At 38.1% G+C, this 229,313-nt stretch overlaps 5 protein-coding genes across 6 annotated transcripts; 3 read left to right on the top strand and 2 right to left on the bottom strand.

The window, feature by feature from the left end:
• The first annotated feature begins 33,009 nt into the window (after positions 1 to 33,009).
• On the top strand, positions 33,010 to 33,906 carry LOC139745463 (uncharacterized). Its single transcript, XM_071655856.1, has one exon. The coding sequence runs from the start codon at positions 33,010 to 33,012 to the stop codon at positions 33,904 to 33,906; it is 897 nt and encodes a 298-aa protein (XP_071511957.1).
• Positions 33,907 to 50,273: 16,367 nt separating this feature from the next.
• Positions 50,274 to 127,272, bottom strand: LOC139708357 (WD repeat-containing and planar cell polarity effector protein fritz homolog). The gene is given in 28 exon segments (XM_071620318.1): positions 50,274 to 50,603; positions 52,171 to 52,283; positions 55,894 to 55,938; positions 56,719 to 56,826; positions 56,828 to 56,900; positions 59,391 to 59,496; positions 84,155 to 84,218; positions 92,511 to 92,634; positions 95,164 to 95,278; positions 96,438 to 96,543; positions 98,401 to 98,499; positions 104,620 to 104,711; positions 105,977 to 106,048; positions 110,314 to 110,364; positions 111,915 to 111,985; positions 113,261 to 113,297; positions 114,583 to 114,673; positions 115,502 to 115,564; positions 118,115 to 118,218; positions 119,029 to 119,106; positions 119,316 to 119,327; positions 119,576 to 119,700; positions 121,230 to 121,407; positions 124,001 to 124,071; positions 124,935 to 124,976; positions 126,024 to 126,068; positions 126,627 to 126,696; positions 127,267 to 127,272. Coding segments are annotated over 28 exon segments (2,289 nt in total). The 3' UTR covers positions 50,274 to 50,475.
• A 3,327-nt stretch (positions 127,273 to 130,599) lies between these two features.
• Positions 130,600 to 154,027, top strand: LOC139745446 (G protein-coupled receptor 137Ba-like). 2 transcript variants are annotated; one of them, XM_071655844.1, is made up of 7 exons: positions 130,600 to 130,745; positions 141,588 to 142,097; positions 145,505 to 145,789; positions 148,952 to 149,092; positions 152,134 to 152,259; positions 153,060 to 153,181; positions 153,796 to 154,027. In XM_071655844.1, exons 2-7 carry the CDS (start codon positions 141,681 to 141,683, stop codon positions 153,980 to 153,982), a joined length of 1,278 nt encoding a protein of 425 aa, XP_071511945.1. In that variant the 5' UTR covers positions 130,600 to 130,745; positions 141,588 to 141,680; the 3' UTR covers positions 153,983 to 154,027. The 2 variants fall into 2 exon arrangements, with proteins under 2 accessions (XP_071511945.1, XP_071511939.1); XM_071655838.1 differs by having other exon boundaries at positions 153,793 to 154,027.
• A 13,905-nt stretch (positions 154,028 to 167,932) lies between these two features.
• Positions 167,933 to 197,336, bottom strand: LOC139745435 (rab3 GTPase-activating protein non-catalytic subunit-like). The gene is made up of 31 exons (XM_071655827.1): positions 197,263 to 197,336; positions 195,288 to 195,554; positions 194,718 to 194,767; positions 193,288 to 193,408; positions 192,579 to 192,663; positions 191,538 to 191,661; positions 189,994 to 190,195; positions 189,114 to 189,215; positions 188,148 to 188,296; positions 186,342 to 186,421; positions 185,320 to 185,418; positions 184,503 to 184,642; positions 183,915 to 184,128; positions 183,136 to 183,365; positions 182,605 to 182,669; positions 181,679 to 181,990; positions 180,791 to 181,118; positions 180,436 to 180,533; positions 179,674 to 179,961; positions 179,107 to 179,277; positions 178,166 to 178,286; positions 177,275 to 177,475; positions 176,362 to 176,468; positions 175,025 to 175,091; positions 173,412 to 173,518; positions 172,392 to 172,466; positions 171,355 to 171,543; positions 170,671 to 170,784; positions 170,104 to 170,448; positions 169,371 to 169,529; positions 167,933 to 168,745 (listed from the first exon to the last, which is right to left on the bottom strand). The coding sequence occupies exons 2-31, from the start codon at positions 195,388 to 195,390 to the stop codon at positions 168,602 to 168,604; spliced, it is 4,590 nt and encodes a 1,529-aa protein (XP_071511928.1). The 5' UTR covers positions 195,391 to 195,554; positions 197,263 to 197,336; the 3' UTR covers positions 167,933 to 168,601.
• Positions 197,337 to 215,664: 18,328 nt separating this feature from the next.
• LOC139745424 (DNA repair protein XRCC3-like) lies at positions 215,665 to 221,946 on the top strand. The gene is made up of 6 exons (XM_071655817.1): positions 215,665 to 215,713; positions 217,321 to 217,458; positions 218,194 to 218,409; positions 219,939 to 220,084; positions 220,969 to 221,181; positions 221,656 to 221,946. Exons 1-6 carry the CDS (start codon positions 215,665 to 215,667, stop codon positions 221,944 to 221,946), a joined length of 1,053 nt encoding a protein of 350 aa, XP_071511918.1.
• The last annotated feature ends 7,367 nt before the right edge of the window (positions 221,947 to 229,313 follow it).

The raw sequence follows: 229,313 nt of genomic DNA, 5'->3' as shown, positions 1-229,313 counted from the left end.
ATTTAAAGGCGTTCATTCCCTGCATCAATGCAAAAACATGCATGACAGATCAATTTGAATTTGCACAATTTAGCAGTTCAACATTCAATAATAATTAAATGTAATATTCATTTGGATAGCCTTCTCACATCCATCAGACACCTGTATACTTGTTATCCTCTTCACGCTGGTATACGTTCACATTTTGTATTAATTTTTATTATACATGTATTATATATATTCATATCTTTGTACAAACATTTATAGTAAGACTAACGACCAGTGAACATATACATAACATATTATGAAATCATCATCTTTAAAAGTATTGTTGAATCTTCATAATCTGGCACTCTGATACGAAGAGGATCACAAAATTATTCACAAAATTAGATGAATATATTACCTTGCAAGTACTGCATACAATAATGTTAGAGAGGAGTGCCTTAGGAAGCATGCTATTCGGTTTCATCTCTGGAATGCTTCCACACTTGCCCCACCCCCATCATAGACAATATTGCTACACACGCAGATGGTCTATAGTGCGCAGAACTGCCTAAGCAACGACATAAATTTAGATAATGACATGTGTTGCCCGATTAGAATATTAGATTGTAAGGATTGTGCTCATGTTCATTAGTCAAATAAACAAAAACAACTTCTGATTACAGACCAAAGTATGAGGTCAGGATAAAAATTCACACTAGATAAACATGGATGTGTTGCTGTGAACACAAATAATTGACTGCGTCACATGGGTTAAGGCTAGTGTCTGTTTTCCAGAGATGCGAGCAGACGGATGCATTGCATATACGTGCCGCATAAGGGTGACTGGCCGTTTCTCTGCTCTCGGGAGAATGCGTCGCCAGCTTCGCTGGTTGAATAGTCGTCGTCTTGGGGTGGATAGAGAGGCCGATCCTCCATGAGTTCAATGAGCCTCTCGACAGGGAGATGCTCTCGATACACCTGCAGGGCAGCTGTGAAGCAAACGGGAAGGATCGGACTGACGCACGTATATTCAAAGATGTAAATAACCTGCCATTCAGTACATAGTACACCACACCTTGCTTATGTCCTCGATCATATAATTCGTTTGTTGAGAAACGACTGTCAATATTCCACTTGTATTGATAGCCTACATGTATACATGTTTATGTAGGCTCAATGTATATACACTATATATTTATATATAAACATATACATAGATACATAGATACATAATATACATCGCACAATATATACATACAGGCAAACAGGAGCCTTAAAAACGTTGCCGTCAGAGCTTATTTTCGTTGAATGTTATTTTCATTTCCTTTCCCTTGTTTGCTTCATAGTGTAAAATGCGTCACCAGTACAGGTCTGAAGTGCATTTTAAGTTCAACATGTTATTTTGGCATAAACACTTATTTTCTGTTGCGTAGCCTGCGTAGTCACACAACTTTGAAAAAAAAACAAAACAAAAAAAAACTATACAACACATCAGTCACATCTTCTCCGAGATGGAATATGAACTCGTTATAACTTGTTATGATTTAACTCCTTGAAAATTCGTTTTACATAGTGATTCTCACCATCTACGGGTACTCCTGTTTCTCCTAGCTTCTCAAGGTTATCTTTATCTGTGTTGGAGAGCGGTCTTTTTCCATTTGGCGGTGGGAGCCTCGGTGGTGGCGGGAAAAATGTATTGGCTGGCGTAACTACAGTCTCATTGGTCTGGAGATCTTCATACGCAGTGACTGTCGTCGCAGTGGTTCCCTGCAGTGAATATTCAGTTTCATTTGTGCATGTCGTGTTGGCGGAGTTAGCAGGTGTTGTGTTCAGAGGAGCTGGAGATGTATTTAGGTGGCTACCAATAAAGCCACCGATATTTTCGTCCTCTTGAACTGTGATGAGAAAAAGAAAGAAAGTTAAACATCTAAAATCTATTCGTTCTCTTTGTTAGGGCAAGTTGTAACTGAACATTGTTGCGGCATTTCGAAAGAGTCAATACCTGACATTAACGGAGACAATACACATTTATAACAATTTCAGCTAACAAACACAGATGCAAGAAATGCTTATTACTGCTATTTTACATTAATGATAAATGAAACGTGTGTCAGTAATCAATGGTCAAGGTGGCGGAGATGGAGATAATACGCTCATGTGATCTCTCTTCATGGATTTTTATGTTGGTGGCTTAGAATGCTCTGGTGTGTTTGTATTATGCGCGGAATCTGTATTGTATCCTATCAATTCATTTTTTTACTCTTAAATTTTTAATATGCATTATGCATCAATGTCAATCTATTATTTTCAAGTCAAAGGTTTATTTCATTTTTGAACGAATCACAAATTAACAAGTTATATGCGCGTGAAATTATGAAACAGTGAAATGAATTGACATTTATCATTATTTTCGAACAAATATGCCTGCATTAACGATGGAAGGTAAGTTTTAAACATGTTTAGCGAAGCATGGCTGACTCGACTAAAAATCTGTGTAAAGTACGGGTCTCTCACAGACAGTTCACGTAAATAGATGAAAAATAAATTGACAACTCAGAAAGACAAATTTAGGAAACGGCATGGGACAAATAAGTGATATAAACCGAGACAGGGCATTACAAAGGCGTGAGAAGGAGACTGAGAACAGCAATTAAAGGCATAATACCATTTGCAGGTGAAACAAAATCTCAGCTTTAGTGCTTCAAAATAGTTCTAAACTGTGAATTAGGGACAGAAAAAACTGATTTAAAATTTTGAATCAGTACAATTAATGTTAAGTATTGTTAAATATACAAAATGTGAACAATAGTTATAACAACAATGTTTCCAGACTAAACCGTCTACAGTTATGGTTTATTTAGAAAATAATGACATCTCCTTGCATTTTAGGCTTTATTGCAAAATTTTTACAAGGCAGGATGTGTTGTGATATAACTGACCTACTTGCACATGTGCATCAAATGTGATATGTCGATTTTTTTTTTAATTACTGCTTCCATTGGTAAACAGCACCTTTAAAACAATTCCTATGGAAAATGGAGAAGATGATGAGAGGGGTAAAACAATATTTGTGATATTTCTTTTGAAAGTGGCACAATAGATATATGAGATGTATCGGCCCTATGAATATTTGAAATGAAAATCCTTTTAACCTACGAAATAATGACTTGGACTCAATTCTTATAAAAACATATCATACCACTGTATAATACAGAAGATTTGAGTTGACTCATAAAATAATTAAGTGTACGAATATTTCAAGTTTCACTGTCAATTTAGTTCCAGAATCTGTGACAAGTATGAATAAATGTATTCTGGGCAAACATCAATATTCTTTGGGGGAGAGATAAAATTCATTGAATTGTATACTAGGATAATTGCCAAAAAGATTGCGTTTTTAGAAGAAATTATATTGAAAGCTCATTAGAATGAGCTAAATATATACTTTAATTCCATATAAATTGGCCAGACTGCAATAGGTGCAAATCTCTGATTTGTTAGCTTTTGTTTTGAAGAATTATAAGGATTATACAAGAGAGTGCAGTTTTGCAAATTAGGTGCAATGAGTACCATGGTGAAAGTAGTCTACCGTATATATGTATTAAAGAAATACAATCAGACTTTCTGCAATGATAACTTTAAAAAAAGCGAATTAATCAAAATATAATTTCCGGGTATGAAGCTATGACTTATTACCTACATCTTGCAGTAAATTCCATCAGATTTGCTTCAGTGGTCACACAGAAATAGAGATCTTTGCAAATCATGTCAGAAGTCCCTTCCCTCCACGTTATGTAAGGAGGCGCGTTGTGCATTGTGTTCACGCCCAACAGAAATATATGAAGTTGTTCATTGTGTTCTGACACAAAACTATCTCTTTTAAAATGAGGACTGTTTTTTTTTTCTTTCAATTTTCGACTAACAAAATGACTCATGAATTACATTAAGAAGGAAGCAGATTTCTGAGTTTTGCAAACGTTGGTAAGGTGAGAAAATGAATGATTTGATAAAGAAAGACATCAGATAAAAAGAAAAACTCTTGGAAGATTTAATTCAGCTCTTCTTTCTTGCTCTTTTATTCTCTCTTTATTTATCAAGATGATTATGAACAACGATAACATATTTACACATTCATATATTTACATATTGACACAATGGTATACACAGAATTTGAATCCATTTGCTAGTTGCACTGTCAGTTGTGGGCCAAGTATTTTATTCATATGGATGAAAAGAGTATAATGCCAGATGAGAAGATGACAGAATTTGAGTCTGTCAATTACGCCAATGTTACGTGAAATAGTGTTACAAGTATAGGCGCACAGACGACGTGGAACTTACAAGATGATTTATGATGACTGTCGTGCCCAGAAAGTTTATATCAGGAACACTTTTTAAATTTTTTTTCACAAAAACGATATCAAATGGCAGGACTTCAAAAGTATTACAGGTATAATAGTTTGTTAGCTCCTTTCAATTCAGTGAGTTTATATAGCTAGAAATTAACATTTTGTACAAGCATGTTTGAATTATCAAGAGAAAAGAAAATATTAGATTCATCAGGGGATAAAAGAATAAAGGAGAGGACATTAAACACTATAGACAGAAGAGAGCCCTGAAAGATGCCCTGTGGAACGTGATACATTCAATTTCTGTAGGGAGTTCCTAAATTCAAAGAAACAGTTACTTTCTACTCTAAGGGAACTTCTTAAACGGCTCCAACGCCTTATTAGGTATGGAATGAGAAAACAGATAGAAAAAAAAAATGTCGTACTCAAAATTAGTATTATCGAATGCCTTGGAGAAATATAGCTAAAATTACAAGTGATTACCCATCGCGTGGGCCATCTTGTCAGAAAAAGAGTAGTTTGCGCTATTATTTCCTCTCTTTTTTTCTAGAATGAATAAATGAATGAATGAAACACAAACTGTGAGTTTATGCTATGAGCATTTAACACTATTCATTGCCCCTTTGAAAACTGATTTTCCATAAATCCTTAGATGCTAAAATCAGAGAAATTTGAGTGTTAGTCCTAGATCCAGATCGTCTAATTTATGAGTAAGGGTATGACCCTAGCAATTTTTGTTTGCTAGAGAATACACCACTTAATTTAGACTTATCAGAAATATGCTTCAAAGGATATGCACTGGTCCATATTAGACTTAAATGACTAATTTCATCCTGACCCTCGCTGTGTTGTCATAGCAATGACTGCATCCGTTATTTCATACTTGGTATTAGGAGCGAAGATGATGCACTTATTGATGGAGTTACCTGGGAATTTAAACAAGTAAATTAGTACGAAGGATGTTTCTTGCAAAATTTCTGCAATAGCTAAAAAGAAAGAATTCAAAAGATAACAGCTATATCATCAGGATTTTCAACAAACTGGTTTATTCGAATCTTTTTTCATCAATATTTGATTTCTTTTCTTAGATATATTCATAGCCTGCTTAAGGACCTTCCATGTACTTTTGATAATTATGATGCTCATGTTATTCTAATTGCATTGAATAATATTTCCTCGTTTCTAAGCGTAAAATCTTCGTTAAAGTATTTTTTGAACAAAATATAGTTTTCTTTAGATGCGCAATATTTATCATCTTGAATTTAAAAACCTATCTATTTATGTTAGCTGAACGTAAAAGGGATTAGGAAATCCAGAGTAGCCTAATCGAGGATGTTTGACAATTAAGGCGATTATTCTTCAGTCTAGGAATGCGAACGTATAAAGGCATGTGCTCATGACATTAAAGAGATACAAGAAATTATTACATGACAAAATCAACGTCGTCATCTGAGTAGCTACATGTCTTTGAGAAAGGGGGTAAGTCTCCGTTGCTAATGAAGTGATGATAAAATGAGTATATGATTGGCTTATGATCTGTAATGTCTGCCAGAATTATTAGTGATTACGGAAAAGGCAAATTATATGGCAAGCCAAATGTCCGATGAAGGCGATAGACTCGTTTTATTAGGCTATACTATTAGTTTTCGGTGATAAACTAAGTTTATCAAGTAAATGATCAAGACTATCACAATAAACTTAGTTTTCCGCTCGATAGCACAGTTTCTCTCTGGAAACTTTGTTTATCGATCGATAAAATAAGTTTCTCGGTTTATGCGCTCGAAAACGTATTTCATCATCATATAAGATAAGCTTAAGAGAAGCAAACTAAGTTTATTGTGCAAAACTAAGCAATCACGTCAAACTTATTTTTTCACTCGATAAACAGAGTTCTTCACTTAACATCATTTTTGCTCGATGAAAGTGGTTTCTCTCAGAGAGCCTAGTTTATGGATGGATGAATTAAGTTTTTTTCGGGGATAAACTAAGTTTATATCGGTCGATAAACCGAGTGTTTCGAATTATGGGACATTTTGCTTGCCACAAGAGTGTAACCAAATAGGTTACTAGTATCAATTGAAGCAGAAGAATGGCTTACAACACAAGTGGGTTTAGAGATTAGTGCTAAGATAGAAGATGATAACAGATTTTCAGATATTATCTAAAAGTCCCTCTACAAGTGCATGCTTTTAGAATCTTCAATCAATAGGTCTTTCTGAGAATCACTGTAATTATGAAAGAGTCTTTATTAACAAAGAGGGGATTGTTGATCAAAGTTGCAGGTTGTGAAAAAAGTTCGTTTAAACAAAAATGGAATTTCATGAGACCTTCGCAAACAATAAATTCAAAACAATTTCACACATCAAGATAGAACGTGACGTTTTCATATACTGGTATCCTGTTTAATATATCATTCTCAATTACGTCGTGTCCGTACGCGTGAATTGAAACAGAAAACTGAAATCGACTTTTTCCGAAGAAAAGTTAATGGAACCCTCAATCAGATTTTCAGCAGAATCTGTAGATATATTTCAGATGTTTGTGACCATATCGGGTAAGGAAAGACTAAAATAACTAAGGGAAGTTGGGATTATCGAAGGAATAAAATTAGACTTAAAATTAGTTTAGTCTATTGACAGGAAGCCATAATATTAAAAAAAAAATGAATATTTATGGGTGGCTTACCAAAAAAAAAAAAAAAAAAAAAAAAACCGACAGCACGGGAAATGTGTGATTTGCTAGAGATCTGTAGCAAAGTCGAAACAGAGCAGGCGAACGAAAAAAAAAATGATATGAGGACATAATAATGACATCGGGACATTGACACGGACAAGTAATACGGACAGCAGAACGAATAAAACAAGTATAAGATATGTGGGCTGATGATGTAAATAACGTTGGCGATCACGGACATTTCACAGAACACATTAAATTTGGATGAGATCCATGAACGTATGATAAACGTAATTTCATACCATAGGAAATATAACATCTAAACCAAATAGGCGAAGAGGAACGAACATACCAATAAAACGGTGGAGTAGATGAGATTAGATTATTATGCCCAAACCATAGACTTGAATGTAGAAGAAAGAAAGCTATATTTGGCAGACCCTAATAGTTGGAACATTTTTTTCATCGCTAAATACCACCCAGCACGTTCAGTACTGGATGAAAAGTTTCGTACACTATCAAGACTTTTTTTATATCAATTGTATAGGTATATCAAAAACAAATATAGACAGGAGTATAGAAATCCGTCTATGTTATGAATAGGATGTAATCAAATATATTTGCTATGATCTATGCTAAATATATATACATGTATATATACATAAATATTATATATAACACGCATATATATATGTGTATATATATATATATATATATATATATATATATAATTCTTCTTTAGGAATGGCAAATCATCATGAGAACATGGAAATTAATTTTATTTCATAGATGTGACTTGTTTCTTGCTGTTTTGAAGGCATATAAGAGATTGACATACAAGTACATTCCTAGATCTGACCTGCCCTTGTAAAAAGATGTACACTCTTAAAACATCCGAGTCAGAACTGACCCGGAACTAGGTCCGTTGGGGTCACACACCGTTCCGGGTCAAAAATGACTTGGAATTTGGTCATGGAGACCCCGAATGGGGTCATCCTGACCCTATTCATGACTCTGAATTGGTCATATCTGACCCTATTCCTAGTCACTTATGACCCGGAATGGTGTGTGACCCCAACGGACCCAGTTCCTGGTCAGTTCTGACTCGGATGTTTTAAGAGTGTAGTTTGGAAAAAATGAACCCAACTAAAATTGTCTATTTGTTGTTGTTGTTTTTTTTTTTTTTTGGGGGGGGGGTTGGGGGGTGTTTTTTCTAGCTTAGGGTTAAATGTATTCTACTGATTGCTATCGGTTGTGTAGCACATAACAGGGAGAATAAAACAAAGAAAAACAAACACTATGACAAAGACATTGCAAAAAATGCGAAAGGATAACTTTGTGAACCTTCTTCCTTTCAAATCAATAATTGATTGCACTTGTGAGTATAATCGAACAAATTTCTCTTCAAGAAATGCAGGTAATATGCTTACATATTTCTGGGCTGTACTTCGAAACGCATTTGACGAATCGTCGATTCGATTCCAGTTCACGAATGTCGATTCGTTCCATGGCGTTGAGAAGGTCAGTTGTAACTTGTATATGCCGCCGAAGGCTTTTCTCCAGACCATCGATACGTTTCTCCAGTGGGCCGAGTCTGATGGCGGATGTGCTCATTGACGGTAGCAAAGGATCGGGTAACCACTGGCTGCTACTTTCAGAAGTTGATATTAGGTCTGTAGTGTCTTCGTCTCCTGCTTCTCTTAACTGTGAAGGAAAAAAAACCCAAATCAAACGTCAGTGAGTAATTACTGCTCACCAAAGCAAACTCTCGTAGTCCCAATAATGCATATTCAATCAATTCTTTTTTAATTCATAGGTCAGTAATAGGTCGGGTTTTTCTTCGCTTCGTATGTCGTTCTTAAAGGGTTTCATAAGTATTTAAAAATCATTCGCCCCCCCCCCTTTTTTTCAGGGGGGGGGGGGGGGAGGGGGTTAGCATTGATTGACATTGGATGTTGAAGTTGAACTGTGGCCACATCGGTCTGTCAGCTATGTCCCTCAATGCATCGCTTTCGTGTGATTCACAGCTCTTTTGGAATGTCTATATACTGTTTCTGCACTTCCCTGTCTTTACATTTTTTTTTATTTCAGTGCAAATGTTTATTTATCATATTTCAAATTCAATTCAGAGCGAGTGTGACATTAACATTCATGTTTGATATTTCATTCACCTGAGGTTTTTTTTTTTTTTTTTTCAACCGGTCAAAATCCTTCTGTAAACGTCAATGCATCAAGATCAAACAAGCAATAGATATTGTCTTGTTAATTATGAATAATTTCTCAAAATCTCTTTCTCTTCCTCATGCCCAGTAAAATATGGGAGGGAACGATCGACACAAATCACTGATATACCTATTACTTTAAATACACAACTTTCACAGCTTTTATCATTACAATGTATTTTTATCACATTCTAACAGATTTTCGAAAAAGATCCATAGTACCCATCGACGGCAATTAACTGCTCAGTTTAGTTCAGTTCAGTTTGATTTTTATTTCTGCATCTTTTAATGAAAATCATACATAATGGTACAATTAAGTACAGTCAATTTGAACAAAAATGCCTTCGATAAATTCACTGTATAATGACCGCAATAATGTTTAAAGTGTTTAACAAAAACAATGGAATGAAAGCAACCAGTAATACACTTTGGTCCGATTGTCGAGAGAGAAACAATATGCAGGAGTCCACAATCTTAAAAATGTGTTTAATAATGATGGTAGCCTCAGAAAAAAAAAGATATATATATATATATATATATATATATATATATATATATACAAATAGGAACATAAACAGAGACGCGCAATTTGCCATTGAAACTTGAACTGTATCTACCAACCTACAGAATTCAATAATTCAGTAACATAATGGGATCAAGTGGGAAAGGAGATGGGCGCAAAAAGCAACGTAATAGGTTAAAGGGACTGTACAGTACTGGTTGAGGTGGGGATTCAGGTTTATAACATTCCTAAGTGAGATAATGAGAAACCTCTCATGATATATGAAAGAGCATGTAATTTAAAGAAGGATTCAACATTTATTTGATGAAAATTGGTTTTCAAATGGCTGAGATATCCCAAAAAGTGATAATAATAAAAGGCGACAGGCCACGCCTTTTATTAGGATCTCTTTGTTTCACCTTGTTTTTGGATATCTCAGCCACTTCAAAACCGATTTTCATCAAATAAACTTTTAATACCCCTTAGAATTGCATGCTCTTTGACATCTCATAGCGTGGTTTCTGAACATCTCGCAAAACGTTAAAAGCTAAATCCTCACATCAACCAGAACTGTACACACCCTTTAAGTACTGAATAGGAAAAGTGGGCAGTGTGGCAAATTAAGTGGAAAGGCATTTAAAATATGCATATATTAATACTGGAATCAATGAAAATGTACTGCACGAGTGTTCACCAACGTCTTGTGTACGCATTACTATTATGTGAGTGGTCGTGTGTACTCGTGCCTCTAAATGTGTGCGATTATGATTGTGCATGTGTAAATATTGAAGTATGTGTGTGTGTATTCTTTTTGGTTAGTTTTGTTCGTTTGTACACGTGAATGTGTGTATGTAAGTGGCTTTTAGTTTGAAAGTTTGAAAGGTGTTTTTTGGTTTGTAGTGAAATAAACATTTTTTTTATCGTTAGGAATCAGTGACTTAGAGAGTAATTTAAAAGGTTGACTAAAAATTGCGAAAACCTGTCACTATCACTATGAATTATATTTTGAAACAAGACATCTTTTAAAGAATGCCTCGAAGGAATTAACAGAGGGACATTGCTTTAAATAACAGGATAAGGCATTCCAAACGACCAGTCCCTGGTGCCGAATTGATCTTTGCCTTAAAATAAGTTTAGAATTATTTAAGTGATAATCATTTAAATGGTGAGTCGGATATGTGTGTATATTTGAATTAGAATCATACAAAGTTATTATGAAATAAGGTAGGAAGTTAATTGAACTTACATTTGAAAAAAAAATTCCTGGTTTTAAAATATTGATCTTTTGTTTTCTTATTGTACATAAATAACTATAAGGGTTCTGTATGAGACAAATTGAACCAAATTTATTTTGCCTGTGCTAAGTGAGCTCAGACAGATTTTATCTCTTCCTATGCCATCCACCATGTCACACCTCTTTCACAGTATGGCACACTCCACTCTCCTATACCCACCAAGGCACATCTCCATGTCCTACCAGTACCTGAGCCATTGTTAAAATTTCCTCCATTTCTCCTGATTGGTTTTCTCTGTAATGAATATTTATCTGTGCAACCATCCTAGTCACAAATCTACATAGTCATGAATAGTAATTCATCCTTTGTTGGGATCCTGTGCTGAGGCCTTGAATATTCAGATCCTGTGTTGACTTATTTGTATACAATGAATATTTATTGAATGGCAAGTGCCTGGATTAGATATACAATAAAATTGCTGGGAAGGACAGTTCGCCAGCAGATCTCGTACAAGCAAGACCGTGTGTCAGCTGCCTCCTAACTTCCACTAAGTTGTACTGCCTCTAAGAATATGAGAACGAACCCGGAGCCTTGCAATAAGTTTAGAATTATTTAAGTGATAATCATTTAAATGGTGAGTCGGATATGTGTGTATATTTGAATTAGAATCATACAAAGTTATGAAATAAGGTAGGAAGTTAATTGAACTTACATTTGAAAAAAAAAATCCTGGTTTTAAAATATTGATCTTTTGTTTTCTTAATGTACATAAATAACTATAAGGGTTCTGTATGAGACAAATGAATGGCGTTAGAGATAATACGCATCGCTCGTTTTTGAAGCAATAATAAAGAGACTATTTTGGCTATGTTGCCATTTGCCCAAACAATAATTGCAATATGAAATATACGGTAAAACTATTGAATCATATAATATTAGTAGAGATTTTTCAGTAAGAAAATCATTAAATTTGTAAAATTTTTCAGTGTTTTCTGATAAAGATAGCTGTATATTGTATCAATGTTCATTCCGGGTATAAATTACAATCAATGGTAAGTCCAAGAAATGTTGTAGTGTATTATTCCGCAAGGAAATGCCTATAAATACAACACAAATTGCCGAATGTCAATCTTAAGTGACAATTCATTAGATTTAAACATTTTTAAAACTGTAATTGACTGACAATTTACTCAAATTTTTCGAAATTGTAAGTTTTGATAGCAAATGTAAAGATACTCGTATCATCGACAAAGACAAGAAAATGTAAAAATGATGATGTATTTATTATATCAGTGTAGTGTAAACAAAAAACAATAATGGGCATAAATTGAGCCTTGTGGTACATCACGATTAATGGTTAATTTCTGCGAGTTGTGGACTTGAAAAACTTTATTGGCGGTTTTGCAGGTATGAGATAACGCTTGTCCCCTTGTACCATATAATCTTAATTCATATATTGATATGTCATGGTCAATTGTGTCAAATCAAACCCATAAATACCCATTGTGGCATGCTCTCTTTTGAATAAAGTCTTCATTTTTGCCATACAAACTTATAATTGCATAATCAGATGAGTGATTTTATCTGAAATCTAACCGATTAATGAAACAATCAATGAATTGTTATTTGTTAAAATCTAGAAATATCGCTATGGCGACTGTATGCCTCCGCCATAACAGATGGTTCTCTTAATAGGTCTATATAGTACGTCTAAACAATGTGTGATGAGATTTCATCTAATTTGAAAAATATTAAAATGACTTGAATGTTCACTTTCCTTGAACTAGGTATAAACAGGATGAATGGCTGTATAGTCTAGGAGAGCAGGTATTTGGGGATTTGAGGATTTTTACTTGACCTTTGACCTTTAATACGTTTATGCATTGAGTAATTTTCAAGGTATGGAGAAAAAGTGTAATTTCAGTATTAAATAATAAAATGTCAGCTTTTTTACCTGGCCTTTGGCACTTCAACTTGGACCCTATGACCCTAACATTCCCAAGAGAATCACTGTCAGGCAGACATGCATAAATGATAAGATTTACTAAGTTTTACGATGATACCTTGAGCCTCTTCCGAGATATGGAGGAAGAAGTGAAATTTAACACTTTCACATGACTTTTGACTTTTTTGGCAAAAAAAAAAAACTTTCTAGAGAATCTCTATTGGGTAATACAGGCATACACTAAGTTTCAGGAAAAAAAATCATGCAGGCATTGTATTAATGTGAGGGAAGTAGTGAAATTTGAGGAGTTGACCTTGACCTTTACCCCCCCCCCCCCGACCTTTGACCCCATGACCCTAAAATTCTCTAGATAATATCGCCAGTCAATTCATGCATATGTATCAAGTTCCATGAAGATACCTTGAACCTTTTCCGAAATATTTAGAAAAAAATTAAATTGTAAAATTTTCACTGACCTTTGACCTTATACCTCATGACTCGAAACTCTCTCTAGAGAATCTTAATTTGGTAGTACATGTATACACTAAGTTTCAAGAAAATGCCTTCAGACATTGCATAGATATAGGGGGAAAGTGAAATTTTGAGCATTTGACCTTGACCTTTGACCCAGAGCATGTGCACCCAAAAGTTGATAGGCACAACTTCACCCACTCATACAATATACATATCAAGTATCATCTGTATACCTCAAACGGTTTTATAGTTACACTGTCCACAAAATTGACTACGGACGGACAACCCGAAAACATAATGCCTCCGGCGACACTTCGTGGCGGAGGCATAAAAATAGTGACAAATTTACATATGGTTATATGTATATTTTTGAGAATTTTGGACATGCTGGGTAAAATCTATATTGGTCTGTAATTACATAGTAAAAAATATATAAACTTTTTTTTATAGCTCGCAAAATTTTTCTGTTGACAGTGATAAATGAAGAATATGAGGTAATGGAGTAGCTATATCATAAATAATATTCCTCAATAAATGTACACTGATATTATCATGTTCCGTGGATTAACTTGATTTAAGTTGTTTAATCAATTTGATTTTTTTTTTCATAATGAATGGTTGAATGAGAAATAATGAATATTCACAGGGTGTTAGCAATAATTCAGTAAAATGTGTGGTAGTGGAATCAATATTACCTGCCAAAGTTGAATCTACTGGAATAATCATTAAAAGCATTTAATATTGTATTAGAATGATTAATTTTGTTTCATATATGAGAAAAAAATCACTTACATGTTATTCTATTCTTTAAAAGGCGATAATTCACAGCTTTTCATATCTATTTGTTTATGTAGCATTGGAGTAATATGAAAACCTGATAATAATAGATGTAAGTTGGTCTCTGTATTTCCTGTACTTGGCAAACTTTTGATAACATTGACTTTTGATTGCTTGCTTGCATAATTCATATCGGGTGGATATAGACTGCATAATGCCTCTGGTAATCCAGGGTTGGTTATTCTTTTTAACATGTTTTGCTTTTACAAGAGGCACATTTATTTTTTTTTCATGATAAAACACTGAAATCTATGCATAAAAAATGTCGTACACTTGGTTAACATCAATTTCATTCAAAACTTAATGCCATTCTTAATTTGCAATATTAGAATTCAAAAATTCAATGTTTTCTTGAGTCTCTTCTTTGCATTTCATGTTCATTTTAATGTATCATTTAAATGCAATTTGATGAAATATAACGAAATTGGTATGTGTAAATTGTATACAGAATACAATTTGTAAAACGTTTTCAAAAGCATTAGAGTACTTGATGTGATTTAGATTTAGTTCGCTTATTGACGTGAGGATGGAAAGCATAAAATGATAATGAATTCAGAGACTTCAAAGTGTAATTATTATCATGTTGTAATCCCCTATTAAAATATACTTCTTTTTTCATCAAGAGCAACAGTATCTCAACAATCATGTTTTTGTATACTCTTTCATAAATTTACATAAATTCTCATCTGTTGTCACAACCATCAAAACCATGTAACAATCAATGATGTTTAAATACTCTTTCGTGGGTCATGGAGTTAATCAGCACCAAAATTCACATTTCACGGTACGCATTGATTTCTCTATTAGGTTCTTTTTTGTTACATCTTATCATCAATACTGACTAAATTTCAGTTTGTATTCCTCTCCATTTTCATTACCAACATCAGCAAAATGTAGATCTTATAATACATTTATACATCAGAGCAAGGAATCTTAATTTGATCCCAAAGCTACTGGAGCAATAACTGCTCCACAGTCGGTAAAGACATTAACGGGTACTTTAACAAGCTTGTATAAGTTAATTTGTAGACCATGACGCAACCTTGATTTAATCTTTTTAAAAGTCCTTGTTTATTAATCGTTACGCTCATAATTGCATTTCTTGGATTCCATTCGAACGTTTGCTCTACTCTGAATGCAGACATTTTTTTTTTCACCGCAAGATCTTCATTAATCTTTGTCATGCTATAGGATGTTGAGATTCAGACTCGAGGGATCCTAATTCACTAGTTATCTATTTTTCTTGTAAAATGTACTAAATTATTTTTTTTTTGCATTTTTTCACAAAGGTGGACAAAGCAGTCAAAATTTAGTCAACGAATGCTTCTTATTACGCAAAAAAGTATAAAAATGTACGATGAGGGAGGATGACCGCAAGTTATCCAAATCGAAGTGAGCATAAACGAAATGCACATTTTGAGTTTTATGCTAAAAACGATTCTACTTTCATGCATGAGACAATTATCTCCCTGTTAGGTATTGTAAGTCACGATTTAGCCATATGACATGATCAACGTTTTTTTCCTTGTGCTATAGAAGTTATATCAAAGAAATTCCACATCAGAATTCCACATCTCATATTCATACCTTCTATGAAGGTGCCAAGTGCACACTTTTGATAGTCGAGCCTATCATGATTTCTTTTTTATCCTACCAGCAGAAAATATCAAAATATTGTGCGTGCATTTTTTTTTTCGTGTACACAAAGTCTAGCTGACATTTATTCCATGATAATCCCTTTCCACTAAGTCATTCTAATCTGTCACCTTTGTAAGAAAAAAAAGTAATAGTGTAATATTGCACATGTAATAGTAGCGGTAGTAATTCATTTCCCGTAAAACAGTTATAGGCCTAAACAAAACACAGATGGTGGTCTTCCCTATCAATCAAGAAGAGAAATGTCCTCTCTTTATTAAACATCAAGAAGCAAATAAACCCCCGAGCACTATTTTCGCGCAAATAAGCTTTTGTAATACATGTACTCAACTCAGTCAATGGAAGTTTCCCGATTTTTTTTTTTTTTTTAATACAGTGGACTCCTGTTACGACGAAGTCCTCGGGACCGGCAGTTTTCTTTCGTTACATCGAAATGTCGTTATAACCGAGCAAATAAACAATAAAAATACATAGAGTGGATAACGTTGCGGCCCTAATTTTGATTTCGTTGTAACCGAAATTTCGTTATAACCGTGTTCGTTATAACGGGAGTGTACTGTAGACCTATACTACTTGTCACAATCGCATAACGGCATTAAAGAAATATGAAGAGAATTCCACTAATATTCATTTTTATTGAAATCTACTTAATTCACTTCTGCTTGTTCTTGATATATGTTAAGGGTTATATAATTTCCTCTGCCTTCTGACAGACGTCATTCATTATGATGGAAATGTGAAAATAATGTTGAATTCTCGTGCCTTTGTATCGTCAATCTCTGACGTCACGAATTGCCGCAGTCTTCTTGTATAAATCAAGGGATGGGGGCAGCGAAAGTGTACAAAATTCAAAAATTTTTAACGGGTCGTCTAACTTTCCTTAAACTTCGCTGTTGTATTCTGCTAATATTTCTACATCCACTCAATGCACACACACACACACACACACACACACACACACACACATATATATATATATATATATATATGTATATAGTATATACACAAAAAGTATACGGATTTCATTTTCGTGAACTCATTCCAACTCGGCAATCGAGGCTCACAATGACGCTTAGAATATCCTCTGCATTACTCAAGTGATAATTCATGACGAGTTGGCAAGAACTAGGTGACAAAAGGTGTGTCTTATACACTGTCAGAGACGATGCAAGAACAGAAATTACGGTCTTACCAATCTGCGTAGCGAGGCAACGTGTCTGTCTAAACCTGTCGGTTGGCTGCTACGAGCATCCACACCCATGGCTTCACACTGTGGATAATACGTACCTGCGACGACAGATAAAGTAATAGGAGAGTGTTAACGTTCTTTTGCATGTTTGCAGAAGGATGGGGGTAAAATGGGAGGAGGAGGAGGAGGAGGAAGAGGAGAAGGAGGAAGGGGGGGGGGGGGTGATCCAAAGAATGGTTTTTGATTGTGTGTAGAGCTTCCTGACCGAGATTCGTTTTCGAGACAAATATGGCTATATAATAGGCCTACCCTGGATAATACGTAAATACGATCACAAAAAGATAATAATGATAATAATAAAGAGAACGATCACTTCCTTTGTACTTTCTGAGGCATCTTATTCCATATCGCACTCCCTGGTTTAGAAAAGCGTCCAGGCGACTGAACCCACCCCCAATCTCTTGTTGGCGAAACTCCTGTGACGTAATGCTGCGACGACATGCTATCAGCAGATAGGCGGATCCAGGAATTCCGTAAAAAAAAGGGGGCGCCAATACAAAATTAAAGGGGGCGCGTGAGCCTCCCCCATTTTTTTCTTTGTATTTCTTTTGTTTTAACAAAGAAAAATAAAGGGGGCGCCGCGCCCGGTGCGCCCCCGCCTGGATCCGCCACTGATCAGGCAGTTATACTGAAGACAAGTGCATCGAAATATCATGTCGACAGCAATTAGCTACATGGCACTTTGCCACGCTGTTAAAAGAAATTGCTGAACGTCAGCAGTACATTACTGTAAGTTTGAACATTAAAATATATCGTTAGGCCGAGATTTACTGTAAAGTTGCATCGATTTGCAGTATATCTTACTGTAACAGTAAATGCTGTCATGTGCGAAGACAAATATTATACAGTAATTTACTATGACCTAGCACCGTTACTTTAATAGCATCCGCTGAGCATTTCGGGATACAAGGCTCTTTTAAATTTCACTTATATTGGAATTTTCTGCTAATATATCCCAAGATTATGTTAAAATACTTAGCATGAAGTTAAAATGCTACCCCTGCTATACCGTCAGTGATATGAACCAAGGTAGTAATGATAGGCACAATAGTGATAACAATGCCATCAAATGAAATTACTTATGTAAATTTTATACTTATCGTTGATAATCACAATTCCAGTAGACGCTACATTCGTTATCATTTTCTAATCATACTTATTGTTGATATTATGGTATTGTTATAGTTGATAATCAAAATGATATTTTTAAAAAAATATTTAAAAAAATCAAGCTACGGTAACAAAGCATCTGCATATAATAGAGTACCATACTGTTCAATAGTGTAATATAATATTCTATATCTCTGTCTCCCTAAACTCTACACTATGAGCACTATTAACTGCATTTCAATTAGCCTCATATAGTAAGCTTTAGTTGACACGGCACACAAAGAACTCGAGTACATTCTTCGTTCACAACACAATTACAGATTTGTTGTCTTTTGCGTCACCTGCCCAAAAGTCCAAATTCACAAAATATCGTTTACGTCTGAAGATGACATTTTGTTCTACTCCTACTCATACATGAATACTCATGAATACTGATGATTATATGTGATAAAAACCTAAAATGGCATAGATCTATATAAAAAACGCTTTATCCTGGCGAGGAAAGCGCATGTTTCAGCCATACTTGTACTGTTCAATAGTGTAATGTAATATTCTTATATATTCTTATATATTGATGAGAAAAGTATGTTCTACTCCTAGTAATACATAAATACTCGTGAATACTGATGATTTTATATATATATATATATATATATATATATATATATATGTATATATATATATGTGACGGAAGGAAAACGAGGCCAAGCCCGCTTCACATTATATATATATATATATATATATATATATATATATATATATATATATAATTATATATAATACATACATGCATATACATATTTGAATGCTTTAATGTTGATGACAACAGCAAATGAAGCATATCGATAGCAATGGACATCGAGTGGTAACAATAAAAGTTATGATGGAAATTAATGCATATCTGCAAGATTATGATATAACTATACGAAACTACTTGAAAAGACGTTACTTTTAGACCTTACCAGCTAAAGTCAGGAGAAACAATGTGTGCGCGAACCATGAACCACTCGCTGACTCCACTCTAACTCGAACATACATTGTGGAAGAGTTTGGTGCAGACGCCTTGCTTGGAAGCATCGGTAATCAAAGGGTATTTTTTTATCTTGCAAGTTTAAACCAACTTGACTCGTGGAAACGTTGGAAACTGACATCCAAATCTTCTCCCTTGTCTGGAATAGGAAAAAAACGCGGATCATATCCTCTCAGGCAGAATATGCACAGTGTGCGCTTTGCGGCCAGAAGTTAACTTTTATACTTCTATACCACTATGCGGGGGACGAACAGAGGTTTCATTAGTCTCAAGATGGATATTTACATGACGATTGTGTAGAATCTACACGTGGGCGTTTAATTTGATGCAAGTAACCCTGAGCCTAAGTGTCATATTTTTCGCGCAAAGAATACTGGAAATCTCTTGATGATTGCAAACCTGAGATTATCAAACGACGTTCGTCGAAGAAGAAAAAATACTGGACGTTCTCAAAACCTTGTACACGCTCCGCTGGAAAAAAAAAAATCTGGGGTATACCCGCCTTTGCTTTGTTTGAAAGCATTTGCCTCTATACAGGCCAGTGATCTTATTTAGATTATAAAGACGGTAAAATTTAACACTATAAAGTTTAACAACAAAACAATTTTCAGATGAATTATTGCATTTAAAGAAGTTACAATAGAATTGTTTAGGTATAATAATCAAGTCATTTTCGGCGGAAGACCCCTACTGTCAATGCCATTAACAACTGTTCTTGACTTCCAAAAGTTATATAATAAGACTTAGTTTTACTAAATCAGCAGAACTGCCATTGTTATGTTTAGAACTGCAACATAGTTTGTTTTGTCTTTTTGTTTTTGAAATTTCTATGGGCTATTTCCTATACCATGAAGGGCATAAGCAATTTTCTCCTTTTTACATACACACACATTTGCATGCACACACACAAAATGATTTTTGCTTTCAAATTGTTTCTGATGGTTGTGCTTGTGTGTGTGTTTGTGTGTATGACTTTGTATCAGTATGTTTCAAGATCCGCAGAGGTTTTGCAACCTTGCATCTCATCAATTGGAGAAGATCTGTGACACTTTGCCCCCACTTGGCTCACCCAAACCATTGAAACCTCTCTACTCTCAGCCTAGCCCCCCCCCCCCCCCCACCCCAAACCAAATTTGGATGAAAACGGACTGTGGGTTGTAAAGAAGACGAAAAAAGGAGCACGACGCACAACGTGAGAGAGATGATGAAAAAGCGAGTGCAGCCCACTTAGCTCTTGGCTCAAACGAAGCTAAAACGAAGTGTTGACCCTAAAGCGTGTTATTTTGACTGCTGGTTCTACCAAAAAGATTATGCGCTTCGACGTGATCACTTGAGTTACACGACGATGGAGGTATTAATCTAGTTTAAGGAGAAAAGACCGTTATTTTTTTTTCTAATTACGACGTAATTCTATGCCGGCCCTTTATCGACAGTGCTTTGGTATATTCAAATTCATTAAATTCTTCCGTCGAGATGTTTTTACGTGATATATTTATCATGATAATATTGTTTGGTAAATCATCGGAATCAAATCACATCAAATCACATCAAAATTCCATATTATTTAATTTAGTGACGCGTTTAAATGTAGAAACTTTCCTAGCGTTAAACGTCGTTCGCTTAAGTATGTACTGATCTCTTCATTTGTGTAACTGCTGCTACTGAAAGAAAAAACAGAAAAACACCGACTTTCCTCGTCTGCGGTGCATTTCAATAGTTCCAAAAGAATCAAAACGACGGGTAAATAGTGTACTCGTCAATTTCACTGCCGACTTCAAGACGTCATGTCTATGAGGAGCGACTATTCTCACCTCAATTATTCTGAACCTAACTCAAGTACTTTTGATTAAAAAAAATAAAATAAAAGAGAAGCTACAGAGCAATGGATTACTAAAAATCGACGCAAATGGGAAAAATATTACAGGACGAATGATGGGTCTCAGCGAGACGGACTGCATGCCATCTTCTTTGGACATCTAGAAATTAATGCATAAATAAATGAATGCAATGTCTGATCTTGTTATTCCGGAGGATCCCTTTCTAGTACCATTTCTCAACATGAATATGAAATCTGACATTTGAAATCGAGCAGGCCTCCTCTTTGCGAAAGAGAACGTCGTTCTTCATTGTGTCGAGGTACCAGAAGAATCCGAGACAAGCCAACATGCAAGAAAAAAAAACAACACATGAATGTTACGATGATTAAAGGATAGGAAACAGCATATTACCATGTTCTTGGTTTTGGGGAAAATCCACTTGGAATCTCATGGCTTTATGTTTTAATAAAATGACAAAATCTGTCCATTCCGTTCGTTTCCATGATTTGTTTTGTTATTTTTATTGCTATTTTGTTTGGTGTTTGGTGTTTGCTTTTTACGGGAGGGCGATGACAGAATACAACAAGCCTTAATTTGCTCAACATAGAGTATAGATTCATCTGCGCTTTAAAAAAAAAAGACTGTAGCCTCATTTTGAAAATACTATCGAGTGATCAAAAGCATGTTGAATAGCTGTAGAGAGTATAGAATTTTTGCTGTTGTCTGAGAGATTATAATCTATGTCAACTAATTCTCTAGCATCATTTGAGAAAAAGTGCATCGTACTGAAATTGGATATATTTATATATATATATATTGATAATCATGAGAAGGAAAAATATGTCTGGCGAGATAGTTTAACGCGTCTTTTGTTATTGTTTGTCATTTTTTTTTCATTCCTATTATTTTGACCATTATTTGCATTTTGGCCTCTTTTTAAAAGTGGGAATGCATACATCATCCGTTAATTTCCACAGAATTGTCTTATTTTTACAAAGGTATAATTGTCTAAATGGAAAAATAAATTGATGCGGTATATCCAATTGGGAAAATGGTAATAATGCGTAAATCTGGGATTTTCTTCACTTCGGTTTGTCCAGTGTTTATGTAGAACGGTTTATATATCTTTGTATCTACCAAGGGACAGACCAAGGGATCTAGAGATCCGTAATAGCTCGGGGCCATTTTTGTACTTAACTTTTCAATTTCCTCTTGTAATTTTTTTTTTTTTATAGAACTCTTAAATCAATTTTGGGTGTTCACGGAATCAGTTGCAAGTATAGATTAACCCAATTTTTAATCACTAGTGTAGCTTGCATTTTCATCAGTAGACAATCCTAATCCAGCTTGAATTGAAATTTGATAATAGAGTTTTAACATTACAACGGCTTGCATGTGTCACATGGCTAAAACAAGGCAAGTGCCGTAATGTGTCTCGCCCACAAACGTACAACACCTTTCTTTTTTATTTTGTTCACAAATGGACCTATGGATCAAAAAGTTAGGAGTCATAATTAAATGCACAGTACATTGGGCCCTCAAAGTTCAATGACCCTTGCCTGTGACCTTTGACCTTGTGGTGACCATCAAACTCCCCAAGGTACATCTACCATCCAAGTTTGGTCACAAAATAGACTTATACGGATCAAAAGTTATGGTCCATAATCGAAACGTGCCCTAAAAACTTAACATTGGGCCCTAAAAGTTCATTGACCCCTGCCTGTGACCTTTAACCTTGAGGTGACCTTCATACTTGGTAAAAGGTAAAACTTTGTATGACCACCTCTTCCCTCCAAGTTTGATTCAAATTGAAGCCCAGAGCACAGAGTTATTCAAGTTTTTTACAGCGTTACGAACAGACGACGGACGGACGGACGGACGGTCGCCGCAGGCGATCCCTTAGTCTCCCCCTCACCTCCGGTGGGCTCGACAAAAAAGGGAAGTGCCAATAGGTCTATGCATGTATTAAGTCTGTTTTAATAGGGAAAGGGTAAGCGATTGAAAACGTCAGCGTTAAAAAGCGACAGCAGTGAAAACAAAAACAAAAAAAACAAACGACAGATGAGTATTGAACCACCGCAGTTCAAGAAAAAATGAAAAATGCGAAACAAACACTCATACTAAACACACCAAATCATATGTCATGATGTTATATTGTGGATCAAAAATTTACCCTCTAGTGATTGGTTAAGAGTTTTCACGTGACTATAGGTATTTTCAGCAATGTCAGAATGTTTGAAACTCCATGAAGTACTACTGTATTTGCAAAATGACGTCACTTCTAAAACCCACATTTTACAAATAGTAAAGCATAGTATACCTTTAAAAAAAGGGGGAAAAAGAAATTCACTTCGGGGCTGCGCCCCTCAGTGAATAGTTCCTTTGAGGGCTTTTTACACTTGTAAATTTTTGCTTAGTCCCCGTACCAACGGTAAAGCTAGGGTGGGATTTCACGGAGCACGCGAACGATTTGCGAAGGACGCGAATGACAAAATCCAACATTCGGAAAAAGCCGAAAGCTATTGTTGCGCATTTTGTGCGAAGTTTCCACGACGTTTGTGCGAATGTCGTGTGTATCATTGCTACAGCATGTTACGTACACGAAGAACACGCGACGGAAATGCGAACAACGAAACATTTTCCAATAATCATGGGAGAAAATGTACCCAAGGAGAGGTGGAAGCTGTCTTGAGTTGAATTTTTTTTCTTTCCTCTATTTCTCCTTTCTTTTTCTCTCATTTCTCTATCGTGTGCTTGCCTACATTCTTTTTCCTAATACCTATCTCCACTAGTAACGAGCATTTGATTTTTTTTTTCAGTTCCTCCGACACATAGGATTACATGTAATCTCTATAGTTCAAATGAAATTTTTACATACTTAAGATTAATTTTAAGTGTATTCTGCGATTTTTCTTTTGTATATCAAACATTTCTTTCTCTACTAGTTCTTAATATAATATATATAGTTGTTAATAATTCTTTGATGTTTAGATAATATATGCTACGATTTTTATCTGTAGAAAAGGTATGTCATACATCCCCCAAACGTGCGCTAAAACGTTCGCGAGAATGTCTCAAAAGGTACGCGAACAGTTTGCGATTACGTCGTAAAATGATCGGAAAAACTTCGCAGATTTTCGCGTAACATACGCGAGACATTCTCCAAAGTTTCGGAGTCTGTTTGGGGTTTCACGAACATTTTTGCGAACATCGCGCGTGTCTTGCGAAGGTCTTGCGCATATGACGAGGCTTTAAAGACACTTTCGAGAAACAATTTCACGAGCAAATCACGACCAAGTGTGCGGAAAAGGTTCGCAAAAAATTTCAAACTTTTTTTAAATTCTCGCCGAAGTAAAAAACGACATTCGCGAACAACTGACGACGCTTCCGAACCCTCACGTTCGTTTGGCGAACTTTTTGCAGACTAAAATACGAATGCTGGATTTTGCCATTCGCGTCCTTCGCAAATCGTTCGCGTGCTCCGTGAAATCCCACCCTGGGGGGGGGGGGGGGGGCCCTTAGGCCCACCGTTGGTACGGGGACTATCCTTAGCCCACTTTCTGTTTACACTCGTTTTTTGCCAAAGTGGGCTAGCCCCACCGATAGTCCGGTACTATCTGGCCCTGCAAAATAGCAGGGCAAGCATGTGAGTGTAAACAGAACGAAAAAATAATCCGGGGCTAAGCGACGGAGACGAAGTCCGACCCCCCACTGACCAATCAGAAACGAGGTAATCAAGTGCTGCCGGTGCGTGCGTGTACGTGTACAGTGCACAGCGTAATCATGAATATTCATGTAGTTTGGAAAGTCCGGCGCTAAGAAATACGAGTGTAAAAAGGTCAGTTTTCTCCTTAGCCCCGGACAAGAGATAGTACGGGACTAATTGGCCAGTGTAAAAAGCTGAAAAAATTGGTACGGGACTAACGATAGTCCTGGGTCAGAGAAAGTCCGGGGTTAAGAAACTCAAGTGTAAAAAGCCATCTTTGGAGTCACCTCTGTCCATAGTTTTAACCAGAAACTCTCTCGCAGACAAAGTATTCAGTGTATTTTTTTATACTATTCTTGATGATGACCTGACCCTGCCTCTGTCACGCCCATGTTTACATTATTTGTCATTATTGCTTCATAATATGAAGAGATTTTCAAAATAAATCATGTGAAAAAGATATACGAAACCAAATATGTTGAACTTCAAACTGACACCAAACCAAACACTGTCCAGAGGAAACTTTATTACATTCTTGACAGACTGCATGATTCGTAGATCTACACATGGTGTTTCGCTGCCCGAACGTGATCACGCGTTATTATCGCGTTATTTTGCACTGTATTTTTGCACTGCGAACGCGATTCGAATCCTGCTCTGGAACAATTTCTCTTTGTTGTTGTTGTTGTTGTTGTTTTTTTGTTTTTGTTGTTGTTGTTGTTGTTGTATCCAATAACGATGTTCTACTCGATTTTGTTTCGTTTTTGTTTTTGTTTTTTGGTGTGGGTTGTTTTTTTTTTTCGCAGTCAACCACGACACATCTAAATAAAAAAGCATGGTAATTCCTCGACTTACTTCCACAAAATGTTCATAATGATAATATACACTGACAGTATCAGCATCGTAGTTTTTCCAAGAGCTATACCCAGGCAGACAACAATTGTCGTTCACTTGAATTTTACAGAAAGAAAATTTCATCGATTTGCGGAGAAACCACAAGTTTTTAAGCAAATTAGTACCACAATACAAAGCCCGACATAAGCAGTGGCCCAAAAATAGATGTCGGGCCACCATCTGAAAAAAAAGGAAACACGAAAAAAAACAAAACAAACAAACAAATCTACGATAATGTTTTGGTGGCCCGATCGGGCATCCCCCAAATTGTCAGTCAGTATAATGTGCAGGGTTAATGACAACACGGATGACAGTGCGTCTTCAAGATGAGGGGGAACAAACTTAAAATTAAGGAGTTTATTTCTTCTTCTTTTTTTTTTTTTGGGGGGGGGAGGGGGGAGGTGTGGGAAGGGAAAATCTCTTACACTCACACGAGCGAGAGAGCTGTTGCATCTTTCGAATTGAAATTCAACGACCTGGTGCATACTTTTGTTGAAATATTTGGGAAATTGCATATAAAAGGAAAACGCTAAAAACGGCCTCTACAAAGAAATTTTAATGGAGATACAACATGTATCATAGTGGCTAGTCTCATTGCTACGATTGTTCCGCTTGCGCGTCCGAATTGCACGATATTTCAAATACAAATCAAAATACAAAAAAAAATAAACCAAATTAAAGCTTGAAGTCGCATGCTATTCCTTTATAGAATTTGAATCACTCGCGACCCGGAAGTAAATAATAAACTTTCTTTGAATATAAGAAAAGTGACACATACATCTACAAGACATTCGGGTCCGGACATTTGGAATAATCTGCCGGACAATATAAAGTCCTGCTCAAGTATTTGTTCTTTGAAAGCTTCACTAAAACGATATTTGATACAATCATATTCTTCAAACCAATCAAGATAACAAATATTTATGGTAAATGATTGTCATTTTTTTTTTGTCAATAGTCTATTTTCTTCCTTCAACTGCATCTTGCACTCACACCTGCAACTGCACTGCACCCACCTGATCACTTTCCTCCAAGAGAGTTGTGTCGTTGGATAGTCATTTTATGAGGCCGCCATCTATTTCAAGCTTAATCGCTTACGATGGTGGTCTCCTGCATTCAATGATCTCTGTTGTTTACTGAAATAGTTCCAACGGACGCCTAACGTTAAAATTTTAATCTATAGCGATTTCAAAACAGTATCAAGTGCAGAAGTTTTTACACAAACATTGATGCGAGACGAAAAAAAAGACCCCCCCAAAAAGGCCAAAAAAAAATATTTGTCAGTTTTTCTCTCCAAATGAGAAGCTGAATGGACGGAATACACGGACACATTTAGATAATAATAACAGAGGTCAAACTTCCTGAATTAAACCGTCAGAGGTAGATATTATAACTGAGATAAAATGACACACGTATACTTACCAGACGTAAAAATACCGGAAGTACGAGTTAGAATGGTATATGGATAAAAAAACACACACACACGCACACACACACAAAAAAAAACCGTGAAGTGAAATTGGATGTGCAATTGTTACAATTTGTTGTAAATATCACCCCGACCCGAACAGTTGATATCTAATTCATGTCATTTTAATTTGTTTTCCTTTTTTTTTTCTCTTAGCACTGGCAACAATTGCCTGTGGCATTCTACAAACAGTGGTGAATATTACCAGTCAAAATCATCAAGCTTGACAAACTGATGATTTTTTGAAATCACCGATTTCTTTTTACCTAGATCAAGTAGTCTACTGTCTTCTAATGCTGTAAAGATCATACAAGGATGGCCACGTATATAGGAAACGGAAGAAATTGGCTTTTGACAATAAATTCATCTTGCCTCATAATCACTTTTCCACTGAATCGATTTAAAAACCCGGGTATTTCCCACCTAGAATCCAACGGAAAGTATCATTTTGTATCATGTGAATTTACCCAAGTCTATATTCGATGAGGAAGACAGCGCCGCAAAGCCTTTGATAAATATTGTGGATTTACTATAAATGATAGCTGTCAAGAGCAAGAGCTGCGCAGTAGGCCTAATAGAGTGATTTCATCGACATTATCATGAAGCTCGGAATTCTGCTGCCGTTATGACATGTAATGCCATGGATCGGCTATAATATGCGATTACGATCAAATCTAATGGATTTTGTATGTGTGTGTGCGTGTGTGTGTTTGCGTGTGTGTGTTCGGATCCACGATGTTCTAAAAACCTTTATCAAAAAAGACGCAATATCTGTTTTTACACTTCGCCAACGAACAAGCACTAAAGACGCCATGTATATTTAGTCTGGGTGCCAGAGGCTGAACCTTGTTTTACCGTCCACCCAATGTTTTTTGATGGTTTTAACCTATTTTGGGGGTGCTGAATCCGAATCTGGATGATGCAACTCTTGCATCCTTGAGGGTTTTGAGATATTCAAGATGGCCGCCAATATGGCCGCCCAAACCGGAAATTCCCATGTATTTCCTTCTAAATGGTGAGAAATTGAAAACAATTGATGGTTTTATCCTATTTTAAGGGTGCTGAATCCGAATCTGGATGATGCAACTCTTGCATCCTTGAGGATTTTGAGATATTCAAGATGGCCCCCAAAATGGCCGCCAAAACCGAAAATTCCCACGTATTTCCTTCTAAATGGTGTGAAATTGAAAATGAATGATGATTCTACCCTATTTCGAGGGTGCTGAATCCGAATATGGATGATGCAACTCTTGCATCCATGAAGTTTTTGAGATATTCAAGATGACCGCCAAAATGGCTGCCAATTAAAACCAGAAATTCCCATGTATTTCCTTCTAAATGGTGAGAAATTGAAAACAATTGATGGTTCAACCCTAATTCGAGGGTACTGAATCCGAATCTGGATGGTGCAACTCTTGCATCCTTGAGGGTTTTGAGATATTCAAGATGGCCGCCAAAATGGCCGCCAATTAGAACCGGAAATTCCCATTATTTCCTTCCAAATGGTGAGAAATTGGAAACAATTGATGGTTCTACCCTATTTCGAGGGTGCTGAATCCGAATCTGGATGATGCAACTCTTGCATCCATGAAGTTTTTGAAATATTCAAGATGGCCGCCAAAATGGCCGCCAATTAAAACCGGAAATTCCCATGTATTTCCTTCTTAATGGTGAGAAATTGGAAACAATTTACGGTTTTACCCTATTTCCTGGGTGCTGAATCCGAATCTGGATGATGCAACTCTTGCATCCATGAAGTTTTTGAGATATTCAAGATGGCCGCCAAAATGGCCGCCAATTAAAACCGGAAATTCCCATGTATTTCCTTCCAAATGGGGAGAAATTGGAAACAATTTATGGTTCTACCCTATTTCGAGGGTGCTGAATCCGAATCTGCATGATGCAACTCCTGCATTGTTGAAGATTTTGAGATATTCAAGATGGCCGCCAAAATGGCCACCAATTAGAACCGGAAATTCACATGTATTTCCTTCTAAATGGTGAGAAATTGAAAACAATTGATGGTTCAACCCTAATTCGAGGGTGCTGAATCCGAATCTGGATGATGCAACTCTTGCATTGTTGAAGATTTTGAGATATTCAAGATGGCCGTTAAAATGGTCGCCCAAAACGGAAGTTCCCATGCATGTATTTCCTTCTAAATGGTGACAATTTGAAAGCAATTGGTGGTTTTTATCTTATTTTGAGTGTGCTGAATCCGAAGCTGCAGGATACAACTTTTGCATCCTTAACGGTTTAGAGATGGTAAAGATGGTCGCCAAAAATGACCGCCAAAAGCGGAAATTCATAGGTAGACCCCCTATGTCCTTCTAAATGGTGTAAAATATAAAATAGTTGGTGGTTTTACCCTATTTTGAGTTTGCTGAATTTGAAGCTCCAGGATACAGCTCTTGCTTCCTTGAGGGTTTCGAGATAATAAAGGTGGCCGCCAGAATGGCCCCCAAATGGCCGTCAAAAACGAAATTTTCCATGTAAGCCCTATATTACCTTCTAAATGGTGTAAAAATATGTATATATATATATATATACATATATATGTAATGTAACATCATATTGCCGAAAAAAATAATGAAGCATAACTATAAAAATGTCCAACTCGTGTCTCCAATAATGTCATCAAGACCACCAATATAAACCAATTAACTAATTTGAGTGTTCATGGATGAAGAGATTTGAACTGCTCATGGATTAAGACAGGTAATGTTGGGTAATTTCAGTAAACTTCTCTACATCACTATCACAATATGATTTAGATTAACCGCTTGAGGTACGGTAGAGCTGGTTTCACTGTATTATACAGCAATTTCAAACTGTTCCATTGACGAAAACCTGAAATCTTTCAGTCAAAACTAAGATAGGGTAAAACCATCAATTGTTATCAATTTCTCACCATTTATAAGAAGGAAATACATAAGAATTTCCGTTTTGGCGGCCATTTTGGCAGCCATCTTGAATATCTCAAGGTGAATCATCCAGATTCGGATTCAGCATCCTCGAAACAGGGTAAAACCATCAATTGTTTTCTATTTCTCATCATTTAAAAGCTAATTCATAGAAATTTCCGGTTTTAATTGGCGGCCATTTTGGCTGCCATTTTGGCGGCCATCTTGAATATCTCAATACTCTCAAGGATGCAAATAGGGTAGAACCATCAACTGTTTTCAATTTCTCACCATTTAGAAGGAAATACATGGGAATTTCCGGTTTTGACGGCCATTTCGGCGGCCATCTTGAATATCTCACAACCCTCAAGGATGTAGGAGTTACATCATTCTGATTCGGATTCAGCACCACCGAGCTAGGGTAAAACCATTAATTGTTTTCAATTTCTCACCATTTAGAAGGAAATATATAGGAATTTCCGGTTTCGGCAGCCATTTTGGCGGCCATCTTGAATATCTCAAAATCTTCACGGATGCAACAGTTGCATCATCCAGATTCGGTTTCGGCACCCTCGAAATAGGGTAAAACCATCAATTGTTTTCAATTTGTCACCATCTAGAAGGAAATACATGGGAATTTCCGGTTTGGGCGGCCATTTTGGCGGCCATCTTGAATATCTCAAAACCCTCAAGGATGCAAGAGTTGCATCATCCAGATTCGGAATCAGCACCCCCGAAATAGGGTAGAACCATCAAAAAACATTGGGTGGACGGTAAAACAAGGTTAGGCCCAAAAAGTGGCTTTGGCACCCAGACTAATTTAAACGCGATTGCGTCAGATCTCTTTAAACAGCATTTGTTGTTGCTGCTGCTGCTGTTGTTGCTGTTCTTAACTCCCACGACACTAATTTAAAAGTAAAATTGTATGACTAACTGCATTATCTGAAGAAATCTTTGCTAGGATTTTTCTTAAGCCGTTATCTCTTCGCGTTCAGTCCCAGTTTCTGGTTATTTCCACAAACATTTGCGTAAGGTCAGCGAGTACACGTCTATGTAATTATGTAGGAACATGTGCATGTAGAAGTTGCAAAATTGCACCAGGTTAATGCACTGAGTGTTGTGAGGGACCAAAATAAACGCAGTTTGTTGCACATGCAAGGTAGCAAGGTAGTGCAGAATCAACGGCGTAGCCAGGATTTCATCTTAGGGGGGCGGTTAGTCTGCGAGGGAGCGAAGCGACCGAGCCCGAGCGAGCGAAGCGAGCGAGGGGGGGGGGGGGGGAGGGTGTGGGAGGGGGGTGTCCCCCCTCCCATGGTAAGAACTTTTTGCATTTTGATGTTGTAAATGGTGCAATTTGATGCATGTTTTTGCGCGTTTTATCGACGTGAAACAGTCCCACTTGTTTAAGGTAGCAGTATATTTTGATGTAGATTGTCATTGAACAATTTGCCTATATCTTTTGGTACAATATGTTTATTTAGATACACTTCTTGTATTACTTCTTTTCTCTGAATATCATGAACGCGACTGAACCCGAGCGAGCGGAGCGAGCGAGGGGGGAAGGGAGGGTGTGGGAGGAGGTGTCCCCCTCCCACGGTGAGAACTTTTTGCATTTTGATGTTGCAAATGGTGCAATTAGATGCATGTTTTTGCGCGTTTTATCGACGTGAAACAGTCCCACTTGTTTAAGGTAGCAGTATATTTTAGTGTAGATTATTACTGAACAATTTGCCTATAAAATGGTATAAGTTAAATACACTTCTTGTATTAATTCTTTTCACTGAATATCATGAACGCGACTGAACCCGAGCGAGCGGAGCGAGTGAAGGGGAAGGGGGTGTCCCCCTCCCACGGTGAGAACTTTTTGCATTTTGATGTTGCAAATGGTGCAATTTGATGCATGTTTTTGTGCGTTTTATCGACGTGAAACAGTCCCACTTGTTTAAGGTAGCAGTATATTTTGATGTAGATTGTCATTGAACAATTTGCCTATATCTTATGGTACAATATGTTTATTCAAATACATTTCTTGTATTACTTCTTTTCACTGAATATCATGAACGCGACTGAACCCGAGCGAGCGGAGCGAGCGAGGGAGGTGGGGAGGGTGCGGGAGGGGGTGTCCCCCTCCCACGGTGAGAACTTTTTGCATTTTGATGTTGCAAATGGTGCAATTAGATGCATGTTTTTGCGCGTTTTATGGACGTGAAACAGTCCCACTTGTTTAAGGTAGCAGTATATTTTAGTGTATCATTGAACAATTTGCCTATACAATGGTATAAGCTAAATACACTTCTTGTATTAATTCTTTTCACTGAATATCATGAACGCCACTGAACCCGAGCGAGCGGAGCGAGTGAAGGGGGAGGGGGAGGGTGTGGGAGGGGGGTGTCCCCCTCCCACGGTGAGAACTTTTTGCATTTTGATGTTGCAAATGGTGCAATTTGATGCATGTTTTTGTGCGTTTTATCGACGTGAAACAGTCCCCCTTGTTGAAGGTAGCAGTATATTTTAGTGTAGATTATTATTGAACAATTTGCCTATAAAATGGTATCATTTAAATAATCTTCTTGTATTAATTCTTACACTGAATATGATGTTGCAAATGGTGCAATAGATGCATGTTTTTGCGCGTTTTATCGACGTGAAACAGTCCCACTTGTTTAAGGTAGCAGTATATTTTAGTGTAGATTATTATTGACGCGCCATCTTTGAACTCCGTCCTCTCCTCAAGAAACAATACTATTTTCAATGCCTGGAGGTAACTATTGACAGTAACAGTCCCACTTGTTTAAGGTAGCAGTATATTTTAGTGTAGATTATTATTGACGCGCCATCTTTGAACTCCGTCCTCTCCTCAAGAAACAATACTATTTTCAATGCCTGGAGGTAACTATTGACGCTGCAAAAGGGGTAAAATTACATTTTCGCACCTGTAGAACAATTTGTTACTGCTTTTTGCTTCTTTCTCAATGAGGAAAACCTATGACTTAAGGCGCAAAACCATGCCTGGTCAATCTCAGCGTTCCACCAGTACCAGTGCACAGTGCCCACGCCCTAAGTCACCCGTCCCTCCATCCACGCAAAAAGCCGCAGCGCCAGTGCCACCGTCTCGCCAGCAATCTGGTGACAAAACGGACATGGAGCCAACGCTATCAGACGTGCAGAAAAAACTCGTCGACTTCTCGAGCAAGGTATGTGCCAAGCTTGATGACATCCATGCAGATATATCTTCTATGAAGAAGAAAATGATTGACCTAGAGGCTGCAGTGGAAGATAATTCTGCTCGTGTATTAGATCTGGAGGAGAAAGGCAGGCTCCCCCTATTGGAGGAGAAACTCCAGAAGGAGATTGAATCCCTGAAAGAGAAGCTGATGCTATCGGAGATTTACCAACGAAAGTCGAATCTCCTGTTCTACGGCTTGGAGAAGAAATCAGAAGAAAATGTGGAAAACGTGCTCCGAGAAGCTTTTGTGTGTCTCGGCTTGAGCGACGAAGAAGCCCAGTCAGTTGCCCTAGTCAACGCTCACCGACTTCCGAGGCGTAACGACGCAAATAAGGCTCCCCAACCGATCATCGCGAAGTTCGTGTACATGTCCCAACGGAATCGAGTGCTCTCCGCCTTCGAAAAACGACCACGACATCCCGTTCCCACCCAACCCGGAATCGTTCAGCCCAGGCCGCTCAGAATCAGTGTGCGCACCGACCTTCCTCCGGCTCTCAAGGCTGAGCGTGGCAACCTTGCTGCCATCGCCTATAAGCTCAGGAAGGAACAAAATCTCTCCACCAAGATCGTTGTCGTTGGTACCAGGGTCCTGTTATTCTCCAAAGCAAAGAGTGCTACAGAGTGGCAACCATACAAAGAATGAATGGTGAGCTTTGATGAGGACTAGGCCCTATAACCATACTGTCATGTTGAAATTTCATCCCATAACACAACGGAAACTACAAAAAAAAAAAGAAGAAGAATAAAATAGGCTTAGACTGTGTATAATTTATGTACTTACTTTTTTTTGTTTGGTTTTTGTGGGCCATAGTGATCCTGGTTGTAATCTGGCAGATTGTTCGGATGTCATTTTGACGATTGACCTTATGTCCTATACAGTATACAGGTCAAAAGACATGTTTAATTGAAGTGTTATGTACCAAATGTTCATTTGTTGGATTGTTATGACTTGATTCATTGTATAAGAAACAATTACGATTTAATGAGTTTAGGACATTCACTCTGGACTACTTGGATTTAATGGTGCAACTCACACGTTGTTTATGTGTCCGTCATTTCACAGTGAAAATTATAGAGCTATGAGGCCTATACCTGGTGCGTCACCTATCCAGCCTGTTGGCTTCTCCAGTACCTACACAAAACCCTATTTGATATGAGTTATCATAATGATATGAATGTAATTCAGGTAATTAACGTCTATTCTGTTTGTTTCAAGTCTCCGTCACAGCCAATAAGAGTTTTTACTCTTGAAAATAAACTTTTTTTTTCTAACCTATTTTTTTTACAGTAGTTTCCAGATATTCAACAAATAGTTTGTTGATAAACACGCCTACCTTATAACACAAATTTCCCAGCTTTTCATTTATTTGATAAACAGATGTATGAACAACGATGACCGTTTTTGAATTCCTTTTCTTTCTTTGGATGAATGGTACAGCTTTTATCAATTTTTCCAACCATGTGAACTAATCTGAAAACAGTAATGACTGTATGTTTACTGCTCAAAAAAGATATTTATGCTCTTTTTTCCCTACCCATATTGATCTTTTGAGCTTATTATACACATGGCGTCTCCCGGTATTTAACAACCAGCATGATAATGTTAATTATTGTATCGAGGGGGCGCTTTTTCTTTTTCTTTTTTTCTTTGAAAAATGGTACAGCTTTTATTAGTTTTTCCAACTATGTGAACTAATCAGAAGATAGTACGGACTGTAGTGTTTACTACTCGGAGATATACTCTTTTCCCCTACCCATATTGATCTTCTGAGCTTATTATATACTTATGGCGTCTCCCGGTTTTTAAGAACCGGCATAATAATGTTAATTACTGTATCGAGGGGGTGCTTTGGTGAGCAATATGCCCTTATTGCTGTGATTGACCTACACACGTACACACACGAAAAAAAAAATCACTTCAGTCGTTTTTCTTTCGAACCCGCATGCCATTGCAGTGTAATGATTGCTTTGTGACAGTTAAAAATCACACAGATCTCAGTTCAGAGAGTTTGAGATGATATGTAAAATTGTATGTAACCACAGGTCCTGGATTCGTTTTGTTTTTTTTTTTTTCGTCTTCTTCTTCTTCTTTCTTTCGACCCTATGCAGCAAACACCAGGTGAATGTCACGAACAAATGCATTGCTGGCTGTAAAACCACCATGCCTAAGAGTACAATTGCATTCTATGACTCTGTATCTTGTACATTCCTAGTTTGAAGCTCCGTGAAATTCTACACGAACGCAAGCACTTTTTCTTTTTCTTTTTTCTATTGTTTAATTTTAACGCATCGGTATTGATCGACTGGCCCATGATTACTGTTTACAACAAGTCGGCATGCAGGTATCCACCTGGGTTTCGCTATTTTTTTTTTTTTTAAACCACCCTATGCGGTAAACACCAGGTGAATGTCACGAGCAATTGCATTTCTGGCTACAGTACCACCATCCAAAGCAAAGTACTTGAACGCTGTTGACTGTACATTCATGCTCACGCGTTCTGGAACATCATACATTAACACAATCTTTTTTTTTTTCTATGGCATAATTTGACCACATTGTAATCGATCGCCTGAGTATGAAGTTCAGGATATAATGTTTTATTTGGAAGTAAAGTTTTTCCTGATTATATTTTGACATAAAATTTGAAGCTGTGAAATTTGGATTGATAACACGGATGCATGCTTTCTGTTACATATCATATTGTATGCGTGTAGACATACAATATGCATGCATGGAGATCTTCAGTAAGCACCTGTCTGTAATTCGTTTCCTGAGTCGATCCATTTCTTAGACAGTAATTAGTGCAGCTGCAATTATTATGAACAACTCTTTATTTACCACTGATGTACATACGGAAACAAATGCTAAAACCATACGAGTTGTTTCCAAATTTCATCTGCATCGCAATAACAGTTTCGAATATCAGAATTTTGTTTTCATTATTCGGTGTATTCCCCTGCCATACCGGCCAGCTTGAGGGGATATGCACTACATTTGTACCATGTGTTTTTCTCTTATATGCCCGACGATCAGCTTATGCATCGATCGAACATCACCATTCGTAAATTGGACATCTTTTTTTCCGTGCAAGTCTTTAAGGTTTTAAATGTCGTCTTGTTTTCATCTATGACCTGTACTACATCGCCCAATGTTATCCTCTTTTACACCTTGTGGTATAAAGGACAGTTACTTTTCTTTTGTTGTTGTGTTTTCCTTGCTAATTCATGTTTTGGTATTTTGGTATTATACCGTAATAATCTGATTGACTGATTCACTGGGTAGTCTTCTTTCCTGGCGCACTGTCACTGCGACAATTTCCCTCGGAACTGTCTTTTTAAAGCACATCGTATAAACATTAGGCCTATTTGTTTCATACCTGTGAGCTTGTTATATTGTTAGGGCTATAACCGATTTTTTTATTTTCATTTTTTATTACTCCAAATGCTTGTGATTGAACTATACTTCCTCCAAGATGGCATTCCGCAGTTACAGCTACAGTACCTTTATTTACCGGTGTCTGTGTGTAGAGATAGTTGCTTTTTTTAACTTTCTACCCACATTCCAATATTGCAGATAATATACATCACTCAGTTCATTTCTGTGATTCAGATAGTTTGAGGCGAAATGCAGGTAACCAACTGGGTTCTTTATCTTCTCCACCCTCTTTAATTAACTGCCTAATGAGAGTTATGAATAATTGAAAAGTATTGTTTCACATCCATCGTACAAGCTAAAGCCAATTCGTATGTCATCATATTGTACATGTATATTGCTACTCTTCATCGTAAGGCATGACATTGAATACGTAAATACAGCAGGATGAGGGTCTGTATAATGTGTCACCTACAGTATTCAAGCAATTCAAGTCAAATTTAGCATGTATTTTGATTTAGAAGTGTAGTTTTGCAAGACACCAATGTGTTAGTATAAGGAAAATGTGTTGCCATGGTAACCACTCACCTATGTATTTAAATAGACCATTTAAGGTATGAAGGTTAAATTCGGTGTATTTGGTATTAACGTCATTGCCCTCATGATATCACCTACTCTAAAGCAACACTCGGGACAGGGATATAAATCGTCTTCACTGATAATTTTAATTATCTGTGTGTTTTTTTTTTCTCTCTGCCCACGTTTCACTACTGCTCCGCAGTTGTTATATAACACCTAGTTAATTCCATGGTCTGTAAGTCACAGACTTGAGTATTGTATCACAGTGCTTACATTACATTCCAGTGTATTCCACTGCATTTGTACCCTCCAGACATTCATCAATTTTAGCGAGTGGCGGCAGTTCCTTGTATGTCGAGTGTGTATATAGTTTATATTCATAGCTTCTACTCCTACCATTATGTAACATGTATTCCTTGTTTCGCTTATTTTTTTCGTGTGTTTGTCTAGTATTGTGTTGTGAGTTCAAAATGTCGATGCGCCGCTCTCTTGCATTCCGTATATCACTTACATTTCTGCCCCTGCTTCTTCTGCACTTCTCTCTGGGTCTTTGCCTCGTACACTTGAATGTACCTTTGTTCTTACCACCAGCGGATGTTGTAATTCCATTTATTTATGATGGATAGTACGTCACAGATTGTGAATTTTCCTTTTCACTCTCTAAACAATGAAGATTTTTTTGATATGTTTAATCATGGCTCGGTATCTCATGCAATGAATGAATCCGACAGTAAATGTTTCCACGCAAATTATGATTTTAATTCTCATATTAGAAGTGTAGCTTTTGGTGGAGATGATAATGAACAATATCTTAGTTCTGAATATTTTACAATTAATCAATTCAAAGCTCTAACTGAATCATCTCAAGGTTTTTCCTTGATGCAACTCAATATAAGGAGTTTGAATCGTAATTTCGATAATTTTTGCTGTTTTATGAATGACATTCATAAATCATCTTTCTCTGTAATTGGACTGAGTGAAACATGGATCAGTCCGATTTCTATCCCTACGTTCTCTCTTCCCGGTTATGACTTCATAGAAAACAGTCGTCAGCACAAGAAAGGCGGAGGAGTTGCCCTATACGTAAAGAAAGACCTTGATTACATTATTCACAGTGGATTGAACTGCATGAGTGAAGCTGTAGAATCACTCTTTATTGAAGTTAACGTGCCTTGTTCTAGGAATATACTTGTAGTAGTCATTTATCGACCCCCTAATTCTGAGATGCAAGGTTTTTTTTAGTTATTTGCAATCATTACTGCAAAGTCCACTTTTCAACAATAAAGATTGTTATATCGTGGGAGATTTTAACATAGATTTATCTAAGTTTCAGACATTAAACTCAGCTCAGAATTTATTAGATATTATGATGTCCTCATCCTTTTTACCCCTTATAACAAAGCCAACTCGAGTAACTGATCACTCAGCAACTCTAATTGACAACATATTTTGCAATATTAACCCCTTACCCTTTTCTGCCATTGTTTTATCAGATTTGTCCGACCATTACCCCATATTTACCCATATTCCTTATAATCGCAAACGTAATCTGAATTCCTCTGCAATGTATTTTCGAAAGATTACCCCCGATAATGTAGCTAGGTTGCAAAATGGCCTTAATGAAGTAGATTGGTCTGAGGTATATGATGCTGAGGACCCAAATAATGCTTATGATTTATTCATGAGAAAATTGAATTCACTTTTAGACGACCATGTTCCTTTAGTTAAGAAAAATAATAGCAATTATAAAAGATCCCCGAGACTTCCGTGGATATCGAAGTCTTTGCTGCGGTCAATTAACCGAAAAAATAATTTGTATTATGCCGATAAAATTAAACACACTGAGGAATCTCGTCATAAATATATTTCATATAAGAATGTTCTCACTCAAATTTTGCGTTGTGCAAAGCGAAAATATTTCAGTGACCAGATATATTATTTTAAACATGATATCCAAAATACTTGGAAAGTTATTGATTCTGCCATTAATAGAAACAAACCAACATCCCGTATTACTACAATCAAACATAATGATCTTATTATTGTTGACCCCAGGTCTATAGCTGATGTTTTCAATCAATATTTTTCACAAATAGGAAATAGTTTTGCTAGAAAGATTCCCAAGTCCCAAAAGTTATTTGTCGATTTTTTACATACGCCCAATTCTAGCTCCTGTTTTTTTGCTCCCACTCACCGGAATGAACTAATTGATATAGTTCAGAATTTAAAGAGTAAAAAAAGTGTTGGTTATGATAATATTGATAATGTTCTTTTAAAACACATTATAAACTGCGTTGTGGATCCTTTGGTTCATGTGTTTAATTTGTCTTTAAGTAATGGTTGTCCCCGAGGAAATGAAAGTATCTAAGGTTATTCCAATTTTTAAGAAAGGGGATAGGGAAGACATCAGTAATTATAGACCAATATCTTTGTTATCCATTATCTCTAAATTATTAGAAAAAGTTGTACATTTTAGACTTTTGGATTTTCTCAATAAGCACAAGATTATTTCAAATAATCAATTTGGTTTCCGGCAACAACACAACACATCCCATGTAGTTCTCACTTTCCTAGACAAAGTCTCCAAAGCCATTGATAATTATCATCATACTATAGGTGTGTTCCTGGACTTCTCCAAGGCCTTCGGATACCATTGACCACAAAATACTCCTTTACAAATTAACTCATTATGGTATTCGTGGCATGGCCTTGGAGTGGTTCAGGAGTTACCTTACCAATCGCAAACAATTTGTTTATATTAATGGTCACAAATCTGCTATGCATGATATCACTTGTGGTGTACCGCAAGGAAGTTTACTTGGACCACTTTTATTTGTGGTTTACATCAATGATATCATAAATTCATCAAGTATTCTTTCCTTTTTATTATTTGCTGATAATACAAATGTGTTCCTTTCTAGCTCTAATCCAGTGTATTTGATCGATACTATGAACATCGAGATAAAAATGTTACTTTATTGGACTAGAGCTAACAAATTGTCAATTAATCTTCAAAAAACTAAACGTATACTTTTCAATAATTCTTTAGAAAAGTTATCTCAGAATATTTATTTAGACAATATAGCCATTGAAGAAGTTTCCTCAATTAAATTTTTAGGTTTGACTCTTGATAATAAGCTCACCTGGAATTTGCATATCGATTCAATTTGCCGCACAATTTCTAGAAATGTGGGTGTTATCAATAAAGTTAAATTCTATTTTCCGAAAAATGTTTTGTTAATGTTATATTCATCTTTGATCTTACCCTATCTAAACTATGGCATTCTCGCCTGGGGCAACACTTACTCCTCATATTTAGAAAGAATATTATTATTGCAGAAAAAAGCTCTTCGTATCATTTGTAGAGAATCGTGGAGATGTCATACTAATGACTTGTTTCATCAAAATAATATTTTAAAAATTAAGGATTTATATTGTTTGAATTTAGGTCAGTTTATGTACAAATTAATAAATCACTCCCTCCCTTTGGTGTCTGACTCTATGTTTATCCAAAATAAAACTGTACATTCATACCCCACTAGACAAACCAATGAATTCCATTTACCACTGTTTAGGACAATTTTTGCAAAGTCTATTCTCCTTCGCTGGACCTAAACTCTGGAATTCCCTTGACAGCAGTATAAAAGAATCTCTAAGTTTCAACACTTTTACTTTAAAATTAAAGAAAATGCTTATTAATTCTTATATTACTGGGGATTTGCATTCTGAAAGCTCCTAACTGATTTCTCTTGCTGCTAACGCCTTTATTTTGTTTACTTTATTTCATAACCATTATGTTATATCATTCATATGAAAACAACTTCCTGTGTCCTGCATCGACCCCCAATACTCTTCTCCTTTGCCCTTCCCTCTGTCTTCCTGTCCCTTTCTATCTCCTTTTTATCCTTTCCACGTGTATGTAAGAGAGCTGCTTTGTTACTGTGTTATTATGTGTGTGCGTTTGAGTGCGTACTCGTTTTGTGTTCTGGTTCCCATGGATTATGTTAAAATGTCTTGTGTATTACTATTATAAAGCGACTCCGAGGGGACTGCATTCTACAAGCTTGGCTTTTTAGCAGTCCCCTCCATTTCCGACCTTTTCTTTGTTATGATTCAGTCACATTTTGTCCTTGTACTTCTTCTACCAAAATATGTTTTTTGTTTCATGTAAACAAATGACGTGTATTTAAATTTCATTTGGACATGTAAAAGTTACTTTGTACTGACTTTGTGTATATGCAATGTCATATTATATGGTTTGGCCGGAAATGAAATAAAAAATGAAATGAATGAATTGAACAATTTGCCTATAAAATGGTATAAGCTAAATACACTTCTTGTATTAATTCTTTTCACTGAATATCATGAACGCGACTGAACCCGAGCGAGCGGAGCGAGTGAAGGGGGAGGGGGAGGGGGGTGTCCCCCCTCCCACGGTGAGAACTTTTTGCATTTTGATGTTGCAAATGGTGCAATTTGATGCATGTTTTTGCGCGTTTTATCGACGTGAAACAGTCCCACTTGTTTAAGGTAGCAGTATATTTTGATGTAGATTGTCATTGAACAATTTGCCTATATCTTATGGTACAATATGTTTATTTAGATACACTTCTTGTATTACTTCTTTTCTCTGAATATCATGAACGCGACTGAACCCGAGCGAGCGGAGCGAGTGAAGGGGGAGGGGGAGGGTGTGGGAGGGGGCTGTCCCCCCTCCCACGGTGAGAACTTTTTGCATTTTGATGTTGCAAATGGTGCAATTTGATGCATGTTTTTGTGCGTTTTATCGACGTGAAACAGTCCCCCTTGTTGAAGGTAGCAGTATATTTTAGTGTAGATTATCATTGAACAATTTGCCTATAAAATGGTATCATTTAAATAATCTTCTTGTATTAATTCTTACACTGTATAATATCATGAACACTGTCTGTTCAGCAGTCAAACAGAAAAAGCATGCACACGAGGGTGTAGATAGGGGCATATCCCCTCCCACACGAAGGTGATTTTGCGTTTTCAGACCTGAAATTCAGCGATCTGTTGCAAAATTTTTGGTGCAATACTTTTTCATCGAAGTGAGAAAATCACGGAATTTAGCTCTTATTCCGAATGTGCACCATCTGTGTGTATGTATAAAGTCTAGTGAGGTAGAGCTTAGGGGAAGGGGGATTCCTCCTCCCGCTCGCGGAGCTTTTGCGTTTTTAGAATTGAAATAAAGCGATCTGGGTATAGCCACAGTCTGCTTCTATGCATGGCGGAAGGGGGGGGGGAGGGGCTTGCGAGCAAGGAGAAGGCGTGGGCGAGTGTTATCCCCACCCTTCCCCACCCTTCCCCACCCTTGGAGCTTTTGCCTTTTAAAGGTTGAAATTGAGATATCTCGTCTACGCATATTTGATGGAATCAACATTTGGGAAATCACACACACACCAAAAAAAAAAAACCAAACAAACAAACAAAAAAACTGATGGGGGGACTGAGGGAGGAAAGGGTCGATTAAAAGGGGAAATTCCCCTTATACACGAGGGAACCTTGAGTTTTCGGAATATAAGTGATAAGTGTTGTGCACTCAGAATTATTCATAATTTTTTAGTAAATCTAAAAAGTGTACTAAGCTAGGGAAAGAGGCACAGAGGGGGAGGGTTTGGGAGGGGGTATCCCCCTCCCAAGCACGAGAGATTTTGCATATTTTGAATTGAAATTCAACGATCTGGTGCACACTTTGAGTGAAATATTCAAAAAAAATATCTTATTTGATGAAAGGTTGCAAAGGAGACCCGCTTCATGTGCATGCATTGTACACGCATTTTTTTTTCCGCCTCCCAAATCCCCGGTCCAAATGTTAGGGGGGGCCATCGCCCCCATCGCCCCCCCCCCCCCCCCCCCCCTGGCTACGCCAGTGTGCAGAATATGTATCTGGTAGATAAGTGAAAGTCATATCATAAATCCATAATTACTGCAAAAGGTAAAGCTGGGATGTGAAGGAAAGTGGGAAGTATACAGGGGCGGAAGAAAAACGGAGTCGGAGATGACAGAAAGCAATGAAAGCTATAGCATTCTGCAGTAGCAAATTAACATCTACTAACGTCATTGCATACAATGAAAATGGCATTGAAATATTGTATTAGAAGGCATAATGGGCCAGCAATTCCACTAGTTGTCAACCTCATTATAAATTACAAAAAAAGAGAAAAAATAGATTCCACTGCATTTAGACTATATCTAAATTGATTGCTTGATCTTTTCCTCAGACGTTCATAAATTGCCATAATTTCTGGTTTCAGCCTTTGATTTAACGTCCCCACCTCCCTTGTGCTGCTACCATCAAACTACACTGTAAAATGTGCGGAAATATAAATGTAAAATATAATGATTTTGCACAAGAAGCCACTGACATTTGCAACAATATATACAGAATCAATTGTTCTATCTATATATCAAGTTAAGCTGGCATCAACATACATCATATCCCATTCCATCCTTCACTGTACAGGCATAAACCAGCCAATTATACATCAAGAAACATGCCAACAAGCACTTATTGGTAGCATAAAGATATTCTTAATTTATTCATGACTCTGAATATACAAGTATATATACAATTCCACAAACTTATGTTACACACATAAATGACAAATTAATTCTTTACAGCATTGACACAATGATGTACATGTATTTCACATAAAAGGAAACATGACAAATGTATCCCTCTTTAGAATAGTACAGTGGTACAGTTAAATAGAGATTATGTTTTCTAAACTCTGTGCACACACACAGTGTCCCAATGATGATAGGAATGGCTGTATTAGAACAGTTTAACTTGGGTCTTTAATCACATCACCAAATCATCCCAATCTCTTTTATAACTTCAGAAGCATAGAAATATCCCTGGCTTTGAGTAGGCACATATTGCGAAGTACTGTATCAGGCCAGAACCAACTCTTGTGTTTTCATTTAACACTATTCAAGTTTGAAAAAATCTCTTCCACGTGGGTTTACATACAGGTTACAATTGCAGGTACAGTTTACCATACACTGGAGGACAGAATTTGCTGTTCTACAGCAGCACACACTGTTTAAGATGGGTTAAAACTTCTTTTGCTTGGTACATATACAAAAAGAACTAGACTTGGAATTTGTCAACAGCACTGACAAATTAGGTGATCCGATTTTTCGAAAATCAATGATTTGAGTCCTGATCCCAATAGGCATGACCATACAGGTTTCATCTGTGTTTAGGGACATTGGCCGTGTAATGTTTGGATTCTCAATTAGAAAAGGGAGTCAGGTCTGCCATCTTTGGTACCATATTCCGTATACACTATAACGAAGATACAGAATGAAGTATATTTGACCATTGACCCCACTTTGCACAGCCAAGATGGCATCTGAGCAAAAAGTGGTTATTTTGTGAAATGATCCTTGTAACATGGTCTTTGCGTGTTCAAAATACGGAAAATATTATACATGTATTCACCAAGATACAGGATGAAACATTTATGACCTTTGACCCTAATTTACCTACCCAAGATGGTGTTCGATCAAGTAGTTGTTATTTTATGAAATAATGTACGAGACATGAACTTAATATGTGCAAAATATGGGAGTGATAGGGCTTGTTTTTCCTGAGTTAGTGCAAATAAAGTGGCAAAAAGAAAGAAATACGAAAATACATCGAAGACAGTCTTTAATTTCAACCAAGTTTTTTGACGTGATACCAACATCGTATGAAAAAACAAGGGGCACAACGACGATGGCCCAAAGTCTCAGCCACAACATATTAAAATCTGGAAGAAATTCACCGAAGGGTAAGTGAGCTCGTGCTCGATAAAGACAATCATGTCAATTTTCACATCTAGAAAAATTCCCTCCCATAGAGATAACACGTCATAACGAAGATACAGAAAGAAGTACATAATGACCTTTGACCCCACTTTGCACAGACAAGATGGCATCTGAGCAAAAAGTGGTTATTTTGTGAAATGATTCTTGTAACATGGTCTTTGCGTGTGCAAAATATGGGAAAGATAGGACATGTATTCACCAAGAGACAGGATGAAACATTTATGACCTTTGACCCTAAATTATATACCCAAGATGGCGTCTGATCAAATAGTTGTTATCTTATGAAATAATGTACGTGACATGAACTAAACATGTGCAAAATATGGTGGTGATAGGGTATGTTTTTCTTGATTTTTTGCAAAGAAAGTTACAGAAAGAAAGACATATTTCAATACATCGAAGATAAGCTTTAATTTCAAGCAAGGTTTTTGACGTGATCCCGACATGGTATGAAAAAACGAAGGGAACATTCACGATAGCTCAAAATCTCAGCTACAACATATTAAAATCTGGGAGAAATTCACCGAAGCGTAGGTGAGCTAGTGCTCGATAAAGATAGTCATGTCAATTTTCATTTCCAGAAAAACTGCACTCTCATAGAGATAACACGTAAACTGGTCAAATTTGACAAGGTTACTTTCAATCTATTTTTACGAGGTGATGCCGTCATCCAATCAAAATTGTGTTAATATATAAATGAAAGACCATTTAATAAGCTACAACATACTGAAATTTGGGTGAAAATTGACAAAGGACTAGTGAGATACGCTCGAGTAAACTTGAAATTTGATGACGTCATTTTGAAAATTTACTTTTTTTACTTTATTAAGAAATTTGATATCTTTTCATCATTTTTTCAGTATCGCCAACCCATGAAATGACATGTACAACTCATCAGCTTTCAAAATATGTAAAGACTAGAAATGTCGCTATGGCGACTGGTATGCCTCCGCCATAATGCATGATTCTCCTAATGGGTCTATAGTACCAGGTACATGTGGACAATGTGTGATTACATTTTCACAAAATTGGCAAAATATCAAAATGACATGTTTGTCACAAATGTATTGAATGTTTACCTTCCTTGACCTACACGTGTATGTTTAATTGGATGAATTGGAGGAAAGCATGTATTTGGGGATTTAAGAACTTTAACTTGACTTTGACCCTTTCATAAGTTTATGCACCGAGTAATTTTCAAGGTATGGGGAAAAAGTGCAATTTCTGTATTGAACAGTAAATTGTTATCATTGTCATCTGGCCTTTGATTTATTAGAGAATCACTGTCAGGCAGAACATACATAAATATGTACTAAGTTTCAAGATAACTTGAGCCACTTCCGAGATATGGAGAAAGAAGTAAGTTCAGCACTTTCACTTTGACCTTCTTGGCAAAAAAAAAATCCCAGATAATTTCTATTGGGTTATACATGCATACATCAAGTTAAACAAAATAATCCTGCTGGCATTGCATAAATATAAGGAAAATAGTAAAATTTTGAAGTATTGCCTTGACCTTTGACCCCTGACCTTTGACCCAATGAACCCTGAATTCCCTAGATAACCACTGCCAGTCAGTACATGCATATATACTATGTTTCATGAAGATACCTTGAACAATTTCCAAGATACAGAGAAAAAAGTAAAATTTTAACACTTTACTTGACCTTTTGACCTTTGACCTTTTGACCTCATGACCCCAAACTTTCACCAGAGAATCTTAATTGGGTAATACATGTATACACTAAGTTTCAAGAAAATATCTTTAGGCATTGCATAGATATGGGGGAAATAGTGAAATTTTAATCATTTGACCTTGACCTTTTGACCTTTGACCTTGAGCATGTGCACCCAAAAGTTGATAGGCACAACTTCACCCCCTAATACACATACATGCCAAGTTTCATTAGGATACCTCAAAATGTTTTGGTAGTTACCCTGTCCACAAAATTCATTACGGACGGACGGAAGGACGGACGGACGGAAGGACGGACGGACGGAAGGACGGACGGACGGACGGACGGACGGACGGACAACCCGAAAACATAATGCCTCCGGCACCACTTCGTGGCGGAGGCATAAAAATAGGGGGTCACCGTCCATCCTGACGAGTAAAATCGGATTTAAAATTGGCGGTTTTTGGCATAGTTGCACTGTGTATCGCCATTGACGCGCGCGCGGAATTTCAACTTTGACGGGACCGTATGACGTCATATTGAATCGGATTGACTTGAAACTTGGTAGAAATATTCCTTGACATTTCAGACATCCGATCAAAGTGAAAAAACGGGAAATTTCTATTGCATATGAGCTGTGCGTGCGTATACGCATGCGCGCGTACGCGTCCGTCCGATTTTTTCAATTTTTCAAAAAATGCTCCAAATGGTCTGAAACGTGTGCAAAGATTTTGAGCTCGATTGGAGCATACAAATATTTCAACGAGCGCGTACGCGCACGTTTTAAGGGTATAGATGAATTTTGAAAACATGAGTAGAATCAGCTTGATTTGAACTATGTGTGACGTAAATTTCATTGAAAAATTCCGTTCCATTAATGAGATATGAATGAGAATGTGTTTTCATATAATGACGTCATAGTGACGTCACGGTCGACTGATCGCTATGATTTTATTAGATCTGTCGTCTTTGGGACATGATACATATATGGTATAATTTTGAAATTGATAGGAAGAGGACTTTCTGAGCTAACCGCTGCACAACTTTTGGGGAGAAATAAGAAGAAAAAGAAGAAGAAGAAGAAAGAATCCGTACAGATACAGAAGGTGATCCGAAGGATACTCGGATCACCTAAAAAAAGAGAGAGAACAGAATGCACAGAACACATTACCTCCATCAAGAAAGGAGGAGGTCAAGTGATCATCGGCATTGGTTTGTCTGTTTGCAAAATAACTCAAAAAGTTGTGTATGGATTAAAATGAAACTTCCATAAAAAGTTGATATTGACACAAGGAACATCTCATTCAACTTTGGTAGAGATCCGGAAATTTTTATGGATTTTTGAAGGATTTTTCATCTTTTGGCATATAAGGTCAACGAACTTGGGGTTCAAGCTGTGCGCACTGGAGGTTTACATACACACACTAAAGCTTGTGCTCTGCTTGGGCAAGGCGCTGTGCAATGAAATAAACAAAAGGCTACTATTTTTGGAAATTGCATGCGTGTCTAAGGATGGAAATGAGTTGCTGGCTTGGCGGAGGTCTGTGCTCTCTGAGTGCTTTTCTAGTTTATTTGTTCATTTGCTCACTTATTTAGTCTTTCCGTAAAAGTGGCAACTCAGCATTCATATCGCAGATCTAAAGCTCGCTATTGAGCTGTTAAGATGTCAAACAAAGTCTTGTGTTGGTATTACCATGACTGCTACAAGTGATCACTGAAATGGCAATCTCACTCATGTAATTCCTTTGCTTGGTCACATGATGACAGAATAAATTGTCCTCAGAAAAAACTGAAGGGGAAACCCCTTTGCAACAACGTTCACTGACCTGACGACGAGGAGCGAAATCAAGTACAACGATGGATGTTCCAGTCAAATTTCACATAGAATAAGAAACTTATGGAACTTTTGTGGTTTCGCTTGTTCATTGTTCAAGCGTACAAGTTGAGATGATGACATCATCACCTCATTTGCATATGCAGATGAGCCTGATGGTAAATGGAGTGGCATTCACTTTCACATAGCGCACTAAGACTTCCCCAAAGTCTCCTTCAAACTTTACTGCATAAGAATACACAATGGTACACTCCAAATTTGATATTCTTGGGGGGGGGGGGGTTAAACTCCTCTGTGCATTGAGATGTTTACCGCAATCACATGGTTGTTGTATTTTCATTCTCCAAATTATCTTATTTTTCATGACTTTGAAAATAAAAAAAGTGATGCTTTGACATTTCTCAACAAAATTATACTTATCAATAATTGATTGATTCACAAGGGCACAGCATTATGGAAGAGGTAATAATGAAGACATATTAACGACTTTATCTTTGAAATATCGGTGTAATGAATGTCATGTGAGACCATTCTGTAACAGCCAGTGCATGCAACTACATGTGTGGAAGGTTTGTGCTGATTTTTCTTCAAGCTGATGAAAGTAAAAAGTGTGTATCATGACCACTGTATGTGCGCAAGTGCAGTACTGCACTATTCTGATGCGCATAAATGTGTACAACCGTTTTATGCACAGAAATACCAAGCTGCCATACTTTTCAGTACAATCAAACATGTTTACAAATAACATTTCATTCACAAAAGTTCAGAGCTATATTCTTATCATGAGGACATGGTAACCTGTGAAATTTTTTTTGTTTCCTTTTAAAGCAGAACTCATGTGATGCAATTATTTGATGCACATACAGTTGTGTTTAGTACTTTGTAAGAATGAGTACCGTGTGGTCTTGATGCAATGCTTGAGTAATATTTTGTCATATGCTAAATTACTGTGCTGCATTCCTTTGATGTAGAAACTGCACATAGAAAGCTTACATCTTGATATCATGTTCTTAATTAACCCGTCAAAGACCAGTCCCAAGTATACTCGGGCAAGTGTCTATGGGAAATGTGTGTTGTAGCAAAATCAGCCTGTCCTCAATGGGTTAAGCTGAAGTATGTGACGTGCCATTCTGATACAAATACAAATGCATACTGTTAGTATTTCACTGGTAGAATTACTGTCCCATCTCAAGAAGTGCAGTTCCACATTCAAATTACGAATGTGTTTCTTTCTAATATCACTGTTTCCTATTTCCTTCAAAATTCCAATACGTTCCCCTTTAAGTTCCTCGTTTTGAGGTGACATCTCTACCATTCTGATTTTTTGTTGGTCCATAATATATGCATCAAACCTAAACGGAACATGGAATGAAATTGCACCTCAAGCATGTATCTATCTAGCTGATATGATAATTTCATCATTTCAGAACCCATCTATTGGTTTTGCCCTATGAAATACAAAGTTCTCTTGAGATTAATTTAACCTTCTCTATGCTATGGAATAAACTTTGAATAGTGTGCACAATGCTAAAATGCTACAATCTTAGAAAAGAAAATTTCCTTCAAAATGAGTGCACATCAGTGTGAGACTTGCACGGCAATGACATCATTCCTCATTTAAGTGAAATTGTGACTAATATCACTCTTGCGTATAAACAACAAAAAATTCTTTTAAAGATCTGTAATCGAGGGTTATCTTTGCCCCAGTATTTTAAAATTTTCACCATTTATTTGACCACAATAGCTACGTTCAGACCAACTTAGTATGTAGCCATAGAGAGCCATACATTTGATGTGACATGGGAGCTAATGTGTACTTTTACTTGGCACAGTTTTGTGGTACAGTTGAGTCGTGTCAAAAAGTATGGCATCATGAATAAAATAGGTCGAATGCACTGAGGCATTCTGCCTTCAAACCATCCCGAAATGGACAACTTTTAGAGTCGTTGTCTCCTCCTCTTCCTTGTCATCGTCCGCCTCCTCATTCTCCATGTCACGGCCCTGATGTTCCGACGGACCAGCAGTCGACGTCGCACCCTCTGAGGAAGGTAAAGAATGGTGTACAGATAGCACCAGAGTAAAACTTTGCCCCAATTAGAGAGTAGAGCATCAACAGGTGCCACTACAAGGCACTGGCATTTGCGTAAACATGCACCAAAGGTAGAGGTGGGCACGAGGAGAAACAAAGGTTAAACAAAGTCCAAGGCAAAGGTAACCTCTGAATAACACAGGATTTCAAACTAAAAAAAAAAGAAAGAATGAAATCTTGTAATTGCCACTCTGTATAAACAACTACTCTCAACTGATCTCAACATCATATTTTCATTTGCACAGAAGAACAACAAAACTATTAAGTTTCCAGAAGGTTTGAATCATATGAGTTGCAGTGACGTATTTCCCTAAAGTATTGGCTAATATGACATTTGGCACAAGCATCAGTACGAGTACATAATAGTCAATCACACACTTCACCCACTCTTATTTGAATGTTTAATAGTTAACTCCTTGAAGTGTTACAATGTGAGCTCCCCGAGTGTCACAGAAAGTCCTTGTCAGACCCATTAAGTCCTGACTACTCCACTTCCGAACATATTTGTCAGGTCATATGAGAGTCCCTGAAAGCTACCTTATTGGATTCTTTTGTTGTTGAGAGAAACCTTTAAGAGTTACAATATCAAAACTACGGTATCAGCAAGTGATACAGATTTCACCTGCCAAAGAAAAGGCATGAAAATCATGACGAGGGCTGATAATGCCTAAAACTATCGGTGACAGTTCTTAAGGTGTCTGACTGTTACACAAAATAAGTGAATCCCGTACAATGACAACTCTTCTTTACACCAAACTTTGGTGATCTACTTGATAATGAAGGGTGCTTAAATTGTGTGTGTAAGCAAACGTTACCTATAAAACAACAGTTTTCCTGTATTTGCATAGCTGTCAAATATGGTGGTCAAATGTGTCGGTTGCTGCTGTCTGAATTATGGGAGGATCGGCACCTGGCCCTCGCCTTCACCCCCCCCCCCCCCCCTCCAAAAATAAAGAGAGAAACAAACATGATATCAAAAGAAAAAAACACTGAAATTGAACAGCATTTTTGCATACTTGGACTTACAATCTAAAGTGTAGCAAAGTTAGGGATGTAACAAATTACAAATTCAATAATAATTGCAAAATCAGTAATTTCATGTATGTTTTATGGCACTATACATTTTCAAAATCTAACCCTGATTTATCCAATTTGACCATTTAAACAAAAAATGCTGGATATTTGAAAAGGATTAAGTGGAACAGATGAAGCAAATAAATATGCTTAGTATCAGCAACCAGAAACAACACTTTCAAAGCCCCGATCGAGTAAACCAGTCATAAAAACCTACACATCTTTCTTCCATTATCTGTTGTATAAAATACTGTAAAATACTGTGTAGAAAGAATGGCAAAGTATGGCAGGGGAGGGGAATGAGGGGAAGATACTTTCTCACATGAGATCTCCTTCTACTGAGTTTCACATACAGCCAGTAAATTGGCTACTTACCTCGTGGAACTGTGTCAATGCCCATTTCCTTTATTGAGGTGGCATTAGAGCATTTGTAATAGACTCACCTGTGGGATCCCAACCGAATGGATTGTCCATCAGCACCTTAGTGTAGATATCTCCTGGTATGGCAGCGATTCCCGTAGCACCACTTACCAAACCATTGTCTTCGTTGGCATCACTAGCACATGAAGGAAAAAAAAAGGGGGTGGCATGTAACAGGAATGTTATTTTTTTGGCAGTTTTGCTTGACAAGGGAAAAGATCTTGCTTACGTAATTCATGCTGTGTGCGGGTTGTTGTTGTTTTTTTTTTTGGGGGGGGGGGTTTGTTGTACAGCAAAAGAAAAGATAAAATGAAAAAGAAAATAAAGTGAATAAAGTGACGTCAATTTTAAGAGTTTTGCTTCTCGAGAAAATTGATTTTGCCCACTCATCTGATGGTGAATGGGCCTCTTGTAGCAAGAGAGAGAGAGAAAGAAAAAAAATAAGCAAAGGAAAAGTGTGGTTCATGGTTAGATGACAGCCTTGTATGCAGTTATCTCAAGTCCCTAGTTACATCCATGTGATATTCTGCATGGGGGGTATGTTTTCAACTGAAGATTTACAATTGCATTTCAACCCATCATAAAATATTCAGTTAAAAACTTGTTCATTGAAGACATCATAAGGGCAGAAAGAGCAAATTTAAATTGAGCACCTGATCCATATCCAGGGATACTTTTTTTTAAATGTGACTGCCCAGCTCAAAACCCACAAAAAGTCACAGATTAGGATTCTCTGTAATGAACCCAAATATGTCACTCTCATGACAGTCTCAAATCTTTAAAGTTTGTCTTCTGTGGGAGAGTAATCTTTTCTCTACCTACTGTCAAAATTTGATGGCTTCAAACAATCCTGATATTGAGACATAAGCAGTTTTTTTAAAATTTGTTTGTTGTTTTTTTTTTACCATATATATATATATATATATATGTTTCTTTTTTTTGACAGGCACTGCTTTCACTGGGAAATAGAATATGTGACCCGCGACATATGGTTTCAGGCAAAAGTCGCAAGAGCAAATTCCCTCCTAGGCGGGGTACAAAGATTTTGACCATTATCTTTGTCAATTTTTTTTTTTTTTGGTCAGAAATAGAATCTTCGATATGCTGTTTACATCTACGCTAAATTTCATGGCATAAGACGAAGTTTTTTCTTAGCAAAAATGGGATTTTTAAAAACCGTATGTTGGATCGCACTACTCAGTTTCAATCTTCTTTCGAACGCTGCGCCAATATGCCCAGTGTTGCTACGGCGCGGCGTCTCACATGTGATTGGCTAGTGCTTCACAACATTGACATAGTGCGGCTTTCGGAGACACATCTCGCAGCGTTTTGGGAATGTTCTGTCCACGCATGCATGCTCCATTTTTGTTGCTACAATAGATACGCTTGCTCTGTAGTATACACTGTTCGTTTGGCTTTGTGCCAAGCTTTTCTAACCTTGTGTTTGACAACAGAAGTGAAACAAAAAGTGAACAGCAGCGCTAACTTCTAACGTAAAAACAGATACATGGGGAGCATGGTTTGAACGCATAAGGGTCGCAAATTGCCACACATATCGTGCAACATTCGATTGGTAACTCACTTGTCAATTGCAGCAGAATTACATAATCATGTAAAAAGACAACTTACAATATTCTCAAAACTGTGTGCTTGTAGTAAATATGACAGCAGGTTGACTCAAAGGATAGCAGAGGAGAGGAAAGGAGCAATGACCAATATTTAATTACTAAACGTCAAAATTGCACCAAGCTAAGTAGTCATTTTTTTAAATATTATAAACACCACCGCACAATGCAACACATGCATGGCTTGAAAAAACAAAACAAAATAACAGGAAGCGTGACTCTGTCAGCTCTAGCATCAATTCTCACATTGCTGCTCAGACATTGTCTTTGAGCATGAGGCGAATCTTCAAAGCCCGTTTTATCACAATTTTTGCCAGGCTAACAAATAGAGAGTATTACATTTCGCTTTATATGCCCACTTACAGTGCCGGAGAAAAAAAGCGTTTTTATATAAATGCAAAGCTTAGGAAATGGGCAATGAGATTCAATGAAAATGTAAATTGTCAAAATTCCTGACTTTTGCCTGAAACCGTTGTCGCCGGTCACATGTTTTCATTGATAAGTTCTACAGAGCACGCCTGAGTGACCCCAGTCGTTAGATCCTCATTTCTCCCTTTTCTGTGAAATTGTACCTCCTGACTCTTTCTCATGGATGGTCCAATCTTAACAAGTTATATATCATTTCAAAGCTAAGAGCTTACTCATTTAAACTATGCAGAAAAGGGAAAATTCATTTCAGCTTACTTTTTGTGGGTTTGACCTGGCAGTCACATATAATGGAGGATCTAACAGGCGTGATAGCAGAAGTCTCCTCAAAAATTGGGCACAAAATTCAAAATATAGAATACTTTTGAGTTGACCTGCTTTTGAAGACAATGATATAGGTCACAGTTGCACAAGTAAATTGCATGACACGATCTCCTCATTGCCTCACATTCAGAAACTTAGTGACGGAGGCATAAAAAAAAACACTAAAAAATGATCATGATAGGGATGATACAGACCACTAACAATTCCTATTTGACCCTTGCAACCCACCCCCCCCCCCCCCAAAAAAAGAAGAGATAATGTTTTAAGATACACCATGCACAGCAAATGAAAAAATCTCTCAGGTATACAATGTTGCAAACAAAATATAAGACTATTGAACCGGTACTTGCACTGTTGTGAAAAGTAAAACCCCACTTCTTACGCAATCACTAAGTCTGCCAGCAGAACATGGCCCTAAATTTACACCCTGATGAGACTCACTGATCTTGACCTTCACCAGAGGATTGACCGTTCATCCTCTCTGTAAAAGGAAATATCTTCCTATTTCCGTGTATCCATTACACCAGACAATACAAATATTGGACTAAAAGTAGTCAAACTTTGTGGCCAGAAAACAACATTTTTGCAAACGGTAACTTTTGACTTTGATCTTTGACCTTATAGTCTTGTCATTGCAGGCAATGCATTGCAGATTTATATTTATCCTTCTTACAAAAACATTGGCAAGAGGACATTCCTGGCTACTTGAACATTATAAAAAAAATTAATCAAAGTACATTGACCTTTGACTTAACACCATCACCATATTCATTATGTAATTGTTCATCCATTACTACACGTATTCATCATATTAAGCACATCAATACTGGACATTCCTAGCTCTAATAATAAGGTGAAATGACTTTGTGTATGTGTGTGTGTGTGTGTGTGTGTGTGTGTGTGCAAATTTAGTGACCTCTGCTCTTGATGTGTGACTGAAACCACTATCTTGCACAAAAATGATAGTTTATTCATTCTACCTTTCCTGGCATATCATATTACCAACTGGACATTTCTAGACGACTAGATGAAATTACAGCAGCTGCTGTAGAATGTTACATTTAGCCAAAGTTCAGTAACCTTTGATCTCTGACCTTGTAAGACTATGGCAAAAATTTGATTAGTGCATCTTGACCTTGTGTATCATACCTGAGTGAGGTACCAAGAAAATCCATGGGATTTTTTTTGCTGGCCACACAGATAGACAACCAAAAAATATAATGCTTCCAGTGGCATGATAAATTACATTCTACTCTCTACTTCTGCTCTGGTGATGCTTACTGCGAGACCGTTTAGGAGGACGCACTTACCCGTGACGATACGCTTCATCGATACGTTCTTCAGCTCTGTGCCAGGCCTCGACATCCAAACCGCGATTTTCGAACCCTGGTAGCAGCACGTCCGTCCTCTGCACTCCTGTGCAGTGAAGTCATATTGCCAGTGTGTGTGTGTGTGTGTGTGTGTGTGTGTGTGTGAGCGTAAACAAGAGTGCAGATAAGCAAATGTTGCAATTAGCAAGATGAAGGTAACAGAAGGAGAGGCGTTTAGATTTGAGACATATTGCTGGCAGTAGCACTTGAATTTGCTGGTGTAGCAAACCAGCATCCAAATGTCTTTCTTTGGGGATTAGATGGCAAGATATGCATGTATGACTCAATGTAAAGGGCATTCTAAACTGCATATCCATCTCCCCCCCCCCCCCCCCTGCCAAAAAAAAAAAAAAAAAAAACGAAAATTAAATGACCTCTACTCTTAATCATAAAACCCTGTGTTTAGACCAAAATAGTAAACAAGTTGTCACCAATTCTTTTTTTTTTTTCTCTCACTTCGTATATTTGCTTCTGAAACACAGAAGCATTGCCACTGCATCTTTATTGACCTGTTTTAAGGCAAATTTCAGATTTAAAAGAAAATAAGTCATAAATCATCTAAGAAAACAACCCAACCAAATATTGCAAAGCTGGATTTCCCTTCATAATCTTGTAAAGTAGCCTAAAAGCAAGGATCTTGTGTAAAAAATGTGCCTCTAACTAGCGACTGAACAAGCAGGGGCATATTTGACGTCATGTCCAGTAGTATTCAGTATGACACGATTCAGAGAGAGGGTCCTTTTCTGTTACTTATTCATCTTTTTTAAAATATAAACAACTGGGGGAATTATTCCACAAGAGAGCCTGTAAAGTTTAACTGACATACTTATTTCTTGCCGGTAATCTGCCTCTGGGACTCTCTGAGCTCAAAAGAGGAGCAGGCTGGTAATCTGTTTGTAGCACCGAGGCAGCACCCCGGCCCCCCTCCCTCTCGTTTTTCCTCCAGACTGGAGTATGATCCATCCGTGACAACATCGTCACTGAGCGAATCTTCAGAGTCGTAATTATCTACACGGCATAACAAGGCAAAACACAATGAACAGAAGATAGTCAATAAATCAAGTCTGACACTTTTTTGTGAAGTCACATGACTACCAATCTTGACATCTACAATTTGCAAACATGTACATCATCAGATACATGTAGCCTATGGTCATTCTATAGGCTTTGAAACTGCATAAACAATATGCATGAGATTTATTACTTTGTTAAAAGGGATGGTACAGTTTCGTTTGAGATGGGGCAACAGGTTTCCAACGTTTTTTGATGATAATATTTGAGATGATGAGAAACCTATTACGAAATATGAAAGAGCATATAATTCTAACAGGAATTCACAGTTTATTTATAGCTTTTTATTAGAATTGCTTTGTTTTGCTTTGTTTTCAGATACCTAAGCAATTTCAAAACAGATATTAATCAAATGAACTTTATATTCCTCTTAGAATTGTATGCTCTTTAACATTTCATCAAGTGGTCTTTAAGTAACTTTCAAAGAATTAAAGGCTGAATCCTCACCTCAACCAATACTATACAGTCCCTTTGAGTTTGAGAGAGCAAAGAGGAACTGATTGGTGGTGGCTCCATCAGACTCACATAAGAAATTTTCGTGGAAGTGATTTTTGTGCCCAACCAGGAAAGAAAATTTTCGCTCATTTTTAATTTTGCAGAATCCAAAAATAAAATAGTATAACATATAAGAAAACAAAAGACGTGTGTGCTTTAATTTCGCTCAAGTTCCATGTTGCGCTAAATGCGCAAAAATTTCCACTCCATGAAAATTTCAAGTTTCATAGTACAGTTATGCAAATTAAAAGAGATGATCTCATCATATCATAATTCTCCCATAGGTTTGTACATGTGTTATTGGTCAATGATTTGCATGAAGCAAAAGGCTAGATTATTGGGCTAAGAAAGTAACCATAAGACTGAAGTCGCTTGATGTGAAGAATACAATGTATTTTTTTTTTTTTTCACATGACAAGTAGAAATTGAATGAAGATTTAAATACAGGCCAACGAGAAACTTGTGGAAATGACGATATCTTGGTTTCCTCAAATATGCATGTGGTTGCGCTGATATCATTATTCTGAGAAAATGGACTGCACTTTGAAGGAGACCTCCACCTGATTTTCACACATTTAAATAACTAAAAATTGGTTATACGGGATAGAGGTTCAAAATTTATAGTGATTGGAATGAGGGATAAGAATGTTCTAACAAATCACAATGAACAAGGCCAATGACATGGTAGTTTCACCATGAGAATGCATGAGTGGGGGCTCGAGGAAGCAGAAAAAAAAAAAGAAGAAAGGATGCATACATTCTACACAGGTGAATTCGTTGAGCAAGCAGTATTGTAATGGAATTACATTCCTACATTTGGGAAATACATGAGACTCCTATGTCATCATCCTTATTCAGAGTGTAATCTGTTTTGGGTTTTACAATGTCTCAAGGCTTCTCTGCTAGGGACCACAATAAATTCCACAAATCTATACATGGAGTGTATGTACTACACAATGTGAAATTATGACAACCATCTGGACTTCCCCTTTAAGAGAAATCATGGTATCAAATAACCCAGACAAAAATCTCATTTCCAACAATACAAGAAAGTGACAGAAAAGAAAAGATCTTAGTCCAACCACACAAATTCTATCCAATACTAATTCTTCCAGGCACTCTGGGGCATAATGCGATATTGGAAATAGTTGATTTGAATTGAATTGAAATGAACAGCAGTTACCAACCAACAAGAGACAATCAAACTCAATAAAATCACTTCACTTTGCAGTTTAACAGAGAATGAGAGTCAGCATTTATGTGAGTAATTATGTCAATATTTGATTCCTTACCAACTCATATTACCAATGGACATCTCTAGCTCATGTTCAGCTCAAAACGACATTTTCAGCAAAGTTCAATAACCTTTGAACTTGGGATTTAGTTTTTCACCCAAGTTATACCTGCAAAGCAGATGCAACTTCATTTCCCTTCTTAATATCAAATTATATTAGCATTAGACATTCTGAACTAAAAGCACAGCTGGAACAATTACAATATTGGCCATGGTGCAGTGACCTTTTGGTTTGACCCTATACTTTTATCATTTCATAAGAACATGAATCCAATTAGCATTACAGAGTGCATCCTTAAAACAAATTACTGAAGTTGAAGGTATCAACTAAAAATGGCATTTGTAGCCAAAGTCCATTGATCTTTGATCTCAAGGGTGTTATTGTCCCCCCCCCCCCCCCCCAAAAAAAAAAAAGTGTATCCATAGCTATTGTAACATGCATGTACAAGTTGTTCCCCCTCCCTTACCAAAAAAAAAATAATAATAAAAAGATACATGGAAGTTTTCCATCCTATTTCATCATACAAACAACATTCTGATAAGTGCAGGCATGAGAATTATCATAAACAAATTAAATGCTTACTGATTGCAAAACCTTGAGCGAGAATATTTTAAAACAGCACAGCAGTTTGACATACCTGTCCCAGATGTGGAGGGTAGTTCCAGTTCAATTTCTTCTGCTTTTTGCTTGGCAACTGTTGCTAGGGCCATTTCTCCCTTATCAATGGCCAGATGGTGAATGTCCTATCAAGAAAATAACAGGAGAACAAGAAATTATGCTCAGATGGAAGGGAAGGGGGCACAAAATATTAGTGACAAAAACTTGCTTGCTGTGTGCACACTAATGAGCAATTACCCAATAAATAACGGCCTTGTTCAATGCATAAAACACACTGTGTTTAGTGGCCACCCATCTATAATGACCATGGCCCCAATATTTATCTCCCTTCGTGCCTTGGGTAGCCACTTCAGACAGGTCTGACGGTATTAATATCTTCAAACAAGGCAAGTGCCAAATTGTGTCTCGCCCATTCGCGTAGAAGAAATTAATGTTAATCTAATTCCCGGAAATTCATTGACCTGCCTATGACCTTTGACCTAGTGGTGACCTTCAACTCCCCAAGGGACATTTACCATCCAAGTTTGGTCCTAAATGGACAAAGGGATAAAAAGTTAAGAGCCATAATTGAAATGCTCCATAAAAACTAAACATTGGGCCCTACAAGTTTGTTGACCCCTGTCTGTGACCTTTGAACTTGTGGTGACCCATAATAGAAACACACCATAAAGACTTAACATTGGGCTCTAAAAGTTTGTTGACCCATGCTTGTGACCACTGACCTTGTGGTGACCATCCACTCCCCGAGGGACATTTACCATCCAAGTTAAATCACAAATGGAGTTATGGATCAAAAGTTATGACCCATAATAGAAACGTGCCATAAAAACTTAACATTGGGCCCTAAAGTTCATTGACCCCTGCCTGTGAGCCTTGACCTTGAGGTGACCTTCATATATTATAAAATGTGAAACTTTGTATGACCCCTCTTCCCTCGAAGTTTGATTGCAATTGAAGCCCAGAGTAAAGAGTTATTGAAGTTTTCGTAGCGTTACGGACAGACGCGGACGGACGCCGCAGGCGATCCCTTAGTCTCCCCTCACCTCCGGTGGGCTTGACAAAAAACAACAACAAACAAAAAAAAAAACCCTATCCTGAAAACATCATAAGAATTTATATAATGTTTCAAGTAATGAAGTTTCAGATGAAGACAAACAAACAAATAAAGAGCAGGAAGGACAGCATTACTTTTGCCAGAGAGCAACCCCTGAAACAAACTGTCAAGAACTACTTTATCTTTCTGCTACACTGATATCTGCACACAGCACCATTCGTCTGCTCTCTATATGGGACAAGATGCATTAACCAGCCATGTCTCTGACTCATTTCTCTGATTTGGTGCTACACAGTATTTCTCTCTCTCTCTCTCTCTTTTCTTGGGGGAGGGGGTTGTTTGTTTATTTGTTGTTGTTGTTGTTTAAAGTTGTGGCTACTGCTTATCTTTTTTCAAGGTTTCACTTCAGAAAATTGCCAGGAATTACTTAATATCTTTCTGCTCAATTTATATCTGCACACAGCAACATATGCGTGGTCTATACTTGATCGGAACAAGATGCATTAACCAATCAAGTCCCAGACACAACATTTCTCTGTGGTTTGGTGCTGTAAGAGCATTCTTTTTTTACGTAGTGGTCACCACTTTTCATTGTCAAGGTTTCATTAGACAGTGTCCAAAATTTTCTTTCATTTGGGTACTTTGTTGTTTACAAAATTGTTTCAGCGGTACACAACTTTCAAAGGCCTATTATCTGCACATTTCCTAACATAATGCTTACATTGTCAGTACTTTGGGCCTTAGGGGCATCGCTTGAGGTCCTGCTTCTTTGGTCTGCATGAGGGATTTGTCACACATGTCAACATTTTGGAACAACTTTAATTCATCACACATCCCTGAGGATGATCTGACTGCCAAACATTCCAAAAAGCCCTGCTTGTTCATACAGTTCTGTTTTGCTTTGGGTTTTTTCGAAAGGGAGGTCAAAATTTTCATGTCATCACGTGAAACTCCGAAGAAAAAAAATAATCAACCACTTCCCTAACACGCTGGGTTTTTTGTTTTGTTTTGTTTTGTTTTTGTTTCTTTTAAGGGGGTGAAGTACTCTGTCAGACCATAACTGTCACTGTAAATTAGCACTCTTTATCTCTAGACAGTATGCGATTACTTTGTTTAACACGCGTTCACGGCAAGTTTGAGCATGACTATTGTCTTGCATTTGCTCTATCTTCAGAGTTATGAAAGTTGCAGAGGGTATGCTTGGAAGATTTGCATTTAAGGTTATAGTGATGTAATTCCAAACTTGACCCTAAGTATTTCATCGTTGAGCCACATAAGGTTAGATCAAATTTTGGGTGGCTACTAGTAGGCAATACAGTTTTTTCAAGAGGGGATGGGGGGTGGTCTTTGTATGAGGGTAGCAGAGATCAGCCTTGCAAAAGTGCTGTGAACTCAGTGCAGGTGCCATATCTGGGATTCACGGATCTGCAAAATATCTCACTAAAATGATCCAACCTGTTGAGGGTGCAAGCAAGCATGAACAATTCTTTCAACCTTGTCATTACCTTCATATTTTAAGATTCATTGGAGATCATACGTACACCACACTAGCGAGCTATTCTACAGTCGCTTGTGATGTAAGCCTCAATATTAAAATCCATGTGCAGATACACTTTTTAAAACTTTGGGACTTCACAGACAGTGTGTCAACTTGATTTCCCATTGGATCACGCCTGACTCCCATTACACCTGGATGGCCCCACAGGTGCACAAACAGGTTGCGTTTAGCATTTGCTTTTGTCAAAAACAACTTCTATTCTTTATCTAATAACACAAAGGTGTCTGATGAAGACCCTATGATACTCTGGGACCCCTGCAGGTCTGGTGCCCTGCATACTTCTAAGTAGTTTTTAAGAACTATTCAACACTATGTCCATGCTGGTCATCACTGCTGGTTTACTGCAAAACAACAACATTTTGAAGAGAAGCATTCATTTTTTTTCTTCTCGATTTCACCCCAGAGAGATATTTCAAGATTTGTGTGTAGATCAACAGGAGATTAATGGGGCCTTCACATCATCATCTCACCTCAACTGTAATGTAATGAAGATGCTACGAACATCACAAGTTTCTTGAAAACATGTATGACGTGTCACAAATTTCATCTTGTTTAAGGTCTAATTTCTATGAGACCTTTGCCATTCTGTTTATTTGATTTTACTCTATTTCAAGTTGACTATAAACTTAAACATCAGAATAATAATATGGTTTGCTTCATCCAGGCCAGCCTCTTCAGTGTTGCCACTACTCTATTAAAGGGCCCTGCCATTATTACTACCCCAGCATTGCCAGACTGTACCCATTTATACACCTGGGTCAAGAGGGACATAATAGTGGGTAAAAACATCTTGTCTGAGGACATAGGCATTTGACAGGATTCAACTCCGGACCTCTGATATCAAAGTCTTATCCACTATGCCACAGTGTCCCCCACTCAAGTGAAATCACACTTAATTCTTGTTTTTCACCTTTTACACAGCATAATTCATTATCAGAGACTCAAGCTGATCAACAAGCACTACGCACATCAGAAGAGGTTAGTCCAAGCAATTCTGCATCGCGAGCATATTTAGCTACTTCATAAATCCTTCTTTTGAGAAACGTTTTCAGCTATTACAAAGAGATTACATCAATCGCTTTCAAGAGCAAAATATGGCTTGACACACGTTATTCATGATATTGCATACTCTCATACAGATATTGCTGGAAAATAACCTCCAATGCTTTCAAGCTTGTCTGTCAACATATGCTGGAGACAGGTTTCTTAAAATGGATTATTCTATTTAGTCTCTAAATAATTATTCATGAATCTCCCAGACTGTCATTATTTCAGATTGTTATGAGACTTTTTTTTTCTTGTTTAAGAACTAATACAGATTTGACTGATTAGGGTCTTGTTTTATCGAAAGATATGATTGATTGCAAATTCCCTTACCACACAAGCTGCCATAGACTTATGATAGAAATCAACTACTGTGTATATAGTCAATTATAACTCTTCATAAAACTGGGCCCTGAGTGCTTTTTCAAGTTAGAATACGAACAACAATTATTTTGCAAGAAAATTGTCTTCAGTAGCATACAAGGTATGAAGGATAGATGACAAATATGTAATTTTGTGTATATGGTGTATATCTTATATGAGTTGAACCCCAATCAGGCTGGGCCTTTTTGGCTATGCTTCTATACGTGTGTGTGATCAGATTTCATCAGCACTTCATGTACACGAAAACAAGATATGATGCAGCATTTGCAATGCAGATTCCGGCGGCAAGGCGGCAGCTAGCAAAGCAATCTCATTTCTTTGGAAGTAGAACAGATAATGTTCTACACCCAGTCTGTTGGCCGTTTTCCCGTTTCCCACAGCAATCTACTTACCATTACTTTCCAAAGAATAGGTATCCCCTCTTTTCCTTATGCTTTCCCATTTTCCTGATGCTCTCCCAAAGTTTACCTGGAATGCCCCCCATCCCAAGAGACTTTATTCAAATTGCTCATTTCCTTGAGAGCTTTTTCTACCTCTTGAGCTCAGTGGGGGAGGTTCTTTCACCACCTGGTCATGGTCTGCATGATGACCAGTGAGTTCTTCCAATATCTACTATTTCTTTGTCCTTACAAAGTTTGGCACAGTATCAGGGTGTTCAGATGAAACTAGAAATGTCGCTATGGCAACTGGTATGCCTCCGCCATAATGCATGATTCTCCTAATAGGTCTAGATAGTACATGTGGACAACGTGTGATTACATTTTCACAAAATTGGCAAGATATTAAAATGACAAGTTTGTCACAAATGTGTTGAATGTTCACCTTCCTTGACCTAGGTTTAATTGGATGAATAGGAGAGCATGTATTTGGGATTTAAGGATTTTAACTTGACTTTGATCCATTCATACATTTATGCATTGAGTAATTTTCAAGGTATGGAGAAAAAGTGCAATTTCTGTATTGAATAGTAAATTGTTACAATTTTCATCTGGCCTTTGACCCTAAAATTCATAAGATAATCACTGTCAGGCAGAACATGCATAAATGTGTAGTCCATTTCAAGATAACTTGAGCCACTTCCAAGATATGGAGGAAAAAATTAGTTCAGCACTTTCACTTGAGCTTTGACCTTTTGACCTTTGAGGCAAAAACAAACGAAAAAAAAAACCCTTTCCAGAGAATCTCTATTCGGTTATACATGCATACACCAAGTGTAAAAAAAAAAATCCTGCTGGCATTGCATAAACATGAGGGAAATAGTAAAATTTTGAAGTGTTGCCCTTGACCTTTGACCTTTGACCCCATGAACCCTAAATTCTCTAGATAATCACTGCCAGTCAGTACTGTATATGTTCCATGAAGATACCTTTAACAATTTCAAAGGTACAGAGAAAAAAGGTAAAGATTTGATATCTCTACTTGACCTTTTGACCTTTGACCTCATGACCCAAACTTTCACCAGAGAATCTTAATTGGGTAATACATGCATACACTAAGTTTCAAGAAAATATCTTCAGGCATTGCATAGATATGGTGGAAATAGTGAAATTTATCGTATTTGACCTTGACCTTTTGACCTTTGACCTTGAGCATGTGCACCCAAAAGTTGATAGGCACAACTTCACCCCCTAATACACATACATGCCAAGTTTCATTAGGATACCTCAAAAGGTTTTGATAGTTACCCTATCCACAAAATTCATTACGGACGGACGGAAGGACGGACGGACAACCCAAAAACATAATGCCTCCGGCACCACTTCGTGGTGGAGGCATAAAAAAAAAAATTACATCAGAATGGTATAGCTATGCCAAAACGGTATAGCTATACGATGAATCTATACGTCTGAACAGTGATTAACGAAATGACATATGTGACCCTGCACCTCAAAACAAACAAAAAGTCGCCAGACATGAATTTTTAGTTAAGACCATATTCTGAAAGAGCAGACTTTAAGCTTTAAAATGATGTATAACTCAAATCAAATGGACTCTCCTAACCTATCTAAATATTGGAAAGAGCGCACGAACTCAGGAAAAGTGTGAACTGAGAAAAGAGGCTCTGAAGTACAGTGTCTATTCAAGCGCTTAAGCTTTACCAAACAGTGCTGGCTGTGCGATGAATGGGACAAAAAACAGGAAGTAAACCACCAGAGTAACAACAATGAAGAGATTATCAGATTAAACTGAAATTAAGCATGCCTCATTAACACATTCTGTCCATAATTAATGCCAACTTTCAAAGCAGTAGCAGTATCTTTTCAAAAGTTATTAGAGTTGAAAGTGAAGAAATCGGACATGGTTTTCTGAATGAAAAGGGGATTCTAAAGACACACCTAATCACACTATTCTACCAAAAATGTTCGATATAAACTGCTAAAAAACACACTTTCCTGCCCGTTTTATGATACCAAATTTTAGCATAATGTAAAAGAAGACCCGCTCTTTCAGAAAATATGAAAAAGTCAAGATCGGCTAGGTTGACCCATTTCATTTATTTTCAGTCCTCATGCAAAATGAGTGTGTGCGACTTTATGTTCGTTTTGAGGTGCACGGTCACATATAATGAAACGACGTACAGCGAAATGACGGTCAGAGCATCGATTCGAACTAGAACTCGATAATGAATCAGCATTCCATCGTGTCCATTGTACGTCTGAACGTATGACAACCATAGAACGGAATAACTTGGCGGGGTTTAATGGGAGCAAGCAAGAAAAGTGACCTTGTACCTGTCACTCATGACCATGCATAACAATAGCATGCGCAGCTTGAGAAACTGCACATCGATACGACATTTTGCCGGAATGGTCGAAATTAGCGTCTGAACGGTTGAAATTAGCGTCTGAACGGTCTGTCGGCTATACGATGATTCTTTTATACGTCGTTTCTTTATCGAGTTTTGGTATAAACTGGCTTGCGTCTGAACAGGGGGTATTATTTATCCAAAGAGGTTTAAGAGTTGGAGTTCGAACTGGCTGTAATTATTTAAAGCGTTGTCAGTTCTTTATTGATGAACAACAGGATTCCACACGTCCATTTGTGGCTTTGATGCCAACGTCTTGCTGAGCTATCTGAAGATTCATTTTGAATGTGAACATAATGTTGGCTATATTGTGCTTGTTTATTTATATATTGAATAAAATGAAATCTCACTTAGTGATAAAGCATACAAAACAAAAGTCAATCCCATCCAGAAATTTGTGCAAAAGTGTAAATCAGAGCTGCATCATGTGAAAGTGTTCAAAATTGTACCATCCTGGACAGCCGGTTAATCTAATTAACAAAACTATTGTATGTGTTTCTTGTTTTCAAAATGATAGTTTGCCTATCCACATGTGAAAGACAATATCCATCCACTTCATGCATGTAATACATACGGTAGGCATGAACAGGGCCGAGCATATGTGGATGTGCTCTGTGCCTCAGGTGTACAGGTTTTATCAATTCCTACGCTTTACTGTAACTTTAGGCACTGTTTACCATTGGGAGCAGTGATTTAAATAATGTTCGAGTTATTACATTTGATGCATATGTGTTGATCAGTTGTATCACGAATGGTCCTACCATACAAAAATTTTGCAATAAAGCCTAAAATGTATAAAGGAGATATCACTATTTTATTTCACTAAACCATAACTGTAGACAGTTTAGTCTAGAAACAATTTTAAATATAACTTATTATAACTACATTTTGTATATCTAACAATATTTAACATTGATTATATTGTTTAACTTTTCACACTGGGTCTTTGTTTTATCTGCAAACGGTAAATAATGCCTTTAAGAGAAAAACATGTGGCTCTGCTCCCATAATCTGCATTTCACAAGATCTTGATCTTCCATAGAAATCAAGGACAATACATCTCTGTGTAAGTACTAGTAGACCTTTTTTTTTAAGATTCTAAAAGATTCATGTTGGAAGCTAAGTATGTGTAATGCGCACTTATCTTGTATCTTACAAGTACGAATTGCATTTGTTTGTTTTCAATAAAGATGATTAGTGTGAAATATTTCAAATTCTTGAACATATATTTCATTATCAGAAATATTGGCATAGAATCAGAGTGACTTACAGTTTGCTCTTTGTGTCTGCTGTTTTCTGCATCCACCCAAATTCAGTCTTCAAGACGCAAAGCAGATATTGATTTTGTGCTGTCTAACCACACATTCTTTTTTTTTTTTTTTTGGGGGGGGGGGGTCGGAATAAGTAATGAGCATGTAATCTTCTTCACAGTAAAGTGGGATACAGGAAAAGTGATGTACATGTATTATTCAAAAGGGTTTCTCCCTTGGCACCTCTTCGTAATTTGATGACATAAATGGTATCCCGGGGTACCAAATGAAAATCAGCCATTTTGTTGAATTATTTTTTTTTTAAAGGTTGTACCCTGGGTTGCCAAAAGGTGGAAATTATTTTGGTGCTGCAGCTAGCGGCGCTAGCCACTACACTGCAGTGCCCTGAAGCACACGCTATTGCTAGCACAGCGTGCCATGCATGCATCGTTTAACATGCAGTGGCATGGGATCACGGAGTGACTAGTACACGCACACACAGTGCATGCATTTCTCTACGGCTGTCCTCGAGTGGACGTGAGGTGGCGCTACCTACACAACCCTGGGGTAACGCGTGATGCATCATTTAAGGGCTTGGGGTGGTATTCTGAAAATCTTCCTAAGTTTCTTCCTAAGTTTCTTCCTAAATCAGAAACTTAGGAAGTGCCTAGGAAAGACAGAATTGGTATTCTGAAATTTCTTCCTAGGCACTTCTTAATGCAAATTAGGCCATCCTTATCCCCGCCCACATCCTTTCTTAAGCCAATACAAAATGCCGTATCATATTTAAGGAACCAACAATGACAATCGCATATTACTATGATGTAGGGTAAAATACACGAGTGCGCGGCATGTCTCCTTTCTCACGCTCATTTCGCGCAATGACTGACAAGTGCGCCTATCACGATGCTTGCAGTTTGCTATTCTTAACAACGTACTTAGGACAGGGGTGGAGCTTTCCTAAATATTTTCCTAAAATTCTTTCCTAAGTGCATTCTAGAATACCAACTTCTTCCTAAGTCAGAAATTTGCATATTCTCGCCCCCTTCCTAAGTTTCTTCCTGAGTCTACTTAGGAAGATTTTCAGAATACCACTTAGGAAAAAATCCTGACTTAGGAAGAAATTTCTTCCTAGGAATGATTTCAGAATACCTCCCCTGGTCATCAATCACCGCATAACGTGCTTTCCTTCTTACAACATCAAATGAATGCTAAAAATGTATGAAGCTAATTCATCATTTTTGGACTTTTATTTTCAAAAGCCTGAAGGTGATATATGGTTGGCATAAAATTGTTCTTATCTATATTATGCTGTGACATAATGGATAGTTTTGTAGCAGTTCTGAGATTTAAAGGAAGCTTCTCACTGAGTGGCAAATGTTTGTGATGTGAATTTTGGGTTTCATGGGGGTTCGTAAACAGTTGCAATCAAATTCGTGAACAGTTGCAATCAAATTCGCAAACATTTGCAATAAAACTAAAAAACAGTTGCAATCAAATTCGTAAACATTTGCAATACAACTCAAAAACAGTTGCAATCAAATTTGCAAACAGTTTTGACTGTCACACAGTTTTTCTTGTTGCAAAGAAATTCTAAACTCATTCAAACTTTCTTTGCAACAAGTTGACGACAAGATGTACAGTTTGTGACCAAAAAAGAAAAAGAAAAAAAGATTTGATTGCAACTGTTTACAATCCCTGACGAAACGTAAGATTTGCCAAATTCGCGAGCATTCACAGCTCATTGAGATACTCTCTTAAATCACCTCCAAAGGTATTGGCAGTCTTTAATAGCAGTATTGACAATCAGAGACTGAGGCTTCGATCTAGTCTTGTATCCAAACTGTAGTTCAGTGGTATCTTAACCTCTTCTATAGTTCAGTGGTATCTTAACCACTTCTAAAGTAACTTTTCTCACCTAACCTGTATCAACTTTTAAACTGGATTCTCCTGAATCAATTCTCATAGCTGTTTCCTTAAAACCTTCAATTATATGTACAATTACAAGTAAACTACAGTTAATGCCCTCTATTTATAAAGCAACTGCTTGGCCATCCCTGTATAATCTGCTCAAGATTTCAATGCATATAAAATCAATCTGCAAGCTTACATCATACTGTGAAGCTGTGCAATAATCTAGGCGTGGCAGGAAGATTGCAAGAAGACTCAAGTGATGCAGGAGCTCTCTAAAAAGTTGACCTGCTTAAAGATGAGTAAAAGAGTGAACTTCTTCAGATGCAGAATAGAGAAAGTATACAGCGCAACTACTTAGTTTCCATTTTTGCTCACTGACAACACGTTATGCATTTCTTCGGACATGTTTGATGAGGTATGGTACCCTTTCAAATATAGTGTTTCAGGATCATTTTGCAGATTCTTGACTAATTTGCATTTTTTTCCCCTTTTTTCTTTCATATTGGAAATTAGTGTATTATTGATTTCTTTGATTTCACTGCATTTGTTCAATTATTTCAAAGAATATGATGATTATCATACTGTGGATTTATGTTCACTTTTGTTTAAGTACAGGTACATGTTCCATAATTCATGTACGATTTTCATGGAAAATGCAGATATAAAATAAAATTGAACAAACTGTACTAATGAAGCTTTTTAAAGAAAAATATATGCCCCTGTGGTCCTTACTTGGACTGCAAGGTTGTTATTTGTATATTCTTATGTATGTACATGTACATTCTATACCTTTTTTTAAAAAAAGGTTTGAGCTCTCTCTGTTGCAATGTGTGTACTATTAAAAGATCTCCTCGTGTAAATTCTTTTTTTATGTGATAAACAGTTGTATGTACATGTACTACTACTAAAAACATCCTTTAACCTTTAGCAAAGGGACAGTACAGTATTGGTGGAGATGAGAATTGGGCTTTTAACATTTTGCAAGATACCAAGAAAACACTTATGATGTAGTACAGAGCATACCATTTTAAGAGGAATTCAAAGTTTATTTGATGAAAATCGGGTTTGGAATGACTGGAACATCCAAAAACAAAGTAAAACAAAGTGATCGTAATAAAGTGTAGGTCCCACACTTTATTAAAATCACCAATTTTCATCAAATAAATGCTGAATTGCTCATAGAATTATATTCTCTTTCATACTTCATAAGAGGTTTCTCATTATCTCACCAGAAAATGTTAGAAACCTGAAATTAGGTCTCAACGAAAACTATACGAGCCCTTTAAAAGGCCGGGGGGAGGGGGGGGGGGGGGAGCAAAATAATTTTACACAGATTTTTTTTTTTTGCCACTGCAAGCTTCAATAATCTGAGGTTTCAAGCTTCTTAATGTGACTTTCATCACTGAATGTCATCGGGACGAGAGATGATTATCTGGCTTTGTGTTCTGAACCTATAATGCTGACATTCAGTTCGGCTCCAAAATTGTCCTATTTGCATTTATCCTGGCTGATATGATATTCTTCAAGAATTTCTTCTTCAGGCTATATGCGAATAAGTGCCAAACATGCATAAAGTACAAAAGAAATTCATAATTCCACAAAATACACAATCAATACAAACTGATCCTGTAAATTTGCTTGTGACTATTTCAAGACAATTGAGTTTATCAAATATACGATGCAAATCTTGCTGCTTCTCTATAGCAATCTCAAACTCCCCCGCTGTAAGATGGATCCAAAAGACTTCTTTGTATAGGATCCGGTTCTATTTAAATCTGGATCTAACTTTTTGCTCAGTTGCAGCTTGTCCTTTTCAATGTTTCTGTATTCAAATATCTATCATTATATATATTTTTTTTTTCATTTCATTTCATTTATTTCCATCATTCAACAAGGATAAAAAACACATACATATATAACATACAAATCAAAACAACATTACCACAAGGTATTGATACATGCACCATACAAATCAGCACAAAGTACACATTTGTACATAACTGTAATGATGAAAAATGGAATGCACATGAGAAAGCCTTTAAATGGCTTGTGAGACTGTACATACACGTTCCTAATAGTGTAACGAAATAGATTTGAACTGAAAAAACAAAAAAATAAACACATAGATATATACATATATATATATATATATATATATGGTGATAAGCACAATTAGGGTATGCAATCATGATTTTCTCACTTTAAAAAATTGTAACTTCTAAAAGAATGCACCAACTGACTTCAAAATTCACATGCAGCATGCTGAGATATCAATAATCACATGTGATAATACAATAGCTAATTTCTTCTCATTTACTGATGATTATTAAAGATTAATTACCCAAAAGTCCCCCAAACCCATGTAATGCATTAAAAAAAGCGTTTTACACCTTATGTAAAAATCAAGATTTGAGGACTGAATTTTAGGTCTATCCCTTTGTGTTTGGTATCAAATTAATGGATTTTTTTCCTGGTATTGCTTGCATGCAATAAAAATCAGTAGTCCTTTCTGCTGGAGAAAGTTATGAGGTCTGAAATCCCGTCATGGTAGGAGTGAAATGCTGGCTTATTTTTGTGACATTGTGACCTTTTAACTCATGCTGTACAGCTATACATGGAGAAACAGCTTATTTTTCTGCTTTTCCTTAAAGTACTGAAGATACACTACAATATGGTGTGCTGTTTGCCGATAAATGTTCAGCCAGTTTTGAGTTTTGAGCCATTTTCAAATGCTGAGGAAAATAAGTGCAGCCGTTTTTTAGTATTTTCAGTGAGGTATATCCTAATTTAACTACTTAAAAGAATCTTTTCCCCTTATCGAATATCCTTGGTTTTTTAGCCATGAATTGTACATATGTAGTAATCTATTGTGTGAAAATTTGAGCAAATTTGAGCAATAAGAACTTAATTTTTTAATATTTTTACAAATTGCTGAGGAAAAATAAGACTGCATGAAGGTCATATGATAAGTGTTCAGTGTTCTTATTTCAATGCTTTTTCAATTTTTAAAGATATCACAAGCAAAAACATAGTATTTTAGCTTAATATTGTCTGTTGAGAATGATAAGGGCGTTAAGTTGTCACTAAACCCTGAGTGTTCAAAACAACTTAACGCCCTTCTCATTCTGAACAGACGATATGTCATTGTTTGAGTGTCACAGCTTGGATATCAACTCAAGTCATCATAAATCTCATATTCATTCTTCTATAGCTTTCTGTGTTTACAAATATAAGAATGGATCCAAACAATATGCACACATTCAAGGTCAAACTGTACAGATAATTTTTTGATGAAAAATATCATATCTTCCAAAATACCAGTCCTAATTTCATAAAACTTTGTAATAATGACCAGTATATATGTCTGTTACCTATTCCTGAAAGTTTCACCTCTTCACTCTTTGGCAAAAGTGAAATATTATAAAATATATAAAAGTGGTTTTATATGAATTCAAAGTAATGCCTACGAAATTGATCATCCATTTTGAGTCGTGAAAATATGACATTAATTCATATTTTGTGACATGTCATGGTTATGTGCTAGTGGTGAATGAAAGGGGTATTTATCAGGAATATCTAAAAGCAATTTCAGATGAAAGAAACACTCTCCTTTTTTTTAATGAATTCTTCCAATATTCTAGTCATTTCAATGTAATTTGTCACCCCTAATTTAAATGCTAATTTATGAGCAGTTTAATGCACAATTTTGATTCTTTCTTTACATGAAATGAAAATTTGAACACTCATCTACAACAAACAGCAAAAAACACATTTTCACCAAGTTATCTCATTTTTCCCCTGTTACGCATTTGCATACCCTGATTGTGCTATTGACCATGTATATACATACATACATATATATATATATATATACATACATATATATATATATACATACATACATATATATACATACATATATATATATATATGTACATATATATATGTATATATATATATATATACATATATATATATATATATATATATATATATATTCCATCTGAAGCACAAACATATTGAATAGATAAGACTTCACCCAATCTTCCAAATTTCCAGTTTTCATTTTCTCCTGTGGACTTCCCAAGTGTACTGACTTAACATTGTTACCCTCTGCTTGATGCTGTGGTCAGATTGCTGGTGCATAAAAAATTGATTCAATTGGAGACTCTGCGCTCTATTCCTTAAAAGTTGAGACAAAACACACATATTGAAAAAAAAATAGATAAGTACTCTGGGAGCGCAGACCTCTGCCAAGCAGCTAATTTCCGCCACTGATCTTATTCTTCCATAGAGATTAGTGATTTCCATCCATACATATATGCATGCTGAAAAATCATCCAATTTCCCAACACAGAAGCCTTCTGTTATACATCATCAACTTCCAGCTGTGTGGCACACCTCACCCTAGCAGAAACGAGAGCATGCACTTCAGTGCAAACCTCACAAAATGCACAGCTTGATCTCCCAATCAAGTTCATTCACCCTACTTGCCAAAAGATTGAAAATCCCTCATAAAATCCATAAAATTCCTGGATCACTACCAAAATTTACCCATCTGTTCCTTGTGTCATTCTCCGCCTTTCCTTCCTCCAAATCTGTTAACAACTTTTGGGGTTATTTTTCCTTTTTTCTGTAAGAGGACTCGGAATATACGCTAAACACCTTTTTATACACCACTGATCTGAACAGTGTATCAGGTGTGTGAAGTCATCAGGATGGAGAAGACCACAAAGCTTGTCTAGAAATTTTTAAGGTTGCTTTCAAATCATGTTGTATGATATATCAACTATGTTCACTTCATTTTCAAGTTGTCATTTCTATATAGTTTTGGTAAAGCTTGCAAAGTAGTTTGCATATTGTTATACAGTGTTTATCGGGTGCAGTTTCGTTGCAGAAATCATTCAATGTCTTTATGTCACCAATTTTCAAAAAGTTTCATCTTTTTCTAAAAGAATGATTGTCTCTATAAAGTTCAGCAGAACTTTTATACTTCTTCATGTGTCAGAGCATTCACAAAAAATATCTTTTGTTAAAACGAATTGGAGTCAGACATCTGTGTGCCAATAGATTAAAGCAGAGCCAAATACATGCATGATTATTTCCAACTGTCTGATAACAAGTGTACAGTTTTCCTTTCAGTAACACTTGGTAGAACTATTGCAGCCATTACACGTGTATATTCAAGGAAGAAGTCAGAAATATCAGTGGTTTAGACAGAATAGTAGAAATAGTGATCCTGTGACACAGATGGTGGTAGAGTTGTCAATTTGAACAAGTCCATTATAAAGATGAAACTGAAACTCTGAAGAGTCATAACTCCTGAATTGATTGGCCAGATTTGCTCAAACATGAACTGCTTTGTCTCACTATTCCTGAACGGCATTCATCAGGATACAAATACGATTGTACCCGCCTAACTTTCATTCTCCTTTTTACTGCTTTATTCTGAGTATCTCAGCACTCTAGTCAAAGTAATGGCTTTATCGGATAGCGTACTATGTGATGCTGAAGAAAATCACACAAAACTCATTGATTTTAATAATAGCAATATTAGTAGAACACATCACTGAAAGTTTGAGGGATATCGGACAATCGATTCAAAAGTTACTAATTTTTCAAATTTTGGTGCTGTCATTGCTGTAAAGAGCCTACTTCTCTTCATGACGTATTTCTTTTTAATTACAATATAAGAAAATATATAGAAAATTCATCATAATTTCACTTTTCTAGCAAAATGACAGAGCACTTTTCTTACCACTTTCAGAAAGCAGCAGGAATGTTATTACTGTCATCATATCTCAGTGGCAAGATGATGGAATGTGTGCTTATCATGAAAAATGATATTTTGTGGCATTCTCATGTTTTCTTTATATTGTTGCAGAACATGACGTGACAGTTATGCAAACTGATGTGCTTTACTAATATTGGTGCTTTCACTAAATCTATATTTATATATGGGCTTTGACTTCGTTTTATCAAAAGAAAAAAAAATAAATATCAAAGAATGTGATTTTAAAATACCCCCCCCCCCCCCCCCGCCAAACAAAGCCCACTATTGAAAGTAATAATCAAGTTCATGTACACATATATTCCCACTGAAAAACAGGTATTCCATCGATATCAATCCATATTATGGTCAATTTCGCCACCGCAATATGTAAGGGAAAACTTACTCATCCAGTAAATTATAGTTTTAATGGCTGAAGAATATCATGGGAGTAACCTGTGTGATTATAAAAATAGTACTTTAGTCATTCTGACTGATCAGATTTGATGACACTGAAACATGTTTACAGAGTATCAAGACAAGTAATAGCATGATGCTTGTGACCAAGTGGTAATAGCTTTGCAATTTTAACATATAATTTCAGCCACATTTTCTGTAAATCTCAAAACCTAAGGGATTAATAGCTCAATCCATAATATTTCACTATGCTGCTACACTGCTACAATACTACAATGCTAATTAATGCATTGTTCAACACTGATTCAAGATGTGCTGTGGAAATCTACAACTTATATTGGTCACATGTGCCAAATTTCTAGTAAAAATGCCCATAAACAGAGGAAGTTAGCTGAATCCACAATACGACTGTCTAATTTTTAGTAAAAAGTTCTTTTGCTGTGGCCACACATTGTTTGCCATTGACAAAAATGTAACATACACATCTACATACTACAGCAATCACAGGTACCAAATCTAAAGCCAAACATCTAAAAAAAAAATCTTATAACATTTTTATGGTTTCATGGGGTAATTTTTTTTTTTTTTTTTTTGCCATGGCAATTAATGCACTGTCTACATTCACAAAATATGAGTCTTGAAGATCTACATATAACTGTACATGTATCATTGTAAACATGTCTACCATCTCAGGTCATTTGCTAAAAAACAAACAAACAACAAAAACAAAAAACAAGATTTGAAAGACAAAAAAGGGGATGGAATGACAGACTGACAACCAACTGACCGACCACAAAGTGATTCCTATAAATTCATCATTACACAATTTGTGTGGGTAGGGGTATAGAAAACAAATGACACTGGTAATGCATGGACAAAAATACAATTTTCTTTATTTTTTTTTTTTCATTTTCCTTGATGAGCTCTCCTGACAAGTGGGAATTTTGTCAAACCCTTGCAGCTTAGTGATTGAATATTTTGCAGATTAAAATTGGTCTGCAAGCAACGATTACGGTAGCTGGAAATGTAGTGTCTAGACAACTGTTTGCAAGTCGTCACCACGGCAAAACACAAACCGCAATTTACATGAAATATGCATTGTACACAGACGTAAATTGATTTCCAACTTCAGCCTGTTCACACCTTTGATGTCTCCCACACACACTGCTTTTAGCAGATGACAAGAACTTTCCACTCAAACTTGATTTTGATGGCCTCTTTGCATTTTTGCTAGTTTGTTGTTGCATTGACGTAATTGGTTCTATGGGAGACTGCTTGAAACATGGCCAAATCAAGAGAGCAGAACAATAAAGTATCTTGACTATTAAAATCTCTCTGCACATTAAAAAAAAAAAGAAATGTTGCTATGGCGACTGGTATGCCTCCGCCATTATGCATGGTTCTCCCAATAAGTCTATAGTACATCTTGACAATGTGTGACAACAGTTTCACATATCAAAATGACATGTTTGTCACAAATGTGTTGAGTGTTCACTTTCCTTGAACTACTGTAAAAAGTGAAAATTTTTGCACTGTTGAAATTTTTGCGCATTTCCTGCCACCAGAAGCTGGAACAAAAATACATATGTAAAAGCATGCAAATATTTTTGCATGCCATATGTTTCTGTGGTCAACGACTCTTAGATTCCCAATGAGAATCACTGTCAGACAGTACATGCATAAATATGTATTAAGTTTCATGATGATACCTTGTGCCTTTTCCAAGATATGGAGGCAGAAGTGAAATTTAGACTTTTCATTTGACCTTTGACCTTTGACCTCGAGTTTCAAAACTTTCTCTAGAGAATCTTTATCCTGCAATACATGTATACAAAAAGTTTCAAGACAATATCTTCAGGAATTGCAAATTTTGAGGAGATGAGTTGACCTTGACCTTTGACCCATGACCTCAGAATTCTCAAGATAATCACTGTAAGGTAGTACATGCATATATACTCAGTTCCACAAAGATACCTTGAACCATTTCTGAGATATGGAGAAAAAGTGAAATTTTAGCGTTTTTCACTTGACCTTTGACCTCACGGTCCAAAACTTTCTCCAGAGAATCTTTGTTAGGCAATACATATCTACACTTAGTTGCAAGGAAATACTTTCAGGTATTACATAGATATGGGGGGGAAATAGTGAAATTTTGAGAATTTGACCTTGACCTTTGCCCTTTGACCATGAGTATGTGCACCCAAAAGTTTACAGGTGCAATTTCTCCCACTCACACATATACATGCCAAGTTTCATTACGATACCTCATATGGTTTTTCAGTTATGCTGTCCACAAAATTGATTACGGACAGAAGGACAGAAGGACAACCCGAAAACATAATGCCTCCAGTGACACTTCGTGGCAGAGGCATAACAATCAAACAAATCCCAAACACGAGTTGTTCCCAACAACCACAAAGCATGTGTCCAAGACTTGCCTGATGCATCAAACTACACTAATTCATTCAAACTGCAATCTCACTATATAAATGATTAACTCTACATCTGGCCATGCCAGGTAATACTGTAAAAGTGGAAATTTTCGCGCATTTCGCGCAACGAGAAGCTAACGCGAAAATAAAAGCACGCGAATATTTTTGCATGCCATGTGTTCCAGTACTTGATTTCTTGATTCCGCGGAATTAAAAACGCGCGAAAGTCTTCTGACACGTCCAAGCGCGAAAAATTAGTCGCGCGAAAATATCCACTTTTACAGTACTGGGGCAAACCATGGGGAATTGGGGGGGATGGAGGGATGCATATCGGAGTAAGATATAATGTAAATGCATGGGGTGCCCAAATGAGGTACCAAATCATCGCATGTTATAAAATGGGCTTCAGAATCTCTGCAATCTGATTGGTCAATTGTCATGCATTGATTTTAACTGATCCACACTGAGCCATGCATCCAGTAAAATCTGAACGCATGGCTCAAGTCTTGTATAGTGTAGTGTTTTACAACTGGAGGTGTACCGGACGCATGATGGGGAAAATGGTTGTATATCATGACTTTACGGGCCCATTTTATAACACAAAAGATGCACAGGCCTATTTCGTGGATCAGTGAGAATTGGATGCTCTCATTTAACTTTAGAACAGTCTACTTTTAGAACTTTAGAACCCACTCGCTGCGTTTGTGGGTTTTGTTCCAAAGTTAAACTCGCGCATCCAATTCTCACCGATCCACTCTGTCCTGTGCATCATTTGTATAATATATATTCACACTTTGGGCACGTCATGTGCAGCATGCCAGCTTGAACTACATAGTACACTTCAGTTGTCTTGATACTCATCCATCGTTGAATGCATAACACTTTTGTTTTCCTTTTGAAATACCAGTATATTATAATCTCTATGCAATTATATCATACAAAGAACTCAATTAGTTCTGTGTCCTTCTTTGCAGGAAATTTCATTGACGAACTGTGGGTATAACACATCACTTTGCATGCACGTTTCTCTATAGTCGACACCATTACATTGTAAAAGTGTAAACCAAATTACTGCTCCATGCACTTGTCTTCATGTAATACTGTATAATGAAATTTACCAAGGGTACAGTCACATGACTTCTATTAAAAATTGCAGAAAAAGTGGGAATTCTAACATTCTTTATGCAGAGTGATGACCATTTGGTTAATGTGAGTGAACAAAATTCCCGCACCCCTGTCCACCATCGCATCTCAAAAAATTGCTAAAATCTTTGTTTACATGGAAAGTGCTACTATGATGAAATGTTGAAATGTTTTCATTTAGGCCAGCCCAAAATCGTTGGTGTACATGCACAAATTGTGGGCCTGCATACCACAATCAGGGCCAGCCTCAGGCCGGCCTGCCAGTGTAAATAGGGTTTAATGGCATCATTTACCATTTGCAGATGACACAAAAACCCAGCTTTAGTGTTTCAAAATAGTTCTAGAATGTGAGTTAGAGATAGAAACAACCAAATGTAAAAATTTGAATCAGTATAATCGATGTTAAGTATTGTAAAATATACAAAATGTGAACAACAGTTATGATAAAAATCTTCCTAGACTAAACCATCTACAATTATGATTTATTGAGAAAAATAGTAATATCTCCTTATATTTTAGGCTTTCTTGCAAAATCTTTATATGGTGCCATGTTTTGTAATACAACTGACCTACACACATATGCATCTAATATGATATATTGAACATTTTTTTTTTTTTTTTTCAAATCACTGCTCCCAATGGTAAACAGTAATTTTAAGTCCTGGCCAAGAGCATACAGCTGCTGCTGCAGCTATGTGCAAATATATGCGTAACTAGAACTATCTCTCATTGTGATTAATATACCCCCACCCACAACTGAGGGAATTAGCTCAACCAGGACTAATTTCTTTTTTTTACTTTTTAATGGAAAAAAATTTTACCATGGCAATGCACTGTTTAAAAGTGAATAAATGTATTGCTCACTGTCAGTCACATCGTCCCAAATCTCAGTCAAGTGCTCAAAAACTGAGTGAGCAAGATAAATAAACTGATAATTTGTATGGTTTTCATAAAAAATTGTGTTATCACGGCAACACAATGTTGCACATTAAGAAAAAATGAAGTTTGCACAATAGCCGTCACATGTGCCAAATTTCAAGCCAAATGATAAAAGGCTGAGGGCCTTAGTTGAATTCACATTAGTGTATCATTTTCATTCAAAATATACTGTTACCATGGCAACACATTTTCAACACTGACAAAAGATTTTTTTGCACATCTAATGTAGAGATAACATGTGCCAAATTTGAAGCCAAAATGCTCTAAAACAGAGAGTTAGGAGAATTGAAATGTTTGTATGATTTTCATTCAAAATGCACTGTTACCATGGCAACACATTGATCAACAATGATGAAATATGAAGTTTGCATATCTCTGTACTATAGTGGTTGCATGTGCCAAATTTCAAGCCAAATGCTCAAAGACTGAGGGAGTTACCTGAATCCACAATATTTTTGCATGATTTTCATTCAAAATATGCTGTTACCATGGAAACTCATTGATCAACAATAACAAATGGTTAAGTTTGCACATTTACGTACCATAGTGGTCAGGTGTGCCAAATTTCAAGCTAAATGCTCAAAGACTGAGTGAGCTAGCTGAATCCACAATACATGTATCTTTACATGCTTTTTGGTGACAAAAATGCTGTTACCATGGCAATGCATTGTTCAACACTAATGACAGATTAAAGGGACTGTACAGTACTGGTTGAGGTGGGAATTCATGTTTTGAACATTCTTAAGTGAGATAATGAGAACGGTATGAAATATGAAAGAGCATGTAATTTTAAGAAGGATTCATTTGATGAAAATTGGTTTTCAAATGGCTGAGATATCCAAAAAAATTATAATAATAATAGGCGACATGCTACAACTTTATTAGGATATCTTTGTTTCACCTTGTTTTTGGATATCTCAGCCATTTCAAAACCGATTTTCATCAAATAAACTTTTGATACCCCTTAGAATTGCATTCTCTTTGACATCTCATAGAGTGGTTTCTGAATATCTGGCAAAACTTAAAAAGCTAAATTCTCACCTCGACCAGAACTGTACACACCCTTTAAGTTTGCACATCTATATGCTATAGTGGTCACATGTGCCAAATTTCAAGCCAAATGCTCAAAGACTGAGGGAGTTAACTGAATCTACAATATTCTTGCATGATTTTCATTCAAAATATGCTGTTACCATGGCAACACACAGATCAGCAATGGCGAAAGATTACGTATGCACATCTACGTACTATAGTGGTCACATGTGTCAAATTTCAAGCTAAATGCTCAAAGACTGAGGTAGTTGCCTGAATCCACAATATTTTTGTATGCATTTTAGTGAAAAGATGCTGTTACCATGGCAACGCATTGTTCACCACTGACGAAAGATCAAGTTTACACATCTATGCGCTATAGTGGTCACATGTGCCAAATTTCAAGCCAAATGCTCACAGACTGAGGGAGTTAACTGAATCCACAATATTTTTCTATGATTTTCATTCAAAATATGCCGTTACCATGGCAACACACTGATCACCACTGATGAAAGATTAAGTTTACACATCTATGTACCACAGTGGTTATGTGTGCCAAATTTCAAGCTAAATGCTCACAGACTAAGGGAGTTAGTTGAATCCACAATATTTCTGTATCCTTTTTGGTAAAAAAAAAACTGTTACCATGGCAACGCATTGTTTATCACTGACGAAAGATTAAGTTTACACATCCATATACTATAGTGGTCACATGTGCCAAATTTCAAGCCAAATGCTCTAAGACTGAGGGAGTTATCTGAACAAACAATATTTTCGCATGATTTTCATTCAAACTATGCTGTTACCATGGCAACGCATTGATCAACAATGACGAAAGAGTAAGTACGCACATCTACGTACCATAGTGGTCAAATGTGCTAATTTTTGAGCCAAATGCTTAAAAACTGAAGGAGTTAGATTAATCCACACATTTTTGTATGATTGGTAAAAAAATAAAACTGCCGTTGCCATGGTAACAGATTTTTGAACGCACACACCAAAGATGTTTTGGCACAACTATACATTACATTGATCACATATCCCAAATTCAAACTGAATTGTTACAAAATTGAGAGAGTAGTTCGATCCACAACATTTTGTAAGATTTTTATGAAAATCTGCCGTTGCCATGGCAACACAGTATGAAATACTCATGAAAAAGGTGTCTTGCATATCGGCCTCTGGTAGCAGTCACACATGCCAAATTTGAAGTTAATTGCTCAAAAAATGTGAAAGTTGTTTGATCCACAAGTTTTTATAAAAATATGCTGTTGCCATGGCAACGCATTATGCGATATTAACGAAAAAGGTGTCTTGCACATCTACCTTTGATAGCGGTCACACATGCCAAATTTGGGGTCAATTGCTCAAAAAATGAGAGAGTAGTTCGATCCACAACATTTTGCAAGATTTTTTTAAAATTTGCCGTTGCCATGGCAACTTACCGACCGCCCGACCGCCCGACCGCCCGACCGCCCGACCGCCCGACCGCCCGACCGCCCGACCGCCCGACCGCCCGACCGACCAACCGACCGACCGACCGACCAACCGACCGACCGACCGACCAACCGACCGGCCACCCGACCTCAGAGTGATTCCTATATACCCCCCCTACACACTATGTGTGGGTGGGGGTATAATAATAAGAGCATGTGTGTATTACATGCATCACACCAAGACTCATCACCAAATACTGTAAAACGAGGAATGTTCGTGTGCATTTTAATTTCGCGAATTTCGCAAGAGCCAAGATTCGCAAAATTAAAATGAATGTGAATGTTCTTGTCGACACTCTACGCATTGAATGTTAGAGGCAACTCACGAAAATGTCATGCCGCGAAAAAGGTCGTCAGCTCTAATTCGCAAAAATTTCATGCCACCAAAATGTTGTATTTTACAGTATGCACTTATTCATAACTAATTAAACAAGAGACCCAGGGGTCTAGCAGGCACCTGAGTATTGCAAGTTGTTGTTGTTTTTTTCCTCTTGCAGACTACTACTTAGGAACACAGCACTCTTGGAGGGGGGGTTGAGGGACTCCAGGGGGCATGGTGTCCATTTGTATAGTGTATGACACCGGCGATAATACCTATCAAGTTTGCAGAAAATCTAACCATTCATTTTCAATAAGAAGGTCTAGATAAACAAAAATAAAAAAATGGTCCCACCCCTGGATCTGCCATGAACAAACTTCAAAGTGCACTACCTACTGTATATAGAAGAAGATGAAAATGCAAAATTTTGGCCCCCATTTGGTCCCCCCACCAAACCCAAAGTTCTTGGGGGTATCCCCGATCTGCTATGAACAACCTTGAACTACAGTCAAAAATGTACTTACACATAGCACTAACTGAGCTCTGTCACTTCTGGTTCTACAGAAGATTTTAAAGAGTTCTCTACTTGGGGGTTTTGGGCCTCATTGGAACCCATTTGAACAATACAGGAAAGTTACCTGCCAAGTTTGGTAAAAATCCATCACTGAATTTTCAAAAGGATGCAGAAATGTAATTAAGCTTAATTGCAACCCATGACTGACTATTAATGATCTCAATAGTTCATTTGAGCATTTGGCTCAGTTAAAAAAAAAAAAAAAAACACGTTGAATGCTTATATCTTGGTGGATCAAAGATCACTTACAACTATATCCTCACCGTTGAAAATCTTAAAAATCTTCAAAGTTTCAGATACGCAGTTTGACCTAATTACGGCCGCTTTGGATTCGGCCTTGTAGTTGCTTGGCCGAGCAAGGCTTGGGCATAATATTCTTTGTGAAGGAAGGATGCAGAATACTGTAAAAGTGGAATTTTTTTGTGGTGTGGAAATTTTTGCGCATTTCGCGCAACCAGAAGCTAGCACGAAAATAAAAGCATGCAAATATTTTCGCATGCCATATGTTCCAGTAGTTAATGTCCTGATTCCGTGGAATAATAAAACAAGCGAAATTCATCTTAGCTGGACGAGCATGAAAAATTACTCGCAATGAAGATATCCACTTTTACAGTAAGTGAATTAAGAATAAAGATGTCTACTGCCACTCACCATGAAGAGATCTCTGGAGTGTAGGTCCACAGCCAGGAGGAACGCCTTCTCAAATCGTTGGTACCTTAAAAAGAAAACAAGAGACAGAGTGGGTTGAGCGCTCACCTGAGTATCTCAAGTTCACTTTCCACATATTCTCGCTGACAAATATCTGAGAGGAATTGGGAAGGGGGAGGGGGGGGGGGGGGGCTAAGGGGAGCCTCCAGGGGGCATGGTATCCACTGTATATATGCTATCACATTGGCAAATAATATGTGCCGTTTGAAGGAAATTTTCCTGCGTATTTTCAAAAATAAGATATGCAGTGAAATTCAAATGTGCCAATTTAATGACAGGATGATAATATTAGTACCAAAATAATCTTGGGAAATGATGGATTAAACAACATCTAATATCTTGTCTGAAAACAAGAACAAAAAGCAAAGCAAAAAAAAAAACCAAAAAAAAACCCCCCAAAAAACCAAAACCAGTTCTGGACAATATATTCTGATTAATTACTGCTTAAAGGCATAATTTCCCATTTGCAGATGACACAAAAACCCACTATTAGTGCTTTAAAATAGTTATGAAATGTGAGTTATGGATAGAAACAGCAACTGTAAAAATATGAATTGGTAAAATAAATGTTAAAGTATTGTTAAATATACAAAATGTGAACAATAGTTATGATAAAAAATTTTCCATATCAAACCGTCTACAGTTACGGTTTATTGAGAAAAATACTAACATATATCTCCTTATATTTTAGGTTTTATCGCAAAAATTTTATATGATAGGACGTTTTGGGGTACAACAGACCTACACATATGCAATAAATGTCATATTTTGAAGAAAAAAAAAATTAAATCTGTTTCCAAAGGAAACTGAGATGTAATTTGTGAGTGTGCTAGGCTATTCCAACTAACAAAACAAAACCAATTCTGCTTATAAGTAACAGAAAAAACCCAACAACAATTCTGGATAATATATTCTGATTGATAACTACTCAACTTGAGATGCTATTTCTACGCAAGCTAGGTTAATTAACAGAACAAAACCAATTCTGGACAATATATTCTGACTGATTACTGCTAAACCTGGGATGCAATTCTTATGTGTGCTAGTTTAAGTAACAGAAAAAAACCCAACAACAGTTCTGGACAATATATTCTGATTGATTACTGCTAGACCTGAGCTGTTATTTTTCTGCGTGCTAGGTTAGCTGCTGATTATTATATAAATCTTCATCATTCTGGTCCATGAAATTTATTTCTCTCTTTTTTTCTTTTTTTTTATATTGTTGATATCTATGAGCACAAAAGTGATGTTGAATTTGGAATGTCCCCACATTATGGAGAAGAATGTTCAATGCATAGAAAATGTATGTATCATACTTTTTTCTCTCTGCTTTAAATACATAGAAACTACAAGATGCCGGTAATCTTCAGGGAAATCACCTGTTCTGATGAAAATGGGGGGGGGGGGGGAATGACAGGATTGTATGCTCACATCCAATGAGAATTTAGAATTTTCCTTCTATTTTTTGGAAATGCACATTTTCATTGAAATAATCTCCATTCCAATGCAGGATAACAACTCACTGAGACATAAAAATAGTTGATGATACTTTCTTTGAACAACAAACCAGAGAAGAAATCTTAAAACATAAAATCCATTGTCATATTTGTTACATATACAGTCAAAATATTTCATGCATGCAAACAATTAAAGAATAGAACTGTGTATTTCTGTGTCCTTTTACAATATTTCTTTGTTGATCAATTTCAAGGTCATAAAGAATGATTCTTCTAATGAAACTGGTACCCCTGGTGGCACTATCAGGGTGCCCTGCAGCAAAATACGTGGTTATTATTAATAAGTCCACAGAATTAACTTCTTGGCTCAACATATCGGGGATAAGGGGAAAAGGCAGTATAAACAAGGAAAGACTGTTTATACAAGAAAAAAAAGTAAAAGTACAGTATGTTCAGTCATTCAATTTGAATGTGTACTTCAACACATAGAAAAATGTTCAGTCATTCATTATTGAATGGTTGAGATGTTAAGTGCTATCAGGGAGGTGGGAAGCTACCTCCCTGGTGCTATGGTCAATTATATTATATTGGATGGCTATGAATGGGATACCAGGGAATATTGCATGAGTTAGGGCCAATATTACACAAATCGAAGATGAGTGCAATATTGGCCCTAACAAGTGCAGTATTCCCTGGTATTCCATGAATTAATGCCATCGGATACAATCATTATCATCTACAATCATGAAGAGAAAGCATATACTGCACAAAAATACCATAGACCTACTTCTACCCATCTTTGAAACTGACTTAGCAGTCCCATCCCAGCACTGAAAAGGGAAGCCCCTATCAAAAGCTGCGTATAAGGCATGCGACTAGCAAGATGTATGCGCGCTTGTGAATTGTAACAAAATTTTGCGTACTAGTAGCATCGTTTGCGCACTCAGCAAGTGCTTGCACAACAGATGAGACAAAATACTGTGTATCATTGAACGGCCAGTAACAACGGTAGCCTATGGGGAATAAATACCTTCGCCTATGCGTTTCATTCAATGTGCTCTCATATTGAATGCTAAAATTTAGCGAACAGTATGCATTTTTAATGCGCCGCCAAAATGTCCTCTACAGATGATAATTGGTAATGTTGCATAGAACTATATAGAGGGCACAATTGGTAGACACAGTAGTAGGAACGGAAGTAAAACAAGAGACCCAGGGGTCACGCGCTCTCCTGAGTATCGCAACTTCACCTTCCATGCATTCTCTAAAGTCATCAATGTACAAACTCATGGTATTAACTTTGCTTAATCATTTCTGGTTCTAGAGCAGAAGATTTAAATATTCCTTACTGTGGGAGGGGGTGGGCCCCCTAGGGGCCCCCAAGAGGGACATGGTGCCCATTTGAAGGAACTGAGATTCTATCCCCCTAGGGATGCTACCTGCTAAGTTTGGTCAAAATTCATTATGAGGTTTTCAAACAGAAGATGAACATGCATAATTCAGCCCCCATTAGGACCCACCCCCATCCCCTCTCCTGGGACCTAAGGGGAGGGGGGGGGGGGGCACCCCTGATTCCACAAATTCCATGAACAAACTTGAAACTACAGTCATCAATGTACTAACTCATAGTATTATCTTAGCCTTATCACTTCTGGTTCTAGAGAAGATTTTTAAAGATTCCTTAATTTTAGGGGTTTGGGCCCCCCTGGGGGCCCCCAGGTGGACCATGGTGCCAATTTGAATAAATTGAGATCCTATCTCCCTCAGGATGCTAGCTACCAAGTTTGGTGAAAATCAGACATGGGGATCTCAAAGTGAAGATGAAAATGTTCAATTTAGGTCCCATTAGGACCCCTCCCCACCCCCCCTCCCCTGGGTCCCAAGGGGGGCACCCCTGATTCCCCCATGAACAAACTTGAAACTACAGTCATCAATGTACTTACTTTACTTACTTTACTTTACTTTTCCGGAACGATGGTGTAGGACAGAGCCTGTTCATCGATCAGGTAGAGTTATCTCTTGATGCTCTCTTTCCAATCAAGCAATTGTCCAGCGCTGTTACCCATTCTAATACAATTAACAGCTCAACTTCTATTGCGTATTTGTGTTATTACCAAAAATGGCCTATGGCAGGAGTTGACAGCTACTGGAGACCAAGAGCATGTATTATGTACCAATACACATACATGTAATGACTATAATCAGTCATAATCAAACACAACACCTTTCCAGTGCTTGTCTAGCCTATTCTTAAAGGCATTTATGGAACAAGCAGAGACCACTTCTTCTGGGAGAGAGTTCCACATACCAACAACTCTGTTAGCAAAGAAATACTTTCTGACATCTAACCTTGCAAACCGTTTTCCCAGTTTCATGGAATGACCACGTGTTCGTCCATTACTATTATGAGAGAACATGTCAAACTTTGTGTGATAGTGTCCATGTAGATATTTGTACACATCAATCATGTCCCCTCTTTTTCGCCTGTAACTGAGAGATGGCAGTGAAAGGTGACGTAGACGTTCAGAGTAGGACAAATGCCTAATCCCCGGAATCATTTTAGTCGCCCTTCTCTGAACGCTTTCAAGTCTTCTTTGTTCACCTAGCTTGAAAGGTGACCACACAGCTTGACCATATTCCAAGATGGGTCTCACAATGCCTTTAAACAAGAGCCTAACAGTATCCTCATCCAAATATACAAAGGATCTCCTAATAATTCCTAACAGCTTATTTGACTTTGCAACAGCTTGGGAAATATGGTCCTTGAATGTCAATTGTGAGTCCACTAAAACACCCAAATCCTTCTCAGCTTTTGTTTGAGCCAAGACAATTGTGTCAGACCCTTTCTTCATGACATATTGGGAGTCTGAACATGACCGACCAATTTTCATTACAACACATTTGTCAGGGTGGAAACGAAGCTGCCATCTATCTGCCCATGACTCAAGTGTCTCTAAGTCCTCTTGCAGCTGCTCAGTAGCTCCTGGCTTATCTGAGCGCACATACAACTTTGTGTCATCTGCAAAGAGTTTTGAGCTAGACCGAACACATGTTGGGAGGTCATTTATGTACACTACAAACAGAATCGGGCCAAGTACACTCCCTTGTGGTACTCCACTTGAGACAGCTGACCAACCTGATTTCTGACCACTGACCACGACCCTTTGGCGTCTGCCAAGTAAAAAAGATCTAATCCAAGCAAGGACTTTGCCCTGAATGCCATATGCCTCCAATTTATAGAGCAAGCGCTGGTGGGGAACGGTATCAAAAGCTTTCATTAGATCCATATACACAACATCAACAGTACCACCCTCTTCTAGTACTTGTGTCCATTCATCCAACACTTCCAACAAGTTTGTCATGCATGACCGCCCAGCAATGAAACCATGCTGATGATCAGAAAGAAGATCATTCCTTTGGAGATGATTAACAACTTGCTTTCTCAGCAGGCTTTCAAACAACTTACACACCACACTGGTTAAGCTTACTGGCCTATAGTTTTTTTCCATCTGCCTTACTACCCCTCTTGAAAATCGGAGTCACGTTAGCACTCTTCCAATCCTTTGGTAAATTACCTGTTTCAAGACTCTCCTTAAAAAGGATGGCAAGAGGTTCAGATATGACATCTGCTAATTCTTTGAGTATGCGAGGGTGAAGATTATCAGGTCCCAGGGATTTACTCGGCTGGAGATTGTGGAGCAGGTCAAACACATCCTTAGTCGATATGGCAAAATCTGAGAGTGGATGGTCAAACTCAACTACCGGTGGGTCCAGCATATCCTCCAGATCCTCTTGTGTAAATACTGATGTGAATACACCTTGCAATACCTCTGCTTTCTCTTTGCTTGAAGAGGTGATGCTCCCATCACTTTTCTTAAGATTGGCAACAGACTCACGAACAGTAGTCTTCGATTTCCCATACGACCAAAAAGCTTTAGGGCACTGTTTTGATCCAGATGCTATACGACTTTCAAAGTTACGAACTGCTTTTCTACACGCCCATCTGGCTTGATTCCGTGCACGAGTGTAGCTCAGTCTTTGCATATTGATATCATGACTATTGTACTGTGAGTTAGTCTGCACTCTCAACATATCTTGCAGCTTTCTAAATTGTCTATGTTTTTCCCTTACTAGATTGAGAGTGCTAGCATCCATCCATGATTTCTTCTTCTTGGCTTTCTTAAGATCCTTCTTTGGTGTGTATCTATCTAGTACAGAATTTACCTTTTCTTTAAAAAACAGCCAGGAATCATCCACAGATCCTGAACCGAGTTCCGCCTCCCAGTCAACGGCACCAAGGGTATCCCGCATTGCGTCATAATCTGCCTTGTTGTACTAACTCATAGTATACAAATATTGACTGCTGCAGAGGGAGATGGTAAAACTATTTGACCTCGGTGATGTCTCAACAGTGCCATGTCCCTCGACTTCGTCTCGGGACATCGCACTGTTGAGACATCACCTCGGTGCAAATAGTTTTACCATGGCCCGAAAGAAAGCAGTCGATATTTGTTTTATATCCCTCTCGAGCATTTTACTAGAGTAATGACGGTTCCCTTTTGGAAAAGTGTGTAGGTTTCGTGAACGAAAAATCTAACGATAGGCCGTAGCAGTGCAGCAGCAGTGCGTGCAGCGCGTAGCAAACGACACCGCTGCGCTGTTGTTGATTCCCACGCACGAGCTACATTGTACACTACAGCGTGCAAAACTCCGAAAGATCAAGGAGGTCCAGGACTACGTTAGAACATGGACCTAACAGAATTCTGTTAGGTCCATGGTTAGAAGTAGGCCTAAAGCGGCTTCGTTACCCAGATCATCTTCAAAATCGGTTTAAGTTTATTCCTAATTCGTACCTGATATGGTGTCCTCCTGCGATCATTCTTCCGTTACTTGAAGCAGTCACTTTGTCAATTGAGCTGAATGCATTGATCACGTCCACAGATTTCTGTAATGCTGTCGCTAGCTACAACCCACAGGACTGTCGCTCAAAAGTATCGCTACTACGCGCACTGCGGACATTCTTACGTGAGAAATGTAGATATCGATCACACAATCACGATTGGGTGCAAATCGTGGATTCCCAAAAGTACTATATCACGCTGGCTAGTAACCAATTGCACCGCATCCAGCTGCTCGTAGCTAGCTAGTAAAACTACACCATGTTCGTGCTCTGTACAATCCTATGGCAAGAAGCTTTACATGAGGGATATAATATTAACTAAGCCCTATCACTTCTGGTTCTAGAGAAGAAGATTTTTAAAGATTCCTTAATTTCAAGGGGTTTGGGCCCCCTGGGGGCCCCCAGGTGGACCATGGTGCCCATTTGAACAAATTGAGATCCTATCCTGCCAAGGATGCTACCTGCCAAGTTCAGGTTCTCAAGAAGAAGATGAAAATGTAAAAAGTTCACACACGACGGAAGACGCACGCCGGACGACCCACGCCAGACGCCGGACGCCGGACGAAGAGCAATCGCAATAGCTCACTTGAGCCTTCCGCTCAGGTGAGCTAAAAAGATGGGGAGAGTATATCCGAGCATGCCCAGCTGAGCGCAGCACCCTCATTTGCTCACCATCATCTTGTCAAATGGCTACTGAAACATGTGCATTTAAGATTGTTTTGTTCACTGTACATGAATGCTGATGCTGGCAATGGTGCATTTTGTTTGCAGAAGTAAATGAGTGTCTGTGTTAGGGTGTGTTGTGTGTGAGCATCTTGCTTCTAGTTCAGTGGATGGAGGTAGACCTATACATGTCACACACAGCTAGTTAGTTGCAAAGTGCGAGTGTGAATGAAAAGCAGAAAAACACAGCCGTCACACACACACACAGGTGTACGATCAGGACATGAATACTCAGTGTGTTTGTGAGCGTGAGTCTGACAACAGAGACACATATTATGTATCTCAAAAAAATTGCGATGCAGTTTAAGGGGTAAACTTCGGATAATGTATTTTTGTTTTCATCTACATATTGTATTATGATTATTTTTGCTGGTCTGAAATGAAAAAAAAACAGCAAAAAATATCTATTTGGTGACCACAAAATTTTTATCACCAACAGTTCCAAAAAATCACAAAATTTCACCACTTTTGGTTATTGAGATCAGCAATATCAACATCTGGCAATGCTGATAAACCACCATGCAGAATACCAGAATGGTGACACATGCCATTTACTGCAGCTGAGCTGCAGAACAGGTGTCACACACACAGGTGTACCATGTGTACATGGATACTCAGTATGTGTGTGTGTGTGTGTGTGTGTGTGTGTGTGTGTGTGTGTGTGTGTGTGTGTGTGTGTGTGTGTTTGTGTGTTTGTGTGTCCGACAACAGACACTCGTACAGAAAATTGCAACTTGGTGTAAGGGGAAACCTTGGGAAACTGCACTTTTGTTGTGATTTATTGTGATTATATATTTGTTGGTTTTGATAATCACACAAAAAAACCCTCAAAAATCGCCACATACTAATTTGATGACCAAATTAAATTTCATCACCAAGGGCTTCACAAAATTACCAAATTTCACAATAACTGGTTACTAAGATCAGTCAGATAACCATCTGGCAATGCTGAGTAAACCTTCCACAATCCTCTACAAGGAATACCAAAATAGCAGTGTGCGCAATCAAGTGCAGATCTGGGGTTGCATTTTGGCCACAGTGCACAGCCTATGGTCACGAGCATTCTTTGTTTCCATTTTTTTAGTGGTGGGTCTAGAAACAGGCACCTTTAAAAACAAAATTTTTAAACAGGCAAAAAACAAAAAAACCCTGTCCTTTTTTTTTTTTGTCTCTCTCTGTTTCTTTTAGGAGTGACTAAAATATCTAGGATTGCTCATACCTCAAGAGTAACTGGAAGAACCTGCGCGCCAATCGGCTAACGGCATCACGGTACTCGACGACAATGACTTCAGAAAGAGGCCTGAGCGGAACATAGAAAGACCCGAGGCTGGCTTCTAATGCAGCTGAGGTGGGATGTAAGCACAGAGATGAGAATAACTTACTACCTTCTACTGTTTGAGAGACAGAAAAAGGAGCATCTGTTTGTTCAACAAGTTGACTGAAAGATTCCTGTTCACCTCAATCAGCTCCTAAAGGGATCGTATAGTTTTGGTTGAGACCTAATTTCAGGTTTCTAACATTTCTCTGGTGAGATAATGAGAAACCTCTTATGAAATCGGCCGATGAAAGAACATGTAAATCCATGAGGAATTCAACGTTTATTTGATGAAAATTGGTTTTGAAATGGCTAAGATATCCAAAACAGAGCGATTCTAATAAGTGTGGGACCCACACTTTTTTACGATCACTTTGTTTTACTCTGTTTTTGGATGTTTCAGTCATGCCAAACCCGATTTTCATCAAATAAACTTTGAATTCCTCTTAAAACGGTATGCTCTGCACTATTTCATAAGTGTTTTCTTGGTATCTCGCAAAAAGTTAAAAGCCCAATTCTCATCTCCACCAATACTGTACCATCCCTTTAACCCTAATCAGGCTGGGTTTTTTAGGCTATGTAACAGTATATCTTGGGTGGGGGCTGATTCCCACCCCCCAGATCTTGGTCTTTGGTGACAGAATCGTGAGAAAATTTGGCACACACAACACTATGTCATATTTACAAAATTGTATTCTTTTACCAAAATTATCCCTTTCTAATTTGATTTCAATTAATAATGCAAACCAAGTCCCAGATTTCATTTCAGCCTATTAAACACTAGTTGAATACATTGACAGTTTACTTTGGTGGTTTGTATATATCTATTTCAACATATTGGACAATTAAATATAAAAATTTCCAAAAGTCATTTCAAGTTGTATGTATTTCATTGTTTTTGGAATTTGCTATGTATGACATTGTTTTCTAACTTTTTTTTTTCATTGTTTTTTTTTTTTTTTCACTGGAAATTGTCACCCGACCACTTTTCCACCATAATTAGCATAAAATTAATCAGTCAAAGTGAGTAAGAGGAAAAATAATCGAGATCTTATAAGTTTCAAGACAGAGCAATTTTTTCCACAGGAAATGTACACAAAATCACAAAGTTGTGGCCATTTTGGGATGACACGCATTTACAAAAATGGGTGTGGCTTCATGACGGTAGGCGCAGACATCGCAAATTTGGTCTCAAAAGTTGCGTGAGACTTTAAAAAAAAAGTCAGGAAGCCTCGTGACAAGGTCCTCTCGTGTTGCAGAATCATTGTGTGATACACTATAAAGAGGAGGCAGATAACCACCCCTCCCCCCAAGCCTTATTAGGGTTAGAATACTAAGTGTGAGATAATCAGATGAAAGGAGCTAATCTGTGCCTTATACTCTAGTTTTATATGATCATAGCACCATGCTGACCTACCTTGTGCGATCGGTTCTTTTTCCACTTTTGTGGATTTGCACCAGGAAGCCTAGAAGCAAACAGGGCTCATCTGCCCGGCCCCCCCCCCCCCCCCCCCCTGCCCCCCCCCCCCCCCCAAAAAAAAAAAAAGATTTGTTAACAACACTCATCTTCAAGATTAGGAAAAGAGTGCCCAGATCACATATGGAAAATCTCTTTAATCAGCTCCTTTCTACATATATATATACATAAAATGGGTTCGGTGTTTTTCAAACAATGTGGTAATACATGAAATGTCACTCTCAATAATATATAAATAACTGTGTTGAGATAATTCTTTTTATAGGCAACATCATGTTTTCTTTTTAGTTATTTTAACAGCTTATGTCTACATACCACAGAAATTCTCTCTAATCTGGCTAAATATCAGATGAAATAAACATCAAGCTCTTATTCCAAGAGCAATGTCAGCAACTGTCATGAAGGCATTAGTCAGACCAGAAAGATAAAGGCCTTCAGCGTCAGTGGCACTTTGTTTTACATGTCATGTGATCTCGCTGGCTTGCTGCCACATTAAAGGTCTGCTCACCGTGGCCAGCTTGCATGATTGTACGTTGCCATAGCAACAGGATTCGGCCATTTTGGGATGACACGCATTTACAAAAATGGGTGTGGCTTCATGACGGTAGGCGCAGACATCGCAAATTTGGTCTCAAAAGTTGCGTGAGACTTTTAAAAAAAAGTCAGGAAGCCTCGTGACAAGGTCCTCTCGTGTAGCAGAATCATTGTGTGATACACTATAAAGAGGAGGCAGATAACCACCCCTCCCCCCAAGCCTATAGGCAACATTATGTTTTCTTTTTAGTTATTTTAACAGCTTATGTCTACATACCACAGAAATTCTCTCTAATCTGGCTAAATATCAGATGAAATAAACATCAAGCTCTTATTCCAAGAGCAATGTCAGCAACTGTCATGAAGGCATTAGTCAGACCAGAAAGATAAAGGCCTTCAGCGTCAGTGGCACTTTGTTTTACATGTCATGTGATCTCGCTGGCTTGCTGCCACATTAAAGGTCTGCTCACCGTGGCCAGCTTGCATGATTGTACGTTGCCATAGCAACAGGATTCAACCGTTCTGGATGTCGGGTTCCTTGCTTACCTTCCCGGACGGGATTAAGCGGCAGCCGGAGTAGATGGTTCATGATGGCAGACAGGCAGCCAAAGCATGTGCTACTTGCAGTGTTCCAGTTCAGCGCTGCCAATAAGTGCACAGCCTGCCGATGTAGACAGAGCAACAAGAAACAAAAATGTGTGTGAGCCAAAACGTGGCTCTCCAACCACTTCTTCATAAGCCGAAGTGCAAAAAGGTAGTCACTCTTATTTTTACAAGGGGGAAAAGAAACCCACATCAAATCAGCAACATATTGTTCAATCGGTCAATCACATTTCATTTGTGCTCTTCACTTGGCTGGGCTAGGACAGTAGCGGACAAGAAAAATGTCTCGCAAATACACACACACACACACAACAGAGATGGCATCAGAAAGCCTGGAGCAACAAACAACTGGGGTGTCTCGACTAAGTTTTCTTCTTTTAAACTCTTCCAATGCCACACTGTTGAGTACACAGACCTCTCGACTTGAAATGTGATCTTTTCTCAAGATGGCCAGTCTAAACTCGTCCACAAGCTTAATTATCGTCGCTGGGGCAACAAGACCTCATACCTACAAAACGTCAAATGTTCAGGAGAGCCAAAAAAAAAAAAAACCAAACAAACATGGCAGCCAAAGCACTGTGTCAAATGGGACAGCCTTTCTTTTGACATGCCATGGTGGCTTCATTTTGGGGGTAAGACTGCTAGGATTTGAACAGGACATCACTTAACTGATTATCTGACCATTAATCAAAAAAAGTCATTTTCACCAAAATTTCAGATACAAGGTCTTGTCGCCCCAGCGACGTTACAGTATACATGTGTGTCATATCGACTGCTTCCATCGTGAAAAAACAACAACAAATATTTGACACTCCTCTATTGGAAAAAGGGAATCACTTCATATCACTTGACTTTGACCTCGCTTCATTCAATGCACTAAAATATGCAAGAATAAACACATTGGATACTTCTCAGTGTAGCTATCATGCAGTGGAGCACAGGATCCTTGGTTCTATCATTTGGCTTTAGTGCAATAGCACACTATTTTAAGGTTGACTTTAATATGCAGGGTACACTCAGACAAAAAAAGAAAGAAAGAAAGAAAAGAAATATAGAAGTTTTATCAAAACATTATAAAATAAAACATGAAATTGTAAAGTTTTGCATCTCCATTAAGGCGTCGGGACAGGGTCTCCTGGAGTAACGAATTCTGAGCCACGTCCACTTCACCATGGATATTGGCTCGGTCATCTATTCTCCTAATTGCAAGAACTTACCTCATCAATCTGATCGTTGGCAAGGTATTCTTTGGTCAGCTGTTGCGCCCCAAGACTTCCTCTGCTGAGAACACCCAGACCGACTTGCACCAGCACCAGCGGGCCCCTTGATCACAATCAGAGGGAAGGATATACCATGAGTGAAGAACTAACTCAAGGGGAAAAACGGTTGACATTTTTTAATGAGTGGGCAAATCATCATAGAACGGTGAAAGTACACGTTGTACATGGTATCATTACAGGATTGGTATAGTTTTGGTTGAGATGGGACGCTTAAGGTTTCCATCTTCTTGTGAGAAAATGAGAAACCTCCAGCACATACAATTTCAAGAGGAATTCAAAGTTTCTTTGATGAAAATTAGCTTTTGAAATGGCTGAGATATCTTAAAACAAAGAGGTTCTAATAAAAGGTGGGACCAACCTTTCATTAGGACCGCTTTGTTTTACTTTGTTTTTTGATATTTCAGCCACTTTACAACTGATTTTGTTTTTCAAATATACCATTTTTTATTTCTGTTGGAATTGTATGGTCTGTTATATTTCAGAAGTGGTTTCTAATTACCTCACAAAAAAGTTAAGATCGGAATCCCTGCCATTCCTTTATAATAAATAAACAAAGAAACACTGCAGGTATCAGGTATAAACTTTCAAACATCCAAAGCAGTGATATTGGTCTCAAATACATTGCTTATGAGTGAATTGGATGAGGTCACAATTGCATCACTACGCAAGTCTCTGACTGACATGGAGATAGACTTGCACACAAATCTTCTGTAACTTCTATTTTTTGAATAAACTCCAGAATTGTATGAATTTGTGATATCACTGAAATAGCTTCTATACTTTTTTTATTCATTCTAAAGAAATTCTACCATGCTGTTTAGTTGCTTTCACTTAATGTATCCCACCTACTTGAAAATGTGGCATTTCATATGAAAATTGTTGCCACAAAGAAAATGTTTTTCTCAAGAACACTAAGCCGTTCAGCATGGGAACCTGGTGGCCTGTGTAGTAAGTCTATGGGCATTTCAGAATTCAATATGGAATGGGTTAAGCCGGTGCCACTTCATACATATGAAAAATAGGGGAGCTTGTAAATTGATGATAATATGGCAAAACTGCGGTTATTCAGCATTTTAGGGCTCTAAATTATTAGGAGGAAGCTCAGTCTCGTCTGCCTCTCCACACAGCTCGTCCACCTCCTGTTCATCATTCGCCTTGACATGGTGTAGTGCATTGTGGCACACACAGGTGATACATGAAAATTTTGCGCGCTATTTCATGTCCTTACAAAATAACACAAAAGCCTCTTGATTTGCAATTTGGGAATTACTGTTGCCTATTGAGATTTGTGAGAAAATCGAAGCCTCTCTCACACAGCTCTCAATGGAGGCATAAAAACCTCTCTGATACATTTTGTGCAGAGGCTGGCATAACCACTCAAGTAGGAGCCACGCTTGCGCTACCAAGCGAGTCAACTCGGGATTTTCGGTGCTACAAACAGTGACAGGGGCCTTTGACAGAGGTTGAAAGGAACTTTGCGGGTGCAGGTGGCAAATGAAATGAATACAGGCAGACCACAAAGGCAGACCGCGTCATGTGATATGCCAGTACACACTTCATACTGCGCATGCTATTAACCCGTAGAGGACAAGTCACGAGTATACTCAGACAGGTGTCCATGGAAAATGCGTGTTGTAGCAAAATCAAACCATCCTCAACGGATTAATCCATTGAGGACGAGTCCTGAGTATACTCGGGCAGGTGTCTACAGGAAATGCGGGTTGTGGCAAAATCAGTCCGTCCTCAGCAGGTTAACGATGTCATTGCGGGAGAGGTGTTCTGAGTTCGGAGTCAGGTTCTGGCAAGTGTTCACAGGCCGAGCTGGCAACCTAATAATCTAGATCCCTAAAAACCCAGAATAGCCACAATCTGCTACGCCATACTGGTTCGGCATACGCACTTGGTGAGTGTTAGGAGAATGAAGTCTTGTGCATCGGGCAGGCTATCCCATGAATATGATGGACTTGCCCATGAAAGCCTCTGAAGGGATGATTCGTGCCTGAAGGAGGAGAAGAAGAAGAAAAAAAAGGACTTTATAAAGGTATATTTATCCTCAAATATATATTATGCAAAAATGGATTGAGAGAATGCAGAAATATATGTAGAACACATCAGAATACACAAATTTGTAAAGTTTTAACTCCGTCATTGCTGAATAAGAAGACTACCACAGTCTGTGATGCCACAGTAAAACACCCTGGTCTGGATACAGTGTCTCCTGCATGATTTTCTTGGAAATTCTACTGTTTTGAAGAACTGTAATATATGAAAACACCCTCAAATTTCTGACAATGAGGGACAAATCTAGGTTAAAAGGGAAATTGTGAAATATTTAAAGGCTAGTCTGATATGAAAGAGTTAAACTTTATAAGCACAACAATAAAAATTTGATCAAATTCGGATAAGGATCAAGGAAGTTATAGAATTGTGACAATTTGCTAATTTTCACAAAACTCATTTTGAAAAGTCTATATGAATATGCAGATGAGATAGCTGATGATGTCATCTCCTCACAACTTGCCATGTAAATGTGTAGTACTGTATGTACACAAAATCTTGATATTTTCTTCATTTGTGTGTGTGTGTTCGAATGCAATTGTGCCCCAGTCTCGAATCCTAATCTATTTATCGATAATATCTACCATATCACTATTCTGAAATTATTCAACGAGAAATAAAATTAGAGCAGTAATATTGGGGGTGATACTAGCTCACTTATATATATGCATATATTCATATCAACTGTTTGAGCACTGCTTTGCAATGATAATGAAAACTTCATAATTTCATAACTTACCAAATTTCTACCTAATACTGTTAAAATTTTCACTGTTGTGCTTACAAGATTTTACTCGTTCTTTTCGGGCTAACTTTGAAGTGGTCCAGAATTTCCTTTTTATACTTTATACACTCTAGTGACTGGAATACACATCGCTTTATCTATAGCTGCCTAATCACATTTGTGTAACCGTAGGTCACTGCTTTATCAAACAAAATTGATAAGCAGTTTTGCATATTTGGTGTTTATTTTCTGCTATTTGTTTTTCTCGATTTTTGGGTGAACATATTTCCTTTGTTTAGATAGATTACTTGTATATCACCTAATTTGAAGCAGAGAAAACGGCAAATGATAGTAAAAGCAGAGTAAACACAAGCATGATCAAACATGATCCCATAAAAATGTGTGACAGTTACTGATTTGCTGGGTATTTACTTGTTTGTTTGTTTGTTTTTTCCCTCATGCTACTCTAGGAGAAGTCTTGTTGCGACCGACTTCTGGCAAAGGATGTCTGAACTGATCTGGTATCAGACAGGATAAACCCTTTCTGTATTAATCACACTGTGATATGCTCAAAACCCTGCCAAGGACTTGATTGAGGATGTACAGCCACTAAGCCTTCGTGCCAGCCATTATCAGCCCGCATCTCCGCACGCCCACAGACAGCTTTTCTCTCTCATTGACATGCATGGCTTGTCTAGCCCTGATCAAATATTATCATATCAATGAGGTAATCTAAAATATAAGGGATTTTGGCAAAAATAAACATTTGAAACTTTGATCCTGAGCCGCTTTTGGGTTAATCTATATGTGCAGAAATATCACTGAATGTGATTAATGCCTCTGCCAACCAGTGCTCACTATGGGGGGGGGGGGGGGAGGGGTAATAATGAAGTTCAAATACAAACATTCCCAGTGAATATTTGTTTCCACTGGTTGGAATTCACATTCACAATCATATCAGGGCTAACTTCTCCATAGCAACATGTTGCAGTGTATGATAAGAGAAAAACAGATTTACAAGATTAACCATGTAACAATTTATCAATGACGTTATAAGAAAACATTAAAGGGGAAGTCTAGGCGATTTTCATAATTTCATATCATGTAGTACATAAATCGACAGCTCCATGTTTAGATTCATGGAAGTAAATGTGGTCCTTGAGCAGAGAAACAAATATTCTGACAACCCAAAACACATTTAAACTGAACAAGGTAGCAGTTTCATCATACGAATGCATGAGTAGGAGGCTGACATATTTCAGAAATGTAGCAATGTAATTCCATTGCAATACCGCTTGCCTTATAACAAGGCCACCTGTGTAAACTTTATGTATATATGCTTCCTTCTTTTGTTCTGCTTCCTTGAGCCCCCTTGCATTCTTATGATGAAGCTGACCAATGTCATCATCCTTGTTCATTGTGATTTGATATAAATCTTGAATACATTCTTATTCCTTATCCCAATCGCTATAAATTCTAAAAATTTGGTACCCAGTATATCCAGTTTATACTTGTTCCAAATTAAAAGTCTGAAAATCAGCCGGAGTTCCCGTTTTTGTGAAGGGGGAAAATTCTCATTTCTTAATTGTGAACTGCTACGCATATCAATTCTACATTTAGAATATATACAGTAGACAGACAAGTATTACCTTCTTAGAAATGTCCTTAAGTATTGATAACAAAATGTTGACCTGCTTGTTAGATGACAGCGCCTTTAAGAGTCACACTTTTAGCGGTCACATCAAATTTCAACTGATAGAGAGCTGTAATCCATGAGATTTATTCACAAAAATGTGGTTACCACATCGACACAATGTCCAACTTTGATGAACAATGTCATGCACAATCTAACCCTTACAGCAGTCAAAAGTGAAAAATTTTACATTTACAAATCCAAAACTGAAGAAGCTATTCAATCCACATGATTACCGTACCATTTTATTTCAAAACATGTTTCCATGGCAATACATCATACAATATTGACAACAAAAAAAAACAACTAACCCTGTCTTGTATATGTCAATATGAATATTGGAGTCACATTGCTGAATTTCAAGTCACAAATAAAAAACAACAACACACAAACAAACAAACAAACAAACATGTGGTGTCCGATCCACAAGGTTTATGTATGCTCTTATTTAACGCTGTTAAAGTGGCAACATAATCTATATCTTGCACATCTGCAAATGAAAGCTGTCACATGTGCAAAATTTCACATCAAATGCTTAAAAGCTGAGGGAGTCTGCTCAATCAAAAAATTTTTTTATGATTTCATCAAAAACATAGCAATGCACTGTTCAAAACTGATAAAAGATGAAGCTTGCATATCTACATGCTAGAGTGGTCACATGTGCCAATAAATTTCAAGTCACATGCTCAAAAACTGATAGTTCAACATCAAAAATATTCTTGTGTTCACTTTAACAAAAAAAAAAAAGATTAAAATGCTGTTATCATGACAATGTATACACATCAACCAAAGATGTGTTTTGCACATCTACATATTATTATTGCAGTAATGTATGCTAAATTTCAAGTCATTGCTCAAAACTGAAAAAGTAGTTTGACAGACAAAATTATACATCAGAGTGACAGACCAACCACACATTTATTCCTATATAAACACACTTTGTGTGGCCGGGGGTATGGTAATATTCCTGTCAAGTCTTAGGACAGCAAGAGGCATATATGAGGCTCTCATACAGAAAAAATTAATTAGAGCAAGGTGTCAAGTGTCTGGTAAGTTGCACGGGTTTATGAAAAACATTGAAGTCTTATTCCTTCTATTTGCTTTGTTCCTCTTCCCATTTGTTAATTAAAAGCCTATAAAAAACAAAAAGGATAACAAGGTAAGGTGTTTTTTCCTTGTCTGTCTCTCTCTCAACTGAGGGATTCATGACATACAATATGTCATTTGGCTTTCCCAACAAAGTGCACACACTGTGAAATACAGGGAGCTCTCCACATGTGCAGGGTAGCAGCCATATTGGAAAACATTCTGAAGTTTATTCCATAATCAATTCTTGCAGCAAGTTGTTTTTATTGCAGCTGATTGACAAATTTCCCTACATCGACAGAAATAAACACCCATTGTTCAGTGTTTGAGTACCGGTAATAGCCACGATAAAAAGTAATGAGCATAGATGCTCAGGTGGGGTCCAAACCAATGACATCTTGACTGCCAGACAGGCGTCATATCCACTAGAATACCAAGCTTCCACCTGACAGCTAGTGATGGTTATGATCCCTTATAGCAGCTGGTATTGTGTATTTATTAAACTAATAATTTTTGCATCAAGTTGTCTCTAAATAGAATGCAACTGATTGACAAATTGCTTTCCACAGACATAGATAAATTCTGAAGCTCGTTTCCAGTGTAAATGGAGTCACTGTAGCACAAGAACATGACTCCAACCTGTAAATCATCATACAAGTCCCAATTTGCAGAATAGCATACTATCCAATATATATGTATGGTGTCAACAATACCAATTTCTTCATTCCACTGGCATCAGAGCAACAGGTCTAGAGCTTTCACAGTAACTCTTTAGGTGCCGTGGTGTAAACCCAATGTGCCACATTATTCTGAAATAGCAGTGAAGTCATGTCTTGGGAAAACATTTTTTTTTTTTTTTTTTTCAAATCTATGTAACTTTCATAAATTTGTGTTACCCTTGACACAAAACGAGCAAAGTTGTAGAGAAAATGCCAAGCTTTGTTTTGATGTAAATTGTTTGACAAATCTACATTGCATGATTATTCTGGAATTTATGAGAAAATCCACTAGAGAATATCGCTTGATAGTCAATCACTACACAGAATGCAAGATATATGTGACAGGATTGGAATTGCGAAAAACGTTTTCAAGGTAATGTGACATTTGGTGATTTATCGATCAGTTTGGGTGGGTTCTGTGCATTTGAGAAGAATATGTGAACTTGGCATACCGTCAACCGAGTCGGCGTGCGAACGTGGCACATAAGGAGTTAAATAAGAAAGTGCTGTATATGCCAAACAATGCACAAGTATAACACTTTGCAAAATTGGAACTTGTAAGACAATTTCACAAGTGGTTGCATTTGTGATCTAGAACCACATTAACCGAATAAGAACATAGTATCAATGTCATATCTTTTCAAGTGATACCAGTCAACTTGAAAAAATTCATGATGTAAAACCACAAAGAGAAATACAGCACACTGAGTCAGCAGCACTAGTCCTTAAAGAACTAAAGCACTCAAGGAAAGTTAGGTATTCTCAGCGTTGTCGGGAAGTTAAATTAGTTTCTAAGACAAGAGATTAAGGTCTCACCTGAGCGGCACACTTTGCCTATAGATAGAGATACTTCACCTGAGGCAAACTAAAATTTACATAAAAAATCTCGAGATTAAAGGACCTATCTCACTGGAAGAGACTTCACCATGACTGCTGCAACTGATCAGTCACTGCTACTCACATGACTCCCGGGCAAAGTCCAAGATGTCTCCAAACGAGGTGACACCTTATTTGCCTGGAAGTCGCAGAGACATTGCAGCTGTGACATCTGCGGTAGGTCACCAATGGGTCTCCACAAGATCATGGAGACATCTCTAAGACCTCGCAGACCAAATTAGTCTCTGTGAGTTGGCAAGGTCGTGGAGATATTGCGGAAACATCTTCCCAGACTATATGGACACTGAAAAAAATCTCTAAAAAAATTGAACATGTTTGATTCTCTCGCAACTTCCAGGTAACCAGGCAGGTCTCCAGGAGACGTCGTGTAGGCATCTTCGCAGTCACTCCACGAGCAGCGAGACTCAAGTTGCCACAAGGTCCTTAGTCTCCGAACCAATGAGCTACTCACTTTGGGGATTGCTGCAGGACCTTTGGGGCAATACCCTACTATTGAGTATTTGGGGCCCCATGCCAGGGGCCCTTTAGGCAAAACCTTCCTAATTTTTAGTATTTCGGGCCCTATGCCAGGGGCCCCCGGGGGCCCATCATCACCATTTGTACTCACCATAATCTCTTTCCCCCAATGATTATTCTTGCAAAGTTTGGTCAAAATATAGTCACCTGCTTTCAAGAAGATGAAATTATCCAAAAAAAAATGAAAATCAGCTACTAGTAATTTGGGGTATTTGAGATTAGAAAGGAACAACTAGGGTCCCGTTTCATAAAACTTGTTATCAGTGACGACTGCCACATTTCTAAGACAAATTTGCTCTCAGCCAATCAGATGCAAGGATTTCAGTAGCTTATAACAGCTATCATAACTTGTTATTGACAACAAGTTTTATGAAATGGGGTCCAGGTGATTCAAGCATGCGAATCTTTTTGACTGGGATGACTCACTTGAACTGAGATGACAGCGTCAAGACTGTGCATGGCTCCAGCTGCTCTGACAACGTGTAGAAGAACATTGAGTTCAGTGCCATGTCCAAGCACTATTAATGGGGAATACAATAACAACAAAAATCTGTGAACAAAAATACAAACAAATGGGTGTTGCAGGCAAACACAGCCATGCTTAGCTACTAGTCAGGGATACGTAACATTCATTCTGAGACATGTGCCCTGGGAAACAAATTCCTTGACATCTACAGCTGTAAGCCCTAAGAACGTCTCTTTCAAAGACTAAGCAAGATGGGCTGATAAGAGCAACATCGGATACACATGTTATGTATACGAGTCAACAGAGTGGCGTCACAATACCATACATGTACATTCTTTACCATCATTGTTGCTTCACAGTCAATCAGAAACTGCCTTTTTTCTTTTTCTCATTTTTGGTACACAGCCAGGTGTGTCCGGTCTCTTAAAATACAAGATATCATTATAATCAATTTATGTTTGGCATAGAAATATAAACTGATTAATCATCAGTCAATTAATCAAAGACACAGAGTAGCTTCACTAAGATTTGTACCTGCTAACAATGACCTAAGTCGAAATCTGTTCGCATCAGCTGAGCAGAAGTGTGGCCTCGCAGTTGGCTTTCACAAAGTTGGACTCATGCCAGGCGTGATACAGTTCATTTTCCATAAAAAGCAATCTCTGTGAGTGAACCATCTACAATGTATGCCACTGCAGATATTGTCCTCAATTCCAAGCAAGAACTGTCTGCATGCTTACTCCACATGAGCTATCATTTTTGACAATGGTATAGTTTGACAGTCACTAACACATGACTTACAAACACAGGGACGCTTTTAAATCATGTGACAATTAACCATCCAACACTTGATATAAATCTTTGTGGACAGAAATTCTAGTCTTGCATAAAGTTACACATTTAATTGTAGAATTTAACATGAACTTGACGCTTAATCATGACCTAATAACTCATGATTAAACCTTTTTGCAGCTTGTTGGCTGCATGCGATTCAATACTGCTGCCAGGGCATGATGTGATCATCACATACAAGTAGCGCTCTACATACCCACTACAGGACGGAGAGGGCGCTTCACGAACAGAAGTCAGGTACAGTGACTTCCGTTATTTGATTGCAAAACACTCCAAAACAACTCATAATCCTGGCGAATCGCATCAGCCGAATACGTTTCTTGGGAGAGCGTTCCAATATATTGCAAGCAAATTTAGAATGGTACAGGATCAATTTTGAGCCCTTCTAAGAATTATGTTTTAGCTTTAAACCAATGAAACGACTCAGCGCCTAAAACATGTAAATGCTTAGAAGCCTCTGCTGACCTGTATTTCTCCCGACGAGCTTCCCACGATGAACACAGAGTCACTGGGGTGCCAGGAGATGAAGTGTGGAATCTGAAAAGGGCACACAAGGGACGTATAAGAGGATGTGGATGTATATGGCTCGGTTACAAAATCATTCATAGCATACAGCATTACAATCAAATATGCAAATGAGATGGAAGTGATGATGTAACCGCCATCCCACTCTCCCATTGGTCTGGCCATTACAGAGGACAGTGCTCGCTTGATTACTAATTAGCTCTTTGGCTGAATCACTTCTACTGTCTCTCATCGACAGCCTAAAAATGATGATGATGATGATGATGATGATGATGATGATGATGATGATGATGATGATGATGATGATTCACAGCATCTTATGGCACCATATATCTGCTTCCAAACATTCAAAGATGCAGACTCCTTCAAGAGAGTTAGGCATTGAACATCTGGTGGAAATAAAAAAAAGAAAGTCTGGAGTACAGCTTTGAAGTGCTCCACATTGTCAATTTCACAGAGAAATGATGGGAAAGGAGTTCCAAAGCGGAGGAGCGACAGAGGAAAATGTCTGGTCTCCATATACCTTGAGATGTGTAATGGGCATCTGGAGAGTAAGGCCAGATGAATGAAGGCCAGGGAGATGATGTCACCACTCGATTAGGGGAGACAGACAAAAAATGACAACTAATATTTCAATATCCTGTCCATTATGGCTTTTTCCTGCATTATATAGTATGCCAGATAGAAGATTGTTTTTTGGTTTTGTAGAACACAGATGATGCTATATTTGCTGTTCCGGGATGGATCACAATTTTTTAAAGACAACGCAACAGGACTGCATTGTGCAGGTACTTGCCTTGTGCTTCTAACCCACACATTATATAGCTAACTGCTGTGTATGTGGAGAATAAGAGTGATTTCTCCCCATGTATGAATGTTCAGCATGCATCGTGGCAATTTGCCTGTCTTTCTCTACTCCCTTGCTGGCAAGACTATGTGTGTGTGTGTGTGTGTGTGTGTGTGTGTGTGTGTGTGTGTGTGTGTGTGTGCACACGAGTACGTGTGAGTGGGTGTGTGTGTGTGTATGTGTTTGTGTGTGTTTGTGTATGTGTGTGTGTGCGTGTACATGTACGTGTGTGCGTCTAAAGTAGGTAAGCTGCATTTGCATTTATGAAACTGGAACACATGGACCTGGATTGATGATTTGATGTATAGTCCGACCTCTAATATCTAGACATGTCGTGACAGGGGCTCATAAGAGATTTGGCAGGATATGCGAAACTCAACGATTAATACGGTACGTGCAGCTGCTGAAGAACGATCACCCGTACCATGCCCTAATTTAATCATAAGTTTTTTGTCTATGTTCTTGCGGTGATTTGGGGGTAGTGAATGTCTGAATGCATGTTATTTAGATTCAAATTAGATGTGAATGTACGTTATTGGGAATAATATGTAATTCATGTGAGTTTGTGTAGGAATTTTGCATGAGTTTGAAATCCTCTTTTCCCTGGTAATTATTAGATTGAAAAAAAAAAAAATGTGGGAAAGAAAGAAAATATGCCAAGATCCCATCCAGATACTAGAGAGATCTGGAAAAAGGGAGGCTGGATAGGAGAGGTCGGATTGTATATGTTCCGTGTATTGTATTCTGTTTTAGTTTTATCCTGTTTCTCCACACATTCTATGCTAGTCTGGTTTCCACACCCTTTGCCAGTTTCAGTCCCTTCCACAAAATGCCTTTGTCTGGAAGCCAGACTAGTTCTATGCTTGATAAAATCTCGGAGTTCTGGGTTTTAAAGACTTGACTAATTGCTCATCCAAATATTCAGGTCAGGAATGAGGATAAAGGCCCTGTCACACCTTTTCGCGTAAGCTACACAGGCTTGTTGCGAGTAGAGATTTTCCAGCAAGCAGGAGAATATTCTGTGTGAGGACAAGGATGTTGGCAAGTTCCGTTCTTGCGTCTTACCAGCTAGACGCCTGCTACTTACCTGCTACTTGTGTGTATTCCATGTGACCTGCGTGAGAGCTTCGAAACCGATCCGTTTTCAGTTATGAGCAACATACGGGGACTGCAAAGTACCTGCGCTACAGCTGCGACGTACCTGCGTGGGAGTTGCCTGTGAGGTGCTGCCGACAAAAGAGCCTCCTACTGGTGTTCTGTGTGTACTTCCGCAGGCAAACCCCCGCAACTCACCCAGAACGAGTTTTGAGCACGCTCAAGGCCTTGTCACACCATGTCTGGGAAAGCCTTGCGAGTTGACTTGCAGGAAAAAATTTTTGCCTAGATAATGACATTCTGCAGAAGTTCTGCCAAATCAAATTCCTTCAGACGGATTCCTTCACCGAGTTGTCAGCTCTCACTTGCCACCCATGCGCCTGACACGCACGTCACACGGAATGCACGTAAGCAGGTAAGACGCATGCGAAACTCAGCCAAATCCTTGTCCGCCTGCAAAAATTGGCCTGTGTGCTGGGAAATCTTCACATGCAACGAGCCCATGTAGCTAGCCCGGAAAAGTGTGACAGGGCTTAAGCTTGGCTGCGGGTAAATAGGACTTGCGTGCAAAAGTCCGCGGAATTACGGGTGAGATACATGCTAGGTACTGTCATGTGTGGGTCATCTGTGGGGACCTCCAGGTAGCAAAAAATTTTTCTTCCCAAGTTGCATACAAGGCTTGCCTGGAAAGGTGTGAAAGGGCCTTTAGGGGAGGGAACCTGAGATAGCATAGTATGAATACTAGGTGGAGGTGTACAGGTGTTTTGGGGTGTATGCGTGCACGTGTGTGTGTGTGTGTGTGGGAGGGGGGAGGGAGGGGGAAGGGAGTGGTAGGTGAGTGTGTTTGTCTGGTATGTTGTGATATTGGTTGAGCTGGGAGACGGAGTGGAAGGGAAGTAACTGGACATAAGGGGTGGAGGATAGATTATGTTTATAGAGGACATTTAAAAGATGAGATGATTGGTTAAGTTTAAAAGGAGAGGAATTGGGGATGGTGGCGATATGTTATTAGTGATATATATGTAGGTGTTCATACGTAGAAATATATGTGGGATTAGTGGGCTGCAGTAGGGGAAAGATTTGGGGTATAGGTTGGCAGGGAGGGTTTTGTTGTTGTTTTTTATATACATAATAGATTCTGACAAGTTATTTGTTCACCTTGTTTGAATACATGTTATTATCTGGGGGGCATTTCATGAAGCATTTTGTTCGACAAAGTTGTCGGACAAATTTGCTCTTAGCCAATCAGATGTAAGGATTTCAGTAGCTTGTAACAGTTTGTCAATAAAATATCCGACCAAAATGCTTCATGAAATGCCCCCCCCCCCCACCCCCATCATGATAATTTAGTTTTAAAGGTGAAAAAGGTAAAAATTTTCCAGATATTTTTTCTTTAATGTAATGAGTTCATTTGTATATACATGTATGCAGGAAAAAATTCAGAATTGTCTGGTTCATTTTGTTAACTCATTTAAAGTGACTGTGTAAATGCTCATTTGCATTATATGGAATCAGAAATAAACATCACTGGGGGAAAAGTGTGCATTTGCATGTATACATGACTGTTGGGTAATCTGCATGGGCTTACAAGGACCACTGCATGAGCAGGAGCCTCACTTTAATGGGAGAAAAGTTTGCCTTAAAATTCCTCCTGATTCCTAAAGATAATTCATTTTTTCTGTTACCACGTAACGTTATTTCAACTTCAACTTCACTTAGAAAATGAGATTTTTTTGTGATGACTTGCGGGTACTCTGACTGGGAAACTTGGAGGATATAATATCAGCTAATAAATTTGGCTATACATCTTCGCTAATCTGCGTATGCAATTGCTAATAGCTTTGGTGATTCAGCTGTTTTGCTGAAATTTGTGAAATTGTATAATTTCTTTTATCATTCTGCTAACTCAATCTCACTGTTTGCCAAAGATTACATTAACATGTGTGGGATTTCAATTTTATGTCTTTTTTCATACAACTGTTTTGTGAAGATCTTTAAAATGCTAAATTTTATCAAAGTAAATGTTCCTGCTTTTACATCATTCACATTTAAAGCTGTTTCATTCTGCTAATTTGATTTTCTCTGTTTGCTAAAATCATTATGGATATGATGTGAAGATTGATTTGAATGTTTATTATTCTGTGTTAATCTGTCCTGCTAAGCATTTGTGATGTGTGTGAGAAACTATATGTGTCACATGATCATATGTTTTTGATATTAGAAAGGAAAATGTCAAATCATGTGTGAAAAGGTTCAAGACAAACAAGAAAACAGGTAAAGTTTCTAGAACTGAGACTTTCTTAACTTGCAAAAATATTAACTGATAATGTCTTACCAAGTCTGCTTGCACAAACTGTGTAATTCTCTTGCTCTCATTGTACAATACCTATATGTTGGGAATAAAAGAAATAACATAATATAAAGATGCTAATTCTCTTGTATTCACTGTTTAATAAAAACACATCAAGAAAAAAGAAATAATGTATACCGGGGGTATGCAGCATGCTATCTGCACATCTTTCAAATAGCCAGAAAACAGAACCCAACTGTTCCTACCATAACACACAATGTCTATACTGCAAATTGGCTATTATACCTTGTGCCTCCAATGACAGAAAGGAACTAGGTGATAAAGTGGTCTACTTTGCATTACAAGGCAATACTTTAATGCAGCTCCACATGATTATCATTATTTTACAAGGACACAAATTTGCACAACATAGCAAAAAATGTTTTAATCTATATGACATACATTGGGCATCTCTACATGTAGTTTGGCAAATTGCGGACTTGCAAAAGATTTCACAAACAGATCAGAGAATAGTTTTCCTGGTATCACATTGTTATTTGCTATGTATCCTTTAAAGCACTGCTACACAAACTACATTGTGTAACAGTTTTCAGCCAAAGAAGTGCACAGGATACCATCTGGAATATTATTCACCTACTGAAATTGCTAATCAAATTCAAGTTGGAAAATAATTCCCAGCATATCCAGTCATTGGTATCAGGCTGCAGCTCATCTTAATGACCACTACATATCACAACAAAGCAAATGGGATGTCCAATTTGAATATTTTTAGCAGAGGCATAATGGTATGCTTGCAAAACTTCATAGACATAGAAACCTGTCAACATTTATATCAATTCATCTGAAAGCCTGTAATATTTCACAGAATGAATGATACAAATTTGAAATTAAACCAAATTCACTTTAATGCCCCAGCGTGATTACCTAAATACATTTGTTTAAAGTGTGCTGATATACAGAACATGAATATACATATTGCAGTCGATGACAGCATAAAATCATTTGAACTACACGTAGAGATCACAGACACACTCATAATACAGTCAAAATCATCAATAAAGAGTGCTGGAGGGAAATAGGAAATGCTGTCTTGTAATGAGGTGGTCATTAAAGACAGGTTCGATGCAGTGGCCATTTTGACAGAGACATTCTCAAGGTACCTTTGTACACAATTACACACTGTGTGTACACATGTGTAGACACAAAAACCCATGCTACCACCACCACGAAGTCAATAACCATCATGCACACATATTGTAATATAAATCAAAAGCATTTTCCAACTGCTCAACTTTCATACTCAACACAGACGACTACATCAAACATAATTCATAAACCCCCTTTGTGCTTGTCACAAACATTATTGTTGTTTTTGTTTTTTTTCCTTTTTATGCTGGTATCTACAGATAATCTTTGTTTTGGTCGTCTATTGGAGCAGCTCCATCAGTGATCATTGGTTGTGTTTGAAGCAGACAGGTGGCTATCATGAAGCAGTTCTTCACATACAATTCCTGTATGGAGGATTTTAGTAGTCACTACAGACATGTTTCCATAGAAGTGGTCGCAAAAGCAGGTTCAACTGTATACACACATTCACTCAATCAACTCTACAGGTGTTTCCTTACCAGTTTACAATCTGCACAGCCTAGGATTAGTTTGTCTTCATTGTGGTTCCTGCCATATGACAGCACAGGAGCTAATGAAAGAATGAAACAGAAGCACAAGTGGAATTTGAAAAACAGTGAATGTAAAACAACACCACAAGACATTCATGGTTCTTTCTTTAGCAAATAGTTACCAGTATGCAAAACCCCAAGGCAAAGGAAGATATGAAAAATTTCTGCTCTCATAGAGTCACAGAAAAACAAAATATCAACTTGGCAAAATGACATAAAAGACTGAATGTGGGATTTCTATATCAAACTCATTCATCTCACTTCATTTTATTGCATGGCAGTAGTATTTAACACATGACTCTTCTCCTTCCCATGAATGACAAAGATTTTGGTGGCAGCCACACATCAGTAACAGGCTGACAAAGGGTGCGTATATCTACAAATTTTCTGCGGCACAATCACGATCCTAAAAACGTTTGAGGCATTTTCGGGCAATAGATAATAGCAACCATGTTTTCAAATGTGTTTAGAAACGCCGACTTGAAAAGCCATTCAAAGGGTGTTTTGAAACGCATTTGAGATCATAGATCACCTTTCTGAGAGTAGATAAAGGCAGTGCTATTTTGAAATGCGTTCAATATATCTTCTACGCCATTCCAAACACGTTTTGAAACGTGATTCTCTCTTTCGAGTCGGATGAATGCAGCCAAAGGCTGACAATCAGAATCAGTTCTTATGTTATATCTATTTACATATTAAAGCACAAAAATGATACATCTTAAACCTTTCCTCTTGTTTCTCTCTGTCATTGGTTTCTACAGTAATGGAAGCATATCCATATCTAACAACGTTTTTTTCATTTCCATAAGAACCCTAGAACCTGGTGGTTTCCATCATTAGTACAATATCACTGCTAATGCCTAGCTCCAAAGGGATTGTCACAAGAAATTATAAGAAGTACAAATCAATCTAATTGCACAAGGTGAAATACGAAGGTGTAAATCTTGACGGTGAGAAAGAATCATCAAACTACTGTAAAAGCTGATATTTCCTGCACAGGCATTTCCGTGAATGATGAGGCCACAGACATTTTTGAGAGATGTTGTTTCCTCGATTCGACACCGACGCTATCGTAATCGTTCACTCTGACACTTTACTGTACATAGCAATATTTTCATGTGTTCTTGCATTCATAGCCCAACGGTGATTCGCAAATTTCACAAAAATTAAACCCTCGCATAAATAACAGCCTTCACAGTATTCAACAAGTAAATTGCAGAAAAGCTGGGGTACAATACTTACTTGGCATATAAACACTTTTTTATTGATATCCTAACCATGACTGATTAACTCACCTTTCAGTGGAATTGAAGTGACGGCAGCCTTTTGAATCTGAAAGTGAAGCAGACAGTGATAGCATTTGTTAGCAAGAATAACATCTACATTCATTTTTTGTTTTATATACAAACAGTATAGTCATCAGTGCAATATGACAGGACTTTGCATAAGGTGAAAGATGAAACAAGGAATCATGGAATAGAGCATCTAAAATCTCACTGAATGTGAAATCTTGTTCCAATGTTCAGACAAGTAAAACCATTGACCTAATACTGTATACTCCATATATTTAGTGAGTCTAAATTTTTGTGAATTGAGGCTTCCAGCCGATTTAGCGATTTGTTAAATTTGCCATCGTGGAGTACAGTACTGAAAGGAGAAATGTATACATGCACGTCACAGTCATATCGGGATCAGAGTCAATATTTTCACGGGTCTTTAGATTTGCAAATAGCATCTGACTCAAGAAATTTGTGAAAATAAAAACTTGCAAAATATTTGGCGTATACAGAACTAAGAGTATAGTCAATGCTAATTCCAGAATTCAGTTTTTCATGAAGCGATGGCGGACAGTATCTGTGCATGCTTGTAACTGATCTGAGTGCATGCTGCCAATTTAAAGTATGCATATTGTGACCTCAGAGGGAGTGCCAAGGTGCAAAACTTTGAGCTTTAATAAGAGTCCACCACAGATATAAATTTAGATGGATTGATGGTGCCAGCATGAGCTTTTCACAACTGTGATGACAAACATTGCACACTGAACAGCATAAACATTCAAATGGTACTCTTATAGCTAATGTCACATGATGAGCACAAGTCCAATTGGATAGCAAGATCTTTTTTTTTTCAGTGTTGTATAACATCAGACAACATAGCTAATGACAGTCTCCTCTTTTCAAAAAATGCACAAATTTTGCATATCTGGTTACAAAACAAAATTAATAGCTGACAGATCAACTGCATGGTCCACAAATGTTGTCTCTATTTGCTGGGTGACTCAAATCCCAATACATCAATCTGACTAAAATTAAATGATAATGATCATAAAAATAACAAAATCAATAATATCAAGAATCATATCAACAATAACAATGAATTAACAATGGGAGCAACAATGTGTATGCTCTCGACACAGTTGATAGAGAGCAGTTATTAATCATGAAAAACAAAGAAGTTATTTGTATTGGATCCATATACAGAATGCTGCATAATATGTCTGCCATTGGAAAGAATCATAGATGCTATCCTCCAAACATGACGGTGAATCAAACAAAACTTAAGATATCCATATATAAATATGAGTTACTTGATCCAACTCGGAAGACATGTAACTTACTCTGCTTTTTGAACACTCGTAGATGCACGTATCGATACTTGATTTGCCCGGCGCCACCTCAAGGGTGTATATATGTCTTGGCTGATTGAGACTGAGTAAAGATAATTTACAATAATCTAGTACAACATAGGCAAACTGTGAAGTGTCACCATTTTGCAACTGACTTCAAAAATCATACTCCTTCAGTTTGAGATCACCTCTTCTCTGCTTTTCCTGGATACTGTAAAACATGATATATTCGCGGCATGAATTTTTCGCGAATTGGAGCCAACGGCCTTTTTTGCGGCATGAAATTTTCGCGAACTGCCACTGGCATCAATGCATTGTGTAGACAAGAACTTTCGCGTGCATTTTAATTTCGCGAATCTTGGCGCTCGCGAAATTCGTGAAATCAAAATGCACGCGAACATTCCTCGTTTTACAGTATTCTCACTTGGAAGTAAGAGTATTCATTAATTCATTTTACTTCCACATCTAATAAAAAGCACACACAAAGAATAAAAGAACTATACACAGAACATAGAAAAATACAGTAAAAAAAAAGGTACTATATTATTTTGACAAAAGATAAAACACTAAAATGAAAACAGGTATTTCAGTAATGACAATGTAATCAATATGGTGGTGAATTTCTACAATAATCTTTCATTAGGAATAAAAAAAGAAATCATGGTAATTCTGCTTTAAAACAGGATATCTGCAATTATGTTTTGTAGAATACAATCTTACATAATTATACATGTGTGTAATCTTTCAAATATTTTGCAACACTACACCAAAAGACTGATGCATATTTGAGCAAATCAAACAATGAAAATGAACATTAGAGATCGATATGAACAAGTAGTCAATAGTAATAACAATAAACTCTTGTGAATTACAAATGGACACGAAACACACCACTACGAACTACACCCACCTGAAGTCAACTGCTATCGGATCATTTTCAGTTCGGATGAAACAGAGCTCTTCAAGTTTATTTCTGATGGCAGGCAGAGCATGAAACAAAAAGTGCAGAAAGTCATCCAAACGTTGAAATAATATGTATGCACACATGTTGACATGTATTACGGTATAATACTTGTAATTTAATTCATGTATGTATATATTTATTAATGTTCCTTAGGGGCTCACATGCCTATGGGCAATAGCAAATGTCTTTACTTTTGTGTGCCCTGATCCACATGTTGTCTCCATCCAAAAACAGAGTAAAACAAAGCAATCCTAATGAAAGGTAGGCCCCACCTTTAATTACAGCTGTATGATCACTTTGTTTTGGATATCTCAGACATCTCAAAACATATTTTTATCAAATAAACTTTGAATTCCCCTCACAATTACGTGCCCTTTTGTATTTCATAAGATGTTTCTAATGATCTAAAATAATGATCTTCAAAAAACATTAGAAAGCTGAAGTGTCATCCCATCCAAAACTATACTATCCCTTTAAGGGAGAATGAAACCAAAATATTTAAGTGTATTCAGTGAATGCAGCAATATCAGTAGAACACATCAGTGAAGTCTGAGGAAATTCAGACAATCCTTTCAAAAGTCATTAATGTTTAGAGTTTCGGTCTCGCCACTGCTGGATGAGAAGACTACAGCATTTCATAACATCACGCATGGACAACGATTTAAACAAAATATAAAGAGAATTCAACATATTTCCTTTTTTCGGACATAACGAGAAAGCCATTGACTTGGCTATGCTCAGACCGGGGGATGGATTCCGCCCCCCCCCCCCCCCCCAAATTGTCACTGACCACTTTTCTACCATAATTAGCACAAAATTAATCAATGAAAGTGATTAATTGTAAAAATAATCAGGTTTTTATGACTTTCATGACAGAGCACTGTTTTTCATAGGAAATGTACACAAAATCACAAAATCGTGCCCGTTTTGGGGCGACATTCTGTTACAAAAATCGTGTATTAATTTTGTATTTCCTTGTTTTTCAACTTTTGTTTTTTCTTTTTTTCGTTGGAAATTGTCACTGACCACTTTTCTACCATAATTAGCACAAAATTAATCAATGAAAGTGATTAATTGTAAAAATAATCAGGTTTTTATGACTTTCATGACAGAGCACTGTTTTCCATAGGAAATGTACACAAAATCACAAAATCATGCCCGTTTTGGGGCGACATTCTGTTACAAAAATGGGCGTGGCTTCGCAAAAGTATGCGCGGACGTTGCAAATTTGGTCTCAAAAGTTGTGCGAGACTTGAACAAAGAAAGTCAAGAAGCCTCGCGATGAGGCCTTCTCGCATTACAGAATTATAGCGCGAAAAACGTCGAGGGGGGAGCAGATTCCGCCCCCTCCCGGCCCTTTTAGGGTTAACATATGTCAGTACCAAGAGGAGGAAATGTGTACTACTTATAAACAGAAATGAAATTTTGTGGAATTCTCTTCACATTTTCTTTACATTATTGTGTGTGATGTTACAAACAGTTGAAGTCTTGTAATCCAGTAATGGCTGCACCAAAACTTTGAAAATTCATAACATTTGAACAGTCTGTCCAATTTTTCTCAAACTTTACTAATGAGTTCTACTTATATTGCCGCATCTTCTCAATCCAAATGTATATTTGAGGCAATGAGGATAAAAAGCTTTCTGACTAGATGCATAACTGCTGAAGCCAGGAGACTGAAACCAGGGATCTTGTGATTTACAATCTGAGGTTTTATCCACTGAGCCATAGGAGTGCTTCATTATCATAATGCGAAAATCCAAGTGTGGGTGACAGGATGATGATTGGGATGGGTAATTTAAAGGGAAAATTTCACACATCTTTATTTTTCTAGCATAATGAAAGATCTCTAGACTTTAATATCTTCACAAGGCAGGGGAGGAGTGGGTAATATCCTTAACATACGTAAGTAACAATGTAAGGGAATGTGTACTTTCATGCAAAATGAAAATTTATGGAGTTCTCTTTAGTTTTTCCTTTTCTCTATTAACTACTGTGACGTCACAAATAGATTGAACCCTCTTATCCAAACTTCCAAAAAGGGACTGCCTGATTTTCCTCAAACTACCCTGATGTGTTCTCCTGTATATATCACATCCATAAATGTTTGGCGTGAATTAACCTTTAATGGAAAGGCTGATTAAAACATGCACACTTGACTGATTCAATCTCCTGCATGGACAGGTATATCGGCAGTCAAAGCTGCACACTGGCACTGGTCCAACGGCCATTGATCAGTAAAAAGCCCTGTCCCACCAGTAACTTTTCAGGAATGAACCAGTAAAAAATGAAAAAAACAAACAAACAAACAAAAACTGGGTACTCACTGGTTCAACAAGACAGGTCAGACCAGTAGAAAAAAAATTAGTTAGTGTGCAGCCCTACAGGTAGTACAATGTAAATAACACTATCCAGTAAAAAATAACAACAACAAACCAACAAACAAACATTGACCCAAGGCAGTACACCACTGTGAAGGATCAAAACACACACACACACACACACACACACACACACAAAAGAGCATACAAAACAAAAATGCTAAACAATGACTCTCACCCGTTGACTGCAAAGACAACGATATTTGCCCGGTCCTTTTCAGCTGCCATGGGTGGGGCCCACTGGAGGGACGTCTCTGGGGCCGATGGCCACCAAACTAGAATCTGACATAGCCAAACAAAAGGGATGGTTAAGAAGACAACAGTAGTAAAAGTGGCAAAGCTCATAACTACTACCACTGATAATCATTATAACAAAATAATGACAATAATGACAATAATGACAATAATGACAATAATGATAATAATAATAATAATAATAATAATAATAATAATAATAATAATAATAATAATAATAATATAATCAATAACAAAAATGATAAAAACCATAATAATACTCATCATCCTCATCACGATTACAACACAATAAGTGGGTACTTACAACAGTTTTCAAATAGGCGTCAAAGCTTTTTTTCTTTTTTTTTTCGTCAAAGATTTTTAACAACCATGGAAATTAGTCATGATGCATACTGTAAAATGAGGAATTGTCATGCCGCAAAAAAGGCAGTCGGCTCCAATTTGCGAAAAAATTCATGCCGCGAATATATCATGTTTTACAGTATTCCCTTTTACCTTTCTTCCTTACAAATGTTGAATCTTCATTCTCTTCAAAGAGGGTTTATCTGTGCTACAGGATACTTTATTCCATTATTGCAAACAAAAGACAAAAATCCCCACCAAATGAGTAGAACGAGTTGCCTTTTTGGGGACAATCTCAGCTCTCCCCACACACACATATGCAAATGCCAGAAGGAGCATGTATACAGAGGGAATGTGCAGTATGGATCAATACTCAACTTATTGATTTCAGATCATCTTAAATATAAAGCCTTTCAAAAAGCAAAACTGCACTACATGCACACAGTGTATATGTGGTAAATCAACAGAGCAGTGGTGCTATCTCTTCAAACTTACCCATTCCTGGTTGGTGTTTACAGAAAGTGACCTTTTCAGTTTTCTGTTCTTTGGCCCCGGGAGATCCACATATGATACCTGATAATAGATACATGAATAAATAGAAAAACGAGAGTGATAAAACTTATTCCAGTTGATCCTAGGCCTAGCATACAAAAACGTGGTGGCGATCACTCCAGAAAAGAAAAGAACCCACAAAGGAAAGATATGCCCCAGTCATCACCATAATCCCATCAAGCACAAAGCAATCCCTGATAATCACTGAGGAATTAATAAAGAAATGCCACCGCAGGATTATACTTATTTTTTTGTCTAGATATAACCTCTTTGAGAGTCAACGACCACAAGTGCTTGGCCTTTTTTAGGCCCTTTCTAATTTTGCTCAAGAAATGCCCATGGAGTCAATTTATTATTTTTTTTTCCCTTACAAATGTCTGTGCCAGGTAAAGGTACTTAACTGGACCACAAATCCTCAGCTACATGTATCTGCAAACAACAAAAGTATGACAGAGAAAAAAAAAAACAGGAAGTCTCACTTTGGATCTACAGAGGACAACTTCTCCACCTTCTTCGCCGAATCACCGGACTGGGAGGGTTTCTTGCTGAAGAAGATGAAGGCGGCCTTGGGCTTGTCACTCCAGGTGCACATGATGAATGAGCTTGTCATGACAGCTACGGCAATGATAATACAATATGCAGTCAACTTCTTACAGACATTCTCAGCTTTCACAAATGCTAATTGGCACACATCTTATAGTACCTGCATAAATACATTTGTAATTCGCACTACCAAACTTTGAGAAATTTACCAGGTAACTTTGTGATCACTTTGCGAAGTTTGCTCATCCGTTAACACTGATGGCAAAACATATTGAAGTTTCAGATCTCGATAAGTTCTTGAACTTTGGATCACTGGTGCAAATGTGCAACAAAGAAAAAAGCACCCACTGTCTAACAGCTGACTGACAAATGCAGTGAGTACTTGGGATATCGATAGGTCAAACTCTAATAAAATTTCAAGCTGTGTGCATTCAGACTGCACAAACTTAGGGAACATTTGTGGGGGTTCGAGAAATTTCCCTAATTTCAGTGGGAAGTTTCGCAACAAGTTTCATGAGAAGTTTTTGGGAAGTTTGCGTTCAGACTGGCCACTTAAACTCTGAGAACTTAAACTTTGAGAAGTTTTGCTAGTGTAACTGTGGCATTAAAGCTCTTTTAATGCCTTGAAAAGAAGTAACCTAATCAGATACCTTGTTAGACAGTCTCTTCATCAGATTTTTCCCTCTTACTCTTTGAACATTCAGCCTTTTTTTAAAGTACATTTTCCATGGCCTCTACTGTTCATTCATGTGCATGCTATTGCTACACAAAACTATTACATTGGTGAACTCAAAATCTACATTGCTGCAATTCTTTCCAAGATAATGAATTATTCAGAGTGAATGATTTTGTTTACATCATCAGTATCCATTTTATTTAGACAAAGATGAAATCACTTTCATATTCTTAAATCTTAATTTGTTATCAGGTTTCTTACCATTTCTGCAATAATCTTATAAATAGAATACAACGATCTACATATCACTGGAAAGAGCACAGATTTTCCAAACCAGAAGATCAATGTTTGGTGACTCTGTCATCATTATAGAAGCCAAAAATGCATTATTGAAAAAATCAAGACAACACAATGAAATCCCTCACAAACACTGCGTACATTGTAGTGATATGCCATCGTTTCTACTAACTGCTCTAAAGCAGCAACACAAGAGACATGTGTGAAGAGTCAGGCGCCCTCTCTGGCCAAGTCCCCCTAACTGATATCAATTGTTATATGGGGATAAAACACACATCAAGTATAATCCCACAAAATGAAGAGATATACATTGTAGTAGCAATAATTCCTTGTATTACCCTTTTTTTTTTGTGTATGAAGTTTTTCCCAAACCATACAAACACAGACTCTAATGTACAGTTAATAATGTGCATATGAACCAAATACTAATATATATAACCTACATAAACTGTCACTAAGTGCTCTAGTGTGCCCATTGGTATTGAGACACCCATCTCCATCATGACTGAGGAGCACTATGTTCAAGGTTTACATAACAAGCATTATTTATTACTCAACATTAGACTGAGTACATGGATCAGATTGTGACAAGCAGCTGCATATTTACACTGAGAAGCCCATCGCTCACCAGTGGTAATGTCTACAGGCACTTTTCCCTGGAGGCTGCGATCGATGACCAGGCGGTCGATGTCCCCACTGTGGGTGGCTATCTGGACAGATAGCACCACACAGTTGGCCAGCAAGAGTTGCACATGTTTCTGGGATCTCCACAGGGTGGCCACAACTTCATGTTGTGTGAGCAGCTCCTGTCATTGCATAAAGTATACAAACAAATCAGTGCATCTTTCTGAATGAACCATAACTCACAAATTGCAGGTATTTCTTGAACATAAAAAAATGGATGCAGGATTGGTGGAAAAGAAAATTAAGTACTGGTACTGTAAAAGCGGATATTTTCGCGTGAGTAATTTTTCATACTGTGCCCAGCAAGATGAAGTTCGCATGTTTTCAATTCAATGGAATTAAGATGTTACATAGTGGTACATATAACAAGCAAATATATTCCTGTGCATTTATTTTCGTGCTAGTCTCTGGCCACACGAAATGCACGAAAATTTACACTCTACAAAAATGTCCATTCTTACAGTAGTTGAGAGTGAATGGGTGAGCTGGTTTATAATGAACCACAAATCATACACTAGTGTAGTAGTAGGAGGAGCAGCAGTAGTATACTATCATAACAACAAGAATTAGAGTAGCAATAAAAAACATCAACAATAATGATACAGTCTTATTTACACTAGGCTGCCTCTTCTGTACAAGTGCTGCTCTTCCAAAAGGTCCTGTCATTACATTATCCTGGCCTATCAATGCACACAGTTTATAACGGAGCAAGCACACAATAAAAACATATGTAGGCCAAGGGCAAAAACACTGGGCAGGATTCAAACCCAGGGCCTCCAGGTCAGGTGTGCAGAGTATTTTCTGCTACACCACTTATTGTTTAATAGTACCCACCCAAAGTTACTCTATATAATGCCATATATTTAGCAACTCTAATTTTTGGGGAATCGGGACTTCTGACATTTTCGCATGTGATTAAATTCGCAATTGCGGAGTAAAGGCCTGAACGTAGAAACGTATGCATGCACGTCACATTCATGTCAAAATCAGAGGCAATATTTTCGTGTGTCTTTTAAATTCATGAATAGCACTGGATTCGTAAAATTTGGGAAATTTAAAACCTTGTAAAATATTCAGCGTATAGAGTAGTAGGTACAATGTACCTACATTAAGTGCACTGCCCTCTTCGGACCACACATTACTTTCCTGACCTGAAACAACCTCACTTGTCTTCAAGTGGCCCCTATTGTCTCCCCTCTGTCTAACCACAATCTGACTGGCTGGCTCTGTTCCTAGTAGACCTATAGCACACCCTATTTATGTGTTATTTGAAAGTTTGCATGGTGACGTATATGGAAACGAGAAGTTTGTGGTAACCACCATGTGCATGTAGTTCATAAAAGGACTGCTGGTTGGTGAGAGAAGAACTTGGCGAGAGGTGAGTGTAAAGAAGGCAAATAGTGACAGTCAAAGGACAGTGTTCTTTCAATGACTACATAAATACAGTTTTACCATAAACCTCTCTTCCTCAGCACATCCTTTACTGGTATCATCCTTGGACCTACCTTCCCACTGAGGTACATCCTTTCCTGAAATAATCTAAACAACTACACATCATGGATGATACCACATCCACTCACACCTTTTCCTCTACTGTTCATATGATTTTCTCTGTGCCAAACCAACTTGGTCAAACCATACCACACACCGATTTCCACAAAAACTACTGTATACGCCGAATATTTCGTGAGGTTTTTACTTTCGCGAATTTTGTGAGTCAGGTGCTATGTGCGAAATTAAAGACACATGAAAATATTGACTCTGATCCCGTTGTGAATGTGACGTACGCGTGTGCACTTCTCCGTTCAGTACAGGATTCCACGATCACAAATCTAATCACTCGCGAAATTGTCGGGAATTCCCAATTCGCGAAAATTTTGACTTGCGAAATATATGGCGTATACAATATTTAAGTTACATATAATATACATTCAACCAGTCAGGATTTGATCACAATTCTGCTAGGGGAGAAGATCTTCTCCAGCTATAATGGAAAGTCTGAGATGCTCCTGGCTGAGCTGCATTGGCTTCCAAGCAAGAACAGAATTGATTTTAAGATCCTATTGCTCTATTTTAAGGCCATTCATGATCAGGCCCCAAGATACCTGTCTCCCCTTAATCAAGCGGCGGCAGCCTCACCCTGGTCTGCGCTCATCTGGTCTTATTCTCCAGATGCCACTTACCGGTACACATCTCAAGGGATATGGAGACATGGGCATTTTCCTCTATTATTCCTCACCTAAGGAACTCCCTCCCATCTCTTCTCCATGAAATTGACGAACTGGAGCACTTCAAAGCCTCACTCAAGACTGACATTTTTCACCAGGTATTCCACTGCTAATGTCTCTCTTGGAGGAGTCTACGCCTTTGAATGTTTCTACAACAGATATATGGCACTATACAAATGCTGTGGATCATCATCGTCATCATCATCAATTCAGATCTTACTTGGTATTGGCCACAGCGTGCTACTCTCTGATCAGTTGTCATCCACATACTCTTCCAATATTGTAACATGTATTCTAATGATGTGAGATTGTGCTGAAACCGACTCATCTTTGATCCAAGCTTGGACATTGAGAATGAAGTCAACTTTCATCTATATGCATTTGGTTTTGTGACTCACTTTCATCAGTGTTGGACACCCAAGGCATATCATACACAAGAGAGAACACAATGAAAAGCAATTCCTTAAACAACAATAGCTCCACTTACCTCAGCTTCTTTGAGAATATCCCTCAGCTTATCGGGCCTCCTGTTCTTTGGCGTCCATACTTGATCCCGGCCTAGATATCCATGTAAACAAACAGCAACAAAAACAACATAACACAAAAATGGCCAGGCATCTTATAACACAAAAATGGCCAGGCATCTTATAACACAAAAGGAGTGATGTAAAACCTTTATGACCAGTCTCAGTGCAATTTGTATTTTCATCACAGTCAATATTGTGTATGTCCATGTATGAATTTTCTTTCTCTGCAATAAATAGAGGAAAATCATCAACGTACACTTGTTCCTTGTAACAGAACTGCTTTAATATTCTGCACTGATTCAATTCATTGCATCACTTTCAAATTCATCTTTAAGTCAATGAATAAGCGTATCAAATACTAGCAAATTGTACATCAAAATAAAATTTGATTTAGGTCTAAGGCTAAAACTCAGGATAAGGATAAAACTCAGGCTCACAAACTTTCTATTAACAATTTGGATTTTTTTTCTTTCTAGATTATATTAGTTGACTATCTGCTTTGCATTCTTTACAGCAGAATACAAACATATTCAACCATGACATATACTTACAAAAGCCAGTCTTATTTGAAAAGACTACATAATGAGGAAACTGTTTTAAAAAGAACTACAAGAATTAGAATGCAGAAAAAAAACAAATTTGCATCTCCTACTAAACACATTTCTTCTTTAGATATATCAAATGATCTCTAAAATACATGTTAGTCAAAACAGTACAGCACAAGCAATATCAAAAGTATGTCTTCATTTCTTTTTTCTGACAAGATTGAAAATGATAAAATTTGTTGCAAAGATAAATGACACTATCAAAGATAAAGCTTTAAAGTGAACAGATATTTCCCAATTTGGCATCCAATCATATGATCAGTGTTGTCCTTAATGTGCAATGACTTACTCTCCAAATACTGCTGCTTCTGGTCCATATAACCAGTATTAACTGTGAAAGAAAATACAAAGAAAATGACCGCATAAATGATATTGAACTGTACATTACACCATCACAATACGTACACACCAATTAGTGGTACAACTAGCAAATATGTTTCACTTAATAATACAATTAGCAGCCCTACTATCAAATTAGCAGACTGTGAGTCTTCACCCATTTATGCTTCAAGAATTTTCCTTTCTTAATTCTCAATGCATCCTGTCTTGTAATATATTTTGCTTTTCCCATGACACAGCCACATATTAATTATATACCTTGTTGGTGAATTATCAAAATCCTCTTAATTCCTAATTCATGCCTGATTCCTAAATTTGGATTAGATTTTAAATAAAAGGTTCCTGTTTATCTCTAAGCATTGCAGTCTTTTTTTAATTTGTGCAGAGTCATGAATTTTAAAGGCATGGTACAGTATTGGTGGAGATGAGAATTGGGCTTTTAACTTTTTGCGAGATTCCAAGAAAACACTTATGAAATAGTACAGAGCATACCATTTTAAGAGGAATTCAAAATTTATTTGATGAAAATCAGGTTTGGAATGACTGAAACATCCAAAAACAAAGTAAAACAAAGCGATCGTAATAAAGTGTGGGTCCCACATTTATTAGAATCGCTCTGTTTTGGATATCTCAGCCATTTCAAAACCAATTTTCATCAAATAAACATTGAATTTCTCATGGAATCACATGCTCTTTCATATTTCATGAAAGGTTTCTCATTACCTCACCAAACAATGTTAGAAACCTGAAATTAGGTCTCAACCAAAAGTATACGATCCCTTTAACCTATTCAATCTTATCTTTCTTCAGTAAAAGATATGCATTGGGATTCTGAAGTGCCAATCTTAATAACTTATGATAAATTTTGTAGCAAAATTAACTCAGAGCTTGATGCACTAATAGCAGGCTTTACTTTCAATCAGGTCCTGTTTATCTCTTCCTTGACCTGTAGAATTACATGAATACACTAGAACTAAGAATCCTATTATTCTTGGAGCACTCAAAAATCAAATGTTTGCATAAATTGTATGTTTCTTACCAATATCTCCTTTGTCATGGTACACATGACAGCTGATATTGCTATCTGTTGATTTAAAAAAAAAGATAGGAACATATCATCAGTTGTTTGTGATACCATAATACCTATACATGTCTCAAATCCATTCACAAATTCAAATATTTATACATACTGGTGCATTCACTTCTTCCTAAAATCTTACCAGGTGAGAGTTTGAAGTTATTTCCTGTATCATCACATAATTGTTGTCATTTGTAGTTCATTAATCAATATGAAGTGAAAAATCTTTTCTTTCTTTCTAATTCCAATTTTCTACACATGGCATCTCTTATGCAACACAAAACTTAAGAAATATTCATTGAAAGGACACAAGATACATTGTACATTCTGGAACAAACTTGCATTAGAACCTAACATTTTTGGGAAACACTTCCCGTCAAAGGCATGCCAAAATGAAGTGTCAGCTGTTTGCAGACACAACTATTTCTCACTAAATCTGTGTGATGGCTAGGTCATTCTGTGTACTGCTCAGTGCAAGAGAGAAATGTAGAGGGGGATACAATGGATAATAGAAGCACGATTATTCTGGTAATCTGATTTTAATCCATCACTTTCCGCACATACCTCTCATTCCATAGCCACCTTTGATCGACCAAATGTACAGCTCTACCAAACATCCTGCCATGGAGTCAACCTAGAATGGGTATATATCAACAAAAAGAATGATGTACAGCAAAATTAATATCCATTCAAATACATGGCACTGAAATGAATGCAATTGCAAAGGTAGTACTAGATTGAATAAGGATGCATGAAAGCATTTTTCCTTCTTAAAATCATATCTTTAAAGTGACACACAGCATTGAAAACTGGAGGTTTATAAATGTTTCAGCTCGTGGAAATCCAGTATTATGAAATTCCTTACAAAGATTTCTATTTACTCAGCTTTTCATAGGATAACAATAATGGGTGTGGCTTGATAACAGCTGTGACTTTTTTTTCTCAAATATATCTTTGTAGGCTGTGCTGACTCAGATCATCTCTTCAAGGCAATGTCATTACCATCTGAGAGACAGTAATGAAAGTGTGATGATTGGCAGCGAATTCTTTAAAGAGCATATCTTGACAAAAGTTACTGCAGACAAGGTTAAATGGCTTGATTGGGCAGTTTGTCATTGTTGTTGGTTTGTTGTTTTCTTTTGGGTTTTTTTTTGGGGGGGTCCGCCTGAAAAAACAAAACAACAACAGATAATCTCTTTCCTACATCCATCTTTAGTTTGGTTGCATCTTGACAATGAAAGTGGTTCAAATGAAGGCGAGGTTTAGGAATTAGGAGACACTCCCTAACAATCACAAGGAAAGTTAGATATCTCTACTTCATCAAACCACATCCATAATAATGTGTTTACATTCTTTTTTTCTGTTACTCTCTGTGAATGATGGACTTATCAATGTAGACCCCACTCCTGGGTACCTTGGGATGGCAGGGACTAGTATTGAGTCACACTTTTTCTAGTATAGATCTGCAGTTTATTTTTTGTAGAAATCTCCGGCCAAATCCTCAACAGGCCAGGCAGTATTTGAGGCACTCAAATATATTCCTCAAATGTCAATGTTTGTCCTCAAATCCTAGTACTCAATAGCAGTACATTTCCAACTCACTCATAATTGTAGGCAAGATAAATGAATTTGGGGTACCCTCAACAAACTCTGTGGCATGACGACATTCCCAAATCTCAACCCACCTGGGGAAAAAAAAAATGAATCTCCCCAGACAAAACCCAGTACACCTCAGTAGGCCTATATTCCTGATCAACCCGTACCAAAAAATGCTAAAATCCCCAGCCAAATTAACTCTGATATACTACTTGGATGCAAGTCTCAGCCATCCCTCCTGCGTGCCCAGACTCACCAGAGGGGTCGGTCGGGACAAGACCCACACCAGTAACATTTAAATAGCAATACACAAGTGCAAAAAAACTGCATGTTCAATCTGTAAAGTCTATTACTGTTCTCCATGTTATGACCCACATTTATAGTGAATGTGATGATGATGATCTACATGATGATGATGATGATGATGATAATGTAAAATGGAAAGAACAAAAATATAAGTAAATTTAAGAGTAAAAGGCGAGAATTTAATACGCCACACCAATTGCCAATTGCCAATTCTTAGTTACAAATACAACTCAATCTCAAGATCCATCTATGCCCGGTCAATTGAGCAAGACACAAGAGCAAGCTCTGCCTCTACTAGACTAGACCTAGTCTATGCGAGTCTAGAGAGTCTAGCCAGACCTGCTTCGACAAAGCTAATCGCCGAGAAGCCGTTTAGATTCGGTCATGGCCATAGACACCTTTGAAAAAAAAAACAGCAATGCCGTCGAAATCAGTTAACTGTTAGATGTCTAGAGTACTACTTATCAGTAGGCCTATCCTCGCTGAAACTGAGCTGGACCCGGAACAGTCTAGACTGGACCCCCTGGCCCCGCTCGCTCCGCCCCGGCAGAGCTGGCTTGTCTATCCGGCAACAAGCCGCTGCCTCCCGACGCGACGAGCTGCGACGGTTTATATTTCCGCAAAGACCAAAAACTAGCTTTCCCTCACCTACTTTCTTGCGATAAAACTTAATTACTTATCATAATAACACATCAAGCACCTGAAACTAGTAAAATCATGTCAAGAAAAAATGCAAAACTTACTTCGTATTGAATTTTTCAGTAGTCACCACACGCATATGATAGGTGTGTACCAAAGAGATTATACCTATAATCTCTTTGGTGTGTACACGTCTGACTGAAGTTACCCTGTCAACACGATTCGTTCATAAATAATTCGCCCACAGTAGATCGCCCTTTATCGTAAATATGTTGACTCTTCATGGTTTTGTATAAGGTGTCACTTTATGTTTTAAAAAAAATGCAATCGGATTTTCTGCTTGTATTTTATACCTTTCAAAATAATTGACCAATCTAAATGTTGTTTCATGGTATGAAACTATAACTTATACTTATCACCTACATCTTGCAGAAAAGCTCATTCAATTTGGTTCCGTGGTTATGGAGAAATATTGATCTTACAAAGCATGTCCGTATCGGGGCCGTTTCTTCCAAGCTTATAGCACTTGAAAGTTCTTGGCATCCCGTACCAGGTATATACGAACGAAAATATTTTGCTTGCAACTTTAAATACAGAGCAACTAATCAATTATTCACCTCAAATTCTGTGCACAATGTTTTATCAATATGTAAATATTTATATTCGAATATGTAAATGTTATTGTACATGATTATCTAGGTTTTTTTTTAAAGAGAAAACAAAAACAGAAAGTCAAAAATAAGGACTCGGAGCTCAATCCAGTCTTCCATAAGTTAGCAATTCATTTTCTTTCATTGTTCATTTTCACACCTTACCTATATTTGTAAAAGTCAGAAATCTGCCAGATTTGGCAAAGGAAGGCTTCCTTTTTTTTTTGTAATTCATTAAATTCGTTATAGCTGCAAATGAATAGAAACAGTAGAAAGCAGTCACTTTTTCAAAAGACCGGGTTATGTGGAAGAACACAATGAACATTCATATTTGTACTTCGAGGGTTAACACACAATGCCTCGTATTACAAAACTTGGAGGGAAGGGACTTCTGATAGGTTTTACAAAGATCCCGATTTCTCTATATGACCATGCACTGAAGTAAATCGATGAATTTTTCTATGTAGGTAATAATTGTTTCAGTATCCTGAAATTGCATTATGATTGATTTGCTATTAAAGTTAACTGTTGCACAAAGTATACTTTAGCTACACTATTTACATCAAATTTTCATCAATGCTGAAAAATATACACGGACACTATGAAAGGGTTGCTCTTACTGAGGATAAAATGGCAAATTGGAGTCTGTACGTGATTTTATGATACTAAATGCTAAAATGAGTGACTGTCCACTCGCAGAGATGTCTCAATATGAACGGACAGAATTTTACAAAGCAACAGCGAAATGGAAATTGAACACAGTTTATAATGACTGCAATCATTAAAAACGCTATGTCAATGTAAAGCAAACAGTTTGTTTAAATGTTTTTATCATGTCATCACACTCGATGTCAACCCCATTAAATTCATCCCTCTTTATCCTTTCTTCTTTAGTTTTACGTTAAGAGAATAAATATGTGGTTCCACAAAAGCATGATATATGCATATCAAGGTTTGATTTTTTATTATACTATTTTCAATATATACGTTAAGAATTTTCATTTAGGCCTAGATGTATAGTATGCCTATACTAGTGGTATGCCCGCTCCTCGAACGACTTATCAGAGGGTAGATGCGATATTATCAGAAGCAACGGAAGTTTAGGGTCCGACTTCGCTAGTCACCATTCGCCTGACGGTGGTTGGATCGTTGGATCGCGATCGTTCATCATAACCACACTGAACGTAAACGCACTCACTCACAGCGCAGTCGCGCCGGTGCACAACACACAAGAGCTAGAAAGAGAGCGCTACGATATTACGTAAAAAGGGGAATTGTACATCAAGCACACGTTACCTCAAGAACTCTGTCTATAATAACGAAGCAATCCAGTGTAGCTGCAGTGATGAGGTGTATTTGCATAGCCTGTTACTGGTAATCGGGGTATGTTGTATGAGGCTCTTGAAGAGGATTTACCCCCATCAACCACGACAACGCTTTCCTCATGATTTGTTTGGAGACAACGGCAAGACCAAATTTAAGCCAGTAAAATGTAAGTGCACAGCCACAAGCAAGCAATCACAGCTATAATATTAATTTATAGATTGTAAATTTAGGAGTACCGCTAGATACTGGGCCCTGGCCCTGGGCTGAGGTCGGGTTAGCCCCGGAGACCGCGCCACCAGGCGCGGTCCTGGCGGCTTCCCCGCAGTTTCGCTTATGTTATAGTTCAAGTATTCTGTGCGCTTGTGCAAGTGATTGTGAATTCTGTGAACATCGGTGAGCTGCTTATAAGACATCATTTTGTGCATCACAAGCAATGAAATGCATCAAACAGTCGCCGATGATAGTCATTTAGGTTTCATCGACCCATGTAAGTATTCCTAGTAGTTTCTGTTGAAAAATTAAGGAAATATAGCGCCGCAAAGGCACCCGTTTGTTCAACATGAAGATCTTTTATGGGAGCACGGCGCAGCCGCCACACTGCGTGTGGCGGCTGTCGCAGTTAAGGTCGGGTCTATTAACACTAACCGCTAAAACAGTTAGATTCTATCTAACGTGTACTCTTCTTAGTTCATGAGTGTTAGACTGGAGCTCATGATATGAAGAGCCTAAAGAGGGGAGGGATCGAGGAACCAAAATAAGGGATGACAACCCTGTTAACTCACAAAGATAATGTAGAAACGCCCACTAACTGTTATTCAGTGTTATGTCTAGCGTTATAATAGAAGAGCATCAATCGCCCACAAATGTAGAAATTGGCTTTTAAATTAATTTGTTAATGTAACATAGCCAGGCCTATTAAACGTTTAGGCCATTGGTTCTACCGCTCTACCTGTTATTGACCGATTCGGGTTCGTTGAGGGCAGCAGACGATTTGTGGCACTGGGCGCAGCCATTAGCTCAAATTGCGATGTCTCAGCCTACCCCCCCCCCCCCACCCCCAGGCAACATGTTTATCGCGCACTTGTTACAAAGGTTCGCGCATTAAGCAAGCATTCGCGCACTCAGTACGAGACGCCTATTGGCTAAAACAGCCATGCCTCAGTTTTTCATTCCGTGCGCGTGCAATGAAGGGTGGGGGAGAGGGGAGGGGGGTCGACTGGGACACCGCAGTAATGGCGCTGCCCATGCCGATAATACACAAAGCGCGTCACAGAATCGGTCAATCCGGTAGTGTTAGGCCTATTCGTATGCTAACGGGCCTAGAACCTAGAGTCTATGGATGCGTTGGTGTTGCGTTGTGTGTGTGCACATTGTACCATGGCTAATGGGTGGGGGATGGGGGAGGCCCAAGATGGGGTGGGGATGGGTAACAATATTACTGCATGTACGAGCTGATGTTCGAAATGTCAATTTCGTGAATCGCCTTTGAACCGCGAAAATATTAACACGGGAAAATAACAACACACTAACGTTCAGTTAGACCCTCGCAACCGTGAAATTAAGAACACTCGAAAATGTCCTCCAAGTAGCAATTCGCGAAAATATGCGAAAATTTCAGCTCGTACAGTAACATTTGTAATACTACATGTGATAACGCAACATGTATGTGTTGTGTGCTTCGTGACAGTGTAATCAAGGAGGTTCGAGAGATGGAGTTACAACTGACTATAATTATTCAATCAGCTGATCAGTTTTCTACGGATGGACAAAAGAATTCCACAGGTGCATTTGTGCCTTTGATGTTCGATGCATGAAGCCGCAATCACTCTGAGCAATTTGAAGATTCATTTTTAATGCTAACATAATATCGGGTATATGCTGCTCGTTTATATATCAAATGCAATGAAATTTCACCTAATGATAAAGCATATTATAAACAAAAGTCAATTCTGTTCGAAAATATGTGCAAAAGTGTAAATCTGAGCTGTATTTTGTGAAAGTGTTTGAAATTTTACCCTCATGGAAAGGCGGTTTTATCACATTTCTCCTTATTTCTGCAAAATGAAACTAATATGGTATCATCTTCAAGTACCGGTATAGTTCTTTATAAATTAGTATGTCAGATTAGCGTACAGACACGTAGAGTCGAGTAATTTTGATATCTATTTCAGCAATATTTGAGCAATTTCTATTTGCACACCCCCATGCCTTTACCATTAGGGAGCTTTAGATTTTGACGGGCGGACGTTCAGAGGGAAAAAAATCATGTTCTGAGCATGTGCAGAAAAGCCCGTCAAGTCGATCTATTTTTAGCTTGCGTCGCCTGAGTTTTTCATTGCGCGTACTGGGCTATTTTTACGTCCGCACAGTTTGCAACATAGAGATCTACTTCCTGCACCGATCATATGGGGGCGCGATTTTATTGTGCCTCCGCCAACGAAGTGGCCGGAGGCATTATGTTTTCGTGTCGTCCGTCCGTCCGTACGTCCGTCCCGTTCTGTTTTTGTCGATATCTCAAGAACCGTGTGGTGGTTTTACATCAAACTTGGTATGAGGGTATATCCTGGGGGGATAATACTTTGTCTGGATTTTAGGGTCACGGGGTCAAAGGTCAAAGGTCACTGATTATTTTGTGAAAAAAAGGTTGAAATTTCATGTTTTTCTCCATATCTCGCAAATGGTTCAAGGTATCTTCATGGAACTTAGTATATATGTACCGATGGGCAGTTATTATCTAGGGAAGTTGGGGGTCATGGGTGAAAGGTCATGGGTCAAAGGTCAAGGTCAACTCCTCAAAATATCACTACTTTCCTTATATTTATGCAATGCCTGAAGGATTTTTTTAAAACTTGATATATGCATGTATTACCCAATGTATACTCTGTGGGAAGTTTCTTGCCAAAAGGTCAAAGGTCAAAAAGTCAAAGGTCAAGTGAAAGTGCTAAATTGCACTATCTCGAAAGTAACTCATGGTATCATCATGAAACTTACATATTATGCTTGTTCTACCTAACAGTGATTCTCTTTGGAACTGTGAGGTCAAAGGTCAAAGGCTAGGTTTAGATAATACTATTTTACCATTTGATACTGAAATTATACTTTTTCTCAATACCTTGAAAATTACTCAACTGATGCATAAACTTATAAAAGAGTCAAAAGTCAAGTAAAAATCATCAGTTCCCCAAATACCTGCACTCTGACGTTTTAATCTTTCATCCAATTGAACCTAGTTCTAGGAAAGTGAACATTCAGCACATTTGTGGCAAACCTGTCATTTTATTATTTTGCCAATGGTGTGAAACTGTCATCACACATTGTCAAGACATTGTACTATAGACCTATTAGGAGAACCATGCATTATGGCGGAGGCATACCAGTCGCCGTAGCGACATTTCTAGTTTTTTATACGTTGCGTCTCAGCGTAATCTAAAGCTGCTTTTCAACGCGACGCAGGGGAGAGGAGAACGTCCAGCCAGCACACTCGTCGTCTCAAACGTCCGTGCGTCAAAATCTAAAGCTCCCTATTGTCTACCGCCCATTGTTTGTAAGTAGGGAAAGCGAAAAGTAATTACCATCTCAAAGACATATCTTCCTAGGAAAGTAGCTGGTAATTATGCAATGAGACAGAGTCCATTGTCTTCGCATCTGAGCAGCAGATCCAGTTTGACACATACTTCAAATATTTTTGAGTGGCAGCTTCGAGCATGGGATCAAAGCGAATAAGACTGTTGTGACTTCATTTCTCGAACCTCCTTGGTGTAATTGTGCATGCATGTGTGCGTGTGTCTGTGTATGTGTGTTTTGTGATGGAGGGCGTGTCATACATTTTGAAATGTCATGTGGAAAATATGATGGTATTTTATGCAATTTAATACAAATTGATGGTGTAAGGAGATATGTGTGATGACACTCAGTATTCTATAGACGGTTTTAACACATATCAGAAAAAGTCAAATTCTTACTTTAAAAACATGCAATGAAAGATAAACTGAAAATGGGAAGGCATTAAAACCAACAAACAAACAAACAAAGAAAACAAAGTCTTGATCTTTCATTTCTACATTGGTGGGTGAAGGGTGTTACACCTATGTCTGCATTTGTGAAATGAAAAAGACTGTGTATTCTATTTTCTCTGATGTACTGTAAAACGAGGAATGTTTGCATGCATTTTAATTTCACAAATTTTGCGAGAGCCAAGATTCGCGAAATTGAAATGCACGCGAAAGTTCTTGTTGCCACCATATGCATTGAATGTTAGAGGCAACTCGTGAAAATTTCATGCCGTGAAAAAGGCTCTCGGCTCCAATTCACAAAAATTTTATGCCGCGAAAATATTGCGTTTTATATTATTTCGTAGGCATTCATACACTGTGCTGTGGGCACCAGTGTTAACCACATACATGTATGTAGAAATACATGCCTATCACCTACTGTTCGTAGAAATGAAAAAAATGAAATGAAAAAACCATTGGATGGACCTGGCCTACTTCACAGTCAAACAGATACAGACCATAAATACTTTAAACTGTAAAACCAGAAACTTTCACGGCATTCAAACTTTCGCAAATTGGAGCCAGTAGCATTTTTCGTGGCATGAGGATGTTGCGAATTGCTACTGGCATTCAGTGCACTGTTTAGTCTAACACTTTCGTTAATCTTGGCTCCTCTTGAAATTGGTGAAAGTTTTACGCACCCAAAAATCTGGTTTGCAGTACTTAGTGTGGCAGGTTTTATTATTGTTATTATTATCATTGTTATTTGATATTTGGCCACACACTTGCAATATATAAATTTACATATATTATATGTTACATATGACTAAGATGAAAAAGGTAGTATGGTCGTTCTGCAATGCAATCCTGGGTATGGATCTTTTATGTTTTTCTTTGCTTAACAGTGGGTTTTTGAGGTTGATGCAGTTTCATGTCCAAGCATTTTTTTTTCCAGTTGACCAAATTGCCCCAAATTTGCACAAAATATATTCAAACTCATGGTTCTATAGACACCATCTACTACAATATTGTATGTGCACTTTTGCATCACTATCGATCAGATCACTGAACATGATTTAAACCAGCCTTATTATGAGAAGTGTCAATCTCGCCTAAAGTTGGTTGTGTCACAGTTGATTGTAAGAGTATTTCTTAAAAGTATCACAATGTAACTCATGATTACAGTACCTACAAAACTGCAAATTAAAATGACATGGTTTAAGCACCTTTCTGTGTGACATGGTCATGGTCAAAGACCGGAAGTATACTTACATGTATGTATTTTATATACAGGTAAAAATGGTGTACTGTACTTGGTGTGTAAAAGTATGCATCTTCTACTGCACCAACTGACAGTCAAGAAGCTTCAACCTGCTTCGCTTTGGGGATACTGTAAAACATGACATATTCGTGGCATGAATTTTTCGCGAATTGGAGCCGACGGCCTTTTTGGGGGCATGACATTTTCGCGAACTGCCACTGGCGTTCAATGCATATAGTGTAGACAAGAACTTTCACGTGCATTTTAATTTCGCGAATCTTGGCGCTCGCAAAATTCGCGAAATTAAAATGCACGCGAACATTCCTCGTTTTACAGTATTCCATTGACAAGTCCATATCAGTGAAAAACCCCTAGCTCTGATGCATTAAACAATCCCAACTCCTTCCGTAGATGCTGTGTGGAGACGATGTGCAGCTGAATTTCAGCTCAGTAGATGCTGTAGAGGCATGAATTTTTCGCGAATTGGAGCCGACGGCCTTTTTTGCGGCATGACATTTTCGCGAACTGCCACTGGCGTTCAATGCATATAGTGTAGACAAGAACTTTCACGTGCATTTTAATTTCGCGAATCTTGGCGCTCGCAAAATTCGCGAAATTAAAATGCACGCGAACATTCCTCGTTTTACAGTATTCCATTGACAAGTCCATATCAGTGAAAAACCCCTAGCTCTGATGCATTAAACAATCCCAACTCCTTCCGTAGATGCTGTGTGGAGACGATGTGCAGCTGAATTTCAGCTCAGTAGATGCTGTAGAGGCATGAATTTTTCGCGAATTGGAGCCGACGGCCTTTTTTGCGGCATGACATTTTCGCGAACTGCCACTGGCGTTCAATGCATATAGTGTAGACAAGAACTTTCACGTGCATTTTAATTTCGCGAATCTTGGCGCTCGCAAAATTCGCGAAATTAAAATGCACGCGAACATTCCTCGTTTTACAGTATTCCATTGACAAGTCCATATCAGTGAAAAACCCCTAGCTCTGATGCATTAAACAATCCCAACTCCTTCCGTAGATGCTGTGTGGAGACGATGTGCAGCTGAATTTCAGCTCAGTAGATGCTGTAGAGGCATGAATTTTTCGCGAATTGGAGCCGACGGCCTTTTTTGCGGCATGACATTTTCGCGAACTGCCACTGGCGTTCAATGCATATAGTGTAGACAAGAACTTTCACGTGCATTTTAATTTCGCGAATCTTGGCGCTCGCAAAATTCGCGAAATTAAAATGCACGCGAACATTCCTCGTTTTACAGTATTCCACTGACAAGTCCATATCAGTGAAAAACCCCTAGCTCTGATGCATTAAACAATCCCAACTCCTTCTGTAGATGCTGTGTGGAGACGATGTGCAGCTGAATTTCAGCTCAGTGCATGCTTATACTACATAGCCGGAGCATTTCATTTCCCGTAGCCAAGAGTTAAATTACCGTAGCATGATACAGGTTTTTGAAGAAAAAAAAAAGGAAAAAAAAGAAAGAAGTACAGATGTAAGCTGCATACATGCTCTTGGTGAATTTAATTTTAAAATGATGCATCACGCGTTACCCCGGGGTACCGTAGTACCCGGGGTTACCGCGTTGTGTAGCGCCACCTCACGTCCACTCGAGGACAGCCGCAGAGAAATGCATGCACTGTGTGTGTGTGTGTGTACATAGTCACTCCCATGCCACTGCATGTTATACGATGCATGCATGGCATGCTGTGCTAGCAATAGCGTGTGCTTCAATGCACCGCGGTGTAGTGGCTAGCGCCGCTAGCTGCAGCACCAAAACAATTTCCACTTTTTGGCAACCCAGGGTACAACCTTTTTAAAAAAATAAATAATTCAACAAAATGGCTGATTTTCATTTGGTACCACGGGATACCATTAATGTCATCAAATAGTCAAAGAACCTCAAATTTGCAAATTCCTGCAACTGCATGTCAGATACCAGTATCTAGACCAAGGACATCGTTCAAAGGGGCCTTTCACCTGAATGTTTTAGCCATTTTCTAGCTGAAAGAGAATTCTTTCTATAATACTGTACATCTCTAATCCCATCACTATCTGTGTATGCTGTGTACACTTGTAGGCCCCATCATGCTAAATTGTTTCATCAACAATTTTGGCAGAAAGGTTCTGGCATTGAACAGGAAGTTAGAGTGAGGTACTTGTAAATCCGGCCACCCCTGTTAAATCTGGGATCAAAATTGGATGATGATTTGGAAAAACGAACCTATCAAGTTAAAGTTTGACGCCATTCCACCTGGCCATAATCCAGCCAATGTCAAGCATCAACTAACTCTGGATCTGAGTGCAGAGGCTTAACAGCCCTGTGTTCAGAATCATCCATCCATAGACCACGGGTGGTGTAGGTATGTACATTGTGTACATGTAGGTATGGTGGTTCTGGCTGTCATGATCATGTGTGAGGTGTATGCAATGTACCAGGTACATTGTAGCTGTGCCAGTGCATTTGAATGGGTCTCTTGAAATTAGTTCTGCTTACATTAAAAAAACTTTCTGGGGTCCCTAAATACATGTAGGCATACACTGTAGATGGTTTAAATCATGCTTGTTTTCACATACTGTATGCGCCATATATTTCGCGAGTCTAAATTTTCGCGAATCAGGAATTCCCGACAATTTCGCGAGTGGTTAAATTCGCAATCATGATGGAGTCCTGTACTGAACGGAGAAGTGTTCACGCATACGCCACATTCACATCGGGATCAGAGTCAATATATTCGCATGTCTCTAATTTCACGAATAGCACGTGACTCACAAAATTCGGGAAAATAAAAACCTCGCAAAATATTTGGCGTACCAAACAGTAGTATGAAATTACTGTTTATACTGTTTGTGTACAATTATATTATGAATTAGACTACTAGTACACGTATATGTACAAAAGTGTATGTATGTAGCTCCACTGTTCTGTTTGTTGGATTTCACTTTGATTCATTAAAAAAAAAGTCAAATTGTTCACTGAGTGGAGCTTCACGTGATAGAAGCAGCATATTAAATTTCATGTGCACACAGCTAGTGTACACATTATGACAAGACATTGCTGTTTTGTATAATCGGGTAGATTCCAGTGACTGAATATTACTTGAATTGTGCCAACTGAGTTACAATGTACCCACAAATATTGTTTAACTTCATGAGTCACCAGAGCCAAGAGCTTTCTCCCGGGAAGTGGTTGGGTCTGCACCTCTTCCACGTGTTCAACTCTTTTAGACCAGTTTGTGTTGTAATTGATATTTATAATTAGTTTACAGCACTGCTGATACAAGTCTGAATCTGGTTATATCTACACCATGACTGATTATGTGAACGTCTAGCAATATTAAAACAGATGAATATTCTCTTCACATTCACCAGACATTCGATCAAACTTTTATGTGTGATTCTTCCTGTGGTGAAGGAAGTGAGGGTATGTGGAGTGTTAAAACCACAAGCTGAGTAGAGCAAGTTAACATTGAAATAGGAATGTCCTTGACAAGTTTTCCTCTGCTTATATTTTGTAGTAACTCCACCTCATAATAGATGAAAAACTCTGGTGCACATGGCATGAAGATTGGACTGGTAGTGGTACGATGATCGGATCAATGTGCAGTACCAATGGGTTGCTGTATTGTTACCGCTCAGTAGAAAGGGAGCATTCTAGTGTACATAAACGCATTATTTAGATACTGCACAGCGATGTAGGGTCAGCAAAATTTCTCATCACTGAAATAAGAATGTCATAGACTTGCCTTCCACTGTGCTTGTAACTTCTCTCCCATGAATAAATCTGAGTGGATGTTGCATAGGGGCTCTCGAGTAAAAGCCCAGTAATGAGTAAACATTTACATCATGCAACTGGTCTTTTCAGTGTTATCCATTCAAGTAGATGAATAGAGGTGCTTTATCAATAAAAGTTCAATCAAATTTATATACAACCTGTAGGAGTCACATGAATAAGTAGAAAACATTGATACAGCATTTCAATATATTTCATTGGTTTCTTGTTTTTATCTATTTTTTCCTTCAGGGAGGGGGTGGGTGGACTTGATGGGTTGAGGTTGCAGGTGGGAGTTCAAGCCTAATTTCATGAAGTCCTCTCTCTAAAAATGCATGTATGCCCATGGTTTCATCGGGTAGTGTACAAGACCTCAGGCCTTTTAAAAGGTTTTATTATATTCGAAAGGTAATTAATGCAGAGAAGATTTGAGTAGATCTGTATGAGAGACATTGGTAGGGCAAGTGTAGAATACATGTTGATAGAACCTGTTATTTGTCCCTGAAAAACTGGATACTTGTGACAAGAAAAGTATGAAATTGAAATAAAAAGATCCTGTTGACTTCACTAATTTTTCCCCCAGCTTTAAGTCAGTTAACAGTGATGACTCATTGCCTACGTAGGTCACTGATTCCCACTTTGTTTGCTCTGTATGGGGCTGAAAGCCTGTAACCTGTGATGCCACTACCAGGCAGTGGTTTCTACTTCAAAATGTAGTCTGTCACACGAGACTAATAGACATTACCAAACTGTTGGAGCACATATTGTCAGCACTACTACTAGTTGCGGCTATCGATCATTCATTTTGAACTTGCACTGCAAGTTGCAGTACTGTACCAGCATGACTGGTTTTGCTGTAATTGGCATAGTCACTCATCTGGTATTTTTCCACTTGACTTAGGTGTGGTGTCTACGTGTATGTAGCCAGAATTACAGAGACTTTTTGGGGGGACTTTTTTCCCCTTTCTGTAAAGAATACAGTAAATGCAAATATTAGACAAGATTTGAACATGCACTTTTGGCGCAGAATTAATGCCCCTAAGCAATGTCTCAAAGATCTACAGCACTGATGGTAAATTATATTTTCCACAGCATGTTGAGTACTTGTGTTATTGTATGTGGTAGACAGCTCTGTAGCGGAAAGATTGAAAGATTTATGTCTGTAAGGGGTGGCCCCGTTTTGGAGTCGTTCAATATATATATATATATATATATATTTGTGTGTGTGTGTGTGTGTGTGTGTGTGTGTGTGTGTGTGTGTGTAAAAAACAAAAGAAGAAGAAGAAGATGCAGGCTGATTGATTTTAGCAAAAATCTTCCTGAGGGGTAGGGACATTCATTTATTCATCATTTATTGGTCTATGATGGAACATAGAAATTTTGTTTCCATTAACATTAAGTTGTACAATAATCATGACAATACAAACACATCTTGCATCACAATTACATATCTCAATAAAAGGTACAATGAACACAAACAGCACCCTACAAATCTAATGCACAATCATACATATAATTTCTTTAACCCTATATAGCCCAAGCTACTTTGACCCCTCCCAGGCCCCAGAATTTTGAGTTTGCAAGCTAATGATATGCAGAGTGAGATGGTATCTAATGGGGATCTTTTTGCAAGGCTACTAACTGAAAGGGCTAAAACACTTTAAATTTCACACATCATCTCTCTATCTGGCAGATACTCCTCAAGAACGAGGCATTGTAGAGATAGTTGACAGTCGGGTAATGTCATATCATTAGTTTGAATTTACAATATCTTAAAGCTGCGGTGAGCGTCATAACCCCCCCCCCCCCCCCCCACTTGTTTTATCACATTGAACACAAACCTATGCTTGTGTGTTTGTAGTTTTTCCTGTAGTGTAAATGTCTGTACTGCAGAAAACAATATCTTAATGTGTGTACTCATAAAACAGTTTGTGGTTTATCTGTTATTGACATAGTATTTTTATATCAGATCAAATTGACAGGATGGATCGAAAGGTCAGTCTAGGACCGTGAAGCAAGTGCGGTAAAGTTTGGCGGCAGAACTTTGTATCCAATAAATATAATGCAAGCCAGGGAGTCATTTATGGCTGCACTGCCGATGGACCGCCCACCGCCATCGGGGCCCGGGTGGGTGTCTCCTTTGCCCGTCACAACGCGTGCCATGCAGCCCATCATCGAAGCCGACCTCGAGCGCTCCCTGGCGATCACCTTCATCATCCTGTACGGGCTGCTCTTCGTCATCATCTACGTGCAGCTCTTCCTGATCCTGTACTATGGCCACAAGCGCTTCAGCTACCAGACCGTCTTTCTCTTCCTGTGCCTCTTCTGGTCGGCGCTGCGAACGACTCTCTTCTCGTTCTACATCCTGAACGCGGGCGAGGTGGACGAGCTGTGCTTTGTCCTCTACTGGCTCCTGCTGGGGTTCCCCGTGTGCTTGCAGTTCACAAGCCTGTGTCTTCTCATCCTATACTTTGCACAGGTGAGTGCTATTGTGCATAGTTGCATGCTTTTAGGTGTACAACCACAAATTGTCATAAAGTCGTAAAGTCATCCAAAACAGACCTTCTGTCATGTTTCGCATTTGCTCAAGGAAAAGATATGATTTCACTAGAATGTAGGTATCGATGTCGTATAACTCAAGGTTTACACTTCCTCAGGTAGATGCTATCTTGGCTCTCTTGATCGATGTGAAGGTTTCACTTCCAGAAGCACTTTTGGGACTATGAAATAAACAAAGTTAAGAATCAATCCATTTAGTCTTCAGTGGCACCTTTAAATAGAAATTGGTACTGAGATTTTGGTGTCTGGTACCTCCAAAGCCAAGCAAACTAAAGTTGTATACAGAACTCATTTCCATCACAGATGTCAAGACACACAACTCTGTCAGAGTTTATACCATCTTGACTCCAATAAACAAGTGACTGAAAGATGACACTAAACTCAGCCTCTTATAAACAACTGATATTACCACAGCAGTGGTGTTTATAAATACTAGCACTGCCAAGAGTGAGTGGAGACCATGCCTGAACTCTGGCTAGAAGCAGGGAGCAATTGCTTCAGCAAAAATCTGTCTGACAATTGGCACCTCCACGATTGAGATACACAACGTACCTATGAAGGGACCCAGCGGATGAGATCATAGTTTATATTTCCTATAATGATTGCGAAATAGATCATCTATATTGAAGACCAAAAATGAAAGGGGATATTGCATGGTGTTTATCCCTTTTTTCTATTGAAACAGATATGTCAATGTGAGTGAAATCAAGAGTATGCATAGCTATAGACATATCATTTGTATGTACAATGTATAAAATGAAACCAAACTCACATTTAAGTTTTGGCGTTGAAGCTTCACTGTGCAAATGACTCCAGACTTTTGCCCCTGGTTTTGTTCTTGAGACTTTATATAGAGCAACTGACCTGGTGATGCGTTTTCTTTTGTTTCGCTTGTGTGTGCACATGTATTACAATTGTATATGTTTTTCTTTTTAAAGAAACTTGTGGGTACATAATTAGGCATGATCTTTCATTCTCAGTTTTCTATCATATCCTGGCTAAATGGATAACATTGACTGACCTACACATTGTATGTGCCTCTGTTTTTCTCGATGACATATTTCCTGCATTCAATTCATGTGGCTGAATGACAATTCCGATACTAAGCAGGACCTGCAGAACTGGTTTATACTCTTGCCTGTACGAGTTATTAAAAAAAAAATACACACCCGGAAAAACTTGGCCCCAGGAGTGTTTCCACATTGGGGGATGGGGATGGGGGGGGGGGGGGTAGGACAGGGCAGGAGCATTGATCCTTGACCCGACCATCACCACTCCCCCCCCCCCCCCCCCCCCCCCCCCCCCCCCATCAACACACCCAGGTACTTTTTGTACTCACACCAGTACCAGTCACACACTAGAAACATCCCATGGTCCCTGTCTACAATGTAGATTGCACAAGAAGCTACATTGTACATGTTGATTGCAACTGCAAAGCAAACATGCTCAAGTTTTTGTTTGTTTTGAATCTTCATGTAAAGCTGTACATTTATTGAATATATGTAGAGGTATCATAGATATGTTTTCTACCTTTCATCAGTGAGTTTATTGATATCTCATCAGCTGGACTTTGCACTGTATACACAAGTGTGTTTACTTCCCAGTGCAGAAATTTTATTTTGCTCTGTACATGTACAATGTACGATGTACAAGTGAGACTTTAAAGCTGCCTCAAATAATGGGGTTATTGACCAACAGGTTCAAGTAAAGTTTGTGCATTTTTAAATGATTTTTAGATATCTGCCTACCCCTGTGCCACACTGTTGGAGCCACTTTTAGTCTTGAACTTACATGTAGATTATATCTTCTGTATTCAATGAAAAGCAAAAACAAATACCGGTAGAATGAATACAACAAAGTGAACTGATGATTAGAATTATGAAATGAGGGCATAATCTAGATGGCATTTTGTTCCTCACCTTGTATGATATGCTGTACCTTATGTGCCTCTGTCATGAAACACTGGTAAAGACATAATGTTTAACTTTATATTTTGTATTTTTATGCATTCACATAGTCAATAGTTTTTTTTATACTTTGATGTCAAAGCGATGTGGTTTGTGTCATTTCGTATATGAGACAAATGATGATTTTAAAAAGGGTATTACTCCTCTCGAAAATAAAAGAGTGAAAGTCAATTGTTTGTGGTCAGAGTCAAAGTATCAAGTGAACTCTCAATGTGAATAAATGTTACACTATACAACCGTGTACAAAAATGTATGTACTGTACGAGAGATTGCTTAATGACTCGTGATTTGATTAAGCATATCATGATTGCCAAGAAGATTTGATAGATGTCAGTGCTGCACTTCTAATATTTTAAGTTTCAAGTCTCAGGTTTATTTCACATCTTTTGAAAAATACAGCAACAGCAAAATACAACATATAACAATATACATGTGAAAAGAATACAAGATATCTTATAACATATCATATAGAATCATAACACAATATTTACATTATATATCTTATTTCAGTCACCATCTTGTGTATTGTGTGCAGGGAAGGTTATACGTACAATGTATGTATTTCAGAAGTTTCATTTGTACTCAAATCTGAATCTACTGCCTCTGTTTTGCTGTCAGGATGGCAGAACAAATTGTTATCTGTTGGTTGTCGTGAGAAACGTATTTGTGCAAATAAGCCTCCATTCAGAGTAGCTTCGAATTTGAAATATAATACATGTGACTATACATTGTGGATTTAAAGTATTTAAATCTTGTAGTATTACATTGCACTTCAGGAACTTTGTTTCTGTCGATCCTTTCAACGACACCACACACATGGCTCCAGGTTTCCTGTTTGCACTTACCAAAGCTTAGACATTGAAGAATTGGTCTGTTTGTTTTTTTGTTACATAAAGATGTTCTCTTTTACTAGGCCATATATAAGATCACGAGGTGAGACTGCCAAGTCAGAAAGATATGCTTGTGTTATAATTGCATCGCCAATGATTATTTTTCATTCTGTGTGTGCCCAAAATGTTGCTTGGGGTCCAAATTGTCATGTAGTGAATGAGATTTGATTTGGCATAATGTGTAGATGTCAGGAAAAAAAAATAGAGAGTAAGATTTTAACAAAAGCAGGAAAAAACTAACAAACATGCCAATTTGAAAGGAAAACAGGAACTTTCATTTTCTAACACGTGTTGCCAATTTATAAATCCATTATTGTATTGTCAGCTGATTTTGATGGTGCAAGGAGCACAAGAAAGTGCATCTGACAGACCAGATCTTTGAATATTTGAATATTTTACTTTGAAGTCTCATGCCTGTCAAATGTCACTGTCCTTGATTTCTTTCCCCTCCCCCTTCACCCGCCCTTCAGGTCATTTTAAAAGCACGCATACGGTATGAGCCGGACCAGCACCACCGTCGCTACAAGTGGCGGCTGCGCCTGGCGATAGTCCTCCTCCCGCTGATCTTCACCCTCATCAACCTCATCTCGGGCATCCTCATCAAGGTCCTCTCCTCGGAGGAAGGCAAGCACGCGACCCTGACGACGCGGGTCATCCTCAACGAGGGCCTCTTCCTGTTCGCGGCCATCTGGCTCTCCGTCTGCATCTGGAAGATCACCCACATGACGTCGGCCAACATCCTCCTTGAGGCGAGGGTAGGTACAAGTGTCTGGGTGCCCTTTGACAGGCAGATAACATTATGGGCAAGTCCTGCCATGCAAAATGGACAAGCCTCAATAGTCCTACCATGCACCTTATGAGCAGAATAAGGTAGCAGCATAGGCTACATCGTAGGCTAGTCATGAGAGTCCTACCATGCACCTTAATGAGCAGAATAACTTAACACCCTACTAACATCTTAGGCTAGTCTCAAGAGTCCTACCATGGACCGTAATGAGCAGAATAAGGTAGCATCGTAGGCTAGTCTCAAGAGTCCTACCATGTACCTCAATGAGCAGAATAAGGTAGCATCGTAGGCTAGTCTCAAGAGTCCTACCTTGCACCATAATCAGAAGAATAAGGTAGCATCATAGGCTAGTCTCAAGAGTCCTACCTTGCACCTTAATCAGGAGAATAAGGTAGCATCGTAGGCTAGTCTCAAGAGTCCTACCATGCACCTCATGAGCAGAATAAGGTAGCATCGTAGGCTAGTTTCAAGAGTCCTACCATGCACAGTAATGAGCAGAATAAGGTAGCATCGTAGGCTACATCGCAGGCTAGTCATGAGAGTCCTACCATGCACCGTAATGAGCAGAATAAGGTAACATCATAGTAACATCTTAGGCTAGTCTCGAGTCCTACCATGGACCGTAATGAGCAGAATAAGGTAGCATCGTAGGCTACATCGTAGGCTTGTCATGAGAGTCCTACCATGCACCGTAATGAGCAGAATAAGGTAACATTGTAGGCTAGTCTCAAGAGTCCTACCATGCACCTCAATGAACAGAATAAGGTAACATCATAGGCAAGTCTCAAAGAGTCCTTTAATCAGGAGAATTAAGTAACATCATGGTAAGCCTCTATAGTCCTACTATGCACCTTAATAAGCAAAATAAGGTAACATAATGAGCAAGTCTTAGTAGTCCTACCATGCACCTTAATCAGCAGAATAAAGTAACATCATAGGCTAGTCTCAATAGTCCTACCATGCACCTTAATGTTCAGAATAAGGTAACATAATGAGCCAGTCTTAATAGTCATACTATATATACCTTAATGAGCAGACCAAAAAAGTACATAGCTCTACTTAGTTTCTGTTTCGTTTGATGCTGTTACAAGTTTATCACCGTGTAATGAATTGCTACGAGTTATCACCAATTTTCATGTCATCCTAGACAACCAAGGGTAAATGAGATTGTACTAATTACTGTTGTAATTTTAATTCACACTGCATCAGCCAAGAGTTTGGTTTCGTATGTGGAGGAACTATGTACTCCACTTCCTCAGCTTTCATAAGACTGATGATAACATGTAGGCCTCAATGAGGGTACGTGATGGACGGTTAAGACAGTCTCAAACTAGCTATTGCAATTTACTTTCTTCTATACTGGGTTGTCACACGTCACATTCATCAGTACATTTGGGAGGCCGTCCATAAATTACAAAAAAGTGCCCACTTCCTTGTACAATATCATGTACATTGTATGTAATACATACTAACTGCATGAATGGTACATGCAACTACATTTGCATTCCCTCACTTCCTATCCCATCAAAAATGTGTCATATTTTCCATTTTGACTTATTCAACCTCTGTGATGGCCATTGCAGATTTATTCATATAGTTAACCAAGTTTTAACTGTGTAAAGCTTTGCCATGCATAAAAAGTTCCAGAGTGCCAACAAAAGCCGTGAATGTGGAATATTTACATTCATGTACCATGTACTTCCAGGAAGAGGCACAGGAATAACGTCATTGATCAAAACACTTCTTGGAATCTAACACTTTCCAGAAATTATTGATATGAAGTGGTGAACGTGCATCGTTTTTCCTAGTACAAGTGTATGATGGCCTCTCATTGCCACAAATTGCATCATCATTTTTAGTATGTTCAGATGTATATTACGAGTTTCTAGTATGACAAAGCAAAAAGCAAGACAAGACAAGCACAGTCAAGGAATCTGTTCTGAGGATGCAACTGAATCCATGTTCTATTGATTGAGAGGGAATGCTGGTGCTTCTTTTTTTTTTCTTTCTTTCCTTTTGATTTAAAGGCATAATTTACAATTCGCAGATGAAACAAAAACCCAGCATTAGTGCTTTGAAATAGTTCTAAAATGTGAGTTGGGGATAGAAACAACCGCTGTAAAAAAATTGAATCCGTATAATCGATGTTAAGTATTGTTAAATGCATAAAATGTGAACAATGGTTATGATAAAAATGTTTCCAGACTAAACCATCTACAGTTATGGTTTAATGAGAAAAATACTGATATCTCCTTATATTTTAGGCTTTATTGCGAAAATATTATATAGTAGGATGTTTTGTGATAAACAGACCTACACATATGCATCAAATGTGATATCTGGAACATTTTTCAAATCACTGCTCCCAAAGGTAAACAGTACCTTTTAATAGTTAGATAGATATAATGATATTCATATTCATGTTTTCATTCCTGTACCCCAAAGGATGTTACAGGTATGATTTTGACAGGTTGTAACGAGACCTACATGTATGGCACTGTCAGCTATAACATTTGTCATTGTGCTGAGAGGGTTTAATGTCTATTTAGCGGTCGAGATCTATAAACTTTAGTTTAAAACATGAATGGAAAGCCACATACTTTGGCAGAATGGAGTGGTTATGAGAGAAAGTGGAGGTATTCCCGTTGACTATGCACGGTAGTCAAATTACTGTGGCTGAAGTTGTTTGCATGTACCGTAGCAATCTAATATTCAGATATTTGCAGAGTGTTAGAAATTATGAGACTCATTCTTGGGATTTGCATTTGTGATTTAAACTACAAAAAGGATAAATTAGTCAGCTTGAAATGCACAGAAGGAGTCATTCATGTGGTCACTTGTGGCACACTGGAACTGCCTAAATCACTTCCGATGTCACTGCAAAGTTAGTATGATTGCAAGCAGTATTTTACTCTTGCCTTGCCCACAAAGGAAGAGTAGAGCTAATTCAGTTGTGTCCAACCCACAAGGGATGAATGTAAAATAGCTTTTCTCCACTGTCTTCATTTCATCCCATCTTCTGACTTTTGCCTTTAAGTTCAACTGATGCGGAACACACCTCCATCTCAATTTTTGTGTGAGTTTTTCATGTTTGTTTTACTTATTGTTTCTCTGTCTATCCGTATTGCAGGGGACGACTGTGGGTCAAGCGTGTGTTGCGTGTGTGGTCATCATACTGCTCTACGTCAGTAGAACGGTCTATAACATCATTGCTGTCTCGTGGGTCCGGTGCCCGTCCTTCGGCTACACGTGGATGAATGTGAACGACCAGGTCAGTAGTTGGAGCTTGTTGCCGTGTCACTGTTCTAAATGTGCTCATTTTCTGGAGCCATCCTCCTGTTGTAAATACTGCGGGAATCATGATGAACTTGGGGAGATTCTCTTCCATGTGCATTCCATCAAAATCTCAGTGAATTTCAAGCATGTAGTATGCTTGCAAGAACAACTAGTTCTTTGTGCTCTTGGCGTACTGTGTGGATGTAAAGCCTGCAAGAATCCACAAACAGAACATGCAAGAAAGCAGTCAGAATTATTGCACCTTCAGATGCACATGATGCAAGTCAACAAATAATATCAGATGTCACATGACAGAACCTCATGAATATTCATGCTATTGAATTCACACTCCATATCTGGCAAATAGCTTAGTACTCATAAGAAATTAAACATCGCAAGGTATTTTACAGGTTGTCATATATATATATACTGTAAAAGTGGAAATTTTTGCGGTGTTAAAATTTTCGCGCATTTCGCGCAACCAGAAACTAGCGCAAAAATAAAAGCATGCGAATATTTTTGCTTGCCATATGTTCCTGTGTGTGATGTTTTGATTCCGCGGAATTAAAAACACGCGAAACTCTTCTTACTCGGCCAAGCGCGAAAAATTAAGTCACATGAAAATATCCACTTTTACAGTATATGATTTTGTCCCCACATTTGAGGAGACGTTTGAAATCTTACAGTATTTGACAGCAGGAGTGAATGCTGTGTACCTACATTTGTAGTTTTCCATGACACATAACCTTTCGGGCAACTTGTAGGTCATTGTTATTTCTCCTGGGTTAGAACTTGTTAGTTTGGGGGGTTTTCGATGGAAACAGAACAATTTCGGTCAGCTGTGATCTTGTTACAAAATATGACTGGGGTGAAACATGTGATAGGAGTGAGTTGCAGGTTGGAATATGTGTATTGGAAGGAGTGAATGGTGAGGGGGCCCAGCTCTGGGGCCTGGGCTTTGCAGTGTCAAACGTTCAATTTCAAGTTACACTTGAACATATCAAATGTTTGGTGACTTTCTACACATTGAAATCCAATACGGGAGATTTAGGCTTCTCTTTTTTTCTTTCTTTCTTTTTTTTTTTTTTTTTCAATTGTATTGATGGATTTTTGTTCTTTTAGTGGTGTGGGAGTTTTTTTCTCAGTTTGATATGTTTGCGGTCTGGGATGAGGAAGCTTTTTTTCAGCTCATTTCCTGTTGATGTGAGATATCTAAAAGAAATGGTGTTATTTATAGAGTCATAGAACCCCTGGTTGTCTGTCCGTAGGTTATTTGTTCCCTGCTCGGGACACATGTGGTAAACCTGTTGTTTGGCTGCACACGCTTCCTGTAGTCTATCAGGTTTTCCTCTCCCGCTGAGTCAGTGTAAGGGATGAGCGAATGTTTTTTTGGTGATGGATGAAATGTGGCTTAAATTCGGGAAGTTGTCCGTTTATTCTTGTAAAAGAAAAATAAGTGGTGGCAATTGGAGTAGTGACATTGTGGTTACTGATTGATTTTATAAAATTAAATACTTTTTTTTTTTTTACATAGTCACTGCATTTCTTGGAAATTTGATTTACATTTGATGACCAGAAGGTGAAAAAAGTATCAATTTTTTGTTGAGTCATGTGACTGTTGAATGGCACAGATTCAAAGTATTATTGATTCTTTCTTCCAATATGTCATGTCAGACAGAGTATTTCGTCCAGTGACAAGTATGTCTAGTTTTTGAATTAGAATCTGTCCCAAATGGTAATGCCAAGTCTCTCTTTGAAGCTGCTTCCCACAAGTTGTTCAAAATAAAAGAAAGCAAAGCAAAGCAAAAATATGTATTTAAAGGGATCGTACAGTTTTGGTTGAGACTTAACTTCAGGTTTTTCTAATTTTTTTGTGAGATAGTGAGAAACCTCTTTTGAAATATGAAAGAGCATGTAATTCCAAGAGGGATTCAATGTTTATTTGATGAAAATTGGTTTTGAAATGGCCGAGATATCCAAAACAGAGCGATCCTAATAAAGTGTGGGACCCACATTTTATTACGATCATTTTGTTTTACTTTGTTTTTGGATGTTTCAGCTATTCCAAACCCAATTTTTATCAAATAAACTTTGAATTCCTCTTAAAATGGTATGCTCTGTACTATTTCATAAGTGTTTTCTTGGTATCTCGCAAAAAAAGTAAAAGCCCAATTTTCATCTCCACCAATATTGTACCATCCCTTTAAGAGGAAAGGCTTCCTGAAATATATGACTCCCTGTTTCACCCATGGCTGGACTCATTCAAGCATGTTTGTAACTGTTAGAAAACAAAATTAGTAGATGTTGCACAATTTCCGCAATGCCTCCTTATGAAAATATTGTGCAACACTGAGATGAAAGTAAAAGCTTTTGAAGACGGTCAGTGCAAGAACAAAACTTGACTACCGGGTAGCTGAAATGCTTCTTGTTTTAGAAAGGAAGTTAAACAAAATCAAAACTTGATTTTACAGTGTATTGTTCAATAAACTTTATTCTTACTACTGCACAAGCAGTTAATTTATTTTATTATTTTTATTTCACTTTTTATTTTTGCAAATTGGCTGATATTCACAAAGTCAACAACTCATGAAAATGTAGCCTACTGTCGCAGAAATGCTCTGTATGTTCTCTCCAAGATTGGAAATCATTGAATTAAAAGAAAAAAAAATGATATTAATTTCTTATTACATCACCTTGGTTCTTTATTTACATGACTTTAATCCCTTTTCAGAAGTGTTGAACAAGTCCCAATTCATGAAATATATTTGTGAAATTTAAGGCACACACAGTACTTCAGAGGATTTGGTCTTAAGATTTTTGTACTCCCCCTCCCCCCCCCCCCCCCCCCAAGTATGTATACAGACTACATAATCTGTGATTTAGGACATTTCTTATTAATTTCCAGAATACATTTTGTTACCAAAACTAGACCTGAGCTTCAAACATGATGAGAAGTAAAGTTTCTATTCTTTTTTGTCTTGTATTGTCCAGAAGGGTTTTTTTTTTTATTTCCTTCTGTCTTTTCCCAACTTGCAGGCTGATCTGATTAAACTCAAGGGGGATCACTTTGTGGCATTTGGTGTAGTTCTCTTCGTCTGGGAATTCTTACCGACATTTATTTTGGTCATATTCTTCCGTGTCAAGAGATTTGCATCGAGAGTGGTGAGAAATAACAATTTCAACATCTAAATAAAGTTGCTACCAGCAGATATCATTGCTATGAGAATAGACAAGTTTACTAACATAATTCAAATTGTGTGCATTCCTTTAAAATGTGAGTTATTCCTGACAACTGGAAACTTTGCAGAGATGTGCGGGTCAGAGCAGCGACTAATGTAGTATAGATTCTGGACTCTTTTCATGATCTATTTATTCAAGCTGCTACACCTCTATGTGTCAAGTCGCTGATTGGCATGATCCCAAGAAGCGGAGAAAAAAGAGAGTCCAGACCGATCACTCTCAGTTTAAGACAGAGGTCAGAAGTTCACTCACTTCTTATTCAGGCATACCCTCCCGCAAAATTCTGAGGAGAAAATAAGAAGAAAAGACGATTCAGTGTGCAGTAAGTCAGGTGCATTGCTACTGCATATGTCAGTGCGTAAATCAGCTATTGGTAGGCATACTGACATTACCATAAAAAACAGCACCCAGAGCCAAGCAGATCTATGGCATTAGTAACACAGAAATTCAAGGATATTGATTATATTCTCAGACACCGGTCTTTTTGAGTGATGAATTTCTCTGTTGGAGTTACTGTGAGGTTTGTGTGTGTGTGATACCAGGCAACCAAGTAATGGTCAGTTTCCTGGTTCTGTGTCAACAAAATCAGGTTCATGAGCAGGAAGTTTGAAAAGATATGACCATGTCCAGTGATCTACACCATATTATGTTGAAAGTGAAAACTGTGTTCCAGCGTTATGAGAGCTCCAGAACAATTACATATTACCCATTCATCCTTGCAGAATGTGCCGGAGGTGAAGCCTGGAGCTAAAACGCCATCCAAAGCCTACTTCTTTGACAACCCAAATCGTTACAACAGCGATGACGACTTGACCAAGACATTTAGTACTAACGACACAAGGCAGTAAGTCCAACTCTGTTATACTATACACTTCTGTAGGGTTTTCAGCAACAACAGCAAAGATAATCCAGGAAAAAAAAAAATAGCCATTAGATGTTACCATCCAAGTTATCTCGTATAAAGGAAGAGAATCAGAAACCAAGCTGAATGGAGGTAGACAATAATCTCACTCAAAAAAAAAATGTAAGTTGGGGCAGCATTGATGTGCAGAAAGCATTTAATAAGTAAACTGTCTTGTGTAATCTCATAAGCTAGCTAATGCTCAAGAAGCTCTTTGAAAAAAAAAAAAAGATTTACAGGGAATCTATGAGAGATAATGCTGGTACTCTGAATTTAGAAAGTAGGATATTCCATGGAGTGCATAAGCACAGTAGTTTAAAAGCAGATAGAGGTGTATGTTACCTTACAATTACATATCTGTAAGAAGTGTGCCTAATGGGCAACTCTTTAATGAAAAAGCTCTACCCGCGCTCATACTAGGTAAGCAGTTAAATAATGCTGTGTCAAAACAGTAAGAGTTGATACTCAAGTTCCATGCATGACCATAATTCTATATATATGCACACCACATTTCTTGAAATGTCACTCTTTATTTTTTATTCTTGTTAATCCAGCAGTAGCTCGATCAACGACATTTCGTCGCTGACCAACACCCCCCAGAGCGTGCCCAGGATGGGCTATGGGGCATTGATCCGTAGCAGCAGCTACTCGGGCCAGCAGCACCCCATGCCAGGAACTACCCCTCCTCTCCTCTTCTCCAGCAACACCTCGTACTCGGGATACGGCAGCATAAATTATGACTGATCCCTGATCACGAGTGGCTCTGGACGCAGTAGCCATATTTATGACTGACCGCTGATGCAGCCAGTAACGTGAGACAAAGAGCTGCGAATTGACCAGGGCCAAGGAGGGAGGAGATCGGGCATCGTCCGTGATGCAGAACAGTGCCAAAAGTACCAACCTTGTCATCCTTTATGTCAGACACCACAGCAGTGTTGCTATGGCAACGGATGACAGTATTCATCCACAGTGGGAGTAGTAAGTAAGTGCCAAGTCCACGGTGATGAGGTGAAGTTTATTCTTAAGTAGAAAAACCCATTGTAAATGTCCCACAGATTGTGTGATTCCACTGCAGATTTGATATATATAGTAACAGAAGAATTATCAAGAAATTGTTACAAGTATTTCACGGCTTTCTGAATGCACATGATGTTTTGTGTAATGTTGCACCAACACCTCTGCGAGGTGAACTATTAACTTTTTAATATTTCTTTTGGTCCTAGAGACAAGAGTTTCACCACAAAGTTTTGACAGTGCAGTTGAACCTCAAACAATTCAGTGATGTGTGCAACCACAAGATAAACTTCTTTCACTTCAGAAAAGAAACATTGAGTTTTCAAGCAGTGGGTTTGATGGCATAGATTATTTGTCTCAAGTTGCCAATGCTTCCTTTGAGTGCATCTTACCCAACTTTCACAAGGCCTGCCAATCAAAGCTTGCAAAGCTCCCACAGCACAAAAAAACTGAGGGATATTTTTCCACCATGTTGTTTCTAGAAAGCAAGTGTCAGTTTTTGTAGTATTTCACGATACCAGCATGCAATATGTTTTCATGTGCCCTCCTACGATTACATATTGTCAATAATGTAACTTTTACCGCTTGGAATTGTGTCAAGCTATACCAATAAATTTGCTAGTTTTGCCGCTTTGAATTGTGTCACTGTGCGCATCTTGTGGCTTGCATTAACCACCCATTTCATTATTGGGTGTACCGGTATCTTCAGCTACGAAGAGCCTTCTCTTGAGAGGCATGTCTGCAACTTTAATCTCAGTGCTGGCAAAGGATTTTATCCTTGAATACTGTATACCCCATATATTTAGCGAATCTAATTTGTCCTGAATCGGGAGTTTTCCACAATATTGCGAGTGGTTAAAGTCATTATCGTTGAGTAGAGCCTTGGACGTAGAAAGCGAGAAATGCGGTCATCCATTCACACGACAGGTGCGGAAGACTACTCAGCTGTATTATCACACACCTTGTTTATGTACTGTGTAGTACGTACCAGTTCATGTATGAGTGCACAGATCAGAGTTGATATTTTCGAGTGTTGCTTAATGCTATGAATCGCTCCTGTCTCGTGACATTCGCAACAATAAAACCCCAGGATATACATGGCATATACAGTGATAGCTCGCAAGAAAGCACTAGTGAGCTTGAAGTTCCTCAGAGCTTTCAGGGCCTCTCATGTTCACACATGAAATTCCACATTTAATACTTAAAGAGGATGTTGATCAGTTAAATGAGATATCCACACTCACGTTCGTAAGATGAGAAAACCTAATGGTTCTTTGAAAGTTGGAAAACCAATTTTCGTATGGGTAGCCTTGTCATACTGTGTTGACCAAAATCACTGGAAGTCTTCAGATTCATACAGTGAAAGTGAAACTGTTAAAGCATTATCATACACAAGACATTTTTTTTTTAAATATTGTTGACTGGTATTGGTCAGGATAAGATGAGAGTTCAGCTACACTGTGTAACAGTTGTCTTATGTTTCATGTTAGTCAATATTTGTTGGCTGGATGTGGAGGCAATGAAAACAGTCGTAATTGACAAGTAAATGAAGGGCAATATTCTGTCAGGCATGGCTTCAGCTCTAAATGAATGCAAAAAGTGCAATAAAAGATTGAAATGTTTGATGATGATTGGAAATGTCGAGGGATGATGAGTAATTGTAGTTGTCTTTGCAGTCTCACATGGGATGTTGGAACACTTTGAGACATTCCATTGTTTTCCCTTTCTTCTGTACAGGAGGTTTTTTTTTTTTTTTGTTTCCTGAAATGTAAGCACTTGCAACCTGTGGGCAAGAGAAGGGATTTGTCACTTCCTTCGATTGTTTTTAGGCTGTATCGACTCTATACTTTGAGTGTGACAAACCCATCAAAATCAATCGGACATTTGATGACAACTTAATGTTGAACACGTCTTCTCAGCACTTTACAGTTCTGTATTGTTTACCAAATACTTCTTGAACAATGAGCAGTGTACATTTGTAGGGATTCATGATAAGAATATAGGGAAAAATACAGCTGGATGTTGCCACTCTTTGGAACTTGTCTACGGTATGCCATCACATATCAGACCATGTGTTAGCATTGGTTCAGAGATTGGGTTACAAGTGATACATTTTTGACATGAAAGGCATTTTATTATTACCGTGCTTTCCAAATAAGACCAGGGAGGGAGATCATAATTTTTCAGGTTGAGATTAACTGTGAGACAAGAAAAAAGACTGCAGGTGGTGTTTGAGAAGAAATCTGAAATAATTTCCCTGTTTTTTTGCCCTTTTGTTTGTACCTTGGAGATGGGCATTTGTACTCTTGATCTTATTTTGTTTGGCTCAAAGTTAAAAAGAAAAAAAAATCAGAAAGTATAATCATTATCCAGTGATGTAATAATGTGATGAAAAGTGATGAAATAATTTCCCTGTTTTTTTGCCCTTTTGTTTGTACCTTGGAGATGGGCATTTGTACTCTTGATCTTATTTTGTTTGGCTCAAAGTTAAACAGAAAAAAAATCAGAAAGTATAATCATTATCCAGTGATGTAATAATGTGATGAAAAGTGATGAAATAATTTCCCTGTTTTTTTTTTGCCCTTTTGTTTGTACCTTGGAGATGGGCATTTGTACTCTTGATCTTATTTTGTGTAGCTCAAAGTTAAAAAGAAAAAAAAATCAGAAAGTATAATCATTATCCAGTGATGTTGTCTGTGACAAAGCTGCTTAATTAGGATCCAAAAGATCTTTATTTGTAATTGGTGTTAGAGCTTCTGCTAATTTCTACTATGTCATTTTTTATGGCAAGGTGAACTTAAAGGACAAGTTCACCTTCATAGACATGTGGGTTGAGTGAATGCAGCAATATTAGTAGAACACATCACTGAGAGTTTGAGCAAAATCGGACAATCCGTTGAAAAGTTATGAATTTTTAAAGTTTCTGCTCAGTCATGGCTGGATGAAAAGACTACTATAGCTGGTGATGTCACATGAGTACAACGATATAAAGAAAGAATAAAGAAAATTCAACATATTTCCATTTTTCTCGCATAACAAAAGAACACTCGACTTCTCTCTTTCAGAAGGCAGGGGGAATAATATTACCCTTAACATACGTCAGTAGCAAGTCAAAGACATGTGCACTTTATTCAAAAAGTAAAGTTTTGTGAAATTCTCTTTTTATTTTCCTTATGTAGTTGTACGCATGTGACATCATACACTGTAGTAGTCTTCTCTTCCAGCAGTGACTGCGCAGATACTTAAAATATTCGTAACTTTTGAACGGATTGGCCAATTTTCCTCAAACTTTCACTGATGTGTTCTACTAATATTGCTGCATTCTCTCAATCCTTATGTATATGAAGGTGGACTTGTCCTTTAAGGTAAAGCATAGTTTCCATATGCCTGCAGAAATTGTCAATATTTTTTCTAAAATGGACGCATGTCCATAAGAAATGCATGAAATGATGCTGTGACAATGTGATTTCTATGGGGTGACGACGAATGTAAGAAATATCAATTAGCCAAAAAGGTACACCGACAGTGTTGCTGTCTGAGAACATATCCGAACATGTTTGCCACACAATGTGTTATAATCAAGTATTTATAATATAGCAGTAGCCATCGGTCTAAAAGTTGGGCATGTCGACTTTCATTACTTTGCACTTTTGATCTCCAAAAACTCCATTACAGTTTTTATCCTGGCAAATCGCGTCAGCCAGACAAGTTTCTTGGTAGACCTTTCCAATGTATTGCAAGCAAATTCCTAGAAGTTGAATTTTTAGCTCTTCTGAAAACTATGTTATGCCTTTAATGTGGGGCACTGAATGTCTCGCCATTATGAAACAGGGTTATTTGCCCCTCCTCTTCACCCTGCCATACAGAGCTGGAGCAGAGATAATTGCGAAGAATTGTTGGATAGGAATTTTTTTTTTAAACATATTTTGTGGTGGGGCTTGGTTGTACAACCCCTCATCTCAAGTGTGAATCTTTCCTTTCCCAATGCATTTTGCTTTTGTTATTTTGATTTGTTTACTTGTTGTTTTTGCATTGTACCTTGTCATTCTACATTATTTCGTGTTGTTTTGTTTTGTTTTGTTTTATTTTTGTTTGGTTCTACTTTGTTTGCAATGTACCTTGTCATTACAGTGTGTTGGTCTTTGCCATGGACACTGGATTTTTAAAGACCAAACCGCCATCCAATGCTTCAAAGTGTAGTGTCAAGTGTTTGACGAATGAATAATATTATTGATAATAAGTAATTATTACTATTATGAATGTTATATCATTTTTTGTGCCACCCATATAACACCTGCTCAAGTAAAAGTGATTTATGTTTGAACATGACACTCTAATTAGAGTAGATCTGTTTTCATGGTGTCTATTCAGAATGCACATATGCTAATTGTCTGTGTAGATATTTCTGTGGCATAGCTGTTCATTTGCACTGCTCAAATGCCGAGTAAGTGTATTTATTTTCATTCTCTGTACTCTTTGTAAGTTTGTACTTGACAGGCAGAATTAAATGTTTGTGACAATCATTCCATATCATTAAAACTCCAAACTAATATCCAATAAGTATTCCAAAGGAAAAAATGTAAAACAAAGGAGATTTTTACGTAATGCTGAAAAGTTGGGTTTGAGATTATTTGTGGGTTTGTTTTTTTTTTTGTTTAGTTGTTTTGGTTCCCAAATTCTTGATGATGTAGGCATAAAGCATTCTTCAGATTTCAGATATCAAGGTAACCAGCATTATGAAATACATTTGGTGTGGTGTGCCAATATTTCACCAACATATTAGTAGAGCAGGAAGTCCTAGGGCAACTGCTGTCATACTTTAAAGGGATCGTATAGTTTTGGTTGAGACCTAACTTAAGGTTTTTAACATTTGTGTTTTGGTGAGATAATGAGAAACCACTTATGGAATATGAAAGAGCATGTAATTCCAAGAGGGATTCAATGTTTATTTGATGAAAATTTGTTTTGAAATGGCTGAGATATCCAAAACGGAGCAATCTGCATAAAATGTGGGACCCATATTTTATTAGGACTGCTTTGTTTTACTTTGTTTTTTGAATGTCTTAGCCATTCCAAAACCAATTTTCATCAAGTAAACTTTGAATTCCTCCCAGAATGGTATGCTCTGTACTATTTTATAAGTGGTTTCTTGGTATCTCGCAAAAAGTTAAAAGCCCAATCCTCACCTCCACCAATACTATGACATCACTTTAAGTTTTCAGACTTGGCTAATTCAAGTGAACTTCACTTTGCAACTGATTAACAAATTGCCCTACATCAACGTACTATCTCGATGGAAGAATTTGAACTTCACTTGTTGATGAGTTCACAGATATCTGTGTGTATTTGGATATCTAGGGGAAAAAATTGATATAGACATCCAAGTCCATATCCTGTAGGTAGTGTACAATGTACCTTAAAATATGATTTCATTTCATTGGCAAGACATTTCCTGTAGGACGTCTTTTTAGCATGGATATTCGGAATCAAAAACATTCGAGGTACAATTTTGAAAAGACTGATGATTTTACACAGTTACACAGTGATTGATCAATTATTGTTTGTAGTGTATAGTGTTGTGACTTCTCTTACAAAACTTATCCTTACACTGATACCTTCCTCTCTGACTTTGTATACAGATAGATTCTTGTACTATATGTCCCTTTCACAGAAGTGGAAGTTTTGTAGTTACTAGTGAAAGTAGCCAGTTGATAGCAGTTGATGTAACTCGATATTGATACTGCTACCAACACTGTCTACACCATGTGCCGTCAAACAAGGCAAAATATCAAGTGGGCGTGAGCTTCTTCCATTTATTTATCTACTTTATGTATTCTTGTGAAGAGCGCTTATGATTTGCCAATGTTGTGAGTTTCAACAATATGAGTGGATTGAACTCCATGGCTATGCAGTTCAGCATTCCATAGTCGTCTGTGTATGGTAAGACATGCTATATGCATAGATTTAAGACAAAAAGAAATTAAGAAAATTTAATTTTAAAACAAAAAAATGGTTGAAACTTTCAAGATCCAGATGTACACTGTATTACTGCAGCACAATGTGGTTCAGGGGCACAGTATTGCACTGTCAAGCCATGTTAGTGGTATTGCATATAGGTATGCATTTCTAAATGGAGATTTCTAAGACTAATTCTGACCAGAAGAAATTCTAAATGGAGGGATGGGGAGTAAGTAAGATGGGAGACATTCTTCACATTGGGAATGGGACTAACTGATCCCAAGTTGTGTATTCTGGACACTTCTTCTCTTTCCATTGTTTGTATTCTGTGTTTTCTTACTGTGCATTCTTGATGAAATGGGAGAGCTTTTACCTCTTTCAGTCAGGTTTTCAAAGTACACCATACTTGACACTTCCTACATGGCTGGTTCATCCCAGTTAGCACAGCACCCTTGGAATAGACATTTGTGTTTTAAAAAAAATCCTCTGATTTGTGCCACACGTAATATTTGTTGATTTTTGTAGGTTATGTTTTTCTGTTCTGTATGCAGAATTGTCCTACAGTCCAGTATTTGTTCTGTTGGGCTAAAAATTTTTGATGCACTGTAAATTTTTAATGCATTGTACATCATGTAATCCAGCAAAGAAACTCAGCCCTGTCAGAGGTGCAAAATAATGTTCATGAAACAAAATGCCCTTCAGTTGTGTATTTGCTTAGCTGAAGTGATGGTTTCTGCCATGGCATACAGTGGTCATGTCAATTCTCGTGTTACTGTCCCACCCCCAATGCATTTTCCCTTCACATAATGGTGTGCTCTCGGGTGAAATGCAAGAGCTGAGATGGATATAATTGTCAACTTTGCTGATCTATTCCTCTAAACATCTGTCACTGATCACGGTGCGCTCCCTGCTAAGAGAGGATGTATTTCCACCCCCCTACAGCTATCACATGTCATGTAATTTCCCTTCAAATTAGTCATCAGCATGATTTCCTCTAGATCGGCTAGTGTTTGTCAGATGTCAAGCAAGGCGAATGCACAACTACAAGTACTATTTAATTGAAGTAGAGTGTGCAGTAAATTGAGATAACATGAATGTGTGGAAATGCTTATGTTGACTAGTACCTACATTTGCTCTTTCATAGAGCATTTAGAGTAATGTGAATGCAGATATTCTTCAAACATTCCTAAAATCATTTATAATACTAATAATAGGATATGTGCAAGAACATGTTGTGTTTCAAATGAGTTTTATGCCATTAATAATGTTTGCAGGTTGCACTTGGAGCCTTGTCTCATGAGGCTCTTGTGTTAAACTCCATAAATTATAATCTGGGTCCTTTTTCAGAAAGTAGTTTACTTCAATGGCAATATACAAATTTTTAAAAAAATAGTTTCTGTAGACACAGCTGGTCAATGACCAATCAACTGTGAGCATTTTGGTTGTTACTGTGTTTGACTACAACTCTTTAATAACAGATTGTACAAATCTTCCTGAGGTGGGCTTCCCCAAGTCCCATTTTCTCTGAGCACTTTTGCAATAATCACTATTGACAATGATTGCACTCTCCCCTTACAAGCAGCCAGGCAAACGACCAATCTCCTGTGAGTATTTTGGTTGTTGCCATGGCAATTGCAGTCAGGAAGTTGTATCGTATTGCCGAGTGCCTGATGGGATAGGCTTTATGGTGCTCATTATTATTATTTTTTTTTAACAGGGAAATAGGCACTTTTGTGAGCTGATTTCCACCCTTCATCTCTTTCTGTAGCTTTTTATGGCTTAGTGGAGAAGTTCTTCCTGGTGATTGGGCAATATCAGCAATACATGCATGTACTGGGAGGTGAAGTATGAAAGAGTGGCATAAATGAGTTGCTGTACAAGTACACATGCAACCTGGCTTCTATGTAGGCTACATGATGTAGGTCTACAATATGTATTGAGAGAACAAATTTTCTGATGAATTTAACATCTGAAATACTTGCCGGAGGTCAAAAGTAAACTCAGAGCTGTGCTTTGCTGTAGCGCATTAAACATGCTAGAGGCGAAATGGGAAAGGAAGGTTTTGCACGAATGGATAAAGTTATGTACTATTAATGTGACGTGATGAATCAGAGAGACGTCCAGATACTGACTGTACTAAAGGTTTATGCTGAGAAATGTAGAGAACTGTTATTCTTTGGTGGTGTGCTGCAGATTACAATTTGAATGAACCAAATCATATCTGTCACTATTTAATTTGTCTTGTTGCTGGTGACTGGAGACTTCTGGGCAATCTGTTATGTATATCTGTTGTGTGTATACTGTATATGTGCTGCAGAGAGAATTATTTTGTACTGTTTGCCTTGATTTGCGCTTTGGATGATTGTATTATGTTGCAATTAAGGAACACTTCCAATAAATCAATCCCACTGCACTCATTTGGTTTGTATCTGTACTTTCTCTTTTCAGTGGCAATGTGGATGTGTGAACGACGTTACAATAGTGAATACACGATTCATTCTTCATACAAACAACATGATTGTGATTATATATACATGATACTGTAAAACATGATATATTCGCGGCACGAAATTTCGCGAATTGGAGCCGACGGCCTTTTTCGCGGCAAGAAATTTTCGCGAATTGCCTCTTGCGTTCAATGTATATAGTGTAGATAAGAAATTTCGTGTGCATTTTAATTTCGCGAATCTTGGCGCTCGCGAAATTTGCGAAATTAAAATGCACGCGAACATTTCTCGTTTTACAGTATATACATACATTACTGTAAAACATACCGTAAAACCAGGAATTTTTGCCTGCATTTTTATTTTGTGAATTTCACGCCAGCCAAGATTCACAAAATTAAAATGCACGCACAAGTTCTTGTTTACAGTATATGTGTTGAATGCCAGTGGCAATTTGCACAAATTTCATGCCGCAAATATTTCTTGCTTTACAGTGTAACATTGACCGATTTTACAGTGCTAAATTGTAGACAACTAAATTCTCTGCTTGAAACACTGACCTTCAAACATCTTGGAAGGAAATGATTTTGCATTTGAAAATTACATGTATTAGAAGCTTGTCACGATTTTAGACATAAAGTGTTTGGGGCATCACAATGTCTTGATATTTACAGATCTGAAATTTCCAGTGACACAAAGCTTTAACAACCAAGACCTTCAGATCTGACAGTGTAGTCAAAATTGACCCTGTCAGCCTTAGAAAGTACTCGACAAAGCTCAGTTGGAAAAGGTGTGAAACTGACATTGAAATCAGCAAATCATGTTTGGTGTTATTGTGATTGTTGTTAACTTTATAAGGTAAGAAAGTAATCAGACATTGATCAATGAGTCTCCATTTCAATATAGCAAGTTTTATTTCATACATGTACTTCCAATACAGCTTTAATAATTTATGGCATCTTACAATAATCGGATGGGGTGAAATAGGGTGCATGATGCCAGCACAATAATCATGTTACAACTGCAAATATTGCTGAACCACAAGTCCCGTTTTTTCAACAATTGATCATGAACACCAGTAAAGAAGAACCTCACATAACATGTTCCTTGGGACCACTGAATTTCCCCGTTATAATAGGTATCTCATTACATCAGCAATAAAAACAAATAAACAAAATATGAATAAAAGGAATGGCACCTGCAAAATTGCTTTGTTTTATCAGGTACTTGACTTTATCATGAGGCTCCACTGTATAACCTTCTTACATTTATACAACACACATCTCCCTTGTGAGTTGTACATGACGCATCTCATCACCCCTATGTCAACATGTTGTCATAACATGAGGCATGGCCAAGGATCACATAACAGTTTTGAGATAAAGGAGGGCACACTGTCAAGAGCAGTCTTTCTACATTAATTGCAGCAGAAAAATTTCTCTCCTCATGAATCACAAATGAAATCAACATCAGAAATGGCTCTACTTGAAAGTCGTTAGCAATCTGCCATTAACTTCAAAATGGGTCGATGTACACTATCTCCTTAATTTGCAGTGTGCAGTGAGACTTGCTGATTATACAGTGCACTCCTGTCATGACGTACACAGTTACAACGAAATTGTCGTAACAATGAAGTAAAATTCCAGTCCCAAAATTATCATCTATATCTCTTCACATACTAACTATTCGGCCACAATGAAATTTTGGTATAACAAAGGAAAACTACCAGTACCAAGGACTTTGTTATAACGGAGTCACCTGTATTCAAAATAAGAACCTTATCTATTTCATTCCTTAAGCCAAAAGTTCATTGAAGGACACCATACAACAAATTCTTTAAGATTTTTGTATCCTCCTTGCCTTGCTAATACTGTGCAAACGTTGGGCTGTACTCTCCTAGTTCGAGCCGCACTCTTTTATTAACTATTGTGCCACAAGATTCTCCACCCAGCGTCTCATTTGTAATGACAGTACACAAAAGAGTGCAAGGACAATAAAGGCAACAAAACAAATACCGTGGTAATGCATGAGGGCTCGTAGCTACAAAACGAAAACAATTTTTCCTGGAAAACACTGTTTTAAACATGAAATGGTTTCGAACCACGAGATGATACTGTGTATGGTCTCTCCTTTACATGGAAGGCCATTTTCAAATGATATGCTGTATATATCCAATATTGATTACTAAGTCTGCTTCACACCGGAAATATTGTCTTGAGTTTTTCAAAAACTCTGTTACTCTCCATGTAGGTATGTTGTTGCTTTTTTCTTTTTTCTTTTTCTTTTTTTACGGTATCGGTTGTACGTTTTGTCTTTTCAGAAACATGCATATATATTTCAATTTGGTTCACACTGAAACGTGAAGACTTGGCTCAAATCTGTTTCAAAGCATTTCTATGTATTAAACATTCCTATCAAGTGGTAATTATGAAATGAAGCAAGCAAGCAAGCCATGGTAGCATTTGGCTGCATTTGATTTTCGTGGGTAAAGCAAATAAGCACACAAACTTGAAGAGAAACAAATAGTTTATTATGTAATTCCCCACATCGTCTTTGATTTTTGTTTTTTTCTTCCAATGCTTGATAGGCAACTTAATGTCAAGTAATATCCCTAAATCACACAAGTCCTCAAACCTCTGCACATAGTGTTTAGGCCACTCTTCATTATGTTAAGTAGTCACCATCTAAGTATTGTCCATCCTCGATCTCATCAATTCAAAGTTCCCCTAATAAATTTAAAGTACAGCAGTCATAGCACCATTTATTTTCCATTTTTGTTTCCTGTATGCAAAATTAAACAGGAGTTTCAAATCAAGCAAGATCACTCACTGAGCAGTTACACACTAACTGAGTCTATGTGGGAACACTTTTAACCTTTGTTGCAAGTAATGAGAATAAGACAAAGCACTTATGACAGATGTAGCAAAGTGAATAAAGCTGATTTCAGGCTGTTGGTAGGAGCTCTAAAATGCCCAGATGATGAGCAAGCCACGAGTCAGGTGAAACAGCAGTACCAACTGAAACACACACATCAAATTATTATTCAAACGTAAATGGAAGCACTTTTGCTTGAAAGGCATACGAACAATAAAGAATAACAAAATCATTAACAGTTTGCTGTGAATAAACATAGGGCTGCAGTTGTGATGTTTATGGGGATCATCAGTCAAATACAGTGTACCAAACAATACTGATATGAAGTCCAACCTTATCGTTATTACTTTCTAAAGAGAGAATATCTGAAAACAATAACTGTACTAACTATGCAGTACAACACTTTTCAGCATTACAAGCTAACATTGCATATGGATGCTATAAAGCCACTGCATTATTTTTTGTACTTGATTTTAGTACTACGTTTACCAGCTACAATATATATGACCTTAAACAAGTGAAATTACCACATTTTGGGGATACTTAATCACACAAAAATTAAGGTACAAATGCAAGAAAAATGCAAGAAAAGGAAATGCAGCTGCACTCTGCTGTGATTGAGGAATTTCATTTAATGGCATGAAAAACCATGAACAGTATATTCTCTGTTGCTGTACATAAATTATTGCACGATGTCAATAGCTAAGGTTTACAATGTGAAATGAGACATGATAATAAATACAATTGTTCCTAATATGATAAAAGGTTCCTTATATCTCTTCTAACATTTCCCAGGTGATGTCAATCCTCGAAGTAAATCTGACAATTTTTTGCTCATCTCTGAACCAAGCTCCTGAATCCATTTCTGTGAAAAGCTGTGTCTTGTAACTGGGCTAATCTGAGATTTACATTCCTTCATCAAAAACGTGCATTTCAGGATAATTTAAACCGAGACTCTTACTAGTCATGCAAGGGATTTGATATGTATGCACAGCTGTGACAACATTGCTCTTCTTCTTCATCTTCAAACCAGTTCACTCAAAATGCATCTATAACCTATTGAAAACAGATTTTTAAAAAAAAAAATGTTTCTTCAGAAAATACATGAAGAAAAAACATGGCTTTTAATGCTGAATAATTTGACACCATCACTACCATCACAGTAATTGAGCATGGTTGGTGTGCTTTTTTCATTGAAGAAAGTGCTAGAAAATGGCTCTCTTCTCATAATTCTAATTGCTGGTAAATAAAGTTGGATATCAAATAAAATGTGAACTATTAGATTATGTTATTGGATAAAAACTATAATTGTCATCTTGGTAAATATGCCAACATCAAGCTAGGTAATTTAAACATCCTGTAATTTATGCACATTATGGTTCCTCCTTACAAAAACTATTCCTCCTCCACATTCCTCCCCATCTTACACACACAAGGGCAGTTACAACTGTCATCAATTTCTTGGGGACAACAATCCATACAGTGATTTAGTCTACAGTGACAGGTTTGATGATAGCGAAGGGATGCATTTGCAAGCACTCTTCAACATAAACAAATAGCCCCTTGCACATATTCAAGCAATATTTCAACGTCATGGATATGATCCAGCTGAAGCAACAGCGGTATCACACATTTCAATGGCACACACTTGATCCCCTTACATACTTCATAAATCACTGATCCATTACATCTCAGCAAGTGTTTCGTAACAAATGATTCTGGACGCAAAAACAAGCTTTTTAATGGCAGTGAGATTCTAGTGCATAGAATTGCTCTAGGGCCCACTCCGATCATGCCGCAGACATGTCTGTTCTACAATGTGTGAATGTGTGTGTGTGTGTGTGTGTGTGTGTGTGTGTGTGTGTGTGTGTGTGTGTGTGTGTGTGTGTGTGTGTGTGTGTGTGTGTGTGTGTGTGTGTGTGTGTGTGTGTGTGTGTGTGTGTGTGTGTGTGTGTGTGTGTGTGTGTGTGTGAGAACATGAAATCATGAATATGTTGATGATTGGATAAAAGAACTACCCACGAATTGATAAACTCTGATTCAACTGCACCATGAAAGCTTCAAATGTGGAAACTTATATGAGGCAAGAAGCAAGTTTACCACTATAGAGACATGCTGAATCTTCCCAGGTTCTACAACAATGATGGCATCTGAATGCTGCTAAAATCGGTGTCGGATTGGCCCACTACGAGGCACCAAGATGTGTGGTTTATTTGAGAAGTAAAGATTTAGTCCAAGACTGGACTAATGTCCCATGAGGACAAGTAGCATAACACACACAACATGAGAACATCTCTTCTCCTCTTTTCTTTGATTAAGAGTACTGTGAAGTAAGGTGCTTTATCCTTGACAACATATGCACTGAGAATTAGATTTTTTTTTTCTGAAGGAAGTATGTCCCCGCACAAACGACATTAAGTGATATTGTTTGTCATTTCAGTGATATTTTCATTTACAATGGAAACTATTCTCCTGCTAAACATCATCTTTACTGGTGATTTATTGGCAAGTTTCATCTGTTAGTCTCTATATAATATCTAAAATTAGCACTAGTCTCCCAGTATCATAAATGACACTTCTGACCCCTGCAGAATAGAGGAGAGTGCCTCAAAACTCGTAAACAGGGAGTATTTTCAAAACATGGGTTATGAGACTTGGTAATGTACAGCACCTGCATTACACAGCCTGAAGTACCAGTACAGCCAGCTTGTCTGTGTGGCAGCAAGAATTGTACAAGACAAAGTGTGGGGTGTGCAGTCATAGGTAAATCCACTTGTTCCCTTCTACAGCTTTCATGCCTGATCCTCTGGTTCCTGGCTTCATTGGCATCCCAGTGACATCTGCGTCATCTCCACTGCATGGGGTGTGTGCCCCGTCTCCTCCCAAGGGGCTCCAGTAGAGATTATTCAAATGAGGATCTCCCATCCGTGCAAGCAGCCACACGGCATCTTGCGAGAAATACACACTTTTAAATGGGTAAAAGAGCAGTTTGTAACAGCCCTCCCTACAAGTCCTGATGACGACCTCCCCACAGCAGGGTCTCCACCTGTGCTACAGCCCCTTATTTTTTGGCCTACGTCAGGGACCCCACAGCCTCGATGAGTTGGAGAGCGAGGGGATACTGCTGGTGAGAGTCGGGTAGCAGTCCCACGGCTTGGCCGGCCAGGTGGGCTGTGTCTGAGATGGGCGGGTGAGGGCAGCGCAAGGGCTCCTTAGACTGGGGGGGGGGGGGGGGGACGGGGGAGGGAGAGGGTGAAGGAGGTAACACCGGATTAAAACAATTCGCATCAAGTGTCACTGTCTTTGTTCACATAAATTCACTTTTAAGATATCTCTTTACACTGGCATTGCAGAGCTGTCTAATAAGTGCTGAAATACATCTAATTTTGTGTCACCAACAGTAAAATATAGCACGCAATCATGATTTACCAGGAAGTACCGCAAGTTTTATATGACTCCACTAATCTATTCCCTGTAAAAACATGATAGCCTTGATGATTTCTTTCTTCAATTTCTTATTTTCAAATAAATATCCAGATGAAATAACATAAAGCTTTTCTTATCCATATCAATCATTTTAAGATCTTTTAGCAGTTTAAACAAGCATGCAATACTGAAGATAATACTAAATATTCATAGTAATGACTGTACATGAATGACTATACCTTTCCATTTCTTTCTCATGCAAGAATTCAGGAAGATAAATTCTTGAATAGATCATACAGATTACACACCTGCAGACTATCAGCAAAGAGCATAGAAGCTCTGTGCTCTGTGTGGTTACAACCTCTGTGAGATACCAATATTGTAAACAACATGGAAAATCATGGGTAAGTGCTCACCAGTGCCCTAAGCCAGGTGACAAGCGAAGGCGGCAGTCGGGACTGCCTCTCCACGCTGACAGAGTCAGCTCCAACGACAATCTCCTGAGCAAGCCTCTGACCAACAACGTGGATCAGCTGCACTGCCATTTCAGTCTGCTCAGAGACCGACACCAAGAGCTTTGTAAAGGGGGGGGGGGGGGGGGGGAGAGGAGAGGTCAAGGGTTGATTTAAAGCATCAACTTAACCAGACAAGATTCACAGCAATGAAATACCTTTTATAATACATTGTACCTTTACTGGTGAGAAATGATAGTCAAGAGCTTGATGGAATTCCACGTTCTCATTGTACGAGGTTATGAGCATGGCTAGGAATGATACTACTGTGCAATTATTAAATACTTACCAATGATTTGCTAATGAAGTGCAATAGCATGGCACATACTTTAATAGCAAATGATGACACATACGCTGAAATTGAGTTAAATTTTAAGATCCTTTCATCTCTAGTGTGAGGCCAACCTCAAAAGTCATCCATGGACATGTAGACACACATAACTTGCTGCAATGAAAATCAAGTTCTATGATACAGAGAAAACATGAATTGCACACATCACAGCCATTCAAATCAACATCCAACTTTAGATGTGAGGAAGTATTGATATATCTGTCTTCAAATATGCACTATTCTTCATCAAACCAAACTGTGATCCTTTAACATCAGTCCCACTCATTGGTTCCGATTTCTCCTTACCTCCTGCGCTATGGTATCATAGCCACTGTTGTACAGCTGGCAGACGTGGTGTCTCTTCACCAGGTCGCTGTCCACCCGCAATGCCAGGGCTAACTGTAGGGCCACGCCCGGCCACACCTGTCCCGGGTGGGTCTTCGGCAGCCGCTTGGGGTTCTCCAGGGGCACCGTCCCCCCGGCCGCGATCCCAGACGCATCAGACGCCGTGCTACTTCTCCTCCGCTCAGACAACACTGAGGAGGAGGCAGAAGAGGCAGTGCTTCCCGGGGTGGAAGCATCACCCTCCATTTCTGACTGATGGTTGGGAGGGAGGGTGAAAACAGCTGCCATCACGAGTCGTTGCAAGAACTGCATAAAATATCAAAACAAGCACAATAGATGTGGCTCACTCTTCAACATACAACATCTGTGTTCTAGCTGCACATTAAAAGTTCCCCATTGTAGTGTTATATCTTAAATCAATACTTACACTTCTCATGAAGAAACAAATAAACAAACAAAAACAAGTCAAAATTAAATGTTGGAAAAGCACAGACAACAATTCCTACAAATTCACAACTGACTGCTTACCTCCTGCCTCGATTTGATCAATCCAAAGTCAATCTCGTGGCTGGAAGGGGTAAACATGGTACCCAGGGCCTTGAAGAATGCATTCTTGGTCTTGTAGTCAAACAGTTGTAAAACCTGCAACAGCAAAAAGAACACATCTCACTTGTTCTGTATCATTGCACACTCACATGGTAAGTACGTCCCTCCCTACCAACCAAATTTAACACTGGACATGCCCAGTTTAAGGTATGGCTGCATATTATGATCGTGATCAAGGTTGATTGACCCTTGTTCTTCACCTTTGACCCAATTACTTCACATAAGGCATTTTCTTGCTATTAAAATATTTGTCACATTCAACTCTACTGAAGACCAATGCACATTCTTAACCAAATTTATATGAGGAAAATATCATTTTTCTGCACAGTTGAGTAATCTGTCATTTTTTTTTCCCCTTAAGGTACTTCCCTAATCAAATTCAACCTGTGCATCTGCACCTCCTCTTGCATAATCTTGGCAGAGTTATTGGAATATCCACCGAGAATTTTTTTTCTTTCTGAAATTGCCATGACAATCTCTGGGGTGGACAGACATATGGATGGACAAACACACAAACAACTCAAGAATATAATGCCATCCACCCTTAGGGGACAGAAAGGCATGAAAAAGGCCATTGCTAGGGTCGTGTAAGAAGCAACCTCTCACCTTGACCGACTTCATGCCAAAGGTCATGACCCCATGCATGATGGTGCAGAGCTGCTTGTGGACGTCGACCAGGGCGTGGCAGGGGAGGGTCTGGCTGACTGCAAGCTCCACCAGAGGGGTGGGGCCCTGTATGTGTTGCCACAGGTCCTCTGTCTCAAAGAGTGGGGTGAGGGAGGACTCTGGTTCCACCTGCAATGGAAGCAGACAGGTTGTGCTTGTTAGTTTCATTTAGTTTAATTGTACTTTTGTTGTGTGTGGTTTTTTTTTTTTTTTTTTGGGTGGGGTTGTTTTGTTTAACTTTAGTTTTGTAATTTTGTTTTTGTATGTGTGTATGAGTATAAATGTTATTGATACTCAGCTGATAGTCTTTTCTTGGACTCTGTTCTGAAGGAACGTCAATATCAATAGATATGCACATCGTATTCAAATGACTTTCACAATTGCCTACTTCCTTAACCTGCAAAATATATCTAGACATCAATGCTATACCATCTCCCTGATGACATCTTCTTGGGCTTTGACTGAATTTGTAACTTTTGTTTTATATTGGCACAAATGGAAGCAAACAAAGAGGGCTGGGCCCCATTTCATAAAAGATGTTAGGATGGCAACTCTTGCTGGAATGACAACTTCCCATAGCAACAGCCCATCAGGAAGCTGGATACCTGTCGTTGCCATGGCAATTGCCGTTCCAACAAGAGTTGTAATCATATCAACCTTTTATGAAATAGGGCCCAGAAGTGGAAGTAAACAAAGAGGAATAAGAAGTTCAACAAATTACGAAACCCCTTTATGACTGTTTTTTTCTTCTTCTTTTTTTAGCTCACATTTCACACACTACTCCATTTGTAGTCAAAAGGGACACCTCCATATTGTCAAATTGTCCCTTTCACAGTGGCCAGTACGAAACATGTATCTGCTCAAAACATTCAGGTTTCTGGCTGTGTGTTGATTGGTTACTCATTTTTGTAAACTACATAGACAGAAAACAAAGACACAAATCAAGTTAAATGAACGATAGTAGATGAAAAGACTACCTGGTAGATACACTCCAGAAGTTCTGTTGCCAGACCCAGGAACCTGCCCAGAGCCATTTCACTCAGGCCGACGTCCTGAATAAAGGACAATACATAAAACAGATTGTGATAAGAACGGGAACAGTTTTCATGATGAACACTAGCAACAACGTTCCACTCACCAAACACCTGAGCTTACATTCAAGAGTTAGTGTAGAAATCTGACATGATAATTATCTGACAAATAAGCGCTGAATTTTCTGCTATGCTAGATGAACTCAACTTTGATTGAATTATAACTGTCGATGGGAATGCAAAAATTGTGCAGCTAACATCAGTAAGATGCCACATCTTCGCAAGCCAACTGACCTTGTCACATAACATAATGTTATACCTCTACTGTCTTGCATCCATCACCACATCACATCAGTACACTGTACACATGCTCTGGCAAACCCAACAAACCCAACAATATCAGCACCTTTCTGCAGAGTGGTACTGCTCACACCTCCATAATATACATATATCTTCATGCTTCATCATACCCCATTAAAGTACAGCGACTATCATTCAAAAGAAAGTAATGCTTTTAATTCAAATCATGGCAACAATCCCTGCAATTCAAACAACTACTTCAGCATAAGAATTGTTTTTCAATAGCTTACCCGATCATAAAACACAGAGACACATTGTCATAAAAAACTGGTGACTATTTTCAGGTTTACAAGAGCTGAGGGAATGAATGAGCATCAATTTCAGATTTTGAATACCTATGCCTCCTTGCTATTTACCTGTATTCATTTTGTGTTTTTCATTCTAAGATGGACTACTGTCACACCTGATGAAGTATTCCATCTGAGAACACTGCAAAGCTACAATGACATATACGCCTGAGGTGAATATGAGCATTTTGTGTTCATGCGCACGTGCTGAAATGCACTGGCTTGTTGACTATCTCATTGTGCAGTAACAGAATCAAGCACCATCAGAATCGATCACACACTATCATAGCATCCCTGCAGTAAGACCCTGCAGCCATACCCTTCTGCACAGCCTGTCCTTTGGCGCCTTGCCAACTTTGTCCATGAGGAACGCTGCTCCCGAAAACTTCTTCACCATGAATGTATGCCACATCATGCTGGATACGCCTGCAGGAAGCAGCAAAAATGGAGACCTGTCATCAACTACAATGATGGGTTTTTTTCCCCATTTTATTTCTTTATAAAATACTTTATTGCCTACACATTATCATGTTACACTGACAGCAAAGATAAAAAGAGTACAAACTTACACTAGCAAAGTCGCTCTCGTGTTTCTCTTACCAAAATAAAGGATACACCACTGATTACCATACACTTTGCACCTTTTATTAAATAGACACTATACACAAGTCTCTTTTCTTCTTTTTCTTTCTTCTTTTTTTTAATGAAAAGTCACTATAATTTGATGGAGCAAGAAGCAGTTTACAAGGGATAATAAATGGGACTAGAAATGTCGCTATGGCGACTGGTATGCCTCCGCCATAATGCATGATTCTCCTAATAGGTCTAAATAGTACATGTGGACGATGTGTGATTACATTTTCACATAATTGGCAAAATATTAAAATGACAAGTTTGTCACAAATGTGTTGAATGTTCACCTGCCTTGACCTAGGTTTAATTGGATGAATAGGAAAGCATGTATTTGGGATTTAAGGACTTTAACTTGACTTTGACCCATTCATACATTTATGCATTGAGTAATTTTCAAGGTATGGAAAAAAAGTGCAATTTCTGTATTGAATAGTAAATTGTTACCATTTTCATCTGGCCTTTGACCCTGAAATTTATAAGATAATCACTGTCAGGCAGAACATGCATACATATGTAGTAAGTTTCAAGATAACTTGAGCCACTTCCGAAATATGGAGGAAAAACTTAGTTTAGCACTTTCACTTGATCTTTGACCTTTGACCTTTGAGGCAAAAACAAAAGAAAAAAAAAACTTTCCAGAGAATTTCTATTAGGTTATACATGCATACACCAAGTGTAAAAAAAAAAAAATCCTGCTGGCATAGCACAAACATGAGGAGAAATAGTACAATTTTGAAGTGTTGCCCTTGACCTTTGACCCCTGACCTTTGACCCCATGAACCCATAATTCTCTAGATAATTACTGCCAGTCAGTACATGTATATATACTATGTTCCATAAAGATACCTTGAACAATTTCCAAGGTACAGAGAAAAAAGGTGAAGTTTTGATATATTTACTTGACATTTTGACCTTTGACCTTTGACCTCATGACTCAAACTTTCCCCAGAGAATTTTAATTGGGTAATACATGTATACACTAAGTTTTAAGAAAATATCTTCTGGTATTGCATAGATATGGTGGAAATAGTGAAATTCTATGTATTTGACCTTGACCTTTTGACCTTTGACCTTGAGCATGTGCACCCAAAAGCTGATAGGCACAACTTCACCCCCTAATACACATACATGCCAAGTTTCATTAGGATACCTCAAAAGGTTTTGATAGTTACCCTGTCCACAAAATTCATTACGGACGGACGGACGGACGGACGGAAGGACGGACGGACGGACAACCCGAAAACATAATGCCTCCGGCACCACTTCGTGGCGGAGGCATAAAAATGAATCAGCACTCACCATGTTGCAGGACAGGATTCCGTATTGATCGTAAATGATGAAGTCCACAGGAGAGATAGCCAGTAGCCTGGGGGACAAAACAGCATTTAACTCACATTTTTGTTAACTTCAAACACAGCAAATTAGATGGAATTTACTTACACTGAATTAATTAGTTTTCACATGACCACTAAGGAAGCATTGAATGCATGCATGCAGGCAACCATGACACAGATGGTTCTAAATCCACTCTAATGGAATATGCCACGAGGATACAGTGCCTTGTCTAGGGGCACAACCACTGCAGCCAGGGGATTGAATCAGCGACTTTGTGATTGATAGTCTGTGGTCTTAGCCACTGAACCACGGTTGCAAGTAGCTTCTCAGCCCCAACAATAACTGTATAAAGATCAACCTGTTCATGATTGGTCATCCCCCTGCATGTCTGATTGGGTTGTATTTTTTCGATGGATCACCACTTACCAAACACACCTCCAACAGCATGGCAAAGGAGGAATTAAATACATGTACATCAAGCTCCCTCCCCCACACTCAACTTCTTTCTTCCCTGATGCCGCAACTCTGCACCTAACACAGTCTTACTCCATTTCACAGCATTACATAATAATATTATCTTGCAACAAGTGGTAATATCAGTACACAAATTGTGTTTTCCCTCACTGCACCCAGACTTTCATAGCACATTTCACAATGCACTAAAACTGTTATTTCTGTTATCAATTTTTCTTTCTCCAGGTAAGTACAATGGACAGTGTGCTCTGATATAAATTGTGTGTCTCCAGGCAAGGCAAGTCGCTGCATGTAACTTGGCCAACAGGAGATTTCAGTTGTCCCCTTGTAAGCTGGCACCATGAGTTTGTAGCATCCCACTTCTTGGTACAAAAATACAACAAATATTTGAAAAAAAAATCACATCCCTTGATAGAAACCAGTATCTAAAATAGTATCCTTTTTCCCAGTTAATTCAAAGTAAAAGTCAATGAGAAATCAAAGACGTCAAATGATAGTTAATGTTTAATTTCTATGTAGTTTGTCAGCCTGTTTAAAAAGAAAAAAAAAGCGAGAACATCAAGATTTTCACTACTTTTTAACAACATAGAATGACAATATCATAAAACAGGATTTGAAGTGCCAGCATTTTGAATTTGAAATGTTAAACATTATTTCAGTCAGCAAATCTTTCATGGTACAAAATAGCACTGAGAAAAAACAAACAAACAAACAAATAAAAGTAAAAATATTGGCGTTCCCATTGATCTCCTAGCCCAAATTCATAGAATCTCTCCTGATTTGAGGCTAATAACTGCCCTGTCACACCCGACTGCCCACTCTCTCACCTCAGGATTCTTGTTCCACTGCACCACATACTCCCATGTGCAGTGAGCCTGGAGGACATCATGCTCCAGACTGTGCACAAATCGTGAGCACAGCGTCTGCATCGTTTCTTGAAGAGAAAGAGAAATTACATAATGTTAACTTTTTGCCATGTGTGGCGAGGGGTTAGATATACAAAGGACTTCATTTATATCTACAGGACAAGATTTTCTCCTTAATGTCTCATTCACATGAGCTTAATAGAGAAAATGTTTGGGTAATTTTATCTCTGAATGAAATGAAATGAAATGAAATTGAAGAAACTCACACCTGAATCTTATCTTTGTTTGTCTTTCACCTCATCTCTTCTACACAAGACATGTGGAAACAAGTACATTTCTGCATCTCTTTCACGACTTCTACCCTGGAATAATTCTAAAAATTTGTGACCAACTCCAGAATGAAAACTGAAACACTACCATGTCAAATCTGAAACTAATGGAAAAGACCTTTTCACAAATTATCAAATATTCCACAACTGCTGGAACCCCGCCCAAGACTGAGAGATGACGGGTGATGATGAGAAGATATTTGAAAACCTTGATTTAATATTCTCTCCCTTTTGTTTGCTCACTGCTTTGCCTAAATCCCCTCCTCCCTTGTTTGGCTCCATGCCTTGACACCTAACCTACCCCTTCTGTTTTTTTTTTCTTCTCTGTCCCTAGCCCCTTCCAGAGAGCGCATGTTGTATGTAGTTCATGCGTCTGCTTACCCTGTATGCTTCTCATTTTGCCTCTGACGAAGCTTCTGCTATGATCAGAAGCTCAAGCACCTTTTGACTCAATCTGACATTCTACTAACTCTTCACTCCAGCCAAACTGACAGCCCTAGAAATCGTTTGATCCGTCAGTTCGATGTATCACGCCTCAATCTTACCTTGCAGCCTATCCAACGCCGTGGGCTCGACCACCTCCTCTGTCTGCGGCTGGGGGACTGGAGACGGCGTCCGCGGCTCCTCAACCCGGCTGGATTCCCTGCTGAGGATCAGGATGCGGCTGCTGGCTGAACACTGGGAGAGGAAGCTGGGCGGGACCCTGAAGTGGGCCACCCATCGGGCCACAATCTCAGCAAACACACCTAGAACGTAAAAGGCATTGTGAATACGTGTGTCAGCATTATAAAATGTGATTTCACCTGGGGTAACAAATACTCACTGGTGGGCGAGTAACATGCATTGGCACTTGCCTGTTCAACGTATCGTGCCATTTGCATATACTGTAAAGCAAGATATTTTCACAACATGACATTTTTGCGAACTGGAGCCGATGACCTCTTTCACTGAAATTTTCACAAATTGCCTCTGGCATTTACGTCGATGTAGGGCAATTTGTCAATCAGTCGCAATGCCTCTGGCATTCAATGCAGTTGTGTAGACGAGAACTTTAGTGTGCATTTTAATTTTGCCAATCTTCGCTCTCGCAAAATTTGCAAAATTAGAATGCAAGCGAACATTTTCTGGTTTTAACAGTATTCCATATCGACTTGGGCAAAGGGAATAATATCTTTTGTCATTCCCTGGGTAAATGAACATTTCACCTCTTATAATACAGAGCAAATGAGAGGGTGAGCTCAAATGTGACATCACAGATTTGCCAATTCATACTTGATCAATGACAACTTTAAATAATCATAACTTTCTCAGTCTTTATTTGAACTTGATCAAGCTGTCACTGTCCTATTCCCCAAAATTTTCAAGTTTTCTATTCACATGAAAGTAATTTTCATGGTGGATTTCACCTTTAAACATGGGATGTGTGTTTGTCTCACCTCTACCTCCCTCCATGATGGCCTTGACCGATATGTTTGGCATCGCTATCTCTGTGGGGGGCAGCGAGCCGTCCACGCTCCATCCCCTGGAGAAGTTGCTCTGCAGTTTGGCAATGGTGTCCTGCACACACACATAAAAAAAACATGCACACTGAACTCATTACAGTTCACTTCAGGTGGTCCGACATGAATAATTAATTGCATGAGAATATCCATGTTTTCAGTATTTGATGACAGCATTCATCTATGGTTACATCAGCAGAACGTGGCACATTGACAAGTTTTGAGTTTCCCTGAATGATAAAAATACACATTGTGGATGCCTCTCTATATACGTGACCCTCTATGTATCCCCTCCATTCTCTCCCCCCCCCCCCCCCCACCCTTCAAATGTAACCTGGGGGATGATGTGATTGAGCATCTAGCTAGCACTTTTTCAAAGTTGGCCCATCATCCTACACAGAAAGCATTATTCTCCTCTACTTGTAAGCCTTTCTACTTGCTCCTGCTGTCACGGCGGTTGGTGGTGTTGATGCTGGTAATGCTGCTACTATGAATGTTACTCACACTGATGTTGTTATGGCTGCTGCTACAGCAGATAGTGTTGTTGTTGTTATGGCTGCTGCTACAGCAGATAGTGTTGCTATTTTTGCTGTTGTTGTTGTTGTTGTTCATGATAATACTGCTAATATGAATGCTACTCGCTCTGATGTTGTTATGGCTGCTGCTACAGCAGATAGTGTTGTTGTTGTTGCTGTTGTTGCTGTTGTTGTTGTTGTTATTGCTGTTGATGTTAATGATGATGATGATGATGATGATGATGATGATGATGATGATGATGATGATGATGATGATGATGATGATGATGATGATGATGAACATCAAAGCTCAGTTACTAGCTCCAGAAAGAAAAAAAAAATCAGCTGCAACATCTGACGCACCTTGCTAAGTTTGGTCTGGGTCAGTCTCTTCAGCACCATCAGGTCTCGGAGCTGTTCAATCAGGACATCCCACATGCTGACATCCACCCAATCACGGCTCAGATCTGAACTGGGTGTGGTCACGGGGCTGGCATCCTCACTCTCATCGACCTCCATTTGTTCTGTAGCGTCCTATTTGAAATAGACACAGTGGAAAAAGAACATTAGAAAACATAGTGTTATTTCTCATCTGGGAAAAATGCACAAAACTGTCCACCATTCACACACAGAATTTGAACTTGTAGACTCTCAATCCATCTTTCTGCTTACAGGCTTTATGAAGAAGCAAGCAGTGTGTCATTTTCTATGATTTCTGGTCTCCTCTGCAGAAATTGGCTGAGCTTCGTTCTTCCTCAATGAATATTAAATCCTTATGTCACAAGTTGGAAGCCAGAGGAGGCCTAAATTGCACACACTATATTGGGTCTTTCCTTTATTGTTGAAGATCATGAAAGAAAGGTAAAGCCCTGCACAATGCTTTCAGATGGGTTCCAAAAACACGAATCCAGAGCAAAGAAATTATTTTACCTGACTCTCTGCTGCCGTTTCCCCCTTCTTCCCCTCGGCATTCCCGACCATCGTTCTGACGACAACGGCAGCCATCTCGGCCCCGCCCACGTGCTGTGTGTCATGCAGTAGTCCGTGTATGCTCTCCACCTCTGCTGGGGCCATCATCCCCGCACCCCCAGGGTGGGCAAGGAAAGGGGAGGTGGGCGTGGCGGTCTCCGATAGCAGGTGGCAAAGGTTGGCAGTGGCAACTTGAGCACTCTTCAGAAACTCTGCCTCGTTGTGAAGCCAGACTTGTAGGAGAAGCATCTGCGTGAGAACAGATGAACAAGATGCATTTATTCACATCATGTAATGTGCACATGATAAGCACTACAGTCGACAAGTCAACTGTTAAGCTACTGTTTCATGTTACCATGATGAAAAATGTGATACATTTCACCACGGCCTATTAACGATCGCCCCATCACTGTACAGGCATGCTAACCTGGAAACATTAAACTGCACATTACTTGAATATGAGACCATTCTGAAGCAAATAATTTTCACACAACAATAAATATATAATGTACTCTTAAATGAATCCCACAAGGATTGGAACAATCATCCCCCAGCATTCCCACTGATTGCCACTGACCAGTTACTAGCCATCCCCTTCAAAATCTTTGCAGTAATACCATAGTACTGCTGATCATGACCATGTTTGGGGAAAATTCTTTCTTTCAAAACAATCCCTACCCACTATATTGACATTTTTAAAAAGGAGGAAAAGAAGTGGCTTACCCTCAACTCACAGGCTTCAACCTCTGCATCTCGAAGTATCTTGCAGATTGTAGCGGCCGGACTGCTGTCTACCAAACAGGGTCTAAAAAGATACATTCCTGCAACAAATGGGGATGAAGTAAGGACAAAGAAAGACAAATTACACCAATCTATTTCAGTCAATATCTTAGTCCTAAATTCAAAAACATGGTTTGACTTGAGCTTGCCAAAGGCAAGTGCTTTTCGCACATTCAGATTATTTTTTAACTTTAAACTTGCTCGGTCTATACCTTAATAAAGAAGCAACAGAAAAAAAGGAAGACTTTCCATGCTCTACTACTGGATGGCATATTTCCAATGAGAATGTTTGGCCTACCTAAGGCAAGTTTCTTCTCTTCTGCAAGGTTATCCTTGAAAGTGACCTTCATCTTCACTTCTTCCGTCGGCGCCATCTCCTCTCCGCCCTCCTCCTCCTCTTCCTCCCCTTGTCTCTTCCCTTCCTCTCCAGCCCCCTCATCTGACGGTCTCCGTACGACCGTCTTGAAGCAGCTGAGGAAGGTGGCGGGGTCCATGCTGTAGTCCACAGTGAAGCGGACCCTGGCTTCCGATGAGGAGGAGGACGATGATGACGACAGGTAGGAGCTGACCTCTTTCAGGAGAGCCTCAAGAGCTGCGGGGTCCTGCTTCAACGCTGAGGCAAGGGCCTTTGAAAGATAGCAAAAGCAGCCACAGATATGCCATGTACTTACAGTAACAGTAGATGTGACATCCAAACAGAAAAACATGACCAATGAAGAACAGAAATGTTCATTCCAAAATGCACCTTAACAGTTTTTGCATAATCCTACATTGAAAAATTTTTTCCTCATTTTCTAGTGACAACGCTACAGTACAACGTCAAAGAATTCACAGAAGTAGGACATGAAAAGTGGAAGTAAAGTGAAGAACAGAATTTTAAATCCAGATTACATCAATACGACATTTGTATAATTTATACATCTATTACATTAATGCTTCTATTGAATGCCTTTGTTATCATCATGACCAGTGTCATTATCATATAACCATCATTATTTCATTCTATTGACATTTATAGGTCACAATGAAAACAGCAGTTTTTTCACGATTTCAGCCTTTAAAAAAGTAAATCTTGTAAAGCAACCATACATTTTTCACAGGACTATTCGAACATATGAAAAGACTGAGATAAAATGCTTGACCCACAGGTGGTGCTCCTGACAGATAATGAGAGACCCACACCCACCTCAAGGGATGACTCGCTGCCCACTGTCTCTTGGTCCAGCCCCTCCCCGGCTGTCTCCTGCCCCCTATCTGTGGAATCAGCTTCAGTGCCCTCCATCCCGCCTCCGGTGTCACCACTTCTCCTCTGGAGCCCCTGGATCCTGGTGTAGGTCTCCACCAGTGTGACCTGGCAGCCGCAGTACTGGAGCAGCTTTCGGCTCTCGTAGTCCATGCTGCTGGGCTCCTGGCCCGACAGCTGGATGATGAGGACTCGGACGATGTGGAGGAGCTCCTCGGGTGACATGCCCTTGGCTGACAGGGCTTTGTCCAGGGCCTTGAAAGAAAATGGTAAACTCATCCATCAATCCATCACAAAAAATTGTCATATTTTTTCTCTTTTTTTTTTTGTGTGTGTACCTGTAGTTTTATGTCTGTTTCTGATATGAACAGGGTCCACTGAGAGAAAAGTGCTGACATCACTGAAGCGACTACCCTGTATAAATAAGACTATACAATAATGGTAAGAATAAGAATAATAAAATGATATTGCAATAGCAATAATGAAGTGTGACAATTAGGCAAACATATGCCTAGTGACAGTGGCCTTCCTCTAGATCTACAAAGTAACATTTGTTAAAAGGTGCTGTAAAAATCCAAGGACCTTAGAAAAGGCAGTCATTTGTCCCAATCTGAACCAGCACCTAGTGGGCTTTGAGTGCTAATTGGCACAGAAAACCCCCTAGCACTGTACACACTGTATACAGTCACTGGCACAAAAACGATTCCCGTATTAAAAACTTTTGAAGCAATAATTGTGGTTCTATTCAGAGTGATGCCCATGCGTGAAAGATGTTTGAACTCATTTTGTTTGTTTTCTAGGTCGCGTGGATCAAGACAAGATTATTTCCAGACTGCCTCAATAACCAGCAGTTAGTGGCCTACACATACCTGTTGCTTGTATGCTGTCAACTTGAGATCTTGCAGTATTTTGCTAATCGGTTCAACAATGGGTTCTGCGTGGACAAGAGATAAAGATACTGATGTCAACTTACTGCCTAAGCTATGTTCATTACAAAAACAAATCTTATGTTGGATGTTTCTCAACAAAATTCTTTTTCCATCTTATGAAGGAATTCATCACAACAATTTGCTATGCAAAGATACATTGTCACAGCAACAGACTCAGACTGGACATACAGACAAACTAATATTCAATTTTAAGCCATGTTTTTGACAAATTACCCTTCTATTCCATTATTTTTGTTGTATGTTTGATAATGCATAATCAATGACTAAAAAGACAAATGAATGATTTTAATAACCACTTCACCTAATTATAAAACAAGTCCATCTTGTCTTTGTAAAAGCTAGTCCTCTTTAATCAACTGTCTAATCATTTCAGAAGCCAAATACGATTTAATATGCATTGCTCACATCAAGCGAAGCCGCCTGAGTGACATACGAGAATTGACCCCTGACCTTTCAGTGACCTCCTGTGGTGCAGCAGACTGGACAGCTTCTTGATGAGGTGCAGGTCGTGCGCCCTCTTGCTGTTCTTGTCGCTCAGGGCCAGGTGGAACGGCACATTGATGGTTCTCACGAGGCCGCTGGGTTCCAGCAGGCAGCACTGCAACATGTGGGGGCGTGTGCGCGAGTCTTGAAACGAGAGGCTGTTGAGACCCATGACCCCATGGCCTGGATACAGCAGCCTAAGGAGTTTGGGGGAACAAATACACAATAATAATCATGAACACATAAGATATTAATTTTTTCTTTTCTTTTCAATGCCAAGAGAATGATGATGTTTAACCCACTGAGGACGGGCTGATTTTGCTACAATATGCATCTCCCACAGACACTTGCCCAGGTATACTCAGGACTCGTCCTGAACGGGTTAAGCATTAAAAAAAAAAATTGAAATAGTGATCGTGAAAATGACAAGCCACACATTGCTCATGCAAACTGAGAGAGGGATATATATACAATCCGTCAAGCTGGGCAAATGTATGCATGGTGTAGCAGAATGTTGGAGGAGATAGTGTGTCGAAATTTCTCTGTAATAGATGCAGTTTCATCTAGCCATAAAATGTGTTTGTGTATCCAAATTGCAATTTTGTTGGATATTCGCATTGATTTTGCTTCTTTCTTTCTCATGGAACAATGATGTTCTATCAAATTTCAAGGTTATGGTCTGTTGGAAATTTAATCTTGTAAAGGAATATTTTTCTGAGATGGTTTACGCTCTGTCCTTCCCTCACCTGCAAGACTTGGGCACATTGAAGGCTGCCACCCGGGGGCCTTGCTGCGTGTTCCACACTTCTATAATCCCCCTGCGGGGTGCATAGATAACCAGGAAGAGGGCCACGCGGGGTCCATGCGAGCTCCCTGCGCTGGCCCGTGCTCTCTTCCCTCCATGGTCCCGGTGGATGTCCTCCACCACTTGTATCCAGCCACACTGGGCATCTCGGTAACCTGGTAATGTGAAGGAGGGCATCAGTGTACTGAGAATGGAGCCTCAGGAAGAGCACAGCTTCATGAAAACTCATTAACACATACATAAATGTAGAAGGTACAAGCATCATGAGCACAAAGACCTTCAGATGAAATTAAAAATAAAAAGAAGGCAGGCAATGATCAGCAACTCATCTATTGAAATGGAGATCACATTGATTAACATTAATGCCCAAGTCATTACTTTCACGCTGCAGCTTGTTTAATGCTTAATGTAACAGCTCCACACAGTATGTGCAGTTTATACTGATTTTGTTTCATTCCTTTTGATTAAAAGATAACTTTCTCTTCTCTCAAGTATTTTGCAAAAGTAAAACATTTGTTGCTCTTTTTACCTTTCCACATCCTGACCGCCACTCCCCGGATGACGTCAACCAGTGACACTCTGCCAAAGCTATCAGTGCTCACCGCTAACCTGAGACCAGGAGCCAGAACTATACTGTCTCCATGGCGACGGACATCAGGCAGACCAAACCTGCATCAGGAAGGGAAATTTCTTTTTTCAAAGCAATGTCTACTTTGACAACAGCTCAGTAATATTCACTGTTCAGGCAGAAGAAAAAAATGTCTGAAATTATGTAGTTACCTAATATATCTGCAGGAACCTAGTTTGCAATTCATCATCACCCTATCATATATAAATGATGCTAAGCCCTGAACAATGCTTGTAATCAAAACTGAATCCACAACACACAAGTCCACAAAATCCTCGTAAAGCAATGTCAATTCCCACAAAAATATCAATTTAACTTACTAAGATGCCAACATGCAGCAATTTTTTACTCTCATACAAGATTGTCACTGGAAACTTACAACAGAAATCAAAATATGCAGTCCCCTACTTCACCCTTCAAATTTTCGAAAACACATGTCTATCACTCAACAACGTTGGAACATTGCACTGACAAGAAAGAATATCTGTACACAAAATACTACAAACCATTTGACTACAAAATGGCAATACCATGTTCACCCCACTGTAAACGGTGCATGTGCACAAAGCATGTTCAAAAAGTACAATTCATAAAACAAGAAGTCTGGTCAGAATCTTATGCTCGAAAACTCTTAATACAAGAACTTGAAGCAGAACTGGCTTCACTGTAAGAAATCTTCATGTTTGGTATAAAGTAAATGTGACTCTGATCAGCTCACCTGATAGGGAGAGACATAGCTGGCTCTACCCGAGGCTTCTGCTTGGAACCTGTCTGTGCATCGGCATTCTGCTTGCTGCCACCAAAACCAAACCATCCACTGTGAAGGAAAGATGTCAGCAAGACAATGTTCATGGGATACAGCCTCTCTTGTAAAACTTTCAACAGCATGGCAAAGATTCTATATTAAGCTGACAAAAGTTGAAATATGAGTAACACTTGCCACATTCCAGCTGAATATGGTCTGATGATTATCAGTAACAAGATAAAATAGTCTCCATTCATTTATTTCAGTGTCACAACAGCTTCCAATAATTTTTGGGCAAAGAATATCTGGTATGCATCAGGCCAATGTCATATTTTGACTACAAAATGGACATTGGGGGATAATTACTGCATTAAATATCATTGGGGTTGAATAGAAATGCTCCCTAAAGGCATCTATAAGATGTGCTGCCAGTAATTAAAATTTGGCACTAGCACCAAACAGGTGACATCCTAGAGAAAAGGTTTCACTCATGTCAGGGGATTGTTGATGGTAGAACCAATCACCAATGAATGGCCTGTCATCATCTCATCACAGAATCACAGAATATAGTTTTCCTCCTAATATTCCTGAATTTGAAGTATGGCATACTCTATCCACTGCATTTAGAATATCAAATGCTAACTGGTAAATATTGCAACATATATATCTGCACACATCCATAATCACAAACTGATCATGATATCAGCGTTTAGTACAGTATTACATACTCTCAGGTTTGATGAAATCCCATATTCACAAATAAACATTGTTCTGCAACGGATCAAACACAGCAAAAATGATCCATAGGAATGTACATACAGCTGTAATTCCTTGAGCATACAAACAAACAAGCAAGATAAGGAAAACATGCTAAAGCCGAACACAAAGATAACTTTGTTAATATGAAAGTTTGACAATCACATGCTTCAGTGTTCCAGTGAAGCATTACAGGTATCCCATGCAAGTTAGAACTCTCCATAAGACATTCAACTGACCTTGCTGCTGAGAATATTGCTGACTTCAGTTTGCTGGCTACAGCCATGGCCACGTCAGAGAAGAGAGGCTGGGCACTTCCCTGATTATGGAAATCAGAAAATGAATGAGAGAAGTTATCACTCAATGCAAGGAGATTCTAAAGAGCTATTAGGGAGATATTTATGTGTTGTATGCATCTCAGTTGTCAAAAATGATTCTCAAATGGGGAGGGGGGTATATCCTTGCCATGACATTCAATAGTACCTCATGCAGAATTAAGAAAACTTGGCAGCTCTGATGTTACTCAAAATATGATGTTAAGTCTATGATCACTTGACTTTCATTTCAATGCAAAATGAAAACGCAATTACACATGTTTACAATATGTCAGAACTAGATATATCGCTACGGCTACTGATATGCCTCCGCCATAATGCATGGTTCTCCCAATAGGTCTATAGTACACTGTCTTGACAATGTGTGATGACAGTTTCACACAATTGGCAAAATATTAAAATGACAGGTTTGACACAAATGTGCTGAATGTTCACTTTCCTAGAACTAGGTTCAATTGGATGAATGATTAAAATGTCAGAGTGCAGGTATTTGGGGAACTGATGATTTTTACTTGACTTTTGACCCTTTTATAAGTTTATGCATTGAGTAATTTTCAAGGTATTGAGAAAAAGTATAATTTCAGTATCAAATGGGAAAATAGCATTATCTAAACCTGGCCTTTGACCTTTGACCTCACAGTTCCAAAGAGAATCACTGTTAGGTTGAACATGCATAAATATGTAAGTTTCATGATGATACCTTGAGTTACTTTCGAGATATGGAGGAAAAAGTGCAATTTAGCACTTTCACTGACCTTTTACCTTTTGACCTTTGACCTTTTGGCAAGAAACTTCCCAAAAAATATATATTGGGTAATACATGCCATACATCAAGTTTTAAAAAAAAAACCTTTAGCCTATTGCATTTTAAGGAAAGTAGTGATATTTTGAGGAGTTGACCTTGACCTTTGACCCCCTGACCTTTGACCCATGACCCCCAACTTCCCTAGATAATCACTGCCCATCGGTACAAGCATATATACTAAGTTCCATGAAGATACCTTGAACCATTTGCGAGATATGGAGAAAAACATGAAATTTCAATTTTTTTTTCACAAAATAAACCTGTGACCTTTGACCTTTGACCCAGTGACCCTAAAATCCACACAAAGTATTATCCCCCAAGGATATACCCTCATACCAAGTTTGATGTAAAACCACCACACGGTTCTTGAGATATCGACAAAAACAAAACGGGACGGACGGACGTACGGACGTACGGACGTACGGACGGACGGACGGACGGACGGACGGACGACCCGAAAACATAATGCCTCCGGCCACTTCGTTGCGGAGGCATAAAAACATCAATCATGCTAGCTGAGCTGATATGTTCCAAATCATATTACAGCAGATATTCTACAACAATAAGTTTAGCATCTGAACAAAAATATGACATTTTTTTAATCAGAAACTTAGCATATCTGGTGTCATTAGTAAATAACGAACTGACAAAAAAAACTGCTGAACAAGTGAAAGAAAACAAAGCAGCACTACAACTTTATTGCTCCTCACACACAACTAAATGCAGCCATGCTACTGCACATCAGAAAACGCCTGCACAGGGCAGTGTATTAACACACTTACAATTTGCTTTCTAATATGATGTTGGAAAACAAAAAGAACTCTGATGTTAGGAGGGTCTTTCGCTTTTTGGCTACCCCACAGAAATACACACTTTTGGTAGTGTGAGGTCAGTTTGGGTCTCACCTCCAGGGCGTAGAAGAATCCCAGGAATGGTCCTGCCCCGGCAGTGACATACTTGTGACAGACAGGGGGCGTGGTCCTGACCGAGGCATTGTAGCCACCCAGGGTGGATGCCGCATGGAGCTGGTCAAATGAGCAGCTGGACACCACGCCTTGAGGACAAAAGCAGATAAATTTACCCTTTTATCTGTGTTCTTGTAACAATCACTACAGTGGCAGCCTCTATCAAGTACCGTACATGATATATTTTGCAGTGGTTTATTTTCACGAATTTCAGGGGTGCACAGATACTCATTTTTTTTCTTTAATGCCAAATTACTGCCTCCCAAAGCACAAATGCAGTGCACATCATTTGTGAGAAATCACTACCAGTTCTTTTTTTTTTTCAAAGGATAATGCTCATTTCTCATTTTGGTGTTCCAGTTTGCAATCATAAATGTAGCCACTCTAAAATTGTCTTGCACAATATTCATTGCATATGTGGCAGACACAGTAGACATAATTAAAGGCTCCTGTCACACTCTCTGCTAGCAAGTTTGAGATTCACTAATTCCTTTCAGCAGATACTCTGTATTCATGTCATGTATTGGACAAAATAATCTGCTCTTCAGATTACAAATTTTATGCAAATGTCAATGCAATGCATGAATAAAATTCTTTATTTCTCTCATACTGAATCAAGGGGAATTTTATCACATGAAGACTTCCAGATGATAGAAGGAAACAAAGAAAAAAATTACAATTGCGCTGATCAAATACACCCTAAACACATTATCAGCACTTCAGTTGCAATTGACATTCACATATTTACTACTATAGAATGTCTTCTTCAGTGATATCATTTCCCATTTTACTACTAACTTGCACAGCAATGGAGCCAAAACAAACAAAAAGAAACAAAACCCCCAAAAAAGGTCGGGAAGCTTCAGTCTGATTCTGCCAACCACAGACAGGATGAGGGAGATTTACCTGTGCTGACGTGATCTACGATAGCATCTTGCTGCTGCAGGCCCCACTTTTTGTAGGCAAGGGGTGGTGGCTGGATGTTGTCCTGGCTACCACTGGCTGCAGCTGTCAGGGAGGGAATATACGATACAACAGTACGCAAGTCTCAGGCACATCACATTGGACTCATACAGGACATAGACAGTGGCAAAAGGCATCAAGACAAGACAAATGTTTCATACACATCCTTTGGGAGGGTTGCTACATGCAGTAAACTTGTCCAAGTTCGAGTGACCAGTGACTCACAACCAGTAGCTCTAGTGATGAACTTGTATGACCTTCTTTCATTGAAATCTTTGCAATTGGTGTGATCTGACTGTATAATATTACATTGATGAATCATCTACAATAATAAACTCAGTAATATGTTTATGTATGGCATAAAAAGGAATCAAACTAACATTTCCCCACTAGTCCACAGCTACTTTAACAGGATTGATCATAAATATTCATGATAACATTAATTGATATACAGTATTTAATTTACTTTATGACTACCTATACATTTATTAGCTTTCTTTATTAACAGGAACAGAAGAAAGCAACATAAGTTGTAGAAATGAAAATCACAAGGTACACAACAAACAAAACACAATATAAGTTTTAAACACAGCATGATAGTCAATGCCTATGGACAGCCCACCTGTCTTTATGGCTCTCGCCTTAATGCCTCTCTAACAGCAACAAGTTATGTGTTGCCCAAGCTACCATTTTTGAGGCATGTGATACAGTTGATTATTACCCAATTTGTACAAATTCACAGCATAGTAGCACCAAGGGCCTTCTGTTTGCTGGGCAGCGAAAGGCTGAAGATTTATTGGTGTTTGACAGCCAGTGTAGGTACCTTTGGCGAGTTGGTTCCTGCAGGCACGCAGGCTCTGGAAGAGGCTGAAGCCATCCACCGTCACCAGGGCCGTGGGGTAGAGGATGGTGAGCTCCTCCTGTTGCTCGGCAACCCCGGCATGGCGCGGCATCTCGTACGTCCTCCCCTTCAGCCTCAGCACAGGGTCCTCGTGTAGCAGCTGAGACAGGAGCAAGGATCCAGTCTGGGTCCATCGGTGGAAGCAGAAGAGATATGAAGAGTCCATAAAAACCAAGGTTAACAAAGTTGTAGAACCAATAAGTTTCTGAACCAACCAAAAGCAAGAACTGCATTGAAGACTAACAACACAAAACTTTCCGCATCATATTCTAACAAACCTTGACAGATAGATGCCCAATCAGACTTGGTACTATGTAATTCTTGAACAGTTTTGTATAAGGTTGACATCATGAGTGCAACAGAGAGAAAAACAAAGGATTTCCATCAAATATTTACCAGAAACAGTAGTTTCAAGTTCACTATCATAAATGTGTCATCAAATTCTGTTGATTTACTCCACATTATGCAGAGCTATGGGCAAATGGCTTTACAACCATGTGATACATTGTTTCTGTATGAGATAAAAATAAAAGAGAGCTGGGTAAATTCATACTAGATGGCTATTGAGTATTGCGACCTGATAATGCCTTCATCAAAATTTTCTCATGACAACAACCATCGAACCACATGCAAGTGTGCACATCAATAGACATGAGTTTCAAGTTGAAACTTAATCTGTCTGCATTGGGCAGCCAAACAAAAGAGGCACTACTAAGATTCCAAGTACAAAAGCACTTGTACAGGATCAGAGTTTGGCCTAATTAGGGATCAAGCTCTAACAATGGTGGTGGGAATATATAGGCAAGGAATGCCCTCATCCCTTTCACTGCAGGGGCACGATAATCCTCCCTGTTACTAAGCTCCTGACAAGAGTGGGGCCACAGTGCTTTTTTCTTTGACAATAAGCTTATAACTGTTTTCATTTTGATGGTCTTCTTCAAACATGACTGCTGGGGGAAGGGGATGGGGCACTAGCCTCTGCATCTCAAGGTGTTCTTATGCCAAAACATATCAGTCGTGTTATTTATCTAACCCTGATGGGGGAAAAATGGCTTAGAGTTTCAAATCAATTCCTAAATAAAGAGATACAGTCACAGATATAATACCAATACTGTACAAAATTCAATTCAACTGCCCTGCCTCAAATAATAAAATAAAATACAAGAAATGATGAAACAGATACACAAACTGATTGACTGATATTCAATGGAATAAGATAAACAAATACTGAAAAACATCCACACAAAAACAACAAGATACATTTGTAGCTGTAATAAAATAGGGTAACAAAACACAAAAATGTGCAACACGGATTAAGAATTGCAATTCTTGTACATTATGTAAAAGTATTATAATGGGCAGCTACGAAAAAGATGAAAATGATCAGACACCTGGACAGGAAATAGCAACATACCACACACCGACTATCCTCAGCAGATTCATCACTGAACACTCATCTGACTTACCTCTGTGTACATCCTGACATAGCCAGAGGTGAACCCCACTACGACACAGGTCCAGTCGGGGGCCCCTTGAGATGAGCGCTTCTGTGATGCCAAGGGTACGCACATGACGCTGGTGATGCACTCACTGGATGGAATACAGCATGCATAAAAAGAATTTAATGGTATGCAATCCAGCAAATAACAATTATTACCACCGCAACAGAAGGAGGTTAAGTGATCATCGGCGTTGGTTTGCCTCAGTGTTTGCAGAATAACTCAAAAAGTTGTACACAGATTTGAATGAAACTTGCAGGAAAAGTCAGTAACGACACAAGAAACAGATGATTAAATTTTGTTTGTGATCCAGGAATTTTTATGGATTTTTGAAGGATCTTTTTATCTTTTGGCATGTAAGGTCAATGAACTAGGGAGTTCAGCTGCACGCACTGGAGGTTTAAATGAATTATGTGCACTAAAGTGTGTGCTCTCCTCTGGCAAGGCACCGCGCAGCTGGAAGCTGATGACATAAACAAAAGGCTTCTATATTGGGAAATTGCATGTGTGTATGGGTAGAAATGAGTTGCTGACTTGGCACAGGTCTGCGCTCTTTGAGTGCTTTTCTATTTGTATCAGTGAGAGGGAGAGTAGGGACAACTGAAAATCACAATGAAAGCACTTCACTGAACCTGACAATTAACACATAATAACTATGGTTATACACCAGGCAGTGGACTGTACTTTTGAAAAAGAAGTAGAAGAAGAATATGGCCCTTATGGGTATCTTTGCTCTTCACGAAACTCTAGTACACACACATGTGGCGCGAGCACACTAGAGATTATCTCATTCATGACAATTGGATACAATACTGAAATAATGTGAACCTGACAATCAGTAATAAACCAGGAGGTGGACTATACTTTTCAAGAAGAAGAAGAAGAATGCGGTATCTTTGCTCTTCCCCTAACTCTAGCTGGAACACACACTGTTGGCGCAAGCACATTGGAGATTATCTCATTCATGACAAATAGATACAATACTGAAAGAAAGTCAATTGCACCTACCCATCTTCTTGATTGAGAATGTCTTTGTGTATGATGTGGTATTTACTGTCAATTCCATCCTTTTCTTCTGGATCCCATTTCTCTGCAAGCAAAAAATAAAAGGATAAACACTTTCACATATTCATGATTTTTAGACGGTGATAGAGTAAAGTGACATGAAAGCATGCCATGTGATTTGCTTATGAGATGGTCATGAGCAAATAAAGCTTTCATATTATTATGTCATTTTGTAATGACACATGAAAGATTTCTTATAATTTCTTGGAGCTATGGACAATATTGTACATTATCCTACTACATTGTACTTGAATCCTACGAAAACTCATAAACAATGTGCTCTTTATTCATCAATGCAACAAAAAGATATATGAATAAAATCATTATGTTATTTAGAGGGAACACATTATTGAACATTAAGTGTTTTTAATGCAATGATAAGACAAAGCCTTGCACACTTTCATGCATACACTTATTCAACCACCTTGGTGCCACTGATAGAAAATATACAATGTAAATAAAGGCAATCAAATCTAAATATTGTATATTTAACAGAAAAAATGTCCTTTAGAGTTGCAGTTATTCAGTATCTCTGTGGCTAAAACAAAGTCAAATCAGCAGAAAGACTTCAGAGTTCTGATCGCGTAAAAAATAAGCATTGAGATAACCTGTTAGCATAGCAACAACAGAGATTCCCAAGGACTGGACTTACGCTGGAGAAACACTGCCTTCTGTTCGTAAGCGATAACCATGAGCTCACTGGTGGGGGAGAGGGCAATGCAGCATTCCTGGAGCCAGGCATCCTGGTCCGGAGGACCCGCATCGGCCTCGCTCTCCTCCTGTTGGCAAACCAATATGGCCATACAGGTTTTCAGTTTGCATGCACGGCTGGCCACTAAATCTAATGCATTACAGGGTGAAATGCTTTTGTGAACAGTGGTCCTTAAAGTTGTAGATGTAACATCTAACATGACATCATCATCAAAAAAAAAAAGCAACTGACGTACGAACACAAAAAGTACACTGTTGAGGTCGATAGCTTCAGGATAGGAAGGACATGCACTCAACAAGAGCACTTAGAATGACTGACGCAGATTTGCGCAGAAGCAGCAAAACAGCACAGTTTCTTTTCAGCCTTGTCTGCATTGTTTCTTTGCAAATAAAATGGAATACGAAAACTACAATGTGCTAGTAGGTTTACACAGAGCACTCAACTCAAAGACACACTTAAGAATTCAGAAATGAATTTCACAGAGAAAAAAAAATGTACAAAGGATACACAGCTAACAGAAGCTGCAAAGATCAAAACATTACTAAAGGACACATTCAATAGGTGAACACAAAAATTTGCTTAGTAGCGCAGTCAGCTGAGTTGCAAATATAATTTTTTGTGTCCGAAGATCTTGTTTGCCAATCCTAAGAGTCACATGACAGCAGGTATATAAAAGGATGTAAGTTTTGCGGAGTATGTCCCATATAGAATTAGAGCACTTCATTATTGGGTTCAATTCACACAAAAAAAAAATTACTATGCAATAAAATCACTTTGATAACATATGAATACATGAAACATTTTACACATCTTGAACCAAAATACATTCTAATGCACAACTTGCACACTTCCACACAGATTAGACATCAAATATAAACTAAAATCTATTTTACAAGACATGAATCATACAAAAAGTAAATGAAACACTTCATTCATCTACAAGATCCATCAGCTTATGTGAATTTTGACTTCTCAAGCCAACACTGACGTCAAAATGATAACAGTGTAAATATCTGATTATCTTTGAGCAATCTTATCACTTCACACTCTCTAAATTGTCACAATTACTACAAACTAGATTTTGTACAGCATTTTTTTTTCTTGGTTATCCATTAATTCTTTAAAAAGAGGATGAAGCACTTTCACAACATGGGCTCATGCCCACTACTTCTTTAATTCAAATAGGTAATGTCAGCACTAGGGTGTATTAAACTTTGCTCTTCTGCGCAAATTTGCTAATATAAACATGCTGATGAATCTTTGTAGAAACTATGCAGGTGAGAAACTTAATGGGAGCATGCAGGTGATGCACTAACACTCACTTTTTTGAAAGCAACGGCATTTAGGGCTGATTTCACTTTTAGACTCACACTGTTACTCTCTTCTCCAGACCATGCCCAGTCAGCATCCTCCCAACCATCTACTGATAGATTTTTTTTTTTTTTTTTTTTTTTGGGGGGGGGGGGGGATTAATATGAAACAAAACAACAATAATTATTCATTCGTATTGTGATGAAAAATATGCTTCTTTTTAGCACTTTCTTCAATATCTGATGCAAAATAAAAAGCAGAACTACAACTGCTTTCATATTGACAACCATTGAGGGAAATTATAGCCATATTGTACAAATGAGTACTCACAGCATTGCTGAAGTTTATACATTTCATATTACTTTTACAGGATCTTACTTTCTCAAGGATGAAAAATATCTAGCAAAATGATTAATTTGGTCAAAGGCATATTGTGTATTCATGCATGTATTAATCACAAGTCTTGATTTTCAAGCAATTTTTAATCTAGGAGATCTAAAATACTTCTTGCTTGTTTCACACCCCTACATGGCAAACACTGCACAAAGTATAGTGAAAATGTATTTGTCATGACTTAAAGGTGCGAAAAGAGCTCGTGCCTCAGAGCAATACTGGTACTAAGGCATCACCTGTGTCAGTCACGCCTTCATCCTTCTTCCAATTTGGAAAGAGATATCTCTGGACGGTCCCAATGTCACTGAAAGATCCAACATTGGACAGGACGCATGACATCTTGGCTCCTTATGCCTCCAGATTCCGCTCCTGTTCTCAGATCCCTGGGCTATTGCTGTGGACCTGGCCTTTGGCTCAGGAGAGTCTCTTGTAGATGCTGCCACTCTTTGGTGTCATAGAGGGAACAATAGATCTGGCCAGCTGTCTGAAGAGGCCTGCACTACCTGTGAATGAAACAGGGTGGGGAGAAAGAGTTCCACACAATGTACATAATATACTCCGCTCAATCAAACTGACCTATTCACTGCAATCTGAGGAAAGGGCACATGAAAGAATGAAGATAATTTGGGCAAAATACTAAAGGATATTTCTGAGCTCTACAACATGCAACACCAACCCTCCAAAAACTGTTAAGAACACAAGTAAATCTATATGGAAAAGTTTAATCCCTATAAAAATCCTAATGCAAACTTTAATCTAATCATCACTGACATCACCACACCCTCTGGTAATCGGCTCACGATGATTAATTTCCATGTGGGGTTTTTTGCGCTTTTTTTAAAATTGCATTACCGGTAAGTAAATTGTCTGGATCAGGCCATCAAATTTCCAACAAAAACACCGTTTTATGAATGCCCCAATCGCGCAGGTACTATTCAAAAATAAATTATGATTTCTTTACCGTAGGCGTAGTTACATTTTCTTTCATTTCAGACCCCTCGCCGGCCTCAGCAACAAAACTTTCATTTCAGTAACCCGACATGAACAGGCCATCCTCAGCATCAATAATGACAAATTGACAGAGAGAGGGGGGGGGGGGGGGGGGGGGGAATAGTCATTGTCGATATGAGCCCTGTCTGTATGGTAGGTGTTCAACACACCGACCGGGTCTATATCAACCGACCGCGCACTATAATGGCATTGTGCGTACAGAAAGAAAATGTACGCATGGGACTACGCGCAACGGTGTTCGATTCTTCACTGGGCTACGCTACCGAGTAAAATGAGGCGAAAACAAATAAGTATTCCCTCTAAATTAACGAAATTTGGCAAAATCCAATAAGATTTATCGTGCAACTACATATAACTAGGCCGGCAGTGGCCTACCTTTGCTGACTCGTTGTTACATTGTAGATGTAGAGTATCCTTCTGTAATAAATTTGATGATTTTGACCGCAAAATTGTCACCGCCGCTTGTACGATCGTGCACACACGTTACACATACACATGACATAATTATTTTGTCGCCCGCTACGACCGTACGATTTGAAGCAGAAACGAGAAATGAATGTGAAAAAACAAACCGACTCATCTAATTTATTTCAATTACAATGAAAAGTTTCCTAATGAAAATCAATTCAAATTCATCAAACAGTCCTTCAAAAGTAATATCGAAGGATTCAAAATATATTCAAATATTATTGGGGAAAATATGACGGCTAGAAAAAAACAGCGGCCTGTCGAAAAAACGAATTTAGGCCTAAGTGCCCTTTATACGTATTGTCAGGGTGGTCGGTTGAAATGAACAGGGCAACTGAGTGCGGAAAAAATGACACCCCACGCGTTCGAAGCCGCCATCTAGAGCGCGTACCTCAGATCGCATTTTCAGTGCGCGCTTATGAATCCGGAGTATTTTCTCCACACGTGAGTAAGATTTCAGGCAAATTGTGAGATTTTTCACGTTTCTACTGATAGAAAAACGTTAGGTGGCCGGTATTATGAACACCCAACCATACCACATTAATTCACAGTCAGTGACAGTGAGTGTAAGCGCATATCTTTGTTTTCATTTTCTCAAATACAGCTCAACTGGAACTCTTACCAAGTGCATTCAAACAGCTGATATTCAGAGTAGTTACACGGTCTTTATCAAATGTACGAACAGGGAATACTGGGAAAGAAAACAGTAACAAGTTAAACGTTATGACGAACCGACTTCACTGGAAACAGAGTAAAAATTAAGTTTCAGAGATTCTGCGACTTACTCAAGACTGCTGCGCTGCGTGGGTGGTGGTGCAGAGCAGTGTGTGTACTTTTCGACGACACATCAAGCGTCCTGGCTGCCGGCTGGACAATTACAACTTTTTCTAGCTGCAAAGTGGTTCCCTGCTGAGGATTAGAGTCTATCCAAAGTTTGACTGTCGTCTGTACTTCCGAATCACATCAATTAGTGATGTCCATGCAAACAACAGCGCTGGGACCAAAAGAACACGGGCATTTTGTCACAACTGTGTCCCACCCTAACTAAGCCGTGTGTGTACTGCTATGCTGGCAGCAGTGTCGACTGTGATCGGATCGGAGCGAACGTTGTATGCAGGATGTGTACGTCGTCGATCGTGGTTCCTGGACAACTCGACCGCGGGATAAGTCGTCCCTGGACAAGTCGTCCCTACCCCTGGACATCTCGACCGGGTCGAGTTGTCCAGGGTCAGGTTTGCGATTGGACAACTCGACCCAACTTTATTTGTGCCAGATTTTTGCAGAATGAAACACATTTTAGTCATTAAAATGGCATAGGTTAGTGGAATGATGTATGAAAAAATGTTTTATCGCATTTTTAAGGCAATTCCTATTTATTTTCTGATGCTGCGAAGCAATATTTCACGGTATCTTCCCTGCTCTGAGAATCTCGGTGACGGAGCTTTTTCTTGTGACGACAGCCTGTATGGTAAGGTGACATTTGTTGAGAAATTTCCATTAAATGCTTATAACCAGCAATAAAATATAGTATTTTACATAGTTATACGTGTTTTCTATCCTTAGTGACATTTTCATGAGCAGAGGAATCATTTCAGTATGAAAAATGAAACAAATGTCTACAGTATGTCGATTCGTCTTCGTTCGTACTTGTTCGGTTTCCATATCGTGGGACGCGCGCTGCTAGCTAGCTGCTAGCTGAGAGGCTAGGCTGAGCGTGGCGCTCGCTCGCTCCCTGGCCACCAGACCCCCTCCCACCGATACCAGCCCAACTTGTGACGACATCCTGTTTGGTAAGGTGAAATTTGTTGAGAAATTTCCATAAGATGCTCATAACCAACAATAAAATATAGTATTTCATATAGGTGCATGTGTTTTCTATCCTTGGTGACATTTTATGGGCAAAGGAATAATTTCAGTAAGAAAAATGAAACAAATATATCTATGTCGAATCGTCTTCGTTCGGTAGGTGTCCACACCGCGGCACGCTGCTGAGAGTGGCTCACGCTACCACCGATACCAGCAGAACGGGATACCGGCCCGCGGGCCCCGCGGGCCGTAGGGCTGGCAGTCGTGGTGCTCGCTCGATGGGTGGAGCGAGCTGTGTCGCTGCGTAGCTACGAAGTCGACCGTGATCTTTTCTTCGACATTTGGACTAAATTCCAGTCAATGAAACTATTTCATACCTTTCTCTTAACTTTGAACGATGTTATACTGACTAAATGGTTTGAAAAGTGTCTGAAATTTTACCGTCACTGTATTGATTCATAAGTAAGCCATCAACAACATGACGACCAGGCTACAGTCTTTGTCTTGCAAGCCCAAATTCTCTGTACTACCACACTACCCACAAGCTATGGAGAACCTGACTCCGTATTGATAAAGTACTGTGGGGACCAGTACTGTACTACTGTACTGTCAACAAATAATGGGGGAAAAAGATAGTGACAAAAAAGGAAATAAGATTTCTCACTCTTTTTCTTTTACTTTTTTGTGGTTGGTTTGTTTATTTCTGTTTTTGCCAAAAAAAAAAAAGGATTGCCCTGCATGTCTTGCATTCATTAAAAAAAGAAAAGAAAAAGAAAAGAACAGGGAGTACATGAAGTACTGGCTGTCTTAGCTTGTCTGAAAACTTCAAATATGTAATCCTCTATTTTTTTTTCTTCTACGCACTTCTCTCTCGGTCTTTGCCAAAGATACTATTTTGAAGAAAAAAAAAAAATTCTTGTAACTTACACTTGAACACTTGTAACTTATATTTACCGGTGATTTCTGACAGTACTTTTCTGAAGTTGATGATATGATCTGAACTGATCCTTTTTAAGAAAAAAAAAGGGGGATGGGTGGGGGGGGGGGGGGGGGGGGGGGCATCCCAGGCCTGCATAGAACATCATTCTAATGCCCTGGGCAGAGTTGTGTCAGAAAAACAGAAATGTATATCTTAATTTGATTTTGTTACGTATGCATGATACAGGTTACATTGTCTCTCTCTGTCAAACTCACAGGTACTTTTTTTTTCTTAAAATAGAATTATGGTCATAATAAGAAAAAAATTCTGTATGGTACGGTACTTAAAATTCTGTCTTTGTCAAAGTATAAACTGCGAAAACTGTTTGACGTTACAGACAGTTCACTACACATCGGTTACGGTGTAACATTATCCTAAATTCCTAAGGCCACGTTAAAGTCCATCAAACCATCCAGATCTCTCTAAACCTTAGTTTCATCACAGAAAACAATGTCACACCTTTCTTCACAACATATTTTGGGTCTGGACATGACTAATTTTCATCACATTTCATTTATCAGGGCATAAACAAAGGTGCATTTTAAATTCCACCTTGTCTTATTTTATATGTCCCAGTTTGATGTGAGCTCATCAATCTACTTATCTGGTATCTAGATAGAACAACCTCAAATTTTGCTGAATAGCCCTTTAAAGACAGGAGTATAAACAAAAACCAGAAATGTCATTGTCAAAATGATTTATACCCCCTCTTGAAGTACTGGTGCCTATTTGACCTCAAAAAAATATCATAACACTTACTATATCTACAGATTGAATGTGCACAAATTGGAAAAGAATTTCATGACCCTGCATGGCATTCCTCATTTTGAGGCCATCAGAAATGTGCTGTTACCATGACACCACACTTTACTCTTTAAAAATGTATCTTGCACTTTGAATATCAATTTTTTTATGTGTTCCATATATCTGGTAATTTCTAATTGAAAAAAATGGCAAATTAAGTCTAATTTGTTAGTCCATTACCGCACTTAAAGGGTTATAATTTGCTATTGCCATGGCAACACACTTTCTCCCCAGTGCTGATTAAAATGTTATAATGTAAACAGGACTCCACAGCTGGGATATTTGGTTGCAGGTGCAAGGTGGCTAGCAGTGCATAAAGCCCCCCCCCCCCCCCCCCCCCCCCAAATGCAATTTGGCCTATAAGGCTGCGTTCACATAGAAGTATACTATTCGGGTATAGTACGGTACGCGTTTTCGAGGGCACGCGAATAGCTTGAATCGAACGATATGATTTTCTAACACGGGTAAGAGGGCACTATTTGAATATGCCGAATAGCACAGAATAGTAAAGCATAGTGGGAATCGCGCTTGTTCGATTTTTGAGCAGTGTATACCGTCTTTCGATTTTGAAATGGTAACAACTTTGGTCTCGATTTGCCCTTTAGCAAAAATAATCATATAGACTGACATTCTGATGCAGTTTAGAAATTGTTAAAGGACAAGTTCACCTTCATATACATGTGGATTAAGTGAAGGCAACAATGTTAGTAGAACACATCAGTGAAAGTTTGGGGAAAATCCGACAATCCGTTCAAAAGTTATGAATTTTTAAAATATCTGTGCAATCACTGCTGGATGAGAAGACTACTACAGTGTATGATGTCACATGCGTACAACGATATAAGGAAAATAAAAAGAGAATTTCACAAAACTTGACTTTTTAAATAAAGTGCACATTTTCTTGACTTGTTACTGACTTATGTTAGGGGTAATATTATTCCCCCTGACTTCTGAAAGAGAGAAGTCGAGTGTTCTTTTATTATGTGAGAAAAGTGAGAATATCTTGAATTTTCTTTATACTTTCTTTATATAGTTGTACTCATATGACATCACAAGCTATAGTAGTCTTCTCATCCAGCCGTGACTGAGCATAAACTTCAAAAATTCATAACTTTTGAACGGATTGTCCGATTTTCCTCAAACTCTCATTGATGTGTTCTACTAATATTGCTGCATTCTCTCAACCCACATGTCTATGAAGGTGAACTTGTCCTTTAATAAGATTGCTGGGATGGTTGTGTAGGAGGAAGACATTCGGATGGTGCGGGTGATGGTGTACTGGGTCGACTTGACGACGCATAGGGAATAACGAATACTGAATTCTTCTATGTTAACGCAGCCTAAGGGTATACACAGCTTTACATTGAGCCTAACATGACCAATGTGTGCTATTAAACTTATGTCATCACTTAAAAACTGGAGAAGTGTGATCTGTAAGTCTTTTTGTAATTTCCTGGGCCATCATGTAGGGCTTACAATTGTCATGGCAAACACCTTCGAATGCATTTGTATACTAATATATCTTGCACAACTTTATATTGAGTCAATTTTTGCTTGAATCTCTTGAAAACCAGCATACTACAGTGTAGTAGTTTGAGAATTCTACAATTTTTAATGATTTGTACAAAAATGTTGTTACAGTGGCAAGACATCTTTTGACACTCACACAAAAGTGTCTTGCACAACTACACATTAAAATATAGGCCTACTGATTGTAAACATACAACTGAATTGCCAATTGAGAGAATATATTTCAATCCACAACTTTAGATGATGCATGATTTTCATAAAGTTTGCAGTTATTAATTAATAGGGAGGAAAAGGTGTCGCACATATCTGCCTGTGATTTAGCGGCTACACCTGCCAAGATTTAGGTTTACAATGTACAAGTACTACTAAAAAAATGAGGGTAGTTTGATCCACAAGACTTTGCAATGGACTGACCGATGGACCATCCTTTACAAAGTCTTGTGGATCAAACTACATGTACTCTAATTTTTTTAGTACCAGCTTCAGAATGGGGTGCTGTTCGTTTAATTCGCAAATTCCCTATACCTAGAGGTTCTTTAATCCGAAAATGAAAAAGGGTTCGTTAGTCTTAACATTTGTGGCATTATTCCGAAGGTTCGTTATTCCCGAGATTTGTTAATCCGAAAATGAAATTTGGAATGAAGAACCTTCAGAATAACGAATCTTAGGACTAAAGAGCCTTCGGAATAACGAACCTTTCGAATAACGAGCTGTAACCTTCAGAATGATTCCTCTTGCTTCAGGTAGTATTTCTGCTCAAAATGAAACCTCAAAATGTGGTATTACTGTATGAAGGTGATTACCTTGTATACAGGTACTCCTGTCTCCATCCAGTTTCCTTCTCTCTGGGAGGTTTTCTCTGAGTTATAATACAACAGGCCATGACCATGTCAAGGAAACCTAGTGTCTTGCATTCTCTTATCGAGGCCAACAATAGTGGCAAAATTCATGAAAATTACTGGTATCCTGTGATAAGGTTTAATAATCATGCTTCATCCTTTATTTTTGCTATGCCATTACCATAGCAACCAATTCAGGACACTGCAAAGATGTGTCATGGACTTTTTCATATCACAGTCATCATGTGTACCAAAGTTTGAGATATTTGCCTAAAAACTATGAATACAGATTAAAATACATTCATAATTAATTTTTTAAAAGAACATACATGTACTATGTAGCTTTACATTATCATGAATTCATTAGCCTTCACCACACCTTCAAGAAACGGCATTATCTTGATAAAGACACAAACTCAAATAATGCTTGTCACATTTTCAACTAATACATTGCTGTTGTCTTGTACGACCTGATTGGAAAAAATTGTTGCAACACAGGCAAACTCCTTTCAGAATGAAGTGGTCACTAAAGTTTGATAGAAATTGTGGAATATAAAGCAAAAGGGGAGATGTCTGATCTGCACAGATAGTCCGGATTCATGAAATGAAATTGAATGTGGTTCTATGCGTATTTATGCCAGCTTCAACCTAAAATGCATTTTCTCTCCCAGGGATTTTGTGTATTTCCTCCCTTTTTCATATTTATACATATTTTTTTTAATTATCATTTTTATTTCTTTCATCAATATCATTATTACTTTTATTATTAGGTCCCTATTATTATTATTGTTATTATTTTGTTATTATTATTATTATTATAATTTTCATTATTAATATTATCATTATCATCATCATTATTATTATTGTTATTTGATATGATTGAGAACTTGCATTGGTTGGTTGACACTCACTTTCATTTTGTTGCCTCCTCTTGGTACACCTTATTAAGGCTCACTGCTTGCTCAGCCCCCCCCCCCCTCCCCCCATGTTTTTCACTCTTTTCCTTTCTTTATCCTCTGTTGTTCTTTATCTTGTTTGATTTTGCCTCCTTATTCATCCTGTTCCTTCAAGGTTTCCCCCTTTGGTCCTCAGATCTGGATCATCACTGACCCTCCTCAGCCTTTTGTCTGTCAACCTCCCACTCTAATCCCCCTCCCTATACCTGTTGGGCTCCTTGCCCGTGACTTCCTACCCTCCCCTTTTGTTTTCCTTGTTCTGTGTCCCTAGCGAGTCTCTGACTGTTCTCTATGGGTGAAGTCCTATTATATGATTGCTTTCCCTGCCTGTTTGTCGTTTTGCCTCTGACAGAGATTCTGCTAGGATTGAAAGCTCAGGCCCCTTTTGACTCCATTTTACTCCACTGGCTCTCCGCAATTGGATTTAAGCAGTTTTTGAACAGCAGTTGTTGTTGTTTTTCTTTTCTCTCTCTTTTTTTTTTTTTTTTTTTTTTTTTGCTACACTGAAAAAACAAAGTGTGTACGTAGGAGTATGCTGTAGAACTAGGAAAACATTTCATTTTATGATGCCTATAGGACAAACACACAAGCATTTTTATAACATGAGCAATTTCACATTTCTAACCCATAGGGCATATATGGTTGTTTGTTTTCACATACAATTGATAACATAACACAATCTGATTAAAAGACGATCAGTATTCTTAAAAAACTAACTAAGAAGGCTGAAAATAGATGGTAAATTTTTGGTCAAGTTATGATGTCACGGTATTTTTTTTTTTTCATTTGTGCATGCACATGTGTGTGTGTACCACATAATGTCTTTTAGCAGCAAAGAAATATCATGTGATCATTTCAATCATCAGAATATAAAACAGTCATGTTGCCCCCCTCCCCCCCCCCCCATAAAAATGTCAAACATACCAGGCTCATTGACTTTACTATCTTTTTCCTCATTAAAGTTCATATTGCATACACACTCACACACACACACAAGGAGGGAAACGGTCGAACAATCAGAACATTACAGTAAAAAAAAAAAAACCTCAATCATGTATCCATAGTGTAAAGATTGCAAATGAATGTGATTTGACTACCTGACATCCAAAATGACATAGTTATAACTCACAGAATTGGTATTCAAAAACTATTTTAATCTGTAAGTGGAGGATTTGAAGGGGAGATAGAGATACAAGAGAGAGAGCCTGGAAAGAGAGATGAGGTGGTGGTGGTGGTGGTGGTGGGGAAGGTTAATACAATTTATTATGTTACCTATCACAAAAAAAGTCCAACTGTAACCTGTTTGTCCAGTTACCTGACAAAATTATACAGGGATCCCTGATATAGAATTGTGTTGACCATTGTTGATGAGACCACCAACAACAACAACAAAATGCACAAGGAATCCATGACAAAACTAAAGATCAAAGTCATTGAAAAAAAGTAGAGGAAGTGTCTCTGATTGTACGAGTCCTTTTGCATCAATCTGTCCATGTTATGCATTTGTTTATTTACCCTGACCCTAATGGTTTACACTGACGATTTGCTGCGTGAAGGGATCGAGTCATCATCTATTTAATCAGTGTCACCTAAAAAGTTTGGTGCATTCACCTTTTATGCCATGATCATCGGTTGTCAGTTTGTTACTGTCAGCTCCATAGAAACACTTTCTTGGAATAAAATGAATGGGGTTAACACAGTTTTGTATGCTATGTTACCATATAGAAATATCTAATTATGACAATAATTAGAATTGTGTTGGCCATTGCTGATTAGACCAACAACAACAAAAATGCACAAGGAATCCATGGGGGGGGGGGGGGGGGGGGTCCCTTTTTTATGCACTGCTAACCTTGCGCCTGCAACTGAACATCCCATAGCTGTGGAGTCCTGTTTGCATTAGCCAGAAGAAGAGAAAGACACATTTTAATCAGTGGTAGAAAGAGAAAGACACATTTTAATCAGTGGTAGAAACTGTGTTGTCATGGCAACAACAAATCATAACCCTTTAAATGCAGTAAAGGACTAGCAAATAAGACTTAATTCTTCATTTTTTTTATTGAAATGACAGGAAAAAAGGACACATAAAAAAGATGATATTTGAAGTGCAAGATGCATTCTTAAAGAGGAAAGTGTGGTGTCATGGTAACAGCACATTTTTGATGGCCTCAAAATCAGGAAGCCATACCGACAGAGCGGTGAAATTCTTTTCCAATTTGTGCACAGTCAGTCAATAGCAATAGTGATTATGATAATTGTGAGATGCACACAATAGTCACGTCAGCCCAATTATTTTGTGGGAAATACCCCATGCGTACAGTAGTGTCCATTTCACATTTAAATGTATAGCACTGTATAGTACATCCCCATCTCCAGACCACAACAGGTGGCAGTCCCCAGGAGCTTAATGTAAGATAAATCCCCTGTCCAGGGACAAACATCTCAAAGGTCGGGTGGTCTTAACCCTTAGGGTAGGAGGCTAGCAGGAAATAGAGATATACATTGCTGGTCCAGACAGAGAGATGATTGGTTAAAAGTAATTTTCTTTTGTGTTTCTTTGAATAGATTTTCAGACAATGAATAACATAAGTTATGTAAGAATGACCTTCTTTATGATTGGTCAGAAGTGTAGATGCTATACAACTCTTTATTTCTCACTCCAGACAAGAAGTAACATAAGTTATGTAAGAAGGGATAGTGGTGTGATTGGTCAGGAGTTATTTTCCATGTTATGTCTTTGTGTGGAATTGAGACAAAACAAAAGTTAGTAGCAGCAATGTGCTGACTTGACCAAGGTAGTATTCTTTTTGTTTCCCTTAATGTACCCTTCCCCTTTCGTAAATGGCTGACTTGTCCAAATAGGACTATTTTACTCTCCCTTTATTCATAGAACCACCGTGACAGTCCGAGCAGAGTCCCAGGTCGCGTCAAGGGTGAAATATGGCCACGTCACTCTCCAAGAGGATCTCGATCGCGATCGCGAACTGCAGTGCGCACTGCCACAATGAGCTCCGGGTCGAGATGCTGACGTGTACACTGTTTGGAACGGGTGTTCGCCGCCTGGTCGTCGCCTGGCACTCACATCACTTAGCGCTGACACTAATGCGATTGTCAATGATGCGATCCCAGCTTGGAGATTCACATTTGCGCTAATTCGTCGTGAGCTGGAAATGGATGAAGTTCATCCTCAGTCATTGATGACAGGGTTGACAATGAGAGGAGATGCGAGACGAGCTCTGATGCAATAGCCTCATGCAGCATCCGCAAGTGTGACAGGAAGGCAACTCCTCTTCCGTAATAATTGTTCCAAAACTATTTCAAATCAATGTTGCTGGAACCAAGCACCTCACCGATGTGGTGTAAAATAGACATGTATGAACTTAGAGAATTTATCAAAACCGTCTCAATAAGGAAAGGACGTGACTCTGGAAAGTAATATTGCATCTCCTTTTTGTATTGGACGCAGGAGAGCTATGGTCTACTGTATGTCCATCTCCTTTGGAGGTTAAGGAGCCAGAGTGAGATAAAGAGCTTTGTCCACGGTTAATGTTAGGAAAAAGGGGCTATGTGGCAAGTATTATGGGATAAGCCTACGTGTACCTTTTTACGTAACCGTGGTCAAAGGACTGGTCAGCGAAAATGAGCTCTTTTGTTTCTTTTTGCCATCAGGGAGCGTCCGGAGAGAGTAACATGACTATACTACCGATTGAAATGGCTCCCTCTCTCGGCCAGTGACTTACTGTCAAACTAACGGGGTACGTGCTGCTACAAAGGTGAGACATTGTTTTCTGTGATGAAACTAAGGTTTAGAGAGATCTGGATGGTTTGATGGACTTTAACGTGGCCTTAGGAATTTAGGATAATGTTACACTGTAACTAATGTGTAGTGAAGTGTCTGTAATGTCAAACAGTTTTCGCAGGTTATATCTTTGGCAAAGACAGATGTTTAAGTATATACCGTACCATACAGATTTGTTTTTTATTATGGCCATCATTCTATTTTAAGAAAAAAAAATACCTTTGAGTTTGACAGAGAGAGACATTGTAACCTGTATGATGCATACATAACAAAATGAAATTAAGAATTATACATTTCTGTTTTTCTAACACAACTCTGTCCAGGGTATTAGAATGATGTTCTACGCAGGCCTGGGATGCCCCCCCCCCCCCTTTCATCCCCCTTTTTTTTTTCTTAAAAAGGGTTAGTTCAGATCATATCATCAACTTCAGAGAAGCACTGTCAGAAATCACCAGTAAATATAAGTTACAAGTGTTCAAGTGTAAGTATTTACCGGTAGGCATTTTCTTTTTTTCAAAATATCTTCGGCAAAGACCGGGAGAGAAGTGCATAGAAAAAAAGAAAAAGAAAAGAGTTTTCAGACAATATTTGTAAACGTGGAAATTTTCGTGGTGTTGAAATTTTCGTGCATTTCGCGCAACCAGAAACTAGCGTGAAAATAAAAGCATGCAAATATTTTTGCTTGCCATATGTTATTGTGCATGATGTCTGGATTCCGCGGAATTAAAAACAGGCGAAACTCTTCTGACCCGGCCAAACACGAAAAATTAGTCGCGCGAAAATATCCACTTTTACAGTAGGTCCTACACCCGTTTTTTTTTTTCTTTTTTTTATGAATTTCATGCAGGACATGCAGAACAACTCTCCTTTTTTTTGGCAAAAACATAAACAAACCAACCACAAAAAAAGTAAAAGAAAAAGAGTGAGAAATTTTATTTCCTTTATTTGTCACTATATTTTTTTCCCCATTATTTGTTGACAGTACAGTAGAACAATAGGTGTATCAATATGGAGTCGGGTTCTCCATACTAGCTTGTGGGTAGTGTGGTAGTAGGCTTAGTACAGAGAATTTGGGATTGCAAGATAAGACTGGTCGTCATGTTGTTGATGACTTACTTATGAATCAATACAGTGCCGGTGAATTTCAGACACTTTTCAAACCATTTAGTCAGTATAACATCGTTCAAAGTTAAGAGAAAGGTATGAAATAGTTTCATTGACTGGAATTTAGTCCAAATGTCGAAGAAAAGATCACGGTCGACTTCGTAGCTACGCAGCGACACAGCTCGCTCCACCCATCGAGCGAGCACCACGACTGCCAGCCCTACGGCCCGCGGGGCCCGCGGGCCGGTATCCCGTTCTGCTGGTATCGGTGGTAGCGTGAGCCACTCTCAGCAGCGTGCCGCGGTGTGGACACCTACCGAACGAAGACGATTCGACATAGATATATTTGTTTCATTTTTCTTACTGAAATTATTCCTTTGCCCATAAAATGTCACCAAGGATAGAAAACACATGCACCTATATGAAATACTATATTTTATTGTTGGTTATGAGCATCTTATGGAAATTTCTCAACAAATTTCACCTTACCAAACAGGATGTCGTCACAAGTTGGGCTGGTATCGGTGGGGGGTCGGGCTAACTCGGCCCACGGGACATCTCGTCCCACCCGTCGAGGGTGGGCCGAGTTGTCCCACCCGTTGGTATCGATAGTGATCGTGAGCGCTTGTCTGTGTTTTGGTTTATTTTGTCTTTGTGACGTCTTTTCTAACCGTAATTTTTATGGAATTGTGTTCAGTGGTTTCTGTAAAGAATATTTTCCAACTTTTGGGGGATACAACGACGTAAAAATGAAATTTCAGACGTTTTTATCGCGGTTCGCGATCCCCATAGGTTCACGTTCATTTCGCGCGGTGGGCTAACTCGGCCCACTAAGTTTTAGCTATTGTTTTGTCAGTAAATCTCCGTAAAATTATCCATTTTATCATGTATGAGGGTGTATTCAGGGTTCCTTCAACTAATTTCATCTTCGAGGGAGTTTAATTTTGCACATGTTCGGGAAAATGTTGGATATTTGTTCGCATGATTTCATCTTTGCCGTGTCCGCACCGCCGCACTGGTCTCGCCACTGCAGCTCGCTCATAAGCTGGCAGCGCCATGCCCACTAGGGGAGGCGCGGCGGCGGGGCGCGGCGCGTGGGGCGCGAGCGGCAGAGGGAGCAGCCGGCCACTCCGTACCCGTATTAGTAGAAAAGAAATCAAATTATGTAGCAGATCATTCGATGTGAACTACATGAAGGTCATTATATGCATTTGATTTTAACTGTTAAATGTTTTGTTGTTGTTGTTGCTGATTTTATATATAGATCTGTGTTCTACTTAAAAGTTACTTCTGTTCAATAAATGTTACCTTTTTTCTTAATAAAAACAAACAAGCAAAAGTCAAAGGGGAGAGTCTGTTTATAGTGGTCAGTTATTTTACCTGTAGATATGGATGGTTTGGTTGAATGGTTGATATCATGAAACCGGTAATGAAATGTAGTGCTAGCTAGATTGGCCTTGTTTATGATTATAGGGCCTACCTTTTGTGTGTACTTTCAAATTAAAAGGAATTGTTTTTGTTTTGATGACACTGCCATTGTTGCCATGGGAATCCTTACCCTAATTCAAGAGAAAAATCCTCTGCCACCTGTACCTGCACGATAATGGCCAACCGTCAAGTTCTTTTTCTTTTTCTTTTTTGTAATTTTCTTTTTATATATAGATATCTCTCTCACCCTCTAGCTATGTTATGTATACTGTGATGATCTATTGAACCAAACTTGGACTTCATATCTTAATCTTTTCCATGCCTTAGCCCTATTATATGTGTTAATCTTTTACATTTTTATTTATTTGTACAAAACAAGGCTGATTATAAAATTCTCAAATCCTTGCTTATCCTGCACTCATACTGTTGAATTCATGCATATTTTTTTTTTTTTTTTTTTTTAACAAGCAGCAAAGATGAATAGCTTCTCAAATGGTCTTCCTTCTCAAGCACGGTACTCAAAGTGTTACATGATTTGCAGTCATGCAGGGTCACAAAAGAAACATTACAACATATATGCACTGGTAGGCATTGGCAAGGTCATGCATATAAAGCTCTCATCTTCCTTCACAAAAGAATCTTTTGTTTTGTGGCCATTGCATCCTTAGGCTGTGTTCACATAGGAGTATACTATTCGGGTATACGGTGCTCGTTTTCGAGGGCACACGAATATACTGTAGCTTGAATCGAATGACGGGATTTCCTGACACCAGTTCACATAAGAGGGCACTATTCGAAAATGTCGAATAGCATAGAATAGTATAGTGGGAATCGTGCTTGTTCGATTTTCGAACAGCGTATACCATCTCTCGTTTATGAAATGACGATTTTGGTCTCGATTTGCCCTTACCTTAGCAAAAATAAGCATGTAGACTGACATGCTGATGCAGTTTAGAAATTTTTAATAAGATTGCTGGAATGGTTGTGTACGAGAAAGAAATCCGGATTGTGCGGGTGATGGTGTACTTTGATGACTTGACGGCGCATATTCTTCTACTCCGGAGGGATCCTAACCAGGAATGCAGGTATTGATCAGCCTGCCTGCTACATTCCACAAGTCCATTATTGTACCTGATTTCAGAATCCTTGCACGTGGCAGCTTGCCGGTTACCATGGTCACACAGTCTGGTTCTAACTAGGAGCCCTGCTGGAATGTGACTCCTGATGAGCTTATTCTCCATGTACAAGTTGCAGCTGAACAAACTTGCTTGTATGTATAGGCCCCATCATATTTCTAGACCATAGCCCAATTCTAAACTCACCTTTGACTTCATGCTGAGACAGACTGCTGTACATTTTTATTTTGTCTGTACTATTTTCATGAGAAATATGAAAATACATGTAAATTGAAATTGAAATTGAGAGTAACAGGAATGGAAGAGACCAACTAGAATGTAAAAACCCAACTCACTATGACTACAAATGAAAATAAACTGGACGAAGGTGTCAACAAGCTGAGGTGAGAACTTCTTCTTTTTCTATGTCACTGTTGAACATCCCAATGTAGTGGCCGACTGGATAAGGGAAGTTAAGTTCGGACTACCAAACTTAATATGGAATGTTAAACAAAAGAGTAGGTGTGGTGTGAAAGGGATGAACACATGAATGGGAAAGGAATGAGGGCGATAAAAAGAAACAGCATACAGGTCAATGAGAATGTGTGTCAACCTATGAACCTATACAATTACAAATTGAACAAAATATAATGATCTGAGATTGAAAAGAATGACATAGCCAAAAAGCTCAACAAATTCAAGTTCGCTGTCTTACCGTACCGATGGGCCTACATGCCATCATAATACAATTTAAGGCGCAGGTAAGAAAAAATGTGAAATATTAGCCAATGTTAAGCTTTGTCGAAAGTTCTATGTGTTACAAAAAAAAAAAAATCCCACTCTTGATCTTTAATGCAATGTAGTTCCAGAACTATCTAGTACTATCCCAGTACAATCTCAGAGCTTACCTGGTCATATTTTCCCCTACCAGGCCCTAGCAGTATCCATCCTGCGCAAGTCTGCATGCAATTCAATACCACAGAGTTTACTGGTCTATCCTGCCAGAGAAGTAATACCTGGTACTTGGGTGTAAAAGAAAGAAAGAACATACATGTACTAATGTAAAATTAATTTCAGGGCCAATAGTATTCATTGTTAGTAGCAAGGTGCAGTCTATGACAATTCAATGATAAAGTGATACCTTGGTAAGTTAGTTTGCTACATAGATGTACTCCGATGACTGTAAATGATGTAATTTATTATTGCTTTACTACTAGAACTTTGAGTGAATACATTAGAAGAGTTGTGATTATTTTTGCTAAAGGGCAAATCGAGACCAAAGTTGTTACCATTTCAAAATCGAAAGACGGTATACACTGCTCAAAAATCGAACAAGCGCGATTCCCACTATGCTTTACTATTCTGTGCTATTCGGCATATTCAAATAGTGCCCTCTTACCCGTGTTAGAAAATCATATCGTTCGATTCAAGCTATTCGCGTGCCCTCGAAAACGCGTACCGTACTATACCCGAATAGTATACTTCTATGTGAACGCAGCCTTATAGGCCAAATTGCATTTGGGGGGGGGGGGGGGGGGGGGGCTTTATGCACTGCTAGCCACCTTGCACCTGCAACCAAATATCCCAGCTGTGGAGTCCTGTTTACATTATAACATTTTAATCAGCACTGGGGAGAAAGTGTGTTGCCATGGCAATAGCAAATTATAACCCTTTAAGTGCGGTAATGGACTAACAAATTAGACTTAATTTGCCATTTTTTTCAATTAGAAATTACCAGATATATGGAACACATAAAAAAATTGATATTCAAAGTGCAAGATACATTTTTAAAGAGTAAAGTGTGGTGTCATGGTAACAGCACATTTCTGATGGCCTCAAAATGAGGAATGCCATGCAGGGTCATGAAATTCTTTTCCAATTTGTGCACATTCAATCTGTAGATATAGTAAGTGTTATGATATTTTTTTGAGGTCAAATAGGCACCAGTACTTCAAGAGGGGGTATAAATCATTTTGACAATGACATTTCTGGTTTTTGTTTATACTCCTGTCTTTAAAGGGCTATTCAGCAAAATTTGAGGTTGTTCTATCTAGATACCAGATAAGTAGATTGATGAGCTCACATCAAACTGGGACATATAAAATAAGACAAGGTGGAATTTAAAATGCACCTTTGTTTATGCCCTGATAAATGAAATGTGATGAAAATTAGTCATGTCCAGACCCAAAATATGTTGTGAAGAAAGGTGTGACATTGTTTTCTGTGATGAAACTAAGGTTTAGAGAGATCTGGATGGTTTGATGGACTTTAACGTGGCCTTAGGAATTTAGGATAATGTTACACCGTAACCGATGTGTAGTGAACTGTCTGTAACGTCAAACAGTTTTCGCAGTTTATACTTTGACAAAGACAGAATTTTAAGTACCGTACCATACAGAATTTTTTTCTTATTATGACCATAATTCTATTTTAAGAAAAAAAAAGTACCTGTGAGTTTGACAGAGAGAGACAATGTAACCTGTATCATGCATACGTAACAAAATCAAATTAAGATATACATTTCTGTTTTTCTGACACAACTCTGCCCAGGGCATTAGAATGATGTTCTATGCAGGCCTGGGATGCCCCCCCCCCCCCACCCATCCCCCTTTTTTTTTCTTAAAAAGGATCAGTTCAGATCATATCATCAACTTCAGAAAAGTACTGTCAGAAATCACCGGTAAATATAAGTTACAAGTGTTCAAGTGTAAGTTACAAGAATTTTTTTTTTTTCTTCAAAATAGTATCTTTGGCAAAGACCGAGAGAGAAGTGCGTAGAAGAAAAAAAAATAGAGGATTACATATTTGAAGTTTTCAGACAAGCTAAGACAGCCAGTACTTCATGTACTCCCTGTTCTTTTCTTTTTCTTTTCTTTTTTTAATGAATGCAAGACATGCAGGGCAATCCTTTTTTTTTTTTGGCAAAAACAGAAATAAACAAACCAACCACAAAAAAGTAAAAGAAAAAGAGTGAGAAATCTTATTTCCTTTTTTGTCACTATCTTTTTCCCCCATTATTTGTTGACAGTACAGTAGTACAGTACTGGTCCCCACAGTACTTTATCAATACGGAGTCAGGTTCTCCATAGCTTGTGGGTAGTGTGGTAGTACAGAGAATTTGGGCTTGCAAGACAAAGACTGTAGCCTGGTCGTCATGTTGTTGATGGCTTACTTATGAATCAATACAGTGACGGTAAAATTTCAGACACTTTTCAAACCATTTAGTCAGTATAACATCGTTCAAAGTTAAGAGAAAGGTATGAAATAGTTTCATTGACTGGAATTTAGTCCAAATGTCGAAGAAAAGATCACGGTCGACTTCGTAGCTACGCAGCGACACAGCTCGCTCCACCCATCGAGCGAGCACCACGACTGCCAGCCCTACGGCCCGCGGGGCCCGCGGGCCGGTATCCCGTTCTGCTGGTATCGGTGGTAGCGTGAGCCACTCTCAGCAGCGTGCCGCGGTGTGGACACCTACCGAACGAAGACGATTCGACATAGATATATTTGTTTCATTTTTCTTACTGAAATTATTCCTTTGCCCATAAAATGTCACCAAGGATAGAAAACACATGCACCTATATGAAATACTATATTTTATTGTTGGTTATGAGCATCTTATGGAAATTTCTCAACAAATTTCACCTTACCAAACAGGATGTCGTCACAAGTTGGGCTGGTATCGGTGGGAGGGGGTCTGGTGGCCAGGGAGCGAGCGAGCGCCACGCTCAGCCTAGCCTCTCAGCTAGCAGCTAGCTAGCAGCGCGCGTCCCACGATATGGAAACCGAACAAGTACGAACGAAGACGAATCGACATACTGTAGACATTTGTTTCATTTTTCATACTGAAATGATTCCTCTGCTCATGAAAATGTCACTAAGGATAGAAAACACGTATAACTATGTAAAATACTATATTTTATTGCTGGTTATAAGCATTTAATGGAAATTTCTCAACAAATGTCACCTTACCATACAGGCTGTCGTCACGAGAAAAAGCTCCGTCACCGAGATTCTCAGAGCAGGGAAGATACCATGAAATATTGCTTCGCAGCATCAGAAAATAAATAGGAATTGCCTTAAAAATGCGATAAAACATTTTTTCATACATCATTCCACTAACCTATGCCATTTTAATGACTAAAATGTGTCTCACTCTGCAAAAATCTGGCACAAATAAAGTTGGGTCGAGTTGTCCAATCGCAAACCTGACCCTGGACAACTCGACCCGGTCGAGCTGTCCAGGGGTAGGGACGACTTGTCCAGGGACGACTTATCCCGCGGTCGAGTTGTCCAACCCCCTCGATGGTGTACGTACCAAAGTGTACTAGTATGTTTGTACTGTACGTCGGGTCGCACTTGCTGTACTCACCTTGCGTTTACGCAGTGATATTGTGCTCTAAATCTTTCGATATGGCCCAGGGATTTCATTCGATGACCTGCGATACTCTCGCTCAAGACGCGATATTCCCTGTGTCAATCGTCGAGGAGGCGCGCCATACACGTACACAGTGCGGGAAATTCAACTGAGCTCTTGATATTATTATATTACTATTATGTTACGTAACTGGCTAGATTGAACAGCGTGTTTGCAGTACCAACCAACCGGCCCGATAAACGTTACACAAATGCTGCTATGAAAACTCACCGTCAGCTGTCTTTCTTCCTGAACATGAGTACTGAGTATGCCTCAACATGTCAAGTTAGAATCAGCAGGTTATCTCGATGGAAGGTTGAATGAAGTACTATACTACTGTACGGCAGAAAAGAATTAATGGATGACTTACCAATCAACCCCAGAATATTAGCAGCAGTGAAGAAAGGTAAGCAATTGGAAGTTTAAGATTCCTACCCAGCTGATACCGGGTAGACTGCTCTACCTTCCGAACAAAACACATCAATAAGTACTGTCAATTAGTGTCAAGACATGGACTTGCCTTTGCCAGTTCCACTTACACTACAGCATGAGGATCCTGCTGAGTATCTTCGTAGAAGTAGAACCTGACAGAAGAAGTGAGGAGAATTTACAGTAACACAGTAGTCAGTACTAGTACTACCAGTAACCATGTTAAAAGTAACAAATTTTGTGATACAATACGTAGCGTAAATCATGAATGCTTGTTTGTGTTCCAGACGGAACGTTGAGGAGTATCTTGAAGAAGAAGTAACACTGTCACAGATCATCCTGACAACCTCAGGTCATGTCTCATGACATATTTATTATGACTTTTGGCACCATACCGGGTAACCACACCTTCCAGCGACCCCAACACGTAGACCCTACGCTGCCCTCGCATGTTACTGGTTTACACTCCACAGTGCTCCGGAGTTACATACCAGGCATAGTGGGCGTGGCTACCCTTTTATTTTGTCTAAGTCTCAAAACTAGTAGTGGTACATGTACCAACATCTTTGCAACTTGGTCATATGAGGCGGTTTTGTTATTCCGCCAAGGCAGCTACAGGAGGTTCTGTTTTCTTTGGCGTTGTTTTTTTTTTTTTTTTGTCCGTTTGCAAAATAACTCGAAAAGTTTGTTGACACATTTAAATGAAACTTGCAAGAAAAGCTATCTTAATGATTCAAGGAACACAGGATTATTCTTTTGATAGTGATCCAGGAATTTAATGGATTCTTGAAATTGAAAGATTTTTTATCTCATTTGCAGACAGGGTCAATGAACTTGGAAGTTCAAGCTGCGCGTATTTGAGGTTTGCATGCATGCACTACAGTGCAGGAGGTTATGTTTTCATCGCCATGACGTTGGCATTGGTTTGTTTGTTTTTCTGTTTGCAAAGTAACTCAAAAAGTTGTGAACACATTTGAATGAATCACTGGGTAACATTGGCATTGGTTTGTTTGTTTTTCTATTTGCAAAATAACTCAAAAAGTTGTGAACACATTTGAATGAAACTTGGAGGAAAAGTTGATAATGACACAATTAAGGAACAGATGATTAACTTTTGGTAGTGATCAAGAAATTTTTATGGATTTTTGAAAGATTTTTTTTTTTCAGACAGCCTCAGGGTCAATGAACTTTGTAGTTCAAGCTGCTTGCATTTGCATGTACACGCATTACAGCGCGTGCTATGTTCAGGAGAGGTGCTGTGCAGCTGTTTGCTCAAACCCAGTTCAATTGAACCTGGTGTGTCTTCCTAATCACTGCCGAATTTTTCATTGTTATCCTAATGATAATGATAGTTGTTAACGCGAAGAGTAGAGTCTTCAACTCCAATAGTACTTCGCAAATGGTAGATCTATCATTTTCATCAACAAAGTGCATTGTTTATATGACATTTCTCTCTCCCCCTCTCTCCTCTTTTCTCTCTTCCCTTATTTCTATCTCTCTCTCCCCCTTCTATTTCTCTCTCCCCCTTCTATTTCTCTCTGATATATCTTTCTCTCTCTTTTTTTTTCTCTATTTGAACACCAGCAAATATAAGAAGCTTTGAAGCAGTGCTCCATCTCTCTCCCGCTGATCTCTGTCGGTGCACCAAGCTATCATCCAGAGATGTTTCTCTCCTGATAAAAGCAGTGTCCGAAACAGTGTACAAGTACAAAGGCTTGACAGGTAAACAGCAACAGCAACAATTTAACAGCAAGAAGAAAGTACTGGTATTGAGAGAGGCATATTATCATTTAACTACAAACATTCTTTTCTATTACTTCTTTTTTACTCAATTTAACAAATCATTCCCCCATCATTACAGATGCTTAAAAAGAATATACAGTATACATTATATGCCTTCAATAATGTAAATTTTGTGCATCTATGTCTGCATGCTAGCATGAAGCCATCTGTGGGGGAGGTTGTTTCAAAGGATGGATATTGTTTGAATCCAGCTTTAACCCACTGCAAGTCATAAATCAGTCAGCTGAGAATGATTAACTTTTGTGCTATATTTTGTTGAATATGTAGCATGGCTCTATATTAGTGGTGGCCCGCTTACCTGCTACAAAAGAAAAAATTATGTCAGGCCACCAAATTTCCAATAAGGCTACCATTTAGTGGCCCATATTGGGGCTTCAGATTCAAAATGGATTGTTGTGTGTCATTTTTATTATGATATTATATCATATCTGCAGGGATAATATCTCTTGCCAAGAATAGTTCCTGACACACACACACACACACACACAAAAACGACAACAAAGAATACCTTTATGTAGATTTTGAATATGTAAGAAAAAAAAAATGTTATGTACATCAGTACTTAGTGTCTGTGTGCCAGCTGTTCATCACAACTTGGTGCTTATATTAAGATTTGCATCTGTATTAATGGACATATATTTTTTTGTACAACAGCACTTGACATCTACAACCAGACTTTGCAGGAAGAGCACAGGGAACCGACTCATCTTTCCACAGGATGTCCCATCCTGGATGACTTCCTACGAGGGGGAATCCTAGTGAAGGGCATCACAGAGATAGCAGGTCAGAGTGCAGCTGGGAAGACCCAGCTATGCCTCCAGCTGTGTCTCACAGCACAGCTCCCAATCCAGCATGGAGGACTTGCCAAAGGTAATCTTCCATCGGAATTTGATTCTGTACTTACCCTCATAAATGATTAATTTCCATACTAATGGCTGACTGTAGTGAAGTTTGTTATTCTTATTTTTTTAGTGCATTTCAAATTTCCTTTGTACTGAAACAAAGGGCACACTCAGATTGTATCGCCACAATAAATTTTAGCTTCAACCCATCCTTTATGTTTGAAGAGCTGGCTTTTTCCATTTGAAGCTTTTAAATGTATATGATATTAATCGATATAATCTTGCAATTTTTATGTATATGTGTTTAAAAGGTTTATTGCCCTTCGATATTTCTTCCAAATTTTTATTGAATAGTAATGTTTATGCTTATAACACCCGTCGTGCTAATGATTATCATTTATGTCATGTGAGAACAAATATTTCTAAGAATACAGTTTTTTATAAAGGTCCATTAATATGGACCGAAATACCATTTGATTTGAAAATGAAACCGTCTTTGAATAGTTTTAAAAGGAATTATAAATGTTTACTCCTGAATTCATATTCTCCTTCAGAATGATTACTTTAATTGCACTTATATGTCTTTTGATTTGTTCTTCAGTTCTGTCCTTTTCTTTTCCTCCTTAGTTTCGTTTCTATACTCCCGATATATTTAACACATTATTTATGTTTTCTAGGGTCAGCGATTTACAAGGCTTATTGCTCTTCTCTGTTGACCCCCCCATTCACATGAATTTACGCATCGGCTCTTGTTCTTGTTGTTGTTTTGTGTATGTGTGTATATTTCTTTTGATATTCATATATTTGTATCTATGTGTTTTCATTATATGAATTGTTTGATGATTTTATGTCGAATGGAAATAAATTTGAACTTTGAACTTTGAACTTCCACTACTGTGGACTTTCTCAAGCCAGAATGATTCTTTTACATCTTTGCTGCCTATCTGATGATGTTTTCGTTGAGATCACTGGAGCATAGATAGGTGACAATGTGTATCCCAAGTCCCTATTCAAAGCATTATTGGTCTTCCCAATCCAGATTGTTTCTTTGATTTCATTGGCAGAAAGGAGGTTTCAGAGTCAATTATGTGGGCATCACTCCTCCCATTGTTATGGCCAGTGTCATTGGCATGCTCAACAATGGCTGAATGGCTGGGGTGATTAAGTCTAAATACCCTTTAATGTTCTTTGAATCTGTCCTTAAGTGACCTTCCATTTTCTCCAATATTGGTCTTATTGCAATTATTTGCACTCCAAGGAATCTTGTAGTTTGCATCCTCCATGATAGTTGTAGTCATATCATATGGGGCCGCCTATTTCCTTCTCTAGAGATAATGCATTTAACTACTATTCAACTACTATTCATTACAGAATGTTAAGATAATAAACAGGATATATTGAAAGAGTGGCATCAAATATCAGCATGCTGTCCACCATTTACCATCATGTCTCTTCCTAATTGTATCTATAGTCCTATCCCAACCACAAGAAATCCCAACCACTATATACCCAACAACTCATTTGTTAGCATAACATCTCTGTCATTTTCATATGAAGGAGCTGTGTATGTATGCACAGAAGACGTGTTCCCCAGCAAGAGACTCCAGCAGCTTATCAGTGCGTTCAACCGGAAGGTGGGACCTGCCCTCGCTTCTCAGCTCGCCCTGGGAGATCACATCTATGTGGAGCATGTTGCAGAGAAGGTATGTTTCCATAATCACCTAGGAAGGTACTCAACTGCATTAAATGTCTGTTATGTACACAACAGACTCATATGTTAGGGAAATATCTATTGGTGTATCATTTTTCTATGACATACCAGTAACTGGTAGATTATGATTATGTGATCACATCCGTTGTATAAGGTATCATAAATTCTTTGCGTAGTGTTGCTCTAATCAGAAGCCTTTACAATGAAGCTGTCGTGTATTGAATTACACGTTATTGCAAATATTGTTTTTCTTGCATCATCAGTAAGATGTGTGAATACCAACAAATTTTTGCCTGGATTATGTAATGACTAGCTGAACAAGAAAAAAAATGCATTATTGTAAAAAACATGCTCACTTTATTTCCTTTGCCAGCAACCCTTGCTGTAAATAAGATGATACTGACATTTAGATTTGCTTCATCTTTATTTGCAGACTATCTGTCTTTTCTTTGTGCTTTCAGATGAACAAAGTGCAATGTAGCTCAAGTAATAGCTTTTCAAGCACTGTTATTGCCAACACTGGACTTCGAATACCCTATGAAAGAGGATTTCTGGGTTAATCAAAATCAAAAACATATTCTTGAATTCGCGCTGTGCAATTGTCGACCAATTCAAAATGTGCAGAGAAAATTGTGAAGATATTTCTTCAAGGGTTTAACTTTTAGAATTTGCACTAACCAAGGTAGCATGAAATGCAAGAAAATTACTGAACCGCCAAAATTTCCATGTCTACAGTAATTTCCCTGAAACACATTGTCTTCAGCTGGAGGAAGTTTTGATAGCAAATGCATCTCACATTACGTCTGATGAAGAATGTGCAGCGCACTGCCGCCATGTGATGATATTTCTATTCTGTCCACTTCCCGTCAAACTCAGGATCAGTTATGGCACTGCCTTGAGAAGCGGCTCCCCCTCCTGCTGTCCAGGGGCATGGTGAAGTTGGCAGTGGTGGATTCTCTCGCCGCCATATTCAGGAGCGAGTTTGAGCTGCGAGACACGGTGAAGCGGGCGCGAGAACTGCAGCGTGTCGGCGCCCATCTCCACAGGCTGAGTTGCCAATTCAATGCTGCCATTGTGTGCGTTAACCAGGCAAGGCTCTACTTATTACTTTATGGTGCATTACGTGTTGTCCACTGTAGCCAATCACCTGGATTCACAAATCCTATAAAAATGTTAATGATGACAATGTAAAGAAATCTTTTTTTAATGGTAAACTTTACAGGCACATATAACAAGGAAAAACTTTGTTCATAAATGTAGATATTTCTAATATTCTTATTTTTTGTAATCATTCAGATTTTTTTTTTATCTTTCAGATTTTTTTGTTATCTTGATACATTTCTAATGTTTCATGCCAACTCATCACATATTCCATGGAAATTGATGGTGATGATATTGAAACAAAACAACAACAAACGCAACACTCTTATATGGAACTTTTATCTTTTCTCTGAAACAGTGGTATTCACATCTTTGTTGATTTGCTGATGTCAAAATTAAGATCAGTTACACTGATATATTATCTTACTTCAAACAAATTCCTCCCCCCCCCCCCCCCCCCAGGTCACAGCAAACATGAAATCATCACTGGATCCCAGGGAGTCAGATATGATGCCTGCCCTGGGACTGACGTGGTCAAATGTTGTCAAAGTTCGCCTCATGCTCAGCCGAACACCGTACAGGCTCCCACCGTCGGCGCTGAAGGACACCAAGAAGTCGGACGGAGGAGATGGGGCACACCGCGCAGAGGCGGACATTCCCGTCAGGCAGATGGAGATACTCTTTGCCCCTCACCTTCCTAAGGACGTCTGCCACTACATCGTTGACGGGGACGGAGTGAAAGGACTCCAGTAGCCTTGTCCTCCATTGATGGTTGAACAATTTGTCAACAGTGATGCAGACTCGAATCCCAATCTTCTCGTAAACTGGAGATTCCCTTTGCCTTAGATCCCCTAGCAAACTGAGGACGCTGATCACATGAATATGCATGCTATATTTATATGCGCTACCACATGCTTGAAGCATGACATCCCTTGTGGCTGGGGTCCAGGGCCTGCTTCGGGTCCCTGGAAGCTCTAAGGGTTGCGAATGCTCTCTGGTGCTATCTTAGCCTTAGTTTTATCCCGTTGTTGATGAGTCCCGAGTATACTCAGGCAAGTGTCTATGGGAAATGCATGTTGTAGCAAAATCAGTCCATCCTCAATGGGTTAACATGCATGGCAAAACTAAAGTTGGATTGAAGAAAGCTGAATTCTAAGCTAGAGAAAATGCACTTTAAGTGGGAAACAATACAGCTAGAGCTGGAGAAATTCACACGCTCAAGTGGGAGAATGGAAGATTTCGAAAAAATGGCCTCAAAGTTGGAGGTCTCCTGCCAAAAGTGGGAGAGTTGAAGTTTGTCAACAGATATTCCATTGCTTGAACAGAGGACGATAAATTTGTTTTAACTGTTTTATCATCAATGCATCGTTATATGAGACTGCAGTCCAGTGAATGAGACAGGCTGTGTGTGCATGTGTGTGAATTGGACACAGCGACAACTCAACTTATTCTGAGAACTGTATATCTGGCCTGAGACAACTCAACTGGCCTGAGTAGAAGTGGTATTAATTACCCTGTAGTAAAAATAGGCCCAAATGCCTTGTAGAGTGATATACATGTACTGCAAGAATGCTGCTTGCATTTTTCTTTTTTCACCCATCCACAAATGAATGTATAGAGCACAGGTAAAGAAGGACAACTTGGTATTTTTAATATCTCATTTTGTTGTGTTTATATTTGATTAGAACAATTTTACATTGCTTACAAAATGAAATTGTATAAACAATTAATCTGTCTTGAAATAAAGTTTCATTCCACATAGAGGTTGGCTCTGATTTTTTACTTTTTTAAGTAAAATTAAACACTTGAAAAACATGTATAAAAGCAATGGGATTCTAAAGTTTCAAATGCATTAACCAACTTGTATCATTAGTAGCAGCTACAAACACACACACACACACACACACACACACACACACACACACACACACACACACACAAGCTTTTACCATTCTGCTGGTTTCATTTCAACTCTATTCAAGTGAACTTGAGTACGGACTGGCTTTTGATTGTAAAATGCTTATTGGTGTGTGTGTGTGTTTGTATGCTAATGCCTTTGTGTACTCATTCAATTTCATAGTGTACACTGATTATATCGTAGAAAGTTCTTATTTCTCTTTCCAACGCTTTCTGCTTTTATTTTATTGTTTCTGGGGTTGGCATTGGGAAGAGAAGGGAGGTGTTTACATACAAATGTTTACCTGTATTATGATACAGCTGTTCATCGCTCATGGAGTCAGTGTGCTGAAGGGAAGTGGCACTCATTTAGTACCAGCAGTGGTCCATGTTGTTTCTTAAAACTAATTTACTGCTTGACAAACATGCAATATGAGCAATCATGCATCGTATCAAAAAAAGCATGAATGATACCTATGAACATATAAACATACATGTAAATGAGTACTAACAAACACTTGCACACAAACAAACACACATCTAGACAGATACATGTAGATAAATGGAGGTGTGTATGTACACTGATGTGAGTGTGTATATATCTATATACAGTTGAACCTCTCTTATCCGGCCCCCCTTTATCCGGATCTCTCTATTATACAGACGCAATCTCGCCGTGCTTTTTGTTAATTATAATTACGGGAGGAAAGGGGGATTCCCAACTCCTTGAGAACTCCTACACAAACACACATGAATTACATACTACTTCCAACATGATTAACATACATTACATCAAATTTCCTTCCAAATTGTTTACCTTCAGACATTTTAACATCCCCAAACATCCCCAAATGTAACAATGAAAAGGTTGCAGTATACACATTACTGCGTGTGGTACTACAATGGGCTACATCAGTACATGTGTATGTAATATGTACATGTATAAAGTATTGAGTCTCCCGTATCCGGCCAAATCCCTTATCCGGATGAGCCCTGGTCCCGACTTGTCCGGATACGAGAGGTTCAACTATATATATATATATATATATATATATATATATATATATATAGATAGATAGATAGATAGATAGATAGATAGATAGATAGATAGATAGATAGATAGATTGATAGATAGATAGAGAGATAATAAAATATTCCACAATATATTAGTGTAAGTAAATATATTATGATATAAAAATGATAATTACAGGCCAAAAGTAGAGAGTAACATCAGGCCTCAACTTGATTTCTTCCATGTATACAAATATGAATCCTGTACCCTTAGAATACCAATGATTTATACTGCAGATGGCTGCCTCAGGAGGTTTGTGTGCTGTTGTTTATCTTAAAGTTTGACAGGATATGTAATATATCATGTATGTGGGTATCAGTTTTTCTCTTTGTACACAGGGGAATGAAACCCAAATATCATTTCGTAGATATAGTGAATGCAGAGATATTGATAGAATACATCAGTGAAGTTTGAGGAAAATCTGAGTATCCATTCAAAAGTTATGAAATTGTAAATTTTCAGTAACATCATTACTGATAAAAATACTACAATTTGTGATGTTGCAGTAGGACAATGGCATAAAGAATTAAGAGAATTCAAACAAAATACCTGTTTTCAGAACTATAGAATGAAAGTGGAATTTTTCCATGTTACTTAAAAATTCCTGTAAGAAATTTATCTCAATACTTTAATACTGAACTTTAAGATACCACGGAATGAAGTGGGTCACAAGGATTATATCCCTCACATTAATCAGAGTTATTTTGCCTTTCTTTGTCAGATGACTGGTGAATTACTTTAGTACTGTTCTGTATGTGCCTCTGACTCCTACAACTTATATGTAATACACAAACACAAAAACAATGATTATTATATGCCATATGAATTAATTATTATTATAAATTTTCTCATTATTTCTACCATAATGAAGAAGCACTTGACTTAGCTCTTTCAGCAGGCACGGTAACAATGTTACCCTTGACAAATATTAGTATAAAGTGGAAGAAATGTGTACTTTTCATTAAAACAAAAAATAAACTGTGATTTTTAAATGATATTTTCTTTATATCATCCTACTATAACATCACGAACTGTTGTAGTCTTCTTATTTGGGAGACGGTGGTGGTACAGAAATCTTAAAGATTCATAACTTTTGAATGAATGATCAAAATTTTCCTCAAACGTTAGTGATGTGTTCTAGTAATACATGTATATCTGCATTTACTCTATCCACATAAGTATTTGGAGTTCATTCTCCTTTAACAACTTATCACAGTACACATGATCTTTGATCGATGTCATATATCTGAGTCAGTCAAACAATTGAGTCATGTATTCATAGATTGCTAGGGACAAAGACTAATAAAGTATAAAAATTTTTCATGAGAATGAAACCAGGTTGGCATAGTATGTGTAGTAATACACGTTAAAACAAGAATGTAAGTAATGGGTCAAAATGGTTTGAATTGTACAAAGACGAAAATGCATCAATATGCAAGCACACATATACACATGTATGGGTTTATATACCGGTAAAAAAACTTAAAAAAACAAAAAAATAAAACAAAACAAATAGCCTTTTTTTATTATTTGAAGGCCCGACATCAACTTATACGGGTTCAACTAATGTTGAACCCATAAATGAATGAATAAATAAATAGATGTATATTTATATATATATATATCATATAAGTAACAAAGCTGCAACAAAGTTCATGCTGTATTCACCAACGGTTTATTTCTTCACACAAATTTTCGAGCGTCTCGCCGCCCTTTCTCAACACTTGAGAAAGGGCGGCGAGACGCTCGAAAATTTGTGTGAAGAAATAAACCGTTGGTGAATACAGCATGAACTTTGTTGCAGCTTTGTTACTTATCTTTTTATCTTGCCAACATGTGGACTACCTTATCAACATATATATATATATATATATATATATATATATATATATATATATACATATATATAGAAGAGATGAAGAAGTAGAGTGGTAATGCATTTTGACAGTCCAACAGTGCTATTTATTCAGACCAAATTTTCGACGAATACATTCGTCTTCCTCAGGGTCGACAATGACAATTCTGAAAGTAAACAAGGTGACTCTATTCTCCATATAGAGAATATAGTATAGAGAATAGAGTCGCCTTGTTTACTTTCAGAATTGTCATTGTCGACCCTGAAGAAGACGAATGTATTCGTCGAAAATTTGGTCTGAATTAATAGAACTGTTGGACTGTCAAAATGCATTACCACTCTACTTCTTCATCTTTTCTATACTGGTACCAACACGCAGACTACAAGTATCATTATATATATATATATATATATATATATATATATATATATATATACATACTTACATAATATTATATATTTATTCATATATATATATATATATATATATATATATAACGAAGAATAAACCGGTAATGCAATATTTCGCCAATATAGAGTTTATTGAGGAACTCAAATTTTCGGTGGCTTCCATCCACCTTCTTCAGGAGTCTGTTTGTTTCCGCGTCGAGACTCCTGAAGAAGGTGGATGGAAGCCACCGAAAATTTGAGTTCCTCAATAAACTCTATATTGGCGAAATATTGCATTACCGGTTTATTCTTCGTTAAATTGGAGCCAATACGTGAATTCGCAACATGTTTGGATATATATATATATATATATATATATATATATATGTATATGTATATATATATATATATATATATATATATATATATATATATATATATATATATATATTACAGAGTTATGTATTGTTTAAAGGGAGACTTGTGAGATTATGACATAATCACTTAGTATTATTTTCATATATGCATTTGTGTGTGTGTGTGTGTGTGTGTGTGTGTGTGTGTGTGTGTGTGTGTGTGTGGGTGTGTTTACTGCTATCATTGTTTCATGAAACCTTAAAATTTTGTGACATTTTCATCTCGGGTCTGATCATGATTGTGAAAGTTGTATTATTCTGTTTGCTTCATTTTCATAGCCATTTCCAGCATAGTTCAAATAAAATAACACCAGCTAGTGTCTTTCTAATACAATGATACTTGCAAAATATGGACCACTAAAGTGAGAGAGATTTAAAAAATGAAATTGCATAATCAAAGTATGAGTGCTTGTCATCTTGTTAAAGCCATATTCAGCATGGTTTGAATTTCTTATTAGATTACACAAAACATAACATGTAGCAATACATGTATTTTGTTTACAATGATATTGACTATTTACCAATGTTCAAAGTAAGAGATATGACAACAATGCAATTGCATATAGTGGTTTTCACATATCAATCATACAAGATTATTATTCAAGATTGAATAAATATGACATTCATATCAGAATTTTTCTAGAAAACTAGTGTGCCATTCTTGTAAGAAGGATGTCACCAGACATCAAGAGAATTTTACACACAACACACAGCTTCTATAAACCGTGTATAAAAAAATCATACTTTGAATTTCTTCATCTAAATCGTTATATCTCAATAGATGTCTCAAACCTTAGGTTTAATTCAGCATTTGAAAAGTCAAAATAATGAATAGTGCAATTTTAAGGAGAACAACGGTAAGGCAAGTTTTTGGTGCAATTTCCTTTAGAGTGATTAAACATGAACTCGGTCTTCAATTCAATTCAATTCGTTTATTCATCTCAATCATCATAAAACAAATACATTGTGAGATCAACATAGCAAACAAAAAAAGAAGTATTGATGAGGAGAACGGGGACTACAAAAAGCGATTGCTTGAAAAGGCGTAAAGCCCCCAGATTACAATGATAAATAGAATGCATGTACATGTACATGACGAAGTGAACATAATTTTTAAATGAAGTAAAATAATAAACTGTTTGAAATTGTACATAAAACACAGAAGATACTATACATTGAAATGGAAAAAATAAGTAAGGAGGTCTTAGCCCAGTAAAGTTCGACGCCTCCTCCCCCCCCCCCCCATAAATACAGTCACATACATGATACATATATATTCCTCTTGGTAATAAAATTCATGAGTATATATTATAACTATTGTAAATTCTTTTGGAATTCAAATCAAATAAAATGATTGAACTTGGTTATTTTCTTTATTTGTATGAATCAAAAGATTCTTCAATTTAAATTTGAAAGAAGTTATGGTTGAACAAGAAGCGATATCATTTGAAAGGTTGTTCCAGATACGGGGACCGGTATGCTTAACAGATTTTAATATGGAGTGACTATTGGCTGCAGGATAATTGAATTTAAGACATGAGCGAGTATTATATTGGTGAACATCTTTATTGTGGCGAAATAAATTAGAAATATTAACTGGTGCCAAAATTATTATTAACATAAAACATTAAATTAGCGATTTTGAATCTATAAATATCATATATTGTTAAGGTTTTTAAACGAAAGAATAGAGGCTGAGAAGGGGCAGAATAAGCAGAATTAGAGCATATACGTAGAGCTTTCTTTTGCAATTTGTGTATGGGATCTAAATGAGTAACACCAGCATTCGCCCATGTAATGGTGCAATACTGTAAATATGGGAGGACAAGAGAATTATACAACATAAATAGCTGCTTTTCAGGGAGCCGTAGTACGTAATTTGCATAATATACCAATATTTTTGGAAACTTTGTTACAAATCAAAAAACGGTGTTCGTTAAATTTTAATTTTTCATCAAGTATAATACCTAGAAATTTAACTGATGTTGATATACATAATTGATTATTATTCATCTTGATTTTAACTTCATCTAAGACATGAGATATTGTGGGTTTACGAAAATACATAACACTTGTCTTTTCGTAATTAACAATTAATTTATTAGCATCAAACCACTCAGACACTTTATCAAGCTCAGTATTTGTTTTAGAGACAAGGTACTTAAAATCACTGTGAGAGGAAATAATATTGGTATCATCAGCAAATAACACAAAATTAAAGAAGGAGGATACATAACATAAATCATTGATATATAAAAGAAACAGGAGAGGGCCCAGTATGGATCCCTGGGGGACTCCACACTGGACCCTAGAATATGATGAACTACAGTTATTGTAGAAAATAAATTGGTATCTTTCATCTAAATAGCTGTGGAACCATTTGGTATTTCATTTATGCATCTGATACACTATATTGATTTTGGACTGGTCAGTGTCATCCCCACTATATTGTAAGATTTCCACTTTATATTTGATTTATGTTAAAGGGATT

The sequence above is a fragment of the Diadema antillarum genome, unplaced genomic scaffold (genome assembly GCF_040938485.1).
Source record: "Diadema antillarum isolate AM-2024a unplaced genomic scaffold, OU_Dant_1.0 scf00000036, whole genome shotgun sequence".
NCBI classification, from domain to species: domain Eukaryota; kingdom Metazoa; phylum Echinodermata; class Echinoidea; order Diadematoida; family Diadematidae; genus Diadema; species Diadema antillarum.
This window is presented reverse-complemented; position numbering and strand designations above follow the sequence as displayed.

What these genes read in the sequence shown, in the direction of transcription:
- LOC139745446 (XM_071655838.1), top strand. Translation starts at nt 141,681, where the DNA reads ATGCAAGCCAGGGAGTCATTTATGGCTGCACTGCCGATGGACCGCCCA. An exon ending in TCATCCTATACTTTGCACAG is followed by an intron (nt 142,098 to 145,504) that starts GTGAGTGCTATT and finishes CCCGCCCTTCAG; the next exon opens with GTCATTTTAAAAGCACGCAT. An exon ending in GGATGAATGTGAACGACCAG is followed by an intron (nt 149,093 to 152,133) that starts GTCAGTAGTTGG and finishes CCCAACTTGCAG; the next exon opens with GCTGATCTGATTAAACTCAA.
- LOC139745424 (XM_071655817.1), top strand. Translation starts at nt 215,665, where the DNA reads ATGGATGACTTACCAATCAACCCCAGAATATTAGCAGCAGTGAAGAAA. An exon ending in CAAGTACAAAGGCTTGACAG is followed by an intron (nt 217,459 to 218,193) that starts GTAAACAGCAAC and finishes TTTGTACAACAG; the next exon opens with CACTTGACATCTACAACCAG. An exon ending in TGGAGCATGTTGCAGAGAAG is followed by an intron (nt 220,085 to 220,968) that starts GTATGTTTCCAT and finishes CGTCAAACTCAG; the next exon opens with GATCAGTTATGGCACTGCCT.
- LOC139745435 (XM_071655827.1), bottom strand. Translation starts at nt 195,390, where the DNA reads ATGTCATGCGTCCTGTCCAATGTTGGATCTTTCAGTGACATTGGGACC. An exon ending in ATTCTCAATCAAGAAGATGG is followed by an intron (nt 191,662 to 192,578) that starts GTAGGTGCAATT and finishes TATTCCATCCAG; the next exon opens with TGAGTGCATCACCAGCGTCA. An exon ending in AGGACAGGCTGTGCAGAAGG is followed by an intron (nt 172,467 to 173,411) that starts GTATGGCTGCAG and finishes TCCTTTATTCAG; the next exon opens with GACGTCGGCCTGAGTGAAAT.
- LOC139745463 (XM_071655856.1), top strand. Translation starts at nt 33,010, where the DNA reads ATGAGGAAAACCTATGACTTAAGGCGCAAAACCATGCCTGGTCAATCT.